This window comes from Symphalangus syndactylus, chromosome 15 (assembly GCF_028878055.3).
Source record: "Symphalangus syndactylus isolate Jambi chromosome 15, NHGRI_mSymSyn1-v2.1_pri, whole genome shotgun sequence".
NCBI lineage: Eukaryota > Metazoa > Chordata > Mammalia > Primates > Hylobatidae > Symphalangus > Symphalangus syndactylus.
The window spans coordinates 101,455,416-101,743,773 of NC_072437.2; the positions used below are offsets into that span (position 1 = coordinate 101,455,416).

At 39.2% G+C, this 288,358-nt stretch overlaps 3 protein-coding genes and 1 non-coding gene across 28 annotated transcripts; 2 read left to right on the forward strand and 2 right to left on the reverse strand.

The window, feature by feature from the left end:
• Positions 1-2,781: 2,781 nt before the first annotated feature.
• CCDC169 (coiled-coil domain containing 169) lies at positions 2,782-75,216 on the reverse strand. 3 transcript variants are annotated; one of them, XR_010115963.1, is made up of 9 exons: positions 74,990-75,213; positions 73,154-73,233; positions 60,725-60,835; positions 60,602-60,642; positions 31,124-31,222; positions 30,871-30,924; positions 25,674-25,750; positions 16,146-16,241; positions 6,761-6,834 (listed from the first exon to the last, which is right to left on the reverse strand). XR_010115963.1 is itself a non-coding variant. In XM_055245230.2 (8 exons), the coding sequence occupies exons 1-8, from the start codon at positions 75,070-75,072 to the stop codon at positions 3,012-3,014; spliced, it is 654 nt and encodes a 217-aa protein (XP_055101205.2). In that variant the 5' UTR covers positions 75,073-75,213; the 3' UTR covers positions 2,782-3,011. The 3 variants fall into 3 exon arrangements, 2 of the variants coding, with proteins under 2 accessions (XP_055101205.2, XP_055101204.2); XM_055245230.2 differs by lacking the exons at positions 6,761-6,834; positions 16,146-16,241 and adding an exon at positions 2,782-3,120; XM_055245229.2 differs by lacking the exon at positions 16,146-16,241 and having other exon boundaries at positions 3,177-6,834; positions 74,990-75,216.
• On the forward strand, positions 44,384-44,490 carry LOC129464308 (U6 spliceosomal RNA). Its single transcript, XR_008651535.1, has one exon. It is a non-coding gene; the product is annotated as a U6 spliceosomal RNA (small nuclear RNA).
• A 5,656-nt stretch (positions 75,217-80,872) lies between the features above and the next one.
• Positions 80,873-161,862, reverse strand: SPART (spartin). 20 transcript variants are annotated; one of them, XM_063618875.1, is made up of 12 exons: positions 116,481-116,732; positions 111,934-112,124; positions 111,018-111,591; positions 109,919-109,990; positions 108,654-109,465; positions 105,070-105,267; positions 103,067-103,222; positions 100,272-100,395; positions 93,855-94,049; positions 89,982-90,140; positions 89,808-89,898; positions 80,873-81,994 (listed from the first exon to the last, which is right to left on the reverse strand). In XM_063618875.1, the coding sequence occupies exons 5-12, from the start codon at positions 109,461-109,463 to the stop codon at positions 81,727-81,729; spliced, it is 2,001 nt and encodes a 666-aa protein (XP_063474945.1). In that variant the 5' UTR covers positions 109,464-109,465; positions 109,919-109,990; positions 111,018-111,591; positions 111,934-112,124; positions 116,481-116,732; the 3' UTR covers positions 80,873-81,726. The 20 variants fall into 20 exon arrangements, with proteins under 20 accessions (XP_063474945.1, XP_055100214.2, XP_063474948.1 ...); XM_055244239.2 differs by lacking the exons at positions 109,919-109,990; positions 111,018-111,591; positions 111,934-112,124; positions 116,481-116,732 and adding exons at positions 141,049-141,147; positions 141,432-141,559; positions 161,840-161,862; XM_063618878.1 differs by lacking the exons at positions 109,919-109,990; positions 111,018-111,591; positions 111,934-112,124; positions 116,481-116,732 and adding exons at positions 141,049-141,147; positions 141,432-141,559; positions 147,755-147,836.
• Positions 161,804-172,856, forward strand: CCNA1 (cyclin A1). 4 transcript variants are annotated; one of them, XM_055244246.1, is made up of 9 exons: positions 161,804-161,946; positions 162,823-163,011; positions 167,604-167,850; positions 168,042-168,166; positions 168,619-168,842; positions 169,955-170,159; positions 171,094-171,207; positions 172,161-172,294; positions 172,600-172,856. In XM_055244246.1, exons 1-9 carry the CDS (start codon positions 161,869-161,871, stop codon positions 172,649-172,651), a joined length of 1,368 nt encoding a protein of 455 aa, XP_055100221.1. In that variant the 5' UTR covers positions 161,804-161,868; the 3' UTR covers positions 172,652-172,856. The 4 variants fall into 4 exon arrangements, with proteins under 4 accessions (XP_055100221.1, XP_055100222.1, XP_055100219.1 ...); XM_055244247.1 differs by having other exon boundaries at positions 162,826-163,011; XM_055244244.2 differs by lacking the exon at positions 161,804-161,946 and adding an exon at positions 162,258-162,519.
• The last annotated feature ends 115,502 nt before the right edge of the window (positions 172,857-288,358 follow it).

Below are 288,358 nucleotides of genomic sequence, written 5' to 3' on the forward strand. Positions count from 1 at the left end.
AGTGCTAGCCAGAGCAATTAGACAAGAGAAAGAAAAAAAAAAAAGCCATCTACATAGGAAAAGAATTCAAACTATCTCTCTTCAAGGATAATATGACCCTATACATAGATAACCCTATAGACTCTGCCAAAAGGGTCCTGGAATTGATAAACAACTTTGGTAAAGTTTCAGGATACAAAATCAATGTACAAAAAATCAGTAACATTTCTATACACCAATAACATTCAAGCTAAGAGCCAAATCAAGAATGCAATCCAATCTACAATAGCCACATACACAAAGACATACACAAAAACCCCTGGGAATACATCTAACCAAGGAGGTGAAAGATCTCTATAAGGAGAACTATAAAACACCGCCAAAAGAAATCAGACGACATAAACAAATGGAAAAGCATTCCATGTTCATGGGGTGGAAGAATCAAGATTGTTAAAATAGCCATACTGCCCAAAGCAATCTATAGATTCAATGCTATTCCTATCAAACTAACATCATTTTTCACAGAACTAGAAAAACTATTCTAAAATTCATGTGGAAGTAAAAAAGAGCCTGAATAGCCAGAGCAATCTTAATCAAAAAGGAAAAAGCCAGAGGCAACACATTACCAGACTTCAAACTATACTGTAAAGCTACAGTAATCAAAACAGCATGGTACTGGCACAAAAACAGACACATAGACCAATGGAACAGAATAAAGAACCCGGGAAAAAAAAGCCACATACCTACAGCCATCTGATCTTCAACAAAGTCAACAAAAATAGGCAATAAGGAAAGGACTCCCTATTCAACAAATGGTGCTGGAATAGCTGGCTAGCCATATACAGAAGGAAGAAACTGGACCCCTACCTTTCACCATATGCAAAAATTACCTCAAGATGAATTAAAGATTTAAATGTAAGCCCTCAAACTATTAAGAATCCTAGAAGAAAACCTAGGAAACACTTTTTTTTTTTTTTTTTGAGACAGGGTTTCATTCTGTTGCCTAGCCTGAAGTATAGTGGCATGATTAGAGCTCACTGCAGCCTTGACTTGCCAGGCTCAAGTGATCCTCCCACCTCAGCCTCCCATGCAGCTGAGATCATAGACGTGCACCACCATGCCTGGCTAATTTTTTACTTTTTGTAGAGATGGCAGTCTCACTATGTTGCCCAGGCTGGTCTCAAACTCCTCGGCTCAAGCAATCCTCATGCCTTAACCTTCCAAAGTGTTGGGATTACAGGCATGAACTACTAGGCCTGGCCCCTGGAAACACCATTCTGGTTGTTGGCCTTGCGAAATAATTTATGACTAAGTCTCAAAAGCAATTGCAACCAAAACAAAAACTGACAAACGGGACCTAATTAAAGAGCTTATGCACAGCAAAAGAAACTAGCGACAGAGTAAACAGAAAACCTACAGAATGGGAGAAAATATCCATGAACTATGCATCTGACAAAGGTCTAATATCCAGAATCTATAAGAAACTGAAACTCAGCAAGCAAAAAATAATCCCATTAAAAAAAATGGACAAAAGACATGAACAGACACTTATCAAAAGAAGACATACAAGTGGCCAACAAACCTGAAAAAAATGCTCTACATCACTAATCATCAGAGAAATGCAAATCAAAACCACAATAAGATACCATTTAACACCAGTCTGAATGGCTATTATTGAAAAGTCAAAAAGCAACAGATGCTGGTGAGGCTGTGGAGAAAAGGGAACACTTAGGCACTGTTGGTGGGAATGTGAATTAGTTCAGCCACTGTGGAAAGCAGTCTGAAGATTTCTTAAAGAACTTAAAGCTACCATTTGACCCAGCAATCTTATTACTGGGTATATATCCAAAAGAAAACAAACCTTTCTACTAAAAAGACAGATGCACTTGCATGCTCATCGCAGCACTATTCACAATAGTAAAGACACAGAATCAGCCTAGGTGCCCATCAACAGTGGATTGAATAAGGAAAATGTGCTACATATACACCAGTTGTTCCCAGCCCTTTTGACACCAAGGACTGGTTTCATGGAAAACAATTTTTCCACAGACTGTATTGTGGGGAGGGGATGGTTTTGGGATGAAACTGTTCCACCTCAGATTAGTCATTAGTTAAACTCTCATCTGGCATTAGATTCTCATAAGGAGTATGCAACCTAGATCCTCCACATGCACAGTTCACAAGAGTTCGTGCTCCTATGAGGATTTAATGCTGCTGCTGATCTGACAGGAGGTGGAGTTCAGGTGGTAATGCTTGCTCACCTGCAGCTCACCTCCTGCTGGGCAGCCCAATTCCTAACAGGCCATGGATGGGTAACAGTCCAGAGCCAGAGGCTGGGGACTCCTGATATACACCATGGAACACTACACAGTCATAAAATAAATGAAATCATGTCCTTTGTAACAATATGGATGCAGCTGCAGGCCATTTTCCTACGCAAATTAACACAGGAGCAGGAAACCAAATACTGCATGTTCTCGCTTACAAGTGATAGCCAAACACTGGGTACTCATGGGCATAAAGATAGCAACAATAGACACTGGGGACCACTAGAGGGTGGAGGAAGAAAGGAGAGCAAACATTGACAAACAACTGTTGGCTACTATGCTCAGTCCCTGGGTGATGGGATTATTTGTGCCCCAAATCTCAGCATTACACAATATACCAGGTTAGCAAACCTGCACAGGTACCCCCGAATCTAAAATAAAAATTGAAATAAATAACGATGAAGAAAAAGTAAAATCCTTATCTCTCACTGTAAAAAAGTAAAAATAAAAAGACCAAGGTGAAGTCAGCTTGAGGAGAGTTGGAAGAAGTTTCATTCAGTTTGAGAGATGGAGCCACACTAAACCAGCAGAGTGGGTCCCAATCTTTTCTGCACAACTTCCTGGGGGAGGCTTAAAGAAATACATGTGAGATCACAATGCTGGGGGTGGTGCACATGTCTGAGTATTTTACTTTAAGCTCTTCAGGTGAGTCTGACACACAGCCAAGGTTGAGGACCCATGTAAGCAGGCGGGCCAGAGTGCTTTTTATCTGAGGCACGTCCTGTTCTCTGGTCCAGCCACACCTGCAGCACTGAAACCCAATGTCTCCAAGCAGCTGACCCCTAAAGGGTCCAATTCTTCTTTTAAGAGGGGGCTGTTTGAAGCGATGTGAATAGAACGTGAATAAGGGCAGAGAAGGTACAAATATGCTAATAAGGCAGATATTCCAACCAGTTTATTGTATTTTTACACACACAAACACACACATATACACAAAAATAAATAAATAAATAAAGTAAGCTCTATACCCAGTAATAGCACTAGTGATGATGCATTTTTGTATTTTTAAGATCATATTTTTGAGAAAGATCAAATAATATTTCATTAACATTTATCTACTAATTAATATTTAAATGTTAATGTATATTTAACATTTTTTACAACAACGTTACTGAGGTATAAATCACAAAACATACAATTAACCCACTTAAAGTAAACAATAGTTTTCATTATTTTCACAGAGTTGTGCAACTGTCACTGCAATCAATTTTAGAACATTTTCATCACCCGAAAAAGGAATCCTGTACCTATTGGCAGTCATTCTCCATTACCGACCCTTCCCCCAACCCTCAGCAACTATTGATCTGTTTTCTGTCTCTATGGATTTGCCTATTTTGGACATTTCATATAAATGGAATTATGCAATATATGGTCTTTTGTTATTCCATTATTTCACTTAGGATAATGTTTCCAAGGTTTACCCATGTTGTAGCATATATCAGCATTTCATTCCTTTCTACTGCCAAATAATATCCATTGTTGGAATATACTACATTTTATTTACCCGATCATCAGCTGATGAACATTTGGGTAATTTCGACTTCTTGGCTATTTGAATAATGGTGCCACAAACCTTCCTGTACATGTTTTTACGTGGACATAGGTTTCCATTTTTCTTGGGCATATACCAAAGAGACTTGCTGTGTCATATAGTAACTCTATGTTTAACCTTTTGAGGAACTGATAGTTTTCCAAAGTGGCTGTAACACTTAACATCCCCACCAGCAACATATGAGGTTTCCAGCTTCTTCACACTCATGTCAATACTCATGATCTGTCTTTTTTATTATGGCAATATTTGTTTTTTCTTTGAGACAGGGTCTTACTCTGTTGCCCAGGCTGGAGTGCAGTGGCTCATTGCAGCCTCAACCTCCTGGCCTGGCTCAAGTGATCCTCCCACCTCAGCCTTCTGAGTACTAGGCTACAGGCACGTGTCACCACAACTGGTTAATTTTTGTATTTTTTGTAGAGATGGGGTTTTGCCATGTTGCTCAGGCTGGTCTGGAACTCCTGGGCTCAAGCAATTCACTCGCCTCACTCTCCCAAAGTGACAGGAGGTGTGAGCCACCATGCCCAGCCAGTAATTGCATTTTCTTTATGACAAAATTATTTTCAGAGCTTAGAACTGGATAAAACTTTTTCTCTACTTGTATATTCCTTCTACAAAGGAAAGCAGTCATTGCTTCTTTGCACTGACTGGTAGAAAGCTTAAAACTAAAACTTTTCTTGGTTGGAAATTCTTGCTAAATTTTAATTTTTATTTTCATCTTTTATCTTGTAGGTATTTTTTGATACCTCTATATTAGTAAAAGCTAATTCACATCCCTTCTAGTGGGAAAGAGACTATTAAGAAGTAACGAAATAAATATGTGGTAAGTACCCTTGATCTGCACAGCAATCTCAAGGCAGTAATTATAAAGGATAAAACTGAGGATATGAAAAGTTATTTACCAAAGTCAGAAGCTTATAAGTGGCAAAACTGGTATTAGAATACAGATCTTGGAGTCCCTCATTTCAGTTCTTTATCCTCTCTCAACATTCCATTATTCTGTTTAATACAGACATTTTATGGTATCTGAAAAGTACCCCAAAGTAGCTCCTGAAGAACCAACACTTAAATGTAATACAGTCCCTGTGATAAGATGTTCAACTAATATTTTATCCCAGTGATTGAGATAACTTTAAATGTTCCTCAATAGTCCCCACAATAGCTTAGCTCTGTATGAAAGAAAAAAATGTGTTTATTTTTCACTGATAATTATAATTATTATAATAAGGATTTTTTTTTTTTGAGATAGAGCCTTGCTCTGTCTCCCAAGCAGGAGTGCAGTGGCATGATCTCAGTTTACTGCAACCTCTGCCTCCTGGGGTTCAAGTGATTCTCGTGCCTCAGCCTCCTGAGTAGCTGGGATTACAGGCATGCACAACCACTCCAGGCTAACCGTATTTTTTGTATTTTTAGGAGAGACAAGTTTTGCCATGTTGGCCAGGCTAGTCTCAAACTCCTGGACTCAAGTGATCTGCCTGCCTTGGCCTCCCAAAGTACTGGGATTACAGGTGTGAGCCACCACACCTGGCCTATAATTATTATTTAAATTATTAATTTTCTACTAATGCTGAGAAAGATGGTATAAGACATAAAAATCTAATGTTTGTCTAATGATATGGGTCAAGGCACCTAATATCAATAGTTAGCTAAAGAATAGGGGAAAATATTTACAAATAATTCCAATGTAGAATAATTTATAGAAAGTTACTTTATATTTTTCCACATTACATTTTAAAGTAACTTAAAATATTTTTGGCTATATGAAATTTATATATTCTTCCTTAAAGAAAGAAAATAAACTTTTATGGAAGTAGTTACAGAAATGCACTTGGTATTCATTACTGGTGATACAGAATAGAATTTAGGTTTAGTGCCAGATATAGGGTGAGAACACCATTACCTGGAAACTATACTTACCTCTAGGTGATTTCTGTAAATTTGAAGTCCAATGATTTCACTTATTAAAGTGGACAAATAAGTTATATGTTCCGGACCTAGGTGACAGTTACAAAAACTATCTAAAAGACAAAAACAGTCTAACCATGAATGAGAAGATTCAATACATTTTATAAACGCCTCAAAAAAACTATTTTCTTACCCTCATTCTATCTCCACATCTGGACTTGAGTATTGTGAACAACTGCAGTTTGATCTAAAGAATTAGTCCATCACTATGAATTACCACACGTCACAAAATGACTTAAATCACCAGTGTTAAGTAAGTGGTAGGACCTTATGATTGAATAAATATTGGTTTTCTAGAATTGTAAAAACCTCAGAAAATGTATAGTTTTGCCTCAATCATTTTATAGGTGTGGGAAATAAACATGAGGTGAAGGGACTTGCCCAAGATCTCCTAAGTTCATGGCAGAGTGGAGACTACAAACAAGTTTATTTATGATCGAAGGTTGTTCTACGATACCATAATATTTCAAGTCAAAACTTAAAATGGACTTGATTTTTGGCTTTGTTTAAACCTGCAATTTAAAAAACTAAGCAAGATCCAGCCGAAAATGGCAAAAAGGTTTTATGAATACACACTTTTTGCTAACAGTCAACTAGAAACCAAATAGAATAGCAATGTTACTATCAGAGCAGATCATGGGTATATTATTAAAAGCAAGTGTAATGATGCCAGCCTTCAGATTCCCTAGGATATTTTAAAACTCTCAAGCACTTCTATTACATAGTTTAGGGTCACTGGAGAAAATTACTTTTATGCAGACAAAGGAACACACATCTGGAAAAGGAGCTAAAGAAAAATTGGGCAGTTTTTATCTATTTTATTCCCTGAAGAAATGTGCTGACCACTAACTTCATAAGTTGAATATTATAAATGAAAAAAAAAGGAAGAAATAGAAATCCACCCAGTTCTGGAATCATGGATGGAGTTCTGGAAGATGGTTTGATCTTGTAATCTTTTTTACTGGTCCTCTCTTGGCACTCACTGTCTTCTGCTTAGTTGGATTATATCTTCCACTGAAATAAATAAGTGTTAATCATAATTTTTCAGTCACCATTATGTACAATAAAAACATTATAGGCCACACAGGGAGAAATGTATATTGCACCTTGTTCCCCCCCATAGACCTTCACATGGAAACCTTCCTGTGAATAGTTTCTGCTTACAGTGCAAATCTTAGGCAGCTTTCTGTTATAGCACATCATCTCCACAGCTACAGAGGCATACAGCTTAAGGGCAGATAATTCAAAGGCTGGAAGCAACATGTCAGGTGCCCTAATGTGGAAAGTTCTGTCTAATCAGGTATAAGACAGATCCATGAATTCCTTTTCTTAGATTTCCATGAGATCCTTTTTCCATGAATGACTTCTGTGGCATTAAAAAGCCAACCTTCCTTACACTCTGACTTGAGAGAGTAAAAGGCCACTTCAATTTCCTAAAAACTTTCTTAGGGGGTGATGGCAGCAAAATGACAAAGTAAGAACTTGTCATTTTCTCCTCATTAAAATGAAGGATAAAATTCTCTCCTCCATAAAAGTGATGACAAATTGGCAAATATGGTTAGAAGCAACTTTATCAAAACCCTGGAAATTAACTAAAGTGTTGCAACAATCCTGGAGAATTTATAAAATAACAACAGCAACAAATGGCTGAAACTTCAAACACTGAGCTTTGTAGCATTTTAACTTGCCCTATGCCTATCCCCTGCTCCCCTGGCTCTCATCCCCAGCTCCATGGTAGCCTTGAAAACCAACAGCACACAATTGCAGTGAAAACTCAGTAGCCTGGCGGATACCATAAGAGGCAGAATAGGGTTGGAGCTCCTTTAACACCTATTTCATTCCAAGAGGAATTTCATTATTTAAACAGTCTGGTGATTACTTGAAAGACCACTTACAAAGCTATCTTTATTTGACCTGACATGGAGATGGTCCAGTGTAAATAGCCTTTTCCCTAGGGGCATTTGCTGGAACAATAAGAAACCATTGTTTAATTTCAGAGCTGCCAGAGTTAGTAGATAACAATTGAGGCAAAAAGTAGGCTAACCAGGAAGCTTAAAAGGAAAAGCTGAGAGGCCAGGCTCAGTGGCTGTCACCTGTAATCCCAGCACTTTGGGAGGCTAAGGGAGGCAGGTGGATGACTTGAGGCCAGGAGTTTGAGACCAGCCTGGCCAGTATGATGAAACCCCACTTGTACTAAGAATACAAAAAAAGACAAAAAAATTAGCCAGGCGTGGTGCTGCATGCCTATAATCTCAGCTAGTTGGGAGGCTGAGACATGAGAATCACTTGAGCCTGAGGCAGAGGTTGCAGTGAGCCGAGATCAGCCTAGGCAACAGAGTGAGACTCTGTCTCTAAAAAAAAAGGAAAAGCTGAGAAATGAGTGTTAATAAGCTCCATTATATTTCTTGGAATCTAGAAGCCCATACACATGTGTAACTGTGGGTATGCATAGGACTGGGTGCATACTCAGGAAAGGCCTGAAAAGGCCCTAAGCTCTTGCCTCTGGCTCACCTTGAGGCTCTGCACAAGCAGGAAGTAAAGAATAAGGTAGAGTTGTAATTTGCCTGGCCGACTGTTGAAGGCATGCTCCAACACACACACAGAGCCCATCAGCAAAGGCTAGGAGATTTATTGATGATAGGCATTTAAATAAATCTGTTCAATCATTAGCTGACCCCTAAGCTAACTCAGCAGAGACTTCAGTGTCTATCCCAACAAAGGATACAGATTTTACATAATTATTTTAGAAAAGTCACTAAACAAGCAGCTGCAAAAACAGTGACGACAACAAACCCTGGGGAGGAAAAAGAAACTAATACACACAGTGGCCATGTTATATTTTTTAAAACACCCAGTTTTCAAAAAAAAATTACAATATATGAGAAGAGACAAGAAAACATGGCTCTTATACAAGAAAATAAGCAACTAATAAACATTTTCTCTGAGGAAGTCCAGATGTTAGACTTAATAGACAAAGACTTTAAATCTACTATTTTAAATATGTTTAAAGAACTAAAGGAAAGCATATCTATAGAGGAAATTATGAGAATGATGCCTCACCAAATCAAGAATACTAATAAGAGATAGAAATTATTTAAAAAGAACCTAATAGGCATTCTGGAGTTGAAAAAGAAAATAACTGCAATGAAGAATTCACTAGAAGAGCTCAACAGCAGATTGGAGCAGACACAAGAGTCAGTGAAGTTAAAGATTTGTCAATTAAGATCGTCTGGTTTGAGCAACAGATAACAAAGAATAAAGTGAAGGAAATTAAAATATTTTCCCCAAAATATATTTCTTTGACATATTTTAAAATGTCAGTCTCTTGGCCAGCAGGCAGAAATGGCCTTACAAAGCTGTCTTAAGTGGGGAAAGTTTGCATTAATGTGGAGAATCTCCACTAATGCAGCTGTGCCACCTCCCCTTTCTATGCTTTTCCCCAGATGTAGGAGAGATTGAAAGTCTGACACATTTAAAAGTCTGAGAAGAAACATTTACCGTCTATTCTCTCTGAGGGTGGCTTCACCTACATAAAAAGTCCACCTTTGTTCGCCAAACCTTTTCTCCCTGCCCCCAAAACCTTTTTTAAAATCAGAATCTAAGCCCCCACTCTTTCTGTAACCTCAAAATGGTATATAAGTTTCTGTAACTCATTGGGAAGTTGGGTCTTCATTCTGAAGACTCCCATGTATACATATTAAATAAATTTGTGTGCCTTTTCTCCTATTAATAAATCTGATTCATGTCTGTGATTTTTAGCAAACTTTAGGGGCCAAGAGCCTATGGCTCCCACTAAAGAAAACTGAACAGTCTCAGAGACCTGTAAAACACTATCAACTATACCAACAGATGTATAATGAGTATCCCAGAGGGAGAGGGAAAAGAGAAAAGGACAGATAGAATATTTGAAAAATAATAGCTAAAAATTTCCCAAATTTCATCAAAAATATTGATTTACAAATTTAAGAAGCCTAATAAATTCCAAGATGAATATCCAGACACATCATAATTAAACTATCAAAAGCCAATACAAAGAGGGAATCTTGAAAGCAGCTAGAATGAAGCAACTCAGTCTGCATAAGAGATCTTCAATAGGAGTAACAACTGATTTCTCCTCAGAAACTATGAAGGCCTGAAGACAGTGAGATGAAATATTCAAAGTGCTATAAGGAAAAAGACTTTCAACTAAGAGTTCTATATGCAACAACACTATCCTTTTAAAATAAAAGAAAAATTAAACATTTCCAGATAAGCAAAAACAGAAGGAATTAATCATCAGCAAACCTGCCCTATAAAAAAATAGTAGAGACTTTTGTGTTGAAATAAAAGGACATTTGATAGTAGTGTAAATTCACATGAAGAAATAAAGAAAACTGGCAAAGGTAACTACATAGGTAAACATAAAAATAGGATAAATGTGGTTTTTGTTTGTAATTCTTCTTTTTAAATCTCCTAACTGATTAAGAAAACAACTGCATGAGCAATAATTGTAAATCTGTTGATGGAAACAAAATGTATAAAGTTGTAATTTGTATGACAATAACAGCACAAAGTAAGGTGGAGGGAATGGAGCTACATAGGAAAGAACTTTTGGTACACTATTGAAATTAAGTTGTTTTGAACCTAAAGTAGATTGTTATAAATTAATATCTTAATTGTAATTCCCAGGCAACCACTGAGACCAAGACCAGATGGCTTCACTGGTAAATTCTACCAAACATTAAATCATACATATATAAAACCAATTCTTCACACACACTTCATAAAAATGAAATAGGAGAGAACACCTTCCAACTTATTTTATGAGGCAAATATTACTCTTATTTTCCTGTTTCTGCTTATTTGGGGTTTAGTTTGCTCTTCTTTTTCAAGTTTCTTAAGGTAAAAGATTTGATTTTTTATTTGAAATGACTTCTTTAAAAATATATTTACAGCTTTAAATTTCTCTCTAAGCACTAAACCTGATAAAGAAAATCTATGAACAAATTTTACAGCTAACATTACATTTAATGTAAAAACCAAAAGCTTTCTCTCTAAGATAAGGAACAAGTTAAGGATGTTCACTATTACCACTTCTATTCAACATTGTATAGGAGGTTCTAGCCAGGGCAATTAGGCAAGAAAAATAGACAAAAGGCATCCAAATTAGAAGAAAAAAAAAGAAGTAAAACAATCTCTATTTAGGTGACATGTTCTTATATATAGAAAATACTAAGGCATACACATACACATCCAGACACAGACACATGCATGCATTTATGAGATCTAATAAGTTCCTCAGCGTTTCTAGATTTAAGATCAATATGCAAAAATCAACTGTATTTCTAGACACCAGCAATATACCGTCCTAAAATGAAACTTGAAACTTAATTCTGTTTCAAACTGCATCAAAAAGAATACAGTATTAGGAATAAATTTAGCCAAAGAATTGCAAGATTTGTACACTAAAATCTATAAAATACCTGTGAAAGAAATTAAAGAAGATCTAAATGAACAGAGAGAAATTCATGTTCTTGGATTAGAAGACTTAATAGTTAAGATGGGAATACTACCCAAAGTGATCTACAGATTCAACATACTCTCTCCATCAAAACACCAGCTAAATTTTGTGAAGAAATTGACAAGTGGATCCTAAATCCACATGGAAATAAAAGGGACTCTGAACAACCAAAACAATCTTGAAAAAGAACAATAAAATTGGAGTACTCACACTTCTTGATTTTAAACTCACTAAAAAGTTAGTCATCCAGACAGTATGGTATTGGCATAAGGATAGGGTTATAGATCAATGAAATACAACTGGGAGTCTAAGAGTAAACCCATATGTTATGGTCAATTGTTTTTTTACAAGAGTGCCAAGAGCATTTAATTGGCAAAGGATAGTGTCTTCAACCTATGGTGCTAGGACAACTGAATAAATACAGGCAAAAGAGTGAAATTGGACGCCTACCTCACATCATATACAAAAATGAACTCAAAATGGGTGAAAAGGGAGCTAAACTATAAAACTCTTAGAAGAAAACATAGGTTAGGCAATGACTTCTTATGTATGACACCTAACACACAAGCACGCAAGAAAAAGTAGATGAAGATCTTTATCAAAATTGAGAACTTTTGTGTTTCTAAAGATATCATCAAGAAAATAAAAAGACCATCCATAGAATGGGAAAAAAATTGTAAATCTTTTATCTGATAAGGTCTCATACTCAGAATATAAAATGCTCTCAATGCAACATAATAGAGACAAACAAACCAATTTAATAACAGGCAAAGGACTTGAATAGACATTTCTCCAAAGAAGATACAGTTGTCCCTCTACATCCAAGGGTGACTGGTTCCAGGACCCCCATGGATACCAAAATTCACAGATGCTCAAGTCCCTTACATAAAATGGTGTCATATTTCCATATAATGTATACACATAATCCAGTATACTTTAAATCATCTCTAGATTACTTATACATAACACAAAAGTAAATGCTACATAAACAGATGTTATACTTTATTGGATTTTAAAAAATTATTTATTATTATTGTATTATTATTATTATTATTTTTGATCCACAGTTGGTTGAATTCATGGATGCAGAATTCATGGATATGGAAGGCTATCTGTATAGAAATGGCCAACAAGTACAAGAAAAGATGTTCAACGTCATTAGTCACTAGGAAAGTGCAAATCAAAACCACAGTAAGGTATCACTTCACATCCATTATGATGGTTAAATTTTTTTTTAAATAAAGGACAATATGTGTTGACAAGGATGTGGAGAAACTGGAACCCTGATACACAGCTAATGAGAATATAAAATGGTACAGCCACTATAGAAAATAGCTTGGCAGTTCCTCAAAAAGATAAACAAAATGGAATTAACCCAGCAATTCCACTTCTAGGCATGCACCAAAGAGAATTAAAAACATTTACACACAAAACTTGTACAGGGATGTTCATAGTAGCATTATTCATAATAGCGAAGAGGTGTAAATGTGTAAATGTTCATCAGCTGATGATTTGGTAAATAAAATCTGGCATATCCAAAAACTGGAATATTACTCTGCCACAGAAAGGAATAAAGAATTCGTATATGTTCCAACATGGATGAACCTTGAAAATGTTATATTAAGCAGCAGAAGTTAAACACCCAAGTTCACATATTGTATGCTCCCATTTACAGTTGGAAATGTGTCACATAACATTTCGGTCAGCAATGGACTGCACATATGACAGTATTCCTGTAAGATTATAATACTGTATTTGTACTGTACCTTTTCTATGTTTAGATACACAAATACTTCCCGTTCTGTTACAATTGTTAGAGTGTTCCCTACAGTAATATGCTGTACAGGTTTGTAACTTAGGAGCAAGAGGCTATACCATATAGCTAGGTGTGTAGTAGGCTCTACCATCTAGGTTTTTGTAAGCACACTCTATGATGTTTGCACAATGACAAAATTGCCTTATGACACACTTCTCACAACATGTCCCCATCATTAAGGGACACATGACTGACCGTATATGAAATAACAAGACCAGAGAAAACCATAAAGATAGAAAGCAGATTAGTAATTGCCAGGAGTTTAGTGGAAGGGGGTTTGGGAACTAACTGCTCATTCATATAGGCTTTCTTTTTGGGGTGATGAAAATGTTCTGGAATCAGTTAGCGGTGATGCTTGCATGACCCCATGAACATACGAAAAATCATTGAGTTGTACACTTTACTTTATTATTTTTATTTAAAAAATTTTTTAAATGGGGTCTGGCTCTGTTGCTCAAGCTGCAATGCGGTGGCACGAACATAGCTCACTGCAGCCTTCAACTCCTGGGCTCAAGTGATTGTCCTGCCTTGGCCTTCCAAAGTGCTAAGGACATAGAGTTGTAGGCTAAAAGGATAATTTTTTTGGTATGTGAATAATATCTCAATTAAAAAAATTTTCTAAATGTGCTTTGGGAATAATCCATTTCCTGTTAAAATTTTATTTAGTTTATTAATCATGTCTAAAAATGATTTCTTCTGGTGAAATATGGAATTAACCACAATCATTCAATTATTATGTCTAATTAATATAGCTCATTATAGATATTTATTATTTATAGTACTAAATGATTTTCTATTACATTAAGGATGTTTTGAGTAGCTTCCAAAATACGGCCCATTTCTAAAAGATCTAACTAACATGATGACACAAATGTCTGAATAATAACTGACTAATGACACTAATGATGAAGCTGAAGTACTTCACTGGTAAAAGATATTTAATCGCCGGGCGCGGTGGCTCACGCTTGTAATCCCAGCACTTTGGGAGGCCGAGGCGGGCGGATCACGAGGTCAAGAGATCGAGACCACGGTGAAACCCCGTCTCTACTAAAAAATACAAAAAATTAGCCGGGCGCGGTGGCGGGCGCCTGTAGTCCCAGCTACTGGGAGGCTGAGGCAGGAGAATGGCGTGAACCCGGGAGGCGGAGCTTGCAGTGAGCCGAGATTGCGCCACTGCACTCCAGCCCGGGCGACAGAGCGAGACTCTGTCTCAAAAAAAAAAAAAAAAAGATATTTAATCTCCTAGATGTCTTTTAGAGCAGTGTTTTCCAAACTGCAGAATGCAACTCATTAGTGGATTGATTTACTGAATTACAATAGCAGTATAAAAATAACAGAAAAGGAAACAGAACAGAAGCGGAAAAAGAACATATATTAATAAAAAGAACAGAAAAGGGGCCAGGTGTGGTGATTCATGCCTATAATCCCAGCACTTTAGGAGGCCAAGGTGGGAGATTGCTTGAGCCCAGGAGATTAACACCAGCCTGAAAAACATGGCAAGACCCTGTCTATATTCTCTACAGAAAATCAAAAAATTAGCTGGACATGGTGGCTCATGCCTACAGTCCTAGCTACTCAGGCGGCTGAGGCAGGGGGATCTCTTGAGCCTGGGAGTTTAGGGTTACAGTGAGCAATCATTGTACCACTGCACTCTAGCTGGGGCAACAGCACAAAACCTGTCTCTTTAAAAAAAAGAAAAAAAAAAACAGAAAAAGAAATATCAACATGCATCACACATAGCAAGAGAAAATATTCTTTCATAAATTGTAAAATATATAAATATATGTGTGGGTATAGGGATCACAACATGGTGTCAGTCATGGTCAACAAAGTTTGGAAACCATTCTATGCTCCTGAGTATTATGGTTTTTAAATAAATAATAGTGGCTAAGCCTCTAGCAAGTTTATGTTATTAATAGCAAAACAGTCACTTGCAGTTCCAAATTACTGTCATATGTATTTTTCTGTCCTCCCAAATCAATACATTGTTACTCTGTTGATTCTTTATATTCAATAAAGCACTATAGTAATGATAATAGTTAATGTTTATTGAGTTAGGGATTTTTTTAAATAATCTCTAATTCTCATACCAATCATTCATTTTGGGTTTCATCTCTTCATCTTATGGGGGAGAAAATGGAATCTGAGAGTGGTTACTTATATAAAGCCACGTTAAATAATAAGAAATGGAGGCAAAAACTGATTGGTCTATCTGCTCCAAAGTCAGTGCCAATTTTCATTTACACTTGTCCCCCCTTTATCCATGGTTTTACTTTCCACAGTTTCAGTTACCTGTGGTCAGCCACGGTCCGAAAATAGGTGATTACAGTATAATAAGCTATTGTAGAGACACCACATTCATATAACTTTTATTACAGTATGCTGTTATAATTAAGTTGTATTATTAGTTACTGCTAATCTCTTCCTATGCCTAATTTGTAAATTTAATTTTATCATAGATATCTATGTATGTAAAAAAAAACTTAGCATACACAGAGTGCTGTAGTATCCATGATTTTGGTATCCACTGGTGATCTTTGGAATGTATCTCTCTTGGGTAAGAGAGGACTGCTGTACCACCCTGCTTCTCACTATTGTTTTAAACACTGTACTCTATTAGTTATACAGTATTGATACTGCTATTTTGACTTAAGAATTTCCATAGTCTATCTGGACTGTCTCTTGACTTTTCTCTTTTAATATAAAATTATTTAAAATGATTATAAAGTATACATATTCTTATATAAAACCTAAGAGGCATAAATATAAATCATCCACAATTTCACTAACCTATTTTGTACTGCAATTTTTGTTTACTATTATAGGTAAGCGTTTTTCTATGTCAGCTGTGTACTTTCCTAGAATGTAATTTTTGCAACTTCCTAATATCAACAGAGTTATTGACTTACACTTTTAATGTTGGATATTTTGGTTGTGTTATCTCTACTGTAGCTGCTTTTTAAAAAAATCAAAATCAGAAGGATGCGCCCCTAACAATCTGTCTCTTACCGAGTCCTAGTATCAATTTCCCTCAGGTTCTTTTGCTCCAGGGTACCAACGGCTCCTGGTTATTTTCTTCCTTTAGGGCTTTTAGTCACTTTAAAACTGTTCATAAGCAGAAAAAAATGAGGCTTCACATTAAAGAAAAAAAATAAACTTTAGTTTTCTATTTTTAGGAACTATTCCTGTGGTATCAATTTTGAGCTCCTTGCTTTCGGGAATATGATTTTTCATAGTTAATACACACCATGGGCCACAGTCAATAAAGTTACCTATTAACTTGTCTAGACTTTTTTGGCAACTTACAAAACTTATCCCAAAAAGACTGTTTCTCCTATTTAATCTTAAAGAGACTTTTGTCCAATTGGTATACGTAAAGATCTCTAGAATACATCCTTCAACAGCAGTATAGATATCTTGTTCATTTGTGGTCATAATACATAGTATTATGTCTACACAGTAGGACTATAATAGCTAATATTAAATCTACATAGTCTACATAGTAGGACTACAATAGTTAATATTAAATCAGGCACTATCCCTTTCTGCTAGATTTTTAAAAGAGAATTTCACATTTACATGGGTATTTTCTAATGTTCTGATTTGTTCTGAATGTTAGGAAAAATGGGTAAGTCAATATTTTAATATTAGTACATATGAGAATATCAACCAAAGCAAACATTAAAAGCCATGGAGACTTGATTAAAAGTTCACAAATCATAAATGTACCAATCCATAAATTATAATAAAGCAAATACTGATGTAACCACCACTTAGGTCAGTCACTAGAATATTATTATCATACTGGAAGATGCCATCATGTCACTCACAATTATTATTCACTTCTTCCTTTCCATTGGTATTAATAATTACTAGCCTGTCTTCTGACATCACAGTTTAGTTTTGTCTGTCTTTGAACTTTAAATGAATGGGATCACATTGTACATATTCTTTTATTTCTGACCTACTTCACTCAATACTGAGAATTATCCATAATGTTGTATGAGTTATAGTTTGTTTTTATTGCTGTTATTATTCATATATGTATATATAATTTTTATCCATTCCATTACTGATGGACATTTAGGCTGTATTCAGTTTTGAACTGTCAAGAATAAAGCTGCTATGAACATTCTTGTTCTTTTGGTGTAAATGTATGCACCATTCTATTTGATATACTACTGGAATTGTTGGGTTATAGAGAAGGTATATGATCAGCTAAATATAGAAAGTAATGCTAAAATGTATTTGATATGGTTTGGCCCTGTGTCCCCAACCCAAATCTCATGTTGAATTGTAATCCCTGGTGCTGGGGGAGTGACCTAGTGGGAGATAATTTGATCCTGGGGGCGGAACTCCCCCTTAGTGTCCTTGTGATAGTGGGTTCTCACGAAATCTGGTTGTTTGAAAATGTGTAGCACTTCCCCATTCACTCTCTCTTCTGCTCTGCCATGTGAAGAAGGCGCTTGCTTCCCCTTCACCCTTCCACCATGGTTGTAAGTTTCCTGAGGCCTCCCCAAACATGTTTCCTACACAGCTTTCAGGACTGTGATTCAATTAAACTTCTTTTCTTCATAAATTACCCAGTCTCAGGTAGTTCTTTATAGCAGTGTGAAAACAAACTAATACAGTATTCCAAATTGGTTGTATAAATGTATACTCCTACTAGCAGTGTATGAGAATCCCCTATTCCTCCAGATCCTTGACAACACTTGGAATCATCAATCTTCAAAATTTGTAGCTGTATCTTGTAATCTTAATTTGTATTCTGCTGATGAGTAATGGTGTTGAGTCTCTCTTCACATGTCCTTTGGCCATTTGGATATCCCATTCTGTGAGGTGCCTAATACCATAACTTCCTTAAAACACTCAAATTTGAGTCATCAACAAAAGGAGGATACTAACTTCCAGAGTTAAGCCAGTAAGAAAAACAATATTTTGAGGTAGTACCGATTATATATATCTAATTTGGATGATTAGAGAGATATTTCTATGTTTCTATTAGATGAGTGATTTGCATTGTTTATAGTTTCAGAGAGTGAACAGGGTTTTTTTTTTCCGTTTGACCATTTATTTAGTCATAAATTCATTCAAAAATTATTAAACACCAATTTATGCCAGGCACTCTATTCAACATTAAGTTTCATCAGAGATGGAAGTGATTGATCTGGGATCAAGCACAAGCAGTGCTGGAGGGCACAAACCAGCTGAATGGGCAGGTACACCAGACCGTGTCATCCACCTCCATGCACCAGCACCTTAAGCCCAGTTCAGACCTGCGGTGTGGAGGGCTTCACAGACAACCTGATCTCAGCCTGATTCACAGCTGCTGCTACATAAGGGGGTGGGGAGGAATGAGTTTGGCACCCAGGTGATCTACTTGGTTGTCCTTTGGTAGTAACTTGCCCAATTTTGACAGTAAGTGGACAAGTATCTTAGCCATGACTTGGAAAGGACATGATAAACAGAAGTTCAGATTCCCCAGGGATAAGAGTCTGGGTCATCCTGCCAGAGGAAGAAAAGGCCCACACTTGAGTCATGGATAAATCAGCTTGGTACATGGGACTGCAGCTGCGCTATAGCCCTACTCCCTCTGCCCAAACCTGGTTCCTAGCCTTCCCCCACAGGTGTTGATCCTAAGAACCTTCACTAATAAACTTCCAGGCCAGGTACAGTGGCTCATGCCTGTAATCTTAGCACTGTGGGAGGCCAAGGCGGGAGGATCTTTTGAGGTCAGGAGTTCGAGAACAGCCTGGCCAACAAGGTGAAACCCTGTCTCTACTAAAAATACAAAAATTAGCCAGGAATGGTGGCACACACCTGTAATCTCAGCTATTTGGGAGGCTGAGGCAGAATAATAATTTGAATCCAAGAGGCAGAAGTTGCAGTGAGCAGAGATTGCACCACTGCACTTCAACCTGGGTGACAGAGCAAGACTCCATCTCAAAATAAATACATAAATATATAAGGCTGGGCGCAGTGGCTCATGCCTGTAATCCAAGCACCTTGGGAGGCCAAGGCAGGCGGATCACCTGAGGTCGGGAGTTCGAGACCAGCCTGACCAACATGGAGAAATCCCGTCTCTACTAAAAATACAAAATTAGCTGGGCATGGTGGCATGTATCTGTAATCCCAGCTACTCGGGAGGCTGAGGTAGGAGAATCACTTGAACCTGGGAGGCAGAGGTTGCAGTGAGCCAAGATCGCGCTATTGCACTCCAGCCTGGGCAACAAGAGCTAAACTCCATCTCAATAAATAAATAAATAAATAAATAAGTAAAATAAACTTCCTACATGCTGATTCCTGTTTCAGAGTCTACTCCCTGAGAGATCCAACTCCCAGTAATATCCAGTGGAAAACCAAACTGCCCTCATAGACCTACATTCTGGTGACATACATATGTGTATGTGCTAACATATGATTAGAATAAAGAAGTTTATTCCAATTCTGTGAAGAAACTCATTGGTAGCTTGATAGGGATGGCATTGAATCTATAAATTACCTTGGGCAGTATGGCCATTTTCACGATATTGATTCTTCCAACCCATGAGCATGGAATGTTCTTCCATTTGTTTGTATCCTCTTTTATTTCATTGAGCAGTGGTTTGTAGTTCTCCTTGAAGAGGTCCTTCACATCTCTTGTAAGTTGGATTCCTAGGTATTTTATTCTCTTTGAAGCAATTGTGAATGGGAGTTCACTCATGATTTGGCTCTCTGTTTGCCTGTGATTGGTGTACAAGAATGCTTGTGATTTTTGTACATTGATTTTGTATCCTGAGACTTTGCTGAAGTTGCTAATCAGCTTAAGGAGATTTTGGGCTGAGACAATGGGGTTTTCTAGATATACAATCATGTCATCTGCAAACAAGGACAATTTGACTTCCTCTTTTCCTAATTGAATACCCTTTATTTCCTTCTCCTGCCTGATTGCCCTGGCCAGAACTTCCAGCACTATGTTGAATAGGAGCAGTGAGAGAGGGCATCCAGAATCTACAATGAACTCAAACAAATTTACAAGAAAAAAACAAACAACCCCATCAAAAAGTGGGCAAAGGACATGAACAGACACTTCTCAAAAGAAGACATTTATGCAGCCAAAAAACACATGAAGAAATGCTCATCATCACTGACCATCAGAGAAATGCAAATCAAAACCACAGTGAGATGCCGTCTCACACCAGTTAGAATGGCCATCATTAAAAAATCAGGAAACAACAGGTGCTGGAGAGGATGTGGAGAAATAGGAACACTTTTACACTGTTGGTGGGACTGTAAACTAGTTCAACCATTGTGGAAGTCAGTGTGGCGATTCCTCAGGGATCTAGAACTAGAAATACCATTTGACCCAGCCATCCCATTACTGGGTATATACCCAAAGGACTATAAATCATGCTGCTATAAAGACACATGCACACGTATGTTTACTGCGGCACTATTCACAATAGCAAAGAGTTGGAACCAACCCAAATGTCCAACAACGATAGACTGGATTAAGAAAATGTGGCACATATACACCATGGAATACTATGCAGCCATAAAAAATGATGAGTTCATGTCCTTTGTAGGGACATGGATGAAACTGGAAAATATCATTCTCAGTAAACTATCGCAAAGACAAAAAATCAAACACTGCATGTTCTCACTCATAGGTGGGAATTGAACAATGAGAACTCATGGACACAGGAAGGGGAACATCACACTCCGGGGACTGTTGTGGGGTTGGGGGAGAGGGGAGGGACAGCATTAGGAGATATGCTTAATGCTAAATGATGAGTTAATGAGTGCAAGAAATCAACATGGCACATGGATACACATGTAACAAACCTGCATATTGTGCACATGTACCCTAAAACCTAAAGTATAATTAAAAAAATAAATAAATAAAAGAATAAAGAAGTTTAACCTTCATTTTCAAAATATTTCCCTCTTCACTATTTAAGCAAATTTGAATAACAGAGGTAATATATTTTTAGAACAGATATGAATTGGAAAATAAACCTGAACTGCAAGATATTAATAAAAATATTTAAGGTGGTTGTGCGGAAAAGTCAACGTAGCAGGCTTTAGGCTACTGTCTTTGGAAAAGCCTGCTTGCGAGGTTGGCCCTTGGCTGGTATCTGGAAACTTATTGGTAAACAGTTCCCTACACAGATATAAACCTTTTCCCAAATGAAAAGAATGATTCACTGTGCCTATGCTGTTTGTATAAACAATGTGGTTTATATTGAACACCTGTTTTCCTTCTGGGAGTCTGGAATTTTGATGCATGCCAGGCAGAGGAAGCCTATGGGATCTGCTCCCAATAGAAACATTAGATGCTAAGTATCTAATGAGCTTCTCTGGTAGATAAAACTTCATGTACTGTCATACCTGTTGTTGCAGTTTTTTGCTGGAGGAATTAAGTATTTCTTATGTGACCCTAACTTGGAGAAAACTTTCGGAAGCTTGAGCCTAGTTTTCTAAGAATTCATCTCATGTGCCTTATCCCTTTGTTGATTTTGCTTTGTATTCCTTAGCTATAAATTCCCTGTGAGGCACATGGATTAGAGAAAGAAAGAAAGAAAAAAAGAAAGAAAGAGAGAAAGAAAGAGAGAGAGAGAGGAAGGAAGGAAGGAAGGAAGGAAGGAAGGAAGGAAGGAAGGAAGGAAATATATATTAGCTATAAGTACAAATATATGCCAATCCTTATGAATTCTTCTAGTGCATCATTGAATATGGGAGTGGTCTTGGGGACTCTGAGAGTGTATGAATTCTTCTAGTGAACCACTGAATATGGATGGGAGTGGCCTTGGGGACTCTGACACAGTGGCATAATAGTTTTTCCAGGGAAGTCCTTTGTCAGAATTTATTTTAATACTTAAACTACATTATATTTCCAATAATGAAAATGTATAAAGATAATAAATAATAATTTAAAGAATTTGACTATTCAAGAAAGAATATACTTTATCTAGCCAAATATTGGACAAAATGTTGCTACCTCATTAATCTCCACCAAGGAAACTTGCTATACTTGAGTGGCTCTTACCTTGACCTATATTTAAAAAGGATGCTGACTTATGGCTGATTCACATGTTGGCTTAATTTTTTATAGGGTTAAGTTACATATTAATGTTTTTCCCTACATGGGATAAAGTTACCCAGACAAGGATTACCTGAGTAATTCTTCTGTATTTAGTACAGGACCAGGGAAAATTGTGTGTAGATACAACCTTCTAAACTCACACAACATTCCTGTGTTTTTGGTTTTTTTTCTTCAGAGACAGTGTCTTGCTCTGTTGACCAGGCTGGATTGCAGTGGTGCAATCGTGGCTCACTGCAGCCTTGAACTCCTGGGCTCAGGCGATCCTCCTGTCTCAGCCTCCCAAGCAGCTGGGACTACAGTGCACACCATCACACCCAGTCAATTTTTCTAAATTTTTGTAGAGACAGAGTCTGGTGATGTTTCCCGAGTTGGTCTTGAACTTGAGGCCTCAAGCAATCCTCCCACCTCAGCCTCCCAAAATGTTGTACAACAGGCAAGAGCTACTGCACCAGGCCCTCTGTTCTTTATCTATCTTAAATTGGTTTTATTTACATAGAAAAAACAGTTTGCACTGTCACCTACATTTATTTTAGTGTCCACTCCAGTGAACATATTTCCCGACTAAAAAGGGTAGGGCAGATGCTGTAATTATTCAGGCATACCTTGTCTTATTATGCTTCACTTTATTGTGCTTCAAAGATACTGCATTTTTTACAAATTGAAGATTTGTGGCAACCCTGTGTTGAGCAAGTCTATCAGCACTATTTTTCCAATAGCATATGTTCATTTCCTATCTGCATCATATTTTGGTAATTCTCACGATATTTCAAACTTTTAAATTATTACTCTATCTGTTAATGGTGATCAGTGATCTTTGATGTTACTACTGTAATTGTTTTGGGGAGCCATAAACCATGCCCACATAAAACAGCAAACTGTTTAATAAAGGTATGCACGTTCTGACTGCTCTACCAACCAGCCATTCCTGGGTATCTCTCCCTCTCTTTGGGCTTCTCTATTCACTGAGACACAACACTATTGAAATTAGGCCAATTAATAACCCTACTATGGTGTTGAAGTAAAAGGAAGAGTTGCACATCTCTCACTTTAATTTGGCTAGAAATGATAAGCTTAGTCATTTGGTGAGGAAGGTTTGTTAAAAGCTGAGATAGGCTGAAAGCTAGGCCTCTTGTGCCAAACAGTTAAGCCAAGGTGTAAATGCAAAGGGAAGATTCTTAAAAGAAATTAAAAGCACCACTCTAGTGAACACACAAATGATAAGGAAGCAAAACAGCTTTCTTGCTGATATGGAGAAAGTGTGAGTGGTCTGGACAGAACACCAAAGAAGCCACAATATTCTCTTAAGACAAAACCTAATCAAGAGTAAGACCCTAAATCCCTTCAATTCTATGAAAGCTGAGAGAAGTGAGAAAGCTGCAGAAGAAAAGCTGGAAGCCAGCAGAGGATGGTTCATGAGGTTTAAGGAAAGAAGCTCCCTTCATAACATAAAAATGCCAAGTGAAGCAGCAAGTGCTGATGTCACACCTGTTGCTGCAATTTTTTGCTGGAGGAATTAAATATGTCCTAAATGTTGCAGCAAGTTATCCAGAACTAGCTAAGATCATTGATGAAGGCGATTACACTAACCAACACATTTTCAATGTACACAAAACAGCCTTCTGTTGGAAAAAGATGCCAGCTGAGAAAAGTGGGAAATTCTGGCCTTCTCCATTATTATGAAGCCTCTAAAGATTCTGGAAATACCCCTATCTCAGCCCCACAGTCCATGTGACTTTAAAAAAAATATACGGAGGAAACTGTGAAAACCATATCACCCAGACATTCCTAGCTAGAGAGGAGAAGACAATGCCTGGCTTCAAAGCATCAAAAAACAGGTTGAATTGTCTAATGCAGCCGGTGACTTTATGTTGAAGCTGATGCTCAATTACCATTCTGAAAATCCTAGGAATTATGCTAAACCTACCCTTCCTGTACTCTATACATGAAACAACAAAGCCCAGATGACAGCACAAGAGTTTAGAGTTTACAGCATGGTTTATTGAATATTTTAAGCCCAGTGTTGAGACCTACTGCTCAGAAAATAAGATTCCTTTCAAAATATTACAACTCTTTGAGAATGTACCTGGTTACATCCAAGAACTCTGTGGGAGATACACAAAAAGATAAATGCTGCTTAAATGCCTGCTAACATAACATCTATTCTGCTGCCCATGGATCAAGGAGTAATTGTAGCTTTCAAGTCTTATTATTTAAGAAATACATTTCATAAGGTTATACCTGCCATAGAAAGTGATTCTTCTGATGGGTCTGGAAGAAAATCTTCTGGAAAGGATTCATCATTCTAGATGCCACTAAGAACATTTGTGATTTATGAGAGGAGGTAGAAAAACGTCAACATTAAAAGAAGTTTGGAAGAAGTTGATTCCAGCCCTCACAGATGACTATGAGGGGTGCAAGACTTCAGTGGAGGAAGTAACTGTAGATGTTTTGGAAACAGCAAGAGAACTAGAATTAGAAGTAGAGCCTGAAGAGGTGACTGACTTGCTGCAATCTCATGATAAAATTTGAATGGATGAGGAGTTCCTTCTTACAGATGAGCAAAGAAAGTGGTCTCTTAGATGAAATCCGCTCCTGGTAAAGACGCTGTGATGTCATTTTTGAAATGACAGCAAAGGATTTAGAATATTCTATGGACTTGGTTGATAAATCAGCAGCAGAGTTTGAAAGGACTATGCCAATTTTGAAAGAAGTTCTACTGTGGGTAAAATGCTATCAAACCAAAACACATATGACAGAGACATCTTTCATAAAAGAGTCAATCGGTGCAGCAAACTTCGTTGTTGTCCTGTTTTCATAATTTGCCACAGGCACTTCAGCTTTCAGCAACCACCACCCTGACCCATCAGGAGCCGTCAGCATCGAGGCACGACCCTCCACCAGCAAAAAGCTGACAACTTGCTGAAGGCTCAGATGATCAACAGCATTTTTCAGCATAAAATCTTTTTAAATTAAGGTATTTACATTGTTTTTAGACATAATGCTACTGCACACTTAATAGACTACAGTAATGGTATGAAAATAACTTTTATATATACTGAGAAACCCCCAAATTTGTGTAACTCACTTCATTGTGATACTCGCTTCATTACAGTGATCCGGAACGAAACCCATAATATCTCCAAGGTATGCCTGTGTTTATATCATTGTTAATGGTGTAGTTTTAAGCTCTCCTAGGTACATATTATTTTAGTTTAAAAAATAATATATTATCATGCTTGAGGACCAAAAATGTATCTGGGATCTAAAAAAAAAATGTGTATAAATAGTGGAACAGATCACAACTTCTTTAAGTTCTCTTACCATCTGCAATTTTATATTGTTGCTATAAAACCTAGAAGTTCAACTTCCAAAATATAGTGGACACCTGTTTTGTCAGTGGCATTTATGTGCAAATGTAATTAATTAGAAAGAAAATATATAGCTAGACTTACGTTTTCACTAGATTCTCTTGCATCCTAGGCAGTTGATCCACCTGTTGCCTTTTAGAAACTTGATGTGAACCAGAACCCTGAAATACAAAAATTTGAGTGTTTATCCTCTTAGTTCATAATTGATTTCAGAAATAAGATAGTCAATTCTCAGTTAACTCTCCCATAACCAGGTTCTTTTGCAGCATGTGTAAGAGAAGCTGAGAAAAATGGGAAATTCTGGCCTTCTCCATTATTATCAAGCCTCTAAAGATTCTGGAAATCCCCCTATCTCAGCCCCATAGTCCATGTGACTTTAAAAAAAAAATACAGAGGAAACTGTGAAAACCATATCACCTATGTGGTATAGATCATTAAAACTTCTCGTAGTAGACACTAAATATAGATAATGCATGCACCCTGCCATTACAGTAGATAAGACAATAGAAGCTGTAGTATTTTGAGGCAGAAATAGAAAGACAAGATAATATTTTCATTTTTGCCTATCTTGAAATTCCTCCAGGATATAAAAGTGGAGATTTCTAGTGGTCAGTGTAAATGTAATCTGCAATTCAGAAACAATTGAAAATGATGATCTTAGAGATGGCAAATGAAGCCAAGAGTGAATGAGATCATTCATTGAGGGTACACAGAGAAGTAAGAGAATCAATAACATAAACTTGAGAAAGCAACTTTTAAAGGATAGGACACTTACCAAAGATAGACAGGCTATCATTTAAACAGTAAGAAAACCCAGGAAAAAATACTATCATGGAAGTCAAATCAGGGAGGGTGGGGAGTATTCAAAGAAGTGAGCATGGTTAGCAGTGTAAAATGCCTCACAGATGCTTCACCAAACTTGAAGAGGAGTTGCTGTATTTGGCTATTAAGAGATAAACTGGGTGAAAGCATGATGGCAGGGTCACAAGAGAAATGAAAAGAGATAGAGAACTAAAAAAGCAATGGCAATGAGTATATTCATTTATTCATGAAGTTTGGCTGAGGAAAAGAAAGCTAAGGTGGCAGTTTTATGAGGACAGTTAATCGTAAAGTAAAAGTTTGTTTTTATTTTGTTTTGGTGGAAGAGTTGAGCATGTCACAAGCAAAGGATAAGCCAAAGGCAGTAAAAGAGAGATTAAAAATATGAGAAGGGATATTATTAAGTAAGTCCTAGAGGCAGCAGATAAGACTGGGGAAGAGGTTTGGGATCATTTTCCTTTAAGACAGGAAGAATAGGACAGTAAATTTGAAAATAAAAAGGAGGAAAATTGGGTTTCACACCTGATTCTCTTTTTGTGTGTGAGCTAAGATATTAGATCATTTGATATGAGTGACAGGTTTGGGTATATTGGAACAGAAAATAGAATTCATTCATTCATTCAGCTAATGTTATTGAGCATCTACTATATGCTGCCACTACATTAAGCACTCAGGTACAAAGACAAACGGGTTATGGTTCTATTGGGGAAACAGCAAAATAAGTAGGTGATTACAATTAAGTGCCTTGATGGAGATGTGCACAGGTGCTTTGCAAGCATACAGGAGATGTAGCTAATTGAGAGTACGGGGGGCTCCACATGGAAAAGCAGCCAATTAAGAACCAAGGAAAGGATATTCTAGGTAGAAGGAACAGTAAGGACCTTAGGTATAAAGCAGCAGATACATCCAGGAATAGCACATAGCATTTGGTCTAACGACAGTCTAAGATATTAGCAGGGATAAGGCTGCAGAGACAGGAACAGCCAAGTTGAAGAGTACCCTGCAGAGACCACACCACAAGAGCTTTGCTGTGATCCTCTGGGTAATGCAAACTGCAGGTTTTTAACAGGAAACAACACTATTGTATCTGTATTTCAGAATGATAGGCAGCAGAGAAGAAAAATGGGTGTGGCAGAGTTAGTTAAGACTTTGGTAACTACGCTGTTGACATTATATCTAAAGTACTAAATTTAAACCCAAGTACTACATTTAAACCTAAGTACTACATTTAAACCTAGGGAGCCACATTTTTAAATGAACAGTAACAGAATTGTCCAAAAAGGCAGCTGAAATACCTGGTCAGTCTGGAACCTATGTTATGAGGAATGGCTAATGTAACTTAATGTTTTAGCTTAGAAAACAAAACAAAACAAAACAAAAAACTATGGGAAGACTGAGAGTCATTTACAAATCTTTGAAAAACGATCTTGCAGGAGTGTAGACTTGTTCTTATTCTTCAGAGGATGTAACTAAAACCAGTGGATTTTAAGGCTTAAGTTTCAGGAAAAGAGAATAAGAGGCATCATATGATGTTTTAACAATTTTAACAATTAGAACTCCCCGATAATGAAACAGAAAAGCCTCAGATTCCTTATCTGTGAGCTAAAAGCATTATATTCCTCAATATCTCAGAGCCATTGCTAAAATCCTATGTTTACGAAGATAGAAGCTAAAACTTAAGTTTATTGTGTGTTGCAAAAAGCTCTAATCAGTCTTTCTGCCTGACTTTTAAGTAATGCAACATACCTATGTATTAAAAAGCAATGTCCGTAGTGTACTTATGTTGTGCATATCAGAAGACTCCCAAGAGGGGGAAACTCAGTTTCATTCAAAACAGTGAATCAAGAGTGAGACAAAGCTACAGAGAGGACAGCAGCAGAAGGATAAACAGCACACTCAGCAAATAGCTCTAGTTATCTACCAATGAATCAATTATTTATGTATTCAGCATGGGAAGAACTGCAAATCATCCATTAATCTTTCCAATCACCGTAGTATCCACATGGTTAGAACTGTCCTTCACTATAAAGATTAACAATTCACTCTAGAGTGAAAATCCTTATTAACATTTATACTGGGGACAGGATTAACATCTTCCTGGGAAGCTGTTAAAATAGGCTTTTCTCATATGTTCAGTGATCCTGTGGAGTCAGAGTAGGATTATTTCACGTAAGTGAATTTTTCAGATAAACAAAGGTAAATGAATGCTTTGGGGACAAAAGACTTTACTTTTAACCTTAAAAAAATCCTCCAACAATGTTTTATATATCACCTTTTTCTTAATAATTTGGGCTTATGATTATGAACGTAAATTTCTATTTTATGTTCAGTTCAGTAAATAATTTTTGCATATTTGCTTTTCGCCACTCTTTGTGAAAGGGAATAGAAAGCATGAGTCACCCTGACTGACCTCAGGGAGGAACCTACAGCTGAGTGAAGCAAACAGAAATATCAGCAATAAGGGACCAAGAGGAAGGCTAAGGCAAGTAGAAATTCTGGTGCCCCTGTCACAGAGAGAGGGGCTAGGAAAACCAGAAAAGAAACACAGGAAAATGATAGTCACCATTTACTGAAATTTAAAACCTATTACGTGTCAGAAACTTCACCCAGCACTTCACATACATTATTTCTCTACATACTCACAAAACCCCTGCAAGATACTGATATTTCCTTTTCACAGGTGAGGAAGGAAATTAAGTCCCAGAAAGGTCACACAGTAGTAAGTGCAGAGCTGGGATTCAAATTCAGATTTGCAATGCCACTATAGTCTGGTCTTTTCATCATGTCATGGCCCCATAAAGAGGTAGTGTTTGTGCTAGACCTTGAAGGAAGTGGAATTGGCATGTATGAGAAGGAGCACATTCCAAGCACATAGTCTGAGGAAAGGCATAAAGATGCCTGTGTTCTAGGAGGAATCAGTGCCTTCAGCCCAGTATCAAGGACCATGAAGTTTGAGCTAATCATCCATTTTACAGACAAGAGACTACAGGAACTGATCCTATCTTGTCTCAATTTCTTACTTACCTTAGTCAACACTACAACACATACTTCCCTTTACCCACAATAGAACTGACTTTCTCAAAATTTTCTAAATATCCCCCTATTGGCTCTAATCCCCAAACCTAATGCCCTTCCTCTCAATCCTTTCATTAATCCCTCTAGATATTCTGGATCAGTGACTAGCAGATTATTCTTCATGCCACTCCCATCCTCAAAATCCTCTACCTCCTTGTCTGACCTAGCTATGTCTTCAGGACTCCAACCCTCTTTTTGGCTCTTCTTCCCTTGACTGTCACTGTTGAACTTCTTCAGAGCAATATCCTAGACTATATTTTTCTTTTCCCACTGTATGTTCTCCCCAATGCATTTCATTCATTCAATGACTTCAGTTTTTATATGTTAATAATTTTCAAATCTTTATTTGTTTCTTGAGATTCATATATCCAACTGCTCTTTGGACACTTCCATTTGGTTAACACACATTGAAAACTGAGTTTACATCCTAATCTTAAAACATATGCCAAAATAAGATTAATATTGATTAAATATTTAAATGTCAGACATTATGCTATACAAATACTAAAATATGTGGTGAATGCTATGAAACATTGAGATGGTCTTTTTAACTGTAACATTAGAAATCATAAATAAAAGAGCTCTGACAACCTCAAAACAAAAACGCTACAATACCAACAATATCATAAATAAAACCGAAAGGCAAATGAATAGCTTGAAAATAGATGCAACATCTCTCATAACTTACTGATCACCTCTTTGTCCTGTATTTATAAGTACGCACTTCTACCAGCAGCAATTCTGATCTCTCAAGATCTTACCATGCATAATTATAAAGTGAAGTGCCTTGAATTTCATGATAGCACAGAGATAGCAGCTACCTGTTTGAATTCTAGTGATTGGGGTGAAACTAAAAGGATAATTAAGGAAGCAAATATGAAAAATAACCTCTTAATTTGGAAAACGGTTATGTCCTTTTTACTTTTTTTTTTGTTTTTCTGAAATGGAGTCTTGCTCTATCACCCAGGCTGAAGTGCAGTGGTGTGATCTTGGCTCACTGCAACCTCTGCCTCCCGGGTTCAAGCGATTCTCCTGCCTCACCTCCGAGTAGCTGGGACTACAGGCACCCACCACCATGCCCAGCTAATTTTTGTATTTCTAGTAGAGACAGGGTTTCCCTATGTTGACCAGGCTAGTTTCAAACGCCTGACTTCGTGATCCGACCACCTCAGCCTCCCAAAGTGCTGGGATTACAGGCTTGAGCCACCGTGCCCAGCCCTTTTTATCTTTTATATAAGTTGTATATTTTCCAGTCTACCCTCCATATTTAGAAACTTAATTCCAACATCTGCTTCTCTCCCAAATCAAAAACAAAACCTAGAAAAGTGAAAAACGTAATTTATAGTAAGAAGAAACACTTAGAATTTGGAAATAAAAAAAGAGTTACCTGAGACATTTCAGCTAGGTATGTACGGCGTTCATTGTTGATCTTCTGGTAAGCCTGTGTGAAGATACAAAAGCAAAGGGTCCAACATATGAGAAGATTAGCAATACTAGCAAGACTAAGTTAAGGTGTATGTCTCTATAGTGTAGGAAATAGTTTTGTAAGCATTTTGTGATAATTATAGAGTAGGTTTGTAGATAACATTAGAAATAATGGCAGTTTCAAAGGAATTGCTAAGTATAGAGTAAAAACAAACCTTTGATTCTTGTTGCAGTTGAAGTGCATAGTATTTCACTTGACTTTCAAGAGTCCTCTTTTCTTTTTCTAGCTGTTTAAGTAATGTGTTTAAGGATTCCTAAAAATATAAATAGTAAAATTTTATATGTACTCATGTTCTAAACAAAGTAAGAAATGACCATCAATTTCTTCACTAGCAAATGCCTTGTATACCTAATATTCTGTGATTTCATAATTCTATGATGTGTACTTTTTTTTTTTTTTAGACAGTCTCACTCTGTCACCCAGGCTAGAGTGCAATGGCGTGATCTGGCTCACTGCAACCTCCGCCTCCCAGGTCCAAGCGATTCTCCTGCCTCAGGCTCCCAAGTAGCTGGGATTACAGGCACCTGCCATCATGCCAAGCTAATTTTTTGTATTTTTAGTAGAGACGTGGTTTCACCATGTTGGCCAGGCTGGTCTCGAACTCCTGACCTCAGGTGATCCACCCACCTCAGCCTCCCAAAGTGCTGGGATTACAGGCGTGAGCCACTGTACTGGGCCGATGTGTACTTTTTAAGTAATAGTAATAATCACAATATTTATTGAACCCTAACAATATGTCATGTATTGTACTAAGTGTTTTTCTTTTTTTCATATTAAACTATCTTTATTTGAAAAACGGTATCGTACAAGCCTAACACTCTCTATCAAACTTCAGTAAGGGCAATTTCAACATCAACTAATGAATAGTAGCTAAACTAACAGGAGATCAATCAAAAGCGCTTTCAAAGGAGCAGCACTGGCTGATGTTCTGCTGAGGCTGTGGGCATTCAGGACCTGGCTACAGAGAAAACAGAATCAAACCAGCTGGTGCTTTGGACCCAAACCCTCACATCGTGACCTGTCTCCCTCCTGGGGGCCCTGGCACTTCCGGGTTCCTTTGGCACTTCCTGGCCCCTGTGGGGGCAGGAACTTGGCCTCACAGGTAGCTGGCTTCTGCCTGTTGTGGTCATTTTTTTTCCAGAGTGCCCAGAGTGCTCTCTCAGTGGACAAGGCGGTCATCCAGCTTTCCTGAGGTGTTTTCTCATAGAAGAGAGTCTTGCTATGAAAACTGGAAGTGTCTTTCTTCAATTCTTGGGCCAGTTCTTGGAACAACTTGTAGCAGTCTGATACAAGCAGTTGAAGTTTTCATGCACCTTCTGAAGCCTCTGGTTGGAGTCCAGGCAGTAGGTGTCCTCCTCCATGGACTGCTGCTGAGGCCCCATCACGTGTTCTCCATGCAGTTCAGATAGAGTGGGGAGGATCAGCTACAGCTTCGGGAACTCTCCCACAGGCTGTGCCCTTGCACCCTGCAGAAAGGCCTGCTCCCTGGCGTGCCGGCTCACACCTGTGATACCAGCACTTTGAGAGGCTGAGGCGGGTAGATCACTTGAGCTCAGGAGTTCGACACCAGCCTGGCCAACATGGCGAAACCCTATCTGTACTAAAAATACAAAAATTAGCTGGCATGGTGGCGCATGCCTGTAATCCCAGCTACTTGGGAGGCTGAGGAAGGATAATTGCTTGGAACCCAGGAGGCAGAGGTTGCAGTGAGCCAAGATTCTGCCACTGCACTCCAAGCTGGGTGACAGAGCAAGACTCCATCAAAAAAAAAAAAAAAAAAAAAAAAGGAGAGGCCTGCTTGCCGATCAGACTTTGGACTTGTCCTGTGAGTTCTTTCCTTCTTTGGATTTCTTCCCATAATTGCATTCTGCTTCTTCAGCTTCCCCTCAGGAAATAAGAAGGATGCACCTAAGCTACCATTGTCATCCACAGTCTTCAGAGGAACTTGTGGCCGAGACGCTGAAGAGGACCCACTATGTCCTGCTTCCCCAATCCCCATTCACTGCCAAGTCCCCATCCTCCACGTAGTCTCTTACCACCCTTGAGCAGATGCAGGGCGCTCAGCACGGTGTGGGCCAGGGAGGTCAGTTGTCTCACTCCAATATTCATGTGGGCTGTTTCATTCCTGTCTTGGCCTGCTCCAGCCTTTCCTTCTCCTTCTTTGCCTGCAAGTGTTGCTTCCATCTTGCAATTTCTTGGCTGGGCAGCTGTGCAGGTTGCTGATGGTCAGTGCTGTTATTCAGATCATCTGCAGTTTGCCCTTGAAGATCTCCAGCATGCTGTGAAATGTGAGGGACGTGATTTGCATCAGTCACTTGGGGAAGTTCAGGAGGCCTGTTTTTCCACGCTTTTCTCATAAGCTCACTGTTTTAGTTCGTTCTCATGCTGCTATGAAGAAATACCCTACACTAGGTAATTTATAAAGAAAAGAGATTTAACTGACTCATGGTTCTGCATGGCTGGGGAGGCCTCAGGAAACTTACAATCATGGTGGAAGGCACCTCTTCACAGGACGGCAGGAGAGAAAATGAGAGCAAGCAGGTGAAATGCCAGACAATTATAAAGCCATCAGATCTTGTGAGAACTCACTATCACGAGAACAGAGCATGGAGGAAATAGCCCCCATAATCAATGACCTCCACCTGGTCTCGCCCTTGACATGTGGGAATTATTACAATTCAAGATGATATTTGGGTGGGAACACAGAGCCAAACCATATCACTCAGTCACGTCCTGAAGGGAAGGCCTGCTCATTTCATTTCGAACCCCTCAAGCAGAGGTTTTGGAGTGATCAAGGACTGACCTCCAGCATGGGTGATATGAGGTCCCCACGGGCCTGGGGTGCCGGCCACAGCTTGGTCCTGGCCCCTCTGTGGACCTCACCCCGGGTTGAACCCCTCTGGGCCATCTCTTCCCTTCTTACTGCATGTCATCTCCTGACCATAAAGGCCACCACGGCAGCGCATGTCTGATCACCCAGAGTGTCCATAGGTTCCCTGGCACTAGTCCCAGGATTCTGCACATCACTAATTACTACTGCCCACAGGTGGGCCAGCAGCAGCTGGGTAGGCACTGTGTGGCAGGCAGAGGTGCTCTCTGACTCCTGAGGGCTCTGCAGCTCTGCTTCCATTTTCCAGTGGCCTGTGGGCCACAGCTGACCACTAGTGTTCTGTCTTTAACACAAACAAGGGCCTAACGACCAGGTAGACCACCCATTGAGCTGGGGATAGGGGAGGTACCCGGTGTTATAGAAAACTGTGCTCTTGATTTGGCTGTACAAACAGAAAGTGACATTACTTATGCAATGCCTTGGGGGAGTGGAAAGAGCTCATGGCAGCCCCTAGCTCAGGCCACTCCAGGCCCCATCTAGCCCTACAGCACAGCTAGAAGGTTAAAGCAGGGCTATCTCATAGCCCTGTGTCCACACATAATCCTCTCAGGGCACTGTGGTGGCCCATCCCTGGTGAGGTTCATTACTCTAATTTCAAGTTTCCTTCTGCTTCAGGGAAGCCTGGTCCTGCCTACAAAGAGTCTGTCTACCGGCTAGGCGTGGTGGCTCATGCCTGTAATCCTAGCACTTTGGGAGGTTGAGGCAGGCAGATCACGAGGTCAAGAGATCGAGACCATCCTGGCCAACATGGTGAAACCCCGTCTCTACTAAAAATACAAAAATTAGCTGGGTGTGGTGGCACGCACCTGTAGTCCCAGCTACTCGAGAGACTGAGGCAAGTGAATCGCTTGAACCCGGGAGGCGGGGGTTGTAGTGAGTTAAGATCACACCACTGTACTGCACCCTGGCAACAGAGCAAGACTCCATCTAAAAAAAAAAAAAAAAAAAAAAAAAAAATCTTTCTACCTTACTGGATTGAGCTGCTTGTAAAAGGGACTATGTTTTCTTCACCTCCACATCCCCAGTAGCTAGCCAGTGCCCAGTATACACTAAGGGCTCAGTCAGTGTCTTATTTTGTTGTCTACTCTGACTTAGGACATGTCACTTCCCCTCTTGACCTCTATATTCAGATCTGTGAATGAGTAAGTGGGTAAAGTCCCTCTAGCTTTAAAACCCCTCCAATATAGACAGAACTCAGAAACCAGAACCAGAAGCTGAGGAATGGTGAATGGAACATTTTCCCTGGTGTGATGGATGAGACCGTAGATCTGGCTACTAGGGTGATTTTTTTTGCCACTTGAAAGCCTCTACAGAATTTGACCCTAGTTTTCAAATCAGACTCTAGAATGATCTTCAGTGTTGGTGGTTTTGCTTTTGAGACTGTTATTGACACAACAGCTTCTGAAAATCTTTTTCACGGAGAGTATGGGGGCTTCTTTGGCCAAATTGGGTGGGTGCAGGCTCCATCAGCTTGGCAGCTGCTGTCTGGGCCACAGCCTGTCTGCTGAGTCCTGCTCCCCTACAGAGGTTTTTGTCAGAGGCATTTGAACTAGAGCAACTCCATCTTGAATAGAGGCTGGGTAAAATAAGGCTGAGACCAACTGGGCTGCATTCCCAGGAGGCTAGACATTCTTAGTCACAGGATGAAATAGGAGGTTGGCGCAAGGTACAGGTCAATAAAAGGATGCAGTAAAGAAATGGGGCAAAACCCACCAAAACCCTAGATGGCAACAAAAGTAACCTGTGGTTATCCTCACTGCTCATTATATGCTAATTATAATGTATTAGCATATTAAAAGACACTTCTATCTGCACCATGACAGTTTACAAATGCCATGGCAACATCGGGAAGTTACCCGTATAGTCTAAAAAGGGAAGGAACCCTCATTTCCAGGAACTGCCCACCCCTTTCTTGGAAAACTCATGAATAATCCACTCCTTTAGCATACATAATCAAGAAATAAGCACAAAAATAGCCAACCAACACCCCTGGGGGCTGCTCTGCTGATGGAGTGTCCATTCTTTTATTCCTTTACTTTCTTAATAAACTTGCTTTCACTTTACACTATGGATTTGCCTCTAATTCTTTTTTGTGCAAGATCCAAGAACCCTCTCTTGGAGTCTGGATCGGGACCCCTTTCCGTTAACAGTTTCTCCAGACATTACAGTGTGACTGGCCATGTCATCTGTCACAGGTGTGAAAACAATCAAAACCAAGAGCCTGAAGCTGCCGGGATGAGTGCCTGCAGAGGAATCCTGCTCCCTGCAGGCATATCTAAAATGTGTTCCTGTGCTGGGGCCTGCTCTTTCCAAGAAGGCAGGCTCCAGGGACTCCCAGGATCCTGCTCCCTCGGATACCATGGTCTATGTAGGCAGCAGGACTAAAGTGGTGAGAGCTGCCATGATAGTGAGGGCTGAGAGCAGGATGGCGGAATTAGAAGGCAGCGTCCTGCCCCCTGGCGATGAGCTGAGTCACTTGGTCCCTGTCTCCCCCTCAGAGCCACCATCTTGTCGTGGCTTCCCTCAGGAACATTATGAGCTCTCCCCCAGGAAGCGCTTCTTGGTTTCCCATTGTTACCGGATGGAAAGTCTTGACTGCCAGTTGTCCAGGTTCTTGGTGTATTGAACAAAGACTTGAACAAAATGCTCAAAGCAATGGATGACAGTGACATACATTTATTTAAGCAAAAGGACACTCCACAGAGTGAAACAGGCTTAAGTAAGTGGCTCAAGAGGTCTGAGTATGTTCCCTGGGGTTACTAACTAAAAGAACTTGATAACACCCTTTAGAGGTTTCAAATTGGTTACACCCTACGCAAATGAAGACAGCCCACGACCAACCAGAGGCTGAAGATGTGGCCTGCAATCAATCAGAGGCTGAAGTGGAGTTACACTCTATGCAAATGAAGGATAGGCCCACGACCAATCAGAGGCTGAAGTGAAGACTTGGCCCACGACCAATCAGAGGCTGAAGTGAAGACTTGGCCCATGACCAATCAGAGGCTGAAGTGAAGACTTGGCCCACGACCAATCGGAGGCTGAAGTGAAGACTTGGCCCACGACCAATCAGAGGCTGAAGTAAAGACTTGGCTCGTGACCAGTCAAAGGTTGAAGTTTTCCTTTAGGTTTAATTCCAAGAAGTCAGAGGCAGGTTGGCCTTAGGCTCCCTGTCTCCAGACCCTATTCTCCTTCCTCATCTTCTCCAGACTCCCAGGCCCTGCCAGGGACTGGGTGCAGGGAGGGGAGGGGTGGCTGACAGGCCTGCCTGAGGCAGGTGGGCAGTTTGTGGCCTTCGGGCATGGCCTGCTCCAATGGTGGTGCCTCCTCGGCCTGCCCCAACCCAGTCCATCTCCATGCCTCTAGGAGCCCTGGGCCTAAATGCTTTTCATAGATTATTTCATTTAATCCTTATTACAGTTGAAATGGCTAATATATTTCTATTTAACTGTTGAGAAGATTGCAGCTTATAGAGATTACATAACTGGCTCAAAGACACGCAGCTAATAATGGTAGATCTGGAATGTGAACCCAGGTAAAATGACTCCAAAGGCCACAGAGGGTAAACAATTATTATATGCGTGTTCATTTTATTGTTACCATTGTAACAAAAGAGGTACAGGCAAAGACATTTAAAGAGGATGTCCTATTGTTAACTGTATACTCTAAGTCGATTTTTACCTCCTGGTGAAAACTAACTTAGAAATCTACAGAAACAGGATCAAACAGGCATCCAAATATAGGAAAAAGTGTATGGCACCTTTTTTATAAAAAGATGGAATGTAGTGAATTATCTTGATCCACATCAATAATACCATACATATACATCATTATAAATTGTTAGAGAAATATACAATTAAAATGTATAATTTTTATCTTCCAATCTGAGTTACACTAGTTTCCTGGTATTAGTGAAATAAATGTAAGCAAACCCTTATGTAAAAAACTCCAGCTATTTGTGATGAGGAGTACCTAGGTTAAGGTCTTACTTTCTACAACTGGTTTACTCTGTAATATCCTCACGATTCTCCTGATTACCAACCTTTAGTGCCTATTCTACCACTCTACTTCTTTCACTTCTTTGGCTTGATAAATAATCTCCTTTTCCTGATCATATTGTTTCTTTTTTGTGTGTGTCAGTGCATCCCTCACAAACTCTAGAACTTTCTTTTCTGAATCCTACTTTTCATAAGAGCCTCCTACCCCCATCTGTTTTAGCTTTTCAGAGAGGACCTAGAAGTGCACGGTTTCCTGGGTATCACATATAGAAATGTAGAAAAGCTTTCAAGAATCTAATAATCCTTCTACCCGGCCAACATTCACTGAGGGCAGAAATCTGTACTGATTTGATGACTGGGGATGAGGAAATCTGGGAAAGAGGTATGTGGATGGTCCTATAAAAGTGGGAACAAGGGTGAAATCTCTGTATTGTGCAGTAATTTTCACCAGAGAGCACCCACTATGTAAGCGGCATTAAACCAAGTGGACCAAAGGCTTAACCAGGAGATAGCATCTGGTTTCTGTTCTTGGTCACCCCAGTGGGTGGACAATGAGCTCATGAACAGTAACCACAGTGGCTGAGATGGCAACTTTGCGTTGGCTCAACAGCATGGGTTCCTTCCCACCAAGACTAATCTAGTACTGCTGCTGCTCAATGTCTAGCCTGCCAACAAGAGACGACAACATAAGCTCCTGTTACCGTGCCATCCTTCAAGATCAATCAGCTGCTTGGTGGCAAGCTGATTATACAAGATGCCTTCCAACCTCAAAAGAGCAACAATTCATCCTGACAAGTGTTCCTGACAGTTTTACCTTTCCTACCACAGTGCCTCAGCCAGCAACATAATTTGGCAATCTATCAGTTCTGAGAAGGAAGTTTGTTTTTTCACTCAAAAGGGCTCCTTTAGGCCAAAAAAACAATCCTACCATCCTTTTCAGGTGGGACTGGCTGGACAGTCAACTGGTTGATATCCAAGACTGGCAGCCTAGCATAATTAGTGGCTCAAAGTATATGAGTTGAAGGCAGAATGCTAGGCATAGAGCTAATCTGTAGCAAAGAAAACCCACACTACCACTAGAAGATAACATGTGCCTGTTCTGTAGGAAAGCTGTATTCTTTATGATTAGACTTGCCTCCAGAGCCTGCCCTGTGATCACAGAACTGAACATTAGAAACATGCCACTGGGAACTTGCTGGTTGGAACTTATTGCAGTGCATTTGTGAGTTCAGGTAAATTCGTCAGTTGATTTTAGCTCAATAGACCCAGATGCCAATTTACTCTAAATCTGCTTAGGTCTGGGTTGTTTAATCATCCCACACTTTTTAGTTTTTTCTTATACTCTGGGAAAACCATTAAGAGGTGCCCCTGCTGAGAGACTGTCACATGTCAAAAACTTTTTCAGGAAGTTCATATATAGGAATAACTGTCTACCCCTCTAGTGCTGCCCAGAAATGCTTGGCCCCACCCAACTTGAATCTACCACTCAGAAATGACTTATGTTAACAATTAAACCTCTTCTGCCAACACTTCAGCACATAGTGTTCAGATTACCAAATACACAGCCCTTGGGGAGGTATGTGATCTCATCCTTAGACAAAAAGGAGATGAGTGGAAATAATTTTCTAAGGCCAGCCTGACCAACTCTCACAAAATGCTATTTGAACTGTACCAGCATGACTGTGCCAGCACCTGATGAATGATAAACACCACCATCTCCTTCTGGGTGTGAAAGTACATTATATATTGATTTACTGCTAGATCTAGTCTCCTACTGGCCCTGTCCTGTTAGTCTTGGACTCCTAACATGTGCCACAAAGATTAGTTCTAATACCTAAACAGAAGTACTACTAGCTTTGAACTATACCTAGGAATTCAAGTCATGCTTCAAATATGCTTTTAATTGTGGCTCAAACCTTCAATCATGAAAACCTGAAGATCCCCTGCCCCAACTGAAAGGATAAAGGTGGCTGGAGGGGTGAAGATTGGTATATACTGGATAGCCCAACATAGTAGCATCTTTAAAGAACGATTTTTACCTAGGAAGTATGTTCTGGGCTCTGCTCTGTGCATAAAAGGGCCATCTAACTATAGGTCCAGAGCTAGTGGGCTTGCTTTCTTGAACTATGTCTCTGTGCCCAGCTCTGGATCAGTGATGGGGGTATCTCCTTTCTAAGAGATACTGTGGTTGGCCAGTCTATGTAAGGTCTCCACCTCTAGACTAATGAGCTCTGGGGACATATAAAGCAGTGAAAACTCTTTTGGTATAAAGCATATGACTGAAAGAAGGAGAAAATACAATTTCCAGAAGGAGGTGAGTTCTGTCCTAGAAGAAGCCAGAGGGAATGCTGATCAAACCAAATCAAAATGCCCTCTACAAAGGAGATGTCAAAGCCCCAGGTTTGGCCATGGTATCTGGGTTGCTGAAAAGGAGTAGGAGAGGGAGGGATTAATAGAATTAAGCCGTTCAAGGAATTGTGAGGCTATAGTATGTGTTGAATTTACAATCAAGTTCCCCAAAACATTGGTAGGAAAGTAGAGAAAAAAAGGGCTAGATAGAGGTCAGAGCAATAATACAGTCATTTGGTTTAAAATTTAATCCCCAACTGATAACTGATCATTTTCAATAACTCCAATTAGTTCTCACCTTCTTGCAAATTAAAGGGAAAAAATCTGCAAGTCAAATTCTCTCAATTATATTGGTCATGATCTAGGTCACTAAATCTATTAAAAGAATCATTCAAAGAAAAATGGAAGCAGCTGATTTAAATCTCCACAAAGCAAAACTGCAAAATATTTTAGAGCTCATACCTTCCTGAAACACAGCTACTTCTCTAAACACTTTATTCTCTCTTAGATACTTCTTAACAATTATTAGAATTTTAAAAATTATATTAAGAGAATAATTAGGTGAAACAGGGCAAGTTCCAGTCTCTGAAAATAATTCTAATGATAAAACAAATCCCTCAGAAATGACACATCCTCACTATATATATTTGACTAACATCCCTGTTAAAACATAATTGGGTGATTTTTCTCAGGTAGGTATTATTGTTCTTCAAAAATTAATTACACACTAGTATCATGAATAGTTTCCAGTTCCCTTCCTCCAAACACAAATTTGCTCCAGAAGAAAATCAATAAAAGGTAAACATATGCAAGAAGCTAAACTGAGTCATTTTATAGAAAATTAAAGTCCTATGAAATAAACTGCTCAATATGAAGAGCTTTTGAAGGGATAATCAGGGGGTGAGGGAGGTAGTTCAAAATTCTGCCACATGGACGCTTGCTCCAAGAATTCCAAGTTTAGGCTACCATAGTAACGTAGATCAGTTACATAATTTGTTAAATATATTTATAGATGTAAAATGAATCCAACCCTTTTTAGTATAGTTTTAATGGAAAATGTATTCTAAGTTCTAAAAGAAGTTAGCTTACAAATAACTCTCTGGAACACAAATTATTTTTGTATTAAAGATGACCTGAATTAGATGAGATTCAAAACTTTAGAAATTCATACCCCAAAAAAGTACATTCGAAATAGCAGTTAAAATTACAGGCAATACATGATTAAAAGCCAAAATGTGAAACATAGACAATAAATACTTCAGAAGTTTTTAAAAGAAGTTGATCAACATGGGCTACAGAGTCCCTAAAATGAGAAGGATTTAGATGGAAAAAGTGAGATGAAAGAGCTATATATTGGTCACAGGCTTGAATCAGAAATGATTATTTAATGGGAGTGATAGAGCTGAAGCAAAATATTTGAGCAATAAATAAAAGACAAAGTAGGATACCTAGGGAAGGACCTGGATAAAGAAAGCTTAACATGTTAGGCTCAGGAGTCTAAGAACTGGGAGCTATTCCAAGTTATTAAAGAAGAGACATAATGAAAATAGGGACTTAGGAATATTAGTCAAGTGGCAGTCTCTATGACAGAGGATGTTTTCTGTTATTTTCAGGTGTGAATTTGCAATTATAACTCTTGAGGCTTAAAAATTTTTAATATACCTGTACTTCCTTTGTGACTTAGACTATATCTTGCTGCTATTCCCAACCTGACTAGATTCCTTGTCTCGTAGCCTAATTTTACAATTCATTCATTTATTAAAAAACTACCTATGAAGCACCTCTTATGTGTCAGGCATTGTGCTAGGGATAGCACACTAAGAATTACAAACCCAGACCCTGTCCTCATGAAGCTGAGAATCTAATAGGGGATTCAGAATGTGGTCTATCTTGATGAACGTTACATGTGAGCTTGAGAAGAATCTGTGTTCTGGTGGTGTTGGATGGAATATTCAATAAATGTCAATTAGATCAAGTTGATTGGTAGCACTGTTCAGGTCAACTGCCTGCTTGATTTATCAGTCACTGACAGTGGGATGTTGAAGTCTCCAACTTTCATAATGGATTTGTCTATTTTTCCTCCAGTAATTAATCAAAATTACCGTTTAGATGCACCTACCAGTTTACAATTTTAGCAGCTCTCATTTTAGGTAAACAGATCTCAATTGTGACTGTCCACTTTTGTCTGTTTATCCAGATTTCAGGGTAGGAGTTTGCCCTGCAAATTCAATTTTCTAATGGGTCCAAGAAAAGTCATTGATTTTCAGTTTGATCACCATTTTCTTGTTGTAATGACAAGATTGACAACTTTCAAGCTATATTCATGTTCTAGTTGAAACAAGGAGTCACAAACTTTGATCACCTTTTCTAACTGAAATGAAAAGAATGTATTCTCCAAATCTATGGCTGCACACCCTGTAACTAAAACCTTATTAATCTGCTCTGGCAGTGATATCACATCAGGCAAAGTAGCTGCAATTGAGGCTACTAATTGTTTAAGTCTGCAGTAGCCTACAGTTTTTCCCCAAGAGACATCCAGTTTCTGCAGCCATTAGGCTGGCAAATTAAAGAGAGCTATGTTAGGCACCAGTATATTTGCATCTTTTAGGTCTTTAATTATGGCACTAATCCCTACTGTCTTCCCTGGGATAAGAGATGTTTTTGATTTACAATTTTGATCTGATGAAGGGAGCAGTTTCAGAAGGTTTTTTTTGGTCTTTTCCCTACCATGATAACTTTTACTTCAGAGATTAGGGACCCATAGGGGGTAACTTTCAACTGTCAAGTATATCTATTTCAATTATGTACTTGGTGATGGAGATAATTATCACTGCAGGGGTAGGGGAGTCTGTGGGCACATTGAGCCCACTGTGATTTGGAATTTGGTCATAAATTTGGTCATAGATTTCCGCTCTGGGAGTCAACGTCAACTCAGACTCTGTGCTCAATCATCCTTGAGAGATCTAGTTATTTCCTTTTCATCAGTGTACAGTCACCTGTGTAAATGGCCAGAGGTCCCTTTTGGGAGGACTGTGGATACTGTCATAATATAAACTTTGACTAGTATTGCAGGGCCCTTCTTAGGAATCCAGCCACTTCTTTGGTCAGTAGTTTCTGGTTCTGGAAATTGGTTCAGGTCTGGGAAATGAGTAAAGAATTATGCTTTCTGCTGGGCTGACTGTCCTCAGCCTCCTGCTCCTCTGTTCTTGCTTTTCTTTCTTTAATTAGAGATGCTGAACAGCACCATTCTTAATTGGCTTGGCAGCCAGGGGAGGAGGTGGGTGCAGCTCCTGAGGGGGAAACCAGTTGTCTTGTTGGGAAGAGGCCTCCGCAGCATCTTCCAGCACAGTGGGTACTCTTCTAGCCCTTATTAGGGAAGGGTGGGCCACCTCTGCACACCCAGAGGGTTCAGGTAGACCTGTAGACTCCAGATCCTTAGGGGCACCTATCCAGATGTCCTGTCAGAGTTTTCAGGATCCCTGGTCATCCCTATCAGGGCCCTGCCCTTCACATAACAGACCTACCTGGGCTGAGCATTCAGATGCCTCTGGAGCTCTGCAACTCTCACAATTAGGTCTTTAGCCTGTTGTTTTACCCTGTCTACCCTTCCACTACTAGTATAGAGGGCCTCTTATGAGGCTACCACCAAGGCTTTCTGGTTTCACATACTTGTTAACAGTTCTCAGCCTCTCATTATCCTTATGTAGGGTGTCAATACAACTTAGCAGCAAATGCCTGCATCATGGCTTCTTCCACAGTATTCCACTCCAACAGGACATTTTCCAAGATCATCATCAGTGCAGTCTTTATGAAGTGAACTGCCACGTTGGGCCAGGATCTATTGCTGTCACATCTACCAATCAGAACAGATCCTGCTACATGGTGAGTGAGCCAGTTACAAATTACCTCCTATTTTCTCGTATCACTATCCATACTCCTAGTTTTAGACCTGGTCTTCTGAGAAGCAGACACTAAGATGGGATTACATGTACAAGGATCATGTTATCAGATATGCCCATGTAAAAGGAAATAGAGAGGGAGCAGGAGGAGGCCAGGAGAGCAGTCTGACAGTAATGCAAGTCTTAGTCCTAGTAAAGGACAGTGAGACAAGGTTGGCTGAAAGCAGAAGCGTCCTAGGCTGTAATGTAGTCTAGGAAAAGTTTGGCAAAGCCAGCCAAGAGTGCTCACTTCTGCAGCACATATACTAAAATTAGAATGATACAGAGAAGATTAGCATAGTCCCTGTGCAAGAATGACACACAAATTCATGAAGAATTCCACATTTTTACAAGCCAGAAAAGATTAGAGTCCTATCTTCAACCTCCTTAAACAGAGTAACTCTTAGCCAATAATTTTGTATCCAGCAAAACTAAGTTTCATAAATGAAGGAGAAATAAAGTCATTTTCAGACAAACAAATGCTGAGGGAATTTGTCACTACCAAACCAGCACTATAAGAAATGCTAAAAGGAGTTCTAGACCTTGAAACAAAAGCCCAATAAGTACCAAAACAGAACCTCTTGAAACCTTAAAACTCACAGGGACTATAAAACAGTAACACAATGAAAAAAACTATCTAGGTAACAATTAATATGATGAAGAGAACAGTGCCTCGTATCTCAATATTAACACTGAATGTAAATGGTCTAAATGCTCTGCTTAAAAAATACAGAATGAATTTTAAAAATCACAAACCAAATATCTGCTGTCTTCAAGAGACTCACCTAACATGGAAAGATTCATATAAACTCAAGGTAAAAGGGTGCAAAAAGATATTCCATGCAAATAGAAACCAAAAGTGAGCAGTAGTAGCTATTCTTATATCAGACAAAACAGACTTCAAAGCAATAACACATTAAAAAAAAAGCAAAGATGGTCACTATATAATGACAAAAGGATCAATTCAACAAGAAGATATTTCAATTCTAAATTTATATGCACCTAACACTGGAGATCACAGATTTATAAAACATTTTTAAATGTTTAAATTTTAAAAATTACTACTAGATCTAAGAAATGAGACAGCAACACAATAATGGTGGAAGACTTCAATACACCACTGACAGCACTAGACAGATCTTTGAGACAGAAAGTCAACAATGAACTTAAATGACACTCCAGAACAAATGCACTTAACAGATATTTACAGAACATTCTTCCCAACAACTGCAGAGTATACATTCTTCTCATAAGCACATGGAACATTCTCCAAGACAGACCATATGATAGGCCACAAAATAAATCTCAATAAATTTTTTAAAATTGAAATCATATCAAGTATATTCTCAGACAACAGAGGAATAGAACTAGAAATCAACTCCAAAAGGAACCCTCAGAACTATACAAATACATGCAAATTAAATAATCTGCTCCTGAACATCTGGGTTAACAATGAAATAAAGATGGAAATTTAGAAATTCTTTGAAATGAATGATAATAATGATACAACTATCAAAACCTCTAGTATACAGCAAAAGCAGTGCTAAGAGGAAAGTTTATAGCACTAAATGCCTATATCAAAAAGGGTGGAAGAGCACAAATTGACAACCTAATGTCATACCTCAAGGAGCTAGAGAAACAACAACAAACCAAACCCAAAGCTACAAGAAGAAAAGAAATAACAAGATCAGAGTAGAACTAAATGAAATTCAAACAAAAAACCCCAAAAGATCAATGATACAAAAATCTGGCTCTTTGAAAAAATAAACAAAATAGAACATTAGCTAGATTAACCAAGAAAAGAAGAGAGAAGATCCAAATAAGCTCAATTAGAAGTGATCCTGGAAACATTACAACCAACACCACAGAAATAACAAAAGATCATTCAAGCCAGGCACGGTGGCTCATGCCTGTAATCCCAGCACCTTGGGAGGCTGAGGTGGGCAGATCATTTGAGGTCAGGAGTTCAAGACCAGCCTGGCCAACATGGTGAAACCCCATCTCTACTAAATATACAAAAATTAGCCGGGCGCGGTGGCGGATGCCTATAATCCCAGCTACTCAGGAGGCTGAGGCAGGAGAATCACTTGAACCAGCAGGTGGAGGTTGCAGTAAGCTGAGATTGTGCCACTGCACTCCAGCCGGGGTGAGAGAGCAAGACTCCAACTCAAATAAAAAAAAAAATCATTTGAGACTGCTATGAATACCTTTATGCACAGAAACTAGAAAACCTAGAGGAAATGGATAAGTTCTTGGAAACATACAACCCTCCTAGGTTAAATCAGGAAGAAATAGAAACCCTGAACAGATCAATAATAAGCAATGAAATTGAATCTGTAATTTAAAAGTTGCCAACAACAATAAAAACACCCAGGACCAATGGATTCACAGCTAAATTCTACCAGGCATTCAAAGAAGAATTGGTATCAATCCTACTGAAACTATTTCAAAAGACTGAGAAAGAGGGAATCCTCCCTAAATCATTCTATGAAGCCAGTATCACCCTGATACTATAATACCTGGAAAGGATACAACAAAAAAAGAAAACTACAGACCAATTTCCCTACTGAACATAGAGGCAGAAATCCTCAACAAAATACTAGCTAACTGAATCAACAGCACATCAAAAAGATAATGTACCTTGATCAAGTGGGTTTCATTCCAGGGATGCAGGGATGATTTAACATATGCAAGTTAATAAATGTGATATATCACAAAAAAACAGAATTAAAAATAAAAACCATATGATCATCTCAACAGATGCAGAAAAAGCACTGGACAAAATCCAGCATCATTTTGTGATAAAAACTCTCAACAAACTAGACATAGAAGGGACTTACTTCAAAATAATAAAAACCACACATGACAAACCCACAGCCAACATCATACTGAATGGGGAGAAGTTGAAAGCATTCTCCCTGAGAACAGGAACGAGACAAGGATGCCTACCTGCACCACTCCTATTGAATATAGTTCTGGAAGTCCTAGCCAGAGCATTCGGGCAAGAGAAAGAAATAAAGGGCATCCAAATTGGAAAAGAGGAATCCGAACTATTGCTGTTTTCAGACGACATGATCGTATACCTAGAAAATCCTAAAGACTCTTCCCAAAAGACTCCTAGATTTGATAAACAAATTGAGTAAAGTCTCAGGTTACAAAATCAATGTACACAAATCAGTAGCACTGCTGCACAACAAAATGACCAAGCTAAGAATCAAATCAAGAACTCAATCTCTTTTACAATAGCTGCAAAAACAAAACAAAACAACTAGGAATATACTTAACAAAGCAGGTGAAAGATCTCTACAAGGAGAACTACAAACCACTGCTGAAAGAAATCACTGATGAAACACACAAAAAAGGAAACACATCCCATGCTCATGAATTGGAAGAATCATTGTGAAAAGGATCATATTGCCCAAAGCAATGTATACATTCAATGCAATTCCCATCAAAATACCAATATCATTTTTCATGGAATTAGAAAAAAAAAAATCCTAAAATTCATATTGAACCAAAAAAGAGCCCAAATAGCCAAAGCAATCCTAATCAAAAAGAACAACTCTGGAGGCATCATATTACCAGACTTCAAATTATACTACAAGGGTATAGTTACCAAAATAGCATGGTACTGGTATAAAAAACAGGCACATAGATTAATGGAACAGAATAGAGAACCCAGAAATAAAACCAAATACTTACAGCCAGCTGATCTTCGACAAAGCATACAGAAACATAACTTAGGGAATGGACCCTCTTTTTAATAAATGGTGCAGGGAAAACTAGCAATCCACATGTTGAAGAATAAAACTGGATCCCTATCTCTTACCTTATATAAAAATCAACTCAAGATGGATCAAAGACTTACATATAAGATCTGAAAGTATAAAAATTCTGGAAGATAAGGTTGGAAAAATTCTCATAGACATTGGACTAGGCAAAAAATTCATGACTAAGATGCAAAAAGCAAATGCAACAAAAACAAAAATAAATAAATAAGACCTAATTAAACTAAAAAGCTTCTGCACAGCAAAAGACATAATAATCAGAGCAAGCACACAACCCACAGAACGGGAGAAATTATTTGCAAACCACACATCTGATAAAGAATCTAGAATTTACAAGGAACTCAAACAAATCAGCAAGAAATAAACAATCCCATCAAAAAGTGGGCGAAGGACATGAATAGATATTTCTCAAATGAAGATGTACAAATGGCCAACAAACATATGGAAAAATGCTCAACATCACGAATCCTCAGGGAAATGTAAACTAAAACCACAAAGATGCTACCTTACTCCTGCAAGAATGGCTATTAAAAAGTCAAAAAAAAATAGATGTTGGCATGGATGTGGGGAAAAGGGAATGCTTATACACTGCTGATGAGAATGTAAATTAGTACAACCTCTATAGAAAACAGTATGGAGATTCCTTAAAGAGCTAAAAGTAGATCTACCATGTGATCCAGCAATCACACTACTGGATATCTACCCAAAGAAAAAGAAGTCATTATACAAAAAAGACACTTGCACAGATATGTTTATAGGAGCACAATTCATAATTGCAAAGATGTGGAACCAACCTAAGTGCCCATCAGCTAACAAGTAGATAAAGAAAATGTGGTTATATATACACCATGGAATACTACTCAGGCATTAAAAGGAATGAAATAATGTCTTTTGCAGTAACTTGGATGGAATAAAAGGGTAATATTCTAAGTGAAGTAACACAGGAGTAGAAAACCAAATACTGTATGTTCTGACTTATAAGTGGGAGCTTTACTGTGAGTATGCAGAAGCATACAGAGTGATATAATGAACTTTAGAGACCCAGAAGGGGGTGGCTGGGAGGGAAGGAAGGGATAAAAAAACTACACATTAGTGGCCAGGCGTGGTGGCTCACACCTGTAATTCCAGCACTTTGGGAGGCCAAGGCAGGCGGATCACGAGGTCAGGAGTTCAAGATCAACCTGACCAATACGGTGAAACCCCATCTCTACTAAAAATACAAAAAAATTAGCCTGGAGTGGTGGTGCACACTTGTAATCCCAGCTACTAAGGAGGCTGGGGCAAAAGAATCGCCTGAACTCAGGAGGCAGAGGTTGCAGTGAGCCGAGATTGCACCACTGCACACCCGCCTGGGTGACAGAGTGAGACTCTGTCACCAAAAAAAAAAAAAAAAAACCAAAAAAAAAATAAAACAAAAAAATAATAAAACTACACATTAGGGACAACGTACACTACTCAGGTGATGGGTGCACTAAAATCTGAGAATTCACCACTGTATAATTCATCCATGTGACAAAAAAAAAAACCATCTGTACCCCAAAATGTATTGAAATAAAAATTTTTTCAAAAAAGACATCAGGGAACTTTAAGTCGAAGTCAGCTAACAATGGAGTCCCATGTTTTGCAGGAATGGGTCTGCTTTAGTAGCTCCACTGCACTTAATCATAGGCAGAGAATAGCCCTTAGGAAGTATAAACCTGATCCAAAAGTAGTAACACATGTAAAAATGTTTTGAAGCCCAGCACCTAGGGTCCTCAATTAACCTTCCTGTCCTGGGAAGTCTGTGAGGTTCATTGTTGGGTCACCACACTAACTTTTCTATTTTTTTTTTTTTTTTTTTGAGATGGAGTCTCGCTCTGTCGCCCAGGCTGGAGTGCAGTGGCGCGATCTTGGCTCACTGCAAGCTCCGCCTCCCAGGTTCATGCCATTCTCCTGCCTCAGCCTCCCGAGTAGCTGGGACTACAGGTGTCCGCCACCATGCCTGGCTAATTTTTTGTATTTTTAGTAGAGACGGGGTTTCACCGTGTTAGCCAGGATGGTCTCGATCTCCTGACCTTGTGATCCGCCTGCCTTGGCCTCCCAAAGTGCTGAGATTACAAGCATGAGCCACTGCGCCTGGCCTTCTATTTTTTTAAAATTATTTTTCTCTCATTTTTTCTTCCTATTTCTTCCCAATCAACACACTAACTTTTCTAAAGGGCATTTCAGGTTTTTTGCTGAAGAATCCTCCAATCGCCTACCCCATAAGGTTTAATCCTAGCTGCTGGTTTATGGAGTAGGGCAAGAGAAGAGAGCTGAGAGTTCCATTATTCAAACTGCATATTTTCATTTGATCCCATAATTCTTAGACCTCTATCTCACTCACACTTCTCTGTCTGAAACTCCAAAGTACAAGAGCTATTGCGGTTTAATTTCTCCGGAAAATAGACTCCTAACTGAAGGAGAGTATCCCAGCTGCATGGGATGGCAGAGGGGTCCCAGTGACCAACTGTTCCATGTGTTCATCTTCAACTGTCTCCCATTTTCAGCTCCTTTCTCACCCCCACCTTCTTCCGTACCTGCCAAGTTCTAAAGCACTAAGCAGGTCAGAAGAGTGAATGCATTATTTTCACCGATATTCTTCTCTGCAGGCACTCTGTTGTTGCTTCCTCAACTTCTATCAAGTCAATTTGTATTCTTCCAGCTATGAGCCTTCCAAAATTTGTTTAAATCACTCACCTGCTGAGATTTCTTCTTATCCATTAATTTCAATGATCAGCTATTATGTCTTGTCTAATAAATATCATATCCAAATATAAAAGTAGGCCCCTGGGTGCCTATTCTTAACATTTTCTTCACAATTCAAACTCAACTTTACCAAAATAAAAATTATGATTTTCCTTACACCAATTATACCCACAATTTTCCAATTTTGCATTTGTTATTGGATTTTGTCAGGTGGGAGTACTTTAGGAATTTTATAAATGGGAAGAATATGGGTTTGTGAGACAGGAGCATGTAAGAGTGAACACACCAAATGATGTAATAGTCATAAAAAAATTTCCGGAGGCCCCACACACATACTGCCTTACTTACTAGTTTCACAAGCAAAAAATGTTTTGACTAAAATGGGGAACATTCTAATTATGTGCATTTGCATTTTTTAAAGCACAATAATACTATTGCTTCAATAATATTTCTACTATTCTACTAGATTTAAAAATAATAATTTTATACTCAAAAACCGTCAATTCTAAAACAGATCATATTTGAGATTGTTAACAACCCACCCTGGTATTTGAGTTAGAAATTCCATCAATGTTTTTATTTAAAATTTTTTTTGTAATGTACTAATTTATAAAGCTTTATAGGCACCATGTGGAAAATGTATTAAGAAGCAGCTTGGCCGGGCGCGGTGGCTCACGCTTGTAATCCCAGCACTCTGGGAGGCCGAGGCGGGCGGATCCCGAGGTCAGGAGATCGAGACCACAGTGAAACCTCGTCTCTACTAAAAATACAAAAAATTAGCCGGGCATGGTGGCGGGCACCTGTAGTCCCAGCTACTCGGAGAGGCTGAGGCAGGAGAATGGCGTGAACCCGGGAGGCGGAGCTTGCAGTGAGCCGAGATCGCGCCACTGCACTCCAACCTGGGTGACAGAGCGAGACTCCGTCTCAAAAAAAAAAAAAGAAGCAGCTTCATAGCAGTTGTGGTCTTCGTGCCTTGTCCTTCGTTCTTTCTTCACTATTATCTTTAAGCTTTAACACCTTGGTTTCTTCTTCCAGCCTTTAACACATGACTTTGTCACCCAGCTCTGTGCGTGTTCATTCTCTCCAGGCTCAACAGAGAGACACAAAGTATTTTCTCTTCTGCAGTTAGCCTCAGCATTGACCCCTCACACAGTTACAGCTGGTGTGGCCCAGAATTCCCAGAATAACCCACTTCACTCTCCTCTGTACCTGCTTCCTATGAGTTGCGTTTTAGACATACTATGCTTTCAAATTATACTATAACTCAGGAAGTTAGGATGTTTCATTGCGGTAATCTCATGGGAATAAGGCCAGCATAAAAATAAATTATCCTGGGGAGACGACAAAAACACATTATAGACTTTGCAAAAACTACAGCAATCATGAAGTAACCTGGACCATTAACAAGAAGATATTTGTAATTATCCATTTATAAATATACATACCAGAGATCCCCGAAAAGTATAAAATTGTACTACAATAACTTTAAGCTTCCCTCTTATTTTACTGACTCCAAAATGAACTAGATATCTTTAAAACAGAAGAACAGACTCTCATTCCATCACTTCCAATTCACTGGACTACTCATAACTTAATGTTCTTGATCTTCCCAAGGAGCTGCTTTTATCTGATTATATAAATCAATGGTAATATACTAGAAAACTGCAGCCTGGAAAGACAAAGCAACGCCACAGTTAAACTGAAAATTCTACTAGATATTAACACAAACGAAAATCACATACATAAAGCTAATTCTCCTATTATCATAAAAGAGCTGTTTTGTTTTGTTTCTGACACTAATAACTTCTTAGCATTCCAAGCAATAACATATTTCACCTACGATCTTGTTTTAATTTGCTTTTTAAAGGTCATTTTCCAAGAGTAGATTGAAACAACAGGGTAAGAATAAGAAATTTCAAGACAGTTTACACACCTGAAATAAAGTATACTTAGGTTTTTAAAAAAGTCCCTCACCTCTATCCAAAGCAGAAAGAAAATTCCATTAGCTGCATATTTTTCTTTCTTTTTTTTTTTGAGACAGAGTCTCCCTGTCGCCCAGGCTGGAGTGCAGTGGGGCGATCTCTGCTCACTGCAGGCTCCGCCCGCCGGGTTCACGCCATTCTCCTGCCTCAGCCTCCCGACCAGCTGGGACTACAGGCGCCCGCCACCACGCCCGGCTAATTTTTTGTATTTTTAGTAGAGACGGGGTTTCACCGTGTTAGCCAGGATGGTCGCGATCTCCTGACCTCGTGATCCACCCGCCTCGGCCTCCCAAAGTGCTGGGATTACAGGCGTGAGCCACCGCGCCCGGCCTGCATATTATTTTTTAAACCAATAATTGCTAACAAACACAAAAAAACAAAAGTAAAAAAAAAATCACTCTACTGAACGCTTACAAAAGAAAAAACAGGAGAATACAATGTAGTTAAGCACAGCTCCTACGTATATAGTACTTTTCAATACAAGCAACGGCAACAATGAAAGAACACAGCCTTCTACATACTGAAATACCAAATGCCCCCTTGTGGACAGCACTGTTACTAGCTTTGCATATAAAATCTGTTTAAACGAACTTTTCTCTCTGTGATTTGAATCTGTGTACCTATCAATTGCCCATTCTGATCTTGGAGAGAACACAAACCCAGTGAGGGCTGTTCACAGAACACCTCAGGAAGCAGTCTCAGAGATTATAGTATTTTAATAACCTCGATACTTTAAAAATATATACTTACACGTGTCAATAGTGCTCTAGGATCACTAATTTTAATGACTGGTTATCAGGCATTAAAAACAACATTTCTAAGAATTTTCAAAAGGCATAAACTACCAGAGTGAGCCCAGTGGGAGCACGACTAATTGGGTGTACAGTGAGGTAATGGGTCCCAGGAAGACCCAAATAGGGCTGTATGTCCATCAGGCAGCACAGCTAAAAGAAGAATCTGAATCATGATAAAGAAATTAGTATCACAGTCAGGAAAATGGTGTGGGGCATCAGGATGAAGAAAAGATAAGTAGGTCAATGAGTAATAAGACTTGAAGTCAGAGAGTGGGACATGACATGGACCACAACAGAGAATAATAGAGGGGAGAGTCTTGCTTCTCTGAAAAGCCAGGTGTGTGATAAAAACAATGGCCCGATGGTTTAAAAGAACTATGACTTAAAACCATCTTTCTTCAGGCTTCTCTTGCTTTTGTAATATGTTCTTCTCCTGTTTGTCCTATGGCAAGCTGAAACATATGTCAGAAGGGAATATAGACAAACAGCCAAAGATTAATATTTGAAAAAGCCAATTCATCAAAGGATTAATTTGCAGGGAGACCAATCTACCTACGATTCCAAACTTACTAAAAATTCACTTTAAGGAAAATCATTCATATATGTGAACTTATAACCTGAAATATACTCTTTTTCTAAGAATATTTTCAATAATAATACTAAATGCTAAACGATTTCTGTAAGTTTTGGGTTTTCAGCAAACATTTCTTAAAATGTTACTAAATAAAATCATATTCATTAGAACATATTCAAGGATTTGGATTTCGGCAAATTGGCTTCCTGTGAATTGGTTTTCTATAAATTGATCAAGAGTCTTCCAGAGAATGTTTGAGATGAGATTAAGTATTTTCCTAAATAATGTTTCTCTGTTTCTACACCTTCTCCCCCATTCTTTCCACCACCAGCTAGTCTTGTTAGCTTTAGGAACAGGATCCATCTGACTGACAAAGCATATGCACTGGTGAGAGATTTCCCTGAAGGATCCAAGCTGCCTGGGTGTAGTGGAGGACAAGTGGGAGGGTATTGATAGGAAAACTAGAGAAAGAGAAAGATAGGGGTCATCACTTTTATGACTCTGAATGAGTCAAGGAATAGGACGTCCACTTTGCAATACAATTGACTGCAGGGATATGGTGGGGCTTGTTGATAAGAGCCATTACAGTAACTTATCACAAGCAAGGCTGTATTGCACATCTTTCTCTGAGGGATATAGATCCCCTATATCTGTTGATCTCAAGTTGTGCTCTGTAATAGAGCCTATTGTGATGTCTGCCAAAAAAATACAAATGTCCAGGCCTTACTCTACACCTACCAAATTTCTGGGGAAATCCTCAGAACGTATACTTTTATACACATACATAATGTATATAAAAGTATACATTAAGCAGCACTATTCACAATAGCAAAGACATGGAATCAACCCAAATGCCCATCAATGATAGATTGGACAAAGAAAATGTGGTACATATACACCATGGAATAATATGCAGCCATAAAAAGGAAAGAGATCATATCCTTTGCAGGGACATGGATGGAGCTGAAAGCCATTTCCCTCAGTAAACTAATGCAGGAACAGAAAACCAAACACCCCATGTTCTCACTTATATGTGGGGCCTGAACATTGAGAACACATGGACACAGAGAGGGGAACAACACACACTGGGGCCTGTCAGGGGGTATGGTGGGGGGAGTGGAGAGCATTAGGACAAATAGCTAATGCATGCTGGACTTAATACCTAGGTGATGGGTTGACAGGTGCAGCAAACCACCATGGCACACGTTTACCTATGTAACAAATCTGCACATCCTGCACATGTACTCCAGAACTTAAACATTAAAATTAAAAAAGAATATACCTTTTATATATATTACTATGGCTACAGGTCTTTGCTGAACATACTTGGAAATTCTTGGAAGGAATTTCAGGTAGGCATTAAGTCCCTTTTTGGTGAATGCACATGTTAGAGACTAGAAAATGTACACCCAACTAGCTCAAGGGAAGTAAAGGTTCTGCACTTTTTGTTAAGAGGGTTAAATATCAGCCGGGTGAGGTGGCTCACACCTGTAATGGGAAGCTGAGGCAGGCAGATCACCTGAGGTCAGGAGTTCAGCCTGGCCAACATGGCAAAACCCCGTCTCTACTAAAAATACAAAAATTGGCTGGGCGTGGTGGCAGGCACCTGTAATCCCAGCTACTCAGGAGGCTGAGGCAGGAGAATCACTTGAACCCAGGAGGCAGAGGTTGCAGTGACCCGAGATCGTGCCATTGCACTCCAGCCTGGGCAACAGAGCAAGACTCCGACTCAAAAAAAAAAAAAAAAGGTGTTAAATATCTAATGAATTCTATTATAGTTTTGAGAAGGTACCAAAAGATTCAGAAGATTCACAACTTACATAACAGCACAGCTTAATAAGTGAAAACAGATTGCACATCTTTGGGCCTTATGCTTATCCCTTCCAAGTTGATTGGGGTTAATTTCAAAACAGACTTGTTTTAATAAAACAGTACTTTTCCTTTATCAAGGGAAAATAGAACAGGAACTAACACAGAGCTTACTATGTCAGGCACTATGCTATTTGTTTTATCTATCTCTAACAATCTTCACAGTAACCCTGCATGAGAGTTTAATTAACTCAATTTTACAGATGAGGAAATTAAGCCTCAGAGAGATGAAGTAACTTCCTCAGTGTCCCATAGTCTGAATTTCAGCCATGATGGTCTGATTCCAAAACCTACGTTTCTAGGGAAAATAGGTTATACTCAGTACACTTTCTCACCCCCACTCTTCCACTACACACCACATCACATTTTCTCCTAACATCCTAGCCTCTAATTGGCACTTCTTTCTTTGCTTTTGAATAATTTGCCTGAACTCTGGACAATGTGTTTTATCCTCTCCTACAGCAGAAGTTTCTAGAACATTCTTTCGCTGAACATTCATAAAGCCTTCCCCTTCTTAACTTCTGTGATACCATTCTTCCAGTTGTCCCCCTCGTCCTTTCTCAATATTTTTCCTTCTCAATAATATTCCCTAAATTGCCTCCTAACACTTCAAATGTCAGCATTCCCCAGGGTTTCAACCTCAATTCCTATTTTTCAGACTGCATATTTTTCCCGAGCAATCCCTTGTAGTTTCATGACTTCATGTGACACTTATGACTTGGTGATCTCTATTTTCAGAGAAGCAACTTTCCATAATCCAAAACTATTTTCAGTTGCTTCCAAACCACTATCACCTGTGTAATACACACAAACAAAACTAAACTTACCATTTCGTAACATCCTAACTAGTTTCAATGTCTATTATCCTGTTCATTGTAATCCATGAAGTTATTCAAGCCAAAACTCTCAATTGTCATTAAATTCTCTTGCAGTCTCACCCAATATCTAAGTATTCATGAAATCCTCATTCCTAAATAGATCTTTAATCTGTCTCCTCTGCTCCATCCCCATATAATACTGCCCAAGCTAAAACAAACCCACCTTCCCTTACCTAGACTACGACAAAAGCATCCTAACTGGTTTCTCTGATTCAATTCTAACCCACCCTGAGGAATCCTTCTTCATGGTGGTTGGGGTGGGGGTGGGAGGATCTTTCAATCTCTATATAAAATATTTCAATAGCTTCTTATCATATATAAAAAAATTCACACTCCCTAACATGAATACCAAACCCTTTATTATTTAGCCCCTGCATATTATTTCCAGCTTCATCGCTCATCATCCCTCTTATTTATTCCAGACATACTGAACTAACTGTAGGGCTGGGGTGTCTTTAGACAGACTGACCCAGAAATACTTTATAATAATTTGAAAATCTACCTATCTTATGATTTTAAAATTCCACTTCTAAGAACATGTATAATTGAAGCAGTGGTTCTCAAACTTTTTATTAGAATTACCTGAAGAGTTAATAAAAATATAGAGGTGGCAAGTGGGTTGAAGGATAGGACTTGGCCTTTGTATTTTTATGAAGTGCCCTAGGTGATTCCATAACCTACCAAAGTTTATGGATCACTGCCTTAAAGCAGGGGCTGGCAAACTATAGCTTAAAGGTCAAATTCAGCTTCTGCCTGTTTTTGTAAACCAAGATTTTTTAGAATACAGCCCACCAATTAGGTATTGTCTATGGCTCCCTTTATACTACAGCAGCAGGGTTGAACAGCTACAACAAAGATCAGAGATCATACAGCTGCAATGGTGAAAATATTTACTATTTATCCATCTACAGAAAAGTTTGCTAATCCTAGAGGAACACTTTGCACTGAAAGACACATATAAAGATATTCACGGTGGCAATGCTTGTCATAGGGAGATTTTGAAAAATTCATGATGTACGTAAATAGTCTAACAAATATACTAAGGATATACACATATAATGAAATACTATACAACTGATAAAATTTACTAGATCTTTATTAACATGAATGGAATTAAATAATGAGTAAAAGAATGATATGCACAGTATGATACTTTTTATATGCATTTTTATACATACAACATGTAGAGATATTAGAAATAAACTGAAATAATATACACCAAATTCATGGTAGTCCTTGCCTATGAAAAGGAAAGAAAAAGAAGACAGGGAGGAGAACAAAAAGGATCTCAACTCTATAAATTGTTTTCATTAAAACATTTAAAGTCAAAAAGGGACACAGAGCTGAAGATTTATAAATACTAGAATATGGAGTTTGTTTGCCATAATACACTCTGTGGGTTTTAACTCAAAATTAAAACCAGAAACAACCTACAATACCCAGTTATAGGGAAAAGTGATTGAACATTCACATTCCAACACAATGGAACATAATATATCCTTGAAAAATGCACACGAAGAGAACATAACATATGAAATAATTGACTTAATTACCCTGATTAGCATAGGATTCAAAACTGTCCATGCAGTAAGGTTATAATTATATTTTAAACAACAATAAAAACTAGCTGTAATCCTTTTTCACTTTGTTTGTTGGCTGACTTATTTATTTGGTTGTTCTTTTTAATCAATATGTATGCATACAAAAATTACTAAAAACAGAACTGTCTACAGTGGACATGTTTGATTTTATGATATTCTTTTTCTTTGCCTTTTATTTTCCAAATAATATCAACTGAATACATGTTGAATGAATATGTATCAACGAATTGAATGAATACATAAAATGAAATGCCTTCACTTTAAATGACTTTGTGTGTGGCAGATACAGCGAACTGTACGCTCACAATCCACTCTTCTCTTCTTCCTGTATATTCAGTAAAACACTGTATTTCCTAGCCTGTCATGCACGCGAAGGTGCCCATATGATACAGTTCTAACTCCCAATGAAATGTCAAGGGGAATTACTGGGTGCAGCATCTTACAAAGCTCTTTGAAGGGAAGTAGACCTGACTGGCTTTCACCTTTACCATTTCTCCTTCACCTACTTCTTTCTTTGAATGATAATGTGAAGCTGCTGAGAAGGTGAAGCAGCCATCTTTAAACACGAGGACAAAAGCCACTCACAAATGGATGGCAGAGTAGAAACTTAGGGGAAGCCTGGATTCCTGAAGGCATTATACAGCCACTGCACCACCCCTGGACTGCAAACCTCATACTTTCTGTCACATGAGGAAAAAAAAGAAAAGAGAAAAAAAACTTTACTTGTTTAAACCTTTCTCTTACATTCTGCCAGATGCAACCCTTAACTGATACATCATGCTAAAATAAAATTTTAATAAATTACCCCACTGAAAGACACTTAGAAGATAATATAATCTATCTTACCTTCAGAGGAGAAAAGTGAACCTCAAGAAAAAAAAAAGTTGGAGGCACCAACCTAATATCAGAACAAAGACTAAAGCTTCACTCTCACTTATGTGAATAATTTTTTCTAAAATATTAAAATCACACCAAACTTTACATTTCAAAATGGCTGAAACAGGTGGGGTGTGGTGACTCACACCTGTCATCCCAGCACTTTGGGAGGCAAGGCAAGTGGATTGCTTGAGCTCAGCAGTTCGAGACCAGCCTGGGACACATGGTGAAACCTCGTCTCTACTAAAAATACAATAATTAGCCAGGCATGGTGGCATGAGGCTGTAGTCCTAGCTATTCAGGAGGCTGAGGTGAGAGGATTGCTTGAGCTCAGCAGGCAAAGGCTGTAGTGACCCAAGATTGAACCACTACACTCCAGCCTGGGTGACAGAGTGAGACCCTCCCTCAAAAAAACAAAAAAATGCTGAATGGTAAATTTTACATTATGTATACTTACCACAATAAAAGAGAGATAAAATTATATTAAAATGAAGTCCACTTTAATGATCTATTTTAAAGAAAACATTTTATATATTTTTGTCAAATAACATATAAAATATTACACATATACTAGTCAACAACGAGTGCCCATCCTTTTGCTACTCATGAGCAAATCTGCAGTTTGAAGAAATAAATGTATTTTTTCCAACATGAATATGTTCCAGAGTCTCAGGTAGTAGTCAGAAAACCAATTAAATGCTCCTTAGATATGCCCTAAGGTATTTTACCAAGTCATACCAGCACTTGTTGCTACTCTCCACAAGGGTGGTGATATCCACTCTCTTGAGCTAGGACTGAGCCTCAGTTATCAAGAAGCCAGTAGATAGAATATTTTATATCCAGTAGGTAGTAATAAAATTCTACCTGCAATTAAGAAAAGGCACTAAGCTTAACACAGCCCTAGCAACTACTTCTAAATGCCACAAGAGGGCGATACAACTCTATGACAGCACATGGGAAAACACAATTTTTCGAATTAAAAAAGAAAAATTCCTGACTTTCCAAGATATGGAAATAAAGGCATGTCTGGGTTGAAAATAACAAGTGTGCAAAAAGACTTATTTCTCCTCAATTCATTATTAGCAAAAACACAGTATTTGTCTATATCTTTCTCTGAAGGTTGGCAGTGATTCAAAAAGCAATATCCATACATGCTCTGCTCTTCAGGACACCTGTGAATATAGCTGGCAACTTAGTGCTCCACATATAGCTACTCAAAAATTATTTGTTGTTACTTCAAACAGGTCCCTTGAACAAAATAGTTTATTTGGACCTTGCCCTAGTCTTCAAATTTCTGTTTGAAATATGTCTGGAAAAAATAGACATAATTTCCTTCAATTATTCTTTGTGTTTAATCACATTTCTACTCACCACTGGCATTTGTTCATAGACACGAATAGAAGATAGTCTATCTACAATAAATCAAATATGAGCACTTAATGTTTTATCAGTTTTAACTCAAATTATAAAACGTACATATGATTGGTTTTGTACCTGAAGAGTTTCCACGGATTTTTTCCATCTTCTCCTTGAGATAAACAATTTGCTTTTCTAGTTGATCATTTAATTCAAGTTGTGTCTCATAACGGGTTTTCCATTCATTACCTGAGTAAAAACAGGGGGAAACAAGATCACCCCACCACCTCTCATTTATTCATTAAAATAACATGATGAGCTTGATCTTACTCTATTACTATATTTGACTTCATTGGCAATACAGATCAACTAGAAGGAAATAATTATTAAGTCTGTATTTCTGTTAGTAAGATTTTCCAGATTGCAAGAATTAGACCCACACTCAGGCTACCACACAGCCAAACCTTATCACAACTACTGCAATTCCTCTTCTTCCCTACTTCCCACTCCCTTTTTTCTTTTACTTCTTGTGCATCCTTACAATGCATTCAATTAGAGGGAATATCAGGACATGTTTCTTTCCTTGGAACTTGAAATACCCACATATATAATACTCATATATTTCACATATGATATTTCATATATCTATCCATAAATATATATGAATATTTCAAGTTCCAAGGAAACTTGAAATATATATTTATATATTTTATATATGTTTATATGTATATAAAATATCCTAAACATTACTAACCTATCCAATGTCATGTTCATTTTTTTCCTTTGAAAGCAATTCTGAAGTCTGCTTGATAACTATCACTTCTGTGTCTGCTGTGTGTAAAGCACACAATGCTTTACATACATTAACTAATTTAATCCTCATTTTAGAAATGTAGTTACCTATTTTACAAAGATGAGGAAACCAAGGCTCAAAGATGTCAGTCAAATAACATTCTTAAGATGACAGAGCTAATAAATAAGGGAACCGGGTTTTTAATCCAGGTTTATCTACCTTTGAAATCATATCCTCTTAACTGCTAAGCTGAAGGAACAATGTACATTTAGTTATCTTCTCAGGCATTTTCTCTTAACCTTAAGCAGTTTTCTTTCACTAAACCCCTTTAGTTATTAAAGTCAAAGCACTTTTCTTATGTCTGGGGAAAAAGAAGAATACAGCCTAAAATTAAAAGGTCTTTGTTCAGATTCAAAGCCCAAAGCTAACTTTTTCGAGTCTTTAAAGTCAGGCTTTGTAGAGGGCCAAAAGATGGCTTCTTTTTCAACTTTAAATGATATTCACATGTCTGAAATAACTACTGCTACGTAACAGTTGGTGGAAGAGTTCAGGAGAAAGAGTATTAGCACATACCACTACCAACCTCCTCACCCCTGACACAGGTCTCCCTTACACCCTCATCTCTATGCAAATGCGGTCTACCAAAGGGGCTGGAACACCCTCCCATACTGAAACTGAAAGTCATTAACCCAAAAGCTTTGGAAAGGAACAAGAAGAAAGGAGAAGCCCTGAAAAGACTAAACATTTACCCAAAAGATACAGTAGAGCTCAACTGTATGGAATCATCTTTATAACTTGCTACCTAAAGTCTCCCTTTGTCATGGTATCCCCTTTCCTACCATGGTAACGGATGCTTCAGAGCAAGATGAGAATGGTTACCAAAAAATTAAAAATGCAATTTGTTTTTGGCACATCTGAGTACAGTTTATAAATTTTGACACCATTTTATTTTAAAATATTATTGACTTTTAAGTCAATCATCAAATTTAGATTATCAAATGTAGACAAGCCAACCAGGCACGGTGGCTCACACCTGTAATCCCACCGTTTTGGGAGGCTGAGGCTGGCGGATCACTTGAGGTCAGGAGTTCAAGACTAGCCTGGCCAATGTGGTGAAACCCCGTCTCTAACAAAGATCCAAAAATTAGCCGGGCATGGTGGCAGGTGCCCATAATCCCAGCTACTCAGGAGGCTGAGGCAGGAGAATTGCTTGAACCCAGGAGATGGAGGTTGCAGTGAGCTGAGATCACGCCACTGCACTCTAATCTGGGTGACATAGCGAGTCTGCATTTCAAAAAAATAAAAATTTTTCTCAAAAAAAAAAAAAACATAGATAGATAGATAGATAGATAGATAGACAGATAGATAGACCTATTAGCATACAATCATAACCAAATGGAATCCAGCTACTCGCCACTTACAGAGTCCAATTAATAAGAGCAAGGTCTGGCAGAAAGTGACTTTATTAACCCCAGCATCAACATGGGACAACACAAAAGACCCAAGATAGACACCAAAACAAGACACACAGACCTTGTAACCAGCACAACTCCTGCATGCCTCCCATATTAAGTTTCCCTTTATAAGCCCCCTGCCTTTTCCCTAGAAATTGGACATGGTTATTTTGGATGGGCATCTGGCCACTTGTCCATTATTAGTTTTGGTCAATGAAGTCACTTTCTCTCTATCAGACCTCGCTTTTGTTAATTGAACTATGCAATCAGCACTTACAATTGCTGGTTACAATTTTAGTGTCCCATATGGTGAGTGCTGTATGCTCCAGGGCCTGAGCCTGCCAGTCTGGTTTCTATCAGATGGGGCATAGGGCCACCTGTGAATACTAGTTGCTGATGGCTAGCTGACCCATGGCTAGGATATTAGGGAATTTCTCAGCAGCTGCCAAGAATCTTTTGTCTTAGGGATCCTCTCTTTTCTTCCTGCTATGATGTCTGCTACCTTCAATGCTTCACTGGTGCAAAGAAGTGACCTCTGGAGAAGTTGACAAACTTTGGAATTAGGTGCATTAGTCAGAGTACTAATCTGTACCCAACCACCCTCTACCTCTTTTGGGGTGTCGCTGGGGCTCTGCTTTATTTAGACTTCGCTGCCAGTGACACTATATGAGCGTTTTATGCATTGGTTTTGTTTGTATTTGCTGCACCCTTGGGCCTTTGCTCAGTTCTGACTCAGTTGCCTGGGGGAGCCATTTGAAACTGAAATGAGGGATTTGGGAGTCTACACAGCCCCTTAACCAGGGATTTTGTTTGGAGGCACACCACCTGTTTGTCGGTATGTGAGATCTTTGTGCACCCTGATCTCTTTCTCTCTCTCTCTCTTTCCCCTTTTTTCCAACTTCATCATCCTGATTATCTCAGAAGCCATCTACAGCCCTACTCTTCTCAGCCAAAACCACCCATAGCTCCCTCTGGCTGGAAACAGTTTACCTTGACTGGTGACTTGAGGAAATGGGAGGGATTCATCCCGCACCCTTCAGGTCTAGGGTGCTGAGGCTCTCCCTAAGAGGAGATAAACAAGAGAGGTAGGGGTACTGTGCAGTGGCTGGAAGGCTCATAAACTTCCCTTCCTTCTTTTCTCTTTCCTCTTCCTGCCCATAAAACTTGACCTCCTTTCTCCTCTCCACTCCTTTTTCTCTTTTCCTGTTCAAACCAGGAAACCAGTACTGAAGAGGAAAAACAATTTTCAACATCCTGGCCCCTGAATTGTCATCCTTTTTGGGACTCCATCTGATTACATATGGTGCATTTTTGTGTACATTTTAAACTGACGGGCAAATTACAGCAAGAAAAATTTAGAACTCAATAACCTGAAGCTATAAAGTAGAGTCTTCTAAAGCTATCTTCCCCTCTTTTCTGCCTGCTTTAAATCTGCTGTTACTAAGCTGCTGGTGCTAAGACTCATTTATGATCTAACTAGAATGTAAACACTGGAAAGTTGTTTGAAACTGAAAATAAAAAAAACAAGGGTAAAAGGGGTTTAAAAAATTGCCATAGAGACTCCTTTACCCAAAATTTTGGTTCACAGATTTCTTTGGATTACCTATTAGGGCAAACGAAGTTTGGCCATATGAACAGGTACCAATTTTGTCAGAAAAAGAACTTGAAGCCAGCTATCTTTTGTAGGTCTGTGAGTTTGTAATGCTGTCTCATGGCTGGAGTTCCAAGGTAAAAGCTATTGGTTATTTCTTTGTACATGTATGTATACATGTTTAGATATATTTATGTAATATTCATGTATTATGTTCTGTGTTGTGTCTAGCATGCTATCAAACTGGCTTATAAGTAAATGAGTACTCAAAAATTAAGTCCAAATGCTTTTCAAGTGCATGTGAATTTTTCATAAATGAAACTGGTTTTAAAATTATTGATAAAAATAGAAATGTCTTCAGAATTGTCCACATACATTTTTGTCTAAGTGGTTTTATATTTGTATCAGTGTGTATACAAAGGTGTCAAGGGTTGATATAAAGGTTCTAAGACTTTAAACTCAACCAAAAACAGAATAATCTTTGTGTATTTTTTTTTTGACAAATAAGACTAGCTTGTTAGTTCAATGAAACAGCTAAATCTTCAGAGTCATCAGCAAATACATTTAATTTTAAGGTTCTTAATTAGGTGCTCACCATTTAGTGTTCAGTTTTTAAAAATGGTTAATAGGGGGCCGGGCGCGGTGGCTCACGATTGTAATCCCAGCACTTTGGGAGGCTGAGGCGGGCGGATCACGAGGTCAGGAGATCGAGACCACTGTGAAACCCCGTCTCTACTAAAAAAATACAAAAAATTAGCCGGGCGTGGTGGCGGGCGCCTGTAGTCCCAGCTACTCGGAGAGGCTGAGGCAGGAGAATGGTGTGAACCTGGGAGGCGGAGCTTGCAGTGAGCCGAGATTGCGCCACTGCACTCCAGCCTGGGTGACAGAGCGAGACTCTGTCTCAAAGAAAAAAAAAAAAAATGGTTAATAGGGAAATAACTTTATTATTTATTTTTAATTTTTTGTTTTTTAGATGGAGTCTCGCTCCGTAGCCCAGGCTGGAGTGCAGTGGCGCAATCTCGGCTCACTGCAAGCTCCGCCTCCCAGGTTCACACCATTCTCCTGCCTCAGCCTCTCCGAGTAGCTGGGACTACAGGCGCCCACCACCATGCCTGGCTAATTTTTCTGTATTTTTTTTAGTAGAGACAGGGTTTAACCATGTTAGCCACCACGATGGTCTCGATCTTCTGACCTCATGATCCACCCACCGCGGCCTCCCAAAGTGCTGGGATTACAGGCGTGAGCCACCGTGCCCTGCCTGGAAATAACTTTAAATAATGATTAGTTTTGTGTAATATCTGTTTTCAGAAGTAACCTAGATAAACTATTAAGAAATGGAAAAAGTGAATACATGTAAATGAGATAAATGCTTGTAAGTGGACTTTTTGTGTAATTTAAAATCTTAAAGTTATTTTGAATTAAGTAATAGATGCTCCAATCCAATAGATAATAATTTGATTTCTGGGACATTTCCAATTAAGAAAAGATTATGATATGGGAAAACATATTTCTAAAATTGTAGAATGGTTTCATCCAGAAAATGCTAACATCTGATAAACAGTGCAGGATTTCTTGCTTCCTAAGTTTTCACTAAAATTTAAGGTTACTAAGAATTCTAATATATAATTCTGCAAGCTGTGTTCTCATTTTTTAAAAAAGAGTAATTTAAGTAATTGATAGGTTATTTAAAAGTTATTTCTAAAAGAAGGTAAAAAAGAATCAGTGAGTAGGGGAGAGAGATATAAAGAAAGTTGTGGATACAAAAATGTATTTATAATAAAAAAGTTATAAAACAAGCATACAATTTTACATGAGAAAGATTTTATATAGTAAATTCTTATCCTAAAATAAAATGGCTAGTTATTCAGAAAACAGAAAATTTTAGGACAAGTCAGAAAGTACAAGCATGTAATAAATGGTCTATGTAAGTTATGATAAGGTTCATAAAAGGAAAATTACAAAAGCTATTTTATATATTAAGTTGGCTATAATTAAAAGGGAATTATTTTTAATAGTCTTTCTAAGATTGATACCCTATCTTAAAACAAGGTTTTCTTAAGGTATTACTTTTCTCTTAATAAAATTACAATAGATTTTTAAAATTTTAGAACCTGTTTCTTTTAAAAACTTCTCAGAATCATATCTCAGAAGTTCAACTTTTGCTGTCTCACTGCTTTCAGCTTTTTCTCCCTCTGAGAGGGTCTGAGATGACAGCTCTCTCCTTCAGCTTTTAAATTAGCTTCTGTAACTTTTTTCCTCTGGTTCCATTGTTGTGGCCTGATGCTAAAATGTTTTATCTTAAAGGTCTAGAAAAGCAATATTTTCCTTTAGTATAATTTGATTCCGTACTCTTGGCTTTCTTGATAGTTTAAATTTTTCAATGTAATCAAGAAACTTCTCATGCAGTTACTAAGACCTATGTATTCCTCTGCTATACTTATAACACTGAACACATTCTTCCTGTGTCTGATTAAATTCAAGAACATTTTTCATCAGGTTTAACTTCCAGGTTGTCTAAATAGGCTTCCTATAAGGAAAAGTAGTCACGCTGCAGGTTTTTCTTTGCCTTTCTAGTAACTGGCGTAAGAAACAACATTTTACTTTTTATCAAAATAATTCATATGTTGTCTTTATTAGATTTTTAACTGCTTAGAAAAACTGAGACCTAAAAGGCTGAAAGTTGTTACATGCATGTAACCTTCTGTATTTCCTTTAAGTCTTTCAGTGATCATTTTGGTTAAATTAGTAACTATTGGTTTACAATGACCTGTGGATCTGTTTTAATCAAATATTTTGAGCTCTTTAACATTTTTGAGAAACATCTTCAAAATTGAAACCAAAATTAAGTCTCTGGCTTATTACTGGTGTTTATCAAAGCTATAAAAGTTAATCACTGCAAGGTTATAGAATCTTTCTACAGCTTCCAGTCAAGTCATGGACTCCAGTGTCACCACCTCCAGCCCCTTAAAAAGGTCCTTATCAGGTGCTACTAACTAATCCTTGTGCTATGAAGTTACAGGGCTTTGACTCCTGGGTACACATATCTCATCTAAAGAAGGCAGTGACTCCTGCCAGTATCTGACAGCAAATCTAAGTTAACCGAAGCCCCATTTTTAGATCTGGGCAAAGATGACAATCATAGTAAACTACTTTCATGAGACACAGGGACACGCCTGTACCACAAAAAAATTAAGATTCACTTAATAATTTTGCCTCTATCTAAAAATAATATAATGTATTCTGTGCCTAAATAAATAAACTGATACTAAATAATTTAAATGTTTAAATTTAGTGCCTAAATTGATACTAAATAATTTAAATGTTTAGCTACCTATAAGTTTCCTTTCCTGTAACTGTCAGAACTAGGCAGGGCTTATGACCTTTTTGTTTGAAACACTGCTAATACTTTACATTTTTTTTTACCTCCAGAATTTGAAACTATTCAATCCCTCCAGGCCCAGGGGCTATCGCAGAAGTGTGTCATTGTAAGGGCCAGATTTTGAGGGATAAAATTAATTAAGACCCTCCAAATCAAGGACAGACACACAGATGCCTAAACAGCTGAACAATATGCTTGTGTTTTGTACAGCTAATTGCTACAAGTCAAGATTACAGTATCTCAATGCAGAGAATTTATAGATAATTCAACTTTATAACCTTATTTTTTGACTTTTGGTTTTTGACTTTTATGTTGCCTAAAGGGGTTTTAAAGATTACTGAATACCTGCTCACCTCCACTCCCATCTGGCCTAAAACGTTTAATTGGATGTAAGTCTTTGACTCTAAGTTCCTTGGCAATAGGGGTCCCACTGAGAGGCATGATGGACCAGGGGCAAGTAGCCACACCACCCCAGAACTTAAGTTAATAAAAGCTTAGCTATGGATACTACCTCTGCATACCTTGACCAAAAAAGGGGGAATATAAACTAAAAAAAAAAAAAAAAATCCTAAACCCCCCCAACAGATTGAATGTATCCACCTCTTGGCCAAAGGGAATCCCAAAGAAACCTGAAAAACTAGTTCAGGCCATTATGAGAAGTGGAGGGTTGGACATGCCACACTATACCTTCCCCCACTTTGGAGTTTAGGCACAAATGACCAGCATTAACATTAAAATACAGATCACATAAGATGACAAGACAGACTCTTTGTAGCAATAAGACACACACTGTTATGTTTCACTTACTAACAAAGTCTCTCAGAAGCTCAGCAAACGTGTTAATGCTGCAAAGCTTTCTCAAATTCATTTTATTCTAGGGTTTCCTGTATGAAATTTCTTATGTTAAATAAGTAAGAATTTGGACTCAACAGTTATTCCTTTATAGTTATAGTCTTCTGTTATCTCTTCATATGGGTCCTCATATTTCTTGTCAGGAATATTGTCAGATCTTTTATGATTTCGGTTGGAATTGTGGGTGGGATCATTTAAAAACCCTATTTTCTAACTGGTTATTGCTGGCATTTGTTTTTTTAAATAAACATTTATTTCATTATTGTATCCAACCATTTTCTAATTCTTTATTAATATACTAATCTTTATAATTGTATCACTTCCTCTCTAATCACTATAACTCATTTCTATTTCATATTTTATTGCTTAATTAGAACTTTCAAAACTATATTGCATTTTAGTAATGGCAGCAGGCAGCTTTGGTATTTTTTCCCCCAAGAATGGAAATTTCTCTACTATTTCATAGTTAAGTATTATGCTAGTTTGAGATAAATAGAAGTATTCTTTTCCTTGTTTTGAAATAAGAAAAACAAATGGAATTTTATTTTTAAAATTTTAGCATTTACCGAGGTGATTTAAAAAAATATATTGGATTTATTAATATATTACCCACTAGCCAAAGGTATTTGGGCATAGAAACCAGCTTATAAAAGACTCAAAGGAGAAATCCAGGATGAAGACGTAAATTTGTGTGTTGTCAATAAGTCTTCATTTTTTTTTTTTTTTGGATGGAGTCTCGTTCTTATCATCCAGGCTGGAGTGCAATGGTGCAATCTTTGCTCACTGCAACCTCTACCTCCCGGTTCAATCGATTCTCCTGCCTCAGACTCCAGAGTAGCTGGGATTACAGGCACCCACCACCACACCTGGCTAATTTTTCTTTTGTTATTTTTAGTACAGACACGTTTCACCATGTTGGCCAGGCTGGTCTCGAACTCCTGACCTCAGGTGATCTGCCTGCCTCGGCCTCCCAAAGTGCTGGGATTACAGGTGTGAAGTGCCACACCCGGCCTCCATTTTTCAATCTATAAAACAGAGGTAATGATATTATTTTCAAAAGGTAGTTGTGAGGTTTCAATTTTTTAAAAAAACGTACTTAAAGCTCTACACAAATAATAATTCTTCTTGCTTAAAAAAGTCACCTGAACATTTTCTTTACCATTTTCTTATTACTAAACTTTGTTGTGAAATTCAAATTAAAACATAAAACCAAATTTTCTACGTATAGTTTCCTATGAATCCTAAAAGGCTTCAAGAGGTGACTTTGAGAATATAAAGCTCTTTGGAGTTGGCTGTGTTTACCGCCTGCCTAAAAATTAATCCGGTGACAAGCAAGATCAAACAATAAGCAGATGACAGAGTAAAAATAAAAACTACTCTTTTGAAGGCTTTTGCTGTAAATGGGGCAGGGACGGGGGATGCTAGCTGAAGAAGAAAAGTGGGGCCAAAATAAGCCTATCATTTGTTGTTTAGATAAAATAAATTCAGCATGTTGGTCTGCTGTTGGGAATGATCCAAGAGAGCAGGGAAAACAGACAGTGTAGGGAAGAGAGGGCCATCACTAGAGTGATATCCTTGAGTAGGTGCAAGTAGGTAGGATCTACTGCACAAAGGGAGGAGATAACCTGAGACAAGAATAAGGACAGATCATTCATAGAAACAAGAGGGAAGAGGCTGTGTAAGGGTGCAGGCAGATGGGTAGCTCTGTTGGTAGAAACATGTAGAAGTCCTCTTCTGATTGCTTCTCTTTTTTCTTTGAAAGAGGAGGGTAAGCTCATTACCTGAGAGTGTGATTGAGTGGAGAGGTAGTAGAGGTTTGAGAAGAAAGCAGAAAGGGTGAAAAAATTATCTGAACAGTGAATGTACCCCTATTTGTCACATGTGCACATATTTCCAATAATAAATTCCCTTTAAAACACCTTTAATATTGCCCCACTGCCTTCAGGATAAATGTAAATTCATTAGCATCATGCAATCTTCTTGATTTATCTCCTTCATAAACTTTAATCTCATCTCCTAATGAATTCTCATTATGACCTATGTTCCATTTTTATCAATTACTTAGTATATTCCCCAAATGGCTTTATGTTTAATGGTCCTATGGCAGACTGTATTTTCCAAAGATGACTGCCAATAATATATCCCATCCCATGTGTTGCTCTGTAATGTGACCTTAAAAGCAGTCTACCTCTCCAGTCCCTTGAATCTGTGACTATTATGACCAACAGAATACAGTGGATATACCCCCGTGCCAGTTCTGGGAGTAGCCCTTGACTGGCCTGGCAGTCTCTACTTATGTCTTTTGGAATGATTGCTCTTGGGATACATCCTCTTGGAATCTAACCACCATGCTGTGAGAAGAAAAAGGTACAAGAGGCATTTCTGACAGGCAGCCCTAGCTGAGCTTCCAGTCAAAAGCCAGTGTCAGATGTTAGCCATGTGAATGAGTCATCATGGAATGACCAGCTCACTTGAATCTTCAGTATACCTGACTGCAACAAAACAAGAGACCCCAATCAAGAACCATCCAGGTGAACCAACCCAGTTAGTCCACAGAATTATAAGAGATAGTTTGTTGTTTTAAGCTCCTAAATTATAGGGTGATTTGCTATGTAGCAAAAGACAAGCAGAAGTGTTTTGAGTGTGATGTGGTAGATGGCAGTTGTATTATCATTTACTGAAGGCATGGTAAATAGATGATCTAGGATCAAGTCACGGCTCTGCCACTCCCTGGCTATATTACCTTATAAGTTATTTGAATTCCTGAATTTCATTCTTCCATATGTGGGGATAATAATAACTACCTCACCTGACACAGTCCCTGGCTTTAAAGGAGTAAATGTTTCTGCCCTTCACCTTAGGCCTTACTTTTGGCCCACTAAGGAAAGAACTTTCTCTTCTATCATTCTGACGTTTTCTCTTTATACCCACGTACTAGCTCCTTCTTTTGAGAACTGCTACAACTTGTTGAGCCACATTTTACTAGTGGGCATAGTTATTGCATGTGTACCTGTGAGCATGCCTTCTGTTTTTCCTGTAACTGGGTACATGAGGAAGTTCCAGCTACCCTGCCAACGCAGCTATTTGATAAGTACATTTAGAGCCTGCCCCCAGAGACTGAGTTACATCTAAGATATAGATATGGAGATAAAGGAAGCTACTTCAGCCTTGGGACAAAGTAGTATTCTGCAACCAAGCTTTAACGAAGCATTGGGTACTTACAGAAAGTGGCATTTTATTTCCCATATGGCCACTAATCCTTTTTGTTCATGGCTCCCCAGTTGAGGAAGAGTATAAATGTAGCAAGACGAGCCACGGACAAAACCCCTCAGACACCGTTAAAGAAGGAAAGGCTTTTTCGGCCGGGAGCATCGGCAAGACTCACGTCTCAAAAAACCAAGCTCCCCAAGTAAGCAATTCCTGTCCCTCTTAAGGGCGTAGAACTCTAAGGGGGTCTGCGTGAGAGGGTTGAGACTGATTGAGCAAGCAGGGGGTATGTGACTGGGGGCTGCATGCACCGGTAATTAGAGCGGAACAGAACAGGACAGGGATTTTCATAGTGCTTTTCCATACAATGTCTGTAATCTATAGATAACATAACCGATTAGGTCGGGGGTCAATCTTTAACTACCAGTCCCAGGGTGTGGTGCTGGGCTGTCTGCCTGTGGATTTCATTTCTGCCTTTTAGTTTTTATTTCTTCTTTCTTTGGAGGCAGAAATTGGGCATAAGACAATATGAGAGGTGGTCTCCTCCCTTATAAATACCCACCCTGATAACCCTAATAAACTCCTCCTGTTCTTTAGCATTCAGTTCAAGCAATGCCTGTTCTGGAAAGCCTGTCTTTATTAACTCACCTGAATTCTGTTAGGTTTCCCTTCCCTAAGTTTTCATTTATCCTTACGTAGCACTTATACGACTTCTCATATCCATATTGTGGTTTGATACTTTCTCCCAATAGTCAATGAACCTCTTTAGAACAGGGAAAACAAAGGTCTTCCATTTAAAGTGTTGACATATGGCAGGGTCATATCTTGCAAACATTACAAATTTTAAGGATATATGAGTGTGTATGTACACAACATCCTCCACACCAAACACACATTCTTCCAACAGCAATAGCTAAAACCCATATACGGATTTTAAACATATCCCAAATCTAGAAGTTAAGATATAAAGAGTGTAACTTGAGGTGAACAGAAAACTGGTGGTATTTATTTAATAAAGAAATAATATATTGATGTCATGTAACAAAGGTTTTGCTAATTAATGAACATTTTGAACGTGAAAGGTAGAAAAATAATTAAATAGTAATAGGTTTGATATTCTGAAGTATCAGTTTTAAAGCCTCTATTATAAACTACTATTAATGTGGCCAAAAAACAATACTGAAACGTTGGTACTATTATTCAATATATGGAATTTAATGCACCATAGATATCCTGGTAAAATGAACAATAATTATACAGGAGTCACAAATATAAGTATTTACTTATATACCTTCATTGTCAGTATTGAGTTTGGCTTCCAGTTCCGTAATCTTGTGTCTTAGTTCAAATATTGAGAGTTGCACTGCATCCCTGTTATTTAAAATATTTTTGTTGATTATAATTCAATTAAAAATAACATAAGAAAAATAATGCATAGTAACCCACTACTACTTCAGGAACAATTTACTATGGCACTTCATTTACTGAAGGACTGGTTAACAAATAAAACTCAGGCAAAGGAAGGCTTCCAATTAGTTCTAGGACTCAAATATGCACTAAAGCTCAAAGACCCCCAGGCAACAATTGGAAATCTTTTATTTATTTTTTTGAGACAGAATCTCGCTCTGTCACCCAGATTGGAGTGCAGTGGTGCAATCTCGGCTCACTGCAACCTCCGCCTCCCGGGTTCAAGCAATTCTCCTGCCTCAGCCTCCTGAGTAGCTGGGATTACAGGCATGTGCCACCAAGCCCTGCTAATTTTTTTGTATTTTTAGTAGAGACGGGGTTTCACCATATTGGCTAGGCTGGTCTCGAACTCCTAACCTTGTGATCCGCCCAGCCTCGGCCTCCCAAAGTGCTGGGATTACAGGCGTGAGCCACCACGCCTGGCCCTTGGAAATCCTTTATTTTTAACTTAAATATCATCCTAAAGAAGTTAGTTATCTGGTTTTTCAGAACCAAGCAAATTAGGCACTGCACATTATTACAGAAAGGCATACCTAGGGCAATACATAACAGCTGACAAACTGAAACAGAGAAAAAACAAACACTAATTTAAAAGGTTAGCTATTTAGAACATCAGTAAATAGAATATTATCATATGACAGGGCCATTTATTCAATAAATATTTTTGAGTGCCTATTATGTTCAAGGCATTGTATTAAATACGGAAGAATTCAGTGAACAGTGAACAGAAAAGTAGCAATAGCGGCAGCAAAGTTCCACTGGATGCGTATACAAGCCAATGCTAAGTTATTTATAGTGCATTTCATTCCAACCTGGGAACAACTGCAGGAGGTATGAGATGGACTATTTGTATGCCAGTCTTAGAGCTGAGAAAACTAAGGATTAAAGAGGTTCATTAACTTGTCTAAGATTGCATAATTACTGAGTGACAAGAGATGGGGTTTGCATTTATGCAGGACTGTCCTCAAGTACTTGCTCTTATTCTCCACTTCCTCAGAATACACAGAACCTGTCCTCAGAAAGCGTGTAGCTTGGTAGCAAAACAAGAAATAGGCAATTAAAATACTGTGACTGGAGCTACAATAGAGGAAAACCCAGAACCCTATCTAGGCACAAAGCAGAGTCCAATTCTCACGGGACTTGTGGATGGAGTTGGGAGTATGTCCAAAAAATACTTTAAATGTTTCAAAAATTTAACACGAAGTAGGAATACTGTTTTTAAAAAACATAAAGGAGGAGTAACAGTTTTACTAAATGTCATTTTATGAAGTTCCCCTTAAAGGGATGAAAGAAAAAAAAAACCCGTATAACTAAATAAAATCTTTGGAATTTTAAGCAGAAAACCTGGATTTATGGAGACATCAAAACCAAACACAACTTTTGGCGTTACAGTATATGAGCAAAATACACGCCATATGATTGGATCCTTAAGGGCAGCACGTCCTACCCCGAAAGCTGCCTACTTACAATACCAAAGGCTTAGTCAAAGAGGCACGTGAATCTTTCGCATGGAACCCTTTCGGAACCCAGACCGAAGTGCCCAGCGGTTAATCATGGCGCCGGTCTCACAGCATCCTCAGCGGCTTCGGCCCTGAGACTCCGCAGGTGAAGGCTCGGGGGGCGTGGACGGGACCCCACACCGCGCCGCCCCGCGACTCACTTCTTGCGGATTTCCTCCAGCAACTGCTGTTTCAGGCGGTTGGTGCTCACACCGTCGAAGTTGTAGCTTCTCTCTTCCTCCATAGTGTCAGGCTAGAGACCTCCCGCGTCTTTCCCCTCAGCACCTCAGAGACATTAAGGGCCACCCAGAAGCCAGTACAGCACGAGGCGGTGAACCTCAACCGCCCCCCGGGTCGCACCTCCAGCGCCTGCCCACAGAGGCACGTGGTGACGTCATAAAGCGATGCCCGCAGGCGGCAGGGGGTGGGGCGAGGGCAGCCGGGGAGACTGGAGAAGAAACTTACTCTGTCCGGTGGAGCGACCCTGGAGAACAGCTCTAGGGACACTCCTCGCTCAAGACGCTGGGGTTAGACGTGCTCCGGCTACACATCGGAGTGTCAGGGGGCCAAGAATATCCCTCTCCTTTTTCTTCCCTCCTGCTGGCTTTGGTTGCTTTCCTAAACATTGCCCCGGGCGGCAAAGTCGGCTTCACTCTTAGCCCCTGTTAGGGAAATGCTGGATCCAAGAGTAGCTGCGCCCTTCTTTGCTTCAGTTGAACAAGCACCAGAATCGCTGATTTGGCAGTGTCGGAGCGGGAGGAACTGGTCTTAAAAAGGTACCTCCTGAACTCGGGAAGACTGCTAACCCTCCAGATTATTGTTTTGCATCAGTGTGCTGTTCATGAACACACCTCAGAGCTGTTTACTGCAACTTGAAATTTCATTATATTTTTAATCACAAAGTTTGCATCCCACCCTTGATACATCTGTGTTTCCTTGACAAAAAGAGACAAACTCTGTAAAATATTTGAAGAGGTTTATTCTGAGCCAAATGAGTGACCAATGGCTGGTGACAACCCTCAGGAGATTCTGAGAACACGTGCCCAAGGTGGTCAGGGTACAGCTTAGTTCTATACATTTTAGGGAGACATGGGACATCAATCAAATAATACATGTTAAGATATACACTGGTTCCATCGGGAAAGGCAGGGCAATTGGAAGGGATGGACAGGGGGTGGCTTCCAGGACACAGCTAGATTCAAAGATTTTCTGATTGGCAATTGGTTGAAAAGTTACTGACTTAGGACTGTCTTTAGAAAATAAAGGGGTTGTGGAGACCAAGGTTTTAGTGAGAATGGGATAATTGATTGGTGTGGAAAACACAATTTGGTGTCAGAAGTGTTGTGAATACATAAATAGTTTTCCAACTGAGTTTCTGGATGAGATTAACATTTCAATTGGTAGACTGAGTATAGTACATTGTCTTCCCCAATGTGGGTGGGCCTCAGCCAATCGACTGAAGACGGAATAGAACAAAAAGGCTGACCTCCCAGGAGTAAGAGGGAGCTCCTACAGCCAAACAGCTTGAGCTGGAATACTTTTCCAGCCTTGGGCTCAGACTGGGACTACACATGTTTGCCTGCATCTCCAGCTTGTCAACTGCAGACCCTGAGACTTCTCAGCCTTCATAATTGTATGGGCAAATTCCTTATAATAAATCTTTTATACGCACACTCCCTATTGGTTCTGTTTTTGTGAATTACCCTCATATAGGAGGTATGCTTATCAAAATTTTGTCTAGCTGTTAAGTCTGAAAGGGCAACTCACAACCAAGTAAACAGAATAGAATGAAGTGAAAAGGACTAGATTATCTGTTGACAAATCCAAATGTACAGAGGATTTCTTTTTTGAGACGGAGTCTCATCTGTCTCCCAGGCTGGAGTGCAGTGGCACAATCTCAGCTTACTGCAAACTCTGCCTCCTGTGTTAAAGCGATTCTCCTGCCTCAGCCTCCCAAAGTAGCTGGGACTACAGGCATGCACCACCATGCCCGGCTAAATTTTTTTGTGTATTTTTAGTAGAACGGGTTTTCACCATATTGCTCATGCTGGTCTTGAACTCCTGACCTTGTGATCCACCCACCTCTGCCTCCCAAAGTGCTGGGATTACAGGCATGAGCCACTGCACCCAGCTTTCTTAAAAAGGATTTCTTAAAAAGATCTGTTAGCAGGATCTCACTGTGGGAAATTAAGAGCAAAGGCAAGCAGAAAACAGGTTTGTCAACAACTACAGAAACCACAGATTTGTGTTTCTGGCAGAGATAAAGGAACTGAATTTACCCTCCTGCCTGAAACAACTAAAAAACTAAGAGGAACAAAAAAAGAAACAATGGTTTTCAAGGCATTGAACATCAGGCAATAAGGGACAATGATCACCAAGAGATGAGACACAAATGAGGCAAGCTCCCAAATTGGCCTGGGCCTGCCAGGGTACAGAGCAGAAAGGGAGAAAACAGGCAGAGGCTGGTGCTTGCCCTAAGTTGAGGAAACGGAGTTTCTCTAAGAGTAGGGAGAACAAGGCAGCTAGACTTTGCAGGGCAGATATTGGAGAGCTGCGCAGGGTGTTCCCAGACCAAACTGAGGGTTAGGCTGATATTTCTTGTGACCCAGTAACAACATGTAGATGAACTGGGGAGGAAGAGAGTTTTTATTTCTGGAACCAGTTACAGGGAGGCGGCCTGGAAATTATCACCAGACCAACTCAAAATTACAAAGTTTTCCAGACCTTATAATATCTTCTAAACTGTATGTCTAAGTGCGCATTCATCTATAGACATGTGGTTAACTTCTTAAAATCTGCAACTAAGGTCTTGAGTCCTGAAGACCTTCCTCTGGAGCCTCAGTAAATTTACTTAATCTAAATGGATCCAGGTGCTAGGGTGATTACCCTTGTCTCCTGCTAAATCAGGGAGGTTTGGGGATTCCTTCAGACCCCCAATAAACTTGTTTAATCCTAAATGGGTCCAGCTAAGAATTCCTTCTTTTTTTGGTCATGCTTTAAGGCCTAGTTCTTGGTGGGCTTTTGTTACATTCCAACCTTTGTATAAGGGCCTTGGTTTTTTTAGCTTTTAGTATTTAACTTAGCCACTCAGTCAGTACTGAAACAGTTGTTATGGAGGCCTGTGTTGAGACCTGGCCTGCCACAGGGTACACTCTGCAGCAGAGTACTGATGAATGCACATACATGGTGGGACAAGTACTCAGGCTGGGGAAGGAGCCATCACAAAGGATTAGAGGGGAAATCCTTACAGTTTACAGAGGTAGGAATAATACCTGCTACCATCCACCAGAATGGAGAACCTCTGAATTCACAGGGCATCAGGTACACAGAGGATTTTGATTTAGGAGTGGAAAAAACACTAGCCCTAACAAGTTTAAAAGAAAGATCCAAAAGTATCCAACTGGTTCTAAGTAACTTACTCCCCTCCCAAGACAAAGCTCGAGAATATTTATAGGAACACAAAACATCCAGTACCCAATAAGGTAAAATTCGCAATGTCCAACAATATCTTTAGTCTCGTTATGTTGCCCAGGCTGGTCTCAAACTCCTGGACTCGAGAGATCCACCCAACCTCAGCCTCCCAAAGTGTTGGGATTACAGGTGTGCACCTCTGCACCCAATGTACCATTGTTTTCTTAAGGAATGTTAGAACTCACCTGTAAGTCCATCTGGGGCTGATGTTTCTTTGTGGGAAGATTTTAAACTCCTTATGGAACTTGTTTAATCAGCCAAAATACTCTTAAAGAATTTGGTCGAGGGAATTGAGCCTCTTGCCCTAACAATCAGTAGGACTTACTAATTTACAATGATGACAGTGTGGGACTGGCACAGGAACAAAAGAAATGACAGATGGAACAAACGTCTCTGAGCCCAGAAACACTCATACTTGATATATAAAGACCTGTGGGAAATTACTGAAAAGAACTATTCAACAAATGGGGGTTAAATAACTTATTATCTACGGGGTGGGGGAGGAGGGGAGGAATTAGATACCTTACATCTTGCACACATATACACAATTCTCAGTAAACACCTAAACATGAAAAGTAAAATTGTCAGCAGTGACAACAGGCAAATTTTACAGTAGAGGGAAATGAATGGCAAATGAACTGATCTAAGGTCAAGAAGGGAGGTCAGGAAACACAAAATTATGAGATACTTTTTTATATATGCTACATTAACAATAAAAACATTGCAAAGGGAAGTACTACTCAAAAGAATATCATCATTTTGGAAAATATCTGGCATTATTTTGCAAACCTTGACAAGCCAACAACTCCACTCTTATGTATAAAGTCTCTTGCATATGTGTACCAGGGGACAGTCAAGGATGTTTTGAGTGTACTCTTTCTACTAACAAAAACTAAAAACAAATGTCAACTGATAGGAAAATGAACACTTAAGTTGTGGTATAGTCACACAGAATACTATAGAGCAAGTAAACCATCCATGCATAAAAGCACAAGAATGAATTTTAAACATAAACTCAAAAAAGCAAGTTGAGTAAGACTTCACATTCAGACACTACATGTAGAAAGCTTCAAAAAATGAAACAGTATGTTTGGAGAATATACATGTGTGATTAAAAAAGGGCAAGGAACAATAAAAAATGACGTGGGGAAAGAGGTAAGAAAAGAACATACATATATGTAATTGGCATATTTTTTCCATGTCTTTAGTTAGGTGTGATGAGTTTTTAAGTGTTGTTATTCATCATACCTTACATGTAATATACAATTTTATCTATGTATCAATTATTACACAATATAAAAAAAATCTTTAGAAGATGCCTATCTCCTAATGATTCAGTGAATGGTGGGAAAAGTCCATTTTCTATAGTCTAAGGCAGCACACTTTTTCTGCAAAGGGCCAGAGAGTGAGTAAGTTAGGCTTGTGGACCATATAGTCTCTGATGCAACTACTCAACTCTCACGTTGAACTAGACAGCAGCCATAGCCAATATGTAAACAAATGGGTATGGCTATGCTCCAATAAAACTGTATTTATGAAAATAGGTGGCCATCTGGATTTAGCCCATGGAGGGTATTTGCTGACCTCTGGTCAAAGCTAACTTTTTAAAGTTTACGTTCCATTATTTGCCATTCCATTTCTTTAAAACATTTTTTTTTAATTTTTATGGGTACATGGTAGGCGTACATATTTATGGGATACATGAGGTATTTTGATACAGGTATATGATTTATAATAATTACATCAGGGTGTATCTACTGCTTCAAGCATTCATTTGTGTTACACACACAGCCCAATTACACTCTTTTATTTTTAAATGTATAAAAAGTTATTGTTGACTGTAGTCACCCTGTTGGGCTATCAAATACTACAACTAATTTGTTCTAACTAACTATATTTTCATACCCATTAATCAACCTCACTTCCCTCCCCATCCCTTCAATGCCTCCCAGCCTCTGGTAACCATCATTCTACTCTCTATCTCCTTAAGTTCGATTATTGTAATTTTTAGCTCCCACAAATGAGAATATACGAAGTGCCATTCCATTTCTTAAACAAAGCATAGACTGTCTGTAAGCTATTTACCACTTCACTTTTATTTCCATTTTAACAACTAGTACATTATCCTTGGCCTTAGGAAAAGCCTCCATCAGCAGTTCTATGTGTTCCCAAAATATAAGCCCATGTGATAATGAGGTCAGGCAATTCAGAGTTTTTTAATTCATAAAGTACATTCTTCAGACAGCTTCAAATAATGTCTAATTAAGTAGCCACTAGAAGATCAGAAATTATTAGAATGGACTACAGCTATGAAAACTAATACCAATCTCTTAAATTCAGTAAACAAAAATAAAATACCATTAGGTATTTAGTTACATAGTTTTTTAGCCTATGTAAGTAAATAGGGCTGTGAATAGTCTGCCTTCTGCCAAAGTGGAAACCATAATGCCTATCCACCATGGATTACGCCTAAGGTTTTCATATTCTTTACCCTGATTATGAATAGAACCTTTCCTTTTTAACCACTTGTCTTTTAATATAAATTCCAATGACTGAATCCCAGAATAAAAATGTTTGCCATTAGTAAACTCAATCCTGTTTATTTTTATTTTTTTACAAGTTTTAACCTTTTGGAAAAATAGAAGCAGATATAATAAAATAATTTCTTGAAGTACTTTTTTAATCCAATTAAGCTGATAATAATCACTTCGAATTTTAATACAATACAATCATGTTTCCAAATTTCCTAGGCTCATAACAATACAGTCTCAATACAAAAGACGTAATAATCTATTTTTATTCATTTTAAATCAAAGAGACCATTCCATTTTCTAACAAACAGGTAAGTTACAAAAGTAGTCCATTTTACTTTTCATCAGTCTTTCCCTGTTTTGAACAAGTCTTTTTGAGAATTCTTAGTTTAGGATTAGTTTTTGTTTAGCTTACACACTGAAAATTTTGAGAAGCATCTAAAAAAATCCACAATTAGTGCAAAAAGAGACAATACTTTAAGTCATTCCTTCTGTGAAAAGAATTAAGGTTACTAAATGCCAATTTTTAAGCAAATATGTAGTTTCCTAATTTGCTTTCTGAAAGACAGCAGATATAAAAATAGTTCAATATTAGGTTTAATAAGGTTTGAACAACACATGTATTACTAGCTTTATTTTACTGCAAAAATATTTTAGCTACACTTGGAAAAAAATAAACTTCAGAATATAACTTCACATTTCTAAGGCCAGATGCAAGAATACTTATTCTTTTCCTTTTAAATAGAAGACATGCCATACAATTTATGAAAGTTAATTTGTAGGAATGAATACATTTAAAAAATACTGGTTAGTCTGTGAGGAATTCCACATTTGCCTATTTAACAAAATTTCATCCATTTCATAAGGCTTTGGTATAGGTGATTCCCAGCACTTCATCATTTATCTTTCTTCTTTGCCTCCTTTACTTCTTTCGTCTGCTCATCCTTCTCCCCTCTCACATTGACATTTGCTGCTCCTTCTTGATTTTCCCTCTGAGAATTATCAACTATCTGATAGTCCTCAAGGAGAGTGTGTCCTGTTTGTGTTGCAGTTTTCTTTACCATTGCTTTGATACCAATGTTGTTAATATTGTAGGCAGTTACGCCAACATTGACCGCAGAATCCACCGCATGGTGGGTAGCTTCTCCTGCATTATATCCGTATCTTTAAAAGAGAGATTAGTGGACATACAATGAAACGATAAATATAAAATAAGGTCTTCTGAATTAGTTTTAAATAAGTCAAATGATTACTGTGTTACCCCTGAAAGCAAAATTAAAGCTTAGGTTTCAATTTAATTAGCAACTTAAAACACAGTAGAGAATGAAACCACACTCTGTGACAAAGCAGTACTTTCTCCTTTAGTAAAAACAGTGTGTGAAAATAAACCCAGACTAGCTGAGAATGATGTAATAAAGACTGTCAAGTAAAAATAAAGTGTAAATTATAATATAGGTCATTAATCAGTCATTTTTTTTTAATCCTCCCTTTCTAGAAATATGAGGGAAAATATTCACAGAAGCAACTAATCTAGAGTCACGTAAGTGGTCTCAAGTTCTATCTTAACCAGACTTTGGCTACATCTTTTAATTATGGGAATTTGAGTTAATCTTTAAACAGAGATTCTAAGGCATTCTCCCCTGCATCCCACCCTACTGCACACTCACTGGCCTCCTTGCTGTTCCTTGAGCCCACCAAGCACTCAAAGGCCTTAGGACCTTTGTATTGGCTGCTCTCTGCTTGAACTTCCCATAGCTCTCTGCCTCACCTTCTTCAAGTTGGCTCAACTATAATCTTCTCATTATCTAACCTGTTTAAATTGCCTTTTTCCATATGCCCACCTCCACCTCTTGACAATCGATTCCCCTTTAAACTGCTTTTTTTCTCCCATAACTTACCACTTTCTACATACTATAGAACTTATTCATTATCACTGTTCATATCTTGCTTGTCTCATTAGAATACAAACCCTATTGGAGAGGAGAATCTTAGCTTTGTCCTTTAACATATCCTAAACATTGAGAATAGTGCCTGATAGTCAATGAATATTCACTGAATGAATGAAATCAGTAACTCCTGCCCTATCTGCCTCAGAGTTTTTTGAGCATCAAATGCACAGCAAGTGCTTGGGAAATTACAAAGCATATACAAAACAGGTTATTATTGATAATAATAATATCTGCATTTAATACTATTTCTATGATAAAATACAATTTGAGGTCCTATACAAGCATACCAAAACACATTTCTATACTGTTTTGTTTTACTCTTTACCCCATTTTGGTAACAGGCTTTTAAAGCTTTTCTTGTCCACAGATTTCCCCAAATAGAGGACTGTTTAAACAACAAACAAAACAAAAAGGCAAAAGTTTACATTTTCTCCAGGACACAGTGAAGTTTCCTAGATGCTTTATGACCTATATCTGGACATCTTATATAACACTAGATCTGCCTTTTGAATTAACAAGTCCTCTATTACTAAACAGCCTGGCCTAGAACAGTGGTTTGTGATCCCACCAGCTTGTTTGTGCTTGGCTTTCTTAACCCCAGTATGAAATAATCTTACAGTGCCCCTAAATGATAATTCTATTCTGTCCTTTGCCTAATGTTAATAATTATATTAGAGCTAGCACACAGCAGAGCCTAGTCTGTCAAACCTTCCAAGTCTGTACTACTCTTAATTGGGGGCCTTTTCACCCGTCAACAGACAGAAAAGCTTCCTACAACTGCTTTGGACAGTCCCTGTTATGCAACCCCTCAGCATTCCACAGGATTTGCTGATGATGCAGGAGATGCACCATTGCTGATGGTGCCTTCTCATCGTCAACCAAGCCCCAGTCACAAATACTACTGTCAGGTGGTAATGGCTGTGTCTATACAAAAAGAAAGAGGTATCAGCAGTTTCAGCACTGAAAAACAGTGACCGTAACTCTTGGTGGAGCTGGTTTCCCCGAGGGCTTATTTTTCCAGGACCATGTGAGCTACAATGAAGTGACACCATAACTCAACATAACTCACAGCATAACTCACAGTCATGTTTTCAAGTATAGGAAATCCTCCATATTCACAAACTTCCACTTCTGAGAATTTGGAATGTTCCCTATTCCACTGATACAGTTTGACAGCTCTAACTGCACTCATATTTCTGTATGTAACACAATTCTAAAAACTACACTGTCTTTAATAATGTACTAAAAATGAATTTGTTTTGGCACTTTGTTAATTTTGTCTGTTTTTCTATGCTATCTCCAATGTCAGTAGCAATTCCTATTGATTTGGGAAAAAAAGAAAAACCAGAATATTCAGAAAACTAGATTCTAATGCCAACTATGCCAGTAATTAGCCATATGACCTTGGTCAAGTTTCTACCTCTTTGCATATCATCAACTTTCCCTTCTTTATCTCAAAAAAACGACGTATATGTGTGAAAGCAGTTTTAAAATTCTAAAATACTAAACATGTATTTTTAAAATATCCTATAAAACGGCTTTTCATCAGTTGTATTTATTTTTTAATATATCCTCAACTATCACTCCTGCTTTCCAATATGCCTTAGAACTAGTTTTCCTAATAGGCATCTATTCTTCTCTTCATAAATAACTGTTTAGTCCTTTTCTTCAAACTATACTGCTATAAACTCCTAGAAAGCATATGTCTGGCAGGAAGTTAAATTTATTTTTGATCTCTTATTTTTAAACAAATTTACTTTAATTAGAGCTCATTAAGTTGGATTTTATATACTAACACTACCAATTGAAAAATAATAAAAAATGAATATGAAGCAGGCCTAAATAAGTCAATGAAGATTCAAAACTACAATTGAACCAGATTTTTCTGAAATTTCTCCAGTGTGTTCAGTTATACAAAATTGGTTTTGGGTAATATGACACCTGTCATTGAAGTTACCCCTTCATCCAGTGCAAATTTAGGGGGAATTTTAATTAAATTTCACTAAGCAAACCAATAAACCAGCTACACTTAATTATAGCATAGTAACAAAAACCATAAAACAGTAAATTTTCTACAGGAAAAAAAGTCTGTTATTAAGCTTATGTTCCACAAATATGTATTCAAAGAAAATATTGCTGGGGAAAACAAAAATATATCTAACTATCAAAGCTATACTATTATTTTTTAAACACTTTAAAGTGGAATAAAAGAAGCTTAAAGGTGAAACTTAAGCTTCATATGTAGAAGAGTGATGAATTATTGAATAGGTACTATACCGCAATTAAGTGTAGCAGGTTTACTTACTGTTTTTCATTATTCCTGTATGTCTTCACATCCCCAAATATAAGACAAAAGTATTAATGTAACTGACAAAAATAAACTGAATCTTAATGAATAGTTTTTATGCATTTACCTAAAAATTTTAAGAGTATAGTTATTTAATCCTCTGTACTGGCTTATCCACCTGAAATCAGATAAGGAAGTTTATATAATACATTTGGTTTTCTCCCAAGCATAAAATTAAGGGACATTTAAAATAACTACTTCGAAGAGCAATCGCTTATCACAGGCAATTAAGAACACAAATTTCCCTTATTATACTACGATCAGTTCGATTCAAGTACTCCACAAATAGTCATTCTATCAAATACTTTTTGATAGTAAATTTAAATACAGAAGAGTGTAAATAAACCTAAGTGTATGTAAACAAGAACAAAATTAAACAAAGGTACAACAAGCTTTTCCATTTCTTCAGTTCTATCACTAAGTTATTACTGGTTTAATACTTTTAGTTTCTTCTCTTAAAAGACATTTTCTACTTTGGGCCAGATTAGCTCCAAAGATGAGAAACAGTATTACTTACATAAAATCTTTTACTCCCTACTGCCTCTCCCATCTTTCTAAATTTCTAATAGCAGAAACCAAATTACTGCTAAAACTGAATCATCCTCATAGTTAGAAATACAAAGCTATGTAACTAAATTCTCACTTACCTGCTTTTTATTTAAATTCCATGAATCTTCGGAAGAAAGGATAAAAACAATAGCAATAATACCATAATAGAAATAAATGAGCTGAGAATCACTGTTAAAAATATGCTATTTATCATATTAAGTTCTTATTAAGGACCAGAAGTGCAAAATCTACATTAAAATCCAGTATTTCCTAGTTATGTGAATCCCAAACTTTTAATAAGCTAATTGTAGTTAGGTAAGTAATTTTTTTTTCATTAGAGTAGGCCATGAAACAAACCCAACAAAGCACTTCCTATTTTCTAATATGATAATCTAAAAATAATTCACTTTTGGCCTAAAAGGCATTTCTGAATTTCTCCTGTTCTTGCTACAAATAAAGAACTATTTTTCTAATTATGACTGATACAAAGTAACCTCAGGGTCATAAAACAATGAATGAATATTAGAGTTCAGTGCCACAGGTGACAAGAAGTGAGTTGGAAGACTTGAGTTTTATATTTCTATCAGAAGAATTTGAGATCTATTGTATGTTTTATCTCTCGACTCTTTTGGTAAAACTGACACTCTGGCCAGGTGCGGTGGCTCATGCCTGTAATCCCAGCACTTTGGGAGGCCGAGGTGGGTGGATCACGAAATCAAGAGATCAAGACCATCCTGGCTAACGCAGTGAAACCCCGTCTCTACTAAAAATACAAAAAATTAGCCAGGCATGGTGGCGGACACCTGTAGTCCCAGCTACCAGGGAGGCTGAGGCAGGAGAATGGCGTGAACCTGGGAGGCAGAGCTTGCAGTGAACCAAGATCGCACCACTGCACTCCAGCCTGGGCGACAGAGCGAGACTCCGTCTCAAAAAAAAAAAAAAACAAAACAAAAAAACTGACACTCCAAAATGATATGCCATATTGCTTTGATTTGATTCAAAGGTATGTACGCCCCAGAATGTAAACTAGTTCAGCCACTTTTGGGAGATTTCTCAAAAAACTTAAAATGGAATTACCATTTGAAACCCAAAAGAAAATAAATTGTTCTATCAAAAAGACACATGCACTCACATGTTCACTGCACTATTCACAACAGCAAAGACATGGAATCAACCTAGGTGCCCATCAACAGTGGACTGCACAAAGGAAACATGCTACATATACACCATGGAATACTACACAGCCCTAAAAAAAGAATGAAATCATATCCTTTGCAGCAACATGGATGCAGCTGGAGGCCATTATTCTAAGCGAATTAATGCAGGAACAGAAAACCACATGTTCTCACTTATAAATGGGAAATAAACACTGGATACTCATGGACATAAAGATGACAACAATAGACACTGGGGACTACTAGGCGGGGGAGGGAGGAGGGGAGTGTGAGCTAAAAGGCCATCTATTGGGTACTATGCTTACTACCTGGGTGATGGGATCATTTGTACCCCAAACCTCAGCATCACACAACAAATCTATGTAACAAGCCTGCACATGTACCCTTTAATCTATAATAGTTGAAATTATAAAAAAAGTAAAAATAAAGCAATTCCTATTTCCTATCTTAAGGCAAACAAACAAATGTATACATGCCCCAGACAGAGCAGATCAAACCAATTAAGGATGGAAATTAAATTAGCACTATAGAGCACAGGTTCTGATGACAGAAACACCTGGTTTATATTCCAGCTCTACTACTCACTAGGAGAGTAATCTTTAACAAGGTATTTAACTTTACATTTCCTCATCTGCAAAATAGAGATAACAGTGTTGAAAATTAATTAATATGTAGGAAAAGCAATGATCACAGTGCCTGATACAAAAGTATGAACTCAACTAAATGCTGTCAATAAGTGGATAACATAAATAACCAAGAGTTGTGAATACTATTGCTCTTCTTTTTTCTTTCTAAATAAACAGTAAGATCCAAACTAATTCAAGGCTAAGAAAGCAACTCAGGTCCTTCCTACTAGATTTATTTTTTAGACCTTGATTCTTCTAGTATTGTATAAAGTAGAGTCAGGTAGAAAGAATAAAGAGCTAAAAGCAGAAGACCCTGCTTTACTCTCACCTTCAATACCACTTGTCATAATTTGTTATATAGTTGCTGCTTCAGCATTTATTTCTGGCCTGACATAAGTTGCTTGAAACCTAGTTGTATCCCACCACCTTTGGCCTAGTTAAAACTTCCCCCTCCCCATGTGGTTGTCTGCAATACAGTATACTTGTTTCTCATCTCACCGACTCAAAACCCAACACACCCCCACAGCTGCTGACCACGAAAAAATCCAATGGTCAACACTAGAGTCATGTAAAACTAGAGTCATGTAAATGTTCCCCTGTTCACACTTGTTTTCTTTAGCCAATCCACAGGCCCCACTGGAAAGCCAAAGGAAGAACACCCATGGACTTTCGTGAAGGCAGTCAAACAAGTCGCCTCTCCCTTGCTCCTGCTCCCTGTTCGCCCACCCTCGCCCCACCCACTGGTTGAGCACTCTGCTATCTCCAGACTTCCTGTTGGCCCTCGTGGGTACCCCTCTTCTATCAAGGGTCTGTGAGTAATAAAAAGTTTCTGTTATTTCGTGTGTTTGGTTGTGCTGCCTTCTCTGTGTGTCACCTGACCAACACACCCAAACCTCGCTCTCCTCCTAGTCAGGGTCTCCTACAGAGTTGCTATCTTAGTAGGAATAAACTGGACACAGGTCAGAAAAGAGCCACAACGGCATCTGCCATAAACAAGTTCCCTGAGAGAGGGACACCTGGTCATGGGTGTGCCAGGATAAAGAAGTATCCTGTGAAAGCCACACTGAAAACATCCATGAGCTTTTTTCCTCTTGAGCCAAGACACAGCAGGACTAGAATCTATAGCCACTCTCCAGAGACAGATCTTAAGGCCAAATGAGAAAGCAATCATAACACCAATCAGGTGAGTTTGTGCAAATCATTCCTGTTTGTCCATTTCTTAATATATGAAATTGAAGATATACCATCTACCCATTCCAATACAAATGTACAGTGGTAATCAGAGTCAAGTAAGATGTGACATAATTTTTAACAGTCTGTATACTGAGTGGGCTAATATTAACATGCGGTATAAGAGTTTAATTATAATTCAAGTTTTTGGCCGGGCACGGTGGCTCAAGCCTGTAATCCCAGCACTTTGGGAGGCCGAGGCAGGCGGATTACGAGGTCAGGAGATCGAGACCATCCTGGCTAACACGGTGAAACCCCGTCTCTACTAAAAATTCAAAAAATTAGCTGGGCGTGTTGGCGGGCGCCTGAAGTCCCAGCTACTCGGGAGGCTGAGGCAGGAGAATGGCGTGAACCCGGGAGGCGGAGCTTGCAGTGAGCCAAGATCGGGCCACTGCACTCCAGCCTGGGGGACAGAGAAAGACTCCGTCTCAAAAAAAAAAAAAAAAAGAAAAAAAGAAAAAAAAAAAATTCAAGTTTTTTCAGGCAGATATCACCCATCAAAAACATGTAGTCAGTTAATAAGGTATATAGAATTCCAGGCTTTTAAAAAAATTAAACTTATTCTTCACAGTAACGATGAACAAATGTTTATAACGATTAGTAATATAAAGCAAAGTGACAAGAATTCTGTTATTATACTAGAAATACTATTCTCCCTATTTAAGAAAAGCAGTGAGTGAAAAAAATTATTTTATCAGATACTTAATAAAAATATCTTTACCATCATGGATTTTTACGAATGCTACAAGAGATTTAGTTGGCCAGGCGTGGTGACTCACGCCTGTAATCCCAGCACTTTGGGAGGCTGAGGCAGGCAGATCACCTGAGGTCAGGAGTTCAAGACCAGCCTGGCTAATGTGGTGAAACCCCATTTCTACTAAAAAAAAAAAATTAGCCAGGCATGGTGGCGTGTGCCTGTAATCCCAGCTACTCAGGAGGCTGAGACAGGAGAAATGCCTGAACCTGGGAGGTGGAGGTTGCAGTGAGCCGAGATCGCACCATTGCACTCCAGCCTGGGCAACAAGACAAACTCCCTCTCAGAAAAACAACAACAACAACAACAAAACAGAGATTTAGTCATTAAAATAAAATTCAACTTACTTGTATCTGACAGTTTGTACAGTTTCTGCTGAAACATTGTTAACAATGCATTTAGCTGCACATTCCAATCCTTGCCAGACAGTTGAAAATCCTGTAAAAATAATATTTAAAACTATGTAAATCTAGTCCAAAGCAAACGGACCTTCATAGTTAAAATTCTGGGGCCTTTGTTACCTTGAACACTACTTGCTGCTACAACCATAGCACCATCCAGAGGAGATTTCCCATCTTTGTCTTTTTTAAGAGATTCTGGAACAAGTTTGCTTCCATGCTTCTTGACGTGTGGAGCTAGTTCTTTTCCAACGCAATTTGCTACAGTGCAAACTCCATCAACTAATATGACCATAAAAAAAAGAAAACTTAGGAAAAATATATTATTCCCTTGATTTTTACCACTCATCTTACAACATTCTTAAATGAGAAACTAAATTGTTTTACTACATAATGTTACAATTTCCACTTAAGGATATGAAGCTTAGAGAGGAGGTCTCACTAAGTTGCCCAGGCTGGCCTTGACTTGCACTCCTGGGCTCAAGTGATCCTCCTGCCTCTGCCTCCTGAGTAGCTGGGACTACAGGCATGCAGCATAGACTGGCTATTTTTTAAACGAAGGCTTTTGTTTGCTTTAAAGCTGTGCTTGCAGAGCCTACTGATGTTTATAACCTTGCCTCTCAGATATACATGTTCTTGCACTTCTGCTTGAGAAAACCAGCCACCTTTTCTATCTTACTGTTGCAATGCAAGATTGGCTGGTACATTTAGCTTATTCCAGCTTAGTGTATTCATATTTTTCTACTGATAAATATCTCAGTTATCTTGGTGAAATAACAGTAAAGTGTTTAATTCTATAAAAGTAAACAATCCAAAATCTCAAAAAATACTAAATACCAAAAAAAATAATTTTACTAAATTTAATGGTAATCCATTAAGGTCCTATCTACCCACCTCAAAACACCAAATTTCAGTGCTGTGATTCTCTAAGAGGAAGGAGTTAGAAGTATATTGCTTGGGAAGGCTGGCGCCTGAATCACTAACTCAGCTTTTCTCAAACAACAGATCCCTCCCTCTTGACCCTCAACTGCTAAGCAGTAAACTGCTCTCCTTGAAAGAATGTGTCATATTCCTTAGAAGGATTCAAGGATTCACATCCAGTCACGCTGCATAATGATGTTTTGGTCACTTCAGACATTTCATGGTCCCATAAGATTATAATGGAGCTTGTAAGTTGGATTCCTAGGTATTTTATTCTCTTTGAAGCAATTGTGAATGGGAGTTCACTCATGATTTGGCTCTCTGTTTGTCTGTGATTGGTGTACAAGAATGCTTGTGATTTTTGTACATTGATTTTGTATCCTGAGACTTTGCTGAAGTTGCTAATCAGCTTAAGGAGATTTTGGGCTGAGATAATGGAGTTTTCTAGATATACAATCATGTCATCTGCAAACAGGGACAATTTGACTTCCTCTTTTCCTAATTGAATACCCTTTATTTCCTTCTCCTGCCTGATTGCTCTGGCCAGAACTCAATATCGTGAAAATGGCCATACTGCCCAAGGTAATTTATAGATTCAATGCCATCTCCATCAAGCTACCAATGACTTTCTTCACAGAATTGGAAAAAACTACTTTAAAGTTCATATGGAACCAAAAAAGAGCCCGCATCTCCAAGTCAATCCTAAGCCAAAAGAACAAAGCTGGAGGCATCACGCTACCTGACTTCAAACTATACTACAAGGCTACAGTAACCAAAACAGCATGGTACTGGTACCACAACAGAGACATAGATCAATGGAACAGAACAGAGCCCTCAGAAATGATGCCGCATAGCTACAACTATCTGATCTTTGACAAACCTGACAAAAACAAGAAATGGGGAAAGGATTCCCTATTTAATAAATGGTGCTGGGAAAACTGGCTAGCCATATGTAGAAAGCTGAAACTGGATCCCTTCCTCACACCTTATACAAAAATTAATTCAAGATGGATTAAAGACTTACATGTTAGACCTAAAACCATTAAAATCCTACAAGAAAACCTAGGCAATACCATTCAGGACATAGGCGTGGGCAAGGACTTCATGCCTAAAACACCAAAAGCAATGGCAACAAAAGCCAAAATTGACAAATGGGATCTAATTAAACTACATAGCTTCTGCACAGCAAAAGAAACTATCATCAGAGTGAACAGGCAACCTACAGAATGGGAGAAAATTTTTGCAACCTACTCTCATCTGACAAAGGGCTAATATCCAGAATCTACAATGAACTCAAACAAATTTACAAGAAAAAAACAAACAACCCCATCAAAAAGTGGGCAAAGGACATGAACAGACACTTCTCAAAAGAAGACATTTATGCAGCCAAAAAACACATAAAGAAATAAATGCTCATCATCACTGGCCATCAGAGAAATGCAAATCAAAACCACAGTGAGATACCATCTCACACCAGTTAGAATGGCCATCATTAAAAAAATCAGGAAACAACAGGTGCTGGAGAGGATGTGGAGAAATAGGAACACTTTTACACTGTTGGTGGGACTGTAAACTAGTTCAACCATTGTGGAAGTCAATGTGGCGATTCCTCAGGGATCTAGAACTAGAAATACCATTTGACCCAGCCATCCCATTACTGGGTATATACCCAAAGGACTATAAATCATGCTGCTATAAAGACACATGCACACGTATGTTTATTGCGGCACTATTCACAATAGCAAAGAGTTGGAACCAACCCAAATGTCCAACAACGATAGACTGGATTAAGAAAATGTGGCACATATACACCATGGAATACTATGCAGCCATAAAAAATGATGAGTTCATGTCCTTTGTAGGGACATGGATGAAACTGGAAACCATCATTCTCAGTAAACTATCGCAAGGACAAAAAAACCAAACACCGCATGTTCTCATTCATAGGTGGGAATTGAACAATGAGAACTCATGGACACAGGAAGGGGAACATCACACTCCGGGGACTGTTGTGGGGTTGGGGGAGGGGGGAGGGACAGCATTAGGAGATATACCTAATGCTAAATGACGAGTTAATGGGTGCAGGAAACCAACATGGCACATGGATACATATGTAACAAACCTGCACATTGTGCACATGTACCCTAAAACCTAAAGTATAATAAAAAAAAAAAAAAATTATAATGGAGCTGATTAAGTCCCACTGCCTAGTAACATCACAGCCACCATAACATCATAGTGCAATTACTTTGTTTTTAAAATAAATTTAGTGTGGCCCAAGTGTACAGTGTTATAAAGTCTACAATAGTGTATAGGTATGTCCTAGGCCTTCACATTCACTCACCACTCACTCACTGACTCGCTCAGAGCAACTTCCAGTCCTGCAAGTGACACTTCTGGTAAGTGCTCTCTACAGATTTTATGCCATTTTTTATCTTTTATATACTGCACTCCTACTGTACCTTTTCTATGTTTAGATGTGTTTAAATACACAAATACCATTGTGTTACAATTTCCTATAGTATTCAGTACAGTCACATGGTGTATAGGTTTGTAGCTTAGGAGCAACAGGCTATATCATATAGCCTAGGTGTGGAGTGGCAACAACGTTTAGGTTTGTGTGAGTACACGCTATGATGTTCACACAATGATGAAATCACCTAATGACACATTTCTTAGAACTTAGCCCCCTCGTTAAACAATACATGACTTTACATTCAGACTGTTTTTCAAAGATACACACATTCTCCTCTCCAACACATTATAACAACCCTTTAACCAGTTTCTCAAACTTTAAGGTGCAAATAAGAATCACCTAGGGATCTTGTGAAAATGCAGATTCTGAATCAGTAGGTGTGTCTGTCCCTAAAATTCTGCATTTCTAAGGATTCCAGATAGGCTGATGTGATGTTGCTGGTCCGCAGGTCTCACTATGAATAACAAAGAGAAACTGCTTTGTCCTAATTCTTTATTCTTGAGATTAAACCATCTAAATGAACATGCAGATTAACTCTGGATTAAGACATTATTTTAAATATAACTTTAAAGAAGTAAAGTTATCCAGAATTACTTTACCCAGGAACTGACTGACTTTTGCTGCTCCTCCTGTAGCTTGCTTCGCTATATAAAGTCCCTTGGTAACAGCTGGACTAACTTCCACAGGTTTTTCTTCCGGTTGAATCCGCTCTCGGAGTTTAGAAGCACCTTTCTGGATTGCTTTGCCAGTAAACTCAGCACCTTTGACTAAACCCCAACTCACCCAGGAAGCACCTTTTTAAAAGAAAATTTAAAATTGCACAATATTAGGGCTAATTATGCTTTTAAACACTTTAATAAATATTATCAACCAGAAAAAAATAAAAGCAACTTTTTATTCAGATGCTAAATGTGCCATGTCATAAACTTTCAAGCTAACTTTATACCTACAGTTTTCTTCCTGAATACTTAGTGACACAGTTCTGCGTTACTCTATGCTGCCACTACCTAGTACCTACGAGGCCTGAGATGTAGTGGCAGCTGATAATTTCTGAAGATGACCACAAACAATATCTCTATATGTTACTTACCACAGTATGTTACTGTTACATATTAATTTTTAGTTTTGGTGCCATTAAGATAGAATTTGGCTAAAGAACCCAGTTATTCTTGTTCTTTTTGCCTTAGGCCAGGCACCACTTTTCCCCATGAAATCCTGAGGGAGAAAGAAACATCACAATATGGAAACCAAAGAAACTGCCTCTCAAACACCAAGGCAGAACTCTTACTTTCTTCAGGCTAAAAGCTTTAGTCAGGTGGTCCTGTTCCTTCCTGAATCCTAAACCCAAACTCTTGGATCTCAGCACCCTTTAGCTTGCTACACATACCTGAATGACAAAAACATGAGAACACTCAAATGCATGAGAAGAGAAAATCTAAAAGAAGAGACAGGCCCAGATAATTTAGCCATTTCTCATGACAGTGGGCCCTAGCCCTTTGCTTTGCTTATGTTCTCGCAGCTTGAATGACAGAAGTGCTCACCAGAGGGAGAGAGGGATGGAAGGGCCTTCTCTAGTGAGGACAAAAGGTCCTCAGCCAGTGGAAATGTGGGGAAAGGAGTGGGAAAGGGATGGGAAAAGAAAAAATACGTAAGAACAGTGTCCCCTAAGATGGAAGAAGTATTACCCTACTCTGCAGAGACTTTCAATTTCAAATATTTCTTTTTTGGCTAACACTTAACAATGAGCTTTCAAAGCTGAACATATGAAATACTTAATTATATTCTCTCTAGGTCTGTGGCATGGTTTTACATGATTACTCCAGCCCATGAATAAGCATCCGGCAATCATGTGAAAACCACAGCAGTTTATTTTAAAATGTTAACAATGAAAAGTGACATGTAATAAATAATCAGAAATTTTATGTTTCTCTTCCTGTTTTAGTCAACATCTCTACCTCCAGCTCCAATTCTACCCCCACTGTCTTACCTGACAACTTCTGGGGAAGTGCAGGATTCAAACTCAAGCAAACAGGCTTCCATAAACAACAAAAAGCTCGAAGATGTCCATTTAAAAAAATTTATCTTTTTAGATTAACTTATAGGTTGAAAAGTTTTAAGAAACCAATTGAACATGAAGACTGAGAAATCATAAAATAAATGACAATGAAACAAAGGAGACTATAATCCTATAATGAAACTATAAGAAATAATAGGGATGAAGTCAAACGATGACTGAGAAAAATAAATGGAAATGAGATAAACAAAAAGTCACAGCACTAATAAAGAGAAATAATAGATGCAAATAATCACATATCACCATGGAAGTATACAGTATACATAAATATGTCAAAACTGTAAACACTGCAACAGAAGGAAATGCAATATTTCATTGGTAGCTATGTAGATATTTTAAATGACATGTACAATGCCAGATATAGATTGATTCTGTTCACGTTTGCATCCTATGCACTGAATTAATGCTGCCATATGGCAGACCATGAACGTTTGCTAAATAAATAAGACATTGGCAGATGTTAAAATTACCTAACTCAAACCTAACTACTACAGCTTGTGGGACACTATCCACTTTTACTGAACTAAAGAAAGCTACCATTTACAGTTGTTATTAAAAACAGAAGTCCCTGACCAGGTGCAGTGGCTCACGCCTGTAATCTCAGCACTTTGGAAGGCCAAGTTGGGCGGATCACCTGAGGTCAGGAGTTCAAGACCAGCCTGGCCAATATGGTGAAACCTTGTCTTTACTAAAAATACAAAAATTAGCTGGGTGTGGTGCCATGCACCTGTAGTCCCAGCTACTCAGGAAGCTGAGGCAGGAGACTCACTTGAATCCTGGAGGCTGAGTTTGCAGCGAGCTGAGGTAGTGTCACTGCACTCCAACTTGGGTAACAGAGCGAGACTCCATCTCAAAACAAAACACAAAAACACTGAAGTCCCAAATCACAGCTTTCTCTCCTGGTAAAAAGCTAGCTGAACCCTAAGATTATATAGAACCCAACTTTTCTGGTAAGTTTTAATAATTTTATCATGAGAAATATGAGTTTAAAACACTGATCACTGATCTTTTTATTTTCAGCTTTTGATATTCTTTATCTCTGGCTAAGAGAGGGGGAAAATTGGCAGAAAACTGGCTAGCACATGGCTACTACTGAATTTCCAATCATATGACATGTATCTTACGTTTGATGTAGTCCTCTAAAAACCTAGAAATGATTTGTCTTAGCACTTAACCACCCTATAACCATCAAAGTATAAATTGAATATATGATTGCTCTTTGATGTTTTGTTCATTCTGTATAATTTATGCTAGAATAAAGGTCTTTGTGGATCTGACAGCTGGGAGACTGTACTAGGCCAATGGAGTCCCAGAAAGAATCTACTGAAGAATAGGAGGACTTGTTTGTCTATTCTTTAACAGACTGAATAAACCAAAATGGCAAAGTTTTTGCCAGGGCCTAGAAGCACAAAATGGCAGCAAAAAATGCATAATCTTGGAGAAACCTTAGGGAGGCATCATAGTTGTCTCCGTTCTCCGTTCTGCTCACTCACAGCCCTAGGATGATATGTTGGAATAGGTAGGCAGAAAGTGATCATTCCCTCTCACTCCATGTCAACTTTGCCTAGCATTCCAGAGTCCATCTGTAAATTAAATTAGGAAAGATTAGGGAGTTGAGAGGGGACATTCAAATACCCTTGATGATCTTCTGCTATCTCACAAGCACTAAAGTGTTTCAGAATGGTTAAAGGTAGATTGCTCCAAAGGTGGGCTCCATCAGTCTATTGTCAGCAACCCTCTACCTTCTCCCAAATTAGCTTACCGGGCTCTACTCCATTGATACTGCATAGCCGCTGCCTTCTTAAAGTGTTAAGTCTAGGTTTCTCAAGCCTATACAGGTAAACTTTAGGAATGGTTGTTTTACTTTTTTCACCTTTTATATTAGGAAAACCTCAGACTAGCTTTCAGTGATCTTTACTTATTCTTTGACAGTGGACAGGCACCAATTATGGGCTAAGATGAATGAGCTCAATTTATATCTCTGGTTACTCATTTTGTACATAGACTGAATTAGTCAGGTAACAATAGTCTCTTGATAAATCAGATAATTTTCCCTGGAGTAAATCTTTATTAATTTTCTGTCCCCCTTTGTTTAACTTGTACCGTAAGCATTTGACGAACTATTCGTTCTACCTATTAAAAAGCTCATAAAGAGACATATACTCTGATAGGCAGTTAAATGGTTTACCGTTACCAACTATGAGGACATTACTAGAACCCCAGCCCTGAAGGTATAGAAAAAAAGGAAAAGAGGTTCTGGCATGAAGAAACTGAGGTCTTAAGTAATAAAGAAGGCCTCTGAGTGTTACCAGAACACAGTTTTTGCTTGTTTTAAAATTATGCACTGCTGAAAGTTCTTTTAAAATCTCCAAAGAGACCTCTTCCCACGATTAACTGGCTGTACTGCTTCTGGTAGCACCATGGTGTGGTATCTATAGTACCTAGGAGGCCTGAGATTTAGTGGCAGCTGATAATTTCTGAAGATGACCACAAACTGTCTGCCATTCTGAATGTTAATCTTTCCACAAGATTTTGACATTCTTCCCAGAGGGAAGTGGGGTCTGTGTCACATTCCTTGCATCTAGGCTGGCTTGTTGCTTGCTTTTAACCAAATGATGCTGGAAATTTCCAAGAGTATGTCAGAAATGGTAATGCAGCTTCTGTTTGCTGGATGACTCACATTTGAAGCCCCAAGTCACTATGTAGAAGCCAGACTAGCCTAAGGCCACCATGCTGGGTTTCAGAAGTCCAGCCATAAGAGGCCATGTGTAGGCACTCTATTTGGCAGTCCTAGACTTTGACCTCTCCCAGCCTAGATGCCAGAGGTGTCAGTAATGATTCCAGTCTTCAGCTTATTGTCAAGTCACTAGCTAGCCTTTGAGTCTTCCCAGATGAAGCCCTTAGATACCATGAAAGAGATATAAGCCACTCCTGCTGTGACCTTTCCAAATACCTGGCCCACTGAATTCCACAGAAACAAATGTTTGTTGTTTTGTGCCTTTGGGTTTGGGGCAGTTTGTTACATAGCAACAGTAAATGGAATAAACTTATAACAGTATTTTCACTCGCATCCGTGTGAAGAGACCACCAAACAGGCTTTGTGTGAGCAACAAGGCTGTTTATTTCACCTGGGTGCAGGCGGGCTGAGTCCGAAAAGAGAGTCAGCGAAGGGAGATAAGGGTGAGGCTGTTTTATAGGATTTGGGTAGATAAAGGAAAATTACAGTCAAAGGGGATTTGTTCTCTGGCGGGCAGGAGTGGGGGTCGCAAGGTGCTCAGTGGGGGAGCTTTCTGAGCTAGGATGAGCCAGGAAAAGGACTTCCACAAGGTAATGTCATCACTTAAGGCAAGGACCGGCCATTTTCACTTCTTTTGTGGTGGAATGTCATCAGTTAAGGCACAGCAGGGCATTTTCACTTCTTTTGTGATTCTTCAGTTACTTCAGGCCATCTGGGAGTATACTTGCAAGTCACTGGGGATGCGATGGCTTGGCTTGGGCTCAGAGGCCTGACAAGTATAAATTCCAAAAACTTGGGAAAATGACCTTTGAATTTAGTGTGTCGGAGTAACAGGCAAGTTTTCTGAATAATGGCCTCCTAATAATAATGCTTAGCAGCCTATAAAGTTGGGGGGTAGGGTAGTGAAAGTGAAAAGGTTTTTCATTGCAGTTTCTTTGTAAATCTCTTTCAGGGGTCAATTTTAACTATCGCAATTACATTTTAAAATTTGGCTTTATCTTTTCTTCTTGTCTCAAGCATAGTTCTTTGGCACTAGGAAACGTATTTTATTAGTTCCTAGCTAGCTAATTATTTTAGCTTGTTGGTTTTTTATGTTGAAGATTTCCTCTGCTTTAGACATCTTTTAAAATGGATTTTAGTGGACATGGAAATCTGAATTGACAGTCGTTTAAATGAGTCAAGACCCATTTAATGGGGTAATTTGACATACTGAATGGCAATATTTAAAAAACAAAATAAAAGGTATAAATCAGAGAGTTACTACAGCTAAAAAGCTACGTGAAATGTTAACCAATTAAAGTAGAAAGACGTGTCACTAATGATCATTCTGGTTTCAGAATAATTGATCTGAAGCCCTTTATAACCATAATTAAACAGCAGAGACTACTTCTCAAAGAGCTTGGCTATAACCCTCAGATGTTCTCATGTCTGCACTGCTGTATAGTTATACAGTGCTGCTTTGCTTCCAAAGATGAATGAACATGTTCTCATTTTTTGGGTGGGTATCTGAGTCCATTTGTGCTGCTACAACAAAATATCATAAACTAGTAGCTTATTAACAACAAAAATTTATTTCTCACAATTCTGGAGGCTGGGAAGTACAAGACTAAGGTGCTGGTAGATTTGGTCTCTGGTGACGGGCCCACTTCCTGATTCATAGAATGACACCGTCTTACTGCTTCCTCACATAGTGAAAGGGACAAGGCAGCTCTTTGGGATCTCTTTTTTAAGGGACTAATCCCATTGATGAGGGCTCCTCCCTCAGGACCTAATCACCACCCAAAGGCCCCACCTCCTAAAACCATCACCTCAGGGGTTAGCATTTCAATATATGAATTTTGAAGGGACACATTCAGACCCCAGCTGAGAGATAGGGGTAGGGGGAGGTTAAGAGGGAGCTTCAAAGGGGAAACGAACGTAACTAATTTTAGATTCAGAACTATTAAGAGTTTGAAGATTGCTGAAGCTTTTCACTATCCATTTTCCCAATAGTAAACACAATAATAGGCCAGGAAGAATTTATACTTATATGACAATATCTGATGTTTCAAAAGACTAGTTCCTTCTACATTTATTTCTAAATTGATCATTTAAAACCAAAATACAAAATATTATCTTTGTCAGTATTCCCTAATAAACAATATCTTTATTTGGTTCCAAAGGCTTAATGTCATACAGGGAAAAAAATTAACATTACTGTAATACCTGACAAAATGTTGTGAGCCACTTTTTCACTCCATTCAGGTAATTCTTTTGGTTTTTCTTCTGGAACTGGCTCACATGGTACAATGTGACTCAGGTTAACTTCCTCACTTGAAGTATCTTTAGCCTAAACAGTCAAAATGTTTCAAAATGTGAAGAGTTAGTACTAAGAGGGGGAAAACTGTAAGCATTATATAACAAACATGAAGCCAACAAATACTAGATGTAATTAATGAAAAATATCTCCAGCCAACCTAGTTACTAGTATGGTCTTATGAAGTACAATACCAGAACTGCCATGAAGTTGAAAACTGTTCTAGTCCATATAAATCTTGACTGGTAAGATTTAAATACCAATATAAGTCCAATATGGCATTTATCAAATCATTTAAATTGACTTTTTTCTTTTCTGGACTGGACTGATTTCCTTCAAACAGATATCATCCCTAGATACTAGTGTGCACATGGTACTCAGTAAGATTAAAAGATTTTTGTTAAATGATTCAATCAGTAAGCAAAGATGAATTCGTAAACTGGTTTTGACAGAGATCAAACAAATGTCTAATTTGAAACAAGAAGGAATATATAAACACAGAATAATCTGCTATTCCATTTAAGAGGAAATGGAGAACATATATCTGTACTTTGCTAACTGAACAGCTGTGATGAGAGCCTGGGCCAATGCCCAAACTCTTAAAGCTAAATGAACTCATTCTAAGAAATAAGACACAGGCTAACTCAGACCTCATAGTATTAATATAATAAAATAACTTGAAAATCAAAGTGGCCAGTAATACAAAGAATGTCACATAAAATATAAAAACAACATTAAACAAAACAACTTCTACGTGGGATAAAAGTCACCCATAAGTAAAATCTAAAGCTTTTCACTGCATATACTTTTTAATAGCATTTGATCTTTTTAGAACAAGAAATTAAATTTTAAAACATGAAGTTCTAAATGATATGGAAGAATTTCCAAATATACCGTTAAGTAAAAAAGCAAGGAGCAAAACATTATGTTTTACATGCCACCATTTATGTTAAATATTATATGTCTGTGTGTGTGTGTGTGTGTGTATTTAACTATGCATAAAATATATTTAGAAGGACAATAGAAGTTAATAATTTTGTGTCTGAGGCCAGGCATGCTGGATCACGCCTGTAATCCCAGCACTTTGGGAGGCCGAGGTGGATGGATCACCTAAGGTCAGGAGTTTGAGACTAGCCTGGCTAACATGGTGAAACTGAAACCCCGTCTCTACTAAAAATACAAAAATTAGCTGGGCGTGGTGGCGGGCACCTGTAATCCCAGCTACTCGGGAGGTTGAGACACGAGAATTGCTTGAACCCGGGAGATGGAGGTTGCAGTGAGCTGAGATCGCACCACTGCACTCCAGCCTGGGCGACAGAGTGAGACTCCATCTGCGGGGGTGAGGAGACAGGGGAAGATTATGTGTCTGGACAAGGGAGCTAGGTGGTTGGTGGACAGGAATAGGGCCCAGACTTATTTTTTACCATATACTCTTTTGTACCCTTTAACTTTGGTTTCTTGTGATTAATTTTAAAACAATGTTTTTAAGTAAAATGTATATCTTGGAACCATTTTGGACTCCCAATATCCTCATATAGCTGGTCTAAGATGTTCAACATAAACCACAGTGACACTTTGCAAATAAATGTAGAATATTCACGTGATATTCATCAATTCCAAAGACAATTATTGAGCATTTACCATATGGAATACAGCAATGAACAATACTAAACTGCCTATGTGATACTCAAGACAATGCTGTCTTATTCATGTACTTGCTTATATTACCACTTCTGCCTAGAATCCCCTTAAATTTGCTATTCATATGGCCAACTCTTCTTTATCCTTCAAGACTCATTTTAGTCATAATGTCCTGTAGGAGGGGGCTCCTCACTGCTTCCCACACCACTCATCCACCCACACATCTGTTAGGCTAGGCTGCATCTTCTAATAGCCACATTGGATAGAAATGATCTCTTTGCTAATCTGTCCTTTCCATTAGACAGTAAATTCACTGAGACAAGAAATTAAACTTTTTCCACTATGTATGCCTAACATTCTAGCACTCAATAAATATTTCCTGAACTCTAATCCAAATTTACCAGTTAGAATATATTACATACTCAGAGCCTACGAAATGAAAGAAGAAACCACTCAATATATTTTTTAAAATCAAATCTCTGTCCTGTTGCCCATCCATAAAAAAAAACAGGAAACTGAATAAAAATGGCAGACTGAAAGAAAAAAAGAGACAGTAGCATATCTAGCCCCCAAGCTCTTGGTGAATATAGAAAGGCAGAGAATAACACAAAACAAATAAGAAAGTATGTGCATCATTAATGCAAATATAAAAATGTTTTGGCCAGGTGTGGTGGCTCATGTCTGTAATGCTGGCTACTCGTGGAGGGTGAGGCGGGAGGATCACATGAGCCCAGGAGGTCAAGGCTGCAGTGAGCCATGTTTGCACCACTGCACTCCAACCTGGGTGACAAGGCAGGATCCTGTCTCAAAAAAGATAAAATCTCTCAAGTGGTGGGAAAAAAATCTATCCCCCAAACACAGAGTATCTTTTAAAATAGTTTAACACACACTTTAAAAGGGAAATATTACAACTGATTCTAATTGTTTTTGCCAGTGATCACTTTGTTGACTATGCACAAGTTGCTTTGCTTTAGTATATGGGAATATGATCACATAAATATACAAAACTGGAGAAAGGTACCATTAGAAGACAACACACACACTTTATTACTCTTTTATTTACCCTTTTTCCACGTTTTCCTTTATGACGTACATCCTTATTGCCTTGGTCCAACTGTTTCACATCAGTGCCGGAGGCTTCTTTTAGTTGGTCAGAGGAAGGTCTAGTTCTTCCAGGGATTTGGAATTCATTTTCTTCTTCTGCTCTGTTCCAGTTGGCCTAGAGAATAAAGGTTTAAGCTTAGCTCTAATCAGAATTTTTCTTAGATGACTTTCTCCCAGCTATATTACACCATGCTCAAATGACATACTTGTTTGAATGTCAGTTTGGCAGTCTATAAGTAACAACCACTTTTGCTTTTTTCTCTACACTTCTCTTTTGTCTCATCACCAAACCCCAAACCTCTGAGTTCTTTGGTTCATAGCATATGCCTAAGTAAGTTTCAAAAGACAAAGTATAAAAGACAACTTATAGCAGTTGGTGGTATAAGTTATCTTTGAATCAGCTGCAGCTACATTTAAATTTAATTAATGAATAAATTTTAGGTAACATATACAAGAGAAAATGAATTTAAAGGCAATTAACAAAACTCATGTCCACTACATTATGCATTATTGGAAGGTTTATTTTTTAATTTTCTGCACAATATACACTTTGCTGAATGAATGCTTAAGAGTAAAAACCAGTCAAAATTATAGGCTTATGTTTACAGTTGAAGTTCTGGGACAGTAAAGCAAGCTAAAAATAACATACAAATACAAAAAAAAAAATTGAAGAGAGAAAATAAACATACAACCTAAAAGTCTGCTTAGTTTCTTTCCTAAAGCCCAGTAATACAGGTCCAGTTAATGTAGGGGTGAAGGGAGAAATAGTTCCACATTAGGTCTGTGAATACTTAAGAGCATCATTTCACTCACCTAGTAAACAGTGAAGTGAAGATGAACTCCTTCATTTGACCATATTCCTGCCTTTGTGAATTCCTCCTCACAAGTACAATGAGGCTACACACTTCTGTATGCTGATCACGTATTTTGTTAAATAATTGCTGCTATGCTAAAGTATTGGTTTGTTGACCACCAGGTAGGTCATTCTCGGGTGAATAGGGGCTGATTTTATATTTTTATACACACACACATCCCCCACACCTTGTGGTCTCCTGTTCTTATACTTTGCCCATCCCACCACTTAACACAGTAACTGGTTAAATAATGAATTCCAAGTATCTGTTGATTGAAGGAGAGAATAAAAGATTATACTATTATAATGCCCACCTCATTCAACCCTTGATGACTGTCAATATTCATAATCAAAAATACTTTTTCCCTGTTGCTACAATAATATATAAAGAAAGTCTCTCCATAATACTCTATTCAAGTTCCCTGTTAAACAGAAATACTCTATTTCTACAGGTACGCATGTGGGCAGAGGAAACATGCCAAATAAGGAAAGTTCCAGGATGATCATATTTTAAATCATATTTTCTTTTTTTATTATTTGGCCTTTATTTACCACAAGAACAAAGATAATTATCTCAACCAAAGCCTGTTTCTTCCTCAGAATGCCAACCATACCCCTTAAAATGTCCAATATAACCTATCTACTAAAGCCAAAATTATCTTCATGTCACCATTTAGAACCATTAGTACACTTTTCCAGCTGAGCAGTAAAACAGTGGTGAAAACAATAGCTAACATTCACAGAGCATTACCACTCACTCTGATGTAAGTGCTTAACGTATTTTTAATTTTCACCACAGCCCAGTGAGGTGGACACTGTTATTATCCCCATTTTATAAGTAAATTAAAGTATAGAGAAGAGCAGTAACAGCTGAGCTAAACAGCTATTAAATGCAAGAGTTTGAATTCATATACAGGCAATTTGACTGTAGAGCTCACAATCTTAACCATTATTACAGCAAATTCCAAGCATGTAGCTGTGAACACACAAACAAATGATAAACTGTCAGTCTCCTAACCTTGATCACAGTAGAGGTTATCACAATTTCTCTAAAAGCTGAAGTGCTTATGCTAGATTTTTTTCACCCTAAAGATGATCACACAAGTTACCTGGAGCCGAAGGTCAGACATTTGCCTTAACAGATCCTCAAAGAGCTCTCTATCATCCTCTGGTAACTCAGAGGACAGGACGACCCCCACAAAGCATCCTGCTGCTTGTAGCATTGTATCAGGAAACATGTAGGCTCCCGCAGTACATTTCAGAACCGGAGATCTATCAGGAACTAGAGGATATAACCAGTCACAAACCTGAAAAGATTCATTGGAAGAAAAAAATATATACATATAAATTAATGAAACTAGATTTTCACTTATATTTTAATAAAACTGTTATACTAGAAAATAAACACTTCCAAGTTGGAAACGTATTTTAAAAGGCTTTATAGAACCATCAACATCAACAAATCCCCAAGAAAATTAATCATTTGCTAGTCTGATCTTCCTGCAATAAGGACTATGCTAAATATGCCATGGTTCCACTAATTATACAATCTTAAAGCTGATGGCCTTAACTAGCCCAGTGTTAACCAATAATGACTCTAGCTTTAAATAAATAATAATCAAAGTAAATTAAGGTTTTCTTTGTATTTGAAATTAGATATTCCTTTTGTGGTAAATAAACTATTTTCAGGTATTATTTACTTGAAATATTTACTGAAATAATAGTATTTACTGATTTAATCCTCCTAACAATCCTATGAAATCAGTTACTATGATTGTCATTTTATGTACAAGAAAATTGAGGCACAGAGAGGTCAATTAAGTTGCTCAGAACCAACAACTAAAAAGTGGAGCTTGGATTTTAACACATGTAGTCTGGACCAGAGAAGCTGAACAATTATTTTAATTAGAAACCCAGCAATCACAGGCCGGGCACAGTGGCTCACACCTATAATCCCAACACTCTGGGAGGCCAATGGGGGGCCGGGGGATCATTTGAGGTCAGGAGTTCAAGACCTGCCTGGCCAACATGGTGAAACCCCCATCTCTACTAAAACTACAAAAATTAGCTGGGTGTGGTGGTGCATGCCTGTAATCCTAGCTCTAGCTCCTTGGGAGGCTGAGGCAGGAGAATCACCTGAACCCGGGAGGTGGAAGTTGCAGTGAGCCAAGATTGTGCCATTGCACTCCAGCCTGGGCAACATAGCAAGACTCTGTCTCAAAGAAAAAATAAATAAGAAACTCAGCACTCACTCACAAGGTGGAATAATTTTTTGTACTAAACCCAAGAGAACCTGACATAACAGAACAGATAAATGTTTATGGATTATCTATCTATCATGAAATTAAAAGCAAAATAACAAAAGCTCCCCTGCAATGTCATCTGGGGAGGTTAGCGTGCCAGTACATACACAGACTTAAGCTCACATCCTGGCTGCCTAATTTATTTCTAATGCAATACATTCTTTGAGAAACCAAAATATAACTGTGCTCAACATCAAAACAGTCTTACCCACAAACTTTTAACATTTGAGTAGTTATATATTTTAATATGAGAAAAATACATATTTCCCTTAATTTCAGTTATTATTAAGATAAAACTGACAAGTGGGACAATTTAGTAAAAATATAAAGCAAGTAATAGTAGCGGTATGGAGTTGACAAGAAAATTGTAAAAGTCATTCTAAAATAAAACTTAGGAAAGGTTTTTTTTGTTTTTTTTTTTTTTAACTATTCTATGGTCACCTTAATTGAACTGGAATATTACCAAATTGTCTTTAAAAAAACCAACACTTTATAGACCTTTCCTAGGACAGGATATTACTATAGATAAGTGAGTCATCCATCACAGGCTGATTTTTCCCAGTTTCATTTTCAGAGGGCAATCTCATGTCCAATTTCTGTAACTATAGATTTAACAGGTTTAAAAAGTATTTGGTATTAAAACTAAAACCAAAAGAAAAATCTTTTTTTGAAGTTCTAGAATTCTATCTACCTAAAACCAAAAAATCTTAATTTCCTATTTAGACCAATAGTGATTTTAACAGTGATTTTTAGCATAGGAAATATCTAACTTCTCGTATTTAGTTGGTTTATTATTGTACTTTTTTTTTTTTTGGATAAAAACATTCAGTAAACACATATGTTAACTCCTTTTAAGGACACTCTGCTACAAACACCTGAATACAAGCAAATGAGAACCTGTTAAAGAGACTTAAATTAAATTTTGGGTGCAATTTTACTTTTCGTTTAGGCCAAAAAATACACATGAGAAATATTAAAAACAAAATTAAAAGCACTAAGGACAAATTTGTATTAAAGTACAAGTCATTTCAATGGATGAGTGAATGTAACCATGGTACAGTATTTCTGCCATTCACTGCCCCATCTCCAGTTGCTAAGGACCCAAAGACTTTTTAATTCCATCATTACAGTGCAACACTATTAGTAGAAATTGTTATAGCTTTTATCATTCCCCACTACAAACCCCAATCAATAAGCCTACTCTTTGTAACCTTAAGGCTCCTTCCCTAAAATAAACTACGGAATTCACAATATTCTTCCTGTCCAGTATCAAATATTTCCTTTCAATAATGCCCTCAAAGTGTCTCCCTCACACATCCCTAGTAAGCCTTGAATTGTCTTTAAACAACTTTCAAGTTGACTCCACATAAAAACTACATAAGAATCAACAGGAGAGTATACCAAAAGAGAAAACGAATAGAGATACGCTATGCTATTACTAAACCACATTATTTGGACTGTGGACAAAACATCTGTTTTGCTTAAATAGTGATCTTTCTTCAATGCAAACTCCTTTGTTATATTCAACGTATACTGAGTCCTCATTTCAAGAACTCATCTTCCTATACCTACATTCAATCTTTTAAAACGAGACTGTCACTGGACCACTATCTTCAGAATACCTCACTAAATCCACAGGAATGCCCTGACATCAGTCTTTATGTAGCACTCTTTACTCTTGGACCAAGTGCATTCTGGTAAATTTCTCTGCTTGGACTGTTGGAATTACATCTTAAATTATCATCACATCTCTACTTCTAAACCAGGGTCTCTGAACCTTGGCATAGTTGAGATTTTGGGCAGGATAATTTTTTTTGTTCATGAGGGCTGTCCTGTGAAAATGTGTGGCAGCATCCCTGGCCTCTATCCACTATGCCAGTAGCAATCAACCTCCAGTATGACAACCAAAAATGCCTCCAGACGTTGTCAAATGTTCTCTGGGGAGGCAAAACTACCCTTGGTCGAGAACAACTGTTCTGGACCATGGGCTGGGTCTCGCCAGTTCAGACCCTCAGCTGAGTCTTCACAACATTTGTGAATATTTACAGCTATACATCCACAGGAATTACATAAATCCCTTTTGAAATTAAACTTATTAGGTTTCTTCTTCAGATAAAGAATTAAAAATGTTTAAGGATGACCACTCTTCTCAAGTTTTATCATCACAAACTTAGTACCAAAATAAAACTATTAATCTATCTTTTCTAAAAAAAGAAAAAGACAAACACAAACAGATGTTCAAGGCTCATAATTTCATGGAATATATTTAAAAACAAAGTAGAATTTATCGTTATCTTTTTGTACTTATACTGGACAAGTAAACATTAACAAATAAAAATGATGTAGTCTACACATATTTCAAATTATGCTTTCATTTTTCTTTGGCTTACCTGAAGAAACCCGGGAGGACGGTTTAGAACCGTATCAAGAGAATTATCCAAAAACCTCACAATTCGAAGGTACCCAGGATACGAAGGTGCACTAACCTCCCCTGCAGGATTTACAAAAAAAATCTGTACTCCATTTGGTATCAAAATCAATTCATCTGCGTCCAGCCCTAAGGTCTCAAGAGGCGGCGGCTGAGAATGATTCCTATAAAACTCTTCTCCAACTGATGAAAACTCCCCAGAATCTGTTCCATAGGATACAGTGTAGTGACCTTCAGCAGCTTGAGGAGTATAAGCAGGGGGAGCTTCTGCTGGACAACTCTGTGATGGTAAAGAGAGAGAAGCAGGTGCAGCAACTGCCCCTGCACTTGGAGTTGAGGTGTTTTCATTTACTTCAGCATGCTGAGGAGCTGAACTAGAAGACTGAGGCTCTGGTAATTTTTCACACATGTCTTTAGGTGGAAATTCTGGATATAACTTGGGCACCTCCTGAAGATCATTCTGTAGAGAAGTGGCAAGACCCTTCTCTAGAATTTCCAGCCTGGTGCGTACATTCTGTAGAGTTTCTTTCATTTTCTGTTGCATCTGTCTAGCAGATTCCCACCCAGGGCCTGTGTGTTCAGACTCTTTTGATGAAATGCTGATTCCTCTGAGCAGGTGTCCTATTCCTTGCTTATAGTATTTCTTTGCTTCTTCCTTCTGACCTAATTCATCTGTATTCAGACCTTTGTTAACAAATAAAAAGGCCTTCTTATATGCTTCTCTGATGATCTTAATTTCAGTAGGTTCTCCATTTTGTGGCTCTTGCTCCATTTCTGCAAAATTGGAAACATATTTAATTATCTTGCTTAGCTATTGTTTACTTATTATTCATATCTTCTACCTGAATATATTTTAAGAGGACAAGTGCCTCGCTTATCTCTGTTTTGTTCACTATTATACTATCCTTTAAGCCTACTATTAGGTCTGTCATAAAGAAAGCACTTTACACGTATTTGATGAATGGATAAATAAATGAAAACTCTTGGTCCAAAATACCTTAATTTAAAAACTTAAGAGAATAAATCAGAATACATCTATTAAATAATTTTCTTGTTCCGGTTTCTTATAATAGTTTCCTATCATACATCCTTATGGTTGAACAAGAGTCTCATTCTAAAATTCATTACAATATAAATCCAGATTATATCTAGCCAATAAAAAATGCATTGAATCATACACTGGGGAAAACAGAAATGAGAAAAAAAATGTGAATGAAACTTTGTTACCTGATTTCCACTTAAAGGTGGCAGGTTACCCCACACAGCCCTGTTGCTTCCCCAAATCCCACTAAGATGACTCTGGAAAGATTATGAAAAAGGAACAACCATTTTTCTTAGTGAGAAAAATACATGAATAGGCACTTCACAGAAGAAAATCTTTAAAAAGCATCTGAAAAGGTGTTCAACATACTATTCCCTCAGAAAAGTGAAACTAAAATCGAGTGATACCAACTAGACACTTAACAGATGGCTAAAATTTAAAAGACTAATTAGTGCTAAGTGAAGACAAGTGGAACTCTTCTACCTTGCTGGTGAAAGCTGAAAAATGATACACCATTTTGACCATTTTGGAAAACTGGCAGTTTCTACTAAAGCTAAACATTCACCCACTCAATGACCCAGCAATTCCACTTGCAGGTATACAACCAAGCGAAATGGATGCATGTGCATGCCAAAAACATGTATGGCAATATTCACAGCAACTATATTCACAAAAGGCAAATCCTTAAAACAACCCAAATGCTCACTCATTCATACAATGCAATAATACACAGAAAAAAATGTTTAAACCTGATTGCCTGCAACATCAATGAATCTCACCAATTCTTTGAGCAAAAGCCAAATACAAAAGACTTCATATTGAGACCACATACTATGATTCTATATGAATGAATTAAAGAATGGGAAAAACTGGTCTATGATATGACATAAATCAAAATAGTGCTTGTAGGTAGAGGTTATAGACTTCACAGGTACAGGAGGGAATCTCATGGCCTTTGGAAATGTTCTCTGTTGATCTGAGTTATGACTACAAGGGTGTACAGTGGCCCCCCTTATTTATAGTTTCATTTTCTGTGGTTTCAGTTACCTGCAGTCAACCATGATCTGAAAATATTAATATTAAATGGAAAATTACAGAGATAAATAATTCATAAATTTTAAATTGCACATTCTCAGTATCATGATTAAATCTCCTGTTGTCTCTCTCTGTGCCCCCTGGGGCATGAATCATCCCTTTGTCCAGGGCATCCATGCTGTCTATGCTCCCCTCCCATGAGCACTTAGTAGCTGATATGGTTTGGCGATGTCCCCACCCAGATCTCACCTTGAATTGTAATACCCATAATCCCCAGGTCAAGAGGGACCCAGTGGGAGATGACTGGATCATGGGGGCAGTTTGCACCATGCTGCTCTCCTGATAGTGAGTTCTCACAATATCTGATGGTTTTATAAGGCAGTTTTTCCAGCTTTTGCTAGTTCTCTCTTTCCTGCCGTCATGTGAAGAAGGTCTTTGCTTCCCCTTCGCCTTCTGCCGTGACTGTAAGTTTCCTGAGGCCTCCCCAGCCACGCAGAACTGTGAGTCAATTAAACCTCTTTTCTTTATAAAGTACCCAGTCTTGGGCAGTTCTTTACAGCAGTGTGAAAACAGACTAATACAGTAGCCATCTTGGTTATCAGATCAACTGTTCCAATATTGTGGTGGTTGGATTCAAGTAATTCTTTTTACTTAATAATGGTCCCAAAGTGCAGCAGTAGTGATGCTGGCAATTTGGATATACTGAAGAGAAGCTGTGAAGTGCTTCCTTCAAGTGAAAAGGTTAGAGTTTCCAACTTAACAAGAAAAAAAATCATATGCTGAGGTTGCTAAGATCTACCGTTAAATAACATATTTTCTATTCCTGAAATTGTGAAGAAGGAAAAAGAAATTAGTGCTAGTTTTGCTGTTGTCCCTCAAACTGCAAAACTTATGGTCAAAGCATGTGATAAGTGTTTAGTTAAGATGGAAAAGGCTGAGATATGAACAGAAACATGTTTCAATTGAAAGCAATTGGGTGCCACACTATCCATGGTTTCAGGCATCCACTACGGGTCTTGCAACTTATCTCCCTTGGATAAGGGGTTGGGGGAGACTACTGTATATATACATAAAAATCATTAAACTATACATTTAAGATCAGGGTACTATATGCATTTTATGTGATTCCTCAATAAAACAGATAAATAATAAAGCCATAACTCACCAGGACAAATAGAGAGGATGAAGAGTCAACAGTACTTGGTGCCAAAAAAGGAGGCAGACAAGTGAAAACTCCCAAAACACACTTGAGAAAACAGATGCCTTAAACTGTCAGTGGGAAAATCAGAGATGCAGCTGCACTTACATCACATCAAAAACCTCCAAAGGCATAAGAATTGATGGAATTCAATCTTCCTATGGAAAGGAAGTAGAGGTAGAGCTGAAAAAAGAGGACTGGTTGAAAGCCTATTTACAAATTAGCACCCTCAGATCTTTCCAACACCCAGCACTCAGGACACTGTTTCTCTACAGCCCTGGAAGACTGAGTGCTTTGATCTAGAAGAGTGTAAAATAAAGTGTGGATAAGAAACTATCAGGCATGATTAAGGGTAAAAACCAAAAGCAGGGGGATTAAATGAAATGTTACACATTGATTATTGAGACCCACAGCCTTCTTCCCCACAACTTGGTAATTAGAGTTCTGGCTGCCAGGTACCCCTCAAGAAAGGAGATTGGAAGTTATCTTCTTGAGGAATCTGATCACCACCAAGAAGAAAGACACAAAGAATAGTGACAGTGAGAGTTCCCTATGGAAAACTGTCCAAGCAATTCACCGTTCAGAAGCCATAGTTGATAGATTCTACCCATAGAATCTCAGAACAGCTTTCTAGTGCTTCATTCATTCACACACACACACTCACACACAGACACACACACAGCCCAGGATCACAAAACATGACGCAAACATCCAGTATAAAAGATTAAAATAAGAGCAATGCAATTTGGTTGAAATGGACAATGTGCAGGAAAAGTAAAACTTATAAAAAAAAACAAACCCTATCATTTATATCAACATAAAGAAAAAGAAAATACCGCATCCATAAAATAAAAAGTGGGATGCATGCACACTGACAAAAGGATATTCGAGGGACAAAAGGAACTCCGGGAAATTAAATATTTAAAAAGCAGGAAGGAAAAACTCAAGAAGGATGAGGTTATACAATTACAGAAAATGCCCAGAAAGCAGAGCAAAAAGACATAGATGAAAAATAGGCAAGAATAAATAAGAAAATTAGGACCCAGTCTATAAGGCATATCATTTGAATAATAAAACTTCTAGAAATACGGGAGGCCGAGGCGGGCGGATCACCTGAGGTCAGGAGCTCGAAACCAGCCTGACCAATATGGTGAAACTCCATCTAAAAATACAAAAAAATTAGGAGGGCATCATGGCATGAACCTGTAGTCCCAGCTACTCAGGAAGCTGAGACAGGAGAATTGCTTGAACCCGGAAGGCGGAGGTTGCATTGAGCCGAGACAGTGCCACTGCACTCCAGCCTGTTCACAGAGCGTGACTCCATCAAAAAAAAAAAAAAAAAAAACAACCAACAAACAAACAAAAAACCTCCTAGAAATAAAGAAAAAATAAGAGATGAAAGAATTAAAGAAATAATTCTTAGAATTTCCTAGAATTGGAAAACATGAATTTTCCAATTTAAAAAGACCAACAGGTTGGGTGCAGTGGCTGACACCTGTAATCCCAGCACTTTAGGAGGCTGAGACAGGAGGATCGCTTGAGTCCAGGAGTTTGAGATTAGCCTGGGCAACATTAGTGAGACCATCTCTACAAAGAAAACATTAAAAATTATCATGCTGGTTTTTATTCCCCAAGATCCTTTCACAATCTTCCACTTTACAAAATAAAGGCATACTTCTCACCCACTCCTATTCTTACTATGGTACACTGCCCCAGGATGGAAAAGCCTCCCTACCAACAAACAATAAGTCGAAGGGCTCAAAGACCCTCCTTTAATTTAGGCACAACTCCCACTATCCATTCCATTAAGACACAGATTTCCAGTAAACTTCTACCCTTAATAATTATTATTCATTAAAATCCATCAAGTTTTTATGCTATTCTGAACAACTATTTATAATAACTCAACCCAAAAGAAAAATTACAACTTACAGAATTAGTTATAGGAAATTTTTAAACTTAGCTTCAATTCATGTAACTATTGTTATTAAAGACATGTATCACAGAGATTAATAAAAAGCTTTCAAGCATAAAAATACATTACCTTAAGATAATATTCTGTGGAGTGGGGGTGATAAAAAAGTAAAATTTTTTAAAAAAGGAAGTGTGTAAAATATAATGTATTTTAAAAATTGATGGTGATAGATATAAAACTACAAAGATATGATACCCCACTGAATACAGCTGAAAGAATGATGTACCAATATTAAAATGCTAATATCAATACCATGTGGGAAATTGCATCCTTTTCAACTAACGCATGATTTAAAATGCTGTAAGTTAACCAAAAGTGTGCAACAGGGACAGTTTTACAAAAATTATTTGGGGGTTCACAAGCAAATTAAAAGTACTGCTTTAAAAATCACTCACTACTATAATATATAGCAAAGATATAATGGACATGGTCTGTCTCTGGCCCTCAGAAGCACCAAAATTTACTATCTTTTGTTAAGTTCTCTGTATGTGTCTGGCACCCTTCTAAGGTTATCCAATCCTCACTCTTGGAGGTTGAGATCTGATTTTAAAAATGTTTTACAAATATTGAGCAGCTTGCCCAAGAAGAGGGCTAGTAAATGACAGATTCAAATCAGTTCATGGATAAGAAGATTATCTGTCAAGAAAATTAAATGAGCTTTCTCCTGTAATCCCAGCTACTGCACAGGCTGAGGCCAGAGGATAGCTTGGGCCCAGAAGTTCAAGGTTGCAGTGAGCTATGACTGCACCACTGTACTCCAACCAGCCTGGGTGACAGAGCAAGACCTTGTCTCTTAAAAAAAAAAAAAGAAAGAAAAGAAAAATGAAAATGAAAATTAGAAGAGATGTGTTTGATTCCAAATCTAAAAGTCCTACTATGTTTACAAGTCAGCAGAGTGAGGGACGGGTGAAGAAATCCCAGTGTCCCAAGGTAGAAAGTCATGTGGCTTAAATTTTCAATAGGTAGCATTTGAAAGTAGAAGCGAGGCATAATGAAGGAATATAGCTAGAAGCAATATTTACCTTGGGTATATGTTTATTTCTAAGCTTATTTTACATACAGTGTGATGAAAGATTTCCTAAACAATGGTCAATGGAGGGAACAAGATGGCTACTGAGAAGAGTGTGCCTGTGTGTAGGGTGGAGTGGGAGGGCTAATTCCACAGGATTGCTTAACAACCTTCCTTGCTACACCTCCATCTTAAAGAGAAAAAAAGGACACACAGAGAGAAGAGCCTGGATATCTACAGGTTATATATAAGTCTAATGGTCAATTTCAGTCTAATCTCTGGGGAATCTCAATACAGAAAGAAAAAGGTTTATATTAAAATATCACATTTTTATTTTTTGACTGGGATTTGCTATATCCTCAGCGGTCTCAGAACATACATTTCACAGAAATAAGGATTGGAGGATGGTGACTTTAAAAAAAGCCTATTCTATTCCTAAGCACAATTAAGTGTCAATCAAATGTCCTGAAAAGATAAAAACCATTATCACATTATTTCACATTATTTAATTTTCAAAGTTAAGAAGACAAAGTCTTTGAAATGACAATCTGATGAATTAAACAGTACCTACACCAGTGTAAGAGTCTTCAACAACAAACCAAAATCTGTTCCTAGATACCAGTAGTTCACCTAAATTCTAATTTGTTAACGTTCTAATAAAACACATTTATTTCAACATAACTATATGTATATGTCTTAAAAAATACCCAAGAGAAAAGGTAAAATTCTGAATTAAAATACCTAGCAATTTAGTTCGATTCCATAAATACTGAAAGAAGTTAACACTCATTTAACAGTCAACATTACAAGCAGTCTTTAATAATACCTCATTTATCTCCTTAGAGCTAGCAGAAGTTGATCTAATGCCTATTTGGCTCTTTACCAAAAAAGCGGAGGGGGCTTTGTCTAATACCTGCATGCACCTCCCTCCGTAGCATCCCGCTAATTCTAGCTTGTTAGGGAAACTATAGACAACGACGTTTCAGAGTGCCAGAGGTGAAGCCCACCCGAAACCACATTACAGAAAGGCTTCCTGTTTCAAACAGATCCAATAAAGTCACCAAATTAAGTCTACGATTATAAAGACTGCGAATCAGAAAATATTTCCATATAGGTGCAGTCTTCTATTACTTTTCTCCGCACTTTCGGAAATTTCAAAGAAAAATTGCTACATTCTTAAATATGAGGCCATTATTTCAAAGGCTGTAACACCCTGGAACGCAAATTCGTTAAATTATAATACAATAAGGCCAACCTCGAGGATCCTCGGTGGGCTACTAGTGCACTTCCTTACAATTAGAAAGTGGAAAACTGGGTCAGCCCTACAGTCACGCAATAATGCCGCGTCACGAAACTGCGCATTCCAAGAGAAACTTTTCTCAGGCCCAGAATTAAGTCGGAGGGATCCTCCGCGCAGCTCAATCCCTAGGAAGCACGAAAGAATGTATCGTAAAGAGTAAAATCACGCGCAATCCACCCAATAGAACTGCAGTTGTTCGTGGGCCTTCTTGCAGAGAAAGGCTGCCCAACCTTGACGGGGCCGTGGGCGCTGCGGGAGGGCAAAAGACCACAGAGATCTGCGAAGCCAAAGTAAACAACGGGGTTGGGGCCGCGAGAATGATCTATAGCGATGCTCCGAAAGGACCCCGCGATAGGAAGCGAGCGCGAAGGGTTCCCTCCATTCTAACAGTCCCTGGGTAAGAGGCCGAAGGTTCCCTAAATACCACACTACCGCGGGGGAAGGGACTGAGAACAACTTCTCAAACTATACTCTCTCGAAATCGCTCCCTTCCTCGAAAGTTCCATCTCTGAGACTCGGATGAGGCCCCGACCCCCTCCGCCCTTGTCCCGTGACCGTCGTCCGCTCAGCCTCCCAGCCGAGTCCGCGGGGCCTGGGACGCCCACCCCGCCCACCCAGGGGACCGCGCAGGGGTGAACTCCCCCGCGCCCCACCTGCGCCTTCCAGACCTCGGGCGCCCCGGCGTCGCCTCGAGAGCTCCCCGCGCGGCCGCCGCGGCACAGGCCAGCTCCAGCTCCCTCACACGGGTCGCCGCTGCCCTCGCCGGGGGCCGGTCCCGAGGTTTCCAAGGCCTCGCGCGCGCGCTCGCCGTGGCAACCAAGACGTTCCAGGACGCGCGCTCTCGAACGCTTCGCCCCGCCCGTCGGCCTCGCTCCCGCCACAGGGCCCGCAGCACGCCGCCGCCGCAGCCTAGGTCACGTGAGTGCCCACGCGCGCGTCTTGCCAGCGGGTTCGTCACCGGCCTGCTCAGACGAGGTTCTGCCCACTCGGACCTTCTAAATGGTACGTGGGAGGACGTCCGTCCCCTTCGGACCCAAGAGTCACCGTAACACTCTAGAAAGGGAGAAAAGGAGCGAGGGCGGCGGGCGACAGAGACCCTCGCGAGTCAGCGGCTCCGCGCAGACCCCCGGGCACGGTCCCCTGCGGCCACGTCGGCTGCTCCGCGCCTGCGCGTTCTCTTTCTCCCCGGCGAAACCGAGGCCTCCGGAGAGACTAGAAGAGAGTGTGGGCAGTGAGCGCTTGTAGCCGCTAGAGGGAGCGCTGGGCACAGTGCACAAGACAATAAAGGCTGATTATCCCCTCAACATCTCTGCAGCTTGAGCTTTGTGACTTTTGTGTCCAGAGCACAGTTAATTTCCAAAATCCCGCCTGCACCACTTGTTTTAAGTCTCGGTGTATGTGTAAAGCCTATCACTATCATAAAACTGTTAGTTCCTGATTCCAGGATACAAAGAGTAAAATCAAGATGAACATACTTTACCTTTGTTGACAAGTGTTTTTAAGTTAGTAAAATATTGTAGATGACAGACTTGTACTCTTCAATAGGGCTGCCTTAGGAACAAAACAGAAAAAAGAAAAAGCAGTATGTACTTGCCCTGAGCATTTAGGACCAGTTTTGTTGTTGTTGTGTTTTTGTTTTGTTCTGAGACACAGTCTTACTCTGTTGCCCAGGCTGGAGTGCAGTGGCGTGATCTCGGCTCAGTGCAACCTCCGCTTCCCAGGTTCAAGCGATTCTCATGCCTCAGCCTCCAGAGAAGCTGGAATTACAGCTGTGCACCACCACTCCCATCTAATTTTTGTATTTTTAGTAGAGATGGGGTTTCGCCATATTGGCCAGGCTGGTCTCGAACGCTTGACCTCAAGTTAGCCAGGCTGGTTTCGAACTCCTGACCTCAAGTGATCCACCTGCCTCGGTTTCCCAAAGTGCTGGGATTACACGCGTGAGCCACCGTGCCTGGCCTTAGGACCAGTTAAGGACCTTCCTAAGGATTGCAGTGACTTACTCCAGATGAATTAATCAGATTAATTTAATCAAAATTAATTAGTGATGGGGACTATTGGACTGGAAGAGGGTTTTAAATTTAAAACTGGGAGCCATTTGGTACTTCCCTCAAATCTCAAAAAGGTAGCAGTCAGTCACCCCAAAAAGCAAAACCTATTAGGAATATATTAATACAGTGGTTTCAAAATGATTTTGCTCTTATACCCCCAAAGGAATCCCCAGAGACTATGACTGTATTCTTACTTCCACGTTTTTGGAGTGACCATCACAATTTCTCATCTGACTTAAATAGTTACAAAAGAAGCAACTTCTGTTTTATTGTAAATTAACATTTTAAAATAAAAGTTATATGACTTTTAAATGTAGCCAGTGGAATCTAAATACCAATTTAATATCTAAAATCATAAATTTTTAAAACTGCGTGAACAAGCTTTTAACAGAAGGAAACTTTACATCATTTCTTTTCTTCTTGAACTCATATTTCCGTTCCATATTGTGAAATTGTACGTCAGTATTTCTTTAGTCTTGCAAATATTGGCCAGGCTTGGTGGCTCATGCCTGTAGTCCCAGCTACTCCAGAGGCCGAGGCGAGAGAATCGCTTGAGCCCAGGAGCTCGAGACCAGCCTGGGCAACATGACAAAACCCGTCTCTACAAAAAAACACAAAAATTAGCTGGGCATGGTGGTACATATCTGTAGTCCCAGTTACTCCAGAGGCTGAGGCAGGAAGATCACCTGAGCTGGGGAGGCAGAGGCTGCAGTGACTGAGATTGTGCCACTGCACCCCAGCCTGGGCAATAGAGCCAGACCCCGTCCCCTCCGGCCCCCACCAAAAAAAAAAGGAAATCTTTTATTGGTCATCTACTCTACTTCTTTACATTTAAAAAGTACATACATTTAAATAGAATTTTTAAAATTTCCAACAGCCATAAAGATGAATGTGTGTTTTTTTTTGTAGAATTTCTGTACACAAAATTGTTATGTACAGAAAACCCTAGAGAATTTACTACGACACTATTAGAACTAATAAATGAGTTCATCAAGGATTCAGGACAACAGGTCAATGTACAGAAATCAATAGTATTTCTATACACTGGCAATGAACATTTCAAAAATGAAATTAATTCCATTCATAATATTATCAAGAAGAATAAAATACTTAGAAATAAATGTAGTAAGTGCAAGACTTGTATGCTGAAGACCATACAACATTGCCAAAAGAACTTAAAGACCTAAATAAGTGGAAAGACATCCCATGTTAAAGGGTTGAAAGACTTAATATTGGGAAGATGGCAATACTTGTCAAATGGACCTCCAGATACAATACAATCCGTGTCAAAATTCCAAAAGACTTTTTTGCAGAATTTGGCAAGCTGATCCTAAAATTCATACAATCCGGGGAAATATAAGGACCCAGAATAGCCACATGCGCACACACACAAATCTTGAAAAAGAAGAATGAAGTTGGAGGACTGATACTTTCCAATTTCAGAACTTACTACAAAGCTGCAGGCCAGGCATGGTGGCTCACACCTGTAATCCCAGCACTTTGGGAGGCTGAGGCAGGCAGATCACCTGAGGTCAGGAGTTCGAGACCAGCCCGACCAACATGGAGAAACCCTGTCTCTACTAAAAATACAAAATTAGCCAGGTGTGGTGGTGCATGCCTGTAATCCCAGCTACCCGGGAGGCTGAGGCAGGAGAATCACTTGAACCCGGGAGGTGGAGGTTGTGGTGAGCCGAGATTGCACCATTGCACTCCAGCCTGGGCAACAAGAGTAGAACTCCAACTCAAAAAAAAAAAAAAAAAGTCAGTGTGGTTGATTTTTGTTTTATGAGATACATTTATGTTCACAGTAGCTTCCATGTACGGTTAAGTTACTGCTAGCCATAGTGGTCTACTGCTGACTTCTAGGAATATTCATACTACTGACTGCAGAATTACGTGGCATCCTAACAGAAAGACACTGGTCAGGCATCATATTGCTTTCTGTTTGGGTCCTACAGTGCCCAGTACCAGAAGGATGTGGGAAAAGAAACAAGTAAAGTGAACAGGCCAGAAGCTCATCTGTAGAAAAGTGTAAGCAAAGGATTCGGTTTGCTCATCAGTACCTGGTCAAAACCTGTCTTAGTGGTCCTTCCAAATTTGGTAATAATTGTGAAATTCTGTGACATTCTTAATACTGAATTATGGAGCTGAACTAAGCTTTCCTAAATTATATTAAAAAGCTAGTCTTGATAAACTATGATAGAGGAAAAACTGAATTATCTGTTATCTCTGTGGAATATGTTGCAAAATCATTTTCATATGAAGAAGCAATCAACATAGAGCCAAGAAAGGTGGGGAAAAGTATTATGGGCTGTGCCAAGCACCTGAATAATAGAATGATGTTATTTTTCTGGATTTTGTGGTGTCTGTAGTATTTGTCAGCTTTTTTAAATCAGTAATTTTTTGATTCACTTTTATTCTTTTCCTGCAGAAGGATTCAAACTGTGAAAACTGCAAGCATCACAAAACTTCGATCTGCTTAGGCCAAAGGGGTGCTTGAGATTAGCAGAAAATAATTGCTTATATTTGGAAACATGTAAAAAGCCATTTTTAACATTTAATATATCTTATTGAGGTAAAACAAGGCTTGGATTGTCAAATCAGACTGACAAGATTCAGAGCTTTTACCCAGTCACAAGAAAATAATGGCAGTATCCAAAAAGACTAATCCAGGTCCCCAGGGCTTCCCCGAATTCCTTAGAACACATTCTGGCTTAGATCTCGCAGGTGAGGTCTCTGAGTAAGCTATGCCAGTGAACACTTACACAGATGGAGCCCTTTCAGTCAGGAACTATCTCCATTTTATACTGAAATACTTATGTGGTGGACACTGACATTTTCCACTGGGGCATTCCATGTATTAATATATCCATCAATTCCAGGTTTATTTACCTTAGGCCATCTAGACAGCCCAGGTGTACCCTGCTAAAAAGCATTTCATAGACAAGGACTCCTCATTCTATTTCCACCAGAATATACCTTGCATGTTTACGAGGAGATTTGACTTGGTCATTTCCACCTAGCCATCTCAGGCTAGGAGTAATTGGCTAAAGACCAGCTGCTATCACTTAACTTCTAACTTTTCTCCCCTGTCTTTTTTTCTCACCAGATCCTTCTAAAAAAAATATTTCTCTAAAACTAGTGAATAATTGTGGCTGAGGTCTTTAAATGAAAATTACCATCATACTATTATAGAAGAGAACAATATTTTGAAATCGTGGCACTTTGGGGGCTTTTACCCCTGGGTAATGCACCAGAGTAAGATTTAGGGAGCTGAGGGCTGTGTATTTCTTGCGTAAAGTGGGAGAAGTTTTAATGTGAAAGGAGTAGTAAAAAAGATACTAGGAAATAGCACTTAAGAAATTAAAATCTGGATATTGATTATCTTATCTTATATCCCTGTAAATTTTCTGCATACCTCCAGTGGTACACATAGCGTGGTCAAATATTTTTATATCACATACTTGTAGCAGAGAGTCTGGGACCACTAGCTCTAGAATCCAAGAACCAAGTTTGAAGCCACCTTCATCTCACAGTTGTTGCCACTTAAACACTCTGACCTGTTTTCTCATCTGTAATATGGGGATGTGATAATAGAATCTGCCTCATAGGGTGGTTACCTAAATTAACTGAAGTAACTCATTTAAAGTTTGCACTCAAGCCAGGTGCAGCAGTTCACACCTGTAATCCCAGTACTTTAGGAGGCTGAGGCAGAAGGATCACTTGAGACCAGGAGTTCAAGACCACCCTGGGCGACAAAGCAAGCCCTCATCTCTAATTTTGAAAAAGTTTGCACTCAATAAATATTGGTAGTAATATAGGAATTTCTTCTCTTCTTGCTGACATTCTTTAATGATTAGCAAAGAGCAATTTGGTTCTAAGCAAATCTTAATGTTTTTTAAAGTCTAATTGTCTTCCTTAAGATTGATGTTGTTTTCTCTTGGCAAAGAATTTATTTCACTGTACTAAAAATGGTAAATATGAATACTATTGTAACCCTGTCACAGTGCCATTAATAAAACAGTAGTATTATACATAGCATTATTTTAATAACATAAATGTTCTCGGAAGAAAAATCTACTTGTTAATGGACTTTAGGAATAATATATGCCTGTTTGGGTTTTAGGCATGCAATATCCATTATACTTACAAATCCTCCGTGACTATGCCAAAGGCTTTTGTGTAGAAGCCTGTAGTTTAGTTAGATGAATGTGCTAAAAGTTGCATCATAAATTATGCTAGATTCAATTTCATTCAGGGTGTCATTTCTTTTATTCACATGCTGAAAATATAGTATTTTTTCTTTTCATCTATTATATAATATTGTCAGTGGGTATTAGAAAACCCAGAGAGTATATCACATAATGATGAATACCATTAAAATGAGAAATGTCCAAATTACTTTAGCCATGAATTGAGTTAGATGTCAGGGTATCCATCTCATGAAGTGAACTTAGGTTATCACTAATGATATAACCGAATTGCTCCAAGCTCATGTTGAAATCAGTGGGATGATTCGGTGTAAACTAAAACTCCTTGTGAGTACATTATGTTGAGGGTTAGTGTTTTAATAATGTTCTAAAAGTTGTACATGAGGTAAGGTTTCCGACCTGTGATCTCATTACATTTTTCTTTCTTGAACTCTACATTATATGAAAAGCATGCATTTGACAAAAAATCAATAATTGTGATGTTCTTAGCAAAGTATAACTTTCCTCTTACAGACCAAATATAGTAGATGATGGGCAATTTATTGATGAAAAATGGAAAACAATTTCTTTAACATTTCTTACTAATCTAATTTGACTTTGTACTAGCTAAATTGTACTTTTTATATTATGTTATAAATAGGCTAATGGGTTGGCTATCTTATTTTCTATTATATGTGTAACAGAGCGGTGGAGTGGGATTTAAAACCAGACACCAAAATTCTTCTAGTAACTGCATTCCTTTAGGAAAATACATTGGTAAGCTACCTAGATTCAAGACGAGTCACCAAGGACACAGGCAAAATCAGACAGATAAATGAGAGAATACTTACACAGCATTTTGTAATACTGTCACTACATTACAAATGAGCAAAGATTTGCACAAGTGGAGTAGGGAATGAGAAGCCGTGAAAACTGAGAAGAGGTCGGGCCTGGTAGCCTCACGCCTATAATCCCAACATGTTGGGAGGCTGAGGTGGGAGGATCAGTTGAGCCCAGAGGTTCAAGACCAGCCTGGGCAACACAGGGAGATCCTGTTTCTAAAAAAAAAAAAAATTGAAAATTAGCCAGGCATGGTGGCACACACCTGTAGCTCCAGCTGCTTGGGAGGCTGAGGTGGGAGAATCTCTCAAGCCCGGGAGGTTGAGGCTACAGTGAGCCATGTTCACATCTCTGCACTCCAGCCTGAATGACAGAACCAGAACCTGTCTCAAAAATAGAAAATTTAAAAATTGAGAAGAGAGCCAAGTAACATGACAGACTGACAAAAGACTCAGAACGAAATTTCCAAATTTTGCATTTGTGGTTGCTTTTGCTGTTGTGATGTATGAAGCCTACATTTTCTGAATACTTTAGAGCAGTTTGCCAAAAAATGCTGTGTTTTGTCTTGTTTTGTTTCGTTTTGCTTTGTCTAGAAATGTAAGAAAAAGGCTCACCATTCATCTTGTTTACATGGTACAGAGCACGACAAATATGTAAAGAATGAGACGAAGAATGATGCTGAGAGAACCCATGAACTGAACTCCTTAGGGAAACGAAGGGCTCAGAGCCAAAGATGTCCTCGAGACTGTAAGCCCCTAGAGAGACCCTTGGACATTTTGAAGAAGGCATTAGATTTTCTATGAGAGGTGGGAATGGAAGCTCAAAGCAAATGTCAATGCCCTCCAGCCAAATACAACCAAGAATACACTGGAGGTTTTAGCAAACTGGGTTTATTACTCTTTGAAGTGAGGGAGAACACACACCATGGGGAGTTAGGAGACGTCTCGGTAAAAGGGTGTTAGAAAGGCCCAATTATAGCACTTGGGCTAGTTTTAGGTGATTTTGGTTTGGTATAAGGAAATGGGCTTTGCTCTGGGTTGGGCGCTGTCAGGAATCAGGAGTAATTCTATGATTGGGGATTTTAAACCTTATCTAGGAGGAAGACGAGAGCCACACCAAACCTGTAATTAGGAAAGAAGCAGCAGTCACTGGTATTAGCCAAGACAGGTAGATGTTTGACCATTTTTGTGGTTTCGACAACATTCAAATTGTCTGTTCAGACATGATTTCAGAGTGGTTGTTTTTGTCTTGATCCTTCAGTAGTCACAGAGTGGTCTTGTCTGACATGCATGTTCTGTGAATTGTTTATGTTCAGTTGGGTAACTCCAAGGCCTAGATAGAGGTAACAGGTCAGCTCCTGGCAACACCTGGAAAGCTAGGCCTGTTCCAGATGTCAAAGGATGCTTTCTTTCTTTCTCACAGACTTTATGAAGTAGAGTGACCTTAGATGACACTGGGTTAGATCTATTTTATCAGATTGAGGGCTGGTTTATTAAATTCTATTCTCCCCTTTAAACCATGTCATTAAAAAGAAAACCTATGTCATGTTTTAATCAGCCAATTAGTTGATTAACAATATCTATTCGATGTCCTTTGTAGGTAGAGGACTATAACAAAAGAAGCATAAAGGAGGTTTTTTTCTACATCATAAGATGTTCTACCATGACCATCCCTTCCTTAAAAAAGTAATCTCTCTCTGTCCAGGAAAAGGTGGATAACTTAGCACACCTTGATTGCTCAGACCCTGCACTGTCCCAAGAAAGTCCTGGTCTTCAGGACTGTCCTCCGCACTTGAGGAATATTCTGTTCTGATAAGAATGGTTTTTTTAATGCCTTTTGCCTGTGGGAGCTGGATTCTGAGTTGCGGAGGTCAACCCTACAGGCACTGCATGCCTGTAAGGTTGATCCCCAGTAAAAATCCTGGACACCAAGGCTCAGGTGAGCATCCCTGATTAATAACACTTTGCACATGTTGTCATGAATTATTGCTAAAAGAATTAAGCATGCCTGTGCAACTCCACTGAGGGAGGATACGTTGGAGCTTGCGCCTGTTTTCTCCTGGACTTCGCCTCCATGCACCTTTTCCCATTGCTAATTTTAATGTATATTCTTTTGCTGTAATAAACCAGAACTGTGGGTATAATTGCTTTCCTAAGTCCTGTGAGTCCTCCTAGTGAACTGTCAATTCTGAGCATGGTCTTGGAGACCCATGATTAATTCTCCAACTGTATGTCTTCTTTACAGCCAATTCTGCTCTATGTGGATTTACTTCTTTAATCTTTTTTTCACAAGAAAATAAGTTTCAGTTTTGGCATACTTTTAATAATAGCTGAAGAGGAAACTAGACCTAGGAACAGAAAACATAAGTAAAGAAGACAAGGTAAAAGTAGAAATGTTTACAACAAAAATCTTGAGAGAGATAAAGTCTGCTTTTTAGGATTGTATTGATTCATTTATTCATTCAAACAATATTTATTAAGCACCTGCTTTGATAATGGAGCCACAGTGATCTTTAGAACAGATGTGGGTATGTGGGTTCACAACACACACTTTGTGTTTTTGTTGTTGGTTTTCTTTTTTGAGTCAGCACCTTGCTTTGTTGCCAGGCTAGAGTGCAGTGGAACTGTCATAGCTCACTATGGCCTTAAACTCCTGGGCTTAAGTCATCCTCCTGCCTCAGCCTCCTGAGTAACTGGGATTAGAGGCATGCATCACCATGCCTAGCTCTACAACATGTATCTTGTATTAAGTTGTCATGGCAGAGCTAACTCTATACAATTCTGAGTGCCAGAAAGGAAATGTGGGAAACACCCAAGAGGTCATATCTGTTTTCAGTATCCACATAACATAACCTTGCTCTGAAATCTCAGTGAGGCCTGGAAAGGGACAGCTATTTTCAGTCAAAAAAATAAAGGTTTGGAATATTGGAACAGCACAGAAAATGACATGCCAACATATCTCCTACTATATATGTTACTTGCAACAAAGCAAAGTAAATTTATAAACATCTCATAAAACTGTGGAAGTGTAAAATCATGAGAAGTTTCTAGTAAGTGTAAACCAAAAATAAAATTCTAAGGTTCCCCCCAGCCATCTGAATGGACTCCCTTCTCAGCCAGGTCTCTTTTAAAATTTAACCTGAGAGACTGTTTCAGGCCATGACGGGAGTTGGGGTCGAAACATGACTCATTATATTAGGTTGGTGCAAAGGTAATTGCAGTTTTTCTCATTAAAGTAATGGCAAAGAAAAACGCAATTACCTTTGCACTAATGTAATAGCTCCTTGGCATTAACATCAACACAGACTTTAAGTCTGATAATGTGGGGATTCAGTCAGGCTGCTGGGAAAAATTTTAGTTATAGAGAATAAACACAAATCCTTTGGGAAGGTCTGAGGGTTTTTGCATATAGTACTTAGCTGAAGGCTACTTTGTCCCCTTAGTTAAATAAATTAGAGTAGAAACAAAAGAATGTGGAGAGTTTACCTAACTAGCTTGTTTACTCATGTGGGCCTAAGACTAACTTTTGATCTACTGTGGGTGCTTAATTGCCTTCCACTCCGGAAGTCCACAATATCAATTACCCCCTAGTGGTGTTGACTCAAGCCTTTGTCAATTAATCTTTACTGAATAAATACGAGTCTGGCTGGTGAGTCTTGCTGGCTGGTCGAGGCCGTGCTTTACAGCACTCCGCTTGGAGTCTGTAAGCAGCCTGGACGCTCAGCTGGATTGGCAAAGCAGAATATCTGTATGTTAGTGTACTTTATTCATCCATCATTGGGTCAGGGTCTGCGGGACAGACCCTCACATGATAAACATTTTACAACCTATTCTCTCTGAAGTCTACTACCTGAAGGCTTCCTTTGCAAACAAGAACTTGAGTCTCCACAATCCTTTGTCTTAATCCAGACAGCCAGCCTTTTCTGTTGATCCCAGGTCTTTAGACAAACTCAACCAACTGTAGACCAGAAAATGTTTAAATTTACCAATAGCCTGGAAGCCCTCCTACTTAAAGTTGTCCCCCCTTTCTGGACCGAACCAATGTATTTCTTAAATGTATTTAATTGATGTCTCATGCCTCCCTAAAATGTATAAAAGCAAGCTGCACCTCGACCACCTTGGGCACATGTTCTCAGGACCTCCTAAAGCCTGTGTCACAGACCATGGTCACTCATATTTGGCTCAGAATAAATCTCTTCAAATATCTTACAGAGTTTGACTCTTTTTGTCAACATAAGTAAGGGAGGATACATGGAAGTTAGTGTGCATGATTTACTAAATTGAAATTTGTAAAATATTTCGTATGTTATTCTGTGTATTAAATGCGGTTTGTTTTATTTCAAGAAATGTAAAGATAAGCCCTTTTAAAGACAGTTTTAATCATTATCCCTCAAACCTATTTTCCCCACCAATTTGTGAATGTCTTAATGTAGATAATTCTTCCTCCACTTGAGAAAGGCAACTGTCCCTTTCCTCATAAAGGCCGCACTTCCTAGGTTCTCAGGGTTGTAGTTGCCGTGGGGGTCCAGGTAACCATCAGCTAAGAACCCTCCTTTGAGTGAGGCAGAGCGTGGATGCTCCTGCTCTTACAACCATGGATACCTAATCAGTTTTTTTCAAGGGTGGATGGTTGGCTTTATCTGGGACCTGCTTCCTGAGGAGGCAAGTGCATGAGTGAAACTTTTGTAATTCAAGCCCCTTGCACATTGATGGCCATCACCCATGGGATGTGCAGATTAGACCTGACCAGTCACAAGTCGTCTTAGCTCATACAGAGGCGAGTTGTTGGAAATAGTCATTTTCTTAGAAGAATGTGAAGGTATGGCCTCCTTGGAAAAAGGCCCTGAGGCCCCTGGTAAGGATCCTGCTGAAATTCAGGATTCAGGGGAGAAGAAGAATGTCCTATGCTATGCAGCCTGCAGCAAGTCACACCCACAGAACTTCTGTTTAAACACTGCTTGTCTTTTTATAAAGGGAACCTATAAGTGGAATGTGAAAGAACCCCTTGGCAAAACAGCAAAGTGGTTAAGAATTATGCATTATTAAAATAATAACTGGTTATGTTCAGGTATTCTCTGTATACTTATAAAAGGTTTTTAAACTCTCTGTAATTGTGGATTACAAGAATAAAGAGACTATCTTTAGTGCTGGTTCACTGTATCATCAGTCAGACACTAGCCCTTCATGAATAGATTATTTATGGGGGCAGCCAAGAAGAAAAATGTGTGATGAATTGCTGGCAAAATCCACCGAACACCAGGAATTCATTGTTGAACATCCTTAATTGTCTTGGGAGAATTCCCATTCCAGAAAAGCTAACACTTTTCTGGCAATATGCAGGTTTTGGATGGAAAGATCAAGGCCCAGAAATTCCAGCTCCAGTACTCTCAGTTTTTGGAGCTGGTCCATCCGAGCCTGATTGCCCAAATGAACTGATATTATAGCTGATTACCAGGAACACAATACTCAACAGATTTAAATGCATCAGTTCATAAAAGGTTCATAAGCAAAGCCACTATTCGTAGAAAAAAAAAGAGAAAAAACTGCTATTTTATGAGATTTGACAAAAATACACCAACATTTATATTTTTACAGTTAAAATTTTCAAACGATTCTTCCCAGAAACTCTTGTTTTTTTGTTATTCAATCATATTCATTTTATGAATGGTCTTTATTTCTTAGTCTTTTTTGCATGTTTGGATTTCTAATTGCTGCTGTTTCTTTAAAAAATAAAGCTCTTTTATGTAAAGCAATACTAACTTGAAAAACCATCATCTCCCTGACACAGCTGCAAAGACTTGTTGCTGTCATGACTGATACATGAAGAGGAGAAATGAAAGTTGAATTTGCCTATTTTTGTCCTCATAGTCCCAGTTTGGCTCGAACAATTGGTACTGTATTACTATTACTGACAAAAAGAAGCTATTGGCCATTTTTAAAACGCTCATTCAGGACACAAGTAGGTCTTGAGAATCCTTGTTTCTTTTAAAAGAGTCAGTTCTGCAATCCAAAATATTTCCTTAGTTTAAATTTATATACAGAGAAGTCCCTGTAGTGTCAGATCACAGCATAGCTGAGCATCACTGAACTATATTTAGTCACAAGGTTTGATTATAACAGCAGGGCGCTTCTTAAGCAGTCCTGGAGACGTGGAAATTAAAATGCTAAGAAAATCCTATTTTAAGTAGCCCACACAAACTACATATATATTAAGCCTACTTGCCAAGTCTTTAAGTTACTCCACCAGAATAAGTTAAAGGACTTTTGGAATTTGATTAACTTTTTTAGATAAAAAGAGTTGCCATTAACTTTTCTGCAAAATTAAATTGGGGATAAGACTAATAAATATTATTTTGGGGGGCCAAGTGGAAGGTCTTCTGCTGACTTTTTTATTCATCATTCTATCTCACCACCTCCCACCCCCAATGAACAAATAAGGTGGCTATGCTTAGATGAAGAAGTAGAAGCTCAGAAAGTTTATGTAATATGTTCCAAACCACAGCAAGTACCAGACAAAGCCAAGGTTCTCAAAGGTTGTTTTCAGAACTGTTAGTTTATTGAAATTAACATTTTGTTGAATACTGTATGCTCAGCATGATTAGTTTCCCTATATTGTCTTTAAACTCCTCCCACCCAAAATTATATGGAGTGGGGTTTATTGACATTACATAACACAGTCAAGGTCTTGTGGCTAGTAAGTGGTAAAACTGTAATTTAAATTGGAGGCTTTGACTTTAAAACCTTAGCATGTTTTTCTTATACCACAGTGTCTTATTATTTATCCAATTCCCTAGAGGTAATGTACTTTGGAAAAATCTGAAACACCTTAGAAAAAAGATTAATTTGCCAAGGCTAGAGATGGCTTCTTCAGGTTAGCTCTAAATGTAGACATATACTTAATGCCATGGACCATCACATGCAGCTGTTTGAGTCCTAACAGTCTTACCTACTACCTACATGAACTTAGGCAAGTTACTTGCCCTCAAAGCTTGTTTCCAACTTGGCTTGTTGAGAAAGCAGTAACGACTTCATAGGATTGTATTTGGGATTAAATAAAATAACGTATGCAAAGCTCTGTACTCCACAAGAGACAGCAGATTGCAGTAGTCAAGAGCACAGATCCTGAAGCCAGCTGTTCAAATTCAGAGTCCAAATTCTGGATCCGCCACTGGCCAGCTTGGTGACCTTGGGCAAGTTTGCTGTATTCATCTGTGTCATCTGTGTCCTCACTGCTAAAACAGGGTAATGATAGTAACTGCTTCCTGAGCCAGTATGTATAGGGTATTTAGGATAGTGCCTGGAACACTGAACACTATGTAAGAGGTTGTTAATTAAAAAAAAAAACAAAACACCTCTTTGAACATAGTAGATGCTGAATTTTATTCTGCAATCACCCAGGTGGATTAAAAATAAATTTTTAGGCCAGGTGCGGTGGCTCACACCTGTAATCCCAGCACTTTGGGAGGCTGAGGTGGGCAGATCACAAGGTCAGGAGATCGAGACCATCCTGGCTAACACAGCGAAACCCCATGTCTACTAAAAATACAAAAAATTAGCCAGGCATGGTGGCACACGCCTGTAGTCCCAGCTACACGGGAGGCTGAGCCAGGAGAATCGCTTGAACCTGGGAGGTGGAGGTTGCAGTGAGCCAAGATTGTGCCACTGCACTCCAGCCTGGGTGACAGAGCGAGACTCCATTTCAAAAATAAATAAATAAATAAATAAATAAATAAAGTTTTAAACTTAAATTTTTGATTTTTGGAGAAAATTCCTGCATTGCCATTAGGGAAACATGTCAAATGAAATCAGCAGTTCTAGGATGATGAATGTTAGAGCTACCCTAGTAAGTTCACTGGATTTGGGGGTAGGAAGATGAGGCAGAGAGGAAGGTGTCTTTAAGAGTGTCTTTCAGATTTGGGGATTAGTTACCTAATCCCCAGATGACACTAGGAGCTATTTCATACTGAGATGGGGAAGAGAAGAATTATGCATATGGGAACAGTAAGAAGTAAAAGAACTAGCATTTGTAGCATCTCCCAAGTACCGGGCATTGTGCTAGGCACTTTGTATACAGAGTAACTCATTTCATTCTCATAACTACCTTTTGGGTTTTACTCTCTCTGTTTTTAGAGATCTGTGAAAATCTTTAAAGGCGTGTGTTTTGCCATATATGCAAGTGAATCAACTTGCCAGATAAAAGTTTGCTGCGTAAATATGGTAAGACTTCTTCTTCTCTTGCCCCCTTCCCCTACTAAGCTCTGAATTTTCACATCAATATTTATATTGCTATGTTAAGAGTAGGCACTAATTTCACCAGAAAGTGACCCTTTTCTATTCTTGGTAGTTAGTCTTTTAATACTTCCATAGACAAAGAAACTTTTGAGATGCCATGCAGGCTCTAAAGTTCTGTAATAACTTGGAAGTCTGTGATGGTTAGACAACTCTGTCCAGAAATGTCTTGGGAGCTGTCATGTTTCTCCAATACTCACATTAGACACAGACATACTATCATGGAGCTAAAACTCATGGTGTAACGATATTGCACATTAACCTCATAATGCTGTCTGTATCAATTTCAACATTAATATAATGTAACTGTTTCCAGGTGGAAGCAAACCAACTTATACACATGTTTTTATTGCAGTCTTCTGAAAAATGCATGCCATCTGTATTACCTCAAACTTTTGGGAACAAAATACATTAAGCAGAATCTCAAATAGTCAAAAGAATTTGTCTTTTTCAGGATATTTCTGAACTCTCTAAAAGAAAACAAATTTTGAAATATAGAATACATAAATTTTTCAAACACAAGCACTACCAGAGGAAATTGCTATTAATTTTTATCACTGTTATGCAGATATTTGGTGGAATCACATGAATGTTCAACTATCAGCACTTTCATGTGCCTAATAGATCAAGTAGTTTGTAAATCTCAGGGAACATTATTATAATTTTTTTTCAGTCGCTTTGCATCATTCTTTTTTGTTGTTTTTGTTGTTGTTGTTTTTGAGACAGCGTTTCCCTCTTGTTGCCCAGGCTGGAGTGCAAGGGCGTGCTCTTGGCTGACTGCAACCTCTGCCTCCTGGGTTCAAGAAATTGTCCCACCTCAGCCTCCTGAGTAGCTGGGATTACAGGTGCCCACCACCACACCCAGCTAATTTTGTATTTTTAGTAGAGACAGGGTTTCGCCATGTTAGCCAGGCTGGCCTCAAACTCCTGACCTCAGGTGATCCATCTGCATCAGACCCCCAAAGTGCTTACATCACGCCTGGCCCCTTTGCATCACCCTAAAACCGTCTTTTCATTCTGATGGATAATTGAAACTGAAAACTTTCTAAACTTTGCTAAGCATTTATTGCTACTATTTACATTTTTAATTATACTACAACATTCTTATAGTAAGAAAGCTATTACTGATGACTATTGTAATCTCTATTGATATTTACAATTGATATTTTTGCTCTTTGGTTTTAAGACAAATTCTTGACTGCATGAATATCAATAATAAAAAGATTTTATGCTTGTGTGATGTTTCAAGGTTGTCAGCATGCTGTGCAAAAATTACCTTGAGCAATGCCTAGGACGCTCCATTGTAGGCAGACCTTATTATCACTCCAGTCCTTGTACTAGACCCCAGGCAAACAATACCCATGTCAGCCGGGTGTGGTGGCTCACGCCTGTAATCCCAGCACTTTGGAAGGCTGAGATGGGCAGATCACCTGAGGTCAGGAGTTCGAGACCAGCCTCGGCAACATGGCAAAACCCCGTCTCTACTAAAAGTACAAAAATTAGCCGGGCATGATGGTGCACACCTGTAATCCCAGCTATTCAGGAGGCTGAGGCAGGAGAATCACTTGACCCCAGGAGGTGGAGGTTGCAGTGAGCTGCAATTACACCACTGCACTCCAGCCTAGGCGACAGAGCAAGACTTCCATCTCAAAAAAAACAAAACAAACAAAAAAAAACCCACGTTATGGAAGAAGAAACAGAGGTTCAAGAGGTGACCAGCTATGAAGGGGTGTGGCTATACCCAGATCTAATGAGTCACAGCTGACTACATGTATTCACTACATCTTTGTTAAGCAACTTGTCCAGTAGTGACTCAGTTATTGAAAAAAGTGCATTTCACTATCATGCTCTGAATGAGACATTGCTCTCAGGATGCAGAATCCCTAGTTTCTTTCTCCCCTGTATGCTTTACATGCGTCCAGACCTTCTCAGGTGGCCTCTGCACCACAGTGAAGACGAAGCTTATGGCCTCGGCCAAGTGTGCACCCTACTCCTCCACCAGGCTAACCCTCAGGGCTGGCTTGGTGCCTAAGATAGCCCACAGCTTGCTGCCCCTCAGCTGCTAGCCCAAAACCAACAGCAAGAAAGCAGACTGTAATGTGGAGGATACTTCTTTTTTTTTTTTTTAAATGAGATTTTGTTCCTAGGAGACTCTAAAAATTAATACCTTATTCCACTGTTCTTTTTGGTTATGTAAGATTATTTTCCAAAATGCTGGCAGTAATTGTCCTCTGTATTAGCTAATTTTCTGCTGGTGATTATCAACATGGTGGAAAGGCAGGATTGGTTAAATCGGGGCTTCTCACTCTTTAACATGCATACACATCCTCTGAATATTAAAGAAAAAATACAGATTCTGATTCAATAGGTCTAGGATGGCACCTGAGAGGCTGCATTTCTGGAAAGCCCCAAGGGACTGGTCCACAGACCACACTTTGAGTGGCATGGAACGAAAGTATTTCAAACAGTCCTTGTACCTGCCCGATGATCTGTGAGAATAGGATCAGTGTAAAGATTAGTAATGATTCTTTTTTCTGAAAACAATAACAACCAAAATCGTTTCTAGTTGATTTTATTTTTCCCTATTTACTTTTTCTATGAGAGTATGGGAATTAAATGGAATTCTCTTTCCTAGTGTTTGGGAATAAATCAGATGTTGAGTTAAATAGGCATCTCTCTCTCTCTCTCTCTCTCTGTCCCTCTTTTTCTCTGTTTCTCTTTCTTTCTCTGTCTCTCTGAACTCCAGAGAAATGCTGAGCTGCTGCCTTTTGGTCCTCCCCCTTCTCTGAATTTTCCCATCTACTCTTCTCTGCCTTTGCTTGATCTTTTTTCCCCCATGAAGATTTGGGGTTTTTATTGACCGGAGACAGATTTTGGCAAGAATGTCCCAGTTATTTTAGCTTGTGCAGTTGGTCACATTCTTGTGAAATTAGCCTGAAATTAGATTACTGCTCAAGATAGCCATGAAATAATATCAGCACTCAGTATTTAATTCTGAATTATCTGGCAACACTGAATCAGCTCTGCCAAAATGGACATGTCCCAGTGTCTCAGCAGCGATAGTGTTGCAGCCTGTTGGTTTTTTGTTGTTGTTTTTTGTTTTTATTTTTACTTTTGAGACAAATACTATAATAAGATGCACAAATAATAGTTTTAAGTGTACGTCATCCAGCTTTCCTCAAAGATAACACCTTACATAACCATAGTACATTATGAAAATCGGGAAACTAGCATTGGTATGTATTATTAACCAAACTACAGGCCTTATTTTGATTTTACCAGTTTTTACATGCCCTCTTTTTTTGGGCTGGGGGACGGTATGCAGTAGTATAAAGTTTTACATATCTGTATATAGATTCATGGAACCACCATCACAATCTTCCTGATTGCTAAAAGTTGGTGTTCTCCAGGATTCTGTCCTGAACGCTATTCCATTTTCATTCTCCACATTATCCCTGGACCCTCTTATCAGTAATGGTGACTGTAACTATCTTTTCTATTTGGGTAATTCTCAAATGTATAACCTTAACCTCTCTTGAGCGCTATACCTCACCATTTCCTGGCCTACTTCTGGACACCCACTGACTATTTTATCTGTACCATGAGCTCCAACATAGCCAAAATTGAACCTGTATTCCTTCATTTTTAAACTAAATAATCTCTGTTTGAGGGATTAACACCTTGTGGCCCAAGTCAGAATTCCCAGGGATCATCTTAGAAGCATCCAGTCTCCCTAATCCACCTCCACATAATAAAAACAGCCAACACTCCTAGGGCAGGTACTGTGTGCCGGATACTGTCCCACACCCACTTGAGGGATCAGCTCACTTTGTTCTGATGGCAATCCCACGCTTTGTCAGAAATGGATCCAAGTTTCGTGAAGTCTGAAACTTATATAGTTTCAGGTCCCATTAAAGAAAAAGAACAGAAGATTACAAATATTAGAATTAGTATTTGTCAAGGGAAATATTTGGGCTAGGGCAAGTGAGGGGCCCTGAAAATTGACCTTCACTAAATTCATAATCTATCTGCCTTTGAGATAAATGCCATTCTTCTTGCCATTTTACAGTGAGACAATCAAGGAACACAAAGTTTTCAAAAGTTAACTTGACCAAGGTCCTCCTGCCACAGGGGCCTCATTACCTCTTGCTGTGTTTTAACAGAGGCCTCCTATGTGACCTCTCTGCTGTCAATCAGCCCCCTTCATCCATTCTCCACATTGACCCCAGAGGGATCTGCACACAGGGCCACGTCTCTCTCCTGATCCAAAGCTGTCACTGGTTCCTGGTCCCTTTTAGGATAAGAACTAAACTGTTTTGCGTGACTCCCTGGCTGTCTCCTCTGACACTGGAGGTTGCATGATGCTGAACTGCTAGGGGCTCCCACCAATGCCCCACACTTCCACTTCCTACTCCTTTCCACGTGTCATTCTGCTGCCAGGACTGCTCTCCTCCCATCTCCTCTACACACTGCACTCTTTATCATTTTACCCAAAGTAGAAAATGCATCATTGGTTATTTTTAGCTTATAGAAGCAACAGATGGTTAAAGTAAAAAAAAATTATGCAATGCAAAGAATTAAGTAAAAACTACCACATCTGTGGCCCCATTTTTTTGGGATGAACCACTATTAAGTGTATGGTGTACATACTTTTCATTTTTCCTATTCTGTGTGTGTATGTGTGTTCTAGCCTATAAAATTGGGATATGTTACTATGTTATTATTATTTTTTTATTTTTATTAATCTTCCAGACTTTTCTCCAAAATGTTTTTCATTTTGTTTGTTTTTGCAAATCTCTTAGATTACTAGGAAAGCCAGGTCTCTCTTCCTGGATTTCTTCTCCTATATACTGCCTATTGATACCTACCCACTTCTCTATGGAGCACGGATGAAGGATATTGGTCATGTATGTTGAAATATTTGTCCAACTTTATCCCTAGTTTTTTGACTTTGTAAGGATGAGGAATTTTAATTTGTATATACTTGTAGACACCTTTAGAACAATGACCATATCTTTTTTTATCTCCATAGCTCCAGCATCTAGTACAATGTCTGCAATGGAACAGGCGAGCTGTGAATATTTGTGGAATGCACGGGTGGACTAAAGACCTATCACCTCACTCTAGAGTGCCCAGCATGTTGGAGGTAAGAGCTCATCTTCTGGTCTCTTTACCCCTTCTCATACAGAGCCAATCACCAAATCCTGCAAATTCAACCCTCAAAATGTCTTTACATATCCCACAGCCACCACCGCTCTGTCAGACTTACCATTTCTCACCTGGATTCCTGCAGTAGCTTCCTCTCTCTGGTCTCTCTAAGCTAATGCTTTCTCTATGTGTGACCAGGGTTTTCTAAAACACAATCTGTTCATTTCACTGTCCTGCTTAAAAACCTGGAATGACTCCATAGTGCCTGGAAAAGCAATCTAAATACTTTAGAAAGGAATTCAAGGCCCTCCATAAAATCTGGTCTGACTTCCCTACTCAGCGCCGCCTCTTTTTCTTCTCTCTCTTTACATCTTCTATTCTCCAGCTGTGCCACACTTTCAGCTGTTCTAGAACAGACCTTATATTTCACAACTCTTTGCTTATTAGATCCATCTCAAATGTCAGACATTCCATGGAATCTCATCCTGTCTCTCTATCAAAATTATCACACTACTATTACCACCATTAGCACCACAACCCTTACCTGGTTGGTATCTTCTGGCACTCTAGAGTGAGGTGATAGGTATCCTGTATCCTCTACACTTCCTCATTAATTCAAAGATAACTTTATATTTCTCTCCCTATTTCAACTTCCTGCCTCCATAGAAACAATTTTCTGGTTCAGCAGTTTCAATGAATCAATCAAATATTTGTATATCTGTTATGTGCAAAGTACTGACTCCATTTCTGATACTCAACTCACTTTTCAGTTGAAATTTTGAGTGCAGCCGAGTTCTGAAAAATTATTAGTTTGTAAAAGTCTGAAAATACATGCATTTATAAAAATCTTGGGGGACCTCCTCTTTCGGCTTGGAATACCCCTCCCTCTGTCTCTGTACAGGGGAGCTTCTTCCTTCTGTCTTCGCCCTTCCTTCTTGCCTATTAAACTCTCCACTCCTTAAAACCACCTTACATGTATCTGTGTCGTTTTATTTAAACTGGCATGAGGACCAAGAACCGTGGTGTTCCTCCACTCATCAGAGCTGTAACATTTTGATGCATGCGCCGAGAAAGAAAATTCAATCATCAGACTGAAGCAATCAAACTCCAAATGGTGCTGTAAACTGAACCACACATGGACACGCCATTCTTCTAAGGACCCTTAGATCCACCCCAGAAGGAGCGCTAGCTGCTGTTCCCCATTCGATGCCCCTTTTCATCAGGAAGTAGCCAGAAAGAGTCACCACCCAAAACCCCCTAACAGCAGTTAGTGTGGCATCTCCACAGCAGGAAGTGTTGTAGGAAAAGGGGTCCTTGGGAAGTTTTCGGTTTTTAAAGCATCTCCGGAAAAGTTTCTTGTAAAGCCCCGGCTCTCAGAGCCAGGCCAGCAACCTTTGATATGCCAATGCTGGCCATCGGAAACTGGGTCCACCCAAACATGGAGGCCTTCTTGCCCTTTCCCCACATGTTCCTGGCAACATGGCTGCCCCCACATATCCCCACATGTGTAGAAAATCATGACACCCTGCACTTGCATATTAAAAGGGTAGGGTGGGAAGGCCAGCTTTTTTGCAGGTTACGTGAACGACATGCCTAGTCAAACCAATCCCCTGAGCCCTATGCAAATCAAACACCGCCTACTCCAGCCTCTGCATATATACCTGGCTGGTATCTGTGGCAAGGTGGGGACCTCGTCTTTTGGCTTTGGAGACCCATCCCTCTGTCTGTGTACAGGGGAGCTTCTTCCTTCTGTCTTCCCCTTTCCTTCTTGCCTATTAAACTCTACGCTCCTTAAAACCATTAAAAAAAATTAAAATAATTAAATTGGGATGAAAAAAGCCTTGTAAGCTTCTCTTGGAACAGAAGATCTGAAGCAAACAGGGAGATAGATGGCAGTGTATTCCCAGCCTTGTTAGCTAAGCAAGTGAGCGGGAAGCAGGGCTTCTATTCACAGGTGATATCTCCTCACTCAGTATGTGATGATTGTCATCTGGCACAGTGTCTTCTGGTTCAATTAAAATATGTCTGAGTTTTTGGCCTAAATATATTAATAGACACAAATATTAAACTCATTTTTCCTAAGCTTTTAAAAAATTATATATTCTCAGGATACGATGGATAATCATTTGCCTCTGCAAATTTAAGGCACAAAATTTATTTGTGTGTTCTCTAGTCTCATTGCAACATGCTTTAGGGCTAAATATAATCAAGAAAAGAATTCAATATACATACATTAATATTAGTAAACCTTTGCCCCTAGTAAAATGATCATGGCTCTAAAACTTTAAGGCTTATCACTTTTCTTTCAAGGAAACAGTTGGGCATATTTTAAACATATCAACAAAAAATAAATTCTTTCATTTGCTCATTCCTTTCTCCCTTCCAGCGTGTTAAGCACTATATGAGCTGCTGAGGGTAGAGGAATAAACAACAACACAGGTGTGTCCTCTGCCCAAACCAGGCATAAATGAGCTTCCAAATGAACACAAACAAATTTGGAAGGCTTTTGAGGAAGAAGGACCATTAAAAAAAGGTACAGAGAGAATGTATTGAGATCATGTTTATCAATTGCTGAAATAAAACATTCTCCACAATTTCAATGATTCTCCAGCCAATATATTATTACCCCTCCTTATTAAAAAAAAAAAAACTAAAAAAACCTGCCAATAGAAAGCTGCCTTTCCTAGTAGATTGCATGCAAGTCATACTGTTAGCTAGAACTTAAGATACCTTGTTGATTTAATCAGTAGGTTACTATGTGTAATAATTCAATATTAAGAGAAGTGAGGCTATCAATATTATAGATATATTTTACATTTTTCCAATCAGTCATTACTAAAGCTAACATTAAAAATCTTATTATATTACACTCTACTTTTTTTTAGCACAAATATAACAATTTAAAAAATAAATTGGCTGGGTGCAGTGGCTCACGCCTGTAATCCCAGCACTTTGGGAGGCTGAGGTGGGCTGTTCACGTTCTGGAGATCGAGACCATCTGGCTAAAATGGTGAAACCCCGTCTCTACTAAAAATACAAAAATTAGCTGGGTGTGGTAGCACTTGCCTGTAATCCCAGCTACTCGGGAGGCTGAGGCATGAGAATCACTTGAATCCAGGAGGTGGAGGTTGTAGTGAGCTGAGATCATGCCACTGCACTCCAGCCTGGTGACAGAGCAAGGTTCTGTCTCAAAAAATAAAAAATAAAAATAAATTTAAAAATAAATTTAAAAATTGCAGAACATTTTCTTTAAATAATGATATTTTTCTCAAAAATTAAATCAGCTGTTGATTTTCTTCCAAGGTCATTTGCCTCCCATCTTTCTTCCAAGTGTCATCATCTTATGTATTTCACTTTTTATAAAACTTTAAACAGCAAGAGGCCATACAAAATGAAAAAACATAACTTGTATTAATTCATTTAGTCCCTTAAAAGCTGTATCAGAAGCTGTTGTTGAAAAAATAGTAGAGTTATTAGGAGTGTTGCAAATGTCCTATAACTGATATGTTAGTCTTATACTCTTCATAATCGTATATAGTGATCTTAGCACTAGCAGACATCTAAGGTCTATGATGGCATTTAACACAATTTTGTCTCCAAATTCTGCTGTGGTTTCATCAATGCCTTTTTGTTAGCTCTGAGTTTAAATTTTAATCTGGAACCATAACTGATTTATCCCAGCTGCTGACAACTGCCTGGAATCTGGTTTGGAGCATCTCCAAAGCCAACGTACTTTCCCCCAAGAAAATAAGGAAGATCTCTCTGCCCAGGCTTGGAAATACGTAAGGATCAGGTTTGCCATCCTCTACTTTAGGGTGACTTTAACATGATTCAATGCCCACTGACTGCCTTTCTCCTACAGGTAAAGTAACAAACAAAGGAGTCAACTCTCAGGAGCTCTCTCTTTCATCTGCTTTATGTTGCCATTTTCCCTCATTGCCCTCTCACATTCACTCAGTAATTCACCAAATATTTATAGAGCCTTCATGGTGTGCAAGGCAGTGAACTCCACACTGTGGGAAGAGTGAAGCCATGGAGATTGCAGGCCTGGCTCTTCATACCTTTGGCTTTCTGTTGAATTGAACTTTCTGTTAAGTTTAAAATACACAATAGAACTTTGACGATGTTGTGGCCTGGTCAGGGATGGGACAGATAACCAGCCCTTAAAAATAAAGCTCCTCCGGCCCTGCCCAATACCTTCTGAAAGAAGGAGGGTTATTATAGAGCATAAATAAAATAGTAGTGATTAATAATGATAATAAAGTTTATCTCTTTACTCACTCAAGAGCAGACGTTTTGGGGCAAATCACTTATGATTTCCTTCCAGGATTGAAGAAAACAGGCACAGACGGAAGGTGGGGGCTGGTACTGGTGCTGAGCCTGGCATGGGGAGAGAGGAAACAAGAGTGAAAAGACTCTTTCATTCTCCTGGCAAAGGCAGCCTTGCAGCTGGGGCCAGGGTCTGTGGTGCTGATCCATCTGCTGGGCCGTCACCTCCCGAGAGAGCTTGTGTTCCTCCAACCATGCGTGTCTTAGCACCAGTCTCTGGCAGGAGCCAGGAGATGGGGAAGACAATTTAAATGATTCACATAACTTCAAAAAATGTGGATAAGCACTTTATTTTTCTCCCAAACCAAGAATATCTACTCAATTTAAACTTTTACCTGCGATCTCTCTTCCTCAGACCCAAGGTCACGAACTTGCCATCTAACCTGGCAGGTCAGTGAAACCTTACCGCGATCAGGTCCTCATCTGTAAAATGAGAAGGTGGCAGCAGAGGTTCCGAAGGCTCCTTCCAAATGAAAACAAATATGATTTTTACATCAGTAGAAATTCAAGGGGCTCACACTTGACTATATGAAAGAGAAAATAAAAAATTATTTGTTTATTTTTCTGTTGGCCTTTTCCTATCATTTTAGCTTGCTTATTTCTTCTTATTGACCCCATTTTTGTGTTTCTTATTTCTTCTATTAACACCACTGGATTAAAACAAGCAAAAATTTAAAGATTAATATCCTTTTTAAAAATTTCAGACATATAACACACACACACACACACACACACACACACACCCTGCATGTAGATGAAGCAGCTAGAAATGAAAGCCTAACTGAAACATAATTCCAGTGGTTCTCAAACTTTAGCAGGCATTAGAATCACCTGACAGATTTTTTAAAATGCATATTGCTGGACATCAACCTAGAATTTTTAATTTGCTAGGTAAGGTGGAGTCCCAAAATTAACATTTCTTACAGGTTCCAAGTAATACGGATGTTGTTGGTCTGGCACCACACTTTGAAAACCACTGCTTTGTAGCACAGCTTCCAAGGAGACTCCAGTGTGTGTTCTGTGTGTATCTTCTCTATGTATGTATGTTCTGTATATATATATGTACAGTACACGTATCTCCAATGTATGTTCTCGTCTAATCCCTTAAAGTCGTGATGTGCCTCAGGCCATAGTTTCTTCCCTTTACTGTTTGTCAGTTGTCACCAAATTGAGGTGGCAGTGGTATTTTTCTTTATGTCAAAGCACTTTCCATCTATTCCTAATTGATTGCCTACTGATTTCTTGGTTTCTTTGACTATTTCGTTGAAAGGATCTCAAGCTGCTGTAAAACTTGCATTTTAACATCTGGCATGACATTCTCCCTTTGTTTAGTGTCATTTTTGTGGCAGATTAAGATCTCCCACCAGCGCACTTTCCCATTTAATCCCCCAGCCATTGTGGTCCAAAACTCTTTGCCAGAAATCCCGCATGCCCAGAACACACACACATACACACACACACACACATACACACACACAATGAAAGGCCACTCAAGTCAGGGTAACAAGGTGGAGCCTTTGCAGTGCATTTAGCTAATGCTAATAGAGATGCAGTATAATATAGTTGTACCAAGTTTCCATCTTTGCCTTAAGCAGGATGTAAGCATGAGATTGTAGAAGAAAGGATTCTGTAAACAGATTTATTTCGTGATATTTGGGTAGACAGTTCTTGTTAACATCGAACGACTTTATACTAACTATAGAAAATGCTTTTCAATAAATCCTCCTTGACAATCAATGTGTTCTCAGGTTCTTGTCTTCTGAGAGAGATCTATAGAATAAATTATTCTGGGAAGTGTATGATATGGCACATAAAGAGGAAGGAGTGGTTATTTGTATGAAATAAAAATGGTAACTGATTTTTAAAAGATACTTACATGACTTAATCTCTGTTAGAGTACCAACATTAAAACTAACCAACAATTATGAGGGCTTATTAGCAGTCCTCTCCAAGGTGAGGAAACAAGATCTGTACTTCAACACTGCCTTCTGCTACCTGCCTGCTCCTTCCTATCTCCCTTTCTGCCCACACAGAGGGTCTTGTCATTTGGCAGGAAGAAAAATGAATCAGAAGCCCTGAAGCAGAGGGCTGCTGCTGTTGCTGGTGAAGTAGCAGTGCTAAGAGAGAAATTTATAGCACTACATGCCCACATCAAAAAGCTAGAAAGAGCTCAGGTTAACAGCCTAACATTACAATTAGAAGAACTAAAGAACCAAGAGCAAACAAACTCCAAAGCTAGCAGAAGGCAAGAAATACCCAAGATCAGAGCTGAACTGAAGGAGATAGAGACATGAAAAAACCTTCAAAGATCAATGAATCTAGAAGGTGGTTCTTTGAAAAAATTAATAAAATAGATAGACCTCTAGTTAGACTAATAAAGAAGAAAAGAGAGAAGATTCAAATAAGCACAATCAAAATGATAAAAAGGATATTACCACTGACTCCAGAGAAATATAAACAACCATCAGAGACATTATAAATACTTCTGTGCACGTAAACTAGAAAATCTAGAAGAAATTGATAAATTCCTGCACATATACACACTCTGAAGACTAAACCAGGAAGAAGTTGAATCCCTGAATATACCAAGTTCTGAAATTGAGGCAGTAATAAACAGCCCATGAATCCCCCACAAAAAAAACACAAAAAACAAACAAAAAACCCAGGACTTACAGCTGAATTCCACTAGAGGTACAAAGAAGAGCTGGTAGCAGTCCTACTGAAACTATTCCAAACAACTGGAAAGGAGGGACCCCTCCCTAACTCATTCTAGGAGGCCAGCATCATCCTGGTACCAAAACCTGGCAGAGATACAACAAAAAAAGAAAACTTCAGGCCAATATCGTTGATGATCATCAATGCAAAAATTTTCCACAAAATGCTGGTAAACCATTGAATCCAGCAGCACATCAAAAAGCTTATCCACCACAATCAAGTAGACTTCATCCCCAGGATGCAAGGTTGGTTCAATATATGCAAATCAATAAATGTGATTCATCACATAAACAAAACTAAAGACAAAAACTGCATGATTTTCTCACTAGATGCAGAAAAGTCCTTCAATAAAATTCAACATCCCTTTATGTTAACTCTCAATAAACTAGGTATTGAAGGAACATACCTCAAAATAATAAGAGCCATACATGACAAACCTGTAGCCAATATCATACTGAATGGACAAAAGCTGGAAGCATTCCGCTTGAAAACCAGCACAAGACAGACAAGCATGCCCTCTCTCACCACTCCTATTCAACTTAGTATTGGAAGGTCTGGCCAGGACAGTTAGGCAAGATAAAGGTATAAAGTGTATTCAAATAGGAAGAGAGAAAGTGAAACTATCTTTGTTTGCAGATAACAGGATTCTATTTTTAGAAAACCCCATTGTCTCAACCGAAAAGCTTCTTAATCTGATAAGCAACTTCAGCAAAGTCTCAGGATATGAAATCAATGTGCAAACATCACTAGCATTCTTATACACCAACAACAGTCAAGCTGAGAGCCAAATTACGAATGAACTCCTGTTCACAATTTCAACAAAAAGAATAAAATACTTAGGAATATAGCTAACAAGTGAAGTGAAGGAGCTCTTCAGGGAGAACTACAAACCACTGCTCTAAGAAATCAGACACGACACAAACAAATAGAAAACATTCCATGCTAATGGCTAGGAAGAATCAATAACATGAAAATGGCCATATTGCCCAAAGCAGTTGGTAGATTCAATGTTATTCCCATTAATCTACCATTAACATTCTTCACAGAATTAGAAAAAACTGTTTTAAAATTCATATGGAACCAAAAAAGAGCCCAAGCAGCCAAGGCAATCCTAAGCAAAAAGAACAAAGCTGGAGACATCATGTTACCTTACTTCAAACTATACTACAAGGCTACAGTAACCAAAACAGCATGGTACTGGTACAAGAACAGATAGAGAGACCAATGGAACAGAATACAGAACTCAGAAATAAGACTGCAACCTACAACCATCTGATCTTCAACAAACCTGGTGAAAACAAGCAAAGGGGAAAGGATACCCTATTTAACAAATGGTGCTGGGAGAACTGGCTAGCCATATGCAGAAAATTGAAACTGGATCCCTTCCTTACTTCATATACAAAAATAAACTCAAGATGGATTAAACACTTAAATGTAAAATCTAAAACTATAAAAACCCTAGAAGAAAATCTAAGCAATACCATTCAGGACATAGGCACAGGCAAAGATTTCATGATGAAGACACCAAAAGCAATTGCAACGAAAGCAAAAATTGACAAATGGGATCTAATTAAACTAAAAAGCTTCTGCACAGCAAAAGAAACTATCAACAGAGTAAACAGACAACCTACAGAGTGGGAGAAAATTTTTGCAGTCTATCCATCTGACAAAGATCTAATATCCAGCATCTATAAGGAATTTAAACAAATTCACAGAAGATAAATAACCCCATTGAAAACTGGGCAAAGAACATGAACAGACACTTTTCAAAAGAAGACATACATTCAACCAACAAACATATAAAAGAAAGCTTAACATCACTGATCATTAGAGAAATGCAAATCAAAGCCACAGTAAGATACTATCTCACACCTGTCAAAATGCCTATTATTAAAAAGTCAAAAAAACAAGAGATACTGATGAGGTTGTGGAGAAAAAGGGATGCTTTTATGCTGTTGGTGGGAGTGTAAATAGTTCAACTACTGTGGAAGATTATGGCAATTCCTCAAAGACCTAGAGGTAGAAATACCATTTGACCCAGCAATCCCATTACTGAGTATATACCCCCAAAATATAAATCATTCTGTTATAAAGATACATGCACGTGTATGTTCATTGCAGCACTAATCACAATAGCAAAGACATGGAATTAACCTAAATGCCCTTCAATGATAGACTGGATAAAGAAAATGTGGTACACATATACCATGGAATACTATGCAGTCATAAAAAGGAAGAAGATCACGTCCCTTGCAAGGACATGGGTGGAGCTGGAGGCCATTATCCTTAGCAAACTAATGCAAGAACAGAAAACCAAATACTGCACATTCTCAGGTGTAAGTGGGAGCTGAAGGATGAGAGCATGTGGACACGGAGGGGAATAACATGCATTGGGGCCTGTCAGAGAGTGGGGGGTGGGAGGAGGGAGAGGATCAGGAAGAATAGCTAGTGGATGCTGGGCTCAATACTTGGGTAGTGGGATGATCTGTGCAGCAAACCACCATGGCACGTTTATCTATGTAACAAACCTACACATCCTGCACATGTACCCCTGAACTTAAAAGTTGGAAGTTAAAAAAAATGCTGTACGACTTTGTTTTTATACAATTCAGATCCCCATCTTTTCTCAAAAGTGCCGTTTTGAAGTGGAAAATGAAGAGAGGGATGATATATGGCTTGTAGGAAAAAAGATTAATAAAGTCTTTCTGATTAATGATCTAAGACAAAATTTAAATGGTATGTTTAAAATCAGTTCCACCCTGAATCACCCTTGAAATACATTGCTACAGATTATTAAATCACTCATATGAGTTAGAAATTGCATTTTACTTATTACACAGAAATCATTGCTGTTGTTGAACTGACAGATGATTAACCCCCAACAAATTCCAGTTTATTAATATTAGAGGGAGGGCAGAGCACTGCACCTCAACACATGTGAGAAGACATGCCCAGCCCTGTCTAGATCCCAGCCTAAGAAAGTTTTCCCTTTTGTTTCTTTTGGTGGCCTTCAATTATTCCGGAGTGTTTCTCCCTCACTGTTGTTGTGGTTTTAGCTTGTAATCAATAGTTAATCAGAATTTCAGAAGTTTCTATGTTGGTTATACCTCTTGACTTATCAAAAAAGCAAATTTCTATCTTGTTTTTATGTACTTCCCCAGGAAATGGATCAAAAGCCAGCTTCCTATAACACAAAGACAGCTTAACCATGATTCAATATCTGCTTCTGGCAGGGTAAAATATTGATTGTGGATTCAAAGCAAGTAAATAGGAACAAGAAAATATTTGTTATATTGATCATCTCAAATATTGCTTAGAGAGTATGCCATTATTTCCAAATCCCACTTATAAAGTACACAGTATTTTATCATTATTTAGTTGAATTTATTTTCACTGACTAGGTAAATAATCTTTCAGATTATTCTCCTAAAGGATTGGTATAGCAACGAGCTGTTAAACTGACCTCTCTATTTCACTAGCTTCCTTTGGTCCCCTCCAACCTGAATTGCAAACTCTATTTCTCTTCCTCTTTTAGTAACTGTGCCTGCTAGCTTCATAAAAAAATTCTAATTTGTTATAAATAATCTTGGACTTGAAAGCCAAAAAAGTCATAGTTCTAGCTGTATATCTTCCATATTCATTGTAATTGTGAATATTTCTCCCAGAAAATTTCTACTTGAAAAACTTATCATCTTAATACTTAATGTCATTCTCATCACAACTCCAGAATTTTTCATCACAATACAGTATGCTTGCTTTATTAGGTAAATAAGTATATAAAGGAAAGCACTCTGGAATCTGTCTATTGAAAAGCAAGTCTACTCAAGTAAACTAGTAATAGAAATTATTTGTTTCTAAAAGTGAAACTGTCCCTATAAATTTAATAAAATTACTCAGGAAAGAAGGGATGTGGAGAAACAAAACAAAAATAAACCAAGCTTACAGCATAGTCACATTAATCGTTAGGTCAGCTTGCCCTTTGATCAGCTTCCTCATAATTGTTTGCTGCTTAATATTCCAGAATCATTGGACCTTGTAGACTATCGTTTTTCTTAACTGCTCTATAGAAAACCAAAGCATTGTGAAATATTGAGTTTTCAATTTGAGATATAATTTCAGTTCCCCTGTACCAGTAAAACTACTAATACCAGCTGCTCTGAAGGATACCACAAAGAGCTGACTCACCAAAGAATGCAGTCTCCACATCCTCATGATTTCATGCCCCTTACCCTAACCAATCAATGACTCCAATTTTCCAGCCCCTTACTCTCCATAATCCCCTTAAAAACTTCAGCCCAGAACACCTCAGGGAGATGGAGTTAAGAGTCTCCTCCCATCTTATCACTCGTCTGCCTCGTAATCATTAAACTTTCTCTGCTGTCTCAGTGTATTTGTCTGAGAGATGGCACATGAACCTGTTAGTCTAATCAAAAAGCAGAACTGTGAGCACAGTGCTGCCTAAATGATCTATTTCATATTTTCCAGAAAGCAGATAGGCAGCTCATTGTATTCCAATAAGGCTCATTTACACAAATAATGTGTCTGTTCAGTCACGAGGCAAGAAACGAAGCAATATATCTCAAATAAGGACTTATCTTGGGTGCCGATGAAGCATTGTCTGAGGAATGAGGATATCACAAGTCTGAATGTCAATCTGAGAGGCAAATTCTTAAATTATGGAAGGAGGGTATGAATTTGGTCGCAAAATTTAACATAACTTTAGTAACAAAAATGAAGCTTAAGCGACAATTTACACAACTATTATGTAAGTCTAGCATTCAGCATATCTAAGTAGATAGTATCTCTATAAAGTTAAATGATAAAAGTTGGGTTAATTTGCCAGGTTAACAGAATCCAGATTGATCTTTTAGCTGTTCTTGTTCTACCTCTGGACTATTGCATGATCCTGGAAAAGAATGAACAGTTTTTTAACAAGAAAGATGTAATTTCTGGATGAACTCTCCTTGTTCATTTATAAATGATCTTTCTTATAAATCACATGATGAAGTAGTTGTTTCTCAAAAAAACCTCTACATAGATGGTTTCATGTCATCATTTATTGGAATACTTTATCCTAAATTATGGTATAATAACTTAGAGAGAAGCTAGTCAAGAAAAACATACACATTTGCATACACAGTAGCACATCTAGACTAATTATGATCACTCTTAATGTGCTATGACTGTTCTCACCTACCACCTAGTCTATCCTGCATTAACCAATATGGTAGCCACTAGCTGCCTGTGACTACATAAATTAAAAATTCAGTTATTCAGTTGCAATGGCTTCATTTCCAATGCCCAGTAGCCACATGTCATAGGAAATGTAGGTACAGAACATTTTCATCATTGCAGAAAGTTTTTTATTGTTTTTGTTTTTGTTTTTGAGACAGAGTCTCACTTCGTCACCCAGGCTGGAGTGCAGTGGGGGCAATCTCTGCTCACTGCAGCCTCCACCTCCTGGGTTCAAGTGATTCTTGTGCCTCAGCCTCCCGAGTAGCTGGAATTACAGACGTGCACCACCATGCCTGGCGAATTTTTGTATTTTTACTAGAGACAGGGTTTCACCATATTGGCCAGGCTGGTCTCAAACTCCTGACGTCAAGTGATCCAGCTGCCTCGGCCTCCCACAGTGCTGGGATTACAGGCATGAGCCACCGTGCCCAGCCGGAAAGTTCTACTGGATAACACATTTAGCTTGAACTTGCAGCTTGCCATGATAATTGACTTCTTTAATAATAACTTTTTAATTATTCAGCAATTAATATTTTTATTACAGCAAATTTAGAAACTACAGATAAACCAAATGAATTCAACTAGGATCAGCTAATCCTGCGATGCAAACAGAGAACTACTTAATATTTGGTATTTATTTTTGGTGCTTCTTCCAAGCATATAAAAATTTTAAGTGAAAATCCAACATACTAAACTTACTGTTTTTATACTTTATCTCATAAAATATGTTATGAACATTTCTGTATGTCACTTTTTTCTCCACATAATTTCACATGACTCTATAATAGTTTTTCAGACTATTGCTGCATAGCTGTCACTATAGATTACTACTGCTCTATACTTCATTTAACAAATCCCTTCATTTGAAACATACAGATGATTTTTAATTTCTCTATTATAAAAAGCTCTATAGGTGAACCTATTTACGATTAGTTTCTTAGTATAAATCCTAGAATTAGAATTCGTTAGTGTTAATTTACTTCTGAAACGTCACCTTTAGAAATTTAATTTGATGGAGATAGGTCTGAACCAAGGTTTTCTCACCTACGTAAGACAGGGATTAATGAAATGATCTCCAAGTACCCTCCTAGCTTTTCAGATCTAAGAATTTTTTCAGTGAGTGACAAAATATGAAATTCCTAGGAAGGAAGAAAGAAAAAAACACATAGGTTTGAATAAGCAATTTAATACATCAGATTTCCTCCCTCATACACGTACAATAAGGTCATGAAAGCAGGAATTTCGGGGCTGGTAGGGGAAAGATACGACCACCAGGTGGCAGCAGTACACAAAGTGCTTTGTGTGGTGCTTGGACAGGCCCGCATGTGGGAGTGTAGGTGGGGGTGAAGCCCAGGGATCTTGGAGACCTTCCAGAGACAATGGCGTGGGGCCACCACCCAAAGGGGAAGAGAGCAAGGGAAGTCCCTGGGGAGTGGAAAATCAGAGAAAGGAGGTTACCTGGCTAGGTGATGTACCTCAGCCTCACGATGCGGGAGGCTCTGGGTCAGAGTTAAGAAGAACAGCATGGACTTGGGTCTTCTATAGCCTCAGGGTTTGGTATATCTAAGGCTAACAGATGTCGGTGGAGTTTCTGGGGTAAGCAAAGCAGGCAGGCTCTGAATGACTAAAAAATATGCTTTCTTGGGTCATATTTAAAACAATTGGCTGTACAAGAATTTGAGTTTGCTTCCGTCAGGCTTTTGAGCCAATGGTCTTGGTCAGTAATGAAGAAGTAAGCCACATAAGACCAATATAGAGAGGCCATCTTTTTCTCATTTTTGGAACAAACATAACTTGCATCTTACTGTTCAATAACTTAATCAACAAACATTTATGAAGTGCCTACTATGTTCTGAGCACTATGCCAGGAAAAGAGCTTGCAAAGTTGAGGAAGATGGCATCCATGACGCTAAGGGACTTACAATTTTGGAAGAGGGCCTTTTGAATGGGAGAGTGGGACCCTGAAATGGTAGACAGGAAGCTGTTGCTCTTTCCTTCTTCATGGGTTTTCCTAGAATAGCTGTCTAACTACTAATAATTATTTTACAGTGGGGGTACATTGTATCAAATGTATTACAATCAATCTACTTTTATCTCCAACTCCATAATCAATCTCTGTTAATAAGGAGAATTCATTATTATCAAAATTCATACATATGTAGGGATGGAAGTGGAGGGAAAAGTGGCAGTTCCGGGCAATTATTAGAAAAGACTTTATGATTAAGATGTCTGAAATCAAACTTGCTCTTCACTTTCTTTTTCCTCAGAATTTAGCTAATCTTCTGGCTCCACTATCCTGTCATCAACCTGACCTAGAAATTGCAAAATATGTTTGTCTCCATCTTCTCCTTCAAACCCAGCATACAGTCAGTTGCTAAGTCATCTAGATTCTGTGGTCAGAGTGACTTCACTGAGCCTCCTGTTCTTTCTGTGTCCAGGGCATGATCCTGTTCAGGTCGTCATTTCCTCCAGCAAGTGTTTCCTGAAGCATCTCCTACTCCCAAATCCCGGGCTACTCATTGCTCTCAGATGGTTCTTCTATAAACATAGTTCTAACTTCATGATTCCTCTGTTCAAAAGTGCCACAGCAAACTCCTTATTCTCGCATTCAGAAATACTACAGGACACTATCCCAATGTTCCTGATTGTAAAGTGTATCCTTTACTATAATCTCAGGTGTTACAGGACATCAGCATAACCCAAAACATGTTTTATAATCATCTTCTCAGAGTCTTTACTTATGCAGAACTCTTTTCCTAAAATAGGTTCCCCAAACCATGCAGATCAAAACCAGATCCAGATTTCAAGGCTAAATACAAATTCACCATTTTCAAGAAACCTTTCCTCATTTCTGTAATTAACTGAAAACATATGTGGCTTTTAACAAGAAATTTCTCTGGACTTCTTAGAAAATGTTTACTTCACTCTAATTACCTTGTGGCTAATTGTGTATTTGACTAAATAAGACTAAACTCTTCTAAAAGACTAAACTTTGCATAAGACTCTTTGTTACTCATTTATGCAACTTCTGTGTCTATTATTAGAATAAATTAAAATGTGTTGTGCTTTTCATATACACAGAGAACAGTGTACTTCAGGTGGACATTTTTTTCACTGTTGATTAGGCAACGTGTTCAGTAATGGAAACTGATGGATGAAAAAAGATATTCTTTGTCAATAAAAACCAAAAATAATAATAAATAATTCTGATATCATGGATAGAGCCACCAAGCTGCCTGATTCAGTCAGAAAATATATTAATTGCCAAAAAAGAACACATATTCATGCACACAACTTTATGACTTATCATTATTATTAAAAAGTTATATGTGTTTGTGATTTCTTCTTTCCAAACAGAATTTTCACAACTGAAAACTATACAGATTCTTTAGCCTTTTTGTTTTTTTTTTGAGATAGAGTCTTGCTCTGTCACCTAGGCTGGAGTGCAGTGGTGCGATCTCAGCTCATTGCAACCTTCGTCTGCCAGGTTCAAGCAATTATCCTGCCTCAGCCTTCTGAGTAGCTAGGACTATAGGCATGCCACCACTCCTGGCTGATTTTTTTTATTTTTAGTAGAGACAGGGTTTTGCCATGTTGGCCAGGCTGGTCTTGAATTTGTGACCTCGGGTGATCTGCCTGCCTCAGCCTCCCAAAGTGCTGGGATTACAGGTGTGAGCCACTGTGCCTGGCCAGAGGACATAATAATTTAAAATGTATATGCACCCAACACTGGAGAACCCAGATATATAAAACAAATATTATTAGAGCGAAAGAGAGAGATAGTCCCCAGTACAGTAATATCTGGAGACTTCAATAGTCCACTTTCAGTATTGGACAGATCTCCCATACAGACAATCAACAAAGAAACACTGGATTTAATCTGCACTACAGACCAAATGGATTTAATAGATATTTACAGCACATTTAATCCAATGGCTGCAGAATACACATTCTTTTCTTCAGCACATGGATGATTCTCAAGGATAAATCATGTTAGGCCACAGAACAACTCTTAAAGATTAAAAAAATTGAGATAATATCAAGCATCTTCTCTGACCACAATGGAATAAAACTAGAAATCAATACATGGAAATTAAACAATATGCTCCTGAATGACCAGTGGGTCAATGAAGAAATTAAGAAGGAAATTGAAACATTTCTTGAAAATGTGATAATGTCAAAACAACATACTAAACAGCAAAAGCAGTACTCAGAGAAGCTGATAGCTCTAAGTGCTTATATCAAAAAAGAAGAACAAATTCGAATAAACAATCTAATGATGCATCTTAAAGAATTAGAAAAGCAAGACCAAACCAAACCCTAAATTAGTACAAGAAAAGAAATAATAAAGATCAGAGCAGAAATAAATGGGACTGAAATGAAGAAAATGCAAAAGATCAATGAAACAAACAGTTGGTTTTTTGAAAAGTTAAACTAAACAAACCTTTAGCCAGAGTAACTAAGAAAAAAAGAGAAAAGATCCAAATAAATAAAATCAGAGATGAAAAAAGGAGACATTACAACTGATAGTGCAGAAATTAAAAGGATCATTAGTGGCTACTTTGAGCAACCATATGCCAATAAATTGGAAAATCTAGGAGAAATGGACAAATTCCTAGACATATACAAACTACCAAGATTGAACCAGAAAAAAAAAAAAAAAAAAAAAAAAAACCTGAACAGACCAATAACAAGTAACGGGATCAAAGCCATAATAAAAAGTCTCCTAGTAAAAAAGAAGCCTGGTACCCGATGGCTTCAATGCCAAATTCTACCAAACATTGAAAGAACTAATACCAACCCTACTCAAACTATTCTGAAAAATAGAGGAAGGAACACTGCCAAACTCTTTCAATGAGGCCAGTCTTACCCTGATACCCAAACCAGACAAAGACACATCAAAAAAAGAAAACTACAAGCCAGATCGGGCACGGTGGCTCACATCTGTAATCCTACACTTTTGAAGGCCGAGGCGGGTGGATCACCTGAAGTCAGGAGTTCAAGACCAGCCTGGCCAATATGGGGAAACCCCATCTCTACTAAAAATACAAAAATTAGCCAGCCATGGTGGCAGGCACCTACAATCCCAACTACTCAGGAGGCTTAGGTAGGAGAATCACTTGTACCTGGGAGGTGGAGGCTGCAGTAAGCTGAGAATGTGCCATTGCACTCCAGCCTGGGCAATAAAAGTGAAACCCCATCTCAAAAAAAAAAAAGAGGAAACTATAGGCCGATATCTCTGATGAATATTGATGCAAAATTTTATCCTCAACAAAATACTAGCAAACCTAATTCAACAATATATTAGAAAGATCATTCATCATGACCAAGTGGGATTTGTCTCTGGGATGCGGGGATGGTTCAACATACACAAGTCAATCATTATAATACATCATATCAATAGAATAAAGGATAGAAACCATACAATCATTTCATACGGTTTTTTATTGATGTTGAAAAAGCATTTGATAAAATTCAACATCCTTCATGATTAAAAACCCTAAAAAAACTGGGGATACAAGGAATATACCGCAACATAATAAAAGCCATATATGACAGACCCACAGCTAGTATCATACTGAATGGGGGAAAAGCTGAAAGCGTTTCCTCTAAGATCTGGAACACCACAAGGATGCCCAATTTCACCACTGTTATTCCACATAGTGTGGGAAGTATGGTTAGAGCAATCAGACAAGAAAAGTAAATAAAGGGCATCCAGACTGGAATCGAAGGAGTCAAATTATCCTTGTTTGCAGATGATATGATCTTATATTTGAAAAAAACCTAAAGATTGCACGAAAAAACTATTAGAACTGATAAATTCAGTAAAGTTGCAGGATACAAAATCAACATATAAAAATCAATAGCATTTCTATATGACAACAGTGAACAATCTGAAGAAGCAATAAAAACATAATCTCATTTACAAGAACCACACATAAAATTAAATACCTAGGAATTAACCAAAGATGTGAAAGATATCTAAAATGAAAATTAGAAAACACTTATGGAAGAAATGGGAAAATATTCCTTGTTGTTGGATTGGAAGAATCAATATTGTTCAACTGTCCATACTACCCAAAGCAATCTACAGATTCAGTGCAATCCCTTTTAAATACTAATGACATTCTTCACATAAATAGAAAAAACAATCCCCAAATGTATATGGAACCCCCAAAGACCCACAATAGCCAAAGTTTTCCTAAGCAAAAAGAATAAAACTAGAGGAATCACATTATCTGACTTCAAATTATACTACAGAGCTACAGTAACCAAAACAGCATGGTACTGGCATAAACACAGACACATAGACCAATGTAACAGAATAGAGAACCTGGAAACAGATCCATACACCTACAGTGAACTCATTTTCGACAAGGATGCCAAGAACATATACTAGAGAAAAAATAGTCTCTTCAATAAATGGTACTGGGGAAACTGGATATCCCCCTGCAGAAGAATGAAACTAGACCCCTGTCTCTGGTCAGATACAAAAATCAAATAAAAATGAATTAAAGACTTAAATATAAGACCTCTGAAACTATGAAACTACTGCAAGAAAACATTAGGGAAAATCTCCAGGACATAGGTTGGGGCAAATATTTCTTGAGCAATAAATACCCCACAGGAACAGGCAACCAAAGCAAACATGGACAAATTGCATCACGTCAAGTTTAAAAAGCTCCTGCACATTGCTTCTTGGGCTTTTGGCTAAGATCAAGTGTAAAAAACCGCCTGCACAGCAAAGGATACAATCAACAAAGTGAAGAGACAACTCACAGAATGGGAGAAAATATTTGCAAACTACTAATCTGACAACAGATTAATAACCAGATATATAAGGAGCTCAAACAACTCTACAGGAAAAAGTCGGATAATCAGATCAAAAAATGGGCAATAGATTTGATTAGACATTTCTCAAAAGAAGATATACAAATGGCATATGAAAAGGTGCTCAACCTCATTGATCATCAGAGAAATGCAAATCAAAACTACAATGAAATACCATCTCACCCCAGTTAAAATGGCTTATATCCAAAAGACAGGCAATAACAAATGTTGGGAGGATGCGGTGAAAAGGGAACCCTTGTACACTGTTGGTGGGAATGTAAATTAGTACAAATACTATGAAGAACAGTTTGGAGGTTCCTCAAAAAACTAAAAATTGAGCTACCGCAGGATCCAGCAATCCCACTGCTGGGTATATACCCAAAAGAAAGGAAATCAATATATTGAAGAGGTATCTGCATTCCCATGTTTGTTGCAGCACTGTTCAGGATAGTCAAGATTTGGAAGCAACCTAAGTGTCTATGAACAGGTGAATGGATAAAGAAAATGTGGTACATATACACAATGGAATACTATTCAGCTATAAAAAAGAATGAGATCCTGTCATTTGCAACAGGATGGATGGAACTGGAGATCATTATGGTGAGTGAAATAAACCAGGCAAAGAAAAACAAACGTCTCATGTTCTCACTTATTTGTGGGATCTAATAATCAAAATAATTGAACTCATTGACATACAGAGTAGAAGGATGGTTACCAGAGGCTGAGAAAGATAATTGGGGGCTTGGGGAAGTGGCAATGGGTACAAAAAATAGAAAAGATGAATAATACCCACCGTTTGATAGCACAACATGGAGACTGTAGTCAATAATTTCATTGTACATTTTAAAATCACAAAAAGAGTACAATTGGATTGTTTGTAACACAAAGAATAAATGATTGAGGGAAGGATACCCCATTTCCCATGATGTGATTAGTATGCATTGCATGCCTGTATCAAGACATCTCATGTACTCCATAAATATATACACCTATTATGTATCCACAGAAATTAAAGATAACTTTCCCAATTATTTGTAATGGAAAATGGCTGTATTGTCCCACTGAAATTATTTTTTCCTTGGTGCAGAATCTGGGAAAGGCCTCAACTGTGCATCATGGGAAACTGATTTTTAATAATACATCTCTAGTTGTGCACATGATTAGGGACTAACTCATGGTAAGTAAAGTCAGCAGAAACTTCTTCCTCTCACCAAGTTCCTGGGAGGTTGGCTTCTTGATGAGTTAATTGCTCATGGAGTCTGTACCTGAGCCAGTAGACAGTCGTGAGGGGTATTTTTGGACATCACAATTTAGAGCTTTCCCTTGGAAGGTGCTGGGCAAACACCGCTGAAAATTCCCGTTCTTTGGGTGCCCCATTTCTAGTATATATGTAGACTATACCTCCTGCCCTGTCTTTTTTTTTTTTTTTTTGAGACAGTGTCTTTTCTGTCACCCAGGCTGACGTGCGGTGGCACGATCTCGGCTCACTGCAACCTCCACCTCCTGGGTTCAAGCAATTCTCCTGTCTCAGCCTCCCATTTAGCTGGGATTACAGGTGCTCACCACCACGCATGGCTAATTTTTGTATTTTTAGTAGGGACGGGGTTTCACCATGTTGGCCAGGCTGGTCTCGAACTCGTGACCTCAATTGATCTGCCTGCCTCAGCTTCCCAAAGTGTTGGGATTACAGGCGTGAGCCACCGTGCCAGGCCCTCACCCTGTCTTTAAGACTTTAATCATCTGGATACTGCCTCCAAGTCTTCCCAGCAACACACCTTGTTCCTTTTCTCTTAAGCTCCAACTGCTCCCCCTTTATACATCTGTATTCCTCATGGTAAAATAAACACTAATTATGCTGCACCATGACTATCTGTTATTTTTCCTTGCCTGGAACAACAGCTCCTTGAGGGCAGGGATCATTTTTTATTATCATACTCACACCCAGCTACTGCCTGGCATACAATGGATGCTCAAAAAACTTTGCGAAATGAATGAATGAACAGTAGACTTTGTCTAATCTCATGTATGTATTCATACTATTTTCACTTGGAGAAGGTGACTTCTTACAAGTCTTAATGAAAACTTATTTCACCCATTATGTACTAAGGGATCCACTTTTCACAACCTAATGAAATATGCTTCTTAAGGTGTGTACAGTTTTGGCTGCTTTTCAAGCTGGATTTGCTCAATCCTTTAGTCATCTTCCCTGGAGCTAAGTGCTAAAATGTCACAAATTGCAGCTGGTTCCTTGTTTCTTTCCAACATCTATCTCTCATCTTACTGTTCAAACTGTGTTCTTAGTTAAATGTATACCTCAGAATGACAGAGGCATGTTATGAAGAGGCAAAATATGTCCCTAAATGGACCTCTGTCCTTAAATAAACTTGGCAGGTTTTTTTTTTTTTTTAATCTTTCTTTCAGCCTCATCCTGAAAAACAACCTGATTTCATACCAATTAATAAAAACTGAAATGTTTCAACAGGAGGTTTATTACTAGCTAGGATAAACAAATGCAATACAGTAACTGCCTCTGAAATACCGGGTCATTGCTGACAAACTGAAAGGACTGTCTGAATTGTAATTTGGAGAAGGGAATTGATTTTAATAGGAGTTTTGGGTTTTAAAAATTCCTAGTAAAGGGCCGGGCACGGTGGCTCACGCCTGTAATCCCAGCACTTTGAGAGGCCGAGGCGGGCAGATCATGAAGTCAGGAGATCGAGACCATCCTGTCTAACACGGTGAAACCCCGTTTCTACTAAAAAATACCAAAAAAATTAGTCAGGCCTGGTGGCGGACGCCCATAGTCCCAGCTACTTGGGAGGCTGAGGCAGGAGAATGGAGTGAACCCGGAAGACCCGGAGCTTGCAGTGAGCCGAGAGCTTGCAGTGAACCTGGAGCTTGCAGTGAGCCGAGATCACACCACTGCACTCCAGCCTGGGTGAGAGCGAGACTCTGTCTCAACAACAACAACAAAATTCCTAGTAAAGAATTCAGCTGTCATCCTTATTTTGAAAATTAATCCTAGAGTTAAAGCTAGTTGAGCATTCACTGCCAGGTTGGAAGTGCCGACCAAGGAACTTTTTAAGTTAAAAAAAAAAAAGGGGGGTTATATTAGTATTTAAGTTATGCCAAATATTTTAGATATTAAAGAAAGTTGTATTTACAATTATATTGTTTAATTCTTAATATATTACCAAATATATAGTTTATTTAAAGACGGGGAAAATTAAAATCTACTTATGTTTGAGTTCTAATCCTATTTTGCTATGCAAATCTAATCCTGATTTGCATAGCAAAATTAAGATTAGATTATAATGTTGCTAAATGCAACATCATAATTATGCATTCCACTAAAACTGTGTAATTTGTGAGAAAGTCGTTTCTACTCCCTCTGCTCCTTTTGTTCTTAATTCTAAGGCCAAGCTTTTAGTTTAGATTTTTAAAGTAAAAATCGAACACCTATTCAGTTAAATTTGTTTTTATGTCATAAATCATTACTCGTTGGAACACAATATTCAGTGAAGACTTTTTTTTTTTTTTTGATATGGAGTCTCACTCTGTCACCAGGCTGGTATGTAGTGGAATGATCTGGGCTCACTGCAACCTCCATCTCCCAGGTTCTAAGCGATTCTCCTGCCTCAGCCTCCTGAGTAGCTGGAACTACAGGCGCCTACCACCATGCCCAGCTACTTTTTGTATTTTTAGTAGAGACAGGGTTTCACCATGTTGGCCAGGATGGTCTCGATCTCTTGACCTCGTGATTCGCCTGCCTCGGACTCCCAAAGTGCTGGGATTACAGGCGTACGCCACCGTGCCCGGCCTCAGTGTAGATATTTTTTAAAGCCAAGAAAGCCATAAGTATTGCACAAGTTATACACGTATCTGAATTTACATGCACACATAGATAACAGTTCATCGGACACACTCTCCTGTTTAAGATATGACCAGAGGCTTGTAACGACAATGCAGAATTCTAAGACAGCACAATAAAACAATCATAAACTAACCATTTCCCTTTGCCAAGTTTAGCAAAGTGGATAGAACAGGAAAAAAGATGTTCATGATAACCTATTTCATATAGATAAGGCTAGATTAAGGTGCAGCCATTCAGATGAGGGAAGGGGTATTAAATTATCCGAAGGTATCATTTGGTCACTATGATTTCTTAAGGCTTTTTTAAGGCTAAAGACGGCTGAAAGTCACTGGACACCTTTGTAGCCTTGTTATCTGTTCCTGGCCAGATCTTAGTTGGGAAAAAACAGCCTCAGATCCGCCTCTGCAGGAGTCGGGCGCTCCCCACTCCCTGCACGCCCCGACTCCAACCCTGGCTTCAGCTTCAATCCCAGAAAAGAGGATCAAAACGACAGATTCCACGAACAAACACTGCGCCAGCGCCTCTGTTTTGGAGAAAAGGAAAAGGGCGTGAGGTTTCGGTCATTTTTGTCCGAGCAAATCAGATGACAAGGGGTGTACAAAGGACCAGGTCTCGTGAGCGCAGCCAATCTTGTCCGCTCCCAAGCGACTCAGGCTCTTGGCAGGACTTGCTGTAGAGTCCCAGACGGAGTTAGCCACTGAGTCCTTCAGCGTCCCAGGAAATAACAACACCGTTGGCAGGTGGGGGAGGGCTCCCGGGAAGACATCCAATAGTGGCGCCAGGCAAGAGGACAGAAATGCTCCTTTCATTCACCTTGCGAAGCAGAGCATTTGGTCCCCGTTGGCCTCTGACTCTCTGTTGCGGCAATCTAGATGTTAGCAGAGTTCCCGTGTTTCCTTCATGTTCAAAGGCACAGGAAATCTGGGGTGCAAGCGGACTGCTGTCTCTCAAGGAATAGAAGTCTGTGACAAACGTATAGAAATGAGTTTCATGTTGAACAAGATCCGTTTCTGCGTTCCTCCCTCATCCAGCCTTGATTCTCCAGATGCTTACCAACTTCTTAATATTTGACTCAACTGCACGGCTTTCAACACGCGCTTTTGTTAGAATACTACTATTTTCCCATTAAAGCAATGCCCACACTCAGTTTGCTTGGTGAAAATGTTAATAACGCACACTTAGAAAAACGCTCTTAGAGGGGGTTGCTTGCATAAAGTGGCCATTTGAATAGACTTTGGGTCTGATTTAGAGATTTAGGGATGGATGTTTAAAAAAAAGCAGAAGTAGTAACAGACTATAGCATTGGTAATGTGTGTGTGCATATATACATATTATTTTTTAAAAAATAAAGTTCGATTATTTCACCTGGCTTGTCAGTCACCTATGCAGGCGTCTGAGCCCCCGAGTTTCCAGGAGCCCCCGTAGAAGGACCCCAGGGACTCCTCTCCCCTCGCGGCCGGGCCGCCCGCCCAGCCCCCAGCGCCGCCACCGACCCCCTCAACGTCCCAAGCCCCAGCTCTATCGCCCGCGTTCCTTCCTCTTCCTGGGCCACAATCTTGGCTTTCCCGGGCCGGCTTCACGCAGTTGCGCAGGAGCCCGCGGGGGAAGACCTCTCGTGGGGACCTCGAGCACCACATGCGACCCTAAATTCCCACATCTCTGCCGCCTCGCAGGCCACATGCACCGGGAGCCGGGCGGGGCAGGCGCGGCCCGCAAGGACCCCCAGCGATGGAGACGCAACACTGGCGCGACCGCACTTGGGGCAGCCCCGCCGCGTCCCAGCCGCCTCCCGGCAGGAAGCGCAGGTGTGTGAGCCGAGCCGGAGCGAGCCGCGCCCTCGGGCCACTGTGGGCAGGACGCCGCAGCCTGCGCTGCCCCGAGGACCCCGCGTCGCTCTCCCGAGCCAGGGTTCTCAGGAGCGGGCCGCGCAGGAGACGTTAGAGGGGGTTGTTAGCGGCTGTTGGGAGAACGGGTCACGGAAACAGTCCCTTCCAAAGCCGGGGCCATCGTGGGGTGGGCGAGTCCGCCCTCTCAGGCCGGGGGCGCGGACCAGAGGGGACGTGTGCAGACAGCCGCGGCCAGCCCCACCTCGCCCGGGCGGAGACGCACAGTTGGAGATGGAGGGCCGTCGCCCGTTGGTCCCGCAGGGGCCTGAACGCCCAGGGGTCGCGGCGCGTCCACCCGGAGCGAGTCAGGTGAGCAGGTCGCCCTGGCGATGCGGCCCCGGAGAGCGCAAGCCCGTAGCGGTCGGCATGGAAACGCTCCCGCTAGGTCCGGGAGTGCCGCTGATTGGCCGATTCAACAGACGCGGGTGGGCAGCTCCGCCGCAGCGCTGAGCCCGGCCGCCTCCCAGCCTGGAATCCCTCGACACTTGGTCCTTCCCTCCCCGCCCTTCCCTGCCCTGCCCTGCCCTGCCCTGCCCTGCCCTGCCCTCCCTGCCCCGCCCTGCCCCGCCCGGCCCGGCCCTGCCCAGCCCAACCCTGCCCCGCCCAGCCGGCCAACCTCTTAACCCCGATCCTCCAGTGCACTTGCCAGTTGTTCCGGACACATAGGAAGATAACGCCTGGAATAGCGGGGCCGGCTTTGGGGTCCAGTCAGGTTTTGGGGCCTCCTGTCTGGTGGGAGGAGGCCGCAGCGCAGCACCCTGCTTGTCACTTGGGATGGAGACCGGCTTTCCCGCAGTCATGTACCCTGGATCTTTTATTGGGGGCTGGGGAGAAGAGTATCTCATCTGGGGAAGACGAGGGCTCCCAGATTTCAACTTTCAGGTAACGTGGGTTTAGTATCACGACTTGGAGGCTTGTCAGAATGTTTCTCTCCTTCCAGCCCAACACGAGGTCTTGGGATAAAAAGCCTTCCTCGGGGATTCAAATGACTGTTTTGGTTCAGAGCAACTTTGATCGCCTGTGCAGTCGCACCTGCCCTTTCAGCCCTAATAATTTCTGGGAAGATAAGCAATTGGTGTTAGTCCCATTGCTTGGTGCTCTCCCTCCTAGAGGTTCGCTGTGTCCTTGGAGCCCCGGGTGGACGGGGTTGACTAACCAGCTTGTCTGTTTCTCTTTCCCTGGTAGCAGCAGCCCGTGGAGTCTGAGGCAATGCACTGCAGCAACCCCAAGAGTGGAGTTGTGCTGGCTACAGTGGCCCGAGGTCCTGATGCTTGTCAGATACTCACCAGAGCCCCGCTGGGCCGGGATCCCCCGCAGAGGACAGTGCTGGGGCTGCTAACTGAAAATGGGCAGTACAGGAGGACCTGTGGCCAGGTAATGACTCAGACGCACTGGGAATGATGCTTGTGGAGAACGGCTCCCCTGCTTTGGGGCCAGGTGCTTTTCTCTTGCCCTGGTACCTACAGCTCCCCCTGAGTATTACAACCCTGGAATCTGGACTACAGGGAAGTTGATTTCTTTTCTTTTCTTTTCTTTTCTTTTCTTTTCTTTTCTTTTCTTTTCTTTTCTTTTCTTTTCCTTTTCTTTCTCTTTCTTTTTCTTTTCTCTTCCTTCCCCCTCTCCTCTCCTCTCCTTTCCTTCTTTTTTTTTTTTTTTGAGACGGAGTTTCGCTCTTGCCGCCAGGCTGGAGTGCAGTGACGCGATCTCGGCTCACTGCAACCACCACCTCCCAGGTTCCAGCGATTCTCCTGCCTCAGCCTCCTGAGTAGCTGGGATTTCAGGCACCCACCACCACACCCGGCTAATTTTTGTATTTAGTAGAGATGGGATTTCACCATGTTGGCCAGGCTGGCCACCAACTCCTGACCTCAGGTGACCCGCCCACCTCGGCCTCCCAGAGTGTTGGGATTACAGGCGTAAGCCACAGTGGCAGGCCAGTTGATTTCTTAAGATCACCTTGAGGGATTCGGTGTTCAGCTAGAAATAGTGATTAGTTTTCTTTGTTATTTTTTCCACTATCAAGGAAATAGGTCTAGGAACTGTTTGGGTTATGTATATTAAAGTAAATTAAGGGCTGGGCTAAAAGGAATGTGAATGCTTCCAAATAAACTGGGGTTCCTCCAGGTTACAGCAGTGTTCACATTGATGCAGGCTGTGCCTAAAGCAAACCTGGATAATCTTGGCTGTGTTCATTGGGGATAGTGTTAAAATCAGGATTAGATCAGGCTAGACTAGATTACTCCAAAATGGGTGTTTTGAAGGCAGACATCTTCCCAGTACTGACTAAGCAGCTATGCTAACAGGTAATGGTTCCTCAGATATTAGTTGTGTGAACTTAACTGATCATAGATACCTTATCAGACTGAAAACTATACCTTTCCTATTTCATAGGTGAGAAAATCTGAAAAGTTTAAGCCTCTGCCAAAAGAAAGCTATGGTAGAAACTAGATTAGAAGCCCCTCATCTACTGATCTGTTCAAAGCTTTGGAGAAAATTGAGTGGAAGTGGTTTTAACAAATTTTAATTTGCTTAGTAATGTTTGCTTTTTAAAACTTAAAGCCTGAGCCGGGCGCGGTGGCTCAAGCCTGTAATCCCAGCACTTTGGGAGGCCGAGGCGGGCGGATCACGAGGTCAGGAGATCGAGACCATCCTGACTAACATGGTGAAACCCCGTCTCTACTAAAAACACAAAAAATTAGCCGGGCATGGTGGCGGGCGCCTGTATTCCCAGCTACTCGGGAGGCTGAGGCAGGAGAATGGCGTGAACCCAGGAGGTGGAGGTTGCGGTGAGCCGAGATCGCGCCACTGCACTCCAGCCTGGGGGACAGAGAAAGACTCCGTCTCAAAAAAAAAAAAAAAAACTTAAAGCCTGAGACTTGCTTCTTATGAATTGTCAGTTGTGCCTGTGTTGAATGGTCGCATTTGAAATTCCCAGTTGCTAACCTCTTACGTGACATGGTGCCACTTCTGCATTTCCCACAGCTATCCTCTGCAACCTGCTTAGAAATCTATTTTGTACCTTCCCTTCTCTGTTTAATCCTCAGTGACCTCCTCCTTCATGCCCACTCTCAGCTGATCACTTTGTATCCTATTTTCCTAAAAATATAGAAGCAAGCAGAAGAGAATCTCCACATGTCCCCGTGTGCCATATAATCTGCCATCTACATCCTGTTATGTGACTGCTATGTCCCTGCTCTCATGCGAGGTGGCCCCCCTGCCATGTGTACAATATACTCATGTCTTCTTGCTTCTTCAAGGATGTCGCTATAGCCACTTTTCTTTCTCTCATTAGTTTTTTCTTTTCTACTGGGCCAAACCTTTAAGCATACAAAAATATTGCCATTTTTCCATCTTAAAAACCTTTCAACTAAACGCTCCCTCTGAGTATTACAACCCTGGAATCTGGACCACAGGGAAGAAATTGATTTTGTAAAATCACCTTGACCGGTCCCTTTTTCAGCTAGAAATGGCAATGAATTTTCTTTGTTAGTTTTCCATATCAAGGAAATAGGTCTAGGAACTGTTTGCATTATGTCGATTAAAGTAATTGAAGTGCTTAAAGAAATTTAAGTAATGGGACAGAAGCTATCCCATTTAAAGCCACATATCTTGAGAGTTTGTTGTATCTTGACATATATAATGTTGCCTTTCCCACTAACATGTAAGCTCCATCCAGGTGTTGATTTAGGTTGTCATGTTCACTGTTGTGTGTCCATTACTTTGAACAGTGCCTGGGCCTGGCCAGGACGGCACACATTGTTTATTGGATGAATGCTCTGTCTCTAGTTCTTTTCCTGCTCTATTTTGACTCAATTCACAGTCTTTTCCTTCCTCGACTGATCAGCATTATTTCATATGGTTGATCATTCTTTTTCCTTTGAAATAATTTCTTCTCATTCAGCTTGTAGAACACCACTCTCTCCAAGTTTTCTACCTAGCTCATTGGCCACTGTTTGATATTCTAATTGTTACTTATATATGTATAGTCTCTACAAGTTAGAGTGCCCTAGAGCCTAGTCTTTGATCTAAATCTTGCACTCACTCCCTTAGTGGCCTCTTAGTCTCCTAGCATTAAACACTCTCTATTTGGTGATGACTGATATTTCTATCTCTGGCCTGGGCCTCTGAGCTTTATTGCAGGCTCATATATTCAGGAGCCTACTTGGCATCTCCACTTAGGTCATATAATAAGCAATGTGTAAAACGAAACATCCATCCTTTTCCCTACTCCCAGACTGCCCTTCCCAAGTCTTCCTTATCTCAGTAAATGGAGTATCCATCCTTCCTGTTATTTAGCCTCCAAACCTTTGTCTTCCTTGATTCTTATTTTTCTCTCACCCCACATCTAACCTAATGAGAAAATATTATTAGCTCTACTTTTTAAATGTCTAGAACCATTTTGCTCTTCACGGTTTACAATTACTTCCCTGGTTCAAATCCCTATTGTGTCTCACTTAGAATTTTTCAAGTTTTGTAATTGATTGGCTTACTTACTCTCCACCTATGCACAGCCAGAATAATCCTTTTAAGAAATAAAAAGATTATGCCACTCCTTTGCCCAAAATTCCAGTGGCTCCTGTCTCTGAATAAAAGCCAGTTCTTAGATCAGCCTTGGCAAGTGAACAAAAACAAAATAATAGTAATGAAAACTAATCCTTAATTGTCCTATGGTAAGTCCTTCATTATTGGCCTCTCTTTTCTTTCTGTCCTCATGCCCTATATGACTGTCTCACTCTACTCTGTTTGCTCCTACTGTGTCTTTTCTAGTTTGTTTCCTTCCTCTCCCACAGACTAGAATATAAACTCCATCAGGGTAGTTCTTTTTAAACATTTCGTTCACTGCTAAATTCTGGGCACGAGAAAAGCTTCCAGCACATAGTAGATACTCAGTAAATATTTGTTGATTAAATATATGTCCCAGCCTATGGACACAGTATCTATGTAGCAGGAGTCAAACCTGGCAGTAACTTGGTTATCTGGTTACAGTAACTTCTGATTATGACTCTTTGTTGTCTTTGTGATTTCCCCCCATTTACTACCATAAGTGTTCATTTTCTTACTAGACATAGATCATCTATTTAACTTGATAAATAAAAGGGAAAGTTATGGAACCACCTACTAACTTAGAAGTAGCCTTCAACAGTATACACCAAGATACATTATAAACAAAAGGTTAATGTGATAGACAGAGCTGGCATTTGCATAAATATAGCTCAGGTTCGTAGAGCTTGCCCACCTGCCCTGATTCAGCTGACATTCATGCCATCTGGCATGGCTCACCTTAACATGCAACAGTGTTTGATGCATTATGCTTGTTCACTGTGGTGGCACCACAGTTGTTCCCATTGTTCATGTTATAAGAATAGAGAAAAAGGAGAAATGATTAAGAAATTTCCCCAAGAGTAAATGCATTATGTCATATGTAAAGGTTCTGTGGCTTGTAAGAGAATTTAGCAGCATCAGTTTCCAAAATCGTGTTTCTTAATAAGTGGATATAAAATGGAAATATTATAGGGGCCTTCTGGCTAAAAAGTTATTTATTTAAGGAGGGGAATTGTAGGAACTCAGTCACTGCATCAAGAGTTATGCTACTTATAAAATCTCGTGATGCTATAAATATAAAAGCCAATTTACAGTTTTCCCTTTATATGTGGTACCCATTTCATTTTGGAAGAGAGCTATACGTTTTCTTTTTTCTACAATCTTGAATTTCCTTTGATACATATGTGAGGCAGATTAAAATTTTAGGTAGCTCTTTCTCCAAATATCAAATGTAGACCAAGATAAGGGGGGAAAAATTACACTTTTGAAGATTTTTTTTTTTTTTTGGAATTAAATTGCCGACATAGATTTTTCCCTTTAGAATTTATCTTACCTTCCCAGGCTGTTGGTTTGAGTCATGCAGGTTCACATTGCCTCTGTGGTCTTTGACGTGGCCTCTAACAAAAGATTTAAACGTTTTTTAGGGGATCACACGAATCAGGTGTTATTCTGGATCAGAAAATGCCTTCCCTCCAGCTGGAAAGAAAGCGCTCCCTGACTGTGAGGTCCAAGAGCCCCCCAAGCAAGGGTTTGACATCTACATGGATGAACTAGAGCAGGGGGACGAAGACAGCTGCTCAGTTAGAGAGGGGATGGCGTTTGAGGATGTGTATGAAGTAGACACCAGCACGCTCAAGTCAGACCTGCACTTCCTGCTGGATTTCAACACAGGTAACTGACTTGCCTATGGTTGATGGCTGATGGTACCTTGTATTTATAACTGCCTGCAGCATTCAATAGCTAGTAACTAGCAAGAGAAAAACAGCAAGTAATAACTGTATTCACAACTGCCTGTGGAGGGTTAGTGGATTGAACAAATGTTTAAATTAAATGAGTTATCTGACAATGTTGAACTCTTGCAGTTTCTCCTATGCTGGTAGATTCATCTCTCCTCTCCCAGTCTGAAGACATATCCAATCTTGGCACAGATGTGACAAATGTGACTGAATATGCTGAAGAAATTTATCAGTACCTTAGGGAAGCTGAAGTAAGTTTTCCTGCCTTCTACTTCAATCTTCAGGACCCAAGCTCTTATTACTAAGATAAATTATAAACTCTTGGTCCATAACCACTAGTGAATGGCACTCTTATGCCAGCTAAACATAAGAATATCTATGAAAAATAATAGTTGTGATGGCAAGTTGCAATTGCTTGGACTATTTCTACATGATTCAAAGGGTTTATATGTTAAATATTTCATTCTTAGGAATAATTCATATTGCCATTTTCCCCTGCCCCCCCAACCCCAGGTTAATTTGCTAACCAATTACTTTACAGAACCAGAAATTTACACTTTCTTCCTTGTTACAATAAAGATTTATTTGGCTCTGATCAGGATCTTTCCAACCTTTGCTTGTGAGATTTTTAAATAGCAACTGTAGTATGGAATGATCTTTCTGAAATTGCAACTACTAAATATCAAAACCTTTTCCCAATCAGATAAGGCACAGACCCAAAGCACACTACATGAAGAAGCAGCCAGACATCACGGAAGGCATGCGCACGATTCTGGTGGACTGGCTGGTGGAGGTTGGGGAAGAATATAAACTTCGAGCAGAGACCCTGTATCTGTCTGTCAACTTCCTGGACAGGTTCCTTTCACGTATGTCTGTTCTGAGAGGGAAACTGCAGCTCGTAGGAACAGCAGCTATTCTTTTGGCTTCGTAAGTGTTCTTTCAGCTTGCATAATATGAAACTATCACTTGTCAAAACACTGAATTTTTGTCCTCCATTTCTTATTGAAGAAATGCAATGCTTGATAATTAAAACTAGTCAGGTGTCCTTTGATAAAAAATCATCCTCTTCACAGGATTGACTGAGAAACTGAATCTTACCACATGTTTACTCTTCAATCACCTGGTTATAATTTATAGCAACAAGTTCAATGTCATGACTAAGGCAGCCGTCAGCTCAAATTCAGGATCTAATTTACCTATTTTGCAGTGTAGCCTTTTGGCTATTTCCTGTCTATTAAGTCCTATTTGAAGACAGTGTGGTTACAAAAAGCTGTCTTCATGATCTAGCAAATGACCCATAATAACAGGTTTATTTGGTTACAGTGAATAAACTACTTCAACTGGTTCCTGTTACTATCAGTCATTCGTAACACAGTACCTAATTTTGTGGGAAAAGAGAGCTGGGTTGTGGCTGAGCTACCTTTAAGTTACCTGTCACTAAGTGGTAGTTTCTTTTCTGTTCTTCTGGTCTCAAACATTCTATTGTTAACGCATAAAAACTTGCCAAAATTCCCCTAAGAAAGTAGAAACAAAGGCAGAAGGAAAGAATTGATCATAGTGAAATTATATTGTTATATCTCTTGGCTGTAAGCATCATTTGCTAATTCAGTGGAGAAAGTTGAACAGCATCTTTTTAAAAACTAGAGGCCTGTGGAGTTTGTTTCTATCATTGTGTTGATCATAACACTTTTTTCTATGAAGTGATTTGAGGCCTGTAGAATGTGTAGGAATTTACCTGTAGTGTCTGTCATTCAGAATCTTTCAGTGTATCACAGGCCCAAACCTAAAATTCTCAGTTGGAAATTGTTTCTGTTACTATTCCTAGAAGTAAATGTAGCATATCCTTGTAATAATCATGTTCTTGGTCCAGAAACAAGCTCCTAATATTTTCACAGCCTTGAGTCATTCAGTGGTATTTAAGTGGTTATGTGTCTGCAAAGTAAGTCTGCAAGGGCCATGCGGAGAGGTGTGGCTTATGGTAGCACAGGAGCAGAGCCATAGGTTCCAAGTTTTACTTCTAAAAACTCTTCCTTTTCCAGGAAATATGAAGAGATATATCCTCCTGAAGTAGACGAGTTTGTCTATATCACTGATGATACATACACAAAACGACAACTGTTAAAAATGGAACACTTGCTTCTGAAAGTTCTAGCTTTTGATCTGACAGTACCAACCACCAACCAGTTTCTCCTTCAGTACTTGAGGCGACAAGGAGTGTGTGACAGGACTGAGAACCTGGCTAAGGTGTGTATGCTGCGTGATTCCCAGGAACTTCCAGTGCCAAGGAGCGTAAAAATCAACCTTTCCCAATCATCCTTCAGTTCTTTCCTTTTCAGTTTTCTTCCCACAGGCCCACAAAAACTGTCCCAGTGCTGAAAGAGAGCTAATTTTAAGAACCCAGCTTTTGGTTATAAGGCATTACTATTGACTATGGCAGGCACGGGTTGTCTAATCACCCAACTATTTAAAAATTTAAGCTTGGAAACTGTTCCCTTATTGGATACAGAACGCATACAAGCAAAACCTCCTAGGTTTATAGAGTGGGAACAAAGTAAATCTAGTTTAATATGGTTCTAGTCACATCCTAGTATATTAAGTAATGAGCATTCTTTGGTTGTTTGGAGTTACAGAACTTTAGTTGAAGGCATTGAAGTATTGGTTTGGTCAACTGGGTTTCCAGCGAGCATATTCTAGGATATCTGGTATTTACGTGCTGTGCAAAGAGTAATAAGGATGTCCACATGTTTTACTATGTTTCTTCTAATATGAGATGTTCCCACTGGTGCTGTCCTAGTCGCTGAACTGCATGCATTTGCCTGATAGATTAATAGCTTTAATATTTTTGTCTTTTGGCTAAAATCTCTGTTCCAATTCCAGCTGCCAGAGCAGTGCCACTTTATCTCAGCATAAACCTAAACTATTAGCATAAGAAAAGTAACCTATCACCTATACTTTGAGTAGGCCAAATACTTTTGCATTGACATTTTACCAAAACATAAATGTTACTGTTATAGACAGGCATACCAATTACTAACCCAGCAAATAATTTTGAGCATCTATTTCTGTAGATGCCGACTGAACAAAGATAAGATACCTTTTATTTCCTTGCCATTTCCAGGCTTACTTGTGACCTTAGTCACATTTCTAATTCCAATGTGTTTTCTTCTCTTGTGCTTAGTATGTAGCAGAGCTGAGTCTACTTGAAGCAGATCCATTCTTGAAATATCTTCCTTCATTGATAGCTGCAGCAGCTTTTTGCCTGGCAAACTATACTGTGAACAAGCACTTTTGGGTAAGATTCTAACCTCTTTCTAGATGAAATTCAAGGTCTATCTAGAATGGGCTTGCCTCTTATGAGGGCAAGTTAGTTTAATAAGGATCTGGTCATCTTGACAGCAGACCACAACATGCCTCTGAGTCTTCCAGGTCAGTCTTCATGGCTTTGACTCAATGGCTTCACTCTATGAGGAGTGAGATTGCAATAAGTCAAGGAGATAGCATTACATGCTCCTTAAACAGAAGCAGGCCTGGAAACCTCAGTGCCCACTGTTATTCAGGGAGGGCCCTTGAAGTACAATCATTGACCGCTTCAAGCAAAAGCTGTTGACTTTTTTCCTCTATATTAAAAACAAAAACAAAAACAAAAACAAACCTGGGTCCAATTAGGATGGCCAGAATATTGCACCTCAGGCTTTCAAGACAACAGGGCAGTAAAGTGTTGCCTCTTGCCCAAGAAGGTGGCAACATCAGAAATGGACCCCTAGGTTGGTTCTGAAGGCTCACTGTTGTACTAAAAGAAGTGGGGTGTCTACCTTTATTTTCATGGATGCTTATGTTTTTTTCTGCTGCATTTTCTTTTTTTAAAATTTTTCTTTTACTTTTTTTAAGCAATTCTTATTCCAGCACTGCAGTGTCTTGACTAAAAAGTTTTCATGTTGTGTACAAATAGAATGATCAGGCAAGCAGGGCTCTATAAGGGACCAGTAAAAATTTCACTCATGAGGGAACAAGGAAAGTGATCCAGCCCCAAGTTGAGCATTATAAATTTGTAATATGAGGAAATTTAGAGCCCTGGCTGTTCTTTCTGATATTTTACCTCTAAAGTCTCTGAAGGGGGTTCTGGTTTCTTTCAAGATGAATGTGAATATTTACTAAGGGATTAATTCCCTTTATTTCAAATTGGTTATCTTCAGATCTCTAATATATAGTTATGTGAAGCAATTTTTTTTTCTTTTGTCTCGTTAGCCAGAAACGCTTGCTGCATTTACAGGGTATTCATTAAGTGAAATTGTGCCTTGCCTGAGTGAGCTTCATAAAGCATACCTTGATATACCCCATCGACCTCAGCAAGCAATTAGGGAGAAGTACAAGGCTTCGAAGTAAGTCACTGACATTTTCATATCTTAGCTCTCTATTTAAAGCTTAATGGGTTATAGTAATGGTTACTAGATTAAAAATAGATTAAATTGTATATCTGGTGCCAGGTTGGAAAAGTAAGGTTACATGTACAAATTTACGAATAAATTTGAAGAGACCTAGATTTATAATTTGTCAGCTTTTAATACTCGTAGTCAGCCAGCTTCCTTCCATTCTGTTAAAACTACTGGAAAGTTTTCTGTGGCCTGAGATTTTATGAAACCAAAGTCCTTGGCTTGTGCTGACCTTGCTTTGGGTCTTGTTTCAGGTACCTGCGTGTGTCCCTCATGGAGCCACCTGCAGTTCTTCTTCTACACTAAGTTTCTGAACGGAAGCACTTCCAGAACTTCACCGCCACATCAGAAGTGCCATTAATTGTCATAGGCTTCTGCAGTTTGGATCAACTAATGTTGTTTACAATATAGATGACATTTTAAAAATGTAAATGAATTTAGGTTCCCTTAGACTTTAGTAGCTTGTAATATAGTCCAACATTTTTTAAACAATAAACTGCTTGTCTTATGACCGTGTGTGAGACTTATTTACTAATTATCATGGCTGACATATTCGTCTGGAATGTTTGTTGAGAGTATTAAAAGTGTTACGTCTATTTCAAGTATTCTTCAAAACTGGTTTTGTAAATGTGGCATGCTATTAGGATTAAGGATTCCAAGGCATCCAGGGATATTCATGTTTGGTAAATGGCTGCTCTGAGGCTTTTTTCCTTGCTGTCTCTTTATTCCCCAGGTAGCTCTCCATAGATTAGTAAAGGAAGGAAGGGACAGCCTAGACAGATGGGTGAAGGGATTTGAATAAGCACTGCCTGCTCTAGCTTCACTCTACCATCCTAGTCAGTAAGACAGGGGTTGAGGCCCAAATGTAGTCACATACCTCTTAGAGGTCACTGACATTTAATTCTAATCCAAGGATAGCTGCTCATTTGTACAGGGCTGGTATTATGTTTACGATCAGGTTTGATTTAGGCACCCATTAAGCATATATTTCTGTCTTAGAAGATGCTTTGGGAGGTAGAAAAAGCAAATTTCACCTTCAGAAGGAACATCAGAACAATGAACCCAACCCACCAACTGTGTCTCTTGGGAGACCTCTACCCTAAGCTTTGGTATGGCTTGAATTATTCATGATCTTTCATGATCTACAGTTCACTTCACTAATCTATATATGGTTTCTCTTCTCTCCTCTCCTCCCCTCTCCTCTCCTCCCCTCCCCTCCCCTCCCCTGCCCTCCCCTCCCCTCCCCTCCCCTCCTCTCCTCTCTTTTCTGATGAAGTTTCAGTCTTGTCACCCTGGCTGGAGTGCAGTGGCACGATATTGGCTCCCTGCAACCTCTGCCTCCCGGGTTCAAGTGATTCTCCTGCCTCAGCTTCCCGAGTAGCTGAGATTACAGGTGTCCACCACCACACTCAGCTATTTTTTTGTATTTTTAGTAGAGACAGTTTCGCCATGTTGTTCAGGCTGGTCTTGAACTCCTGACCTCAACTGTTCCACCTGCCTCAGCCTCCCAAAGTGCTGGGATTACAAGCGTGAGCTACCACGCCTGGCACACCTGGCTAATTTTTTGTATTTTTTTTTTGTAGAGGTGGGTTTTTTTGCCATATTGTCCAGGCAGGTCTTGAACTCCTGGGCTTGAACCCTTGGGCTCGAACCCTTGGGCTCAAGTGATCCACCCACTCATCTTGACCTCTCAAAGTGCTGGAATTAAAGGCGTGAGCCAATGCATCTGCCCAGCACTTATGTAGGCTACAAGATGGGTAAAATGGAAAACAAAACAATTGTTTAGAATTTCTTTTAAAGATTAGAAGGAAAAATGAGTGGATTTGGCCTTGAGGGTGGGTGGTGCTTTTTGGGGATTAAATGTGAATTTTGCACTGTGCTCTTGTTATCACCAAAATTAGTAGCCCTGGACCAGTAGTTCTTGAGCTCTCTGGGCTATGTGTGCCTCTGCAGAGGGGCCTCTGGAGAGGGGACTCCATGGGGCGATCCCAAAGACATGATTTGCTTTTTCTACCTCCAAAACCTCTCAAGAAATCCGTGTCTTCTAGATTCCTTTACATAGAAGAAATTACACTCAGGCAGGTTTTGGTGAAATGGTTATAGATGAAATTCACTGCAGATTTTGTTTCTTTCAAGCTCTAATGAAATTATAAACATAAAAATACAACCACATTTTATGAAGTCTTTTAAAAATTTTAAAGTACCCACAGGTTCTTAAAGTACCCACAAGCTCTTAAAAGATTTTAGCATTCCCTCCACCCTGCTTTTTTTTCCCAGCAGATAAACATTCTCAAGGTGTTTCCATTTCTGGGTCCAGTGAAGAAATTATTTCCCTAAATGTTTTGACATTTATTGCACACAGTTCACAAAGGGGATACAGGACCTGTATTAATACTGAATTCTGTTTTTATGTTATATGATTAATAACTTGTTATTTCATATTATAATATATGACTATGTATGTTTCCATTCACTGCATGAACAAGCTGAACTTTCCAACTACCCTTTTGTACTTCAAAAGGATGACAGACAAATTGCTTCCTCCCAAGTGGGAAGTAGCAGAGGGCAGTTCTGTTTTTTTTGTTGTTGTTTGTCTATTGTTTTGTTTCTGAGGTGGAGTCTCCCTCTGTTGCTCAGGCTGGAGTGCAGTGGGACAATCATGGCTCACTACAGTCTCGACCATCCAGGCTCAAGTGATTCTCCCACCTCAGCCTCCCAGGTAGCTGGGACTAAGGTGTGTGCCACCCATGTCCAGCTTGAGGGCAATTCTGGTTAAGGTTTTGGTGGTAGAAGTGCTGTGTTTGTCCCTTTCAAGCCTTAAGGCTTTGGACTTGGCTAGAGAAGCTTCCTCTCATCCTTTACCCACTTGTGTTGGCTGATCACTTTCCTGTGATACGTGTGTTTGTTTTGAAATGGACCCAGACACAGTAACGTTTTCTTTCACTAGTGATATTCTTACTTTACAATGTTTTGTGTCAGCTAGAGGGGACCTTGTAGAAATAGGTTCTCCACTGTGAATTATTTTACAAAGAAGCTTTTGTTTCTAAAACCAAATGCAAAATTTAGACTCTCAATTACAAAAACATATTATAGGACAGAACACATAACTTTTATGTTCTTTGCTGATAGCGGTTTGCCCAAACCCCATTCCACCCCACAACACATACACCCACTGATTACAAAGGCCTGACCCTTATCTTAGACTTCCCTTTCTTAGTGCTTTTTTATGTCTCCGAAATACTTTTATCTAAAAATAGAAATATAACCATCACCTGTGTATCTCCTGCCCAGTTTCAGAGGGAACAGCAGCCTGTGTGTGCCTTTTCATTCTTTTTCTTCCCTGAATTTGGTGTTGATCAAATCCATGCATCATTTTTATACAATCTTGTGCCATATAATGATGTTTTGGTCAACAATGATTTGCGTATAGGATGGTAGTCCCATAAGATTATAATACTGTGTATTTTCACTATACCTTACCTATATTTAGATATATTTAGATACATGAATACTTGCCATTGTGTTAGAGCTGCCTGCTGTATTCAGTACAGTAACATGCTGTAGAGGTGTGTAGCCTGGGAGCAAGAGGCCATACCATACAGCCTAGGTGTGGAGCAGGCTATCCCACCGAGGTTTGTGTGAGTACACTCTATGATGTTCACACAATGATGAAATTGCCTAACAATGCATTTCTCAGAACATATCCCCATTGTGAAGCAATGCATGACTATACATCATAATGAGAGGTGACAGCCTGCTGGCAGTCCTCACAGCCCTCGCTTGCTCTCAGTGTCTCCTCTGCCTGGGCTCCCACTTTGGCGGCACTTGAGGAGCCCTTCAGCCCACCGCTGCACTGTGGGAGCCCTTTTCTGGGCTGGCCAAGGCCAGAGCCCACTCCCTCAGCTTGCAGGGAGGTGTGGAGGGAGAGGTGCAAGCGGGAACCGGGGCTGCGTGCGGGGCTTGCAGGCCAGCTGGAGTTCCGGGTGGGCGTGGGCTTGGCGGGCCCCCCCACCCTCAGTGCAGCTGGCTGGCCCTGCCGGCCCCGGGCAGTGAGGGACTTAGCACCCGGGCCAGTGGCTGCGGAGGGTGTACTGGGTCCCCCAGCAGTGCCAGCCCACCGGCGCTGCGCTCGATTTCTCACCAGGCCTTAGCTGCCTTCCCGCGGGGCAGGGCTCGGGACCTGCAGCCCGCCATGCCTAAGCCTCCCACCCCCTCCATGGGCTCCTGTGCGGCCCGAGCCTCCCCGACGAGCGCCACCCCCTGCTCCACGGCGCCCAGTCCCATCAACCACCCGAGGGCTGAGGAGTGCGAGCGCACGGCACGGGACTGGGAGGCAGCTCCACCTGCAGCCCCGGTGCAGGATCCACTGAGTGAAGCCAGCTGGGCTCCTGAGTCTGGTGGGGATGTGGAGAACCTTTATGTCTAGCTCGGGGATTGTAAGCACACCAGTCAGCACCCTGTGTCTAGCTCGAGGTTTGTGGATGCACCAATCGACACTCTGTATCTAGCTGCTCTGGTGGGGCCTTGGAGAACCTTTATGTCCATACTCTGTATCTAACTGATCTGATGGGGATGTGGAGGACTTTTATGTCTAGCTCAGGGATGGTAAACGCACCAATCAGCGCCCTGTCAAAACAGACCACTCGGCTCTACCAATCAGCAGGACGTGGGTGGGGCCAGATAAGAGAATAAAAGCAGGCTGCCCGAGCCAGCAGCGGCAACGCGCTCGGGTCCACTTCGACGCTGTGGAAGCTTTGTTCTTTCGCTCTTTGCAATAAATCTTGGTACTGCTCACTCTTTGGGTCCACACCGCTTTTATGAGCTGTAACACTCACTGCAAAGGTCTGCAGCTTCACTCCTGAAGCCAGCGAGACCACGAGCCCACCGGGAGGAACGAACAACTCCAGACGCGCCACCTTAAGTGCTGTAACACTCACCGGAAGGTTCGCAGCTTCACTTCTGAGCCAGCGAGACCATGAACCCACCCGAAGGAAGAAACTCTGAACACATCCGAACATCAGAAGGAACAAACTCCAGACATGCAGCCTTTAGAACTGTAACACTCACCGTGAGGGTCCGCGGCTTCATTCTTGAAGTAAGTGAGACCAAGAACCCACCAATTCCGGACACAATAAGAACGTGTCCATAAACAATAATGTTTGTTTTTAAAATGTAATGGTTACTGACTCTTACATCCTTCAGTCATAGGGATCTTAGGCGGCATTGTTTTTTGGGATTATATGAATGAGTAGAATCCTAGTTATTTATACTATTGTATTGTCTTATATGACTACACCGTGATTATCTGTTCTGTTGATTTTCCCACATCTTCCTACCCCACTCCTTGTCAGCCAGCAATGGAAATTGGTTCAGACGGGGCTGTGGGTGTGGGAATGCCACACCTGTCTGCCTCTGGAGGCTTTTTAACCTGTGACTTCAGACAGATCCAGCTCTTTCTGAGGAACTCATGCTTGATCATGAACGTAGGGGCTCTTGTTGAAGTGAGCCATGAGAGAGAACTATAGGAAAAGTATTTGCCAACCCTTTATCAGGAGCAAAAGCCCTAGAAATTATATGGATATATTCAAACTGTTCAGTTTCTGTTTTCCCAGTATGTTTTTGCCACCAGAGTTAAAATATCTAGACATTTTACCACTAAAACTTGGAAACGGATGTGTATACTCTTTGCTGAGAGTGCCCTTGCCAGTGCCACGGCCAGGCTTTATGTTCCATGTGTCTGGACTGTGGGGATGGGGCCTGAGGTGGGGGAGGTGCTCCTCAGAGCTCATGCCTTTGGCCCCACTGGCATCCTGGCTCCAGGGCAAGGCCCATATGCAAGACCCAGGTCTCCTAGGATGGTTTTTGTTACCCCAGGGAGGATGTCCCATTCATCACAGGATGAATAGAAACTGACTTTAGGCAGCAAATTGTTTAATATGTCTTTCGTCAGTGATTCCTGGACTTGAGGGTGAGTTTTGAAAAACTAAATGGTCAGTGCTCAGTGAGCCAGAGTAATGAGGGAGAAGGCCCGAGGGGAGAAACATGAGGACAAAGGACCTGGGAAGGAGGCCATGGGTAACTGAGTCAAAGCAGGGTCTGTGGATGGAATGTTCTTGAAGAAGATGAAGTTTTCTGAGGCAGGTACGTTGACTGACTGAGCTGATGGGCCCGTTCACTTGACCAGAGTAGGTGTCTGCCCAGGCTCGTGGGTACTCGCTTCTCCTTAGTTGTCTCCTCCCTTTCACTCTGGCTGGATATCCTGCTGAGCATCTCCATGTGTTTGCTCACGTCAATCAAGACACAATTATTTGCATCAACTTGTTGCTACCTGTGAAATTTGACGAGCTAACTGGTAAAAGGGAGAGCTATTCCCACTTTGCAAGAAACACACAAGGGATTGGTGGATAGTTATGCAGTTTCAGCCCACTCACGGCAAGTGCATAAATGTTCTCAACTGATTTATAGTTATATTAACTTTTTATCCTAAATATCCTTCCTCCTTTCCCCAGGTTTAACCCTTGACATTGATTGCTCTTTCCCTGCACTATCAAGTGTTACCTGTAGGACAGGGACTTACATCCATTGCAGACATCCCATCTTTATGATCAGGGTATGGGCTATCACATTCAAAAACAAAACCACCTTTTTCTCCCTCTGGTTTGTGAGCAAAGGCAGAAAGAGAATACCAAAAGCTACAATCCCAGCAGGAAATCTGCTGTTGGGCTGCCGTGGAACAAATGGAATTCCTTTTAATTACATGGACTGTTGCAAAGTTGCACAGTACCCAAGGCTGGGAGAGCATCCAATCCTGGCCCTTTATCAAGCGCAAACTCAGCTAATGGAGACGGTGCATCAGGACACTTACATTGAAGCTCAGAGTGGAAGCTTGGGCTCTGCACCTACCAGCTGCTGGGCTGTGCCTATGTGTCACCTTGCTTCTGTGAGCAGCTCGGGATGGAGTTAGACTCAAGCAAGACAGGAAAGTGCTACCAGGATGCTTTCTGTGCTCCGCTGCCCTAGCCTCAAACTGACATTGGATAGATGTCTGGGTCAGGTGCTGAGGGGAGAGAATGGGGTCAACTTGGGTTCATCTGATTAAGCTCAACCCTACTGGAAAGGTTTTTCTCTCCTTGCTTCAGTCTGCAATGGAAATAATAACATCCCGTTATCAACTTATGGAGATGAGTATCTCATTGTCACAGTACTGACTTTAAACTTGTGTCATCTAAAACATTCTTTCCGCAATTTGGGTGCTTCTCAGCATCTCATTCTTTTAAGAGAATTGAAACTGAGAATGAAAGGAAAGTACTGGCTTTCTCCTTTCACCCAAGAATTTATCCTTAACAAAGACCCTTAGGCAGGACACCTGGGTCCTAATTCCAGCTTGGCTGTTACTTGTGTGATGCTGGTTGCATTTAGGTAAGCTAATTACTTTAGCCATCCCCAAATCTCTGTAGCCCACCACCCTAAAGGCTTATCTCATGTCACTCTCCAGTGTGTGTTGGGGAAAGAGAGCTTTTGCTTCTACATGGCCATCCTTCCCTAGGAGTCCCGCTGGTATTGTTGTATTTGGCAGGTGAAGAAAGAGAAAGAACGTGGCAGGGCTGGGGGGTTGGGGGACACACATATTCTGACTGCAGGGGGCTGGGAGACATGATTTAGCCGCAGGCTTGGGAGGAAAGGTGATATGATTTGGCTGTGTGTCCCCAAAATATCATCTCAAATTGTAAGCCCCATAATCCCCATATGTCAAGGGAGGGACCTTGTGGTAGGTGATCATGCTCTTTTCCTGATAGTGGGTGAGTTCTCGTGAGACCTGATGGTTTTATAAGCCCCTTCACATGCTCTTTTTCTCTCTTCTGCTGTCTTGTGAAGGTGCTCGCTTCCCCTTTGCCTTCCACCGTGATTGTAAGTTTCCTGAGGCCTCCCCAGCCATATGGAACTGTGAGTCAATTAAACCTCCTTTCTTTATAAATTACCCAGTCTCAGGTGAAAAAAAAAAGGACCAGTACAAAAGGGGAATTTAGTGTTGATAAACAGCCTGTGTTCGCCACAGTGGGCATCTCACTTAGTGTCCCAAACTTCTGTCTCTTTGTGAATGATAAATTTGATTGGGTCAGTATTTTTCAGTTTTGAGCTACTGATCCATTTTTACTATTTCTGCCATATCTAGATGTCACCTTTAAAATGACTTACTTTAACTTGGGCCGGGCACAGTGGCTCAAGCCTGTAATCCCAGCACTTTGGGAGGCCGAGGCAGGCAGATCACGAGGTCAGGAGATCGAGACCATCCTGGCTAACACGGTGAAACCCCGTCTCTACTAAAAATACAAAAAATTAGTTGGGCGTGGTGGCAGGCGCCTGTAGTCCCAGCTACTCAGGAGGCTGAGGCAGGAGAATAGTGTGAACCTGGGAGGCGGAGCTTGCAGTGAGCAGAGATCACGCCACTGCACTCCAGCCTGGGCGACAGAGTGAGACTCCATCTCAAAAAAAAAAAAAAAAACCAAAAAAGGCTTACTTTAACTTAACATCTTCTTAGCAGTAATATTCCTGAAATAATGGATGTGATATGCTAGTTACACGTTTTCTAACACATATTAGAATATATAACTAGTGATTGTGTGTCAATTGAATGTATGCTCTTTCAGATACATATATCAGCCCATGGGAATTCAGTGATCTGAGATTCTGTTCGATTGTTTGAAAAATGTTTTTCTTTTGAGACAAGGTCTTGCTTTGTCACCCAGGCTGGAGTATAGTGGTGTGATCAAGGTTCACTGCAAACTCAACCTCTCAGGCTCAAGCGATCTTCCCATATCAGTCTCCCTAGAACTAGGACTACAGGTATGTGCCACCATGCCTGGTTAATTTTTTTGATATTTTGTTAAGACAGGATCTCACCATGTGGTCCAGGCTGGTCTTGAACTCCTCAGCTCAAGCGATCCTCCCACCTCAGCCTCCCAAAGTGCTAGGATTACACAGTGAGCCACAGTAACTGGCTGGAAAATCTTTAATGCTTAAGAAAGAAAGCATCAGCAAGAATTCACTTTGTTATATGTCTTAAACCTGACAGTACTTGGGCAAGAAGTTTGACTGCTGGTCACAAACTGCATACTCTCTTGAGAATAGCACTATTTTAGAATGATTAAGGACAACAGAAAGGGGTCATAGGGATTTAGGCCTTTAAATAATAGTACAGCATCTCACTTCTGCCTTATTTCTCCTCCCTCTCCTTCCCCCTCAAGCACTAAAAGCAAGAGTTGGGGAAGTGGGAAGATTGACATACTGTGTTTTGGGGATGGACAATTTGACATGACAGTTCTGACATTTAGGGCAAGAGCTGGGCTGGAGAAGGTGCTTAAAGGTGAGATGAAATGTCAAACTAGAATTTCTCCTCGAAATAAAGCGTAACAGGAGTTATGTCCCTGGGGCCTGAATCCATCTCTGTCTGCACCTCCTGCTGTCCCTGCCCATCATTTCTCATCTGTATCAATCTCTGTAGCAGCCCTCTCACCACCCTTCAGTTTTCTCTTCACTGTTTCCAGTGTTTCTGAGATGAAATTGATGATATCTCTTTCCTGCATCAAATTCTTCAATGTCTTATCATCACTAGGATAAAATATAGGGTGCACAGGCCCTTCCCACACCAGACCCTGCCCACCCAAGTAGCACCCACTTTAGTTAACCTGTGGTTCCCTGGGTGGGCCACACTCTCCATCCCCTGGGTCTCTCCCACATACTTCTCTCTTTTTGAAAAACAGTTGCCACTTCCCTTCACCACTTGGCTACCTCTGAGGCGATTCTTCAGAGCTAATCTTTGGCTTCAGCTCCCCTGGCAGCTTCAGGAAAGTGTCCCTCAGTATGGCCGGCTGCCACTTGCCTGCCTTCCCTCCTAGAGCACAGGGAGACGCATTTCACCCCTGGACTCCCAGCATCTGGCTTTAAGCTAGAGAGTTAATCACATTTGGCTGAATGAATGGAAGGATTATGCTTTTTCTAGACAATCACTAGCTCTTGATCCAATGAATTATAAAGTATTATATCTGGGAAGTATAAAGCTTTTCAAAATACATTTCAATAAAATGAAGTTAAAAGAAAAAAATCGCAATTGAAGGTTAAGAGTAAGTATATGATATCAATGTACCATTAAAAAGTTCATTCTCTTCATAATTAGCACATTTATTGTTGTATAAGAAGTTGGGAGATAAAGCAAAACTTTGGTTACAGTCTTCACACAAAAGGAGTTTCTTAGATGAAGACTGGGGATCCAATGGCTTTTGGAGGACAAGTCCAGGGTATTACTGCCTTTTTTTGCCTTTATGTGTTTATCTGCTTTAGAGAGAATTTTTGCCTTCAGAAGAGAACTCTTTCTAAGCTACCATTGAATAAGCAACAACTTTATTTTGCATGTAATCTGATGTATCATAAATCATACTTGCTTTTGAAGTCCATAAACAAAAGCCCCCTCACTTTTTTTTGAGACGAGGTTTCCCTTTGTTGCCCAGGCTGCAGTGCAGCAGCACGATCTTGGCTCACTTCAACCTCTGCCTGCCGGGCTCAAGTGATCCTCCCACCTCAGCCTCTGGAGTGGCTAGAGCCACAGGTGTGTGCCACCATGCCCGGCTAATTCAGAAGCCCTTTTAATAAAATGACTTATTCTTCAATTCCTGAAAAACAAAACCCTCTTCATGATGACATAAAGGCCCAAAGCTTTGGCTTTGTGGCAGAATGGTAGGGGGACACAGCTTCATCAAAGCCCCCAGAAATAGAATAACTAATGCAAGGAAATTTGTGGTTATAGAGCAGTTAAGCCACAAAAGCCACCTCGAAATCCCAGGCTTAAGTAATCCTCCCACCTCAGCCTCCCAAGTAGTTGAGATTACAAGCATGCAACACCATGCATGGGTGCTCTTTCTTTCCTTCTTTCTTTCTTCCTTCCTTCCTTCCTTCCTTCCTTCCTTCCTTCCTTCCTTCCTTCCTTTCTTTCTTTCTCTCTCTCTCTTTCTTTCTTTCTTTCTCTTTCTTTCCTTCCTTCCTTCCTTCCTTCCTTCCTTCCTTCCTTCCTTCCTTCCATCCTTCTTTCCTTCCTTCCTCCCTCCCTCCCTCCCTCCCTTCCTTCCATTCATTCGTAACAACAGGACCTCAGACAGGCTGATCTCAAACTCCTGGGCTCAAGCAATCCTCCCACCTCAGCCTCCCAAAGTGCTAGGATTACAGGTATTAGCCACCGAGCCTGGCCCTCTATATTATTTATAATTCGATTTTTACAGGTATGTTTAAATTACCTGTTAGTAAATTTTCCATAATCCTTTCAAAGTTTTATCCAGCTCTTTATTTTAAGTAGAAGAATTTAAAATAATTCTTGGCCAGGCATGGTGGCTCGTATCTGTAATCCTGGCAGTTTGGGAGGCTAAGGTGGGAGGACTGCTTGAGCTCAGGAGTTAGAGACCAGCCTGGGCAACATAGTGAGACCCCCATCTCTACAACAATACAAAAATTAGCTGAACATGGTGGCACATGCCTGCAGTCCCAGCTACTTGGTAGGGTAAGGCAGGCAGACTGCTTGAGCCCAGGAGGTCGAGGCTGTAGCGAGCCACGATCCCACCACTGCACACCAGCCTGGGCAACAGAGTGAGACCCTGTCTCAAAAAAAAGAAAAAGAAAAAAAAAGAATTGCTGGCATTATAGTCATTGCCCTTGTGCCCAGATGAGGCATCAGGAAAGCTGCAGCCTTCTTCCTCAAATCCCCTGGGGTTAAATTGTTGAATGCTGCTAATACAAATCACCAGGTTAGTGACAGGCTCTGTATTAAATATTGACACAAGATAAATTACTGAAATACTTTTAAATGTCTCATATTATTAAGCACTTAGTGATTTTATTATATTTTCACTTTCAGGAAAAACTAAAGAAGTTTGGGTTACTAACATCTGACAGTGTAGAATTCTGAAACTTATAACTCCACAACATCAGCTTAAAAAAATTGATTCCACAAGACACATACAAATACTCCTTGTAGGAGAATTATTTTGGCTCTATATATTGAGAGTTATTCAAAGATCCTTAAAATTATCTGGAAAGCTTCAGACTGATACTTTCAAGCAAATATTAGTAGTCAATCTTGTGGCAAAATACAAGATCCTTAAGAGCAGAACTACCCTTTTCTTTATTTCCTCTATAGCCTTGCTGCTCAAAGTGTGGTCCATGGATCAGCAACATCAGCACTGTCTGGAAGTCTTTTAGAAATGCACAACCTTGGCCCCAACCTAGATTTACTGAATTTTAAACGTGTGCTTCAATAAGATAGAAGATTTGTGTGCACACTCAAGTTTGAGAGGCACTGGCCTATAGCTCCCAACTCAATGCTGGAAAAGTAAGAGCTTAATAAAGTCTGGCTTGTGTTTCAGACTAGACCTTTCAAGAATTGATCATCGGTTTCAACTTCTTTATTCCAAGAGTTGCTTTGGACTCTAGACTTCACCGTTACACATCTGCTAGAAATAAACAGCAAGACAAAATTTAAATAATGGAATTTTTTAAAAAGTCCCATTCTGTTTGATTATCTATCCTGTACTTAAACAAACACTGAACTTGGAGAGAAGGACCCATCTCTGTCACTCTCCTGCTTCCTTTCAACCACATAGTGTCCTCTATGTGGCAGTGTAACTCTGAGAAATGTGCAGAAAGTCAGCATTTAGTCTTTAGTTAGCATCTCTCTGCTCAGAGCTGTCTGTCCCACAATGACAGACGGGTGAGAGAGTCCGTGAGTTAGGCCTCTGCTTGCCTAACTAGTTGGGAGGCCCTCAGAGGTTTTCTCTCCTCCTTTCTCTATTCTGTTAAGCTCAAGAGGCCAAACATCTCAGATCTGGCCATATCACAGTACTGTAAACTCAACTGCCCCCTCTCCCTTAACTTGGAAACTTAACTGGAAAGGAACTCCAGAAACCATGGAAAAACCATGTTCAAGATCATAACTCCTCAACACCTGGGCTTAGGTTGGAGGGAGCTGGTGCATGAACAGGCCTCAGATGGAATCCTTAAGCACTACCCTAATGACGTGGTGTTTCCTGTGACTAACATGAGCTTCAGGTATCACATTTGCAGTGTTGGGAGTGGTAGCATCTAGGCAAGAATGGTTTTCATCCAGGGGTGTGTGTCCTATGGGTGGTAAAGCCAACAATTAGTATATCCTCTGGGCATTAAGCACACAACATGACCACAAAGAACTTTTGTAGCTCTGGGCTAGGGAGGATAGTTACGGCATGTGTTGTTGAAGCAACAGTGCAAAGTCATTCAATGCTACAGTGGCTAGAAAAAGAATTAAGGTCTTGTGTTTTTCTGGGATATACATATGCACTTTCAACTACATTATTACATTTGATCCTTACAAGATTATGTGAGAATAGGACAGACATTGTTAGTCTCATTTGATATTTAAGAAAACTAACCAAATTCTTGGCAAGTTTAGAGTTTGCAGTGGTAGTTCATGGCAGTGGCTCAAATCCACTTATTTTACTCATTCCTTGACTCAAGTAACTTAATGTCTCTGTAATGCAGTTTCCATAGCAGTAAATGGAGATGAAAATAATTGGGCCTTATTCATATGTAGTTAATACACACAAAGATTTTAGCATAGTGCTTGCCTATACACAGTAGGAGGTGATAACTGTTAAGCTTCAATGATTATTGCTGGAGATCACAAAGCTAATGAGTAGTAGACCTAGGACTTGAACCATGATCTCTGGTTCTAAGTCCAATGACCTTTTCATTATGCATCAGTGTGAGTGATTCTGGACACATCTCAGGCATCGTCTCCTTCAGGAAGCATTTTCTGATCCCACCCCATTCCTGGCCAAGTGCTGATGTGAACTTTGACAGGAAGCAGCCTCCTGTTCAGTCTTTGCAGTTGAGACCACATCGTATCTCTCTACCTGTGCTTCTTTATTTTGTTTGACCCCCTTTTGTCTTTTATCCTTTCTCCTGGAGGTGTATTTATTATCTATGCCTATAATTCTCCAAATCTCTTGCGGAGTCTGAATAAAATCACAGTTTAGCTCCAGCTGTGTAGCTTTCTACAGCCCCACATGAAGCTCCTGCTTGCTGCTGAGAAGACACACAGATGTGATTTATAATCAGATTGCAGGGGAATGTGGCATGTTGTCAAGGTTTCATTTCTGGCCAAACAGGAGGGAGGAACTAAAAATGGGGCTACCAGAACAAGAAGAAAATGTCAGGTGCTTGAAGGAAAGTGTAAAACTCAGACTCTAATCAGTTGGATGATGATACAATACCTTTTCTGGGGGGTTTTGTCTAACTCAGTAAAACTGAATTATGCTTGAGGAAAACAAACTCATTGCAGATTATATAGATATGAATGCACGTGTGTAAGCATAGAAAGATATAGATACATATATGGATATACATGTACATATGTCTTCGTTTTATTCCTGGAATTAGAAATGTTTATCCTATGTAGTCAAGCCTCAGTATACAAGCCCATCTTCTCACTTAATAATCAGTGTTATTAATATAAATAAACCATTCAAAATTTGTGTGATAATATAATAAAGGTCATAATCATATTCTATTCCCAAGCATTAGCTACTGCTATTTATACAACACATTGAATGATGTGACTGTTGGCCATGAACAATTTGTGGCTTTACTAAAATGGATCTCCGTTCTAATAAGCAGCTTTAAGGAGGAATTTTATAACCTTAGGGGAGTATTTTGGGGCAACAATTAATTTGCTAAATATAAGCAATCTTTTTTTTTCTTACATAATAGGAATCTTGTTGCTTTAGGCAACCTGTTGGAAAAATAGGTTTTACTATTTTTGCAAGTCATCCATAAGGAGGAAAAGACAGATTGCTTAATCTGAAACTTTCAAAAGGATGAAATATAATAGTTAGAGCTACCTTAATACATGAAATATGAATAAGGGATCTCTGGGTTGGTACAAACTATTTTTAATTCTTCTATACCTACAAGAATAACAACCTTGCTTAATTTAAAACATTACACCCCCTGTTTTTCCTTGGTTTGAGAAAACATAAGCAGATTTGACTTCATATTTTTTCGACAAGAACATAGTTAGCTGATGGAAGGTGGGATGTGACATGTTAGTCAATGATGGGCCCAAAGCTAACTGTGAGATCATCAGTGTAGTTTTAAAATCGGTTGGCAACACAGTCCCATGGTGAAGTAGTGTGATAATTTTCTCAGACACCTAATGTTTCAAAAAACAGCACGCTATGAATTTTGATTATGGTTGTAATCTAAACTGGCTCTCCAGTTTTAAAATGATTACATAAAAGCAGTGATTCGGTGCCTAAAACACATTTTTGCTCAGGAAGCACATTTGGGTGAAATGAACAGTTTTTAAATGAGCAGCATACATTTCCTTCACTTTAGAAAATAATCAGATAATATATTCTTCTCTTATGATGCTACCAATTCAAAGCTTTTATGCGTTTGTCTTTACATAAATATATCATCACCTAATTACTAATGCTGAATTAGCTGTGCTAGTTCACTTTCTGTGAGTGACCCCAATAATCTTAGCCTTAACAAATTTAGGGAGGAAGGAATGACTAAGGCATTAACATCCACGTTGTGCAATGAGGCCTGCAGCATGCCCTTCTGTGTAGTTAGAGACTTTCAGTGAGAACAAGGAGCGCTTGTAATCCTTTCAGTTGTCTCTTACTTAATGTTTGCCCAGAAGCTGGGTTTAATTTGGGCGAGGGCTCCTGGGGTCTCAGTTTGTGTAACTTTTTTGAGGCAAAGGCAGCAAGGAAGAAGTATTCTACTAGGCAGGTTTAGACGATGTCCAAGATTGTAAGTCACCTTGGGGACTATCAAAAGATTTTTGATTCAGGGGTGCTAGCAGGCAAGATTCCAGGCCAATTTGGAGAAATAAGAATAAGAAAAGAAAAAAAAGGAATCCCAGATGAAAATAATTTAAGCCAAAACTCATGAGCAGTCACGGGCACAGTTCAGAAATTCTGTTAAGATTGAATAATAGGTTGTTATTAAGCCTAATCTTAAGAAAATGACTCGCAGAGGGATCCTGGTCTAATCTTCATTTTAAGCTCATTCAATCCCTAGACTTGTTGTCATTCAGCCCCTGAATTGTTGTCGTTGTAGAACACCAGAATGATACTGCTGTAGAAGAAATGGTCACCAACTCCCTGAATCAACTGGGATTTTTCCATTTCCCAGGGGAGGTAAGAATGCAAAAAGGTGAGGAAAGGATCTGAGCCAGCAATATGTTACTAAATATCTAACAACTGGGCCGGGCGTGGTGGCTCACGCCTGTAATCCCAGCACTTTGGGAGGCGGAGGCGGGCAGATCACCTGAGGTCAGGAGTTCGAGACCAGCCTGACCAACACGGCAAAACCCCACCTCTACTAAAAAATACAAAAATTAGCTGGGCACGGTGGCAGGCTTGAGTAATCCCAGGTACTAGGGATGCCGAGGCATGAGAATCACTTGAACCTGGGAGGCGGAGGTTGCAGTGAGCCGAGATGGCGCCACTGCACTCCAGCCTGGGTGACAAAGTGAGACTCCGTATCAAAAACAAAAAACAAACAAAAATTAACAACTGGCTCTCTAGGGGGAAAAAAAAAAGTATGCCTATGTATATGTACATATGCTTATGAATTGTACTGATGTAAAGAATATGTAGCATATACCTTATAAATAATAAAAAATATAATACTCATATAGCTAATTGATTCTTACAGAACACTTCTGTTAATTTTTGCTGAAATTTTAAAATCTATAGCCAATCTACAGTTGCCATTGAGAAACAAATATAGTTCTCACATGAATGTTAGTGGATGTTTTGATTTAAGTCAATGAATGAGACTAAGTAAAACATCAAAGATGTATGTGGGAAATCATTTTTTGGTCATTGACTGGAATGCTGGAAGAACATTTCCTCAATTTTTTAATACTATTCACAATGCAATGTGAATACAATGCAATGCAATGTGAATAGTATTCATAACATATTTAAAAAGTTTAATCTGCATTATTTACATTTTATCCATCACTTTCTTAAGTTTAAACAAGGAACTGGAAAACTTTTTCTGTAAAGGGCCAGATAGTAAATATTTTAGGCTCTGCAGGCCATATGGTCTCTATCTCAACTATCTCTGTCTACACAATTCTGCCTCTGTTGCACAGAAGCAACCCACAGATAGTATGTAAACCAATGAGCGTGACTGTATTCCAACAAAACTTTATTTATGAACACTGAAATTTAAATTTCATATAGTTTTCATAAAATATTATTCTTCTTTTAATTTTTTTCAACAATTAAAAAATATAAAAGCCACTTTAGCTCATAAGCCATACAAAAATGGGCAATGGGCTAGATTTGTTTTATGTGTTACAGTTTGCCATTTTCTGGTCTAATCAATCAACAAAACAATAAATAAATTCATAGCCGTTATCAACTTCTGTGATATAAATATTCTCACCATGGCTGATTTCAAGCTCTCAATGTGACATCATTGAATGCTGTGAAGAGATGTGGAGTAGCACGTCATTATACAGTATTTCCACCCTATGGATATATTAGATAAGAATAACCTCAAGAACATAGATAATATTAAAATGTAGTAAAAATAATTAAAATTATGAGTGTTGAGCACTTATAACCTTATTTCTAGTATAACTTAATTATTTGTAAGCTTATACAATTTTATTTTTTATTTCTATTTCTTATTTATTTTTGAGACTGAGTCTCCCTCTGTCGCCCAGGCTGGAGTGCAGTGGTGAGATCTCAGCTCACTGCAACCTCCATCTCCCAGGTTCTAAGCGATTCTCCTGCCTCAGCCTCCGGAGTAGCTGGGATTACACGAGTGCATCACCACACCTGGCTAATTTTGTATTTTTAGTAGAGGTGGGGTTTCACCATATTGGCCAGGCTGGTCTCGAACTCCTGACCTCAGGTGATCCACCCGCCTTAGCCTCTCAAAGTGCTGGGATTATAGTCGTGAGCCAATGCACCCAGCCTACAATTTTATTTTTAATAATGGCTATGTTCAACAACTGGCTGGCAAAATTCTCAGACATTTAACAATTGACTCCTGAGAGTTAGTACAGGCTGTCTCCACCAAATCACAAAACTTTGCACTTTTCTAGAGCATATTGTAGCACTTGACTCTGAGATTCCCACAGCAACACTAACTCTTCATCCATAGACATAGAATTGCCCTCTGGAGCTATCCACAAAGAGTTCCAGGAATCTTAGGCCCTAAGTCATCTCAGAAGCTTTTGCTATCTGTCTTCCACACAAAAGTGGGATGAGAAGGAGACCTTTATTGCCACAGGAACAAATAACAGTAGCAATATCTAGCATTTCTGGAGTGTTTACTCTGGGCCATGTACTGTTTTAATCTTTTACTTATACCAGCTCATTTGATCGTGATTCATCCCCAAGAGTAACTTTCCATCATCATCATTTTACATTTAAGGATATTGAGAAACAGAGATGTGAGGCTGCTTGTCCACTCACACATGTAAACAGTAGAGTTCCAACCTCCCTCAACACTAGGTTGTGCGTACTTGAGGAGATAAGTACCTCTATTTTATTATTTACTTATTTATGTACCCAATAACAGATTATCAACTAAATTCAGTATATCCCAAACTGGGCCATCATCTTTCCTCCCAAATCTCCTTTTCCTCTGTTTTTTTTGTTTTGTTTTGTTTTGTTTGTTTGCTCTTGTTGATGACACCAGTACTATACTAGACACCCAGGGATCTTGGACTCTTTCCTTGTCTTTATTACAAGCAGTTGCCAATACCATTAATTCAACTTTTAATACTTCTTTTCACTGTACTTTTTGTTTATATACACAAATAAGTGCAATAAAATTGTGTTGCAAGTCGCTAACGGTATTCAGTATAGTAACATGTTGAACAGAATGTTCAAAAAATGAGGCTGGGGCCAGGAGCAGTGGCTCACGTCTCTAATCCCAGCACTTTGGGAGGCTAAGGCGGGTGGATCACCTGCAGTCAGGAGATCGAGACCATGTTGGCTAACATGGTGAAACCCCGTCTCTACTAAAAATACAAAAAAAGTTAGCCTGGCATGGTGGCGGGTGCCTGTAGTCCCAGCTACTTGGGAGGCTGAGGCAGGAGAATGGCGTAAACCCAGGAGGCAGAGCTTGCAGTGAACAGAGATCATGCCACTGCACTCCAGCCTGGGTGACAGAGCGAGACTCTGTCTCCAAAAAAAAAAAAAAAAAATTAGGCCGGGCATGGTGTCTCACATCTCTAATTCTAGCACTTTGGGAGGCCGAAGCGGGTGGATCACTTGAGGTCAGCAGTTCGAGACCAGCCTGGCCAGCATGGTGAAACCCCATCTCTACTAAAAATACAAAAAGTAGTTGGGCGTGGTGATGCATGCCTGTAGTCCCAGCTACTTGGGAGGCCGACGCACGAGAATGGCTTGAGCCCAGGAGGCGGAGGTTGCAGTGAGCCGAGATTGCACCATTGCACTCCAGCCTGGGCGACAGAGCAAGACTAAGTCTCCAAAAAAAAAAAAAAAAGAAATCATCTGATGCATTTCTTAGCACACATCCTTACTGTTAAGTGATGCATGATTGCATATACAACACTTTTGAAATCTATTCATCCATCAGTTGACAGACACTTAGGTTGACTCCATATCTTGGCTATTGTGAATAATGCTGCAAGGAACATGGGAATGCAAATATTTCTTTCACACACTGATTTTATTTCCTTAGAATATATACCCAGTAGTGGGATTGCTGGGTCATATGGTAGTTCTACTTTTAATTTTTTGAAGAATCTCCATACTATCATTCATAATGTCTGAACTAATTTACAATCTTACCAACAGTATACAAGGGTTCCCTCTTCTCCACATCTCTACCAAAACTTCTGTCTTTTTGATGATAGCCATTCTAACAGGTGTGAGGTGACAGCTCATTGTGGTTTTAATTTGCATTTCTTTGATGATTAGTAATATTGAGCATTTTTTCATATACCTGTTAGCAATCTGTATATCTTCTTTTGAGAAATGTCTGTTCAGGTGCTTTGCTCATTTTAAAATTGTATTTGTTTTCTTGCTGTTGAGTTCCTTATATACTTTGGATATTAGTCCCTTATAAGATGTGTGGTTTGTAAATATTTTCTTCTATTTCATAGGTTGTCTCTTCACTCCATGGATTATTTCCTTTGCTGTGCAAAAACATTCTAGCTTGATGTAGTATCACTTTTCTATATTCATTTTTGTTGCCTGTGTTTTTGAAGTTATATCCAAAAAATAATTGTCCAGAATAATATCACAGAGCTTTTCAACTATGTTTTCCTCTAGCAGTTTTTTAGACTAAGGTCTTATGTTTAAGTCTTTAATCTATTTTGAGTTGATTTAAGTATATCATGTGAGATAAGAAACATTTTAACTTTCACCATTTAGTATGATGTTAGCTATGGGGTTGTCATGTATAGCCTTTATTGTGTTGAGATACATTCCTTCTATACCTAATTGTTGAAAGGGTTTTTTTTTTCTTTTAAAATCATAAAAGTAGGCTGAATTTTGGCAAATGATTTTTCTACATCTACTGAGATGATGTTACAGTTTCTTTTTTTGTTCTTCATTCTGTTAATGTGGTGAATCACATTTGTGGATTTGCATATATTGTACCATCCTTGCATCTTTGGGAAAAATTCCACTTGATCATAGTGAACCATCCTTTAAATGTGCAGTTGAATTTGGTTTGGTAGTATTTTGTTGAGGATTTTTGCATCTATGTTCATTAGTGATATTGGCCTGTAATTTTCTTTTTCTTGTAAATTTCTTTTCTTGTAATTTTCTTTTCAAACTCCTTGTCTGGCTTTGGTATCAGGGTAATGCTGGTCCCATAAAGTTAGTATGGAAGTATTCCTTCTTCTTCAATTTTTGAGAGGAGTTTGTGACAGATTGATATTAATTATTTAAATGTTTGGTACAATTAAGGAGTGAAGCCATTCAGTTTTCGGCTTTTCTTTGATGGGAGACTTTATTACTGAATCTCCTTCCTCATTATTATTTTTTTATTTTTAAATTTTTCTTTGAGACAGAGTCTCCCTCTGTCTCCCAGGCTGGAGTACAGTGGCGCAATTTCAGCTTACTGCAGCCTCTGCCTCCCGGGTTCAAGCAATTCTCATGCCCCAGCCTCCCAAGTAGCTGGGACTATAGGCACATGCCACCACTCCTGGCTGATTTTTGTATTTTTAGTAGAGAAGGGGTTTCACCATGTTGGCCAGGCTCGTTTTGAACTCCTGACCTCAGGTGATCCACCCGTCTTAAGCCTCCCAAAGTGCTGGGATTACAGACATGAGCCACCACGCCCGGTCTCTCCTTTTTTATTATTGATCTGTTCAGATTTTCTATTTCTACATGATTGAGTCTTGTTAGATTTCAGGTGTCTAGGAATGTACCCATTTCTTCAAGGTTTCCAATTTGTTGGCATACGGTTGTAGATAATAGTCGCTTATGATTTTTTTTTATCTCTGTGGTATCAGTTCTAATCGCTCTGCTTTCATTTCTGATTTTATTTGTTTGAGTCTTCTCTCTTTTTTTGGTCTAATTAAAGGTTTGTCAATTTTGTTTATCTTTTCAAAACACCTTCTATTGATCTTTTCTTTGTTTTTCTACTATCTATTTCATGTATTTCTGCTCTGATCTTTATTATTCCCTTTCTCTACTAACTTTGGGCTTAGTTTGTTATTCTTTTTCTAACTTCTTGAGGTGTAATGTTAGGTTGTCTATTGGAGATCTTTCTTCTTTTTTTGACATAGGCATTTATTGCTATAAATTTTCCTATTAGAATTGCTTTTGCTGCATCTCATGAGTTTTGGTACGTTATGTGTCCATTTTCGTTTGTCTCAAGATATTTTTAAATTTAACTTTTAATGTATTCTTTGACCCATTGTTTGTTCAGAAGGTTGTTTATTTCCATGTACATGTAAATTTCTCAAAATTCCCCCATTACTTGATTTCTAGTTTCATACCATTGTGGTTGTAAGAAATACTTGATCTGATTTTAATCTGAAATTTATTGAGACTTGTTTTGTTTCCTAACATATGATCTATTCTGGAGACTGTTCCACGTGTGTATTCTGTTGCTGTTGGATAAAATGTTCTGTATGTTTGTTAAGTCCATTTGGTCTAAAGTGTGGTTTATGTCCAAGGTTTCCTTCTTTATTTTCTATCTGGATGATCTGTACATTGCTAAAAGTGGTGTATTGATGTCCTTACTATTATTGTATTACAGTCTATCTCTCCCTTCAGATCTATTAATATTTGCTTTATATATTTAGGAACTTTGATGTTCGGTGCATATATATCTGCAATTGTTATATGCTCTTGAAAAATGGATTCCTTTATCATTACATATTGACCTTATTTGTCTCATCTTAGCATTTTTGACTTAAGGTTTATTTTATCTGATATAAATATAGCTACTTCTGCTCTCTTTTGGTTTCCATTTGCACAGAATATCTTCTCTTATCCCTTTGCTTTCAGTCTACGTGTGTCCTTAAAAGAGACATGGGTCTCTTGTGGGCAGCATAGTTGTATTGGGTTTAAAACCCATTTAACCACCCTATATCTTTTGATTGGAGAATTTAATCAATTTACACTCAGGGTAATCATTGACAGGTAAGAACTTGCTACTGCCATTACTTTTTTTTTTTGCTTTTTAGTAGATCCTTTAGCAGATCTTATATTCCTTTCCTCCTGTCTTCCTATTTTCCTATGTAATTAGTAATTTTCTCTAGTGGTATGCTTTGGTTTCTTACTTTTTATCTGGTTTTTATCTAGCATGGGACTTTTGCTTTGTGGTTACCATGAGGTTTACATAAAATGTCAACAGTCTATTCTAAGCTGGTAACGACTTAACTTTATTTTTTTTGTTGTTGTGTAGGAGAAACTCATCTTAAACTTAACTTGAGTGACAATGTGAAGTTGTGCAAAGAGCTCTGAGAACTTGTGCCAACTCCTTAAGCTTTTTGAGTCTCAGTTTCTTCAACTTTAAAATAGAAATAATTGTGCTTTCCTTACAGTGTTGTTCTGAGCATTTAATGAGATAATATACATTAAGCTGTCTGCACATAGTCAGTGTTTGGTAAGTGCTGGTTTCTTTGCCTTCTTAAGCAAGCACAAACTTACATTGCATCCATCAGTCTGACTTGTCATTGCCATATATTAATATCACTGTGCTGACCAGTACTAATCAATTTTCTAGGTCAGCTCTATATTTCTTCCTAATATCTGTTACTGTTTCAGTAAGTCTGGCAAACCTAACCATAATACGTGAAAAAATGCAATTGTTAACCTGAAAAAAGTGAAAATCCAGACTCTTTATCCTGCATACATTTTCAGGATCTGGTTTTAAATCCCAGGTAAGTAGCTTGAAGCTCAGATCTCCGAAGAAAAGAAACGTCTACCTCTGCCACACTGCCCAACTTGAGGGGTGCAATTCACATTCTATAGTATCCTATGCTGTACACCAGAGATACCAGGTAAATGGTGACACTGCAGTTGTGCAGTGCTGCAATGTTGGACAACTTGCTGCTGTTCTCATTTTTACATGATTGGGAAGTAGGATATGGAAGGAGGGAGCAATTAATTACACTTTGTTCTCCATTTTAGGCAAGACCAACGTCCTAGGTTTTGAGGTCTTTAAATATTGCAGAGCAATTATCAAAGAAGTAAAAGATTGTAAGTGCTATAGATAACTGCCAACATTATTTTCAGAACAGATGTTTTCATTATAATATAGCAATCATAATACTAACCAAGGATTTCTGAACGAATTCCTATCAATGGGAGGATAGAGTTGTCATTGCCATCATGCTCTATGGGGTTACCACAGAGCATGACAGCAATCTACTTGTCTTTCCCACAAAAGGGCTTATATATCCAGAGAAGGTGAGCTCTTCAGTATGGGAAAATGAGGGTTGTGAATCTTAACTACTCAATGTAGTACAAGTAATTTTAGATCCCAAGATAACCTAACAATAAAGTGATGGTGGTGGTTATTATCTGAATCTGTTGGTGTGTGAATATTATTATTCATAAACTTAATCCTGGTATCTTGGGACTGCAGCAGAGTTCCAGGATCTCATTTCTTAATGTCTTCTTTACAGCTATAAATCTCAAAACAAATACAATAATCACAAGGAAGCATCAGCAGCTGGGATAGTTAAACACTACTTACCTTCACTATATAGGCAAGATAAGGGCTCTTCATTGCAAAAGAATCCTTTATGGGTAAATGTTTTGTGGTAGAAATGTTCTTTCTGACAAAATTTGCTCTTTTAGAACATCTTTTAGTACACAATATATGTACACATTTTGGGGGTACATGTGATAATTTAATACATTCATATAATGTGTAAAGATCAAGTTAGACTAGTTGCTCTTAAATTCTTGCCTTTTCTTTACGCTGGAATTTGAATTATTCTTCTGTCTGAAATGTACCATAGGTTATTGCAAACTGTAGTCACCTTATTGATCTATCAAACACTAGGCCTTATTTATTCTATCTGACTGTATATTCGTAACACTTAACCTCTCTTCACCCCCATCCACCTCCCCTACACTTCCTGTCCTCTAGTAACCACCAGTCTACTCTTTATCTTCATGAGATGTACTTTTTTTTAGCTCCCACATGTGACAATATGCAATATTTGTCATTCTGTGCTCAGCTTATTTCACTTGACACCAGGACCCCCAGATTCATCCATATTGTTGCAAACAAAAGGATTTTATTCTTTTTATGGCAGAATAATATTCAATTGTGTATAAATACCACTTTTCGTTTACACATTCATCCACTGATGGACACATAAGTTGATTCTGTATCTTGGCTGTTGTGAATGGTGCTCTAATAAACATGAAAGTGCAGATATTTCTTCAATATACTGATTTTCTTCCTCTGGGATATATACCCAGCAGTGGAATTACTGGATCATATGGTAGTTCTATTTTTAGTTTTGGAAAGAACCTCCATACAGTTTTCTGTAGTGGCTGTACTACTTTACATTCTCACCACAGAGTAAAAGTGGTTCCCTTGCTCTGCATTCTCATAGAATTTGTTATTTTCTGTCTTTTTGATAATAGCCATTTTAACTGGAGTGAGATAATATCTCACTGTAGTTTTGATTTGCATCTCCCTGATGAATAGCAATATTGAACATTTTTTCATATACCTACTGGCCATTTATATGTCTTCTTTTGAGAAATGTCTATTCTTTGCCCATTTAAAAATAAAATTATTACTTTTGCTATTGAATTGTTTGAGTGCCTTATGTATTATAGTTATTAATCCCTCACCAGTTAAATAGTTTGCAAATATGTTCTTCCATTCTGTAGGCTGTCTCTTCACTTTGTTGTTTCCTTGACTGTTCAGAAGCTTATTAACTTGTTGTAATCCCATTTGTTCATTTTTGCTTTGGTTGCTTGTGCTTTAGAGGTATTACTCTAGAAAGCTTTGCCCCAGCCATTGTCCTGAGGTGTTTCCCAATGATTTATCCTAGTAGTTTTAGTGTTTCTGGTCTTAGATTTAAGTTGTTAATCCATTTTGATTTTTGTATACAGTTAGAGATAGGGGTATAGTTTCATTCTTCTGCCTATGGATATCCAATATTCCCAGCACCATTTATTGAAGAAACTGTCTTTTCCCCATTGTAGGTTCTGGACACCTTTGTCCCAAATAAGTTGGCTATAAATGTGTGGATTTATATAAGGATCTCTATTCCGTTCCATTTGTCTGTATGTCTGTTTTTATGCCAGTACCATGCTGTTTTGGCTACTACAGCTTTGTAGTATAATTTGAAGTTAGGTAATGTGATGTCTTCAGCTCGGAGCTTTTCCTCAAGAAGGCTTTGCCTGTCCTGAGTCTTTTGTGGTTCCACATAAATTTTAGAATTTTTTCGTGTGTGAGTGTGAAGAATGTCATTTGTATTTTGATAGAGATTGCACTGAGTCTGTAGGTTGCTTTGGGTAGTACGAACACTTTGCCAATGTTGACTTTTCTAGTCCACAAACATAGAATACTTTTCCAATTTTTTGTGTCCTCTTCAATTTGTTTCATCAATGTATTATATTTGACATTGTAGAGATCTTTCACTTGTTTGGTTAGTTTTATTCCTAAGTATTTTTTGTAGCTATTGTAAATGAAATAACTTTCTTTTTTTCAGATTTTTTTTGTTGTCATGTAGAGATGCTATTGCTTTTTGTATGTTGATTTTGTATCCTTTAACTTTACTGAATTTGTTAAACAGTTTTAACAGTTTTTTTTTTGGTAGAGTCTTTAAGTTTTTCTAAATATAAGATTGTATTGTCTGCAAACAAGGAACATTTGACTTCTTTCCAACTTGGATGCCTTTTATTTCTTTCTCGTGTCTAATTGGTCTAGCTAGGATTTACAGTACTATGTTAAATAAAAATAGTGAATGCAGACATCCTTGTCTTGTTCCAGATTTTAGAAAAAAGACTTTTCATTTTCCCCCATGCAGTATGATGCTAGGTGTGGGCTTGCCATATATTGCCTTCATTGTATTGAGGTAGGTTCTTTTTATATCCAGTTTCTTGATGGTTTTTATCATGAAGGGATGTTGAATTTTATGGAAAGCTTTTTCAGCATCTATTGAAATGATCATATAGATTTGCCCTTGGATTTATTGATATGATATATAACATTTATTTATTTGCATGTTTTGAACCATCCTTGCATCGCTGGGATGAATCCTACTTGATCATAATGAGTAATTTTTTAATGTGTTGTTTAATTCAGTTTGCTAGTGTTTTGTTGAGAATTTTTTATCTATGTTCCTCAGTGCTTTTGTCCTGTAGTATTCTTTGTTTCTTTTTTGTTATGTCTTTGTCTGGTTTTGATAGAAGGTAATGCTGGCCTCATAGAATAAGTTTGGAAGTATTCCCTCTTCTTTAACTTTTTGAAGTGTTTCAGTAGAATTGGTATCAGTTCTTTAAATGTTTGGTAGAATTCAGCAATGAAGAAAGTATATCCTGGCCTTTTTTTAAAACCTTTTATTTAGCAGATTTTAGTTCTGTTAGGCCTGGGCTTTTCTTTGATGGGAGAGTTTTTATTACTGTCTCATTACTTATTATGAGTATGTTCTGGTTTCCTATTTCTTTTTTTTTCATTAAAAAAATTTTTTTAAAATTATACTTTAAATCCTAGGGTACATGTGCACAACGTGCAGGTTTGTCACACATATATACATGTGCCATGTTGGTGTGCTGCACCCACCAGCTTGTCATCTACATTAGGTATATCTCCTAATGCTATCCCTCCCCACTCCCTCCACCCCACAACAGGCCCTGGTGTGTGATGTTCCCCTTCCTGTGTCCAAGTGTTCTCATTGTTCACTTCCCACCTATGAGTGAGAACATGCAGTGTTTGGTTTTTTGTCCTTGTGATAGTTTGCTGAGAATGATGGTTTCCAGCTTCATCCATGTCCCTACAAAGGACATGAACTCATCCTTTTTTATGGCTGCATAGTATTCCATGGTGTATATGTGCCACATTTTCTTAATCCAGTCTATCATTGATGGACATTTCGGTTGGTTCCAAGTCTTTGTTATTGTGAATAGTGCTGCAATAAACTATGTGTGCATGTGCCTTTATAGCAGCATGATTTATAATCCTTTGGGTATATACCCAGTAATGGGATGGCTGGGTCAAATGGTATTTCTAGTTCTAGATCCCTGAGGAATCGCCACACTGTCTTCCACAGTGGTTGAACTAGTTTACAGTCCCACCAACAGTGTAAAAGTGTTCCTATTTCTCCACATCCTCTCCAGCACCTGTTGTTTCCTGACTTTTTAATGATGGCCATTCTAACTGGTGTGAGATGGTATCTCATTGTGGTTTTGATTTGTATTTCTCTGATGGCCAGTGATGATGAGCATTTTTTCATGTGTCTATTGGCTGCATAAACACCTTCTTTTGAGAAGTGTCTGTTCATATCCTTCGCCCACTTTTTGATGGGGTTGTTTGTTTTTTTCTTGTAAATTTGTTTGAGTTCATTGTAGATTCTGGATATGAGCCCTTTGTCAGATTAGTAGATTGCAAAAATTTTCTCCCATTCTGTAGGTTGCCTGTTGACTCTGATGGTAGTTTCTTTTGCTGTGCAGAAGCTCTTTAGTTTAATTAGATCTCATTTGTCAATTTTGCCTTCTGTTGCCATTGCTTTTGGTGCTTTAGACATGAAGTCCTTGCCCATGCCTATGTTCTGAATGGTATTTCCTAGGTTTTCTTCTAGGGTTTTTATGGTTTTAGGTCTAACATTTAAGGCTTTAATCCATCTTGAATTAATTTTTGTGTAAGGTATAAGGAAGGGATTCAGTTTCAGCTTTCTACATATGGCTAGCTGGTTTTCCCAGCACCATTTATTAAATAGGGAATCCTTTCCCCATTTCTTGTTTTTGTCAGGTTTGTCAAAGATCAGATGGTTGTAGATGTGTCGTATTGTTTCTGAGGGCTCTGTTCTGTTCCATTAGTCTATATCTCTGTTTAGGTACCAGTACCATGCTGTTTTGGTTACTGTAGCCTTGTAGTATAGTTTGAAGTCAGGTAGCATGATGCCTCCAGCTTTGTTCTTTTGGCTTAGGATTGACTTGGCAATGTGGGCTCTTTTTTGTTTCCATATGAACTTTAAAGTAGTTTTTTCCAATTCTGTGAAGAAAGTCATTGGTAGCTTGATGGGGATGGCATTGAATCTATAAATTACCTTGGGCAGTATGGCCATTTTCATGATATTGATTCTTCCTATCCATGAACATGGAATGTTCTTCCATTTGTTTGTATCCTCTTTTTTTTTTTTTTTTTTTTTTTTTGAGACGGAGTCTCGCTCTGTCGCCCAGGCTGGAGTGCAGTGGCGCAATCTCGGCTCACTGCAAGCTCCGCCTCCTGGGTTCACGCCATTCTCCTGCCTCAGCCTCTCCGAGTAGCTGGGACTACAGGCGCCCGCCACCACGCCCAGCTAATTTTTTGTATCTTTAGTAGAGACGGGGTTTCACCGTGGTCTCGATCTCCTGACCTCGTGATCCGCCCGCCTCGGCCTCCCAAAGTGCTGGGATTACAAGCGTGAGCCACCGCGCCCGGCCTGTTTGTATCCTCTTTTCTTTCGTTGAGAATTGGTTTGTAGTTCTCCTTGAAGAGGTCCTTCACATCCCTTGTAAGTTGGATTCCTAGGTATTTTATTCTCTTTGAAGCAATTGTGAATGGGAGTTCACTCATGATTTGGCTCTCTGTTTGTCTGTTATTGGTATATACACTGTATAGGAATGCTTGTGATTTTTGCACATTGATTTTGTATCCTGAGACTTTGCTGAAGTTGCTTATCAGCTTGAGGAGACTTTGGGCTGAGACGATGGGGTTTCCTAAATATTACAATCATGTCATCTGCAAACAGGGACAATTTGACTTCCTCTTTTCCTAATTGAATACCCTTTATTTCCTTCTCCTGCCTGATTGCCCTGGCCAGAACTTCCAACACTATGTTGAATAGGAGTGGTGAGAGAGGGCATCCCTGTCTTGTGCCAGTTTTCAAAGGGAATGCTTCCAGTTTTCGCCCATTCAGTGTGATATTGGCTGTGGGTTTGTCATAAATAGCTCTTATTATTTTGAGATATGTCCCATCAATACCTAATTTATTGAGAGCTTTTAGCATGAAGGGCTGTTGAATTTTGTCAAAGGCCTTTTCTGCATCTATTGAGATAATCATGTGGTTTTTGTCTTTGGTTCTGTTTATATGCTGGATTACGTTTATTGATTTGTGTATGTTGAACTGACCTTGCATCCCAGGGATGAAGCCCACTTGATCATGGTGGATAAGCTTTTTGATGTGCTGCTGGATTCAGTTTGCCAGTATTTATTGAGGATTTTTGCATAGATGTTCATCAGGGATATTGGTCTAAAATTTTCCTTTTTTGTTGTGTCTCTGCCAGGCTTTGCTATCAGGATGATGCTGTCCTCATAAAATGAGTTAGGGAGGTTTCCCTCTTTTTCTATTGATTGGAATGATTTCAGAAGGAATGATACCAGCTCCTCCTTGTACCTCTGGTAGAATTCAGCTGTGAATACATCTGGTCCTGGACTTTTTTTGGTTGGTAGGCTATTAATTATTGCCTCAATTTCAGAGCCTGTTATTGGTCTATTCAGAGATTCAACTTTTTCCCTGTTTAGTCTTGGGAGAGTGTATGTGTCCAGGAATCTATCCATTTCTTCTAGATTTTCTAGTTCATTTGCATAGAGGTATTTATAGTATTCTCTGATGGTAGTTTGTATTTCTGTGGGATCGGTGGTGATATCCCCTTTATCATTTTTTATTGCGTCTATTTGATTCTTTTTTCTTCTTTATTAGTCTTGCTAGCAGTCTATCAATTTTGTTGATCTTTTCAAAAAATCAGCTCCTGGATTCATTGATTTTTTTGAAGAGTTTTTTGTGTCTCTATCTCCTTCAGTTCTTCTCTGATCTTAGTTATTTCTTGCCTTCTGCTAGCTTTTGAATGTGTTTGCTCTTGCTTCTCTAGTTGTTTTTATTGTGATGTTAGGGTGTCAGTTTTAGATCTTCCTGCTTTCTCTTGTGGGCATTTAGTGCTATAAATTTCCCTCTACACACTGCTTTGAATGTGTCCCAGAGATTCTGGTATGTTGTGTCTTTGTTCTCATTGGTTTCAAAGAACATCTTTATTTCTGCCTTCATTTTGTTATGTATCCAGTAGTCATTCAGGAACAGATTGTTCAATTTCCATGTAGTTGAGAGATTTTGAGTGAGTTTCTTAATCCTGAGTTCTAGTTTGATTGCACTATGGTCTGAGAGACAGTTGGTTATAATTTCTGTTCTTTTACATTTGCTGAGGAGTGCTTTACTTCCAACTATGTAGTCAATTTTGGACTAAGTGGGATGTGGTGCTGAGAAGAATGTATATTCTGTTGATTTGGGGTGGAGAGTTCTGTAGATGTCTATTAGTTCTGCTTGGTGCAGAGCTGAGTTCAATTCCTGTATAACCTTGCTAACTTTCTGTCTCATTGATCTGTCTAATGTTGACAGTGGGGTGTTAAAATCTCCCATTATTATTGTGTGGGAGTCTAAGTCGCTTTGTAGATCTCTGAGGACTTGCTTTATGAATCTGGGTGCTCCTGTATTGGGTGCATATATATTTAAGACAGCTCTTCTTGTTGAATTGATCCCTTTACCATTATGTAATGGCCTTCTTTGTCTCTTTTGATCTTTGTTGGTTTAAAATCTATTTTATCAGAGACTAGGATTGCAACCCCTGCCTTTTCTTGTTTTCCATTTGCTTGGTAGATCTTCCTCCATCCCTTTATTTTGAGTCTATGTGTGTCTCTGCATGTGAGATGGATCTCCTGAATACAGCACACTGATGGGTCTTGACTCTTTATCCAATTTGCCAGTCTGTGTCTTTTAATTGGAGCATTTAGTCCATTTACATTTAAGGTTAATATTGTTATGTGTGAATTTGATCCTGTCCTTATGATGTTAGCCAGTTATTTTGCTTGTTAGTTGATGCAGTTTATTCCTAGCATTGATGGTCTTTACAATTTGGCATGTTTTTGCAGTGGCTGGTACCGGTTGTTCCTTTCCATGTTTAGTGCTTCCTTCAGGAGCTCTTTTAGGGCTGGCCTGGTGGTGACAAAATCTCTCAGCAATTGCTTGTCTGTAAAGTATTTTATTTCTCCTTCACTTATGAAGCTTAGTTTGGCTGGATATGAAATTCTGGGTTGAAAATTCTTTTCTTTAAGAATGTTGAATATTGGCCCCCACTCTCTTCTGGCTTGTAGAGTTTCTGCCGAGAGATCAGCTGTTAGTCTGATGGGCTTCCCTTTGTGGGTAACCCGACCTTTCTCTCTGGCTGCCCTTAACATTTTTTCCTTCATGTCAACTTTGGTGAATCTGACAATTATGTGTCTTGGAGTTGCTCTTCTCTGGGACTACCTTTGTGGCGTTCTCTGTATTTCCTGAATTTGAATGTTGGCCTGCCTTGCTAGGTTGGGGAAGTTCTCCTGGATAATACCCTGCAGAGTGTTTTCCAACTTGGTTCCCTTCTCCCTGTCACTTTCAGGTACACCAATCAGACATAGATTTGGTCTTTTCACATAGTCCCATATTTCTTGGAGGCTTTGTTCATTTCTTTTTACTCTTTTATGTCTAAACTTCTCTTCTCACTTCATTTCATTCATTTGGTCTTCAATCACTGATACCCTTTCTTCTAGTTGATTGAATTGGCTACTGAAGTTTGTGCATTCGTCACATAGTTCTCGTGCTGTGGTTTTCAGCTCCATCAGGTCATTTAAAGACTTCTCTACACTGGTTATTCTAGTTAGCCATTCATCTAATCTTTTTTCAAGGTTTTTAGCTTCTTTGTGATGGGTTTGAACTTCCTCATTTAGCTGGGAGAAGTTTAATCATCTGAAGCCTTCTCTCAACTCATCAAAGTTATTCTCCGTCCAGCTTTGTTCCATTGCTGGTGAGGAGCTGCATTCCTTTGGAGTGGAGAGATGCTCCGATTTTTAGAATTTTCAGCTTTTCTGCTCTCTTTTTTCCCCATCTTTGTGGTTGTATCTACCTTTGGTCTTTGATGATGGTGACATACAGATGGGGTTTTGGTGTGGATGTCCTTTCTGTTTGTTAGTTGTCCTTCTAACAGTCAGGACCCTCAGCTGGAGATCTGTTGGAGTTTGCTGGAGGTCCACTCTAGACCCTGTTTGCCTGGGTATCAGCAGCGGAGGCTGCAGAACAGCAGATATTGCTGAACAGCAAATTCAGCTGTCTGATCATTCCTCTGTGAGTTTTGTCTCAGACGAGTACCCGGCCATGTGAGGTGTCAGTCTGCCCCTACTGGGGGTGCCTCCCAGTTAGGCTACTTGGGGGTCAGGGACCCACTTGAGGAGGCAGTCTGTCCGTTCTCAGATCTCAAACTCCATGCTGGCAGAACCACTACTCTCTTCAAACCTGTCAGACAGGGACATTTAAGTCTGCAGAGGTTTCTGCTGGCTTTTGTTTGGCTATGCCCTGCCCCCAGAGGTGGAGTCTACAGAGGCAGGCAGGCCTCCTTTAGCTGCAGTGGCTCCACCCAGTTTGAGCTTCCCGGCCGCTTTGTTTACCTACTCAAGCCTCAGCAATGGTGGGCGCCCCTCCCCCAGCCTTGCTGCTGCCTTGCAGTTCGATCTCAGACTGCTGTGCTAGCAATGAGCGAGGCTCCATGGGTGTGGGACCCTCCAAGCCAGGCATGGGATCTCCTGGTGTGCCATTTGCTAAGACCTTTGGAAAAGCGCAGTATTAGAGTGGGAGTGACCCGATTTTCCAGGTGCCATCTGTCACAGCTTTGCTTGGCTAGGAAAGGGAATTCCCTGACCCCTTGTGCTTCCCAGGTGAGGCGATGCCTTGCTCTGCTTTGACTCACACTCGATGGGCTGCACCCACTGTCTGACGAGCCCCAGTGAGATGCACCTGGTACCTCAGTTGGAAATGCAGAAATCACCCGTCTTCTGCGTCGCTCACGCTGGGAGCTGTAGACTGGAGCTGTTCCTATTCGGCCATCTTGGAACCACCCCCTTCTATTTCTTTATGGTTTAATTTTGGTACATTGTTTACATGTCTAGAAATTTATCTACTTTTTTCTACATTTTCTAATTTGTTGGCATATAGTTGCTCATAATAGCCTCTAGTGCTCTTCTGAATGACTGTGGTAACTCAATTTAATGTCTCCTTCTTCATCTCTGATCTTATTTATTTGAGTCTTCCCTCTTTCTTATTTGTTAGCTAAAGTTTTGTCTGTTTATATTAAAAAAATTTTTTTGTTTTGTTGCTCTTTTGTATTTTTTCAGTCTCAATTTTATTTAGTTTTGCTCTGATCTTTATTATTTCTTTTCTTCTCTTAAGTTTGGGTTTGGCTTTTTCTTGCTTGTCTAGTTCCTTGAGGTGCATCAGTAAGTTTTTATCTGAAGTCTTTTCACTTTTTTGATATATCTATTGCTATATACTTCCCTCTTAGTAATACTTTTGCTGTATTCCATAGGTTTTTTAATGTTATGTTTCCATCTTTATTTGCTTCAAGAAATGTTTTAATGTTCTTCTTAATTTCTTCCTGACTGATTGGTTGTTAAGGAGCATGATGTTTAATTTCCAACTGTACATATATAGTTTCCAATGTTCCTTTTGTTATTTATTTCTAGTTTTATTCCATTGTTGTCAGAAAAGACACTTGATGTGATTTCTACTTTTTTTTCAATTTGTTTTTACTGGTTGTATGGCCTAAGATGTGGCTTATCTTGGAGAATGCTACATGTGCTGATGAGAAGAACGTGTATTCTGAACCTGTTGAATGTAATGTTCTGTAATTGTCTATTAGATACATTTGGTCTACAGTGCAGATTAAGTCCAATGTTTCCTTGCTGATTTCTGCCTAGATAATCTGTGTAATGCTGAAAGTGGGGTGCTGAAGTCCACCTATTACTGTATTGGGATTCACTTTGTCTCTTTAGCTCTAATAATACTTGCTTTATGTATCTGGGTGCTGTGGTGCTGGGTGCATATATATTTACAATTGTTATAAACTGTTGAAGAATTAGCCCATTATCATTATATAGTGACCTTCTTTACCTCCTTTATAAAAAAAAAAAAAAAAAAAAAAAAAAAAGAGAGGGAAGAGAGCAAGTGACTTTGCCTAGGAACCCAGGAAATTATCCCTTATCTTCCCCAGGCCCAGCAAGGGCTATGTATCCAGTAGTCTGCAAGATTTGCAGCATACCTGGGCTTAGGGCACCCCCTAGTGCTCAAAGTGCTGCAGTAACCACAGGTTTAGATAACACTCAATCCCCTTTGAATTTTTAGAGAGCCCTCGCAAGAAGAATGGGTACAAACAAGGCCAGACTCTGAAGACTAGAATACGTATCTAACTCTCCAATACCCAGACATTAATGAATGTCCGCAAGCATCATGAACATCCGTTCATACCTTAAACACTAAAAGATAACTATATCAAAAATAATAAATACAAGAAGAGATAAACAAGATCAAAGGACATAAAAAGAGACAATACTTATAGTAGGTGAAATAGACTACAAGTCAAAAACTATAACTGGTGGCACACTGTGACCACAGCTCCTGAGACCAGCACAGCACCAGGGCTCACTCAAAAATTGCAGTCACTATGGCCTGGCTGACACTCAAATTTATTTGGGGCCCTAGGCCACTTTAATCAGCCAGTGGTGAAGCGGGTTGGAATTCAGACTCTTCCTGTTGGGGAATTCCCTTCTGGCCCGGGGCTGCTCTAAATATTACCTTTGTGGGTACCCATAGAATGGTGCCAATACTGTGCTCCACTGTGACAGGGCGACACTAAGCTCTAATGCAAAGTCCACTCTCACTTTGCTCTCCCTCCCACAAAGCACACAGATTCTGTCTCTTGGCTGCCCTGTATGGAGTTGGAGGATGGGTAGTACAGGTAATGCAGGACTATCTTTTCTACCCTTTTCAATGTGTCTTTCCTTGTTGTTATGCTAAAAGTAGGTATTGTGATTGCTCATCTGTTGTTCTTTTTTTATTATTATTTTTTATTTTTATTTTTTGAGACAGAGTCTTGCTCTTTCACCCAGGCTGGAGTGAAATGGCAGGGTCTCGGCTCACTGCAACCTCCACCCCCAGGGTTCAAGCGATTCTCCTGCCTCAGCCTCCTGAGTAGCTGGGATTACAGGCACCCACCACCACGTCTGGTTAATTTTTGTATTTTTAGTAGAGATGGGGTTTCTCCATGTTGGCCAGGCTGGTCTCCAACTCCTGACCTCAGGTGATCTACCCTCCTTGGCCTCCCAAAGTGCTAGGATTACAGGCATGAGCCACCATGCCTGGCCTGTTGTTGTTCTTATGAAGGTGTTTTCTTGCATAGATAGTTGTTCAATTTGGTGTTCCTGTGGGGGGATGATTAATAGCTTTTCTATTTGGCCATCTTGTTCTGCCTCCAATCAGAAACCACATCTTAGTTGAGATTTGAAGGATGAATAGGGGTTATCCAGGCCAGGAATGTGGGATTAGAGGAAGCATACCTAGGTGGCATAAAGAATTTGGATGCCAAGCCTACTTGGCTAAGTTTAAGAACCTTAAAGTTGTTCTGTTTGGCTGGAGAAGAGTTAAGAATTAAGGCCACTGATCTAGGCAGATGCCAAATGGAAAAATATTTTGAATTTATGTTGAAGAATTTGAACTTTATCTTGAGGACTGTGCATAATTTTAAACTGGATATTGACATGATTGCATTTGTCTAGAAACTTCATCCAGGCTACAGAATGGATTGGGTGGTCTGGGATTAAAGCTGACATTACTTACTGTAGCATTTTCATACACAAAATGAGAAAGGAAAAAAATGAAAAATATATGAATTTTGGTCTCCTCTGTTGGTGACTATTGTCTGTAATCTTGACCCAAGATTATGAAATTTATTCTTACGAGCATGAGATTCTGATTCTCAATGTCCATAGGAAGGTTTAAAAATATTCTATCTGGATATACAAGTAAATGGCTGCTCAAATTTCTCTCTGCTCATTATCCTACCCTGGAGCTTGAAAGGAAGCCACTTTCTAACACACATAATAATTGTATAATTCAGTACCAAGAACTGGAGAAAAAACACCAGCGAATTATAGTGATTCAATTTAAAATCTACTGAAAGCTTTGGTTAAGGCTGATGTGGCTGTACAGAGAAATTGCATGAGGTAAGAAAGCCGTTGTCATGGCCACAGGACAGTTGGTATTTTGATAAAATTAAAATGCCCTCTCAGGAAGGTTCTACCATTCTCTGGAATAACTTTTTAGTGCTTGAGGTAAAGGAAAGGCAAGACATATGTGTGATAAGGCATTATGTCCAGGTGATACACAGAGTCTAGCTTGTATTCCAGGAGCTTCAAATTCTTGTTTTCTTTCTTTTTTCACCAAAGGCAGTATCAGAGTAAAATTGATCTAATTTCACAAACTGCACTTCTGGTAAATTTTAAAAGAACTTAAAACGTCATCGTTGAAAATGATACAGTAAAAGGGGATATCTGCACATACCTTTTGTTCTAAGAATCTGAAATAGTAAGCAATCCAGTAGCATTCCAGGTAATAGAATCTATGTGGGATTGCAGTTGTTAAATATGCATAATTAATTAAATGCTAATTCTAAACATCATACTGCCAGATATAAATACCATCTGGGAAGGGTTGTCTTATGATAAGACTAACAGTGCAAACATTGTAACACTATTCAAAGGCAGAAGAAGCCATTCTGTAGGTTTGCTAAAAATAGGGTGCTTATAGTGTAAAAGGAAATTAGATGTGCATGTTCTGTCCACCAAAGTTGACCATTCATTCCATTCCAAATAGGAACACTCACTGCCAAACCACCCCTTTAAGATAAAAGGAGCTTGAATGAGGAAGTATAAGAAATTGGTAGGTCTTCTGTTATTTGTACAAATGATTCTTCTTTTCTTTCATGCAGTTTTACAACTCTTATTAAATAAATAAGAAACAAGTGAAATAAACTTTAACAGAAGGTCTAAACATAAGCAAATGTTGCGTTCTGCAATATTTAATACATGCTTCTTAAAGCTGATATATGTACACAACGTATGCACACATACACACAATCTTTCTCAAGAAACAGGTTGTTTTCAGCTGCATTTTGAGAAGTGTATTATTGTTTTGCTGCATTACTTTTAGTTTCTTATTCTGTGTAGAACTATTCCTTCAAGTCATTTTGGTTTAAAAATTGTGGCTTAGAAGCAAGCTGGCTTCACTTCCCCCACAGAAAATGAATATATATATATATACCCAGTATTGAGATCATCACTAGCAATATCCCAGAACTCAAGTATAAAGATGAGATAGCTCCTGGGTCCACAATGAAGTTAAAAAACTTTAATTTGACGGTAAGAGAATTGGACTTCCCATATCTGTGACACCACTCCCCCATCCCCAATCTGCCCAGCATCAAGTATGTGGAAAATTTCCCCGACTCAAGATTTTGACACTTTGAAAAGTGAAAGCGAGGTGGACAATCAGCTTCTCCACCATCTTGGGTTCCCTGGCAGGAAACCTGTCTCTGCTTCAATCCATAGGAAATATTATGAGTGCCTAAAAGGAGAAGTATTGCTGAAGACAGGTAGAGTCAAAAGGAGGAGGCTAGACTCCCATCCCCAGCCCTGGAAATTCTCCTCTGTAACTCAACCAAAAGAGACACCAAATCAGAGTGGCTGTTGAGTAGCCATGCTGTAAAAGGTATGTTCCACAGTTCCTCTGGACACAAACCCTTAACCAACCATCCCACACTACTGGAATATCCGTTTAAGCCATCCCCCATTTCAGGTGGGCAGTGCTCCAATCATTTACTAGAACTGAGTCAAATCACTAAGTTGCTGTCTCCTTTTTAGCAAATGCTGCAGCAGCAGCATCATTTTTCCCAACTCAGTGGGGGAAAATATTTAACAGGTAAATTATAAAGAATCTCTGAGAAAACAGACCCAATGAAAATGAAAGCAAGCAAGACAGAGAAAACTGGAATAAATAACTGAAACTTCAATGCGAAAATATAAAAGTATGTACTCAAGAAACAAAAGCAAACAGAACCATGACCTCACAAAGCAAGAAACCAGTGATTGACTGTGACAAGATGATGCTACATGAGTTCTCTGACCAAGAATTTATAATAACAATTTTAAGGAAACCCAGTGATCAAGATAACATGAAAAGGCACTTCATAAATTTTTTACATATTAGCATTATAAATTTAACAAAGAGATTGAAATAATAAAAACAAATCAATAGAAATCATGGATCTGAGAAATACATTTGCCGAACTGAAAAATTTAGTTGAGGCTCTCAACAGCAGAACAGATCAAGCAGAGAAAAGAATAAGTGAGATCAAAGACAAGCTATTTGAAAATCCATAGGGAAGAAAAAAGAATGAGAAGGAATGACAATTGCCTACACAATATAGAAAATTACTTCAAAAGGCCAAATTTCAGGATTATTAGTGTTTAATAAGGAGTTGAGCAAGAGCAAGGAGTAGAAATCTTATTCAAAGAAATAATAACAGAAAACTTTCCAAAACTTGAGGAAGATGTAAATATTCATATAGGAAGGTCAGAGAACACCAAACAGATCCAACCCAAATAAGACGACCAAGGCATATAATAATGAAGCTTTCAAAAATCAAAGAGAGAGTATCCTAAAAAAGCAATGGAAAAGAAGCAAATAACATATAAAGGAGCTCCAATTCTTCTGGCAACAGGCTTTACAAAGGAAACCATATTAGTCAGTGGGGAATAAGATGCCATTTTGCAAGTGTTGAAAAAGAAAAAAACCCTGCTATTTAAGAATACTGTATCCAGCAAAACTATTCTTCAAATGTGAAGGAGAGATAAGGTGTTTCCCAGACAAACAAAAGCTGAGATAATTTAACCACCACTACTACCAGACCTGTCTTATAAGAAATGCTGAAGGAAGTTCTTCAGTCTGAAAAAAACAACACTAATGTGCAAAAAGAAAATGCGTGAAGGTATAAAACCTACTGGTAAAAGTAAATACATAGACAAACCCAGATTTCTCTAACACTGTAATTGTGACTGCAATCCACTCATAACTTTAGCATGAAGTCTAATAAACAAATCTATCAAATCTAATGATAGCTATGCAATCTCGTAAGACACAGACAATATAAAAATATGTAAATTGAGATGACAAAAAGTCAAAATGTGGGTAGGATGAATTTAAAGTGTAGAGGTTTTTTAGTTTTCTATTTGTTGGCTTCTGTTCTTTGTGATCTAAGATACGTTGTCATCTCTTTAAAATAACTTGTTATATCTATAAGATTTTTTTGGTAAGCTTCATGGTAACCACAACACAAAAACCTATAATAGATTCACTAAAAATAAAAAGCAATGAATTAAAACATACTACCAGAGAAAATAAATTAACCACAAAGGAAGGCAGTGAGAAAGAAAGAAAGGAATAGAGGAAGTTACAAGCAACCAGAAAATGGGCAACAAAGTCAGGGTGGTAAGCCCTTATTTATCAGTGTTGACACTGAATGTAAATGGACTCAATTTTCCAATTAAAAGACACAGAGTGGCTGAATGGAGAAGGAAGGGAGGGAGGGAGGGAGGGAGGGAGGGAAAGAGAGAGAGAGAGGCCACAACTCCTAATTGCACTTCCTCCAACCTTTCTCCCATCCACAAATCTCATCTCCTTAAATAGCACCAACACCAACCAGCTGCTCAAATTTTAGAAGTCATCCTCAATTCCTCTGCATTTCTTGCACAGTGAGCATGTTCTGCTCATCTCCTCCTGCTTACCCTTCAAGTCAGCCTGCTCCTCCCGCTAGCCTGTGCTCCCACCACCTGCTCTCATTTGAATAACTATAAAATCCTCCAGCATGCTCTATCTGCTTCAACTCTGTCCCCTGAAAGTGTTCAGTTTTGGTTTAGCTTCAAACATTAGAAATTTAATATTCCAAAGGATTCTAAAAACGGATTAAATGTGCCAACAAGAAGGAAGTTTAATATGCATGCCATACCAGAAATAAATGGCTTTTCAATAAGATATAATCTCCAATAAAGTGCTGTTTCTTATGTCTGGATAGAAGCCATAGACTCTGCCACTTTCTTCTCTTTTCAGAATCGTATCTCTTTTCTGTTTTATATATTTTATTGATACATAATAAATGTACTCACTTTGGTAGGCCGAGGTGGGCGGATCACCTGAGGTCAGGAGTTTGAGACCTGCCTGGCCAACATAGTGAAACCTCGTCTCAACTAAAAATGCAAAAATTAGCTGGGCATGGTGGCAGGCACCTATAGTCCCAGCTACTCTGGAGGCTGAGGCAGGAGACTCACTTGAACCTGGGTGGCAGAAGTTGCAGTGAGCCAAGATCATGCCACTGCACTCCTGTCTGGGCAACAGAGCGAGATTCGGTCTCAAAAAAAAAGGAAAGAAAAGTACCAATTTTGAGGTATCTGTGATAATTTAATACATGCATATAGTGTGGGAAGATCAATTCAGCATAATTGAGCTACTGATCACATTAAATATGTGTATTTTCTTTATGCTAGAAACATTCAAGTTATTCTCTTCTAGCTATTTTGAAATGTACAATTGATTATTGTTAAGTATAGTGACTCTACTGATTTATCGAACACTAGGTTTTATTTCTTCTTCCGTTTATTTGTACCCATTAATCAATCTCTCTTCACTCCTCCTTTCTCCCTACTTTTCCTGGCCTCTGGTAACCAGCAATCTACTTTCTTCTTCATGAGATAATACTTTCTTAGCTCCTACATATGAGTGAGAACATGTAATATTTGTATTTCTGTACTTGGCTTATTTCACTTAACATCATGATTCCAGATTCATCCATGTTGCTGCAAATGACAGGACTTTATTCTTTTTATGGCTGAAGAGTATCCTATTTTCTTTATCTATTCATCTATTGATGGACAATTAAGTTGATTCTATAACTCTTCAATATATTCATTTCCTTTTTTTGGATATATATCCAGAAGTGGAATGAATGGACCACATGGTAGTCCTTGTTTCTTTCTCATCATTTCATTGATGGTGTTTCTCATCATTTCTTTTTTAGCTAGTTTGTTGTTTATGTATAGGGATGCTACTGATTTTTGAATGTCGATTTTGTATCCTGTGACTTCATTTATCAGTCCTGAGTTTTTTGGTGGAGTCTTTAGTTTTTTCTGTATATAAGATCAAGTTATCTGAAAACAGGAACAATTTGGCTTTCTCTTTTCCAATTTGGAGGTACTTTATTTCTTTCTCTTGTCTAATTGCTCTGGCTAGAACTTCCAGTACTATTTTAAATAAGAGTGGTGAAAGTGAGTGTATTTGTTTCGTTCTAATTATCAGAGTAAAAGCTTCCAACTTTTCCCCATTCAGTGTGCTGTCAGTGGTGGATCTGTCATCTATGGCCTTCGTTGTGTTGAGATATACTCCTTCTACACCTAATTTGTTTTGAGTTTTTATCCTGAAGAAATGTTGAATCTTATCAAATGCTGTTTCTGCATCTATTGAGATGATTCTATGGTATTTATTCTTCATTTTGTTGATGAAATAGATCACATATTATTGACTCGCGTATTTTGAATCATCCTTGCATTTGGGGGATACATCCCTCTTGATCATGGTATATACTTTGATGTGCTGTTGGATTTGGTTTGCTGGTATATGTTTTGAGGATTTTTGCATCTACATTTATCAGGGATTTTGGCCTGTACTTTTCTTTTTGTTGGTGTGTCTTTGTCTGACTTCGGTATTAGGGTAATGTTAGCCTCATAGAATGAGTATAAAATCATTCCCTCTCTTTAGCTTTTTGGAATATTTTTAGGAAAATTGGTGTTTGTTCTTCTTTAAATGTTAGAATACAGCATTGAAGCCGTCTGGTCCTGGCTTTTCTTTTTTGGGGAGGTGTTTTATTACTGCTTCAACCTTGTTACTTGTTATTGGTCTGTTTAGGTTTTCTATTTCTTCCTGGTTCTGTCTTGATGGGTTGCATGTGTCAGCAATCTATTCATTTCCTCTAGGTTTTATAATTCGTTGGTATGGAGTTTTCCATAATAGTCTCTAATGAACCTTTCTGTGGTATCAGTTGTAATATATCCTATTTTCTGATTTTATTAATTTGGATCTTCTCTTATTTTTCTTGGATAGTCTAGCTAAAGTTTTGTGCATTTTTGTTTATCTTTTAAGAAAACAGCTTTTCATTTGGTTAATCTCTTGTATTGATTTTTTAGCCTCTGTTTTATTTCTGCTCTGATATATATTATTTCTTTCCTTCTACTAATTTTGGTTTTGGTTTGTTCTTGCTTTTTTTAGTTTTTTGAGGAGGATTATTAGATTGTTTTTGGAAATCTTTTCTATTTTTTGATGAAGGTGTTTTTTTTTTTTCTATAAATTTCCCTTCCAGTATTGCTTTTGCTGTGTCTCATAGGTTTTGGTATGTTGCATTTTTATTTAATTTGTTTCAAGAAATGTTTTAGCTTCCTTATTAATTTCTTCATTGACTCATGGTCATTCAGGACCATGTTGTTTAATTTCCATGTATTTGTACAGTTTCTAAAGTTTCTCTTGTTATTGATTTCTAGTTTTATTTCATTGTGGTCAGAAAAGAGACTTGATATGATCTCAGTTTTTAAAAATTTGTTGAAACTTGGTTTTTTGGCCTAACATATGGTGTATTCTAGAGAATGTTCCATGTGCTGATGAGAAGAATGTGCATTCTGCAGGTGTTGGATGGCATGTTCTATAAATGTCTGTTAGGTCCATTTGGTCTATAGTGCAGTCTAAATCGAGTGCTTCTTTTTTGATTTTCTGTCTAGATGACCTGTCCAATGCTGTGAGTAGTGTATGAAAGTCTCCAGCTATGACTGTGTTGAAGTCTATCTCCCCCTACATATATATATACACACACATATATATTTGCTTTAGTGTTACGTGAGTATATATTTACAATTGCTTTATCCTCTTGCTGAGTTGATCTCTTTATTATTACATAATGACCTTCTCTGTCTTTTTAAAAACACAGTTTTAGACTTAAAATCCATTTTATTTGATATAAATATAGCTACTTCTGCTCATTTTTGGTTTCCGCCTTGTGGAATGCCTATTTCCATCCCTTTCTTTTCTTTCTTTTCTTTTTCTTTTTTTCAGACATGGTCATGCTCTGTTGCCCAGGCTAAAGTACAGTGGCACAATCATAGCTCACTGCAGCCGTGAGCTCCTGGGCTCAAGCAGTCTTCCCACCTCAGCCTCCCTTTTAGCTGGGACTGTAGGAATATTCCACCGTGCCTGGCTTTATCCCTTATCCTTTCAGACAAAGAAAATATGTGTGTCATAGGTGATGTGAGTTTCTTATAGTTAGCATATAGTTGGATCTGTGTCTTTTATTCATTCAGCCAATCTATATTTTTAAATTTGGGAATTTAATCCATTTACATTCAAAATTATTATTGATAGGTGAGGACTTACTCCTGTCATTTGTTAATTGTTTTCTGGTTATTTTATATACCTTTGTTCTTTTCTTTCTTGCTTGTTATTTATCTTTGGAGTTTGATGGTTTTCTGTAGTGATAATATTTGATTGTTATCTTTCTTATTTGTGTATCTGTTCAAAGATACACAATTTGAGCTTTATACTTTTGTATGTTGTCATTACTGTAGTTATTGTCCTTGTGCTTCCACATACAGTGCTCCCTTAAGCATTTCTTTTAAGGCTGGTCAAGTGGTGATGAATTATCTGTTTTTGCTTATTCATGAAAGATTTTACTTCTATTTCATTTCTGCATGATAGCTTTGTTGGGTATATGATATGATTTGGCTGTGTCCCCACCCAAAATCTCATCTTAAATTGTAATCTGAATTATAATCCCCACATGTTGGGGGAGGGCTCTCGTGGGAGGTGATTAGATCATGGGGGCAGTTCCCCCACACTGTTCTCATGGTAGTGAATGAGTGCTCATAAGATCTGATGGTTTTATGAGGGGCTTTTACCCTCTTAGTTCTGCACTACTCTCTCTTGCCGCCATATGAAGAGGAACGTGTTTACTTCCCCTTCCGTCAGGATTGTAAATTAGATTAAACCTCTTTCCTTTACAAATTACCCAGCCTCAGGCAGTTCTTTATAGCAGCATGAGAATGGACAAATACAGTTTATTTCTTTCAATACATTGAATGTATCATCCCATTCTCTCCTGGCCTGTATGCTTTTGTTAAGAAATCTTCTGTTCATCTAATGAGGATTCCGTGAAATGTGACTGGATACTTTCTCTTACTATTTTAAAACTTCTTTGTCTTTGCCTTTTGAAAGTTTGAGTATAATGTGCCTCAAAGAGGACATTTTTTGGTTGAATATATTTGGGGATTTTTGAGATTTCTGGGTCTGGATATCCATATCTCTCCCAAGACTTGGGGAGTTTTCAGCTATTACTGGATTAAATAGATTTCATATGCCCTTTTCACCTTTATTTCTTCTGAAATTCTGGTAATATGATCATTTATTCTCTTAATGATGTCCCATAAGTCCTGTAGCCTTTTTTTTCTTTTTTATTCTTTTTTTCTTTAACTGGTTTATTTCAAAAGACCTTTTTTTTAAGGTGGCTCTGCAAAGAGCCTTTGGCTTATAAGGCAGTGTTATTATTAATACTTTACTTTTCCTTTACCTTGAGGTGACTGTCAGTCTTCTTGGGCAGCATCATGGCCTGGATGTTGGGCAAGACACTCACCTGTGTGAGAATGACTTTACCTAGCAACTTGTTGAGATCTTCATTATTGCAGGTGGTGCAGGATGATACATATCTTCTTGTTGTCACAGGTGCCATTGCCTGCCAACTCCAGAATCTCAGTAGTCAGGCACTCCAACACCACTACTAAGCACACTGGCATATCAGCCCTTACTTTCTCATAGTAATTGCCGTTGAAGAGCAGGAGGTGCACAGAACCTGTCAAGAACTGGATACTAACCCAGGAGGGCTGGGTCTTGGCCTCAGTGCAAGCCTTGTTGCTCTGCCTGCCACATCCAGACATAGTGGAGGGGAGTAGTTGTCAGCATGAGTATAGCCTAAACATAAACTTACCTAATCAAATGATCAAAGTTAAAATATGGCAAAATGTAAAACAAACTCAAATTGAAGGATATTCTACAAAATGACCTGCCTACAACCTTAAAATTCATGAAAATGAGGAAAGACTGAGGAATAGTTCCACACTGAAAGAGACTAGAGAGATGAGGCAACTGGGTTCAAAGGATCCTGGACTGGATCCTTTACCTATGAAAGACATTATTGAAATATTGGGGGAAATCTGAGTGGGATTTTGGAGTGTAGGGTATTCAGTTCTTTATACTCTTCATTATACTATTCTTTAAGTTGACATTGTTTACAATTTTAAAGAAAAAGAAAAACATGTCTTAAGAGAGTATGTTTGAGGTAGGCACATAATAGGTAAGAAATGTTTTCTGTTTAATGACATAGCAGAATAAAAAAGGTTGATTTGGAGTGCTCTAACTCATTCAAGCTTCCTAAAAACATTGACTGTGGCAAAATCTGACCTGAGCTGGTTTGTCTTTCTGAGAATGGGGATAGATTCTGACAAAGAGATTTACCTTTGCAGCCAAGACCAGTGAGAATAGAATTGACCTGAAATTCTAGTATAGGAATTATTCTATATAGAAAACCAAGAGAAGCTCAATTTTCTAGTAAAAACAAGAAGATGAAAATATGATCATGTTATAAAACTTAACAAACAATGTGTTATAATTGCTTTGCAAATTTAGGAAAGACTTGGTTCTCTACTGTGTAAGCTGTTCAATAAATTTGTATAATATGGTCATTAAAACTGTGGCTCATAAAATCCAACATAACTTTAAAAAATGTTTATGAAAATATTGTATAACTCTAATCATTAATAAAAGGAAATAAGGGCAGCTCTCATAACTAGCTTCCACAAAGCTGACTCACTGGATTAAAGGGTCCCCTCCATTCCCCTTGTAACTCACACTAGTTGATGCTCTTGGAGGACTGACATGGTGGTCACTCATGAGTGGAAATAGAGCCTTTAAAAAAACGCAGTTGAACTTGATGGCAGATTCATGAGGTGGTTCTTAAGGCTTCCACTCAGCAGCAGCACATGTTCCTTACTCTCACATTTTATTAGCCAAAGCAAGTTACATGAAAGTCACATGTCAGTATAAGGGGAGATAGTATGATCCTTCCATAGACAAGGGCAGGGCAGGGCAGGGAGTGGGACATAGAATGGCACCCCAGTTTCCAGTGGAATCTCTGGAAAATCCTGAAGACCCTGATACAAACCTTTCTTTCTTAATCTGATCTGTCCAGATACTCTAGGGCTGACATTCATGCCCTGGAAGAGGACAAAGCTGCATTTTTCCCAGGGCCTAAGAGGATGGGCTCAGTAAGGAAGGGCAGCAATGATGTTAGAAAATAGTGTAATTAAATAGTGTAATTAAAATTAAATAGTGTAATAAAATAGTGTAATTAAAATAGTGTAATATAAATTGAGAACAAGTTGCCTCTTTCCAGCTTAAAAATTTATATGCTTTCAACTACATCATTTTCCTGCCATCCTTCAGTTGGGTTCAAAGTAAAAACTATATATACACACACACACACACACACACACTATATATATATATATAGTGTGTATATATACACAAGGTTTCCATTAAAATGCAATTCTTATTCAGAAGAGGAGACTTTCTAGGCCAATAGCAGCCAAGGGTTTAATTTAATTTACTGCTTTGCAAAGTTTCAGAAATATACCACCATTGGAACGTAAGATAATTTTAGTAGTACATCAATGACTATTTTTTATTTTAATAGTCTTAATACACGTTAAACAACATATCAAACCTATAATTTCACAGATATTGATTGGAATTAAATTGAAGCAATTATTTACATTTAAAAAGTGAGTCAATTTAAATAAAAATATTAGGTCAACAATGCAAGTGGTGGTTTATGAATACAGTGAAAATTAAGAAGATGATTGAGAAATGACAAAAGTTCGGGAGACACCAGTTTTGTTTCTCAGATTAACTAGTTATTTGCCCACTGAAAGAGAAGTTATGTGGGAGAAAACATGTCTGAGTGGTAGTAGGGGTGAAGTTGGGAGACTTTGGGATCATGGAGATGTTGTTGAATCTGGGGGTTCCTGAGGGTCAGAAAAACATAGCACAGAGATCATGGTAATAGGGGAATAGAAGGCAAGAAGGGCCATAGAAATGTGACAAACAGGAAAAGATTGTTGTTTCTTCATAGAGTTATGCAGGGCTGACCTGGCTCATGTGAGATGCGTTTTTCTTCATGGTGGCAAATGGCAGGGTTATGAAGGAAGAAAAAGGTCTTCATAGATATTTTTGCAGTTATGCAGATACTCATTAAATTGGCATGTTTAGGTACCTGCCTATTACAAAGGCTACCCAGGCATTCCTTAAAGACATCATGGCTGTGACAAACTTACTGATGAGAAATCAATGATAATCAGTGTAGGGGATCTCCAGGAAGCTTATGTTTCTGTAATAACAGCTTGAGATTTAGCAGACAGTAGCATTTCTCTGGCTACCACTTTATTTTACAAATATTCATAACATCTTTGGGAAAGGATACCCCAAGTCCATAAAGGCAGCTTGCCCATGCTGCAAGCAGCAACAAAGAATGCTTTTGAAGCTATGTGTTTTCCAGTACCTTATGATTCAGAGTTGCATGCAAACAAAAGCTTGCAGGAAGTTCTCTCAAAGCTCCCTGGAGCTGTCCTTAATACTTGGTGTGCTAACAATAATCTCAGCTTGGGAAGCAGTCTTCTATTTCTCATCCCCAAGGTTCAGCAGGCTGAGGCAGGAATTGCCTCAGCTGCAAGTGCTTCTGAGCTCCAGGCAGAGAAGAGGGACTTCTGACCTCCCAATGCAATGTTCTGAAGTGTGGATTTAATAAAGAAAAAAGAGTATTCGTGACTTGACTGCTTTAGGCCAGGTGGTTATAAAGTCCAGACGTTTCCCCCTGATAACAAGATCTGAAAATCAAAATTGCTCACTTGTAAATTAACTGTTGAAATTTGGCTAATGTATCGAACGCCCTTTAGAGGAATGGCATTTTATATCTCAAGGTCAGAAAAACTGCATAATTAGAGTTTCAGTTTTGTGAATATACCAATAACTGCCAGGCTGGGTCAGGTATATCCAGCAACTAGCTATGGGCCCTAGGTGGATAGGACCTTCTTGGGACTTTGTTTTTATCATCTTAAAGTTAGAAGTTTCAACTAGATAATTGAGAGCTGCCCTTCCACTCTAACAAGCTGTATGCCAACACCTTTCCAAAGGTGACCATCAATTTGTTCTGGTGTGTCAGGCGGGGGAAACTGGGGCTTAGGAAAGAAAATGGAGAGCATATTTATTTTTCACACATACAGTGGAAGGCTTTGTGCACATCTGGCAGTAACAGTCCGAGGTCAATCCTTTACAAAGTCATCTAATATAGCAAGCAGTTCCTTGTAAACAATGAACGACTGTTAGCAAGATGGAAGAACAACTTTGGGCATAGAAATGGCCTCTGACAATGGCACAAGTGTGTAATTGCCTCTTATTACACAAGACATTATCCACAATGGTAAACTTAAAGCTTTTTTGTTTTGTTTTGTTTCTTAAAGCCTCTTTAATCTGTCCTTGTATCCGGGAAGACTAGATCATTACTTGCCTTTTTACTCCAAGTAAATTTATACCCCAAGGAAATAAGAGTTTTGTGCTCATTCTGCTTGAACGCATTGACATTTTGTTAACTGACTGCCCATTCTCATGAGGGGTCAACACAGATGGTAGCCTTTGAGGTCTCAGATGCAAGCCCTCCTTCCTTGAAGGAGGTTGGAGCCTGAATAAGAAACATAAATATCTGTTTCAATGAGATTTTCTTACAATTTCAAGAACTAAATCCCCCTACAGCTTATTATTTTGGAATTTTAATTCTCTGCTCTTAGGTCTTCAAAGAGTATATATTTATCCATCTATCCATTCATTTGTAAATAATTAAATTCAAGTTTGGTGCCAGCCACTATGAAGCACCAGGGATACAGAGGTGACTTTGACACAGTTCTTGACTCAGAATTCACAACTGTGTTTGGAAGACAGCCATGTAATCAGCTCATTAAATAATTGTATTCATTATTAAATTTGGTTTGTTTGTGACAAAAACTCAACTTCATACAGCTAAGGTATGTAAGGAGTTTTATTAGATCAAAAAGAGAAAAAAATGCAGTCAGCACTTGGGCTTTTTTTAACATAAAAGTCTGAACTTTAGGGTATCTTTCTTTGGAAAAAAAAAAAGGATATTCTAGAAAGACTGGCATGCATTCCTGGAAATGCATGAGGAAGCTAACTAAACTATGAGGTATAGCTGAGGAGTGGGTGCCTCCTAAATATGGTGCAAGTGCTTTCTTGTTCCTCTCAATCCACTATTTGCACTGTGTTTACATATGTAATTACATTCAGCCCTGGCCACTCATTTGTGTTTCTTGTTTCTTCTCCTTAAGCATTTGAATTATTAGATTCTTGGATCAGAATAAGGTCACGCTGGAGGTGGGAAGACCAGTTGGTAAGTTATCACAGCAGTGTCTGCAAGAAAAGGTGCTGGCAATGCAGATGGAGAGTCAGGAATAGTGGCAAGATATTTTGGTCATGGTGACAGAACTTGGTCACTGGAGGATTACATATTTTTACTTCTCCAGAGATATTTTTGGAATCTTTTGGATTTGTTTCCTCTATGCATTTATTTCAACCTGATTATGGAAATCTTTCAGACATTACGTATTATTTTTTTTCCTCTCAAGGAACAAACTAGAGCCCTAGAGAAAATAGGCCAGGGGTGTTGAGGAGGGGGCCTGGCTAAGCATTCTTCATAGTAAGCTGGTCTAAGCCCAGGTTGAGTCCAGGGAGGACCACTAAGCAAGGTGCAGGGAGCTATTCTTAGGGAAGCAAAACATGATCAGACGCTCAGAAGTCAGGCACAGTATCAGGAACCCAGATAAAGACAGAAGCAACAAGAATCACAGGCCTTGGCTTTGAGGCTAGCAACAGGTTAGAGCCCATCCAGGAGTCTGGGTAACAGTCACAGGATGAAAAGTGTGTGTGTGTGTGCACGCATACATATGTGCATTTGTGTGTGTGTGTGTGTGTGTATAATGTGGATGAAGCTGAGCCTCCAGGTGGAGGAAGTAAGTAGAAGTAAGGATTTAGGGGCCAAGAAGCAAGGTAGTTCCTGACAGTCCAGGGAACCCACACTCAGAAGAGTGCTCCTGGCTTCCTACTTGTGCCACTTCTCTTGCTATTCCCAGGGCATATCACCTGGTGGTCTGCAGAGTGCACATTCTGGTCCGATTCTCCCAAAGACAAGAGGAAGAGAGGAAACCAACCTTCAGTGAGTGCCTTCATTAGGTCAAGTATCTTCTTGTTTGGGCTTCACAACAACACTAGGAAGGCATTATTCTCAGAGTAACCTGACAGAGATCACAGGACAAAGCAGTGGCCAAGCTGGGATTTGGACACGAATCTGCCCATCTCCAAAGCCCATGCTCTTCCACTCATTCCACATGGATGCTATAGCAGGGACCACTCAGTGTCATGTTTGCTCTTGGATTCTGGAATCAAGTGCTTATCTTCCAAAAAATATTGTTTTTGCTCTCATGTATGGTGTTTATTACATTTAACTTTTAACAAAGTAACTAATGATCTTTAAAAAAATATTCCAAATAGAGTGTGAGCTTCTGAAAAAGTGAATACTATGTCTTATTGTCTTATCTCTGTAATCCCCACAGTGCTAGCATGACGCCTTCATAGATGCAAGGAGTGTGTGTGCGTGTGCATGTGTGTGTGTGTGTGAAATGAATGGACATTCTTTCTTCACTTATCCCTGCTCCCTGTGACCCTATGTAGGTTCTGTGGCTCCTGCTCCTACAACTTCTGCACTTCTTCTGGAGCTATTTAATACATAGACTTTGGCATTCCTCTATTTGGCTTCCAGAGGCTATTTTATCTTGATTTCTCTATACTTGCTGGATTTGGGACCCACAGAGTCCTTCTTTCTTGCACATACTCTGTTTCCCCCTAGTACATTGTCTCCTGGGATCTTGGCTGGGTCTTGGACCCAGAAGGTTCCTATACCTGGATGCAAAGACTCTGCCTTGAGGGGATGGAAAAGACTTTACATAGGTTAGGTGACACATGAAGCAGACTTTGAAGATGAGAAGGAATTTTCAAGTGGAAATGAAAGTAGAGAAAAGGTATTTTAAGGAAAGGAAAAGGTATGTGTGATGGTTTATTTGAACATCTGTGAGAAATTTAACGTCACTGAGCCAATAGTGAGTAGTGGAAGATGAGGTCAAATTAACTTTTTAGTAGGATAGTTTTTCTTTTTCTACTTGTTTCTCAGCATGAGGCAATGGAATGCAAAAATGACTCTTCTGAGTTAATGTCCATGGCCCTTGGAAGAGCATTGCAGCCTTGGGAGAGAATGTCTCAGTTCTGGAACCACCAGACAGAAGAGTTTGTGTTTCTCCTGAAGAGCTTCAGGGATAGAGGGAGTTCCTCAAGATTATAATTCTTCCCACCAGTTTTCTAATACTGCTGGTCAGAAATGTCTGCTTTCCAACTAACATCTGATTTTTAAAAACCATTTTAGGTAGAATAGATGAAGTTTCCAAAAATCTTATGCTGTCCCTTAAGGATTTAAATGTTTTAAGCTTATTTTAAATGCAGCTATTTATTAGAAAACATTGGGAAATTATTAATCATTTCATCGTTTCAATAAACGTATTAATGTTGTAGAGTGTTTTTTTGATATGCACGATATTTTTTTCTGAACTAAATTGAAATCACTTTTTCTATGCAATGTTTTTATCACTTGCAGCCTTAAAATTTTAATTATAAATAATGTAAATATCTGAGAAGAAAACTTTGATTCTGTTAGGCATTTTCCTCAGGTTGAGAAAAATGTACTTGGCCTTTTAAAGTTGGAGATTTCTACTTGAGCAAAGTCCTGTAAAACAGTGTGATGGTCTAAGTGGATTAGAATAAAATATACCTAATGATTAATTTTAATTTTTGTCAATTTTGAATTTTTAGGAAAGCTTAAGTAGCACAAATACAGTGCAATAATTTTATCTATAGACAAAATGTGTATGTTAAATCTTCTCCATCAATCTCAATTTCCAGGAGTTTAATTCATCCTGGCCCTTCCACTCACTCTCTGCGTGATTTTGGGCAAGTCATTTCTGTGCCTCAATTTCCTCATTTTTGAAATGGAGGTAATAATGATAAGAACAATTACTGTAAGGATTAAAATGAGTTAATATTTATAAAGTTCTTAGAAAAATGCCTGGCACTTAGTAAGCATTCAACAAATGTTAGTTAAACTTAAAAATAATTTTACCCACCTGGCGCGGTGGCTCACACCTGTAATCCCAGCACTTTGGGAGGCCGAGGCGGGCAGATCACGAGGTCAGGAGATTGAGACCATCCTGGTTAACACAGTGAAACCCCGTCACTAGTAAAAATACAAAAATTAGCCGGGCGTGGTGGTGGGCACCTGTTGTCCCAGCTGCTTGGGAGGCTGAGGCAGGAGAATGGCATGAACCCAGGAGGCAGAGCCTGCAGTCAGCTGAGATTGCGCCACTGCACTCCAGCCTGGGAAACAGAGTGAGATTCCATCTCAAAAAAAAAAAAAAAAAAAAAAAAAGAAAAATATTTTGTTTTACCTTAGATACCTCAGCAATTATTACATGTTTGCTGCTATTGTAGCAAAGTCACAGAGGACAAATTTGGGTCTATTTTTCCAATATAATGAGATTCAGAAAAACTCTGAACATTAAAATTTTAAATAATTTTGTTATAAATATAGGTCTTCTAATGTCTTCCCATTTGGGAAAAATCTTACCACAGATGACAGGTTCTCCCTTCAATGTCTAGGGAGACAAGTCTCTGGCATTCTAATAAACTGCAAGGAATATATTCACATTCTTTCACGTTCATATTCCCAGGAAACAAGTAGCAAAATCCAGCACTGCCTCTTCATTAAATTTAGGAACAAAACTCATCCTTTAATTGAATTCTTATCTAATGACTCAGAGCTTGGAGGCAATCTGATACCTTTAATTTGGAAGTTTATTATGTATGTTAATGAAGACAAAATCATGATTATCTAGTTCTTGTTTGCCCTCCGTCACCCTGTCTCTTACATACTACACCACTTCCCACACCCAAATATATTGATTGTTGATTAATGAGAGTAAGCTTTTTTTTTTTTTATAAGAAGCACATATTGGAGCTGGGGGTGTAATTGATCCTTCCTTCTTTCTCCAGGGACTGGTGATTTAGTTCTTGGTTGATGATTGGGTTGAAAGTGGAAGCCATAGTAATGGTGAACAGCAGAAATCTGAGGGATTCTAAAGATACTAGTGTTCAGGGAGAAGGATGACCTCTAAAAGGGAATAAAAAACAAGGACAATGAGTTTACATGGCTCTACACTAATGGGAAGATACACACCTCTCAAACAATAGGTGATGTTATAGTGAAACTTTCCGGGAGTGGGTGTAAAGAGAAACAATCCTGACAAGCAGAAGGCAAATGTGCACAAGAGACTGGAGAGAGGAAGCAAATATACATCCAAAGAAGCATGCAGCTCAGAAATCCAGGATTATTAAAATAGCTCATACATCGAAAAGCAGAGCTATTCCTAGTCCTTCTGCATGTCAGTTTGTTGCTAAGTGCCACCTGGCATGTGTACTTTGAAACTGGGAATTTTATTCCTAGGAAAAGTGTGTAAATGTTTTCCTGCCAGCAGACATAAACAGTGCTAATAGCAGCAGCGTTAAGCCGTATCTTCTAAGACCTATCAATTTGTGGAGCTTAATTCTTTTCTTAGATCTCAAGACCCCATATTCTTCCTGCATCAGTTTTACAATCTCTGAAGTAATTAAGCTTCACCTAATAATTCTTTCTAGCTCCACAGTGGTTGCAGTAGATGTGCTTTCCGCCGCTGAAAAACCAAGAGTTATCCATTATAAATGCTTATTTGTGGGTTCTGAGAAAGGATACAGGAAACCAGAACTCCTGAAGCTGACTCGCTATAACTCATGTTACTCAGCTGCATCAGGGGATTGACAGCTGGACAACCCTCCATCTGCAGGCATTGGTTTTTCTCCTCTTGGGTGCCTTCCTCACCTTTCTCCAGTCTATATATTCTCAGAAAGCCTCTTCCTGAAACTCTAGGGCACCACTGTCCATTTTCACTTTTTGTGACTATGAAAATATTCTACATTAGAAATGTCTACTGTGGTAACCACTAGTCACATGTAGCTACTGAACACTTGAATGTGGGTATTGTGGCTGAGAAACTAACTTTAAAAAGTTTTATTGAAGTATAATTGACATACAGCAAGTTGTACATATTTGAAATGTACAATTTGATAAGCTTTGACTATAAATAGACACATGAAAACAACACCCAATTAAGATAATGAACATAGCCATCACCCCGAAGAGTTTCTTCATAACCCTTTTTTAATCCTTCCACTCCACTCCTCCATCCTCAGGCAACAACTGATCTGTTTAATGAAACTAAGGATTAGTTTGCATATTTTAGAATTTTATATAAATGAAATAATAAAGTATGCAATCTTTTTTATCTGACTTTTTTTTTTTTTTTTTGTGAGATGGTGTTTCGCTCTTGTTGCCTAGACTGGAGTGCAATGGCATGATCTCAGCTCACTGCAACCTCTGCCTCCCGGGTTCAAGAGATTCTCCTGCCTCAGCCTCCCGAGCAGTTGGGATTACAGGCATGTGCCACCACGCCCGGCTAATTTTGTATTTTTCTTAGAGACAGGGTTTCTCCATGTTGGTCAGGCTAGTCTCAAACTCCCGACCTCAGGTGATCTGCCCACCTCGGCCTCCCAAAGTGCTGGGATCACAGGCGTGAGCCGCCATGCCCAGCCTTGTCTGACTTCTTTTACACAACAAAATTATTTTTGGATTCAGTCATGCTGTAACATATATTTAATATATCCATAGTTCATTTCTTTTTATTGCAGAGCAATATTCCATCAGATGGATATACTACAGTTTTTCTATTCAACATTTTGATGGATACTTGGTTGTTTTCCAGTGTTTGAAGATTACAGATAAAGCTATGAACATTCATGTACAAGTTCTTGTATGGACAGATCCATTCATTTTTTTTTGAGTAAGAACCTAGGATGGGAATGGTGGCATCTTGTAGTGAATGCATGTCTAACTTTCAAAGAACTGTCAACCTGTTTTCCATCTGTAGTTTATGAGAGTTCTAGTTTCTCCACATTCTTGCCATAGTTGGTGTGTTTAATCTTTTTAATTTTGATCATTCTAATAGGTTTGTAATAGCATCTTATGTGGTTATAGTTTACATTTTTCTAAGGAATAATGATGTTGAGCACCTTTTCATGTGCTTGTTTGCCATTTGCATGTCTTCTTTGATGAAGTGTCTGTTTGGATCTTCTACTGATTATTTTTGGGCTACTTGTTTTCTTATTGAGTTTCAAGAGTTTTTAAAAATGTATATTCTGGATACAAGTTCTTTATAAGATATATTGTTTTGAACAATTTTATGCTAGTTTCTTGCATGTATTTTCATTTCTTAACAGTGTCTTTTGAAGAACAGAAATTTTTAATTCAGAAGAAGTCCAATTTATAACTTTTTAATGGATTATGCTGTTATTGTTGTGTCCAAGAAATCTTTGCCTAACATGAGGTCATAAAGATTTTCTCTTATGTATTTTTGTAGCTATTTTAAAGTTTTGGATTTAACATTTAGGTCTGTGACCCACTTTGTGTTCATTTTTGTGTATATTATATACGAGGTATAGATCCAAGTTCTTTTAAAATTTTAATTTGGATATCAAATTTTCTCAGCATCATTTGTTGAAAAGACTATCCTTTCTCTATTATATTGCCTTTGAACCTTTGTCAAAATTAGTTTTCCAAATATGCATGGATTTATTTCTGGGCTGTTCATTCTTCCTTGTTGATCTATTTGTCTATTATCTTGCGAAAACTATGTGTTTTTTTGTTTTGTTTTGTTTTGTTTTTTGGATGGAGTCTTGCTCTGTTGCCCAGGCTGGAGTGCAGTGGTGTGATCTTGGCTCACTGCAACCTCCGCCTCCCAGGTTCAAATGATTCTCCCGCCTCAGCCTCCTGAATAGCTGAGATTACAGGTGCCTTACCACCATGCCTGGCTTATTTTTGTATTTTTAGTAGAGACGGAGTTTCACCATGTTGGCCAGGCTGGTCTCGAACTACTGACCTCAAGTGATCTGCCTGCCTCGGCCTCCCAAAGTGCTGGGATTACAGGTGTGAGCCACTGCACCAGTCCCATGTTGTTTTTATTTCTGTAGATTTATAATTCTTGAAATCATATCGTGCCAGTCTTCCGACTTTGTTTTTCTTTTTCAACATTATTTGGTTATTCTAGGTAGATTTTATTTCTACATGAATTTTATAAAGTTTATCAATTTCTATTTTTAAAAACTCCCTGGGATTTTTATTGTAATTGTATTCACTCTATATATCAATTGAAGGAGAACCACATCTTACCAACATTTAGCCTCCTCACCCATGAATAGAGTGTATCATTCCATTTATTTAGGTCTTCCTTATGTTCTGCTAGTAATATTCTATAGTTTTCAATATATGGTTCACATCTTTTTCAGATCTATCCCTAATATTCCTTGATGCAATTGTAAAAGGATTTGCACTTTTAATTTTAATTTTGGGTTATTCATTGCTAAAATACAGAAGTACAATTGATTTTTTTTGTTTTGTTTTGAGACAGTGTTTGGCTCTGTCACCCAGGCTGGAGTGCAGTGGCATGATCTCAGCTCACTACAACCTCCACCTCCTGGGCTCAAGCCAACCTCCCACCTCAGCTTCCCAAATAGCTGTGACTGCAGGCACATGCACGCCCAGCTAATTTTTGTAGTTTTTGTAGAGACAAGATCTCACTATGTTGCCCAAGCTGGTCTCAAACTCAAGCAGTCCACCTGCCTTAGCCTCCCAAAGTGCTAGGATTACAGGTGTGAGCTACCGCACCAAGCCAGGTTTTTGTAAACTGATAATATATTCTGCAAAAGTCCTTGTACTTTCCATTGGATTTTCTACATGTTTTCTGCAAATAAATACAAGTTTGTTTCTTCCTTTCCAATCCAGATGCCTTTTCTTGCATTACTGCAATGACTAGAACCTTCAGTTCAATATTGAATGCAAATACTGAAAGTAGAATCTTTGTTCCTGCTTTTGGTGGGAAGTGTCCAGCTTTTCTCCAGTAAGTGTGATGTTAGCTGTAGATTTTTCACAGATGCCCTTTATAAGAATGAGGAAGATCCTTTCCATTCTTAATTTCATGAGAGCATTATTAGGAATAGATGTTGGATTTTTGTCAAATGTTTTATATATGTCTATTGAAATTATACAACTTTTCTGTTTTAGTTAATTTATATATGAATTACATTATTTTTTGAAGGTTAAAGTAAACCTCACTTGGTCATAATGTACTAATGGGTTTGATTTGCTAAATTTTGTTTATATTTTTTGCATATATTTTTATAAGGGTTTTTTCCTTTTAATGTCTTTGTCTGGTTTTGGTATCAGGGTAATACTGGCCTGGTCTCATAGAATGAGTTGGGAATTAATTCATCCTCTTCAATTTTTGAAAAATTATTTGTTTAGAATTGATGTTATTTCTTCCTTAAAGGTTTGGTAGAATTTACCAGAGAAGACATTTGGGCCTGAATTTTTCTCTGTGGAAAGGTTTTAATCTATAAGTTTGATTTCTTTGATAATATAGGAATATTTTAGTTATCTATTTCTTCTTGAATGAATTTTAGAAGTTTCTGTCTTTCAAGGAATTTGTCCATTTCATCTAATTTGTCATTTACTGGCATAAAGTTATACAAAATATTTCTCTATTATTCTTTTAATATCTGTAGAATCTGTAGTGTGTTCACGTCTCTTATTCATAAGTTAGTAATTTGTGTCTTCTTTCTTTATTTCCTGATTACTTTGGCTAGATATTCATTAATTCTATTGGTCTCAAATAATCAGCTTTTGTTTTATTGTTTTTCTCTTGTTTTACTGTTTTTATTTATTTGTTTCTTTTTCTTTTATTTTTTCTTTTATTTATTTATTTATTTTGAGATGGAGTCTCACTCTGTCACCCAAGCTGGAGTGCAATGGCACAATCTCAGCTTACTGCAACCTTCGCCTCCCAGGTTCAAGCAATTCTCCTGCCTCAGCCTCCCAAGTAGCTGGGATTACAGGCACCTGTCACCACGGCCGGCTAATTTTTGTATTTTTTAGTAGAGATGGGATTTCACCATGTTGGTCAGGCTGGTCTCAAACTCCTGACCTCAGTTGATTCACCTGCCTCGGCCTCTCAAAGTGCTGGGATTATAGGCATGAGCCACTGCCCCGGCCTGTTTTTATTTATTTCTGCTCTGATTTTTATTTTTTTCTTCTGCTTACACTGAGTTTAATCTGCCTTTTTATTTCTCCAGTTTCTTAAGGCAGAAGCTAGGGACATTAATTTGAGACCTTTTTTGTTTTCTAATATAGGTATTTAGTGATATAAACATCTCCTTAAGTATTGTTTTAATGGAATTCTGACACCAACTGGTGTACTGCAATTTAATGCTAACACTAACTATTGGAGTTAACCTTAGACTCCAAAGTCTCAAGGGCACAGTTGAATGAGACTATGATCAATTTTGTTTCCAGCTATAAATGGGGTCCCAGTCCATCTGCACTTCTTACCAGATTCAGAGATTCCATGATCCCATTAGGTTTGATAAGTTGCTAGAATGACTCATAGAATTCAGGAAAGCACTATATTTATGATTATAGTATTATCATAAAAGAAATAGGGTCAGCCACATAGGGCAAAGTTCAGCAGGATCCTGAATGCAGAGCTTCCATGTTCTCTCTCTATGGTATTAGGATGCATTGCCCTCCTGTCGCATCAACATGCTCAGTAACCAAAATGCTGAACTGAGCTTCAGTGTCCAGAGTTCTTATTGGGGTTTCATTACATAGGCATGATTGATTGAGTAATTGGCCAATCTCCAGCTTCCCTCACTTCCTTAGTGGTCAGGCTGACTCAAAGTCCCACCTCTCTAATCATATAATTGGTCTTTCTGGTGGCCCATATGTATAATCCTGAGTCATCTCATTTTTTAGCATAAACATAGGTGTGATCTGAGAGGCTCATGAATAACAGAGACATTACTATTACTCAGTAAATTACAAGGATATCTTATTCTTCCCAGGAACATGGGACAAAGGGCAGTCAAATTCTGTATTATACAAGTGGCATGTCACAAATTTTGATATGTTTAAACTTGGTTTTCATTTACTTAAAAATACTTTTTAATTTTTGATCTCATATTTAACCCATGGGTTATTTAAAACGTATTATTTAGTTTCCAAATATTTGGGGGATTTTCCAGAGTTCTCTCTGTTGTTCCTTTCTAAAATTTTCATTGTGGTCAAAAACATTCTTTATATAACTTGAATCCCTTTAAACTTATTTGGGGCTGTGTTACAGCCCAGAATATGAACTATCTTTATAAACGTTTGGTGTACACCTGAGAAGAAGTGTATTCTGTTGAATTGGGGGATTTTTTTCTGTAAATGTCAGTATTTAAAGTTGGTTTGCAATATTATTTCAATATTCTATATCCATATTTATTTTCTGTCTGTTCTATAAATTATTGAGACAGAAATACAAAAATGTCCACTGTAAGTATGAATTTCAGTTCTCCTTGCAGTTCTATCAGTTCATGTATTTTAAAGCTCTGTTATTAGGTGTATAAGTGTTGAGGATTTTTATGTCCTCTCAATGAATTGACCTATTTATCTTTGACATCTTTATAAATGACCATCCTTATCTTTGACAGGATTTTTTGTTCTGAAATCTGCTTTGTCTTATGCTAATGTAGCCACTCTAATTTTCTTCTGGTTAGTGTTACAGTAATACAATTTTTTTCATTCTTTTAATCTATTTGTTTCTTTCTATTATATTTATAGTGTTTTTCTTGTAGACAGTATATAATTGGGTCTTACTTTTTTATACATTCTCATAATATTGGTATTTTAATTTGAATGTTCAGACCATTTCCATTGAATGTGATTATGATTTCGTTAGGTACATCTATCATCTTGCTATTTATTTTCTATTTGTCCTATCTGTTCTTTGTTTCTTTATTCTCTTTTTTCTTCTTTTGCATTAATTTTCTTTTTTTATTATTTCATTTCTCTTCTGTGTTATTTTATAAGTGTCGATTCTGTTTTATTGCTATAGCTGTTTGATGATCTATAGTACAATAGTTTACTTGTCATATTCTAGCCTTAAGTGCTATTATATGACTTACCATTAGCAGTAAAAGAACCTTACAATAATGTATTTTCTTTACTCTCATCTTTTGTATTGTTGTTTTTACACATATTCATTTTATATATGTGATCATTATAAATCACATATATAAAAATAAAATTATTATACATGTCATTTTAATATATAATATATATTATAAACACCATACTACTTTATTACTATTTTTGGTTAGAAAGTCAATTATATTTAGAGATATTTAAATAATCAAAAAATGTACTTACTCCTGTTGCTACTATTTCTAGTCGTCTTCATTCTTTCGTGTAGACTTGTATTTCTATCTGGTATCATTTTCCTTTTATCTGAAGGACTTGCTTTCACATTTCCTCCCTTTACATTTATTTTATTATTTATTTATTTTTCTTTCTTCCCATACTACTCTGATGTAATCCCTTTATATTTCTAATCATGTGTGTGCTGTTAATGAATTCCTCAACTTTTGTAAGTTTGAAGAAGTCTTTATTTTGCCTTTATTTTTTGAGAAAAATATCTTGCTGGTTATAGAATTCTGTGTCAGCCATTATTTTTTCTTTCAGTACTTTAAAGATGTTGTTTCACTGTCTTCTCACTTGAATTGTTTCACACACAAAAAATCTCCCAATCTTATCTTTGTTTCTCTGTATGTAATGTGTCTTTGTTCTCTGTCGTCTTTTAATCTTTCTCACTGGTTTTGAGCAATTTGATTATGATTTGCCTAGTTATAATTTTCTTCCTGTTATTTTGCTTGCAGGTAATTGAAACTTTTGCATATGTGCTTATAGTTTCTATAAAACTTGGAATGTTTTCAGCTGTTATTTCTTTAAGCATTTTTTATATCTTGCTTGATTTATCCTGTCCATCAGAGACTTCGATTACATGTATATTAGGCCATGTGAAGTTATTCCACACTTTACCGATGTTATGTTCTTTGATCTATTCCCCTTTTTCTCCTGTTTTATTTCCAATTGTTTCTCTTTTTATCTCTTCCTATCTTTTCTTTGGCAATGTCTAATCTTGTCTTAATCTCATCCAGTACATTTTCTATCTCACACATCATAGTGTTCTTTTCTAATGGATCAATTTGGGTTTTTAAAATTTCTTTAATGTCTCTACTTAATTTTTTAAACATATGGAATACAGTTATAATGTGTTTTAATGTGCTTGTTTATTAATTCTAACATCTGTGTTAATTTGGGATCAATTTTGATTGATTTTTTTCTCTTTAGTATAAATCATATTTTACTGCTTCTTTGCACACGTAATAGTTTTTTATTGAAGCCCAGAATTGTTCATTTTACCTTGTTGGGTGCTGGATATTTCTGTATTCCTATAAATATTCATGAGCTTTTATTCTGGGATGCATTGTAGTTACTTAAAAATAATTTTATTCTTTTAGCTTCCAATTTTCAGATTTCCTATGCTAGACCAGAGCAAAGTTCAATCTAGGACCAATTATTTAACATTACTGAAACAAGACCTAGCAAGGCTTTCTGTGCTCTTTATCCAGTGACTTATCAATCAGAAGGTTTTCAAGGTTAGCTAGTGGGAACAGATACCATTCTGAGTCTTGTGTGAGCACCAGGTACTGTTCTCTGTAATTCTTTTGGATGGTTCTTTCCTAGGCTTTGGGTAGTATCCTCACTTGTAAACACTGATCATTACTCTGCTAAAAACTTTCCACTGGTCCCTTAGGGAGAACCCTGCAGACCTCCAGGGTTTCATTTTCATGCTGTTGCCTCCTCTCCAGTACTCATTCCTGTAAAATCTAGCTGTCTTCATTTACCTGGACACTCAGCTTCATGTGCTCGATTCTGAGTATCTACCAGTATCCTCCCAGGTTTGCCCTCCCTTTTTCACAGCCTGTAAACTTTCTTAAGGCAGTAAGTTATGACAATCATAAAGCTCCCCTTTTTGTTTTGCATATTTCAGAGATCACTGTCCTTTGTTGCCTGAAGTCCAATGTCTTTAAAACCATTGCTTTATATATTTTGTCTATGTTTTATTTGTTTCAGTGGGATGATAAATCCATTTTCCTGTTATTCCATGTTGGCTGGAAGCATAAGTCTGTAACTAAAATTTTAGTTTAATTTAATTTAACTGACTTAAACAGTCATGTGTGGCTAGGGGCTCCCATATTGAACAGGATAGTCTATGGGGTGAGAGGAAGTAAACTGAAGTGGAATAGCCTGTGATTTAGTTTTGTGAGACATACTGAGAGATGGTATATTGGACAGCTCCCTAGGTCTTATTTAATTGCCCAGTGGCTTTGAGAGTGTTCTTGAGACCATGCCTGACAATGACTGCTTGCTGCTCAGATGAATCCCATTACTCCTTCTTCATGGCTCACTGCTAGACTGAGAGCATTAATTTGCAGAAATCTGGCTTTCTTTTCACTTCAGCAATCTGGTTCCAAACTCTCTGTAGGCTGGGTCTAGTTACTATTCTCTTATGACTCTGGGTAGAATGCCTTCCATGGATGCACTAAGTAGGTGTTGCCACTTGACTCCCAGGTTAATACAATCTTGCCTTATTGTATGTTTCTTAAATGAAAACTCATCTCTTTTCCACATGTGGCATTAAGAATCAACACTATTAGTACTTTGGGAGGCCCAGGAGAGCAGATCAACTGAGGTCAGGAGTTCGAGACCAGCTTGGTCAACATGTTGAAACGCCGTCTCTACAAAAAAATATAAAAATTAGCCAGGCGTGGTGGCACGTGCCTGTAGTCCCAGCTACCTAGGAGGCTGAGGCAGGAAAATCACTTGAACCTGGGATATGGAGGTTGCAGTGAGCTGAGATCACACCACTGCACTCCAGCCTGGGCCACAGAGCAGTACTCTGTCTCAAAAACAAAAAGAAAACAAACAAACGAGAATTGACACTAATAAATGAGACCCTGAGCATTTTCCCGTTCACAACTATTATTAGCCCCAGACAACTTAAAGCTAAAAAATAACCAAAAAACCCCCAAAAACCTTTTGTTTTATTTTTTAAATCACTTAATCCCTAGTAAGGGATGCAATTAGGTTTTGCATGCCTGATTCATTTCAATTAAGATAGACTTCTTTGCAGATTTATGGTGTTGAATCTTAGACTGCTGTCTAATATTAAAAAGATATTAGACCGTAGAAGATCTTGTAACTTCTCTGTGCCATAAGACTGGTAATAGATTTGTATTATTAATACAGTCATGTTTACTGGAAAGAAGAGTTCCATTTTTTGGTACCTCCACCAGAAAAATTAGACGTGCTTCAGACTGATTCGTTCATCCATAAACTATTAATTGATCATCTGTTACATTCTAGACACTGGAGATAAAACAATGAACAAAGCAGACAAAAATCTCTCACTTCACAGAGATTCTATTCTGCTTGAAGGAAACTGTCAATAAGTGTAATAAATAAGTAAAATATGTGGAATGTGAGATGGTAATAAGTGCTATGAAGTAGAATGAAGTGGAAGCAGGAGTAGGGAGTGCCAGGGTGGCTATGATTTTAAATTGGGTGATCTAGAAAGGCTCACTAAGGAGGTGCCATTTGAACAGAGGACTGAAGGGGGCAAGGGAGTGAGTTTGGGGAAGCGTATTTCAGGTAGAAGTAACAGCAAATGTAAATGAAATGCCCTCAAGCCAGGATGTGTGTGTCTTGGGCCTGTGCAACAGCAAGGAAGCATTTTGGACTTAGCAATACACCTTGGATTTTCTAAATGTATAACAGACTTTGGGAACTTCATTGTTCATCCTCCTAGCATTCTCACATTTGCACTGTGCAACATCTTTAATTTATGTGTAACTTTATGAATGTATGGATTTATCTATTTTTGTACTCTATGTTATTCTAAAAATGTTTCACATAATTTCTAACTGGATCTTTAATCTTCTGTCTCTTTTCCCTGGAATACAACTATCAGAGTAATTTTCCTAAAACACTGTTTTATTCATGTTCCTGTCATTCTTAAGAACCTAAAACTTCTTCTTTAATCAAGTCCAAAATTTTCAATTTGCTGTTCAAGGTCCTCTGTCACGGGTACGTTATTCCTTCATGCACCCTACCTCCATATCACCTGTCTATGTGTCATACTTATTCCCATCCACACATGAGCTCATGCTGCCGCCCCTACCTTGAGAGCCCCCATTTCTCATTGCCAATTCATTTTGTACATAACTTTGAAATAAAAAATCAAAACTCAAATCTACCTCACTTATTTATTCAACAAAGCATTTATTTATTATCTTCTCTACACCAGGCATTGAACAGCATGAAACCTTATGCAATTAACATGAGCCTTGAAGAATGCCTTTCTTTTCCTGGTCTCCTATAACAGTCTACAATATACAGCGGAACACTGTATTTCATTAAATATTCTTATTAAGTTTCTACTGTGAATACATATTTTCCCCAGAGGTAAGCTGTAAATTCCTTGAGGACAGGAGCTTTATCTTTTGTTACTTTGCACTTTTCACAGTGTCTGGCATAGTAGAAGCAAATTAAATATTTGTTGATACATTGATTTAATTTCCAAGGGTTTTTTAGATGCTGTCACAGCAAACCTCTAAAGATCTTTTAAAATTATATTTAATTACTCTCCCATCATATTAATTAAGTAAAAATGGCAGCTTCTGCAATACCATGATAAACAGCGAATATTTCATTGGCCAGCCGGCTCACCCAAGTCTTTTATAACATTGGATGAAAGATACATCCTCCACTTTCTCCTTTCAATTGATGGTATTTTGATCTGTACAAAAACTGCAGGACATCGGCTGCTTTAACAGTGATAAATGTGGGCTACAGCAGATAATGTTGAGTCCTGTGCTCAAACTGAAAACATTCGTCATGCACTCCTTTCTGTGGATGGGTGAACAAATCCCCAGGTCCCCACTGTTCGTGATGGGACAGGATACATCTCCTTCTTTCAAACAGCAAGACAGCTGTTTAAATTTTCACGGCATCTATGAATTGTCCCCAGAACCATGCCTTATAAGACGTTGTATCCTCCAGCTAAGTTCCAGCTGCACTGGGCTTCTTCCTGTTCAAGTGTGTCAATCCCTTTCTTAGCCTCAGCTCTTCAATATTTGCTGCCCTCCCTGACTGAAATCCTCTTCTCTCAGCTCTGCAAAGGCTTGTTTTTATTCTTCAGCTTTCAGTTCAAATACTGCCCCCTCAACCTGGCCTTCCATGACCACTTTTATTTACAAATGCCCTTTCTACCCCCAAAACAAACTATAAACTACTGTTACATCACCTCCTTATTTCTTTAATAGTATTTATCCCAATCTAGCCTAGAAGAGGTCTGGCACTTGGTAAATATGTGTTAAGTGAAAGAACAAATAACTGGTTATAAAATTAGCTACACGTTGTTTACCAGCATTGTTTACCACCTCATGCTCCATCCTATAAGTGATATCCACAAACCACCAGTGCAGCACTTGACTGTCAATAACTTATAGCTTTAATAATTAGTATTGCTTTTATTTGAATAAATGGGAGTGAAAATTTTAAATGAGAAATGTCCTGTTGATCCATATCCCTGGCCTGGCCTGTTTTTGTTCCCTGAATAGCCTTAGCTTCCGTTAATGACTCTGATTATCTCTTAGCTCTGTGGGTTTAACCCTGATCAAACTCATTTAATCTTTCAACTGCAGGGCAATCCTCATGTGAATCAGAATCCTTCATTTGTGTTGTACAGAAAACATCTGCATCTTTACAGCAGCTCTGTGAGTTGGCAAAGCATGCAGCAGGGTGATCTCCATTGTACAGATTAAGAAGAGGTTTAAAAAAATAAGTGACTTTACTAAGGTCATGTGACTAGAAAATAAGGGTGAAGGCAGAGATGGGACAAGGGAGTCTGTTCCTGTATTCAGAGGGGTGCTCTCATGGCACTCAGGAAATCTTATTGTCAGTGTCTTTCTGGATGAAAACAATGAGAACAGACCCCTGAGAAAAAAAAGTTCTCAGCTGTGTGCGCAAAATTGTCCTCATGCTTTACTCCTGTCATGACCACAGAACTCGTGGTAGTTTCAGAAAGCAGGCCAGTTCCCATGCTCTCAGCCACGTAGATTTGATTTGCTCTCCTTCCCTGGGCTGCCTTCAATTCCTTTAGTCACTTGCATTTATTTTACGTTAATTTGGGCATTCTGCCATCGGCCTGTCTTTCTAGTTGTTCTTTACTTATTAATTTAGGAGTACATGTATTCTATCAAGAGCTGTGCTTTCATATGGAGGCAAAATTGGACTTTTTAATTATTATTATTTTTTTTGAGATGGAGTCTCACTCTGTTTCCCAGGCTGGAGTGCAGTGGCGGGATCTCGGCTCACTGCAAGCTCCACCTCCTGGATTCAAGTGATCCTCCAGCCTCAGCCTCCTGAGTAGCTGGGACTACAAGTGCATGCCACTGCGTCTGGCTAATTTTTATATTTTTAGTAGAGACGGGGTTTCACTATGTTGGCCAGGCTGGTCTCGAACTCCTGACCTCAGTTGATCCACCTGTCTCTGCCTTCCAAAGTGCTGAGAATACAGGCATGCGCCACTGTGCCCGGCCCAAAATTGGACTTTTAAAGAAGAAGGAAAACTCTCAGATTACAATTACCCTAAATAAGGTATTGGAGATTTTTACTAAAACAGAATTACTTGGGGGAAAGAGAGAAAGGGAGAGGGGGAGAGAGAATATGAATGAGATCTAAGAGCATGTCACAGTAGAAAAAAATAGAAATTTATCAGGCTCACCAGAGGAAAGTAGAAGAAGCATGTATGTCTGTGATTGCAAGAGCATTTTATCCTCCTTGTCTGTAGATGTCAACACTGGGGGTATTACTGGAAGAACCCCAGGTAGAACTGAAAAGAATGATCTACATACAGCAAGCCACCGAGCATGCCAGGAATGGGATCCTTTGGCTTATTTAATGCCCGCCTAACATTGGTGGGGGGAGGGGGGCCTTGCTTCTCAGGCCACATAGCAACTATGCCCAGAAATCCTGTGGGGGATGACTAGGCCCAGCACCTTCACTGGTTGCGTTCTTTAGTCAGCTATCTTTCCTTCGCGGGTTTGAGTTTCTTCACCTAAGGAAACCTAGTCACGGGCTACTGTATTTGCCAGAGTTGTGGGACCAAGTGAGAAACGTAAGAGAGACAGAATTTTGGAATCCATTAAATCCACACACGTACAGGTTATCTTCATGTTATTAATGCACAGATAGACCTGCTCCTTGCTAGCTCTGTTAATGACTTTTGTGAGTCCCTCTGGGATTTCTTCAGCTCTGCTGGTTAATGGTCATTTCATTTCAGCTCAGGATATAGAAGCTGCTTAAGGATCCTGCTCTCATCTGTTCCTTCCTATGTCTAGACTGGAGAGACTGACTTGCATGAGATATAATTTTAGTGCTGGCAGGCCAGCTGCTGTCTATGATATCATGGAAAGTGACCTTACGTTGCCTACAGATGTTAAACACTGCTTGCAGGTGACCTGGCAATTCTGCCCCTCTTTCCATTCTGCATACTAAATCTCTCCATCAATCCGAACTAAGCATGGAGGGTGATTTGTTCTGCTAAAGGTCTCATACAAATTTCTTAACCGTTGCTGACAAAAGAAAAAGGCAAAAAAAAGTAAGGCCAATTTATTTCCAGGCTTTTGCTAAGTAGCAGATGTTTCCTGTGCAAAAGTAATATTATAGCAGCATGTTATATTTGCATAGCATCATATGGTTTTGAAAAACAAACTTTGTTTTAAAAATTATACAAGGAATCATGAATATATTCACGTTGAAAAAACTTGAAACAACATGGAAATATACAGAGGCAATAGTTTCTTCTGGGAAAAAACAGGGAACTTGGGGTGATATAAGAGGTACAGTTGAAGGAACATCTTAATTTTACCTCTATATTGAAATGTTATTGTTTGTCAGTACATAGCTTATATAAGCATTTGTATACATATATACAAATATTTATTCAGATAAAAAGATATAAAAGATTTCTGTATATAAATAGATTAATACTAAACATTGTTCAGCAATTTTTTGTTTAATCTTGATGAGCTTTCTAAGTCATTGGAAAATAGATTTGCTGCATTAAAAAACATATAGCTCCATGCTATTTCCAGAGTATGCCAATCACTTTCCTGCATATGAACATTTGTTTTGAACTTGCTGATATAATAGTGTTGTAAAAAACATTTCTACACATACAGCTTTCTGCACATGCATAGGTATTTCTTTCAGTAGGGTAGAAACCTGCAAATGAAATTGCTGAATCAGACTTTGGGTAAATTACCTCTCTAGAAACTCAGTTTATTTTCAGTAAAATAAATTTAATATTACCAAACTCGTGTCATTTTGAGCATTTAAAATTAAAATTAAATATTTAAATTATAAATCCAGGTTCATTCTCTTTACTGAAGTCTTTTTAAAAAGTCATTTAAAATTCTTTTTCTCCTCACTATTCTCACAGTCGTTATTCCTCTACATCTGTTCCTCTATGTTCTGTTCTATATTAGGTGTTTGATGTGCAAAAGAAGAAGTTAAACAGCTATTTAAGTTCCTTTCCTCCACGTTCTCCTCATCCTGAAGAATGTTCGAGTTCTGTATTCTGTCTTACCTTCTCCACCTCTCCTCTCCTCTCCCCTCCCCTCCCCTCCCCTCCCCTCCCCTCCCCTCCCCTCCCCTCCCCTCCTCTCCCCTCCTCTCCTCTCCTCTTTCCTGGTTTGTTTTCTCTGTGGTTCCCATCCTTTCTTTTCACAAGCTACATGGAGGCAGCCAGCTGGAAATTGGCCTCTGAGGCTGGGGGAGTCAGAATGTGAGGGGTGAAAGTGCTGGGGTGTGGAGATCCTAGGACAAGTTGCCAGCTGAGGCTGAACCAGAGCTGTGTCTAGGAGCCAAGCATCAGGTGGTACCATGAAGGGTTTATGCAGATGCTTCAGGCTTTAGGATTATAGCATTTAATGCTTTAAATGAATCCTCTAATGGGCTCATTACCAGCTTCTCGAGAACTCCGAGGGGCAGACTGAGGAAGGTGAAGAGAGGAGGGACACGGGTAGGGCTGGAAGTGCACTGAGGTTTGGCAGTGAAGGTAGCATCCTGCAGCTGGAGCTTGGCCTCTTACTTATTGCCTCAAGCCCTGGTATACACAGTCCTCTGGTGGTGTGGGGTGCGGGTGGGAGGAACCCTGGGCAAAGTCAAATACAGGGGAAGGATTCATTTCTAGTTCTTATGTGTCATAGTGTTTTGCAACATTCCAATATTCTAACCTTTTTAAACTCTGTTAAACGTGAGCACATTTAATGTAGATTTTCCCCTTAAAAAGTTTTCTCTCCCTTGAAATCCATCACATTCTTTTTTTAAAAAAACAAATTTATCTTATTTATTTATTTTGAAATAGAGTCTCGCTGTGTTGGTCTTGAACACCCTGGCTTTGGTGATGTTCCCGCCTGGGTCCCCCCAGGGTTGCTGGGATTACAGGCTTGCGCCACCGTGCCTGGCTCATCACATTCTTCATGAATTGCTTCTCTCATGGCTGGAGGTCTTTTAGCATCTTACATATTTGTTTTAAAGGGAAAGACTAAAGCAAAGCTGCAGCCTGAAGCCTGAGACTACCACAGATTAAATGGGAGCACCCCCGTTGATGTTATGACTAGAGGTGCGGGGTTTGAAATAGCTCAGAAAGCTGACCTCTGTTTCCAGGCTAGGTGCAGCTCTGAGGCATTGAATGTTGCCAGCAGGCTGAAATACATCCTGACACTTTCCTTTGTGGGGATCAGTGCTGTACATATGGTGCCTGTTAACTGCTTAGGTGATGATCAAGTAGGGACGTTAGGACATTAAAGAGAGATGGTTAAAGCTGTTGCTGAGGAGTTTAGCCACTAGCACCCAGTCTTAGCTTTGCGTCTTCATGCGAATGCAGTTTTCTCATCTTTCATCTGTTCTATTGCCTGAGTAGGTTAGTGCCATCTGCATAGACTGGAAATCCAGAAGGGAAGGACTTCATGGGGTCCGTTGACTTGTCCTGGCCCTACCAAGCATTTGGTGTATTTAATCGATGCACTTTAATATAAATGTGAGGAAGAGGAAACATGGCAGATCTGCAGTTGGATCTTTGATCTCTCAGTTCTTCCCTTGGAACCTCTGCAAGTGAATCCATGCTGTTCATTATGCTCCCCCAAAGAACATCATGAGCTGTTCTATGGGGCCAGATTTTCATCCTACAATTATCTGAGAATAGTTCCCATATTGCAGAAGAGATGACTATCTGGTCCAATGAGTCAAGAGGGATAAAAGCACAATCCATTTGTGTGGGGGAAAGGCATGGTCTGGTGGCTAAAGAACAAAAACCCAGCATCTGTCCTGGGTATGACATTTAACTCAGTGCATTAAGCATGCCATTTTATCTTATGATACAGAAATCTTGGGAAATGTTACAGCTGCCTAGGTTTGGGGTTGTTCCCAAGATTTATGCCTTCAATATGCTTTAGATTTTAATTTGAAGTATGAAATAACATGGCCACAAAATGCTGATGTAAGACTTTTGGTGTTCAATTGAATTTAGGAAACTTGGGGCTTTCTTACATTTTGTTTCTATGCCATCCTTAAAACCACATGTGACTCCTTTGTATCATGCTCCCATTACACAGAGAACTCTTTCGACATAATCTGTGACTCTTCTGCCTTACATCCCAGGAAAGCAAATCTTTTGGTCCCTTCTGTTCCTGTCTCCTCCTTCTTGTCTTATTTCAATAACTGTTTTCACACCAGACCTTACACCTAGAAAATTCTCCCACTTTCCTTCCAATAATAACTCTCCTTACCTCTAATCCTTTTATCTTATTCCACTTTTCAAATTTCTCATGCTCATTTAAAATCACTGAAAAGATTTTCATTTATTGACTTAGGCATGATTTCTTCCGCCTGTCCTAACCAAAGAGAAATCTCTCCCTTTCTTTTCAGTGCCTAGCACAGTGCCCACCACATACTACATGCCCCATAAATGTTTTTTGAATAAACAAATAAATACTTCCTCCTTCACAAAAATAACTTGATTATAAAATATGAAATGTGAATGGGGGATGCCTATTCGTTGGGATAATAGTGGTACCATGTCAACGTTGTGTAGGACTCTCTAGTTTAAGGAGCATGCTGTTGCTACTGTCTGGAATGCTCTTGCCTTCCACCCAAGAACTCCCCAATTCCTCCCCACTGACCACATCCTAGCAAGCTTTCAGGACTTGGTTTAGGGTCACTTCCTTCAGAAAGCCTTCCTGAGATTCCAAGGCTGTTAAGATTCCTCCTCTGTGCCTCCAGTCTGCATATTTCTCATGGGACTGACATTTACTCCTGTCTCTCTTCTTTCCTCCCAATAGTTACAATAGTGCCTTCTTTGCCAAGATTTCAGTTATGCACAGTCAACTATGCTCCAAAAATATTAAATAGAAAATTCCAGCAATAAACAATTCATAGATTTTAAATTGCATGCCATACTGAGTAATGAGATGAAATTTCTTGCCATCCCATTCCATCTACTGGACAAAGTGAACCGACGTCCTCACTTTGTCCACTAGACCCAGTAGACACTGCTGCCCACTAGTCATTAGTAGCTGTCTTGATCAGATCAACCGTCCAAATATCACAGTGCTTGTGTTTAAGTAACCCTTATTTTACTTAATAAGAGTCCCGAAGCATGAGAGTAGTGATGCTGGCAACCTGATATGCCAAAAAGCAGCTGTAAAGTGCTTTCTTTAAGTGAAAGGGTGAAAGCTCTTCAATTCTTAAGGAAAGAAAAAAAAAATTATATGCTGAGGTTGCTAAGAGCTGTGTTAAGAACAAATCTATCTGTGAAATTGTGAAGAAGGAAAAAGAAATACATGGTAGTTCTGCTGCCACATCTCAAACCAGAAATGTATGGCCTCAGTGTGCGATAACTTTTATGATAGTATATTGTTATAATACCACATATTTGTTATAATACCATATAACCATATATACCATATACCAGTATATGTTAGAATACCATAATCACTTATGCTGCCTAATTTAAAAATTAAACTTTATCATAGGTATGTATGTATAGGAAAAATCATATATATAGGGTTTGGTACTATCATGTTGGTTTCAGGCATCCACCAGGGGTTTTGGAACTCTCCCCACTAGCCCTCGAATAAGGGGGACTATTGTATTCTTCACTGGGTCCTCAGTGCCTAGCAAGGGTCCTGGAACATTGAAGGCAAACAAAGCGTGTTGGGAATGGATAAATGCCGCCAGTTTGGATGATTTTTAAGAAGTGTGGGTGAGTGAGAAGGGAGACTGGAAGTCTTTTAGAAGAAGGACCGACGCTTTTCAGGTTAAAAGTGAGACTGCATCTGAAAACTCCAAGAATTTTCAAGCGATGAGTGAGGCACACTCAAATTCAGCAACTGAAGGGTGAGGGCTAATTAGAGCATCGCCCATTTCTTCAGATTACACCAGCATGCACCATCTTGGCATTTCGTCTCTACTGTGATTTCTGTTCCTACCACATATTACAGCGTGAAATTATCTTTTTGTCTTAGTCCATTCTGGCTGCTGTAACACAATACCTTAGACTGGGTGGTTTAAACAACAAACGTTTGTTGCTCACAGTTCTGGAGAGTGGGAAATCCAAGATCAAGATGCCAACAGATTTAGTGTCTAGGAAAGTCCCTCTTTCTGGTTCATGGATGCCATCTTCTCACTATGTCTTCAATTGCCATAAAGGGTGAGGGATTCTCTGGGGTATCTTTTATAGGGGCACTAATCCCAATCGTGAAGGCTCCACCCTCATGACCTAATCACCTCTGAAAGGCCCCACATCTAAATACCATCACATTAAGAATTAGGTTTCAGCATATGAATTGGCAGGTGGGGGCAGGGCATAAACATTGTCTGTAACACTTCTAGTCTTCGCTTGTGAACACTCCACTATAGCTGAAGCTCCTTCAGGCTGGAAAGGACAATGTTTCAGAGCTCTGCTTATCCACGACACTGTGGGCCAGGTGCTTAACAAGGAAAGAAAGGCCTGCTGTCTCCCTGGCCAATGTTTTTTTGATGGCCTCCTTTAGGGAGAGAAGGGATGTCTGTTGTAGGTGGCTGGTATTGCAGAGTAAATTTTTCTGGCATGTGATTATCATAATTATTCTTGCCATGGATATTTATAATTAAAGACTACAATCCTGTTCTCTAATTGGTATAGTTTCAGGGTGGCATGGCTTATATCTAGACTGACTAGGCTGCCCTCTGACTTCTTCCTTTTACCCCCATTTTCCTCTTTGTGAGTCAAACTGTCTCCTGGCATTTTGAGTTTGCATTTCCTGACTTTGCTGCTGTGTAGAGAATTTGCACGTGTGGACATTGCTTTGGATCTCTCTAGATCAGAAGTTCCCTTGTGGACCCACTGTGAAGGTAGCAGTGTGTGTGTGTGTGTAGAAAAGTGGTACAAATACTATTTTCAAGACTTTGAAAAAGCTTGATGGAAACAGCTTATTTGTATGAAATAAGATTATGCAGGCTAACTAAACAACTAAACTTTTTTTTGTTTGTTTGGTTTTGTTTTTTTGTCTGTGGGCCAGAATTCTATTTGAGAAGGTAGCATTTAGAAAGAATAGATGCATTTTAAAGGCAGATTTGGGTTAAATTTGCAGCTAAGTCATTAACACACTGTGTGACCTTATGCAAATTCTTAACCCTTTGCATTCTGTTTCCCCACTGAGAAGGTGGGACTAATAGTCATCAAGCTAAAGTGTTTAGAGACTAAGTAGAAGTCTTATCTGTTGAGTGTCTGGCACATCGTAGAGGCTATATTTGGTCACTCCAGTAACACTCAATCACATTAATACTCAGAGTGTATCTTCCTTTGAGTTAATAGATAGAGATCTCATCTGTATATTAATTAGTTGTCTCTTTTCAAAAGCGTTAAATGACACCAGCTCAGGCATCCTGCCCTCTGTGACAGGCCTCTTAGAGAGGATGCAGTCAGAGAAAGTTGATTTGGAGCCCCACTGATTTTTCTGACATTTTTTTAAGAGTGAAATTTTCTTCTTTTCAGGGAATTGAAATGCTAAAAGCAGATGCCCAGAGACACCCTGATGACTGGATTTAAAATTTAAAAAGCATTCCAAACCTTCTAAGAGACAAATCTGACTTTAGAAGATTCTTACTTTTCATAAAAGTGTTCCCAGTCCCTAGTCACAGTCAAAAATAATTTGCATTAAGGAATACACAGTCTAATATGAACTCATGAAAATAATTAATTCCCTTTCAACCGGCATACTTGCTCTTGGAGTGAGACCTAGGCTGCCTTCCTAGTATTACACTAGTCACTGTGTGGTCTTCACTAATACAGAATGAAAATTCTCTGGGGCTTATCCCTACCACCTCCAGACTCTAATTACACTAGGAGAAACCAACGTTGCTTCAGAATGCTTGAGTTAGCATTTCCTGACTTTGCTGCCGTGTACAGAATTTGCATGTGTGGACATTGCTTTGGATCCCTCTGGATCAGAAGTTCCCTTGTGAGCTCACTGTGAAGGTAACAGTGAGAGTGTGTATGTGTGTGTGTGTGTGTGTGTAGGGGAGTGGTACAAATACTATTTTCAAGATTTTCAAAAAGTTTGATGGAAACAGCTTATTTGCGTGAAATAAGATTATACAGGCTGACTAAACTGTGTTTTTTGACTGTAGGCCAGAATTCTATTTGTGAAGGCAGGATATAGAAAGAATGGATGCATTTTAAAGACAAAGATTTGGGTTAAATTTGCAGCTCATTCATTTACAAACTGTGTGACCTTATGCAAATTCTTAATCCTACTCATTCTGCTTTTTCACTGAGAAAGTGGGAATAATAGACACTAAGCTAAAGTGTTTTGAGACTCAGTAGAATTCTATTCGTAGAGTGTCTGGCACATAGCAATCACTATGTAGGTGGACTTATGATTATCTGGATTACCATTGTCCTAAACAATACAATAATATGTGACATTCTGGACAGAAATTTCAATAGCACACAGTGCTACCTTTTGTTTTTCTCTCTGTGCCAGGCATTGTGTTAAAAGATTTTCATAAATTATCTCATTTAATCCTCATAATAGCTCTCCAAAGATAAGTACTATTATTACGCCCATTTTACAGAAGAGAAAACAGAGGTTATCTATGTGATTTGGAAGATACTCACTATCCAAAGATAAGTACTATTGAGTAGAGGAGTCAATAATCAAATTCAGCTCGTCTAACTTCAGAGCCCTCGCTCTTAACTGGTGCAATTAATTGAGAAGTCATACCTGTCCTTAGAAAACTACCAAAAAAAAGAGAAATAAGGAAAGGAAAGAGAAAGACCAAAAAAGAAAGAGAAAGAAAGAAAGAAATTGTTTCTCAAGATATATAGTTTGCAGCCAAGGTGGGTGGATCATGATCACGAGGTCAGGAGATCAAGATATATAGTTTGCTATTTAAATTATTTTAAGACTATGTCTTAAGACCATCTTAAGACTATCTCTAAGACCAAACATGAAATTGGTCTTAGAGATGAAAATGGTCTTAAGCCTGTCTTTAAGACCAAAAATGAAATTGATCTTGGAGATGAAAATGTTGTGAATGGTTGCTTCAGATAGGGCAGAAATGTGCTTGCTTTCAGAATAGTTTGAAAGAGGATCCAAAAGAAAATCTTGGGATCATAGAATGTGTTCAGGTCAAGTTTTCTGAAAGAGAGAAAAGCAGAAGCAACAGAGCCCCCTGTATGTTTGACATTTACATTAGGAGAACAACTTAAGCCTTGGAAGAACTTGATGTAAACATGCTCCATGACATGGAAAGGGGCACGTCTTCTAAAAGCTGAAGCCACAGATATTCACATATACTAGTCAACTGTCAGTCAGGCTATTAACATGCCACTTGGAAAGTCACTAGATGTTAAAAAAGTGGAATGAAATAATTATTTATTAAATACTCCACATTTGTGAAATGTATGGGTAATTAATCCATATACAACCGAATATTTGGTAAGAGGAATTACTAGTTTGTTGCCTTCTATATTCCTGAATGATTCCATGGACTTCAAGGTCATTTGCCAGTCACCTCAGTCTCTATGTGACAAAACACTATTCTAGGTTATAGTATTATTACAAGTCTGTAGTATTAGATGATCACAGCTGAGATGCAAGGAGGTGGGCATTATTAATTTTAAATAAAATTTAATGAGATATTATTTCTATAGAGTATATTACATTCATTTAAAGTGCAGATTTTATGTGTCTTGACAGTTGTATACAACATCAATTACTGTTACAAGCAAGGTACATGTCAATCCATTTTCTGCTGTTATCATGGAATACCATACACTGGATAATTTATAAAGAAAGATTTATTTGGCTCACAGTTCTTGGGGCTGGGAAGTCCAGGATCAAGGGGCTGCATCTGGTAGGGGTCTTCTTGCTGCATCATAACATGGCAGAAGGTATCACATGGTGAGAGGGTGCATGCCTAAGAAAAAAGGAGGCTGAACTTCTGAAATAACTAACCCACTCCTACTACAATAGCATTAATCTATTTATGAGAGTAGACCCCTCATGACCTAATCATCTCTTAAAAGTTCCATCTCTTAATACCATCACAATGCCAATTAAATTTCAATATGAATTTCGGAGGGGGCATTCAAAACATTTTATCACTCCCGAAAGAGTTCTTGTGTCCCTTTGCAGTTCATTCCTTCCTCCACTCTGACCCATGGGTGACCACTGGTCTACTTTCTATCACTGTAGGTTAGTTTGCGTTTTCTAAAATTTTATGTAAATAGCCATACAATATGCACTCTCTTTTCTTTGGCTTCTTCCACTCAACCTAATGATTTTGAAATTCATTTATGTTATTACATAAATATAACAGTTCATTCCTTTTTATTGTTGAGTAGCATTATATAATATGTATACACTTTATTTTGTTTATCCATGTAACTGTTAGTAAATATTTAGCTTCTTTATGGGCTTTTTTTTTTGCTATTATGAAGATTTTTGAACATTCATGTGCTAGTCTTTGTATGGACACTTGTTTTTATTTCTCTTGGGTAAGTATCCTAGGTGTGGATCATAAGTTAGGTGTATGTTTAACTTTTTAAGTAAAACAGTGAATGTAAAATGGTGAAAACCATTTGATGTTTTACCACTTTACATTTCTATCAGATGTGTTTAGGAGTTCCAGTTGCTCCACATCCTCACTAATACTTGATATCACCAGTAGTTTTAATTTTAGTGAGTCTAGCAGGTCCAGGAGGTATCTTACTGTGATTTTAGCTTACATTTCCTCAGTATCTGATGACATTGAGAATCTTTTTGTATGCTTATTAGCCATTTAATATCTTATTTTGTAAACAGTCTGTTCAAATCTTTTGTACATTATAAAAATCGAGTTGTCTTTTCATTACTGAGTTCTTTATATATTCTTGATATGAGTCCTTAAAACATACATACATATATTTTCTCCTCCTCTGTGGCTTGCATTTTCATTCTTAATGATGTCTTTTGAGGATCATGAGTAATTTTGATGAAGTCCAACTTGTTAACTTCTCTTTTATAGTTCATGTTTTCTGTATTTTAATTAAGAAACCTTTGCCTAGTCCAAGATCACAAAGATTTTCTCATTTGTTTTCTTCTAGAAGCTTTATAGTTTTAACTTTTATATTTAGGTCAATAATTATTTTGATTTCATTTTTATGCATGCTGTGAGGTATATTATCTACTACTAAATAACAAATCACTCCAAAATTTAGCAGTTAAAGCAACAAATAAATTTCTTCTCTCACACAGCTTATAAGAGTCAGGAATTTGGAAGTGGCTTAGCTGGATGATTCTGGCTTAGGACCTCTTGAGGCTCTAGTCAAACTGCTGGCCCTGGCTGTAGCCCTCAGTAGTCTGACCAGGGCCAAGGGGTCTGCTTGCAGGGTGGGTCACTCACATACCTGTTGACAGAAGGTCTCAGTTTCTTGCTGTATAAAACTCTCTACAAGGCTGTCTGAGTGTCCTCACAACTTTGCTGCTGGCTTTCCCTAGAGCAAATGATCTAAGAAAGAACTAGCGAAGAAGAAATCAAAATGTCTCTTATAACTTACTGTCAAAGCCTGACACCATCACTTCAGCTTGATTCTATTCATTAGAAGTGAGACTCTAAGTCCATCTCACATTCAAGGTGATAGGAGTTAATTTATACCTTTTTAAGGGATGAGTATCAAAGAATTTGTGGGCATATTTTGAACAATCACTTGAGATAAATTTCAAAGTTCACTTCTTTCCCATGTGGATATCCAGTTGTTCTACTATCATTTGTTGAAAATATTTTTTTCCCCATAGCTGGCATCATGAGTTTTACTTTCTTTTCCAGATGAATATTATTCATGGTTATATTTCAAAAGCAAACTCAATTTTTTAAAAGTCAAGCCTACAGCAAAAGGTTATTAAAAATACATAAATGAAAAATTCAAATGATGGTATTCATTCTAATAATGTACTTTCTGTAAGTTTGCATTTTCAGTTTGCAATTGCAATAGTTAATACAATCTTGGAACATTAATGTTGGAAGACATCTAAGACATTAGCTAATTTATCTCAGTTTTATGAATATTGAAGCAGAAGTGTTAGGAAACTAAATCAATGGTTCAGGACATAATACAAGATACAGGCAGATCTGAGAATATTAGCTATTTAATATCCTGGCTTGGTAATCTTTCTGATATATCAACAGTCAAAAAGTCCTTGACATGAGCAGTTATCACCTTGGTCTCTGAAACTGTTATATTAAAGTCCACAAGGAGCACTTTTTAATCTCACCTTATTAATTACATTTGTGTGAAAATCAGTCTTGTTCCTTCTATCCCTTTCCTTATTTCCTTAATATTTCTGTTTCATCCACTGATCCATCTATCCACTCATTATTGTTTAATTCACACATGTGTTGAATGTCTTCTATGGACCAAACATTGGTCCAAATGCTCAGGACACAAATACTAGAACACTGTCTTTGCCCTCAAGGAACACAGAGTCCGACTTCTGTGAGCACTAATGTATCATCTCTTTCCGTGAGATAAGCTTTTGGATTTAAGATCGTGTGTCTATCAAGTCATCACCCAGAAACCAAAACCTTTGAGAAAAATGGGATTTCCTAGAATTATAGAGATTGCACATTTTGTCAATACTCCATGTGAAGGAGCTACAGAAAATAGAGGCCATCCATCAAAAGCATGGATTTTTCTCTTAGTTTGTACCATCATCAATATTCCTAAGGAAATCTATGAAAGAAAATGCCAGGACTTTGGGGGATCAGTCAGAGAAAGTTTCACTGTTAGCTTGCTTAACTGGTTTCTATAAAATATGAGTCTCTTAGCTGGATGATTCTGGCTCAGGACCTCATGAGGTTACAGTCAAACTCCTGGCCATGACTGTAGCCATCAGTAGTCTGATGGGGGCTGGCAGGTCCACTTGCAGTGTGGCTCACTCACGCAGCTCTTGGTTGTGTGGTCTCAGCTTGATTATGTGTTAGATATTTGAGTTGCAAATTGGGGATTACTATGGCACTGGAAGGGAGGTGTTTTGGTGGGGTGTAAGCACAAGGTTTTTCCTGTTCATGATGAAAGCCTACTTCCCCATGAACATGGTGCTTTATGAAGCTTTATTCCGTGCCTTTCATGATTCAACCATCACTGAAGCATGAATGAAAGAGGGCTTTGAGATATACCGTGTGACACCTGGTACCCTCTGCACCCTTCCACCCCAGACTGTTTCTCACAATTAAAGCTGCCAACAGCTGCACCTTGGCTGGGCATCTACTAATGGAATCCTCACAGAGCAGTCAAATATCATTTCTTCTTTGTTTTCATAAAGTGAGTAAAGAGTTTTAGGAAATCTCACCCATGCCCTTAGAATAGAGAGGTCTGTTTCTACAGTTGATGCAGTTAAGTCAGGCTGCAAAGTCTGTCAAACAGAGCTGCGGTTCTGATGATGCAGCCACCTTTTGGCAGATACCAGTGGCAGCTCAATGGAGGGCACAGAAACAGAAGCCACTTTGGTGGAGGCTTAACCCAAGCTCTGCTGTGGATCCATGATAAAGGTCAATTAGCCAGATTGTCTTTGCATAGAACTGTATGAAAGAATGAGAATAACGGAATGGAAACAGAAAATTTCAGACCTGATCTCTGGACTTGTATCAAAGGGCTGTGGGTGGAGGAAAGGGTACAACTCTCATTCCAAAAAAGGCAGCTTTTCCTCTAGGACATCAGATTCTATGAACCTGACAGTGTTCTTAGTATAAACACAGAGATGAACTGTAGTTGATTTAAAGGGGAAAGAAATATGTTAAATGACAAATGTGTGCTCACAGAATCATTGAGAGCACCAGGCTTCAGGCCCCACAGAGACCCAGAATTATACTGGGGAAATTAGGTAAATGAGGACACTGCACTGTAGCTGCCAAACATTGGATGGAGCCATTTGCAGTCTGTCACCACCAGCCCCGGCCTCTGGACACCCATCACCACTGTCACCAGAAGATTCCCTGAGCCTTTCCTCCTTTGCCCTAGTGGTTCTCAAGTCAAAGTCTAGGAAGGTGGGTCTGATTGGTGGAGCTTGGTCTCCTGACCATGTCTAGCTGCAAGGGAGGCTGGGAAAGTGGGTACTGGCATTTTCAGCTTCAGTGTGGGAGGTGAGCCCTAATTCTTTCTAAAATGCATATTGTTGGAGTGGGATTCACCACACATAGAAGAAGGGTTCAGAAACTGGGCAACTCCCTTAAGAAAAAAAGCACATCCATTTGAAAAGTCCTAAATTCTGATGAGGAATAAGAGAGGATAGGGGTAGAGTCTAAGTGAAGCTAATGACTGGGGAGATTAACAGGGAAAGTTCCCTGCTCCAGGAAAGAATCTGGAAGGACAGAGTTCAGTGTTCCTTGACTTTGGCTTCAATTAGGATCACCTGGGGAGCATTCAAAAAATACTGTTGTCTGGGCTCTTTTCTAGACCAGTTAAGTCAAAATTCCTGGGAGTGACTTATGTTCTGAAAGCTCCTCCCTCGTGATTCTAATGTGTGGCCATGGATGACAGCACTCAATTACATCAAAAGGCACCTGGAGAAGGGAAACAGGTAGGCTCTGGAGTGCCTGCAGGCAGATGCCAGGAGGTGGCATCCATCCACAGCCACTTGCAGCATATTTGGCATTTTTCTGATCTAGCACTGCTGAGCAACAGCAGGAATCTTCTTGTAATTCACTGGCATTTTTAAAGGCCTAACATGATGCACACATGTGAGGTTTTCTAAAACCTGAAAAACATTGTTGCATGATTAATAAAAGCACTTTTCTCCAAGCAGTGGGGGAGGGAGGAGGGAGGTGGCTGTGTTGATCGAGGCCAACTGCTGGGGAGCCGTGGGCTTGGTAACTAGAGCCCACCACCGAAACCCTCACGCATTTGTCCTGGAATGATTAATTTTTCTAGTTAGATGGGTTGAGTGGGAGGAGAGTGAGCAAAGCCTGGGTTTGGGCTTCGGAAACATGCCCCATTGTGCACAGCTGGACGAGACTCTTCAAGGAGCCCAAGTAGTCTGTTCAGGAAACTCAGAGAGAGGAACAGTTCCCAGGCTGGTTGCCTTTGTGAATCACACAGACTTCTGTGCCCACGGTAGCCCTTGGCTCAGCTAGGAAAGATTTGCAACACCAAATGCCTCTAGGCTTATTTAAGAATACTGTCTTAGTCCATTCAGCTGCTATAATGAAATACCATAGATAGATTGGGTAGTTTCTAAATGAAAGAAATTTATTTCTCACAGTTCTGGAGGTGGGGAAGTCCAAGATCAAGGTGCTGGCTGACTTGGTGTCTGGTGAGGGCCCCCCTCCTGTTTCATAGATGGCACCTTTTTGCAATATCCTCACTTGGTGGAAGCGGGTGAACAAGCTCCCTGAAGCCTCATTTACAAGGGCACTAATCCCATTCATGAGGGTGGAGCCCTCATGCCCTAATCACCTCCCACAGGCCTCACCCCCTAGACCATCACCTGTGGGGGAAGGGTCAGGATTTCAACATGTAAATTGCAGAAGTACACAACTTTCAGACCATAACAGCTGCTACCTGAGAAGGTGGGAGGTTTGGGATCCAGGTAAATTTTCACAATGCTAAATTTGCTTCCCAGTTTCAGACTAGATGAAATATGAAGGAAAGCAATTAAGCAAAGAATGTGTAGCAAGGAGTCAAATATTTCATGAAAAAGCCAGTGGCAGCAAGTATCAATATTTGCTTTCCAGAGTAAACATCTCAGAGGACACGCCTGGAGCAAGGCGGGAGGCATGGAGCGCAGCGAGGGAGAGTGGACAGCCAGCCCCTCCAGCCAGCTCCCTCATCAGTCTCCATTCGCTGGTTATGAACATGATGAATGATGCCACAGCAGCAAAGCTGCTGTCTCTGCCCTTTGCCTGCCCCATTAAGGTGGTTTGGCTGTAACCTTGAGGAATAGATTCTAAAGGGCACGGTGCTGATCAATGCTCCCAATTCAACTCCCCAAAGCCACCTCCTGTGAAATCACATGTCCATGCTTGCTCTTGTCCTCTTTTGAAGTGTGAGAAAGTGGTGCTGAAATTAATCTTGACAACAGAAACCTTCCAAGTGTTGGTTTATGTTCTTGGAACAAATTATTGGCTGTAAGAACAATTTGGGGGAAAAAAGGAGCATTGAGAGGATTCATGGAAATGTGTGGCAATAATTAGGCTGCAGTGGCACAGAGTCCTGGTGGTGATTGCTGGTCCTTTTAAACTTGACAGAAATTTTCATAAATTGAAGTAGAGGAATGGACCTTTAAAAGAGGAGTAATTTTCTTTAATATTTATAATGGTAATATTTGTGTTTGGCACATAATTTAATAAATATATATTAGTTGCCTACTATCCTCTGTGCTGTTACTACTAGGATGAATTCGTCAGTGTTCCCACTGTTCTTGCAGATCTGATATTTTCATGAGGGGTGGGGGTGGGAGAGGGGTGGATAAGGAGAAATTACTTACGATATACAGTATACATTACTTGGATGATGAATACCCCAAAAGCCCTGACTTGACCTATGCAATCTATGCAGTAACAAAATTGCACTTGCACCTCATAAATTTATACAAGTGAAAAAAAAACTTTAGTAGGATTCTCAGGTAACTACGCAAAAACGAGAGAGAGAGAGAGAGAGAACAATAATCAGTTCATTTCAATAGAATAGAGTTAGTGATTTGAGGTAAGCATAGAATGCTACGGAAGAGAAGAGAGGGGGCAGATGATATGCAAGGTGAAGTCTGATATTTTCTTTCCATTTCGAGCAGTGTGTGTATGTGTGTGTGTATGTGCATGCGTGCACATATGTGTTGAGGGGTGGGTGGACAACAAACAGTTTGTTATTAATGCAGCCGAAAGTGCAGGTCAAGCAGTGGCAGGATTTGAAGATGAAGATGCAGGGGTATGTCTTGCAGAGCTCTATATGCCAAGCTAAGCAGTTTGGATTCTTCTCTGTGCACACTGGAGGATCTTAAAATTTATTTGCATTAGAATTATTTGGGATTTCTCAGATCTCTTGCCCTTCAACAACAACAACAAAGAATTATTCAGAATTTCGCCACTGAATGTGGTCCCCAAACCAAAAGCCTAGTTATAACCTGGGAATCTTTTAGCAATGCAGAATTCCACTCCCCCTATAGCCACAGAAGGAGAGTATGTATTCTAATAAAGTGATCCATATGCATCTTATCAGTAAAGTTTGAGAAGTCACCTAGGGAGCTTGTTGGAAAATGAAGATTCCTTGATTATCAGATTTTGCTTCAGTAAAACTGGGGTGAGATCCTGGCGCTTGCATTTCTAACAATCATCCCAAGTAATTCTGCTGCAGGTGGCCCAGTATTTTTAAAAAAAAATAATAAAAAGATGCTGTTATTGCCTATTTGGCTATCATATGAATTTAGCTTCTTGTTGGAGACATGTATACATCATGATATGATCCCTCACTTAATACGAATCTTGAATGGTAGTCCCAGGTAATATTGGCTAAAACAAAAGCTTAGCCCACAAACCTAGAAGGCAGCTCTGACCACATAGAAAGCCTGGCCAGGACCTGAGGCCCAGAAGTCCACAGGGACAAACAGATAAGCTGGGCACAGACTCTCCTCACTGTGCACTCTGGCTGGTTCTAAGTAATCTAAAAGCAATGACTGTGCTATCTAATTCTTCTGAGTACATTTACAGACAGACTTACTCGCCTGCCTTGAATGTTGGCAGAGAAACCGGAGTTTCAAGGAGTGGAGGACTCATTAGCAGCCAAGAAATGTGTCCTCAAAGCTGGCGGCCAGTCAGAAGCAGATCAGTGAGGGCAGGGAGGGAGGGAGAATGCAGAGCCTCTGACAGCAGGATGCCAAGGACTGCAGGGAGCTAGGTGGAATTAGTCAACCAGACAAATAGCACTAACATTTCCATGTGGGGGAAATGGATTATTCAATCTGTCTTCAGACTGAGGCACAGGTGCTCAAGCAACTCAGTTTCCATCCCTGGGAGCAACATAGCCTTATAGAAGAATGTAGTCTTGCATATGGGGGCGATAGCTGGGGCCAGGGGCCTCTCTGTCACAGTGATATTACACCTGTTCTCCCTGTGGCCATCTTGGGAGGTGAGGCAGCTGCTGTTTCAATGTTAATTAACCCCTCAGCAAATCTATGCTTTCCAACCAAGTACAACTTCAGCGTGGGTGTATCCCCTCGGTTCTCAAACTCTAGTGTGCATCGGTCACCTGCAGAGCTTGTTAAAACATTGCTGGACCCCACCCCTAGGGTATCTGATTGAGTAGATCTGGGGTGGGGCCTGGGAATGTGCATTTCTATCAAGTTCCCAGGTGATGCTGATGCTGCTGGTCTGGGGATCACATTTTGGAAATTACTGGTGTAGTGGCCACTGTGCTTCCCTGCCCAGATTCACAGTGGAACTGTAAGATTTATTCCTCCAGCTTATAGAGATTCTGTGGTCATAGTTATCACTCAGCTGTCAGCCACTTTGGGAGCTGTCCACAGATGGACACAGCCTCCTTGCTTGAGGTCATGCCCCTTCCCTGGAGGAGCCTTCATTCAGTGATTGGTGGATACAGGGGAGTAGAAGCCCTCACTCCAGGACGAAGATTCAGAAGGGCCACCCAGTGACAGAATCCCTGTGGAATTGACTACAGCCCTTGTCATGACTGTGCCACAGCTCAACTCTTTCCTCCACTCTGTGTATGTAGGTGGCCACATAGGAACTCTCCCTTATGACCACACTGGGAAAGGACAAAATGCTGAGCTTGGTTCATGGATGGGTTTGCTATCTATGGTGGGTGCGAGCAAGATAAAAATCAAGGGCAGTTATAGGACTCCTGCTCAGAAATTGCCTTGAAACACAGCAGTAAGGAGAAGTCCTCTCAAGGGGCAAGGTCTGTCGGCCAAGTCAGTGGGGTAGGGCTGTCGACTTGTTTCTGTGGGAGACACTGCAGAGCTACGTAGCACAGGAGGTAGATGTATAATTTCATGACAGGAAAGTAGTGAAGAACTGGGAATAATAATCCAATCTATCACTGATGGAGTGGACAGTACAGTTACATGAAAATTATTACTAGAGTATGAGAAGCACATTGGTATAGATTTGTTGAGGGCATTAAAGAAGCAGAGGAAAAGGGGATCTGCCCCAACCTGGAGTGAGCAGCAGGATAAGGACAGCTTCTGGGAGGACGTCATGCCGGAGAGGAAAGAATAGAGTAAGTGCAGGCAAACTAGCACACGGAATTGAGAGCTGGGAAGCTCAGGAGATGAGGTTAGAAAAATAGGGAGGTGACTAGGTGGTGTTGTATCTTGAAGTCCTCAAAAAGGAATTTGAAATTTATTCTGAGATACTGGAAATTTGTTGAAGGGCATTAAGCAAGGTTCATGATCAGATACAGGTTTAAAAATGATTATTCTGGCAGCAGGATATGTGACGGTTTGGAGAGGAAAGACTGATGGGGAAACAGAGAGAGGAATTTGCAAGTCCTGGCAATGGTCCAGGCAGGAGAGGAAGTGGTGGAAGCAAACAGCCATCACTCTTAAGAGCACAGGCTTCCTGAGACAGATGAACTGGGTCTGAGTTCCGACTCTGCCCCCAAATTTGTGGATTTTGGACAAGTTTCTTACCTTGGCAAAACTTGTGTTTTCTCATCTGTAAACTGAGTATAATGGCAGCATCCACCGATAGAGGTTCGTGAGAATTAAATAAGAAACTGCTTAGAAGGGGATTTGTTTTGTGTCTGGAACTAATAGTACTCAAGTATTAACTGCCACTGTTATACTTGGAGGGCGTTGACTAATGTAGAAGTATAATTTGAGTGAAGAGGAATTGCCAGCTGCCTTGAAGGCACTCGAAGTACTGAGAAAGGAAGTTAAAGGATTGTCTGGAGCATGAGAATGAAGGTACAGCTGGTGCGATCCTATAACCTGGCTTTACTCTTAGGAGTGTCGCTTCATTTATTCGTTTATCCATCTATCCCTGTATTCATTACTATTTCCTGAGTATTAACCCTATGCCAGCACTGTTCTATGCTGTGGAATCTAGCCACGACATACACATGAACACAAGACTGTTGGTGCTTAGTGGACCCTCCTCAGGGACTCTGACCTTGTGAAACTGAACCTGGACGTCACTCTAGGCTGAAGCACTTATTCTGCAATGTCTTCATTTCCATCACTGGAAGCTTTACTGTCCCAATTCATGACTTCTTGACAGTTAGTAGAAAAAAGTTAAGATAAATCTATTTCTCCCTTTATAAACAAATACCTATGAAAGTGGATGGTTACAACTATCCAAGAATGTCAAGCTGCTGCTTGGAATTCAAAGACTTTCATTGTTTTTACTGAGAGGTTCTTCAAACCTTAAAAGCAACCGTGGAAGTAATTGCAAGTGAGTGACCTGCTGTTGATCTCCACGCATTTGCAAAGTCCAGTTAGTTTAAATTCTTCATTACTCAGTACAATTTCAAGTGGATTTTGCTTTCTGTATATGCAGGTACATTGTCGTTTCTTAGCTGTTGGGACTTACAGAATATAAATGAGCTAACATGATCTACAGGAAAACCTATCTCATGTTACAATTTCTTATACATCTGCACGTTTGACTCTGCAGTCTTTGTTCAGGAGCTAGGTACTGCTTTCTCTTTTGGTATAAGTGTGGGTTGTTTTATCAGCACTACACGAAACCCTGTATTGTTAATGATATCAAATTTAACAGTACTCACAAAACCCTTCAATTACCATGTTACTTGCTCCTGACAATATACTACTGTTACAGCAATTCTGTAGCCAGTAAGCTGGCTGGAAATGTGTGAAGTGGATTATGTCTACACCATGGCCCAGCCTTCCTTCCCTATGAGGAAGACGCTTAGGAGACTAAGGACACAAAGGAAATTCTCTCAATTCTGCACACACCATTCGCTCTGCCTGTGTGGTTCTCCCAGCCTCCTGCCCAGCATTTTGAATCCTGCTTACTCTCAAAGCACAACTGAAGTCTCATCATTCCATGGATATTTGTGTGCTTCCATCTTTCTACAACATAGTCTGTCTGTTAGATTATCTCTATGCTGAGAGAGGAAGGTATGGAGGTAGTTGGCTGCCAGTGTAAAATGAACAAGGACCAAGCAGATGAGGGTAGGCAATGGCTATTTATTCAGAGCTTCCTGTAGCAAGGGAATCATGACTGTGTTTTGAAAGAGACTCAAAGGCAAGCAGAGGAGTGAGAAAGCTTTAAAGTGGAAAAAGGGAAGTGTCAGCCATGGCCTAATCAGAGGCCACTGTCGTGAGGAAGCTATAGGCAGCTAAGCAGGAGCCAGGCATCCTGTGTGATTGGTTAGGGAAGCATATTTGTCTTTCTCTGGTTGGACTTAAGTTGGAAACGAAGAAAAGTAAAGAATTTGTCAGTTATGAATCGAGTCCTGGCTGATTGTTACAGGGGCTATTGTTTGGCTTCCTGAGCTCATTGCTGGAGACAGTGATGTGACTTCCCATAAGTCTGACTCATAGATAGCAGGTTGCATTCTAGGCTGTTGACTAAAAAATGGGTTGGCTTCCTGGGCAAGTTGCTGCAGACTGTGGGTCAGAGTTCTGTTTTAACCTATGGTTTGGCTATTGTTCATTTGTCTATTCACTCTCACCAGTAAGGCAGCCGCCACAATGGCTCATGTGAGAGTTGCTGAGGTCAGGGAGTAAAAAGGAAGGGATGGAAGGACAGGGTTTGGTACAGATGAGATGAGGGAGGATTTTAAAGACCAGAATAGTGGTTACAACTCTGCCTCCACCAGACTGGATGTAAATCCCAGCTCTGCCTCTCACCTATTGAACATGCAAATAATAGGACCTATCTCATAGGGTACTATTAGTTATCAAATGTAAATTATACCAGTTATTATATATAAAGTGAATAAGACAGTTCCTGACACAACGTAAATGTAGCTTATTACCCTGGGACAAGGGTGATATCATTAGCTGACGGCGAATCAGGGGGAAAAGCAGGCTTCAAAGCAAACTTTGGGCAAGTTTGATCTTCCAGTTGGTTCTCCGGAGTGAAACTGGTTTGTCCCTCTATCTAGTATATTCCCAAGAGCAGCACAGTGCGTGCACCGCTTCCTGTTTTGGTTAAGCCATCTTGTTTCATTTTTGTATATTTCACATTTATTTACCCATTTATTATTGAAAAATAAAAATGTTATATATTTATTGTGTCCAAAATGATGTTTTGAAATATGTATACATTATAGAATGGTTAAATTAAGCTAATCAGCATATGCATTACCTCACATACTTATTCTTTTGTGGCGAGAACACTTAAAATCTACTCACTTATCGAGTTTCAACTATACAACATATTGTTAATAACTATAATCACCATGTTATACAATAGATCTCTTGAACTCATTCTTCTTGTCTAACTGCAATTTGGTATCCTTTGACCAATGTCTCCCTATTTCCACCCTCTCTCCAGCCCTGGTAACCACTATTCTACTCTCTGCTTCTGTGAGTTTGAATTTTCTCATTTTTACATGCAAGTGAGATCATGTAGTATTTGTCTTTCTGTGCCTGGCTTATTTCAGTTAACATAATGTCCTCCAGATTCATCCATGTTGCTGCAAATGACAGGATTTTTAAGGCTAAATAATATTTCTGTGTGTATTATATACATACGCACATACATTTTGCAATCCATTCATCCCTTGATGGATACTTAGACTGATTCCTTATCTTGCCTACTGTGAATAATGCTACAATACACATGGGAATGTAGGTACCTCCTTGATGTATTAATTTCATATCCTTTGGATGTATACCCAGCAGTGGGATTGCTGGATCCTATGTTAGTTCTACTGTTAATTTTTTTGAAGAACCTCCATACTGTTTTTCATAATGGCTGTACTAATTTCTATCTCTTTTAATTTTTAATGGTTACTTTAGGGTCTGTCCAAGGAGGTAGCAACACTACCCCTCAGTTAAACAATTGAATCTAAAAAATGTAATTATCAGAGTAATGAGTAAAATGTAAAATGAGCTAAAAAATAAAAAGATTGACAATTTTAGTCATAAAGATATATGTTTATAGTGTTTTACAGCTTACAAATAATTTTCTGTTGAATCAGATTTTGGATAAATGAAAGTGGTTATTTTTGACAGCTAAGGAATTCAGGGCATGGATACTATATTATAAACTTATTCAACTCCCTCTGATATTTGACTTTCGGTTAATTAATATCCCAGCACTTTAAATTTACACTGGTTTCTCAACTGCCATTTCTAGGTAAAAACTGATTTTCAAGGTAGAAATTTGATTTTCATGTATGAATCATAAGCATGTCCTCATGCTAATGAATTATTTACTACTCTAGAATCTTAGAAAAATAACTTGTCTAACCTATATTTACTTGTTTTATATACGATCTACTTTAAACTTTTTCACTGATAAAATGAAAACTAAAGAATTTTTGTAAACACATAGCTTCTTAAAGTACTATCTTCTATCCCTTGATAATCTTACTGCAAAATAAGGAAAAGGAAAGAATGTGGTAAAACCCAAGGAGAATCTTAAAGTTCATATCCATATCCCTTTTTATCCATGTGAATTACAGTCTTTCCTATAAAAGAAACTGAGAAATCTGATAATGTATTTCATGCACGGATGGATGAACTGTCATCCATAGTATGGATAGCCTTGCTCAGGAAATAAACATTTAATGTTCACTGACATGTCATTAGTTTCCCTAACAGCATAAACATACATTAAAGATGTAATGAGCAGGAATTTGTTCTGCCATCATTATGTAGAACAAGAAAGATGGGCCATTTAAAAAGGAGTGTAAATACCTACTGGATAAAGGCCAAAATAAGGCTCTGCTTTTCTATTGGGTTTTCTGTTAGGCTAAAAAATCACATAGAGATTACCATTCAACTTTCTTTACTATTGACAAAAGGGAATCAGGCAAAATTCCAAAAACATGGCATATGATCTAATACGTTTGCAGAAAGGCATCATACTCTTTTTGCAGCTCCTGTTCCCATAATCAAAACCATTTAGCAAAGATTCTTTCCCAATTAACAAAATGTCCCCCTCACCGCCATCCAATGAGCTTTTCTTTTTTCATTTACAAATGTGACAAAATCTTTATATATTACCCTACATGTTCAGGTATCTTATAATAAAGCTAATAAATATTGGCTGAAGCACAGCTGAATAAACAAGGCTTCCTGAATTCTGCTGCTTCTTTTGTGGCTGTCAGTGAAATTAGTTAATCTCTACATGGATTCAAATTTCTAACCACATATCTTAAGGGTTCCTTTACTTAGCTTAGCAATAAGAAAAACACTACTTGCAATGGAGTCGCCAGCTCTGAATAAAAGTAACAGTTTAGCTTTGTCACCCTCTGGCATATGATCTAATACATTTTCAGAAGTGTATCATACTCTTTCATTTCTCAAAAATTTGCATTTTTTTCCTCTTAAGTTCAAAGGACAATTTATTTTAGTCGTACTCACTCAAGACTTTGATTACAGCCCCATTGATGTTTGCAGTTTTCAAGGACTCTCAACTCTTTCTTTTCTATGTGTTTCTTGTTCATTGGGTATCAGTATACACACATCATTTATTTTCTACAAGTGCTGCATTCTATCCAGTCAGTAGCCTTCCCAAATGGCCATGGAGACATTCTCCCTTGCCTTATGCATCATTTATTATCAACTTTATTCCTTTCATTTAACTTGAGACTTGATTTTTCGTGTCTATTCATTTTGCCTATTGTTGAGCCTTTCTGGTTCACATGTGTTCAGCCTTCAATGCAATTATTTGCAAAAACTACTTTGGTTAAATCTCTTTCCACTTCCAGTGGGATTTTTTCTTCCCAAACAGCTCAAATTTGTTTCAGGGTATTTTTTTATATTACAGCTTTTTTAAAAAGACCATTTGGGGAACGTGTTTTGGATAAATCAGGCTGAAGTGTATTGAAGTTCTTTGAAGTTGGATGGCCCCTGAGTGGGTGGATTGAACTCTGGTACAGTATATTTAACAGGATCTCAGAAGAGATAAATACCAATATCAAACAAGGACTGCAGTCAGTTCAGTCAGGATCTCTTACTAACAAACTCCAGCATTCTTAGCCTAGAGAAAAAATCATAGAAGGCAGAACTTTCAAATCGTGACTCCAAAATGTTAGGAAAGGAGTCAAAAGAAATTTATACTACTCTACATCAAAGCAAAATAATGTGTATACAATGTCTGCCCACAGTAAGTACTGGCAAATTGAAAAAGAACACTCAGGAAAATAAGAAAAAAAGGACAAAATGCAAAAACCAAATAAGCCCAATCTGGAAGAAAATATAACTAAAGTATAAACTAGTTCTGTGACTGCTCTACACAATATGAAAATTTAATGATATATGAATGCAATAAAACAGCAATTTGAAACCAAAATTATAAAATAAGAGAGAGAGACAGGAAAAGAGATTCCCCTGAAACAAAATCATTGTCAATATAATTAGAAAACGCAAGGAACAGAATACACAGGAATGAAAATAAAATTACTAGCTTGAGATAATAATACTACAGGAAAAAATATGGAAGATTAAAGCAATGAAAGAGAAAACACTAGCTATAAAAGACCGAGATCATTAAATGTAAGGATAATAAGTATCTTTAGTACAAAACTCATACAAAAGAACAGGAAAAGTATCAAGAACTGTAGTTCAGAAAATCCTCCTTAAGATGAAAATGTTGATTTGAGTGTGGAAAATGCAATCAATTTGAATGTTGAAAGTTAAAAATAATACTGAGTGGTGAAGAACAAATAATGTCCTGGTTAAGCATAAAGGAAGAATTCTTCAAACAGCCAAGTACAAATGTCTTATCAACCATAAGGGGAAAATCAGGCTTAACTTGGACTTAATAACAATCAATGCCAGATGGAAAACAGAATGGAAAAATACCTCAGAGTTCTGAGGGAAAGAAAGTGTGATCCTAGAAAATTATGTTCAGCTGGGTAGCTCTTGTTTTTTAATCACTGCTTTTCAGAAATTTAATTATGATGTGTCTTGGTATGATTTTCTTTATGTTTCTTCTCCTTGGGTATTATTGAGTTTCTTTGATATAAATGCTTATAGTGTTCATTAAATTTGGAAGATTTTCAGCCATTATGTTTTCAAGTTTTTTTAAAAATGCCCACCTTTCCCCCAGTTCCCCCTTCTCGGACTCATATTATACAGGTGTCAGAACATTTGATATTGTCGCATGGGTCATTATTCGCTTTTCCTGTATTTTTTCTCTCTGCTCTTTACTTTGGATAGTTTGTGTTGCTATGCTTGCTGATCTCTTCTGCAGTATCTAATCTGCTGCTAATTAGTGCTACTACACTGATCCCATCTAGTTTATTTTTCATTTTTTGTACTGCATTTTTCATCTCTAGAAGTTCCATTTGGTTCTTTTTTATATTTTTCATTTTTTTCCTCACCACGTTCATGTTTTCCTTTATATCCTTGAGAATCCTTATAAGATTTTAAGTGAATGTTTTAATGTCTTTGCTAATTCCATTATCTCTGTCGTTTCTGAATCTAATCATTTTGATTGATTTTTCTCCTAAGTATCTAGTATATTTTCCTGCCTCTTTGCATATGCAATTTTTTTTTCTTAGATGCCAAGTATTGTGGGTTTTATGTTGCTAGGTGGTGGATTTAATTATATTCCTCTAAAGAGTACTGTAATTTACTCTGGCATGCAGTCAAGCTACTTTGAGTCAATTTGATCTTTTTGAGGCTTGCTTTTAACCTTCGGCCAGAGTGGGTCTAAAGCAATCTTTGTTTTACCAGCTAATTTAGACCATCCTAAGGCAAGACTCCTCTGAGGGCTCTTACCAATGCTCCATGTATTATGATAAGGCCTCTCCATCCAGGCAGATGGGAATATTAACTACTCCAAGCCTTATGAGTACTCCAGTAATTGTCCAGGCTACTTCTTTTTGGTAGTTCTTTATCCAATCTCATGGAGTTTCACTTACAAGGACTCAAGGGGACTGAAGGGGACTCCCTTGTAGACCTCCAGGGATGTCCCTCTACACAGATTCTTCTCCTCCTATACTGTGTCTGTTACATTCTGGCAGCCTTGATATTGCAAACACTGACCTCCATCTCCTCAAGTCAGTGATATCGCCAGGCTCTGTTTGTGTACCCTGATATAGTTTGGCTCTGTGTCCCCACCCAAATCTCACCTTGAATTGTAATAATCCCCATGTGTCAAGGGTGGGACCAGGTAGAGGTAACTGAATCATGGGGTGGTTTCCCCCATGCTGTTCTTGTCTTAATGAGTAAGTCTCACAAGATCTGATGGTTTTATAGGCATCTGGCATTTCCACTGCTTACACTCACTCTGTCCTGCTGCCCTGTGAGGTAGGTGCCTGCTTCTCCTTTGCCTTCCTCCATGATTGCAAGTTTCCTGAGGCCTCTCTAGCCATGTGGAATCGTGAGTCAATTAAACCTCTTTCCTTTATAAATTACTTAGTCTTGAGTATTTCCTCATAGCAGTGTAAGAATTAACTAATACATATATCAACCCCTATTCTGTGCTATGTCCTTGAAACTGTCTCCAGGTGAGGCAATCACAGGCTCACCTCATTTTTTATTTTCTTTCAGGGATTATAGTTTTATCCTGACTGAGCTGTTGTTCAATGCCTGAGAATAATTGTTTCATATAATTTGTTCAGTTTTCTAGCTTTTTCATGAAAGGAGGCCAATTTCTGCAGAAGTTAATCCTTTATTGGTGGATGTGGTACCTGTTAGGTTGTTTTCAGGAATGAAAGGATATAGAGGATAGTTTCAAACATGAAAGAACTTGGGGACTTTAGTACTCATAGCCTTTTTTGAAAAAATCAACACAATTACAAAATGTAGTCAATTGAGATCAATATAAAGAACTCAGGAATAAAGAAACTGTGGTAACATCCTTGGGATGGAGCACTACATTTATACATAAAACTGAAATTGAACGATTATAGAACTCATGGCTATTTTAGTGTTATAGACCTTGGCAAAGCAAAAGTAAAAATGTTAGGCAGAAAAGGAAGCGGAAAGAATTAAAAGAGTAAATATTTTCATCATTTTTAGGAAGGAGTCAGTTGAAACTTTCTAAAATTGAGAATGTAATTAAAAAATATATAATAACTTCAACCTCGAATGTCCCAATCATTGTTTTGTAAACACTATAGGACCCTTATAAAAACTAATATCTTATGGTAAGAAAACTTTAATTTATATTCAGTTTTACCTAGTTTTTAAACATTAAATTAAAATAAAATTAATTTATTTCTAAAATGGCCTTCTGTCATTCTCTTACTGTAAAATTATTTCCATCTATCCATTTTCTCCATCTTCCTGTCATCCACGTGCCTATATTAATGTATGCAAATAAAGATGTCTGCAATGGTGTACATCATGTTATCACACTAACTATATCTTGGTGTTGAGATTGTATAATTTGTTGTTTTTTCCATTTTCCATTTTCTTTCCTAAGTCCATTCATTTTGTCATTTATTCAATAAATATTTAGTGAATTTATACTATATGCCAAGCATTGTTCTACATTATAAAGATACAATAGTAAACCAAACAAAAGAAGTCTATGTCCTCATAGGGCTTAGTTTCCACTGTTGGGAGATAGATAATTTCACAATAAATATAATATTCAATGTAGTGAAAAGTTATATGAAGGGAGGCAGAGTGAGGATACTGTGTGAGGTTTAGGTTGAGGTTAATATTTTTTTGCCTATGAGTATCCAGCTGTTCCAGTACCATTTGTTGAAAAGACTATTCTTTCTCAGCTGAGTTTTTTTGCAACAATATAAAAAAAAATCTGTTGGTTGTGCTTCCAGGGGTCTATTTATGAACTCTTAAGTCTGTTCCATTGATCCATCTATCTAGTCATCTGCCAGTCCTATACTGTCTTGGTTACTGTAGTTATATAGTAAACTTTTAAATCAGACAGTGTTATTTCTGTAATTTTATTCTTCTTTGTCAAAATTGTTTAGCTATTCTAGTTTCTTTGCTTCACCATACATTTTTTTTTAAATCGGCATGCCTATATCTACAAAGAATCCTCCTGAAATTTTGCTAGGATTTGCATAAAACCTATAGATCATTTGGGAACAATTGGCATCTTTATTATATTGAGTTCCATATTTCAATCCATGTACGCAGATGTCTCTCATTTTTTTAGATCCTCTCACTTGAATTTTAAATATTAAGCACGTATAATTTTAATAACACTAAGTCATTATTCTTTAAAGACACAAAAGATCTTAAGCATTGGTATAATTTGGCACTACCAATGTCTCTAATCTTTTAAAAAAATATTTTCATTTATTAATTAATCTAAGGACTTAGTACTGAGTTAGCTATTTCTCAATAGTTCACAAATTTTTGAAGAGTTAGAGATCATCTCAGAAGCTTATTAAAATGTATGTTCCTGGGCCTGCCCCAGGGATTCTGGTTCATTGAATCTTGGGTGGGGCCCGGGAACCTGAGTTTCTAGCAGGCACATCATGGGATGATGAAATAGGGGTCCCAGCCACATTTGGAGAAACACTGACTTAGTTCTTTGTTTTCCTGTGTATTTTCTTCTGCTGTCTGTCTTTTTGTCAATAGTGGATGCGAGGAGAATGAATTGGATATCAAAGTCATACAAATATGTTTTGCAGCTTGAGTAAAAGCCCTAACAAAGATGTAATGGAAGAGGTTGATGCTGTTGTCTTACATAAATCTCTTGGGTTGCTTGACTTCTGCATTTCCAGTCTATCCAGCTTCAGAGTTCCATGAGAAATGAGCAGCTTGTCATACACAGAAGTCCCACTGGGGCACATTAGAATTTAGTGAATGTGCACAGTTTATCAGGTTTTTAATATGATGTGCTCATCTAGGTTTGACTTCAATAGCAGGAGTTTCTGATACAGTACAATGGTCAATTGAATAGAAAATGTAAGCTTCATGAAAGTGATGCATACGACCTGATTCTATGTCTGTATGTGATTCGTAAGAATAACGTTCAACTTCATCCAGAGTCCTTTGCCTTCAATAGGAAGGGTAGAAAATGGCCAATAATCTGGATAAATAATAGGAGCTATGGACTCGTGAAATACAAATTACTAACATTTTATTCTTCCATATCAGTCAGCAAAAGCTCAGTGCAAATACGTTTCTGTTTCAGTTAGAAGAGGCAGCCTGCTTAGACAGAAACCAAGGGTCGAGACTCCGTGACAGTGTGACAAAGTAGCACAGGCTGTAAACATAGCAGACCAGGGGTTGAATCTTACTGAAGCCTCATATTAGTTGTGGTTTTTTGGGCCAGTAACTTCACCTTACTGTGCATCCATTTACTTATTTGGAAAATGAGGATGTGAAAATATTTATCTTCAGGATTTTTCTGAATATTAAAGGAGCTAGTGTGTCAGAGTAAGCGACCAAAGATATTTGTTTTTAAAAAGTGGATTCCAATCTTTATTTCTAGAAAGCATATATCTGGTGCAGCTTATAATTATTGCATCTTTTTCTGACTGGCAGCCTGGGTTGGCGGGTACTACTTGTTACAAGAATGATGTAAAGCCCTAGGAGAGGAGTTAGAATTTAGAGGGTGCACATTATTTGTGCAGGAAAACTATTTCCCAGGGAGCAACAAGCCAGGCAATAGCTGGCTGATTCCACAGCTTCCTTGGAAAATGAGAAAAGTACAAAGGGCGGTCTTTTGCATCAGTCTTCTGGCAGGAGGGCCTCACCAGGGATCCTACAGACATGGAGAATCAAGCTGATTAAGGCCCAGTAAAATTCTAGGGCACCCAACTTTCTTCCAATTGCCTTATTGGCCCATGCATGATGAATCAGTCCACCTGATGATAATGTCTTACTTCTTGAGTTGCGAAATATGCTGAAATAAAGAAAAAGAACAAAAGCAGACAGCTACTCTCAGGCTCTTCAACCTGCAGCAGCTTTTATGGCTTTCCAAATAATTTTAAAATGTTAATTGGCTAATTGCTCATATTTATCATCTTTCCAAGCAGTCTTGAAATCAATCGCAAAGGTGTACTCCTTTGACCTAATATAGGAAGATACAGAAATAGCACGATCATTGTCAGTTTGTGGCAGACAATGTGTTTTGCTTCCCAGCTCTATCTGGTAAGCACTGAAGAATCCACTTCCCATGAGAAGAGACAATCTCTACCCACATGTTTGAACAATAAGGAGATTGCATTTAGACCATTTGATAACAGGGCTTTCGGCACACACACACACTCCCACTTGCCACGCTGGAGAGACTCATAACTCATTGGGATTATTTGTTCTTGGAGGAAACCAAGCACAGAGAGGCAGGAGACAGATCACAGAGACTTAGATAAATATGCCTAATTATAGACTGAGCTATTAGCGTGACATGAATTGCTGCTTCTGAAAATGATCTGACAGCCAACGAAAGCTCCTGTGTCACTGGCCTAGGCTGTCTGTTAGCAAACAGGGACCTGCAGGAGCAGCCCCTACCGCCGTTCTCTCATCTGGCTCTGTGACTCCATGCTTCACTGGCTTTTCCCTTTGCTTTGCTTGTGAAAATGAGCTCCATCTTTCAAACTGCTTCTGTTTCTCATGGGTTGAACATAGCTGCTGGAACCTTCATGCTTTCTTGGGTATTGCTGATGCTTCTTAACTTAGTAAACTTTAACTTAACAACAGTTAAAACCCAGATTGACACACGCTGAAGGAAGAGCCCCATGTATCTAAAGCACTCAGCTCCATCCTGAATTGAGAGCTTGCAAACCTGCTCTGCAGCCTCTCCTGCTGCAGGGAAACTTCTTTGTTCTTAATTTGTTTGATCAATGTAATTTATTTAGATCAAATCTAAAACTTGTTCCTTTCAAAATTCTCTATGTATAATGAATAGTAGGTGAACATTTATTTGCCTTATTTTATAGCATTGGGCCATTTATGAGCTTCCCCCCTCTACTTGCAAAGCACCAATCTTGTCCAGAAAAAAAGACAAAGGATTTTGGAGCTTGGCTGTGGATGTAGTGTGTATGGTGAATGTGCATGGCACACAGAACTTTTCATCAGTGTGAAATGGGTGCTCAGCCTCTGGCTGCGTTTATTTGGGAAAGAGGCTTTTTTGAAGTATTTAGCACTTCAGCCTGGGTGACAGAGTGAGACTTTGTCTCAAATAAATAAATAATCTTTCTCTTGAAGTATTTAGGAACGAGTTTAGAAACAAATACGGAACATACAAAATGGAGTCGGAATGGGAGTTATATATGTAACAGGGATGTTATTTAAAATCCATTAATGTGCTTTCTTTTTACCTACGTGAGTTCTTTACCTTGATCCTGGTTGGCTCAATGTATCTATCTGTATGTAGGGTTGGGGAGGGGTTTGAAAAATATTACAGAAGATTGCAGAGAGAAAGCTGGACATAATATTTAACTTCTCCCATGCAAGTTAAGATTCTGCAACAGAGCAATAACCCTGAAAATCAGGTAACTGTAGGGATAGGGAATTTCATACCCGTCTTTACACATTCACTCCCACCCACCTTTAGTAAGAGAAGCCATGCACCAAAGACTCAAAATTGTGAATTTTCCTCTAAGATAAATCCTTTGTCTTTGATACCAAAACCAGAAGGCCTGACAGCTGATGACATGGAACCTACTTAGATGTGAGAGAGAGGTAGATGTGTTAGATGAGCAATGTTAACACTGACAACTCAGGAACTGATGATCTTTTAAGATGTTCTACTACCTACAACAATTTTGGGCAAAGCCGCAGAGTCAGACAGAGTGGATCCCTTGGGTTTAGCTTTCTAGGCTGCTGCCAGTGCCCATGGGCTGTGGATGCTGAGTTGATGGCCAGGGGACTTGTCAATCAGTCTACCATGGCAGGCAAGGAAGCCCTGCAGCAGAGTCTGCCCAAAGATGCAGCAGATGCTCAGGGGTCTGCAGATAGCCAGAGTCAAGGAGAGGCCACTTTATCCCATGAGTGCTTCTGGGCCTTGACGAACCCAGAAGAGACCAAGTCATGGCTGAAATCGGCTAGACTTTGGGGCTAGCAGGACCCCATAGCGATAGGAACATCACTCTGGTGACAGGGGACAACAGCTTGCACACCTTCAAGGACTATGTAAGGCCAGGGAGTCTCTTTGCCCTGTGATGTGAGAAGGAGTAAGATCCGGCCGGGCATGGTGGCTCACGCCTGTAATCCCAGCACTTTGGGAGGCCGAGGCGGGCGGATCACGAGATCAGGAGATGGAGACCATCCTGGCTAACACGGTGAAACCCCGTCTCTACTAAAAATACAAAAAATTAGCCAGGCGCAGCGGCAGGCGCCTGTAGTCCCAGCTACTCGGGAGGCTGAGGCAGGAGAATGGCGTGAACCCGGGAGGCGGAGCTTGCAGTGAGCCGAGATAGCGCCACTGCACTCCGGCCTGGGCAAAAGAGTGAGATTCTGTCTCAGAAAAAACAAAACAAAACAAAACAAAACAACAAAAAAAAAGGAGAAGGAGTAAGATCCCCTCTCCTCCAAAAATGGGAGTCTACCCTAGGGAGAGATGCAGAAGGAGGTGGGAAGTGGGCTATCTAAGGGACTTGGCATTTTTTCCCTAAAGTATCTGCAGACTAGCTAAAGGGATGCAGAGATACACGCAATGAATTGAATGAATTTAAACCGATGGGAAAGTCAGTTAAAGGTGTTCTTGCTCACCAGCAGGCAGAGGCTTGGGAGAAATGTTGGACTGGAAACTTAGTTAAAGGTGTTCTTGCCAACCAGTGGGTAGAAGCTTGGAAGAAATGCTGGGTCAGAGTTCTGCTGAAGGGTTTGTCAAAAAAGGCAGAAAACATGCCTGAAAAGATGCAGAAAAGATATGACTATCTTCAAAACATGCTGAGACATTCTTGCCCTTTGCCCACTTCCAGTAGCCGCGAGAATGACTTCCTTTTTGTTTTTTTTATATTTCCCCCTTCCTTTACATTTTATTTACTTATTTGTTTTTAAAGATTTATCCTCATCTCTTTGAGGAAGATGAAAGCTCAGATTTAGTCAAATAAAAGCTGTTCTATAAATAACCCAGGATGCTCTACCATGTTAGACGTGAACTTGCAATCATTCAGGCTGTCAATCAGTTTTGCTCAGAAGAAGTTTCTGGCTCAGTTTGTTTGGGAAGGAGGCTCTCTTGAAACTTTTAGGGAAGGTTTTGGGGATGAATATGGAACATTTGAAAATGGTGCTTACTTACGGGGCTTCCATGGACAGTCTGGTATATCTGTTGAAGGTGATAGCCGCATGTTTCTCTGATGCCTCAGAGCATCATTTTGGGGTCCTGTGGGTCCTGGTTCTGAGATGCTCCTCCTTGGGTCCCAGGGTAATCTTTGGAACCCAAGCTTGGAAGTCCAGCAAAATGGTAGACTGCATACTCATATGCAAGATAATAACAGGCTGGGCCATGATTGTTAGCATTTACTGAGTACTTAGTACATGTCAGGAAGTGTCCAAGCACTTGATAAATATTTCATTTAATCTCAGAGCAACCCTATGAGTCAGGCACTATTTAACATTTCTATTTTATAAGTTAGAAAACATATTCAAAAATATCAAATACTTGCCCAGTTTCAGCAGCCAGGAAGTGGCAATACTGAATGAAAAGCCAGGGACTACAGCCAGGTGACAACTTAGCCTGACACTCAAGCAGCAAACAATCCTAAGGAAGTCAAGTCAAAGTCTGTTCTCTTATGCCTGGCCAGAGCCTGCTTTTGTCTTGTGCCCTCCCAACCATCCTGTGTGCAACAGGCCCCTAAATGTTACTCTACTGCAAAGCAGATGTGCAAAGAAAACATAATGTCTTTATGGAGTCTGCAGTCTCGTCTTTGCCACTGGTGAGCAAGAATGCAATTAATTAAGGGTCCGATCCAGAAAAGCTGTCACAAGTAAGATGTAAATTTGGCAGAAGGGCAGGAGAGGGTAGGTTTGGGAGGGCCTGCTGTGGGGCAGGAAGACTTCTGAAATGCCAGGGGAAAGCCTGTGAGTTCAGTGCCCTTACAGGGAGAAGGAGAGAACTGTACAGAATAGATGAGGGCCAGAGAGAGAAAAGTGGCAGGTAGAGAATAACTTCCCTCTCATTATCTAGGGAGGCTGACACATGTGCATTTGTACTGTAGTTAAAGGCTGTGCAATTGCAGAGAGAGAAGAGATCCAGGAGGAAGGGGTGTATAGAATCATGTCTACTCTTGCTATAAACAACCACTCACATTTGTACATCACTTTACAGTGTATAATACACTTCACATACATAATCACACCAGGTACTCCAGCAATAGTTGTTCCAACCTATAGGTCCTTTCTCTGTGAGGCATCAGTGGAAAGCAATTAGCATGTGTGTGAAACCAAGACTGTTTACGCTTCATGCTTCAAAGCTAATCATCTCCCAGTCATTTTATTTGTTCATCTGTTTTAATGTAAAGTGTCCATTGTAAATAGAATTGGGGACAGCAAGGGTCACACGCATATGAAAATGTCCTCGATTCCTTTAAAATGCTGATACTTGTCCTTCCGTAGAGGCTGCCTGAGACAGCACTTACAGGTGCCAAAGCTTGTAAATGAGTCCCAAGACCTTCCATTAACACATCATTCATTTGCTTTCATAAGGGAAGCACAAACAGATCTGCAATTAAGGCTTTTTCTCATTGTTCTTCCAGGCTGTTTACAAACTCTAACAGGTTTTGGTCACGAATGATATTGGGTGGCCGTAACATATGCTATTTTTCAAAGAGTGGACAGTTGACTACCAATTTTCTGCACACGGATTACCCAGATGGTGAGGATCACTCTTCCATGTCCATCTGCTGGATCCTCCTTAAGGTCAGGGGCACGTGGCTCTCCTTCCAGCATTATTCCTCAATCCCAAGCCAGCCTAAAGTTTATCTCTGGTTTTCAAGTTACCCACTGACATCGGGAGCTGCCTTCATCAGGAGCTGACTGGATATATCTCCCCCACGCCCCGGCCCCAGGTTCCTACCATATCAGATTAAACGAAAGGCAATAGAAGGTGTGGAGCCATAATTATTATACTGAGATTCAAAGGGAACAGCATACACCAAGCACCGTGTCATTTAAATTGGCAGATTTCCACTCCACACTTCATTTGCCAAACATTTGGTGTGGATCGAGTTGGCCACCAGCACGAACCAAGTGCCCGTTGCTGTTGGCTGTTGGCAGCCACACATCCCTAGGCGGCTCCAGCTGTGGCCACTGCAGCACTTCCTGCCAGGCAGACTGTGGCAGGTAGAGACAAGCTGGGCCCATCATGGGACTGAACACAAAGCTGTCTTCCCCACTTTTTCCGCATTACTCCGTATGTCCGGTTTTAATACTTCTCCTCCCCCATGCACGGTTGTCCTGATTGATGTTTAAAAATAGTATATGCAAATGTCTGTCTTTCTACCTATCATCATGTATCATCTAATCTATCTCTATGAATATATATGAACCTCAAAAATATTCTCATCATAAGTGAGACTATGAGCCATAATTAGGACTTCATTTAAAAAACTGTTGGTGCTGTTATACTACTTTGGCTCCCATCAAATGAAATATTTGCTCTTCTTACCTTTGCACATTTCCACGTGAGCAAACACACAGCTCTTCCCAGGAAATCAGAAAGATTGCATCTTAGATTCACACCTGTAGGTGGTAAGGTTTTCTCAGAGGCTATATAGAAACACTGTATTTCCCAGGGGCTTGGAGGAAAGCAATTTTAAAATAGTTTGAGTTATTTTCTGGGAGGCAGCACTTGCTGAACACACCTAAAAGTTTATTTGTCATGTGTTGATTCATTTGTTCATTCAATGCATTATTTTCTAAGAGCTTTATATGTACTACCTCTGAGGACACAGACAAATCAAGTGAGACATTTTCCCCCAAGTATCTTACGGTATAAACGGGAAAGAATTTTCCTAGAATCACCTTAAATCCACCCACTTGGTCCTTTTCAGGGCATGTTCACATCACTTGTCTCCTTGGATGCCATCAAAACAGGCAAGGCTGGCATTATTCTCCTCTTCAATGGGAGAGGAAGCCAAGGTCTACCCAGGCTGTGCTGTTGGTTGTTGCTGGAGCCTGTACCAGGACCTCTCACCAGCTGTGTGACTCAGGGCAAATAATCCAACTGCTCTGGGCCTCAGTTTCATCATCTGTAACAATGGCATGAATAATACCTGACTATTTCATAGTTAGCCAACTCAATCCACACCAATATTTGTAAGTGCTTAGCACTATTCACAGCACAGAACAGGCACTCAATAAACAATAGCTATTCTTAGCTCTCAGAAGCTCCACTTAGATACTGCTGCCGCTATGAAGCTAATACTGCCCTACTGGGATGGCTCTCCTGGCATTTTCTGAACCAATGTCTAGCTCAATTTTAACGCTTGCAGTCACCAGTGGATTTTAGTTGAGAGACAGTAAAGCTGGTTTAACAGGCAGGATCCCCATGTCATTTTTTATCCATCCCCTCTCCCTACAAACAGTATAAACAGGGGACACACATACACGTGTGTATGTTCTATTTCTATCTTCCCCTAGATATAGATAAACACACATGCACATGTGTGTGCATCACATGCACCTCATATCCAGGACCATCTCCAGTCTCAATACCTCTTCAACCCTTTTTAGGCTGTGGTGCAAATGGGGTCGGGTGACTCCAAGGAGAAGGTGCTGCAGTTGGAGGCCTGTGGGACCTGAACGGTTGCTAGGTTACCATCCCCTGGGACTGGTCTGCTCCAGCTGGCCTGGAGGCTTGACAGATTTCAGCTGATTCCGAGTAACTCTGCTTCTTTGCTTTTAAGGTGCCCCGGGAATGTAAGTGTGAACCAATGAAGATTTGTAATAAGCCTGGGAGGACTGCCTAGACCCTATCCCTGTGGCTGCACTGAGCCTGGGTGGGAGAAGGAAGCCAGGAGGGTGCAGAGGGTACAGGCAGAATTCCCTGCATCAGCTGTGCTTCTTGACTCCCCACAAAAAGTCCAAAGACCAGTGGGCTCTGTTTGTTAAGGGAGATTTTCATGGTTTTTTAAGTGAAAAGAAGTAAGTGTGAGTGTGGGATTAATAGGGGAAGGTTCAGGCCTTTGGGAATTTTTCTTAAGTAGCCTCTGTGAGTATAACAGTGATGAATGTGGCTGCACTCACCACCAGGGAGCTTCAGCGATGGCAGGAGAGAATTCCTGACAGACCCTCATTCAGTTGTTCAACTCTGAACCCAGCAACTATTTTTTTTTTTTTTTTTTTTTTTGAGACGGAGTCTCGCTCTGTCGCCCAGGCTGGAGTGCAGTGGCGCGATCTCGGCTCACTGCTAGCTCCGCCTCCGGGTTCCCGCCATTCTCCTGCCTCAGCCTCTCCGAGTAGCTGGGACTACAGGCGCCCGCCACCACGCCCGGCTAATTTTTTGTATTTTTAGTAGAGACGGGGTTTCACCGTGGTCTCGATCTCCTGACCTCATGATCCGCCCGCCTCGGCCTCCCAAAGTGCTGGGATTACAAGCGTGAGCCACCGCGCCCGGCCCCAGCAACTATTTTTTATGCATTTGCTCAGTTCTGAGAATTGGGGAAAGAAGTCATTTTCCATTACACTCAACAAATATTTATAGACACTTAGTATAAGCTAGACATGGAGCTAGTTTTAAGGATAGTTTAAGTGAGTGAAGCAGACAAGGCCCTGTCCTCGTGGAGCTTATAGTCTAGGGGAAGATAGAAATAGAACTAGTAATGCCAGATATATGGAATCACACACCACGGGAAACCTGAGAGACAATATAGCCTGGGGTCTGGATTGTGTGCTGTAAAGCCAGAGAGTCTTTTTGGGAATCTTGGCTCTGACATTTACTAACTATATACTTAGCCCGGCTTAGCCTCATTTATAAAATGGAGTAGTAATAATAATGATATTTACTTTATAAGGTGTTCATATATAAATTGGTTAATATACAAAAAGCAATTAGATCGGTTGATGGCACATAGTAAATAATCAATGTGAGTTATTATGGATTCTCCCTTGCTTTGGTGGGTCATTTTTTAAGAATCATGATCTATTAACTCTTTGCAGGGTGCTAACATCAGGAGAGAGCAAACTCACTTTCTGCCTCAGTTATAGTTAATTTCATCCCTGATAAGCTACTTGAGGATATGGATTTTGGCAGAGGGTTGGAATCAAATCCTCAGTTGCTACCTTTTATGCAAAAAAAAAAAAAAAAAAAAAAAAAACCCAAAGCAAATCAGGTCTAGTTTTCTCAGTGCCAAGCAAGAAGTACATTTCTGAGTATTCTCACGAGCTGGTCATCTGAGGCCGGCCCCTCAGACCTAAGAACAAATGAATAGCCCAGGAGGCGTGGATACGAAGTCATTAAAAGGAGCAAATGTGAAGGGCAGGATTCTAGAAACTGGTGCCAAGGATAGGACTAAGTTCTCCTTCTAAATGTGACTGAAGGCATCTTTTCAGAGAATAAAGGCTAATTAATAAAGATTGGTTGCTGTTCCTGGCATTGAGAGTTTTAAGGCACTTATTGGAGGAAAACAAAGTGGTATTGACCCAGCCTTAAAGCCAGACGTTGATGAGGGCACCGGAAACCATCCACACAACACAAACACTTTCCTGTCATTTTCCCATAAATGGAAAGAGCATAAATCTGCCAGCCTTTGGTTCAAAGATCTTGTAAGACTTGAAAATACACATCAGAGATATTCCTGAGAATGACACAGCACCTTAGACTAAGCCACCCTGGACAGCGATGCTGAGATGAGATGCTTGTCTCAACCCTGTAACTCAAAGACTCAAGTCTTCTTTTGTTTCTGTCAATTGCAAACCCCAAAGTATTCTGTAGTCATCCAGAGTGTTAGCATTTAGAAGGAAGTTAGAAATAACATAATCCAAACCCTTTCCTTTATAGCAAAGCAACTGAAGTCCAGAGAACGGAGACCATCCGGAGCCGCACCCAGTTAATGGCAGGGCAGAGACTGAAACCCAGATGCCATTTGTTGTCCATCTTCTTCTAATATCTTGGGGGCTGTTTACCATCTTCAGGCAGATTCCTCAGCTATCACCAGCCTCTATGTTGATTATTAACAACTTGAAAGCAAGGACAATACCAAATACCACGGGGTGGTGTTTGCCTCTGACTGATGGTTTTGTTCTCACGAAGTTAGCACTCTCTGAATTGTTTCTTATTTTCTAGACATGTGATGTCTGCTGGTGGGCAATGTCTAAGCCTCAGTGGTTTTGATAATTAGGCTTTCTTCCAGTAGAGCTTTTCCTCTTTTGCTTTTTCCTCAATGGGTAGCCCCTCTTCCCAGCGTGGCTGCTTCTCTTTCGGGTAAACACACATGAAAAGCCTGCCCTGATCCTCCCTCTAGGCACACCTTGATGCATCTTCTTGCACCTTTCACTAATCTTTAGACTTGCCCTTTATGAGACATGAGTCTTGTCATTAAGATTACTATGATATCTTATTATGATTGTTATTAGAGTATTATAATAATCTTATCATCTTTTATTTGCTGGTCTGTCTTCCTAATAGATCATATGCTTTATAGGATCAAGAACTGTGACTTTTTGTTTTCCTAGGGACTTGTCTGTTGGCTGAAGAGCAGTTCATCCACCAGAACAGGAAGAAAGGCTGAGTAGCTGGCCACTGGCTCGGAACAGCAGATGAGGTGGTGGGAGCAGGTAGATATTCTCTTCTAATTTCCTCTGCTCTCTCTGTGAAATAGAAAGGAGGATCCTTGCCTGAAAGTAAGGATGGGAAATGGGGAGGTATGGAGGTCTGGGGGAGAGACAAGAAGAGAAGGTGTGAAGTTGTCAGGAGAGACGGTCAGAGCACGGAATAGTTTGGGAACAAGATGATTGACAAGAGAAGGGGCAGGGTCGTGGGGGAGTCTAGGATATGTGAGATGTTTACCCAGCACAGTGGGCGAGTGACTGGACCAGGGAATTGTTGCAGTATCTGTGAGAAGCACTTGGGGCCTACTTGAGGTTAGAGGCCATGAATTTCAACGGAGACCATTGGCCAGATTGAATGTGTTTTCCAGATGCACCCATTGTGCAGATGAAGGCTCAGAGTTGATAGAAAGTTGCAGTTAGCGATGTCAGGGTTTTGCTGAGACAGTGCCACAGTAGGAGAGAGAGGCCAGGATGGTGAGGGAGCAATGTCAAGGACTCAGGACAGCGATGGACTGTGGGATCTCAGCTGGGTGAAAAGGGAAGGAAGAAATGAAGGAGCTGAGGGACAGTGGTAGGGCCACATGAGGACCAAAGAACTCTGAGATCAGCCTGCCAGGGTAGGGAGTGAGAAGAAACCTGGGAAACCACACATCCTTTTTAATATGATATGAAGGCAAATAGAAGATAGAAGTGTGTTTGCTTGTTTTAATGTCCATACTAGGCAAAATAAAATATTGGTACTATGTTAGTTCTCATAATGCTTTTGGTCATTTTACCAGTCCATAAAAGTAAAGTCTAGGAACCACTTGTTTAGAGAAAACAGCCTGCAAGCCTGTCCTGAAGTGACCTGGCGTTAGTGTCTGAAGTGATCTGCCATTAGTGTCTGCAGTGGAGGGGGATTTCTTTGCTTTGAGACTAGTCTATTTTCCCTGAGCCAATGAAAGTCATGGAGAGGCTCATGGATTGAAGACCCTTAAATTTTCCTTAATGTGTGTACAAATCCATGCCTGAGCTGGTTTTCTGTATCATTTACCCTACAAGTGGATTTGAAGCTGGCATGCCCTCTCTTGAGTCCCTAAGTGCCTTGAGGATAAAGTGTCCACATAGCCTGACATTAGGGCAGAATCTCTCCAGCTGGGGTTTCCAGGAAGCTTTGAGCAAGAGGTGTGGAAATCAGAGCTTCAGCAGCTGCTGCCTGCTGGGAACAATAAGCTGTGGCCCTCCCTTCAAGCAGTTTTGTTTTCTGCTGGTGTCGTATCAAATATGCCATCAGTGTCTCCGTGGTCCAGCAGTAACCAGTGAGCAGGTTCACAGCAACAAGAAGCCAGAGAATTGAGTGTCTCAAGATCAAGGAAGCAGGGCCTTCTTGGATCAGCTATGGAACATTACCTTAGCCTTGTTGGCTTGGGCCTAGGGAGAGCTATACATCACGTCCTAATGAGCAAATATGAAAGGATCAGAGAATGATGAAATGACTTCTGCTCAGAAGGTCACTGACTAATGGCTGTCCTGATGTTGTCTTGAGTCAAGTTACAACAGGACAGAATCTGCTAATCTTGAAAGAAAAGGCTTCGTCGTGTGTCAGTGTTCATCTTTTGTTTCTCTCACATTCTCTTCCTCATCAAAATCAATATCTCCTCTTCCTCCTCTTTCTCCTCCTCTGTTATTTCCTTCTTTATTTAATGTATAGACCTCTTTTCATTTAGGCCATTCATCATATACAATATAGTGTGATGGCTCTGGCTACAGGTTATAGATTTCTCAGATTTTTCATGCTGTCATGAATACATACTAATGTTTGGACGTTAGGCATACTATTTTTTTAACTTCTATTTTAGATTCAGGAGGCACATGTGCAGGTTTGTTACCTGGATATATTGCATGATGTTGAGGTTTGGGGTATGAATGATCCCATCATCCAAGTACTGAACATAGTACCCAATAGTTAGTTTGTCAACCGTGTCCCCTTCTCTTCATCCCTCCCCCATGTGGCAGTCCCCAATTTCTATTGTTGTCATCTTTATGTCCATGAGCACCCAATATTTAGCTCTCACTTATAAGTTAGAGCATGTGGAATTTGGTTTTCTGTTATGGCATTCATTTGCTTAGGATATTGGCCTTCAGCTGCATCCATGTTGCTGCAAAGGACATGATTTTGTTCTTTTTTATGGCTGTATAGTATCCCATGGTGTATATGTACCACATTTAAATCCACCATTGACGGGCACCTGGGTTGATTCCATGTCATCGCTATTGATAATAGTGCTGCTATGAATATACACATGCACATGTCCTTTTGGTAGCATGATTTGCTTTCTTTTGGATATATACCCAGTAATGGGATTGTTAGATCAAATGGTAGTTATGTTTTAAGTTTTTTGAGAAATCTTCACACTGCTTTCCACAGTGCCTGAACTAATTTATATTCCCACCAACAGCATATAAGCATTCCACTCCCTTTTTTTTTGGCATGAGGTCTTGCTCTATCACCAAGACTGTAGTGCAGTGGCACAATCATGGCTCACTGCAGCCTTAACCTCCCAGGCTTATGGCATCCTCCCACCTCAGCTTCCTGAGTAGCTGGGACCACAGGTGCAAACTGCCACTCTTGGCTAATTTTTAATTTTTTAAAAATAGAGACAAGGTCTCATTATGTTGCCTAGGCTGGCCTTGAACTCCTATGTTCAAGCAATCCTCCCTCGGCCTCCCAAAGCATTGGAATTACAGACATAAGACACCACACTCGGCCCACTTTTCTCTGCAGCCTCACCAACATCTGCTGTTTTTTAACTTTTTAATAATAACCATCTGACTGATGTGAGATGGTATCTCATTGTGGTTTTGATTTGCATTTCTGTGACAATTAGTGATGTAGAGCATTTTTCGTGTTTCTTGGTCAAGTGTATGTCTTCTTTTGAGAAGTGTCTGTTCATGCAACAATAGCATTCCTCTTTCTAGTGTTGTTGGAGGATTAAATTTTAAAAAAATGCCTATAAAGCTCCAGAAGTGCTGACCACTGAATAAGCATGCAATTAATGTTATCTCTTATAATTATCTGTAAAATGTACAGAATATGCAGGGAATGGGTTTAGAGACTCAGGCTAACAAGCATTTATAAACACATACAATTATCTTGGTGTTAAGGGAAGGTATCACAGAATGACATCTTTGTCATCTAGTGCCATTGGTTTTGGTCATTATTTAAGGTATGACTGAATCACCTGCCCCCTGAGAGTTCTTCCTGGGGAGTCCCTCCTGAAAGTCCTTCTTAGAGATTGTCCCCAGTTGTGAGACAATCGCTAGATGACTGTCTCCTTTTGCTTTACTATGTTAACCGCTAGTCAGAAACATAATTTCAATGAGACAGATTCCTAGTTTTAGTAGGAAATTAGGGCTTTTTGAAAACCACTTTAAATACCCAAAGTAAAAAATATCCAAGTGACCTGAAAGAAAAAGTCAACATACTTTTCAAAAATCTCTACTTTTCTCTGTTTACAGAAATGGGAAATCTGGCTTCAGAAGATACCTTTTTTCTAAAATGCATAAGCCTATCTTGTAGAATAATTTGATTCATAGCTTAGACCTAGCAGCGTTGTTTCCCTTGGAACAGAAATGGGTGTACTTAAAAGGAAGGTTTTATTTGCCAAAAAATAAAGGCTGCTCTAACTCTAGTGGCCCTTGAGGACTGAAACACTAGAGCACATTTATCATGCTGGTTCTCTGAGGTTGTTCAAGGGCTGAGATGAAATACATTTGGAAAGTTTTGGTGTGTTAGGTGAGCCAGAGCAGGAACTGCATCCCTAATGCATGTTCTCATTAGGAGAATTGCTTTCTAATTTAAAAACTCACCAGACCATCGCTTCAGTTTCATCCTACAAATTCTACTAGGAGAGTGCATGTTGCACTAAAGAAGTAGTTTTTCTTCCATTGATTTGAAAACATAATATTTGTTCACTAATGCAGAATGAATCAAGACTTTACCTTTGAATGCTCAGGAGCATGTCCATCTTTGAATAAATTGATTTTAACTTTGTTTTGAAGCAAGATGATTTGGGCTCTCATAAAATCATTGGAGATGTGGGGCTGAAGAAATGCTTTCACTCCAAAGAAAGTACAACAGTTTCACTTCAGTGAAATTCCAGTAAAATGACCCTTTCAAATGATACAAACTTTAGACTTGTTCTTTGCTTTGAAAAATTTGTACAAGAAAAGAAAACCAAGTGAAAAAAATCAAGTAAACAGAACTTCAAACACTTTATCTTACATTTTTCTACATGGTTAAGGAGATGGTTGTGTTTGTAATGCACAGGGAAGAAAACAGGGCATTTTGACCAACCATGAAAATAATATTCAACAAACCATGTGTTCTTTTAGAGTTTAAAAATACTGAGACATCTTTTAAAAGTGATAATATTTTATTTTAATCATAGTATGCAAAAAGTTCCTAGGTTTTGTAAAGTTGGTACTGTGTATTTTTATTTATATCAGTATTAATATAGCCTAAATTTTAAAATTTCTCTTAATTTTTGCTCTCTCTGGACAAGGATTAGCATTGCTCATCCTCCAAAAATGCACAGGCTTCCTAGACAAGTATCTCTTTGAGGAGTTGGGCTGCAAAAGTACAGTTAGGAAGAATGTTCTAAAATTCGATAGTACACTAGGGAAAATATAGTTAACAATTTATTCTATATTTCAAAATAGCAAGAAAATAAAAATTAAGATGTTCCCACCACAAAGAAAAGGTGATGTTTGAGGTGATGGATATTCCAATTACCCTAAGTTGGTCATTACACATTGGATACAGGTATCGAAATATCACATGTTCCCTCAAAATAGGTACAACTATTATATATCAATTAAAATGCCTTAAAATTATTTTTAGGCAGTGGCTCACACCTTTAATCCCAACATTTTGGAGGCCAAGGAGGGATGAACACTTGAGGCCAGGAGTTTGAGACCAGCTTGGGCATCACAGTGAGACAGTGAGACCCTGTTTCTACAAAAAATTTAATAATTAAAAAATTACCCGTGTGTGGTGGTGCATGCCTGTAGTCACAGCTACTTGGGACTTTGAGGCAGGAGGATTGCTTGAGCCCGGGAGGTCAAGGCTGCAGTAAGCCCTGATTGTACCATTGCACTCCAGCCTGGGCAACAGAGCGAGACTCTGTCTCAAGAAAAAAAATTGGCTGGGCACAGTGATTTATGCCTGTCAGCCCAGCACTCTAGGAGGCCAAAGCAGGAGGATTGCTTGAGGCCAGAAGTTTGAGACCAGAGTGGGCAACATCTTATAACCCTGTCACTACAAAAAATAAAATAAGAATTTCAAAGTTTCATACAGTACCGTTTACTCTTGTGGTTGGCATAGAGTTCTATGGGTTTTGAATAATGAATGGAGTCATGTATCCAGCATAATACAAATCAGTTTCATCACCTCCAAAAGTTTCCTTTGCTGCCCCTTAGCAGTCAACTATCCCCTTCTCATACCCCCAAGTCTCTGGCAACAACTGATCCGTCCTCTGTTCGTATAGTTTTGCCTTTTCCAGAATCTCATAATAAAGGAATCATATAATACTACATAGTCCTTTGGGTCTGTACTCTTTTACTTGGCAAAATGCATTTGAGTCATCCCCATATTGGTACATGTATCAGTATTTGGTATCTTATTATTGCCAAGTAGTATTCCATCATACGTATACACCACAGCTTGATGACGGTCCTATCACCTGTTGATGGAAATTTGGGTTGTTTTTTAGTTTTTGACAACCTTGAATAAGCTGATTATAAACATTCATGTACAGGCTATTATGGGAACATAAGCTTCCATTTTCTTTAGGTAAATTCCTAGGAGTGAGAATTGTTGGGTCCTTTGGTAAGGGTATGTTTAACTTCATAAGAGACTGCCAAACTATTTTCCAAGGTTGCTGTACCATTTTGCATTCCTTCTAGAAATTTACCGGAGTTTCAGTTGCTTTGTGTGCTCACCAGCATTTGGCATTGTGAGTTTCTTTTTATTTCAGCCATTCTAGGAGTACAGTGGCATCTCACCACGGTTTTAACTTGACTTACACTGTTGACCATCTTTCCATGTTCTTATTTTCCTTCTTTGTATCTTCTGTGGTGAAATATCTGTCCAAGTATTTTGCCCATTTTAATTGAATAATTTACTTCTTTCTGCTGAAGGAAAAGGTGGGGCATTCACAAAATGATGAAAGTCCTGGATTTGCACATGGAAATGGGGGCTGAAACCAAGAAGGTTCTTTATATATTTTAGATACAAGTCCATTTTCAGATATGTAATTAAAAAATATTTTTCTCCCAAGCTGTAGCTTACTTTTTTCCATTCTATTAAAAGTGGCCTTTATAGATAAAGAGGTTATTTATTTATTTATTTATTTATTTATTTGAGATGGGGTCTTACTCTATTGCCCATGCTGGAGTGCAGTAGTGCAATAACGGCTCACTGAAGGCTTGACCTCCCAGGCTCAAGTGATCCTCCCACCTCAGCCTCCTCAGTAGCTGGGACTACAGGTACCTGCCACCATGTCCAGCTAGTAGAATATCAGAGAACTACAGAACAGATGGGACTTTAGCTATTGTCTGCGGGTATCTAATTTCCCTATGTTTCAGAAAGAAAAATTAAAACCCAGTCAGGTATAGTGACTCACTCAAAGCCACTTACAGTAATGACCCAAGGTCTGCTGTGGCCCCTGCAGACCTTTCCTCCTGTTTTCCAGGAAATTCCACAGTGGGCTATGCAGAACATTATTTCTGTGCATTAGCTGCGAAAACTGGGTCCTGTGGTTACATTTGTTGGGAAATGCTGTATACCCACTCTCCAGGGTATATTAAGGAAGTTGCAGGTTTTAAGGAATCCATGTAAAGGTATTTGTTGCACTCTGTTTGATCCAGGTTTCCCATGTTTATTTGCCTTCAGGATTAGTTTGCCTGAAACGTACTGACATAAACATTACTGCCTGATGGGCTGTGTCACATGTCAGAATAGGCTGGGAGTCAATGAATCTACAGACAAGAAACATGAGACCTGGGTGGTTACAGCTCCTGGGCAGGTTTGCAGGGAGAACAAAGCACTCGAAGGCTCACTTACCAGGCTCTAAAAACCAGCAAAATTGTTTTCTCAAAATCCAGATAAAAGATTAGTTTTTTTACTCTTATGAAACAGAGACAAAAGATAAGTTTTCTCTTAAGCTAATATTGAGTATATATGTATGAATTACTCAGGTCATAGCCTTATAATTTTGTTAGGTATAGGAAATTGGGGGTGAGTCTGTCCTAATTTCAGGCTATACTCCCTATGTATGTGCAGACATACATACAAACTTTGTTCCCTCTCACTCCATGTCAGAGATGAGAATAAGCAAGATACAGTCCCAGACGGTAAGGAACTCAGAGTCCCATATGCCTTCTTCTTTTGGAGAAGGGGAGGTAGGAGGGAGTCACAGTTTTCTCGGTTCTAATTCCCACCTAAAAACCAGAGCAATCCAGCTTTTGGGAGAGCCCAGAGCTCTTCTTGCGAACTAGTCACTGAGTATGAAAGAAACATCTCATTATCAAGCAAGAAGCAATGACAGGATCTGATGCCTTTCTTTCAAGTTCCCAACTCCCCCCTGCTCTGGCTCAAGTCCTGCTGCTGTCCTCCCTGG

Bases quoted from the DNA above. Each gene is read 5' to 3' on its own strand.
- CCDC169 (XM_055245230.2), bottom strand. From the start codon at position 75,072: ATGGAGGAAGAGAGAAGCTACAACTTCGACGGTGTGAGCACCAACCGC. The intron at 60,836-73,153 runs GTATATAAGTAA...GTTTTTACTCAG, and splicing joins ACTCAATACTGACAATGAAG to GTAATGAATGGAAAACCCGT. The intron at 3,121-25,673 runs GTAAGTCTAGCT...CGCTTCAAACAG, and splicing joins CAAGAGAATCTAGTGAAAAC to CCCCCTCTTAAAAGAAGAAT.
- SPART (XM_055244239.2), bottom strand. From the start codon at position 109,463: ATGGAGCAAGAGCCACAAAATGGAGAACCTACTGAAATTAAGATCATC. The intron at 105,268-108,653 runs GTAAGCCAAAGA...GAATCTTTTCAG, and splicing joins GTCCTCCCGGGTTTCTTCAG to GTTTGTGACTGGTTATATCC. The intron at 103,223-105,069 runs GTAACTTGTGTG...TTTATTCTCTAG, and splicing joins TGTCTGACCTTCGGCTCCAG to GCCAACTGGAACAGAGCAGA.
- CCNA1 (XM_055244244.2), top strand. From the start codon at position 162,412: ATGGAGACCGGCTTTCCCGCAGTCATGTACCCTGGATCTTTTATTGGG. The intron at 170,160-171,093 runs GTGTGTATGCTG...TCTTGTGCTTAG, and splicing joins GGACTGAGAACCTGGCTAAG to TATGTAGCAGAGCTGAGTCT. The intron at 172,295-172,599 runs GTAAGTCACTGA...GTCTTGTTTCAG, and splicing joins GAGAAGTACAAGGCTTCGAA to GTACCTGCGTGTGTCCCTCA.